This window comes from Molossus molossus, unplaced genomic scaffold (genome assembly GCF_014108415.1).
Source record: "Molossus molossus isolate mMolMol1 unplaced genomic scaffold, mMolMol1.p scaffold_m16_p_3, whole genome shotgun sequence".
NCBI classification, from domain to species: Eukaryota; Metazoa; Chordata; class Mammalia; order Chiroptera; family Molossidae; genus Molossus; species Molossus molossus.
Genome location: NW_023425366.1, coordinates 122,657,957 through 122,897,581, shown reverse-complemented (window position 1 = coordinate 122,897,581; position 239,625 = coordinate 122,657,957). Strand labels below are relative to the sequence as shown.

Sequence of the window (239,625 nt, the reverse complement as noted above, 5' to 3'; positions counted from 1 at the left end):
AATGTGAGAGAGATACATACATCGCTGCCTCCTGCAGGCCCCCTGCTGGGGATGGAGCCCACAGCCGGGGCATGTGCCCTGACCGGGAATCGAACCGGGACTTCTCAGTGCGTGGGACGGAGTTCACTGAGCCACACCGGCCAGGCATGGGTTCCATTCGTAACATGCAGTGGTGGACTTGAGTGTTTCTGAGGCTTACAGACATTGCCGGGGCCTGCTTTCTAATCCGAAGGTGGCTATAAGTTAGAGACTTCAGAGTGAAATGTCGGAGCTGCAAGCTCTGTTGAGACAATTGACAAAATCAGCCCCTGGTTTTGTGGATCTTGAGGACTTTGAGGCCCACAGCCCCTGGCTGGTTAGTGGCGGGACCCAGCCAGGCCCTGCCCCACTTCTGAGCGCCGTTCTCGCCCTAGAGCGCGACATCTCTGCGGGCGTCGGGACCAGGGAGAGGGGAGGAGCTGATGGTTCCGGTGGACTCCTTGGGCCTTGGCACAAACCATGGTTGGTGGTGGTTCGTTAATTTAACAAACAGTATCTACCAGATGCCTCTGTAAGCCAGGTGCTGGGCTCCAAGCGAAGGACTTGGGGATGAACGCAGCCTGCGCCTGCAAGGCATCCCTGGCCCAGGGAGGCAGGCGGGAGCAGACCCTGCGGCTGCGGAGTGGCGTAGATGGTGCCCAGGGTGGGATGGGGCTGGCGTCCAGGAAAGGGGTGGAGGGTTGTAGATGGAACCAGGGCAGGCGGAGGATCAGGGGAGGCCTCGCCGCGGGCAGTGATCACCGGAGACGGCACGGGTGGGGAAGGGCGAAGACAGGTGTGACAGCGTCTTCAGGCTGACGAGCAGGCTGGGGTTGCCTGGAGACCTTGGAAGGTTGCCATGGAGCTTTGATGGGGAGATGGGTAGCGTGGCTATAATTTTTTTCTTCCAAAACAGGATGTGTTGAGTAAAAAGCAACATTATCAACAATCATTCTGGGCCAACAGGGGTAAACTGGGACTTAGTCTCCCAGGTCCTGGAGGAGAAAGTGCCTGGCTCAGTGAGGCCGGCCGCGGCCCCAGAGGCGGGAGACGGGGCCCCGCCAGCCTCCCCCACTTCGGTGCAGCAGCCTGCCTCGTCAGGGCTCAGCTCGGAACCGGTCCGCAGACCAAGAGGGTGGCACTGCTTGATCCTGTGCGGCCAGCAGTGTGGTGAATGTGGGTTGACCACTTCGAGTCATTTCTGAGCTGGGTGGGGGAGGGGGACCTGAGGTCTTCCCTGCCCTCTCAGACCAAGCCGCCACCCTCCTCCAACTCCCCCCTCCTCGGGAGCCTCCTGAACCCCCCTTGGCAGTGCAGGGCTTCCTGTGCCCATGGCCCGGGTCCCCTCTGTATTGGTGCCTGTGCTGTCCCCGCCAAGAAGAAAACTTGACGGCAGGGAGTTGGTCTGTGTCCCAGCGATCAGTGTAGGGCCTGGTCCAGAGCAGGTGCCCAGAGATGCTGAGGACATGAGGATTTTCCAGATGGTCCAAATGGGGTCTTCCTCCTAGGAGGGAGCCTGGAGTTACCCTGAGGTCTCCTCCGGCTAATTTCTCTCATCACGAAGCCCCGTCCTTGGTGTCTGCTCAGGACGCCTGGCCTCACGTTTCAGGGCTCTCGGGGAAAGCGCTCGAGTGCAGGGCTCTGGCTCAGCACCCCTTTACCACTGCCCTGCCTGCACCATTGGGGACACCTTTCAAAGGCCTGTGTCCTCCCTGGCTCGGGCCCTTGGAGGTGGTGGGTGGCAGGGTGCGCAGCTGACGTGGGTTCTGCAGCCTCCCATCTAGGCCAAGAGCCTTGCCTGGTGCCGGCCAGAAGCTGGCTCTGGGCCCCCAGGAACTGCAGGGCAGAGGAGGCTCTTACAGGTCAGAGTTGGGCGCTACCCCGGGGCTGGGGCTGGCGGAAAATTAATTATTTAGATAAAACTTGGAAGTGCCACAGGCCTGATGACATGGGTGGGCATTTTGCCAACAGGGATATTATTATTTTTAAATATGTTTTATCAATTTTTATTTTTTATCCTCACCCGAGGATATTTTTCCATTTTTTGTACAGATAGAGTGGGAGGGAGAGAGAGGAAGGGAGAAAGAGAGAGAAACATCGACGTGAAGGGACACATCGAGTGGCTGCCACCCGCACGACCAACCAGGGCCAGGGACAAACTGCAACCGAGGTACGTGCCCTTAGTGGGAACCGAACCCAGGTCTCTCAGGACCGCAGGCCGACGCTCTAACCGCTGAGCCAAACCAGCCAGGGATGTTTTATCGATTTTTAGAGAGGAAGGGAGATGGAGCGAGAGATAGAAACATTGATGAGGGAGACACATTGACTGGCCGCCTCCTGCATGCCCCCCACTGGGGATGAGCCCACAACCTGGGCGTGTGCCCTGACCGGGAATCGAACTGGCGACCTCTTGGTGCATGGGTCGACGCTCAACCACTGAGCCACACTGGCTGGGCTGTCAACAGGTATTTTAAAAGGAAAAAAGGCTTACCTTTTCTCCCTTTTTTATTATACAAATACTAATGCATGTTCCTTGCAGGTAAGACAAAAAGAAGAAGAAAAATGCGGTCATTTTACGATGTCTCAGTGGGTGGCCTTGCAGCCCTTGCACCCACCCCTCAGCGGGAACACGGTCATGTCACGCATGTGGCACCGTTCTGGCCCTTGGGCCTCTGTGTGCACATGTCTTCTAGGGGGCCACAGCTCCTCGAGACCTCAGCCGTCTGCCTGTTCCAACCTAAGCTGGGAGGGGCCCGTGAGGCACCAGGGGCCTCCAGGACACCATGGGATTGCTGGGACCTCACCGCTCAGGCCCACATCGGTGTCTGGAGTTAGCCTGGGGGCTGAGGCTAGAGATGTGTGCAGAGGTGTGGCTTCTCCCTGAACAACCACATCAGACACTTGTCATTCTTGGAGCCCCAGGAAGGCATGCCCTTCATTTTGCAGAGGCAGAGCCTGAGGCCCAGAGGCTGCCCCTCCCCTGGGCCCGGCTGGAGTTCCCCCCTGCGTCCTGGCTCCCTTACTTCCTGCCTCTGACAGGCCCTCGAGTAGAAGTGGCTCAGACTCCACAGGACGTTGGAAGCATCTGTGTTCCCCTCGCCCAGCCTGCCAGGGAGGGGCCAGAGCTCTGAGGAAGCTGGGTTATTAGTTATTAGTTATTGATCTGTGGTATTGGTATTTCCAAGAATGGTTGCAGCTGAACTGCCGCCTCCCAGACCTCCCAGACGCAGCAGCCTGGGCCTGCCGCTCCACGTGCGCAGCCGCTCGGGGTTCCTCTGCCCTCAGAGCGAGGCTCGCAGCCGGGGAGGCTGCGGCTGGGAAAAGTGACTTAAGGCCACACAGCACGTTGCTGGCAAGGCCGGTCCAAGTTCAGGTCTGCAGGGCTCCGGGCCCCTTGCTCTCTGCTGCCGGTGCGCACAGAGCCAACCTCCTCCGGCCGCTGGGGAGACCTCGAGGGCCCCGGGGCCTGGGACACCCCTCCGCGCTCTGCCAGGCGTTCCTCGGCTCCCGTGCCAATGCAGCAAGGAGACAGGACAGCTGCCGCTGTTCCCTCCGAACTGAAGGACAGTGAGGCCCAGGGGGATAGGTGGCGTGTCCCAGGTCACAGCGGGAAGGTGGCAGAGCCGGAGTCCAGGGCGGTCGGCCACAGTTCTGTTCCCTGACAGGTGCTGTGGCCTCTGTGACGGGCCTGGAGTGGAGGCGCTTTGTGGGGGGGGGGGGGGTGCGGGAGGAGGCCCAGAGCCTGAGCAGGCTGTGGGGAGCAGGAAGCTGTGGAGGAAGCTGTGGGCCCCGGAGTCGCTGCCTCTGCCAGGTCCCATCCCTTTCTCTCTCCAGGCCCTGTCTGGCGTAGCAGGGCCCGGCCCGTCCGTGCCGGTGGGGAGCGGCCTCTTCCCCGCACACAAAGGAGCTCCACACCCACGTTTGCTTCCCCCCAGGGGCCTGACAGCTGTTTGCAGAATAGTTTGCAGGCGACGCAGGTGGGCTGCACGTGGGGCTGCACGTGGGGGAGGCCCTGACAGAGTGCGGGCTCCTCGGGGTCCCTGTGGACAGGGCTGCGGAGCTGAAGACCAGCTGTGTGGGTTCCCTCAGCACGACCATGTGTGTCTGACCCGCGCTCCGCTCAAGGACGTGCCGCGTGCATCACTGTCCTAGTCAGCTTTCAGTCCGTCACCCGACTTACCAGGCTCTGCTCCGTGACAGGTGTGGGGTCGGGCCAGGAATGAAGCCTCCATAGCACGCAGGTCCTGCCCTCCACGGGGAGGGAGGATCCTACTGTGCGCATGTGCCGTACATGCTAAAACGACACACAGGAGCATGCATATGTGTGGTGTACACGTGTGCAGGCTCTGTACTCTGACATGACACGGGTGTGCACAAAATGAACAGTTTCTATAACTGATCTCATTTTATTCTGGGAAACTGGTGGCAAGAAAATGTATTTTTAAAAAATTTGCCCACTAACCAGAAATCATACTCTCCAGATTTAAAACAGGCTCTTCTGAATAAAATATTCAGTTCAAGTTCAAACTTTAGACAGGTTTTGTGAGAATCCTTTTTTCCCAGAGTACAATTTCCATTTGCTTGGTGCCCCGGGCTTCACGAGACCGGTCCCTGTGCTGAGCGGCACAGCTCACACGGGTGGAGTTTCACACACAGCGTGGGAAGCATCTAGGCGGCGAAGACACTTGCTTCGGAAATGTCCCGAATGGTGCGGCCTCGCCTATGTTTCAAATGATGACCTTTTTTTTTATCCTCACCCGAAGACATTTTTCCATTTTTTGTTCAGGTAGAGTGGGAGGGGGAGAGAGGGAGAGAGGGAGAGAGGGAGAGGGAGAGGGAGAGAGAGAGAAAAACATCGATGTGAAAGGGACACATCGAATGGCTGCCACCCGCACGACCCAACCAGGGCCAGGGACAAACTGCAATCAAAGTACATGCCCTTAGCGGGAACCGAACCCGGGTCTCTCTGGACCGCAGGCCGACGCTCTAACCACTGAGCCAAACTGGCCAGGGTGACGACGTTCTTTTTTTTTTTTATCCTCACCCGAGGACATTTTTCCATTTTTTGTTCAGCTAGAGCGGGAGGGAGAGAGAGAGAGAGAGAGAGAAACATCGATGTGAAGGGACACATCGAGTGGCTGCCACCCACACAACCAACCAGGGCCGGGCACAAACTGCAACCAAGGTACGTGCCCTTAGCGGGAACCGAACCCGGGTCTCTCTGTACCGCAGGCCAATGCTCCAACCACTGAGCCAAACCGGCCAGGGCGACGACGTTCTTAATGGCTGTATCCTTGGGCACCTGTCGGGCACAGTTGGTGCAATGAGCAGGCTGCACCTGGCCGCGGCCTTTTGGCTCGACGGTTGTTCCTTTCCTTGGTCATCTTGGAAGCGAGGGCCCGAGAGGCTTGTGAGAATGTTCGAAGGCACGTGTCTCCAGCGGGCGCAGCTCCACCCCGGGAGAGGAGGGTGGACGGGCTGTCAGGCCCTCTTGCCCCTCGGCTGGGCCTTCTGGTCAGTGTGCAGCTGCAGGCCAGCTGGTCCAACTCCCCTCCGTTCCCAGAAGGCTTCCGGGGAGGCAGTGTATGTGTCTTTGTGGGGCTGGGGGAGGGACATCTGGCCCTTCATTTGGACTTTGGGTCCTGAGACTGAAAGGCCACCCACTATTAGATGGGCTTGGCCCCGAGAGCTGATTATCCAGAGTCGCTCAATCCCTGTCTGAGGCTCAGTTCCCCTGCTGGCCGCGCCCAGCCTGTAACCCCTGGCCCTTCCCTGCCCCCGCCAGACGGGTGCAATGTTCCCGTTGTCTGTGGTGCCCGAAGCCCGCCCTTCCCTGCCGGCACAGTAGGAACTCAGCCAGTGCTGTTTAGTGTCTGCAGAGTGGGGGCTGGTGGAGCAGCCTCTGCCGCCTCAGCCCTCCCAGCCCAGGTGGGTGCTGCCACCATTCCCGCTCCCCTCCCCCGGCAGGCCTGGGTGTCCCCTCGAGCCTCCGCTTTGCTCCCCTGCCGTGGGGACCCGGCTGGCCTCTCCTGCCCTGGTTTAGGTGACTCAGCAGCCTCCCTGCAGTCCATCCGGGGCTTTCTGGTTCACCCTCAACAGCCCCCAGAGGCCTAGCTCCTGCCCCACAGAGGGGCAGAGCGCCCTGGGGCACAGACGGGCATCAGTCGTACCAGCCTGTTGTAGGGCAGCATGCTGGCTGCCGCCCAGCGAGGCCTCGGCGCACACCAGTGAGAAGCTTGGCCAGTGTGGCTCCCGAGGGTTCGTGCTCACTGGTCAGTCTTAGTCCAGCAGCTTGGACGTGGTGACAGGTGATGGTCCCCTTGCTCCTCCTCACACTCTGCCTTCCTCTCCCGTCCAGCCTCTCCTGCTCCCAGTGCCCTCCGACCTCCCAGGGCAGAGTTCTGGGGTCAGTGCTGGGCTCTCATCCGTGAGGGAACGGGAGTCTGGGCATCCGCAAGAACGAGGGAGTTCAGGTCCCCAGGGAGGGCGTCTCACCCTGCGGAGCTGACTCGATGGATGTAAGGCTGCTCAGGGAAGCCTCGGCCAGGCCTGGAGCCCTCCACGGGGAGCCGGGCTCCGACCACGGACCCCTCCGACGCCGCCTCGGACATCTCCACGTCCTCCCTCCCCTGCTCTGCTTCCTACTCCAGGGCGCAACTTACTCTCCCCTGCGCATCTGATGGCCACGGGGCTGGGACTCAAGGATGGCCTTCTGTGCCGGGAGATGGACTCATAATGAGAGACTTCCCCAGACCAAAGGCTCTGTCAAGGGTGGTGCGCAGCTGCCTGTGGGACCTACGCCCACAAATACGTCTGGACCCCTAGAAACTCCATCAGATGCCGGTGGGCAAAAGCGCAGCAGGCTGGCCCGGGCCTTCCCGGGGACCTGCCTCTGTCTTCTCTCTCCCAGTCCAGCCCCTCCGGAGGTGCCCAGGCGCCAGAGGGCAGGTGCCTGGGAGCCTGGTGGAGGGCAGAGTCCTTCTGTCCTTGCTGAGGAGGCCTGAGTCGTGAGTCAGACGTGGGCAGAGGGGGTTCAGCCTCACATGGTACTTCTTACCAAACACTGGGAAAAGTGTCGTGCCAACCCTCACCTCTCCCCTAAGTCATTCAAAATAAAAACAGTACGAAGTCAAATAAACCTCAGTAACAGCGTGTGTGTGTGTGTGTGTGTGGGGGGGGGGAGCAATACTGTGTCATCGAATTAGATTTCAAAGTGATGCTGCCCTTGTCCGTCGACTGGTCTCTTGTGCCCGGCTGAGTGACCTCAGGCAAGTCTGTAGGCTCCCTGGTCCTCAGCCCTCATCTGTTTATTTTCTTCTTTTTAAGAAAGAGTTTTTACTGATTTTGAGAGAGAGAGAGAAAGGGGGATGGAGAGAGAAACATTGATGTGCGAGAGAAACATCGATCGCTGCCTCCTGCACACCGGGGATCAAGCTAGCAGCCCAGGTATGTGCCCTGACCAGGAATTGAGCCGGTGACATCTCAGTGCTTACCCAACTGAGTCACACCGGCTGGGCTCAGCCCTCTCTGTCAGGTGGAATGAGGAGTTCCTCCCAGGGTTGTTGAGGGACCACGTGAGATGAGATGCAGCCTCTTCAGCTTCCAGCAGGGCTGCGGGGCTTGCTCGGTGATGGTCCTCTGGCTGTGGCGTGGGTAACCCGTGCTGTGGAGGCCCATCTGCTGGTCATGGGTGGCGGGTTCAGCTGAAAGCTCAGAGGACCTGAGATTTGCCCAGTGTCACAGCAGTAGGAACTGAAGCCCGGTCTGCTCGTCCTGAGTACCACTGCCCCGAAGGGCTGGCCCTGGGGTCTTGGGATGGTTTGGGCAAGCCCAGGAGGCCGGTGGACAGCTTTCCCGGGCTCCCCTGTGGCCTCCTCCTGCCTCCAGCTCTGCTCTGTCCTACATGGCTGCCACCCTGGGACGTAGTCTGGCTGGGACACAACCACACACACGTGCCTGTGCACACTGCCCCTCTGCAGCCGTCTGGAGAAGCAGGGCTGTTTGAGGAGGCAGAGAATGTGCGACCTCCCCAGGGGTCATTGCCACAGCCTCTCCGACCACAGCCAAGTCCAGTGCCCTCGTTGTAGAGCTAGAGATTCTGAGGCCGCCTGGGGAAGGGGCCAGATGTGAGAGCCAGGGTGAGGGTCAGGGTCAGAACCAGGGTCAGGGTCAGGGCCAGGGTCAGAGCCAGGGTCAGGGCCAGGGTCAGAGCCTGGGTCAGAACCAGGGTCAGGGCCAGGGCCAGAGTAAGGGCCAGGGTCAGGGTCAGAGCCAGGGTTAGGGTCAGGGTCAGAGCCAGGGTCAGGGCCAGGGTCAGGGTCAGGGTCAGGGCCAGGGTCAGGGCCAGGGTCAGGGTTAGGGTCAGGATCAGAACTAGGGTCAGGGTCAGGGCCAGGGTTAGGGTTAGGGTCAGGGTCAGGACCAGGGTCAGGGTCAGAGCCAGGGTTAGGGTCAGAACCAGGGTCAGGGCCAGGGTAAGGGTCAGGACCAGGGTCAGGGCCATGGTCAGGGTCAGAGCCAGGGTCAGGGCCAGGGTCAGGGTCAGGGCCAGGGTCAGGGTTAGGGTCAGGGTCAGGACCAGGGTCAGGGCCAGGGTCAGGGTCAGGGTCAGGACCAGGGTCAGGGCCAGGGTCAGGGTCAGGGCCAGGGTCAGGGCCAGGGTCAGGGTTAGGGTCAGGGCCAGGGTCAGGGCCAGGGTCAGGGTTAGGGTCAGGGTCAGGACCAGGGTCAGGGCCAGGGTCAGGGTCAGGGCCAGGGTCAGGGCCAGGGTCAGGGTTAGGGTCAGGGTCAGGGCCAGGGTCAGGGCCAGGGTCAGAGTTAAGGTCAGGATCAGAACTAGGGTCAGGGTCAGGGCCAGGGTCAGTGCCAGGGTTAGGGTCAGGGTCAGGACCAGTGTTAGAACCAGGGTCAGGGCCAGGACCAGGGTCAGGGTTAGGGTCAGGGTCGGAACCAGGGTCAGGGCCAGGGTCAGGGCCAGGGTCAGGGTCAGGGCCAGGGTCAGGGCCAGGGTCAGGGTCAGGGTTAGGGTCAGGGTCAGAACCAGGGTCAGGGCCAGGGTCAGGGCCAGGGCCAGGGCCAGGGTTAGGGTCAGGGTCAGAACTAGGGTCAGGGCCAGGGTCAGGGCCAGGGTCAGAACTAGGGTCAGGGCCAGGGCCAGGGTCAGGGCCAGGGTCAGGACCAGGGTCAGGGCCAGGGCCAGGGTCAGGGTCAGGGTCAAAGGCAGAGTGAAAATCTAGCATCCCAGCTCAGCTTCTTTTCACTCTGTCTGGGCTCTTGGAAGGGTCACCACGGCCACAGGAGCAGGCTTGGTGGCCCAGGTCTGTGGGAGGAAAAGGCCAGGGAGCTAACATTTCTTGAGCACCTGCTAAGTGACTGGCTTATTGGGGGCATTTAACTCATTGGAGTATAAACATGAAATGGTTTCAGTTCTTTTTTTATTTTAAATTTTTTTTTCTTTATTGATATTTAGAGAGAGGGGGAGAGAGAGAGAGAAACATCGACGAGAGAGAACATCGATTGGCTGCCTCCTGCATGCCCCCCACTGGGTATTGGGCTCACAACCTGGGCATGTGCCCTGACCGGGACTCGAACCGGCGACCTCTTGGTGCATGGGTCAATGCTCAACCTCTAAGCCACACTGGCCGGGCTGGTTTCAGTTCTTAAAAAACAAGGAAACAGCATAGTTATGGACTTGGAATTCCGACTGCCGCGGTCACGTCCTGGCTCCTTGCTTCCTGCTCTGTGACCGCGGGCGAGATTCTGACCCTCTCTGCCTCCGTTTGCTCCTGGGTAACTGGAGATAACATTATGCTGTAGCAATGATGGTGTTAGAGCGGGGTTATGAAGGCGAAGAATGACTAAATCGGAAGCACTAGCCCTGTGGCGGGCACGGCAACACTACAGGTTAGCTGCTGCCGTGCTCCTCACTCCTATCGTCCACACGTGCCCACGCTGCACTCCATCCCTCGGCTGGACGGGCAATGCCGCAGCCTCCGGTCCTTCCCGCCGCAGCCCCCGGTCCTTCCCGCCGCAGCCCCCGGTCCTTCCCGCCGCAGCCCCCGGTCCTTCCCGCCGCAGCCCCCGGTCCTTCCCGCCGCAGCCTCCGGTCCTTCCCGCCGCAGCCCCCGGTCCTCCCCGCCGCAGCCCCCGGTCCTTCCCGCCGCAGCCCCCGGTCCTTCCCGCCGCAGCCCCCGGTCCTTCCCGCCGCAGCCTCCGGTCCTTCCCGCCGCAGCCCCCGGTCCTTCCCGCCGCAGCCTCCGGTCCTTCCCGCCGCAGCCCCCGGTCCTTCCCGCCGCAGCCCCCGGTCCTTCCCGCCGCAGTGGCCTCATTTCAGCAGCAGGCTCAGGCCGCTTAACTCAGTCTCCACGCAGCTCAGAGCTCCTCTCCTGCTGGCCCTGTAGTCGGGGCTGCTCACATGTGGGGGCGTCCGGGAGGGGGGTGCCGGGCATAGAGGTGCTGAGTGTGGGGTGCTGCCGACAGGCTCCTCCACACCTTTCTCACCCCATCCCTGATTGGCTTCTTCTCGGTTGGAGGCACAGAGGTCCCTGCAGACGGGGTCCCACAGAGTCAAGGAGCAGAGCCAGAGTCCACCCGATCTCTGTGGCACTGAGCTGGCCCCACCGTGGCTCTGTCCTCAGTACCTTCTCCAGGTCAGCAGCTGCACCATCTCTGGGTCCTGTGATCACTGCGGTGGTCCTGTGACCTCTCCTCTCACCTCTGCTGGGACAAGGGAGTCCTAACCTACCCTCTGAGGGCAGAGAGAAGCGTGTCTCCCCGAGGTCCCTGCGCATACACACCACCACAGGCCCTGCAAATTGGGAGCGACTGTGAGCCTGGGTCGCTGCAGCGGGCCGCCCACCTTCTGTCTCTGGGCCAGAAGTGCCACCAGTGTCCTGGTTCCAAGTGTGTCCCAACTCCAGGTCCAAACCCTAAGCCACAGAACAATATGGTCCCTGACTCCTCCCCCTCCCTGTGCTGCCTTGGCTGGTGGCTTGCGGCTCCTCCCACTAACAAGGAGGAATTTGTTCCTGCCCCTTGACTTTGGGTGTGGGCATGTGACCTGTAATGGCCAGTAGATAAGGTAAAAGTGACCATGGTGGCCATAGTTAACCGTCATGGCTGTAATGCATAGATATGTCTCTCCTCCACCTTCTACCTTGTAATGGGAGAGAGGAACAGGAAAGAAAAATGCATTTCTCGCCCTGGCCAGTTTGGCTCAGCGGTTAGAGTATTGGCCTGTGGTCCAGAGAGACCCAGGTTCAGTTCCCGCTAAGGGCATGTACCTCGGTTGCAGTTTGTCCCCGGCCCTGGTTGGGTGGTGCGGGAGGCAGCCACTCGATGTGTCCCTTTCACGTTGATGTTTCTCTCTCTCTCTCTCTCTCCCCCCTTCCCACTCTATCTGAACAAAAAATGGAAAAATGTCCTCGGGTGAGGATTAAAAAAATAACAAAAAAACAAAGAAAAATGCATTTCTCACTTCCCAGTCTCTGAGCAAGCTCTCGGCCATGCTTCTCTCCTGCGGGGCCCTGGCACGGGCCCGTCCTCCCGCAAGCAAGAGGCCAGTTCCCCGTCCGGGGAGGCTTCCCCAGACTGTCCCTATGATTCTTACAGAACCTCCTTCTCTTTGGAATGTGGGGTACTTGTCAGCTTCAGACTTATCTGCCAAGCAGGGACAAAACAGGAGAAAGATCCCACTGGATGGCCTGTCACCTGAATATTATCTGAATCAATCCACTGCCTCAGTGAGATGCCACTGGATGTGCCCATTTTACAGACGAGGAGACTGAGGGTCAGCAGTGGTAAGTGATCTGCCCAAGGTCATAAGCAATGGTTCCAGGATCCCGACATAGATGTGCCTGACGCCAGTCACCGTGACTGGTCACGTCCTAAAGAAAAGAATCTCAGCTGGGGCGGTGGACGAGCTGCCCTCTGGCCACGTCACAGTCAGGGTCCTCGCCTGCTTGCTTCCCAGAAGAGCAGCTGCTATACTTTCGTCAGGCTTGTGGGTGAAGATGGGGCTCCATTTGCCAGAGGCCGCGGAAGACAGAGGGAGGCAAGGGTGGCTGTCTGCCTGTCCCCCCTTCCTTCTGTCCCTGCCTTCTTCATCCTTCTTCAGCAAACGTTCAGTGAGAATCTGTTTCATCCCAGGCTTTGCTTTAGGCACACGGACTCCACAGTGAACACGCAGGCCTGGGTCTGCCCACCCGGAGCCGGGATTCTAGTAGAGGACGCGGAGCAGACAGGAAGGAATGACTGAACGACTGAACGCACGGCCATTTCCGACTGTGCCTAATGGGGATTGTGCTGGTGATGGGGCGCACACAGTCACAGGAGTGGGCCCCTTGGGGTAGTTGGGGACTGCTGAGGAGGTGACCTGGAGTGGAGACTAGATGAGACAATAGGAGAGCACTTTAGGCAGGAGGCACAGCAGTGCAAAGGCCCTGAGGCAGGAAGCAGCTGGGTGTGCTAGAGAACAGAAGGAAGGCCCGAGTGGCTAGAATTTAGAGGGAGAGTAGTATGTGATATTATTTGATTTTTTCAATATGTACGTATATTATTTTGATAGGAATTTTAAATAATGATTGAAAATGAACGATAATACAAACCAGTACTTCCCAACCCCCAGCACTGCCCAGGTCAGGGCCCATGTCAGGTCCCAGCCCGTCAGCAGCCCTTGCGGAGGCCTCTGGGCCAACCTCAGGCAGCTGGAAGCGCAGTGGCTCCGTGTCTGAGGGCACCGGCTGGCGGCAGGGACGCACAGGATTTGCTGATTGTCGCCTGCGGAGCTTGATTGTGAAGACTTTTCCATGATAAGCGACCCTGAAGTCTGAGCAGCACAGCAGCCAGAGCCTCCTGCTGTTGGGGGAACCCGTTTGCTCCGCAGTCTGGGCGAAGCCTGATTCTGTGACCCCGTGTCCTCCGCCCCTTTTCCTTCCGTTTTAAGAAAGCCCCTGAGAACGTGCTCGAGGTTTTGGGAGCCTGGAAGTAACTCCGATCCAGGGCTCTGCCTCCTGCTGAGTGACCGTGTAGGTGCCCTCCGTTTACTTACCAGAATAACGGGGGAAGGAGGGTGATCATGCCGGTCCCCAGTGAGGCTGTGTGAGACCGTCCCATGAGGCGGGGCACAGGAGACCGGAAGGGCCCACACGGGAGCCCGCGGCTGACACTCCCAGTTATAATCGGCTCTTCGCCTCCCCACGCGGCCGCCACACACGCCCCTTGCTGCTCCTCTGCGGGCCCTGCGTCTGCCTGGCCACTGCCCACCCCCTGGGTCCCTGCTCACGAGAACGCCAACAACCTCCTGGCCACGCTCCATCCTCCTGACCCCGCTTTAGTTTCCTTCCCAACACCGGACCTATTATGTTTCTTTCTTAGAGTTTTTTTTTTTTATCCTCACCAGAGGACATTTTTCCACTTTTTGTTCAGATAGAGTGGGAGGGAGAGAGAGAGAGAGAAACATCGACGTGAAAGGGACACATTGAGTGGCTGCCACCTGCACGACCAACCAGGGCCGGGGACAAACTGCAACTGAGGTACATGCCCTTAGCGGGAACCGAACCCCAGTCTCTCCGGACCACAGGCCGATGCTCTAACCACTGAGCAAACCGGCCGGGGCTCTTTCTTAGAGTTTTGAGTGGGGTGGGTGAGTGGGTTGTCATTAGTCTCCCTTCAAAAGACTGGAAGCTTCTAGAAGGCAAGAATCCACTTGCAGTGGGTTGCAGGGTGTCTCCCCCACAATCCCCAAGAGAAAATTCTATGTCCACGATCCATAACGCGGGACTACGACCTTGCCTGGACAGAGGATCTTGGCAGATAGAATCGCATTAAGGATCTTGAGATGTGGCCACCTGGACTGCCTGGTGGGCCCAGGCCCAGGGACAGCGCCCTCAGAGGACGCGCAGAGGAGGTGGGGCAGAGAGGAGTCTCCCCTAGAGCTCGGGGGGGGGGGCAGGCCCCGCCGCCCCCTCGATCTCGGGCTTCTGGTCTCCAGAACTGGGCGAGAACACGTTTCTGTTTTTTTGAGCCACCCGGTTAGTGGTGATGTGACACAGCAGCCCCAGGGGGTGACAACCCCTCTGTGTCACTGATGTCAGCAGGGCGGCAAGCCACAGCAGGAGAGGGACAGACACGCATTCGAGGCTCTGCGGTCCTGGAGTCTGCCGCTCAGCTCTGCCCTGGGAGAGCGGCCACAGCCCGTTCTCAGCATGGGCGTGGCTGTGTCCCAACAAAACTATCTATGGACACGGAACAGCTGACTTTATCATGTCCACGTGTTGTAAAATAGGATTCTTATTTTGATTTCCCCCCAAACATGAAACAAACGACCGGCCGCCGTTGAGCACGGGCAGGAAGTGGGCGGGTCGGCTGCGGTTTGCTGACTGTCTTTGTGGAGGGACCGAGAGAACAGCAGAGGCGGCAGCTGGATGCTCCAGTCAAGTACCCAAGAGACGGTGATGAAGCCATGTGCAGACTGAACTCCTCGAGAATTAAAACAGACTTGGACTCTGGGGCCTGAAGACTGCGTGAGACAGGTGTCCCACCCAGCGTCTTCAGCCAGAGAGCAGCGAGGACAGAGGGCTGAGAGGTCACTCAGTGCCTGGATGGGTGTGTGTTCCCAGGTCCTCAGTGCTGGTCAGTGCCATGCCATGGTGGCTGAAGGATGGAGGAGGCGGGGAGCCCACGGCTGCCCCCTGCAGGGAGTGGGGTGCTGAGCGGCAGGTTTAGTAAGGCTGGATCCTGGGATAGAGAGCCGGGTGGAGCTCTGAGGACCCGGCAGCCAAAATGCTAACTCAGGTTTGGAGCAAAGTAGGCTTAATGTGAGACAATAGAGAGTGGCGGGGCCTGTGGCCAAGTGGGGAGACCATCTCCTAGCTCGGGCAGCTACTCAGCTTCAGCCAGTTTCGCCCGGTGAGCACTCAGGCCCAGTGCTGGCTGGTCTTCAGGTTGTTTCTGAGAAGCTGGAGAATCCAAATGTCAATATAAAATCTTCTGATTTAAAGTCTTGGCTCAAATTTTTAAAGAAAACCATGCTAAAAGTTTTCCATACTTAATGGATATGCTACACACATCTTATGGTTCAGAGGGGCTAAGTTGCCTGATCAACAGCACACAGCTATGAGACGACGGTCTGCGTGTGGGAGACCTCACACTCTTCCACATGGGGGCCCTGTGTGCCTCCGTTCACGGGTGCCCTTGTCACCTCCAGTCAGTGGGGGCAGGAAGGTGATGATCAGGTTCTCAGAGGGACAGAGCCACACGTGACCCCCTTTCTTGGTTGATGGAGAAGTGGCTGGGCAGTCAGTTGGTGTCTGCTGCAGCAGCTGTCACTCATGTCTGTGACCCACAGCCCTTCTGCAGAGACACCGTCGGAAAGTGGATGTGGCTGCTGAGCCGCATTCTCAGAGGCTGGAGAAGCGCTTTGCATGTGCTCAGCAGACTAGACAGCCCCTCTGCAAGGCCTCCTGCCTTCACTTCTCATTGCGCAATTCCATCAGGGTGGGCAGCTGCACGGGGGAGAAGGATTTGCTCCTAATGAGTCTGTCCAGAATCGCCTTGTTTTCTTGGCGTTGATAAACTACATCCTTCATAAAAGTTTCATGACTCAATTTCGTGAGAGAGACATGTAATCCCAGCCCCTCCTGCCCTGACCTCAAAGATTATCTCTGGTCCCAGGAACACTGCTAGGGCTTCTGCGGGCAGAGGGAGCCATCCACTGTCCAGGAAGGTCTGTCTGTCACCGCCTTCTGTCCTCCTGTTGTGGTCATCGGTCTTTGGGGCTGTCCAGAATCTATCCTGCGTCTGCCCTCATCGCCTGTGGCCGATTGTTCGCAGACCCGCCAGCCCTTTGCAATATGCTCTTCCCACCAAGAGGTGGGGTCTGTCACCCTCTGCTCAGATCCGGAAACGACTCCTGCGGGAGCCAGGACAGGGCCCGGAGGCCCTGCGGCTGTGCCTGTGCCTTCTCAGCCCGAGCCTGCGCGCACGGAAGCCCACCCCGCTGACTGAAGGGGAGGGCCGTGTGGAGGACTGCGACACGGTACCCGCCGAGTGTGCCGCCAGGTCGTCGTGGACTATTTAGCCCATGAATGATGCCCGGAGAGAGGAGCAGAGCTGCCCAATCCCAACCCTCAGAATCCCGAGAAGCCGTCGTTGCTGCCTACAGCATGAAGTTTTGCAGTTGGTTACACAGCAAGAGATAACTGCTACAGCCGCCTCTCTGTGAGCCTCGGTCATGACCTGTGGGTGGAGACTGACTCGCATCAGCCCTTCAAAGCCTCCATTCTCCCTGTCCCCAGCGAGGCGTCAGGAACCATTTGCTGGGGCTTCCTAGGAAGAGAACTTTCGCCCTGGCCGGTTTGGCTCAGTGGTTAGAGCGTCGGCCTGCGGTCCAGAGAGACCCGGGTTCGGGTCCCGCTAAGGGCACGTACCTCGGGTGCAGTTTGTCCCCGGCCCTGATTGGGTCGTGCGGGTGGCAGCCACTCGATGTGTCCCTGTCACGTCGATGTTTCTCTCTCTCTCTCTCTTTCCCTCTCTCTCTTCCTCTCTCTCCCTCCCACTCTACCTTAAAAAAAAAAAAAAGAAAAAGAAAAATGTCCTCGGGTGAGGATTAAAAAAAAAAAGAAAGAGAACTTTCCCACGGTCTGAGAACGAGTTGGTGTGGTGACAGAATATGAGGTCGGGATTTAAGGCAGCCATTTGCTGCCCGGGGAGAGCCTGATGTTTTGGGGGAACTTCCATGTGCAGCCAGATGGTGGAGGATGGAGCTAACCCTGCAGAAGGTGGACCAGAAGGCTGAAGGGACCCAAGTCCTTGACATCTCTGAGCTGCTCGATAGAGCCACGCCGGAAGCCAGCCCTCCCTGCACTTTTCAATTATCCAGCCAACGAGCGCCCTTTGAATAGGCAAAGTCAGCCCTAAAGGACACACTTCTCTCCAAGGTGTACACAGTAGTACACAGGGGATGTATTCATAGATTAAAACAAACAAGCTGAGGGCTGTGTGGACAGAGAAGTGTGCTAAGGGATGTGCTGCGTCAGAGCGCTGTTTCTACTGTAAAACCAGAAGTAACCTCACTGCTGAACAGGTCACCGGTTAGGTGAGTTATGGGACGTCTGCAGCCGCGTGTGCCGCAGAGGCCGTGAGGTCTGAGCTGCCGTCTGGTGGCTCTGCCATGTCTGTCCTGTGGGGCCAGGCCCACCAGGGAACGTTTCTGAGCCCCATTCCTTCCTCTGTAAACCAGTACAGTGCTCACAGCCTACCTGGAGAATGTCTGTGAAAATAGAGAAATACGTGGGGAGTGCAATACAATGCCTGGAACACTTCTAATTTTTTTTTTTTAAATCCTTACCCAAGGACACCTTTTCCATTTTTTGTTCAGATAGAGAGGGAGGGCGAGAGAGAAAGAGAAACATTGACGTGAAAGGGACACATCGAGTGGTTGCCACCCACACGACCCAACCAGGGCCGGGGACAAACTGCACCCGAGGTACGTGCCCTTAGCGGAAACCAAACCCGGGTCTCTCTGGACCACAGGCCGACACTCTAACCGCTGAGCCAAACCGGCCAGGGCAACACTCCTAAATACATAATTAATAATTATATTATTATTACCACAATGATATTGAGCAGTGATCATGATACTATTTTAAGTGTAAATAGGTGGATATAAAACTGAGCATGAGTCGTAATTACACTTTTATAAAATGTACATAAAATTTTTCAAGAAAGCACTGGATTATCCATCAAAATGAATACAAATAATTGTGGAATTATAGGTAACTTAAAAATTATTTATCATTTTTTGTATTCTCTAAATTTTCTATAACACTTTATCTTCATAATCAGGAGAAAAAGCTACTAAAAAGGAAGGGAGGGAGGGAAGAAGGAAGGGAGGGAGGAAGTTCTTGATTAAAACAGTTCCAGAAAGTCAGAGAAGTAAGTTTTCTGTGGGTTGGCGTTGGACTGCAGCCCAGGTGACAGGCGGCCCCGCTGTGGCCCCGATGAGCCCTGCCTTCCTTTGTCACCATCGGGCAGTCCTCGCCACACCGGCCCCTGCGGACCGTGCAGCCATCAAATACTATGGAAATGGCAGTGCGTGGCATCCGAGGTTCGGCCAGAGAAGACCCTGTAGCTTCCACCTGATTTCCCCAAGATTGCTCGCTGGAGGAAGTCCTCCCCACGCTGTGAGGACACTCAGCAGTCCCCCAGAGAAGTCCACAGGCAGGGGTCTGATGCTTTCTGCCAGCTGCCAGCATGAACTTGGAAGTGGATCCCTCAGCCCGGGTCAGCTTTCAGAGCCTGTGTCCCCGGCCGACATTGTGACTGCAGCCTCGTGGGAGACCCAGCGGCAACCCTACATCCCTGACTCAGAGAAGCGGTGAGATAATACCTTTCCTGTGGTTTTAAGCTACTGCGTTTGGGGCAATTTGTTGCACAACAGTAGATGACTCGTACGCCTGGAGAGAGGAGCCCGCAGTTATCAAACACTTGTATCATTCCAGGAACCCCAAACATTTTTCATGCCGTCGTCTCAACATGAACCCCCTAACAGATACAGATACAGCCCTTGGAGGAAGCGTTTCATATATTGCTCACTTAATTCTAACAGTAACTCTATGAGGTAGAAGCTGTTATAATCCTCACTTCACAGGAGAAGGAACGGAGACGCAGGAAGGCTAATGGCCAGAGTTGCACAGCAGTTGGTGAGAGAACGTGATCGGACTCGCTGGTCTGGCTCCAGGGTCTGCACTCGGCCGTCCTGCTGTTCCCGCGATCCACGCCCAGCGGGAGAGCAGCTAGTGCCCCGGGAGTGTCCTTTCTTTCTTCCCTCTTCCCCACCACAAAGGAATGTTCTTATAAAGACACACGTGAGCCCGGCAGGCGTGGCTTCGTGGATGGAGCATCGTCCCATGAAGAGAGGTCCTGGTTCGATTCCGGGTTTGGGCACATGCCCGGTTGCTGGCTGGATCCCCAGTAGGGGGCGTGCAGGAGGCAGCCGATCAATGTTTCTATCTCTCTCTAAAAAATCAATGAAGCCCTAGCCAGTTTGGCTCAGCGGTTAGAGCGTCGGCCTGTGGTCCAGAGAGACCCGGGTTCGGTTCCCGCTAAGGGCACATGCCTCGGTTGCAGTTTGTCCCCAGCCCTGGTTGGTCGTGCGGGTGGCAGCCACTTGATGTGTCCCTTTCACGTCAATGTTTCTCTCTCTCTCTCTCTCTCTCTCTCTCTCTCTCTCTCCCCCTCCCACTCCATCTGAACAGAAAATGAAAAAATGTCCTCAGTTGAGGATGGAAAAAATAAAATAAAATTATATATAAAAAAATCAATGAAAATGTATTTAAAAAAGACACAATTAGACATCTCTGGGACACACATTGGCCATTCCTACTCTCTATATTCATTTTCAGCTCTGTTGATCCTACATCCTCTGTTTTCAAAGAAGCTTTATGGGTTTTAATGAGGAGATGCCTGGGAACCGGCCTTGCTTCACTGGGAGCCTGGGCCCCCCAGTAATTCCCATCTGGTTCTCTTCATTTCAAGGACAGGCCACACGCAGTTCAGCAGGGACAGAACCTGGGGCTGGGGAGCTGAGAGAGAGAACAAGAACACACACGTCTGCTGTATCAGTTAGCTTCTGTTCCCCAAATGCCACGTAACAAATGACTCCCCACGCCAGTGCCTTGAAGCATTGCTCGTGTGTTTGCATGAACCCGGGGACTGGCCAGTGGACTGATCTAGGCTGGGCCAGGGTGGGGACTGTGCTGGTCCCAGCTGGAGTCCGCGGGGCACTGTCGTCACGGCCCTCTTCCCCGGCACTGCCTGCCTCCGGTGTGCTCTTATCAGGCACTGACAGGCGTGCGGCAGGGACAGGCAAGGCCTCCTGGGGCCTGGGATGGGAGCTGACCCATCGACATTCCCACCTTCTGCTGTTGGCAAAGCAAGTCATAGGGCCAAAGCCAAGAGGCAGGGAAGTAGGCCCCGCCCACACTGGAAGGGCCCTGCAACCTTCTGGCAAAGGCACAGATGCAGGAGGAAGAAGGAATGGAGGCCAAGGATGGAAAACGCCTCGGTGAGTCGTCTCAGTGGTGGTCCCGCCCTCCCCGGCCTGGGGAGCACCAGAGCCCAGCAGGCGGCTCCAGCAGAGTCCGCAAAAGCTTCCCACCGCCTCTGCCCTCCTTCAAAACCAAGAGGTAGCTCTGCCTTTTCCAGGGCTGAGGTCCCCCACTCCACATCCAGGCTACCAGGTAGATAGGAGGGCTCCTGTCCCACTGATTATGGCCCCTTCACAGTGAGATACAATAGGTTAGTAGTACTGACATCCCTGAGCTGAAGACTTACTACAATCCTCTGATTTGCAGCTCAAACCCACCCCCTTCTGTACCCATCTTTGGTTCACTGTGTAAACCCCAGCCAAGTCTCTTCCCAGGCCAGCATCCCCTTGAGGATGATGGGCAGGCAGCAGATTTCTCTTAATAAAGTCCTTAACCCAAGGAAGGGGCTCCATCCCCCGCAGTGGGTTGAGCCTACTCTTGGGGAGGCAGAAAGGGAATACATCCTACTCCTCCTATTTCTGTTCCTCCATGGTTCACCGACTCCACATATTTAATTTAATTTATTTGTTTTAAATGTTTTTATTGATTTTAGAGGGAGGAGGAAAAGAGAGGGGGAGAGCGAGAGAAAGGGAGAGAGAGAGAGAGGGGGAGAGAGAGGGGGAGAGAGGGAGAGAGAGAGAGAGAGGGGGAGAGAGAGGGGAAGAGAGAGAGAGAGAGAGAGAGAGAGAGAGAGAGAGAGAGAGGGATGTGAGAGAGAAACAGCCATTGGCTGCCTCCCATACGTCCTACTGGGCATTGAGCCCGAAACCTGGGCATATGTCCTGACTAGGAATCGAACTGGCGACCTCTTGGTGTATGAGACGACACCCAACCAACTGAGCCACACCAGCCAGAGCTGATTTCACACCTGTTTTAATTCAATAGATTTCTTTTCTGGTCAAAAGCTCCCAACATACAGAATGGGGCTGATCACAGGCCCCTTCCAGAGATGGTGGCTGCCAGGCCACGGCACCTGGGCCACTGGAATTGGAGCCACACACCTGAGCATGAACCCTAGCTCTGCCATTGACTTTGGGCAAGGCACCTCTCTTTCAGCCTCAGTTTTCTCATCTATAAAATGGGGATATAATAACGCTTGTCTCATAGCACAGTTGCAAGGAGCAAATGAGGTCATGTGTGTAAAGCTCTGGGCACCCTTTATGGCGCTTAGTAGGTCTCTTTCTCTTTGCTTTACCAATAAAAGGGGCGTCGGGTAGGGATGTGTGAACATCTACACTGGTTGACAGATTGTGCGGTAAAGATAAGGGCTTCCAGAAGGTGTGTCTTGATCATAAACCCAAGAAGATGAGGCAGTGCTCAGCCCAGGTGAGACTCACGCTTTTCACTGAACTGGGTGCCCCTCCCTTCCATCAGCACAGGACTTGGGTGTCGGCTGCACCTGCCCCGAAACCACAGGCCTGGACCCCAGTCTAGAAGCTCACAGTGTCTCCTGGGTGGTGGCGAAAGCTCTGGCTCCCACGTTGGAGGGTCCCCATGTTTCCACACTGGGACCCCCGTTGCCTCACCAACAGTCTCCTCATTCATAGTATCACCTGTCACAGTCACAACTGTTCTGCCACGTTTGTGCCTCAGTTTCCTCATATGTCAAAGAGGACTAGAATCGTACGTGCCTCGTCGCGCTGTGGATGTAACGCGTGAACACGTGTCTGCCTGCTTGCACAGTGCCTGACGCAGAAGCAGCATTTTCTGTTATTATATTTATTCTTTATCTTATTACTATTAAAGACAAGACCTTTCCATGGAAGACTTTTCAATGACATTTTGCTGAGATGGAGGGACCCCGAGAGTGGCTTAAAACAGCTGCTATGCCTGAAGATGTCTCATGTTTTTCTTTTGTGAAAAAGGTAAGTGCCACATTCGATGACCTCTTCTGGGGTGACACGTGACTGTCAGCTATTTGTCCCCCCAAAACAAAGTCCCTACTCTGTTCTTTTAAGAGGAAAGTGATTTGTAAACAATGTGTGAGGCTGTAATTGCTTTTGAAAAGAGCATTTTGAAAGCAGATGTTTGGAAATGTTTCCATTGTTATGAGCTTTTACTGCCAAAAAGCAATGAAGTGTGTTTCCCTTAAACCTTTCAAGTCCGCACACTTTAAAAACTTGAAAACAGGAAATTCTAACCAATTTCTATATCTTCTAAAAGAATACTTTTAGGGGGTTTTGAATCCATTTACTAAAAATACACAAATATCAATCCTCCGATTTGTTTGCAAGCCTGACTGATGGATATCAAGAAAGATGGACACATACAGTCAACCTTCAAACAACACAGGGTTGGGGTGCCGAACCTCTGCATAGTCAAAAATCTACGTATAACTTAAAAAAAAAATCCTCACCTGAGGATCTGTTTTATAAAAGAATTGATTTTAGAGAGAGGGAGAGAGAGAAATAAACATCGCGTGAGAGAGAAAACTTGATTAGTTGCCTCCCATACGCACCCCAATCAGGTATCAAACCCAAAACCTGACGCGTGTCCTGCCCAGGAGTCAAACCGGTGACCTCTTGATTCATGGGTCATCGCTCAACCACTGAGCCACACCGGCAGGGCTGCTTTTTTTTAATCTCTGAAAAGCACGGGCTAACATGCTGTGTGGGGACCATTCAAGAGTCTTGCTTCTAGGTAGACTTATTTTGAGTGACTGTTAGAGCAGAAAACAACGCTGAAATTTGGATTTATATAAAGATTTATAAATCCAAGCAGAAGTGCCTCCTGGGCTGTGCTTTCTAGATATCGACACTCATAAGGCAGCTGATTGATGTTTCTGTCTCTCCCTCTCCCTTCCTCTCTCTCTCAAATCAATAAAAACACACAAAAAACGAAAAAGGCACGTGCAATTGCATTGCTAGCAGTAAAAAAATGTATTTTATTAAGAATGCTTAAATAAAAGCTAAAAGTTCTGTTATACTGTTAATAAAATAAAAAAATTTAAAAGTAGTGTTTATTTAATCTTTATGCCCTTTAAAATTTTCTAGTTTTTATATATGCTTTATGTTTATAATATATTTGTGCGTTATGTAATTTATAAATATTTATAACTAGCTGGAGATCTGTATTCTTAATCACCAAAAGAGCCCCAGGCCCCTCTCCCTTAGATGTCTTTCCTGGAACTTTTTGGGGTGGGTGGGTGGGTGGGAGGCTGCGAGGAAAAGGGAGGGAGGGAAGGGGGCTTCTCCCTGCTCCCGCAAGCAAGACCCGCTGCCACTCTTGGCCTCTAGGGGGCAGCAGAGGGAAGCAAACAACAGCTTAAAAAACAGCCTAAGAAAGGCCGATGGAGGAGACACCTTAAAATGTCTGTTTTCTCCCCAACCTGCCCATCCTCCCTCCTCAGGATGGGAGTAAAACAAAACAACTTCGGACCCTGGGGACTTATATAACTCCAACTAAAAGCTGGGAACAAGGCAGGGAGTCAGTGACCTCCAGGCTCATTCTGAGCTGTGGGGTTTTGCACTTGATTCGTCTGCACTTGACAGAGACCCTGGGCCTTGGACCCTGACCCTGCCCTTCTAACGACTCGATCCTCCATTTCTCCAGCTGAGCTAGCTACACTGGCCAAAGCACCTGTCACGCAGCTGGCCAGTGCTGAGTCACCAGTGACAGGCGAGTGTCTCATCGCATCCTGCTCTTTTAGTGCTCCGTCCCACTGAGATCTCTACCTGTCACCCAGAGATGTTCCAGCTGCGGTGGGGCCAGGGCGAGGCCAGCAGGCCCTCTTGTCTCCTGCAGTTGCCATGTCTTGGTGGTCCTGGGAACACTCACTCAGAGTGGGAACACAGCGGGTATTTGGGGTCCTTCTCATCGCTCAGAGCGGGCTTCCGTCCTTGGCATGACCTTGCGATAGGAGCTCTCCCCAGGCCCCAGCACTGCCAGACGCCTCTCTCTGCTCTCCATGCCCACATGTGTGGGCCGGCTGTGGATGGAGCCTCTCCAAGCAGCCTCGGTTTCCTCACTGGCAAAACCGAGGCAGCTAACCCCACAAGGGTTGAGAGTGACGGGATGAAAGACACGTGCAAATAAGTCCCCCTGTGGTGAGGATGCTCAGTCCCCTATTGCAGACGAGAAGACCGAGGCTCTGAGAGAGAGGCGAGCCCAGATGTGGCAGAGCCAGGACTGAATTTCAGACCCTCCGCCTTCGATCGGGGACATCTCCCTTCCCAGCCCGAGCACCGCCCTCAGCGAGGCCCCTGGTGGCTCCGTCTGCATCCCGTGTCCTTTCCTCCACTGCGTGTCCCCATCTGCAACTACCGACTTGATTAGCTGTCTCCTCGTTTATTATCAGCTCTTCTAGAACATAAGCCCCCTGAAGGCAGGGACTTTGTTGGTCTTGTTCACCCCATGCCTGACACAGAGCCAGGCCCGGTGAATTCTTCTTGAATAGCTGGAGGAGCTAAGAGCACGTGGAGGTAATGGATTTGGCTCCTGCTCCTCAGGAGAACCCACCCCCGAGGACTTTGATGGGTCCCTTCCTCCCCTGGGAAAACTGGCCCCCGGGCAGCAAGCAGCCTCGCAGCACCAGCACCTCGACGCTGGCTTTGTCACCCAGTCCCCGGAGTGGCATCTTAACCAAGGGGTCAAATGGGTGTTAGGAGTTAATGTTGAAGAGCCTTCTCCGATAACTGGAAATTGGTAATCTCTTGCTGTAATCAGGGAGGGCCGAAGCCCAAGCTCCGCTTTGAAGGTAAGGAAACAGCAGCGACTGAGGCGGCCCAGAAGCTAGCATGTGTCTTTGTAGCAGCCGATTCCAAGTCGAAGGTGAAATGCATTTGGGTCATGTCCCTTCAAAGCATATTCATATTTCCTGAAAAGTTTGAATTTCATTATTAACAGCAACACGTTTTCTGGTAAATTTTGTTGACTATAAAAGGTGCGCAATTCCCACTGTACAGCTCAGTGAGTTTCCCTAAACAGAAGTAACTGTGAACAGCCCAGAAGCCCCCACCGGGCCCCTCCCGCCACCACCCACCTCACCTAGACTTTTAGCACTACAGATTGGCTTTATTCAAATGCCCCCAGGGTCTTTAACAATGGGAGGGCCCAGCGGCCTGTGCCCCTTAGCCCCAGTACAGGGTCACCTGCCGGGTGAAGAAGACACAGCCCAGTGTTGGCCGCGTGACTTGATCTTGCAAGAGAAGCTAGAAGTCTAGATTTTTATGTGAAATCTCATGATTACTGAACATTGGCAACGCATATAAATTTAAAACATGGTGGAGATCAACTCCATCCAGGCCAAACAAAAACTGCGGTGTGCCAAAAGTGGCCCGCAGGCTACCAGTGGGGTGACCTGTAAAGGCCCCCAGGCCTGTGAGGGAGACAGGAGTGAACACAGCCATCACGCCTCCGAGGAGGGGTGGTTGGGGGAGAGGGGTGCTCTGCTGTGCAGTGTGTTTAAATAGCACTTTGAGGGACACGTGAGATGGGCAGAGCCAGGGCACTGGAGGCCGAGGCCGAGGGAGGAAGGCCCTGCGTGAGATGGGGTGGTCAGGACTGCAAAGGGATCCGGTGTGATGGTGGCCGTGGGGGTGTGGGCAGAGGGGCTCGAAGGCGTGGCAGAGCCAGACTGTAGGACCTGGAGCGACGTTCAGAGTTGGTCCGGGGGCAGGCAATGGGGAGCACTTAGAGGAGGGTAAGCAGAGGCATGTTGGGCTGATCTCTGCAGGGGAGGAGAGCGGGGCAGGGGCAGGCTGGGGAACAGCAGAGGCAGGAGGCCCTGGATTATGACATTGGCTAAAGGGAGGGAAACCAGCGCGTGGGCCCACATTTCTGGCCTCTGAAACAAATCCCACCCCACCCACCCCCAACAAAGACTCTTCTCTGCCAAATCTGAGTCAGGCCCTGACTCTTGGTCCACTTGGTCCAGTTTTAGCAAAAATCCCACTGGGTCAGTTTAGTGGGAATCTCTCGCCTGTGAAACCCAGTCAGATTCCTCATCTCCCACTTTATTCATTCATTATTTATTTTGTTAATCCTCACCCGAGGATATTTTTCCATTGATTTTTTTTTTTTTAATCCTCACCCGAGGACATCTTTCCATTTTTTGCACAGATAGAGTGGGAGGGAGAGAGCGGAAGAGAGAGAGAGAGGGAAACATCGACGTGAAAGGGACACATCGAGTGGCTGCCACCCGCACGACCAACCAGGGCCGGGGACAAACTGCAACCGAGGTATATGCCCTTAGCGGGAACCGAACCCGGGTCTCTCAGGACCGCAGGCGGACGCTCCAACCGCTGAGCCAAACCGGCCAGGGCTCCATTGATTTTTTGATAGAGTGAAAGGGAAGGAGGGAGGGAGGGTGGGAGGGAGGGAGAGAGAGAGAGAGAGAGATACATCAATTGGTTGCCTTCTGCACGACCTGGTCAGGGATCGAATCTGCAACCTAGGTATGTGCCCTTGACTGGGAATCAACCCCATGGCCATTCGGTCTGCAGGCCGATGCTCTAACCTACAAGCCAAACGGGCCAAGGCCTCATGTCCCACTTTAAATGTCTGATTCCCTGGGCTGCCATCAGCAAGAGTCCTGGCAGGTGGCTTTAGCCGGAAGCTCCTTACCTAGGGCAAAATTCCATGCAATTACTTTGAATAAAGCCTACTTCCTGTCTCTAACAAGTGTCATGAATAATTTTTCTCTGACATCTGTCTGCACCCAAGGTTCTTCCAACTATATGGATAATCTGAAGATAAAAATACCCTAGGCTAATGAGTCTGGATTTTTTAGTTTGGATACATGGAGTGGCTCCCTCCAGTGGCATAATCTCCAGCCCAGTCCTTGTCCTGGGCTGAGTATAAGGCCCAGCACAAAATCAGCCAGAACGTCCGATCCTCCCTGCACCCCCAGGGCTGCTCCTCCAAGGCCTTCTGTCTCAGCAAAGGACAGCTCTGTCCTTGAAGGAGCTCCTGCCAAACATTTCAAGGTGGTCTGTCACCCGCCAGGCTTGATCTGCCTCTGCTGCCATCACCCCTCTGGTCTGAGCTGCTGGCATTACTTGCCAATCACTCACTAGCCCTTAGCCTGTCTCTATGTCTCCACCCTTCTGACCGTAGCACCTGCAGTGGTACTGTCATGCCCTACGTCAGATCATGTCTCCCTCTGCTCAGAACCTCCCAGGCTTCCACCCCACTAAGTAAATGCCAGAATCCTTGGTAATGGCCATGATCTGTCCCCTCCCCATCACCTCTCCCAGCTCTGTTCTGCTACTCTCCCCCTGCCCACTGATCTCAGTTATCCCCCACCTCAGGGCCTTTGCACTGGTTGCTCCCTCTTCCTGGGAGCTCCTTTCCTGGGATAGCCCCATGGCTTGCTCCCACCCTCCTTCGAGTCTTTGCTCCAATGTCACCTTCTCCGGGAGGTCTCCTTGAAACCTGATTTAAAATCGCAACCTGCTACCTTCACTTCTATTCACCTCCCTACTTCATTTTTCTTCCTGACTTTCAACACCTGCATACTCTACAAAGTTGTTCTTAATGTTGTTTGTGTTCTCTTTTCTCCCCAGTGCCACGCATCCAGTGGGTGGTCAATGAGTAGAAAGGGTCATAGATGGAAATTTCAAATCCTCCTCTGTCTTCCTCTGGGTATTTTTTGAGAGACTGTGGCCCTGGGGCATATTTCACTTGGGCTCTGGACATACAGGGCAGGGCTCCCAGCTTGTGGGTCCTGCCCATGTGTACACCAGCCACTGTCTCAAGCCCACATCTGAGGGATTGGTTTTAAATGTGTACAGATACTCCTATGAAAAATATTGCATGCCTGTTTAAAAGTGTTACTGAATTCCTTATAACTGTTTGGTCATAATATTTCTTCTCTGTCAACTAATACCCTTACCACCATTATTGCATGGAGGTCCTCCTTCTCAAAATAGTTAGGAATGCCTTGCCTAGGGCCAGAAAAGGGACCTAATAAACAAGTCCAGAGACCCCTGGCCACCTTTCATATGGCACCTACCCCCAGGCAGGGTAGCAGCAGCTGACAGGGAGTACAAGCTCACCCACCACAGCAAGACAATTCACAATCCCTTAACCTTGAGTTCTGCAAGCCTGTCACTGCACAAGCTGTGGCTTCTCGGCTTGCGCAGAATTCAAATGGGCTCTTGCAATCAAATGCAATTAATTGCTGCACACCCTGGGCATCCCGGTACCGGGTGCTGCGCAGTGTGGAGGCAGTTCAGGGAACGCGGGCTGCAAGAGCAGAGGTGTGTGTGTGTGTGCGCGCGCGCGCGCGCGGGGGGCAGGGGGGGGGCACTTACAGCTGGGCAATCCCGCTTTACACAAGGGAAGTGAAAAGGCTTGTGCAAGTTTGGTCAACTGTTGTTGGTTCATATGTTAATAAGCAGCATTTATTGAGCGCCTACCATGTACCAAGTACTTTCACATGCATGATCCCATGTCAACCGCAAGAGCCTCCTTTTCACAGATATGACAATTGAGGCTCAAAGAAGTTCAGTGAATTGTTCAAAACCTACTGCTGGTCAAGCCCCAGATTTGCCCGATCCCAAAGTCAGTATTGTTGACCATTTTGTCCCCACCCCAACCCTGGGTTGGGCGCCTCTGTGGGGCATCTGCCTGGTAACTACAACTTTGTGCCTGGCATGGGACCTCCTTGAGTCATGCTACTCCGGGTCTCAGGTGGGGAGGGCCTTCCTGGGGAAGCCCCATTCGTGGACCGTTGGTCTCTTGTGTGGGTGGGTGCACTTCTTTGCCACCCGTCCTGCTCTTCCACGCATGGTGGAGACCCCAGGTGATTGCAGCTTTGTCCTGCCAGAGGAGCCCTTCCTCTTGGTTCACCCAGCTCAAGCCCTCCTGAGCAGTCCCGGGGGAAGCAGAAGCCCCCAGACTCTGCAACACGGAGTTCCTGGTGGGACACCCCTCCTGGGGACAACTCCAGGACCAGCACAAGGCATCCTTCCAGAGGGTCCTGCAGCTCTGGGGCTGGCGGAAACCCAGCAAAGTGCAGCTCAGACACTTTGGGGTCTCCTTCCTAGAGGGGGTCCTGCTGCTCCAATTCCAGGTGGGGAGCCCCAGCAGGCTCTGCCCTTGTTTTCCACCGGCAGCGCCTTTCTGGGCCTTGCAAAGGGTGACCCCTCCCGGCCGGTTTTGTTGCCCCGCGTCCCCCGGAAGAAGCCTCTTCTCCGCGAGCGCCTTGTCTGGCGTTCTCCTCGCTTCCCGGCCCCTCCACTTGGGTGCGGGTCGCTTTCGGGGGCGTCCTTTCTCGCCAGGCCCCCACCCGCGCCCGACGTGGGGCGCTCCCTCTCTCCGCGAGGGCGGGCGCTGGAACAGTGTCGCCAGCCGCCTGCAGGTGTCTCCCCACGGAGGGGCGCGCGTCCCTGCGCCGTGGCCGCTGCCAGGCACCAGCGACTCCTCGCCGAGGTGCACTCACGCTCCGGGCTCCGGGCGCGCCGGAGCCGCTCCGCCGCCGCCGCCCGCTCCCCGCGCCGCGCCCCCACCCCGGAGGGGGGCCATGGGCCCGCGCCGCGCCCGCCGCCGTGGATCGCGAGCGCCCGAGCCCCGGGGCGCGGCGGGCAGCGGCCGCTGACGCGGGGCGCCGGCTGCCAACTTCGCGCGCGGAGCTCCCCGGCGGCGCGGTCCTGGCGGCGCGGGCGGCATGAAGACGAGCCGCCGCGGCCGAGCGCTCGTGGCCGTGGCCCTGAACCTGCTGGCGCTGCTCTTCGCCACCACCGCCTTCCTCACCACGCACTGGTGCCAGGGCACGCAGCGGGTGCCCAAGCCCGGCTGCAGCCAGGGCGGGCGCGCCAACTGCCCCAACTCGGGCGCCAACGCCACGGCCAACGGCACCGCCGCCCCCGCCGCCGCCGGGCACGGCCCCCCTGGCGGCGCGCTCTACAGCTGGGAGACCGGCGACGACCGCTTCCTCTTCAGGAATTTCCACACCGGCATCTGGTACTCGTGCGAGGAGGACCTCGGCGGGCTCGGTGAGTGAGCGGGCGCCCCTGCCGCGGGCCCGGAGGCTCGAGTCCCCGCCGCGCGCCCCGCTCCGGGCGGCCGGGTCCCCGCAGGGCTCGGCCCACGCTCCGTGCGGGAACCCGCGTCGGGCCGACCCGCGGTGAGAGCGTCAGGTGTTCGGACGCTCCTCCGCGGCAAGGCGTGGGGCCGACCCCGAGGCTTCTGAGCGCCGGGAGGCTGGGGGACGGTGCCGCGCCCTAGGGAGGCGCGTCTCCCCGGCACCCACCCCGCTGCAGGTCGCAGGGGCGCGCGTGGCTTTCCGCGCCAGAACTCCGCTCCCTGCTCGCCCCGCCCCCTCTGTCTTTCCGGGGGCGCCGGGTGCCTCCCCCCACCCCGTCCCGCCGGGGGGAGGGGTGCAGGGACTGTGGCTGGAGCCGCCTCTCCCATCGCGGACCTACGGAGCTGGGGCCGAGGGGTCCCGTGCTCCCTCTCCAGCCTGCACCACAGAGCTCCCAGACGGGCTGGGGAAGCAGGGGGGCAGCCTGGCAGCTTCCCGGGGAGAACTGCGTGTCCTGGCACCCGCCCGGAGAGGATGCGGGAGGGAGAGAAGGCAGGTGAGAGAGCGGGACAGCGGGGTGAGGCTTCCGTCCGAATTGGGGTGTGTGTGACTTTCTAGAAGGCAGATCGAACTGCTCCCCTTGCCTCACTCCCCTCGGGGCCGCCAGTGAGGCTGGGCAGGGCTCGGGGGGACTGCCGGGCAGCGCGTGTGCAGGTGCCCGGGGTGGTCCGCGCCACCCGCTGCGCCCAGTCGCAAGTGTAGGGACGCTCTTGAGTGAACTGACCTCTTTCCCCAAGGTTAAAGCTCCTCCTTGCATGCACAGCCCTCCTGTGTGGACATGGCGTTATTGGTGTACTCGGATGTGGATGGGCTGGGGCCCTGACCACTAGTTTGTCCTGCGTAAGCCACTGGCATAGCTGGTTTAAAGGTCAGAGAAAGAAAGTGTAGCTAACGCAAGGAGACCACTCCCTCTGCCTGACTCCCCTTCCCCAGTCTTCCCAGTGTGGCTCCTCCTCAGCTCCACGGGTCTTCTGGCCTGCCTTCCCAGCCCAGGTCCTCCGGAGAGACCTCCCTGGACCTCCCTTTGGAGACAGACACGCCCCATCTTTGTATCTCGCCACAACCTTCGTCTCCCTCATCACACTTAGCACAACTTGAAATTTTCTGGGGCTGCCTTTGGTCACTATCTTCTTGTCCACTGTCCCTTCAGGAGGTCCCACTGGGTAGATGTCTAGTGCATAGTAGTTCTGAAAACCTGTTTGCAGGATAATGTTGGATGAGGCCATGGGATGATGAACGGGAGGTCTCCTGAGGTTCTGCTCTGTCTCGCCTTTGGGGGTGCCCCATTTCTCGATGCTAGCTGTTTGCCAGACACTTGGTGTTTAAATAGGGTCCAACCCCTGACCATTTTCACCCCATCAGACTCACTTCTGGTGTGCACTCAGATCTTGAGTTCTTACCCTGGAATATAATAAAAACTAAACTCAAAAGGCATCCTTACTTTCCACTCAGCTCAACCCTAACCTCTCCTCCGGAGGCCTCGCAGGGCCTCATCCTTGCCTGCCATCTTTGTGGTAGACGTCCCCACACATCCTTCTCCGAGCTCAGGAAGATGTTCCCAAGGTTGGGGAGGCCTGCCCCCTGGACACATCACCTCCACCTCCCACCAAGTTTCTCCTTCACGGAGAATTGCACACGCCTTGCTCCTTCCTTTACATACAACACCATGTCTCCGGCCGCGGGGTTGCCCTGCCCTTGCCTCCAAGGAGTGTCCTGGTCCTTGCTGGCCAGCGGAGCCTCCTAATTGTCTGAGGTCTCTTCCAGCTTCTCCTTGATAGTCACAGTTCAAACTTGTGCAGTCATTTCCCTGTCGCTCATCCGTGTAGCTTATCCTGGAGCTTCACACAGGATATTTAAGCTTGAGCATCTAAAAAAATGATTAATTGAAACACATTTAAAAACAATGTCAGCTTATATTTATTGAGCCTGTACTGTGCCTCAGGCACTGTGAGAACCACTCACTGCTAGATCTTGTTGAATTCTTGCCAGTCCCTCGAGGCGAGCACACCTGCGGTGCCCATTTTTCAGATGAGGCATCTGAGGCTCAGAGAGGTTTCTGGCCTCGCAGCTGTCCCGGGCCTGAATTCTCTTCTTGGGGCAGAACCGAATCCCGGGGAAGTGGTAAGGGAAGAGGATGGTGCAGTTGGGGGCTGGAGAAGAGGGTGATGTGGTGGGTTCAGCATGAGGCCTCCACCCCTAGTCCTCTGATAGTAAAAACGTGGATGGTTAGTTTGTTGGGCAAATAAAACAAATCCACAGTTTGTTCTTTTCTCTTGATCGCTGTTGGCTAGAGATCGCCCCTCCCAGAAAATCACAATTTTCCTTCCTAGGAGTTTGGAAAATAGTTATCAGCCTGTCAGTGCTGGTGAGAAATTTGGAAGGTCTGAGCCAGCTTGGATGGCTTCCCCGGCTGATCCACGGTGCCCAGCCCCTGCGCCTCCACCGCTGTGGTCCTGAAAGGGTGTCAGGAGGTACCTGACCCCAAACTTTTGTTGCTATGACAACCTTTCTTCTGGGTTCTGTGACCATTTTTTAAATGTATTTTTAACTTGAAGAGGGAAAAAATGCCCCCCCAGCAAACCTCCCCAAATCCTGCCCTCACCTCTGACAACACGGAGGGTCAACTTCCTTCCCTCCCGTCCATGAAGCTACAAGGAATTTTACCTTCTCCGGAATGAAAACACCAGCCAGGAAATCCCAGCCTCCCCGTGAGAAGCAGCTGCTAAATGTTCCTTCCTCTCAAACGCCAGTTCGATAATTTCTTTCTGTGCTCAGAAAATACTCTCCCCACTCTGGGCAGCCACAGGGAAATGTAATAAGCCCTTTCCCACACTAAAAACCCACAGCGTTCACACAGAAAACTGCAGCCTGTCCGACACAGACGCAATTTCACCAGACCTGGCACAAAGGAACCTCTTCTCTTCCTCCAAGAAAGAGCATCGACCTCCTCCAACAAGCAGAACGAAGGGAAGTGTGGCCTCCACGCAGGCTGCCCCCGCCCTCGCGACGTTGGGTTTCTGTCGGTGGGATGCTCAGAGGGCTGAGTGGGGGTGCACAGCAGAGTGAGGGCCTCGGCGATGGACAGTGGTGGGGACATGGTGGCCAGTGGGAGCGCAGGTGAGGCTGGACTTGATCCTGAGGAGATGGTGCCTGGGCAGTGGGCGGGGCCAGGGGCCAGGAGAGCTTCTGAGGCGGCTGGAGGGGGGTGGGGTGGGGCAGCCAGAGGGGAGACCCTCACAGGAAGCAGGAGCAGGCTGCTGGGTGTCCTGACTGACTGGACCACTCCCATCCCTGTGACGGGCGCAGCAATGCCCATTCGCTCTAGTGAAGGATGGCATTTTCTCGAGTGTAAGGCCAGGCTCTGCCTGTTTTCCAGCGGTGTGGTTTGTACCCCTGTCCCAGGCTGGGGATCAGTGAAAGAGTGCAGGAGCCTGCCGAGCCCTGCTGGGTGTGTGAGCGGGCCAGACCCCTCCCTGCTGCCCTCCGGAGCCTGTCCTGGGCACTGGGGCTGCCTCCCGGCTTTGGCCATTGCCCCTCAGTCTCCTGCCCACCTGGCACCAGATCCTGCTTTGGGCAGCCCCCTCCAGCAGCCCCTCTTACTCAAAGTCAAAGCCGTGCCCTCAGCCCCTCCCTCGCTGCAGCTTCTCGGGCCTCTGTCTCTGCCCCCACCCCACCCTGTGCTCACTGACTCCTGCCACTCTGTCCCCCAACACCTTTCCTCTGCCTAGAGTGCTCTTCCCCCTAGATGGCCACAAGACTGTTTCTAGAAACTTCTTTAAGTCAGCGCTGAGCTCTCTCCAAGCACTGGAATCAAAATTGATCTCCCTACATGGTTCTGCTTGATTTTTCTTCTAGCACTTGCCACCGTGGACTTTGCCTTCAAGTGCCTCATTTGTTTGGTTTTGGCCGTCAGCTCTGTGGAACCGGGGCTGCTCGGCTGCATTGCCCCTGCTGGCTCCCAGCGCTCCCAGGGGCACACAGTAGGTGCTCGGGCAGCATTCGCCCGAGTGTGGCTTACTGTCACGACAGTTTGTATCCAGTTCTTTCCCTGGCTCTGAGTCCTCTGAGGGCACAGTGAGTCAGGGGGCTGTCCGGGGACTCCTCCCTGTCCACAGGCATTCAGGTGAGTGTCAGGCGGGGCCACTCCCACAGGAGGAGACAACCCCAGGGGCCCCCACATCTTTCCCCCCTCTTCTCAGAAAATCCCAGCTTTTCTGCCCACTCCCTGAAATTTTACTGCTACATTTCCACAAGTGTGGGGACACAAGCGATGCCCACCGGGAGGCTTCTAGCGCTTTGGGGTGGTTGGTGCAATATCGGATGGGCTCTGATGGGCTCCGTGTTAAGAGCGTCTGATGGGTGAAGGTTCCAACTTGGAAAGCGTGGTCCTAAGCCCTCGGCAAGTGTTACCTTCTTCCATCCCCATAACAGCCCTATGAGGTCGGTGCCATTGTTCCGCTCATTTCCCAGCTGAGGAAACTGAGGCCCAGAGAAACCAAGGGACTTGCCTGAGTGGCAGAGCTGGGATGCTCACCCAGGCAGAAGGCTCCAGAGCTCCAGGGTCAGCTGTGCACCCCGCCTTTCCAACCCAAGCCATTCCGGCTCCCCGGCTCCTCCAACAGGCCTCGTTGGGCAGAGCACTCCAGAAGGAGGCCTGGGTCCCAGGTTCGAGTCCAGACTCCAAGGTCAACTTGCTGAGCGACTTCCTCTCTCTCTGGTCTTTTCTTTCCTTGTGTGTAAAATGAGGATTTGGTGGGTTTTTGTGTGGGTGACGGAGGCGGCAGAACACCCATGACCACAGGGATCACAGGGCTCAGACAGCCGAGCCCCAGCCCCCACTCACCTGCTGTGTGGCGTCTGGTGGGGACGTGCCCTCTCTGGGCCTCGGTTTCCCTGGCTGGGAGGAATCTGCCTGCTGGGGTGGAGCAGGCTGTGGTCAGCCCGCTGGCGCACTGCCAGTGCCAACGCAGGGCGCTGTGCCCCGGGTCCGAGCGGAACTGTCTCTTTTGTTTGGCCCTGCAGTGTTTTCAGTGCCTTTGAATAAGTTGCCAACATTTGAATATTGACACACTTCACAAAAACATTTCTATTGCGATTTTCCTCAGAACCCTGGCAGACCTGTCTGCACTGGGCCCAGGGCCCAGGGGGAGCAGCAGGTGCCCCTGCGGGTCTGCAGTCACTGTCCTCCCCGCCTCCTCACCGTTGACACGACCTGCCACTGTCCGGGCGCTCAGGCCCAGGCCTCGGAGTCGAGCCTCTCCTTCCTCTCGCAGGGGTCTCTCCGTCCCCAGCACCTCTCCCTCCCACTGTACCCCTCATCCTTCTTCTTCTTCTTCTTTTTTTTAATCCTCACCTGAGGACATTTTTCCATTTTTTGTTCAGATAGAGTGGGAGGGAGAGAGAGGAAGAGAGAGAGAGAGAAACATTGATGTGAAAGGGACACATCGAGTGGTTGCCACTCACACGACCCAACCAGGGCCAGGGACAAACTGCAACCAAGGTACATGCCCTTAGTGGGAACCGAACCCGGGTCTCTCTGGACCGCAGGCCGACGCTCTAACCGCTGAGCCAAACCGGCCAGGGCCCCTCATCCTTCTCATTGGGGTCTTGCCCACTGCAGACCACACTCATTTAGCCTCTTTATTGTCTCTCCCCGGCCCGGAAGCTGGCTCTGTGGGGCAGGACTTGGTCCATGTCACACACTGACCCATCCGGAACCTGGACGAGCCGCACTCAGCCAGGGCCAGTGACTATATGTTGGATGCATCTGGGATTCCAAGAACTTCTCAGGCCTCCTGCGCGGCGGGAGGCGGACTCTGCTCTGTGCCCGCCACCCCCGGGCCTGTCGGACGTCCTTTCTCCCCTCCCGGCTCTCCTGTGCATTCCCCGGAAGGGTGTTCAGAGGGACACCGTGAGGAGCTGAAGGGGGGCACTGCGGTCATCCCCCTGCCTAAATTCGGGGGTACCAGACTCAGAACCACCTTGCAGGGATGCCATGACCTCTGTGCTGCCTGCAGGACTGTGGTGGTGGTTAAACTCTTTTTTGGTCCCAAGTGACAGAAGCAGCCTGGAGCCCAAATGAGGAAAAAGGGGAGTTTATCGGAAGGCTGCTGCCCGGAGTCCTGGCAAAGGTGAAATCACCTGCCTTGGAGGCCAGAGCCAGGGCCGCCTGGGCTCCTGGAGGCCGGGTCGATGGGCCCTCCCTGAGGTCTGGAATCCTACAGGGGCCCGCGGGAAGCCCAAGAGCGAGCTGCAAAGGGAGAGTCGGAGTGTCTGTTATCTCAGCCCGGGGCCATTGTGGGACCAAGTTCATTTTATGAAAGCGCTAGGTTTTATGTTTTAAAAAATATTTTTATTGATTTTTTAGAAGAGAAGAAGGAAGAAGGAGAGAGAGAATCATTGATGTGAGAGAGAACCACGGATAGGCTGCCTCCCACATGCCCCCACGCGCCCCCTGCTGGGGATCAAGCCCACCACCTGGGCACGTGCTCTGACCTGGAACTGAACAGGTGACCTCTTGGTGTGTGGGTCGACACTCAACCGCTGAGCCACACTGGCCCGGCCAAACTCCAGGTTTTTACATGAAACCTCTTGATGGTTAAAATTTGGCAACTATTTCAATCAAAGTAAGAAGCCTGCTCTGTAGGCTGAAAGCGAACACTTATGAGGGGCGAGCAGACCCTTGTCCTGCCCATTTTCAGCTTCTGGGTCAGAGAGCCCTGCTAGGGACTCGATTCGATGCCCAGCCCGTCTCCTTGCCTGTTGGTTCGAGGTCTTGAGAGAGAATCTGACTGGATGGCGGGGTGCAGACGGCCATGGCGGGTGATGTGCTCTGCCTGGAGTGGGGTGTAGGGTTGTGTAACCCAGGGGAGCAGAACCTCGCTGAGCCACGGGAATGGAGTGGGGCACGGGCAGACATCCCAAAAGGTTCTGACCCTGTTAGCCAGGACACCAGGACTCAGGCAAATGAGAGAAACTCACTTGAAATAGGCGTGAGCAAAAAAGGAAATTTATGCCCTGGCTGGTTTGGCTCAGCGGTTAGAGTGTCGGCCCTCGGACCAGAGTCCCGGGTTCGGTTCCCGCTAAGGGCACGTACCTCGGTTGCAGTTTGTCCCCGGCCCCAGTTGGGGTCGTGTGGGTGGCAGCCACTCGATGTGTCTCTCTGACGTCAATGTTTCTCTCTCTCTCTTCCTCCCTCTCTCCCTCCCGCTCTATCTGAAGCTAAATGCAAAAAAAAAAAAAAAAAGTCCTCGGGTGAGGATAAAAAAAAAAGGGAATTTGTGGCCTCTCCTCATGGGAGGTGTGATGAGAGAAATGGGGTGGAGGTGTGGCTGGGTCAGCGGTGTTGCTGGGAGTTTCACTCTGTCCAGCACTCGGCGCTGCCCTCTGGACTGGCTCCGTGCTCATTCCTGGTTGTCCCTGAAGCTTTGAGCGGACCTCCTGTCTTCCAGGAACTTCACAGAAAAGGGGATCCTCCTCCCCAAGCTTCCAACAGAAGTCCCGGCACAGGTTCTCACTGGATTCACTGGATTCATGTGGATTATGTCCCCACCTTGAACCAATCAGTAGCCAATGGGGATGGACTGTGTTGAATGACCTTGGTCACGTGCTGCCCCGGGACAGGAGAGGAGGGCCGCTCCACCCAACCCTGTGTCTGGAGAGTGGACGAGGGTATGTCAGTGCTGCGGACCAACTCAAACCCTCACTGCATGATTTCCTCAGCCCGAGAGTCTGTGGTCACCGAGGTAGGTTGCTCTGGTCTGGTCACTCACAGGTGCGATGGTTGCTGGCTGTTGGCTACAGTGATGGAGGCCCCTGGGCCACGTGCCTCATGCTGACAGGCTGGCCGGCACGTTCTCTGTCCTCACGTAGCGTCAGAGATGTGAAAGCCAGAGCAAGCCCAACAGTACAGGCACTTTTCAAGCCTCTGCTTACATCCCATGGGCCTAAGCGAGCCTGTGACTGAGCCCGGCGTCAGTATGGGAGGGCCCTGCGAGATGAAGCTGCCTCAGGCATGACTAGGGGAAGGGAGAAGAGTTGGGGCCACTGAAGCAGTCACTGTATCACAGGTGACCCTCAAAAGTGGGGCTGGTCCCATTGAAAGGGACAAAAGATGCCGGCTGGGCAAGAACCAGGATGCCCCCTACACACACAACAAGGGCGTCCGGGAAATGAGGGAGTTTGTGGCCACGCGCTCCACGGTCCTTGTGGTTCCTTTCAGCCCAGACACTGCAGCTGATTCCAGTTCAGAGGTTCTTAACTGTTTGGGGTGCTGGGGCTCTGCGATGCTGGGGTGGAACCATGGGCCTCCCTCCTGGAGAAATGCACCCCTTAAACACACAATTTGGCCTACAGTTTCCTGTGGTCACTGAGACCACACCAAGTTGAGAATCTCTGACCCATCTGGTGTTTCCCAAACTTTTCTATGCCCCAGAATCACCTGGAGAAGGTGGTAAAATACAGATTCCTGGGGCCTTGCCTCTGGGCCTTCTGCTTGGTGGGTCTGGGATGAGGCCCAGGAATTTGAATTTCTAACCAGGTCCCCAGGGGTGTCCAGGCACAGCCCGGCAAGGGTACCAGGGTCTGATCCGACCTGTTGTGTTGCGTCAGGGACGCGCTGCCTTCTGCAGAGTGTAGGCAGACTGGCCCAGCCAGGCCCCGGGCCCCGGCGCAGTGCGGGCTGTGTCTCTCTGGCCTCTGTCTCCTGTTCTCCCCTCCTGGGACCTGTTTCCCTCACTCTGCTCTGCCTCGCTGCCTCCCTGCAGTTCTGGCCGCACCAGGCTCTTTCTCACCCCAGGGCGTGTGCCCCTGCTGGTCCCGGCCGGAAGCCCTTCCTCTGCACTTGAAGGACATCCGTGCACACCCCGCCCTTGCTGCTGTCGCCACCCAAGGTTTCTTTCCCACTGCTCCTTCCGCTCACCGAAATGACCTTGTCTGTTTATTTCCCTGCACGGTGATGATTTGTTCCGCATCCTGAAGTGGGCCTCGGAGCAGGCCAGGGGCGGTGTGGACTCCGCGCCGTGGTGTCCCAGGACCAGCACACAGGTGCTCAGCAGCCGCAGACTCCCTTTGCCTGGGAGAGCTGACACCCCGCTCGCACTGCCCCGGATGTTCCGATGCTCCACGGAATGTGCACGTTCCCTCGGAAACGCTCAAAACAAAGTTAGCCGTGAGGGCTGCCAGGGGGCCAGGGTGTGTGTGTGTGGGGGGTGGAGGGTGGGAGGAAGAAGGCGAGGGGCAGGATCAACAGCAGAGCAAAGAGGTCCCCCTGGCCTGCGGGGAGCACCCCAGGCTCCCCAGGCCTGTTCTACAGGGGGGCCCAGGGCTCCTGACTCCCAGGCCCTGGTCGGAGGCGAGGGGTGAGCCCTCTGCACCCTGCGGGTGGAGGCCTGGCGGGCTCTCAAGGATCCTGAGGGAGACGCGGTCTGGATGGGACACAGGTGGAGACAGAGGTTTAGAACAGAGCAAGTGGGAGCTTTTCCTTTTCTGTTCAGAGGAAATGTGGTTCTCAGTACCCAGCTCTGGGAATGGCTCCTTCCTGTGATTCCTGTTGCTCTCCTCTACTTAACTGGGAGGCCTGGGAGGCCAGACGCTGTCCACCGGCTCCGCGCGAGACGGCAGGCCCAGCTCCATGGCTGCATTCGAGCTGGGTGGCGCAGCTGGGAGGCGAGAAGGTGGCCCGGCCCCAAGTACCCGAGCTCAGGCTGCTCCCGTCACTTTGGATCGCTTGGCTGTAGGGTGCAGGGTCTCCCCCCAGGGGCTGCCTCCTTCCGTGCTGGTGCCCCAGCTTCTGGGGGCAGGGCAGTGGCTGTGGGGGCCTCGGCCTGTGTCCCAGCCTCCCAGGGAGCGGATCAGAGATGGTAACTGGGGCTGGGGAGAGAGGGGGGCACAGAGACATTGTAAGGGGTGAGAGACATGAGAGAGGGGTACACCCAGAATCTGAGAGGAACCCAGAAAAAGGCTGAGATCAGATGGCAGAACCAGCAAGGGAGGTAGTGAAAGGGGGGAGACACAGAGAAAGGAAGACACATACAGAGTGGGGTGCAGAGAGGCAGAGAGATGGAGACACACAAACACGTGTGCACACACGTACACGCATGTACACATGCACACATGTATCCTCACGCACCCACATGCACTCACTGGCAGAGAGCAGGCCTGGGGAGCTGGAGGAGAGGCCAGTGAGGGGCCTGCAGCAGCCCAGGGCGGCAGGGAGGGCCGGCGGCACTGCCCCTGCTCTGTTCCAGAAGGGGCTGCGTCCAGGGCAGGGGGAGCCGCTCGGGGCCTCGGCCCGGGGAGAGCAGGGAGGAAGGCAGGGTGGACTTCCCGGTCTCCCCTCTGTCCCCCTGTTGGTGGCAGAGGGGAGGGTTTGGGTTGAGGGTGCCTCGGCTCATCGCAGCTCACAAGCCTTCTCAAACGGTCCCACGTCATTTGATCAGTCACCCCCAAACCAAGTGAACTCGGCGTGTGGAGGCAGCTTCTCCACACGCCCGCTGGTTCTGTGCCTCCGTCGCCTCCGGGACACACGCGTGGAGTCCCCACTCCCCTCTGTCCTTTTCGGCTGTCCCCTAGCCTCTGGGCATCTCTCCACCCCGTTTTCTCTGGGAGGGGCCAGCTCTGCAAGAAGGGAGGGGGAGGCTTGAATCCCTGCTCCTGCCCGTCCCCACGCTGGTGCCTGCCAGCCTGGTCCCAGGCCACCTGTGACAGGTCGTCTGGGTGGCTTGGAGAGGTACAGAGGGAAGGAGACCCTTCCCAGAACACAGTTGGGTGGGGTGGACACAAGTGTTAGTGTCCCTCTGCGTTGATACTTCCACTTGGAGGTCTATTGACATCTCAGACGAACAGGTCCCGAACCAGCCAGCAGGGACGGGCTGGTCACGTGGCTATATCCGCAGATCTGGAGGGTTCGAGCGACCGCGCTGTCCTCACCAGGGCCCGGACGAAAGAGGCTCCGTCTCGGGGCTTCCCTGGCTGTCGGGCAGGAAAGGGGATGAGTTTCTGCCTGGAAGTGACACAGCCATTTGGCTTGTGTTTCCTATGTCACATCTAACCTCCTCAGGGCTGGGAGCTGCATTCCCACTGTGAGCCCGCACAGCGGAGCACTGGGAAGACAGGGCACAGCAGGAATGGTCCCACACCCTCACCGGCCCCTCTCAGCCCCATCTCAGCAAAGGACAGCGACAGTGCTCTCTCCAATTTCTCGGGCTAAAACCTTGGCATCATCTCTCTCTCTCTCTCTCTCTCTCTCTCTCTCTCTCTCTCTCTCTCTCACACACACACACACACACACACTATTCAATCCATAATCTACCAGCAAATCCCTTTGGCTCCTTTAAAAAACATCTCTAGAGTCCAGACACTTCTCACCCTCTCCTTGGCCACCCTCATCTGAGCCACCACCATCTACTGTCTGGATGACTCTAGCACCCACATGACTTCCTGCCCCAGCTGGTCCCCCTCCATCCCCGCAGTCTGCAGAGGGATCCCACTGTACATTGGATGGCTCCCATCTCGGAAGTGGCTACAAGACCCCACATGACTTGTCCCTGTTTGTCTGCCTCATCTCTTACTGCACTCTCCCTTGTTTCCTCTGCTCCAGCCCCACTGTCCTCTGGGCTCTTGCACAAACATCCTTAGGCATGCTTCTGCCTCAGGGCCTTTGCACTTGCAGTTCCCTTAGCCTGAACACCCTTTCCGTAGATTTTCACTCTTACACATTTTCATGGACACCTACTATGTGCCAGGTTTTGTCTAGGTGCAGGGATTCTGACAGGAAATAAGACAGATGAAGTTTTAATCTCATGGAGATTACATTCTAGAACATGAAGACAGACAGCAAGAGGTTGTTTATTCATTTGTGCATTTAACTTAGATTTATTGAGCCTTTACTGAGGCCACTGTGGATTCAATGGCGGACAAAACAATGAGTGGATATTCTAGAGGGTACCGACAATAAGAACGGGTTTATCACTCACCATGGCTCACATGGTATAGATTCAGACCAGAACGACCCAGGGGCTCAGGGGTCAGGGAAGCAGTTGGACACCCTGAGGGGTGAAGGTGAACAGGCCACTCCTGCTTCTTGGTGCATAAGCCAGTCACATCTCTGTGACTTTTCAAGCCTACTTGTCATTTTCCCTCTCATGGTGACAGTAGAATTTTTGAGATGGTCATTTTTTCTTAAATGAACCCTCACCTGCTGGCCAAATTCTTCTGTACTTTCCAGTGTTTTTCAGGATAGCTTCTTCCATCTTGAAAGATTTATCTTTCTTTGTCATAAGCAATTATTTGGAAGGATTTTCTGTAAGCTCTCTCGTCTTCTTTGGTCTTTGTTAATTTAATACATTTATTGAGCACTTACTCTGCTAGGCACTTACGAATACTTGGTCAACTTGATGAATAAGGTCCCTGCTTACCGGAGCTCACATTCCAGTGGAGAGAGAAAAAATAAGTTAAAATATAGTAGGTAAGTCAATAATCTCATGTAGACATAAGTACTATGAAACAGGGTCATGAGGTAGCACTGAGGGTAGAATTTTTTTTTTTTTTTTTTGTTCAGGTACAGTGGGAGGAAGAGAGAGAAAGAGAGAGAGAGAGAGAGAGAGAGAGAGAGAGAGAGAGAGAGAGAAACATCGATGTGAAAGGGACACATCGAGTGGCTGCCACCCGCACGACCGACCAGGGCCGGGGACAAACTGCAACCAAGGTACATGCCCTTAGCGGGAACCGAACCCGGGTCTCTTGGGACCTCAGGCTGATGCTCTAACCGCTGAGCCAAACCGGCCAGGGCGAGGGTAGAATTTTTGATGGAGTGTCAGGAGACTTTTCTGAGGGGTGACACTTGATCTGGGCCTGCGTGTCAGAGGTGGTTCATCCTTGGTGATTGGTCCCTTCCTTTCCTACTCCAATTTTTAGTGAGTAGGAAATAATTTATTCAAGAGTTTTGAACTTATTTGTCTACAATTTTGCAGAGTTCTTTCTTATGATTAAAAAAAAAAAGTTTCTCTTTGATTCATGTTCTATTTGTACTCCTAATCCTGTGTATTTGTACTGTTTCTGTCTTTCTTTTGATTTCTCTTGCTGAAGTTGGCTTTGAGTGATATGAACCCTGGTGAAAATTACTTTTCAGACCCTCTGGAAACTGTGGACTGGCTTGAAATCTTTACGTGGGCTCTGTTCTGAGATGCCAGATCTTCAGGTTGGAGGCCCTGGTGATTTGTTCCATTGTTCCCTGATTTTTTTTTCTCAATCTAGCTCTTGCAGTTTGGCTGCTTTATTGCCTACCCCTTTTAAAGAACCAGTACTCTTCTATTTATCAATCATTTATGTTTTCTAATATGTCCTTGTTCTTTTTCTTTCTTTCTTTCTTCCTTTTCTTTGTTAATCCTTACTCGAGGATGTTTTCTTTTGTTACTCTTTGGAAGTTTGTTTTACTGGCATGTTCAGATATTTGAGTTGAAAACTTTATTTTCAGAGTTAAAAAAGAAGAATGCGTTTAATACTATGAGTTTGCCTCTGAGCACTACATTGGCTATATCTTATGAATTTCAAAACACAGTGCTTTATTTTAAATTATTTTCTAAAAATTTAGAAATTATAGTTTTGTTTTTAACAGTTCTGAAATTTCACTCCTGTTTCTTCATTGATCCAAGTCTAATTAAGTAGAGCATTTAAAAATTTCCCAGTGCTTTGTTTTATTTGCTTGAACTTTTGTCATTTATTTCTAGTTTTCTGAATGATAGAGGAGGTGACCTATGAAATTTGTGCTTCATAATTTTCTTGGATAAATGTTTTATTTGAAAAAGCAGGTATATTCCCTTTGTGTAAGGTAAAGCAGCTATATAGATTGTATATTGTAATTTATTTCTCTTTGCGTTTTTGATCTGCTAAATCTGAATTAGGTAGGTCAAAATCTTTCTCTTCAATAAAATTCTTTCCATTTTTACTGTGATTTTGATAGTTTTGTGTTATAAAACTTCATTTTATGTTATTTATCAATAGAAAGATTTGTGACAGTTATATTTTCATTGTGGAATTGTGTATTTTACTTTTGTCAATATAAAATGACTATTTTCCCCTAGTGAATGCTTTTGGCTTTGAATTCTAATTTTTTCATATTTTAATATTTCTATCCCTGCTTTCTTTTGTTTGTGTCCCCTTGATGTATCTTTCTAGTTATTTTCTTTGAAATTTTCTATGTCTTTCTGTTAGGTGCATATCTGGTAAAAACAGTATAGTTAAATTCTATCTTTTGGTACAACCTGAGGGTCTTAACCAAATAAAATTTATTTCTATACAAATACGTTTGATCTCATGACTCTGTTTTTGTTGAATGCTTTCAATTCTTTATTTCTTTTTCTTTAAACATTTTCTTTGCTTTGATCTTTTTCTGTATTGTTTAGTTTTTTTGTTTGTTTTTGGTTAATCCTCACCCAAGGATGTTTTTCCATTGATTTTTAGAGAGAGTGGAAGGGAGGGGGAGAGAGAGAAACATTGATGTGAGACACATTGATTGGTTGCCTCCCATATGACCCTGACCGGGACCGAGGATTGAACCTGCAACCCAGCTACATGCCCTTGACTGGGAATCAAACCCTTAACCCTGGGGTCACAAGGCCGATGCTCTAACCACGGAGCAAAACTGGCCAGGGCTGGATTCGTTTTTTTTTTTTTTTTTTAATCCTCATCCGAGGACATTTTTCCATTTTTTGTACAGACAGTGTGGGAGGGAGAGAGAGGAAGAGAGAAAGAGGGAAACATCGATGTGAAAGGGACACATCGAGTGGCTGCCACCCGCGCGACCAACCAGGGCCAGGGACAAACTGCAACCGAGGTATATGCCCTTAGCGGGAACCGAACCCGGGTCTCTCCGGACCGCAGGCGGACGCTCTAACCGCTGAGCCAAACCGGCCAGGGCGCTGGATTCGTTTTTGTTTCTTTTTACTTTACTAATGATTTATTTTTATTTTTATTTATTTATTTATTTATTTATTTTTTTTTTATCCTCACCCGAGGACATTTTTCCATTTTTTGTACAGATAGAGTGGGAGGGAGAGAGAGGAAGGGAGAGAGAGAGAGAGAGAAACATCGACATGAAGGGACACATCGAGTGGCTGCCACCCGCACGACCAACCAGGGCCGGGGACAAACTGCAACCGAAGTACATGCCCTTAGCAGGAACCGAACCCGGGTCTCTCTGTACCGCAGGCCGACGCTCTAACCGCTGAGTCAAACTGGCCAGGGCTACTTTACTAATGATTTAAAAAGTGTACCCACTGCTGCTAATTCTGTCTTTAATTCTTGGGCTTCTGTTTCTTTAACGATTTTGAAGAGCGATTCTGCAAACAGCACATCTTTCCTAGTAGGATGAGGAGATCGGTTGCTCTTGAATTCTGTTTTTCACTCATACTTTTGACAATAATTGCCACTTGATCTCTTGCTTAACTGGTTTCAGTGCTAATTACAAGTCCCTTTACTTCACCGTTCCCCTGTTTTTATTTATATCTTGGTTGGCCTTGAATGCTCAGTATGCCGGCTGTGCCCGCGGGGCCCCCGCTGGATGCTGGGGTGCAGTCATAAAGAGGACGCCCGGGTGGGCTCCTGCCCTGGCAGAACCACTAGCTGTGTGTATGTGTGCATGCGCATGTGTGTTGGTGTGTGAGTGTCGGTGCGAATGATACACAAGGGAACATGCCCATTCCCTCTGAGGAGGGGCATCTAAGAGGGACTTGAAGAGTGAGAGGGAGCAGGGCCCGGGCAGTCAGAGAAAGCGGCGTGTGCAAAGGTGCTGCGCAGGGACACAGCCTGCTGAGTGGGAAGCGAGGAGAGAAGCCAGGTGTGGCGGGAGTGCAGTGAGCTCCGGAGCGGTGTGGGCTGGAGTGGGAGAGGGAGCAGAGGCAGGGGCAGGGCCGGCGGGGAGCGGTGGACTGAATCCTCGGTGCGCTCCTTCTACGTCTTAGCTCTCACTCATTCGAGATTAGCTCTCTGCTCTCGGTGTCAATTATTTTCTCTCTCGTAATCTTAATGCATTTTTTTTGTCACAGTCTTTTGGAATTTGCCTTACATGGTGTTCTCTGAGCTTCCTGGATATGTGGTTTGGTGCATGGCATTCGTTTGAGAAATTCTTAATCCTTTCTTTGCTTCAAATGTTTCTTCTGTTCCTTCTCTCTTTCTTCTCCTCTGGTCTTCCCATGGACCTCGGGTGTTCTGTTCTGGTTTTTTTTTCCTCTTTGCTTTTCTGTTTTGGACGTTTCTGCTGCGATATCCTCAAGCTCAGAAATTCTTTCCTCAGCCATATCCGGTCTGCTAATGGGCCCGACAAAGGCATTTTCGTGTCTGTTACAGTGTTTCATCTCCAGCATTTCTTTCTGGTTCTTTATTAGGCTCTCTATGCTCTGCTTACATTGTCCATCTGTCCTTGCATGATGTCCGCTTTATCCATTAGATAAATGCCAACATCCCTGCCATTTCAGAGCCTGGTTTTGATGCTCTGACCCTCCATTCTGTGCGTTTCCCTTTTAGTGTGCCTGCGTTTTTTCCTCTTGATCGCCAGACATGAGGTACTGGGTAAAGGGAGCTGCTGTCGGCGGGCCTCGAGTGATGTGGGTGAGGTGAGGTGGGAGGGCAGGTGTTCCGCTGCCCCAGGAGCAGGTCTGGGCCTCCCGAGCCTGTGCCCTGGGCTGTGCTTCTGCCCCGCCCCCCAGGGGGGCTGGATTTGGGCAGTTCCCTCTCCCAGGGGAAGAAACGCTCTCTGCCCCTTGAGATGTGCCTCATTGTGTCCCCAACTCACATCAGCCATCTCGTCTTTGGCAGTGATGGACATTGCTCCAGCTCGGTGTCCTGACGCTGTGTAGTGCGGGCCAGCTTTCTGTGGCTCTTCGCTGCTCCCGCTGTGCGTCCCTCGCCCGCCAGTCTTGGTTCCGGTCCTGGCAGCTCTCCGCAGCGAAGTCTGCGATCCTGTCCTCCAACCCGCCAAGCCTGGGTCACAGAGCTTCCACTTCCTTAGGGACACAAACAAGTGCTTTTGCGAATTCAAAGGTGCACTTCTCCACCTTGAGTCGACCGTTCCTCTGTGTGGGCTGCAGAATTGTCCCCTCTGCCCTGTTCGTGATGACCGCCCCCATCTTTGGGGCCGGAGGGGGTCCTCTGTGGCCCTCTCCCTTTCACCTGTTGCTGTTCGATTCTTCCTCACACATCTCAAGCGGCGCCGACGGCTGGCAGCTGCCTCACCAGGTCCGGCGCTGGGTTTTCAGGGTTTATCTGCATCTAGTGATCCCGCCAGCCGTGGAGGCCGGACCGTCCTCTCTCCCCTCTGGTCTGAGTGTGGAAAAGAGGAGTCACCTCCACGCTATTTGAAATACTCGGCAGTTTCTTTCTTAATAGACACGGTTAATGTAAGATCACAGTCCTCAAGGTGCACCATTGCTACATTGTTTTCCTCGTCTTTGCCCCGGTTCACTTCAACTCAAGACGCAGTGCACTGTTGTCTAGACACTTAGGGTCTTAGCCACGTGCCCTCACCCAGAGTCACAGATGCTGGGTGGGTGGCCACAGGCGGGGGCTGGGGGACATCCTGGTCCTCACAGGAAATGGCTCGTGCTGCAGAGGGTGCGGCTCCCTGTACCAGACTCAGCGCTGTCACTAAACTAGGGTGGTGAAACCCCGTCTGATTTCTTGGCTCAAAGATAAGCTAATTAGTGGAAATTCCTTCTTGGCCTGGCAGAGATCATTGACAATAGGCCTAGTTTCTAGTCCCTTTGTTAGATCTCACTGGAAAGATGGAGAAAGGGGGCCAAGCGCACATCCGGGTCCTGCCGGCAGTCTTCACCTGACCCCGCACCCGCTGTCGCAGATGTGTGTTTGCATAAAGAAGAGGGACAGGGTGGCTTCAGATGAAGGAGACGCCAGTTGGAACTGTGGCCCATTTATTCGCTCATTAAGTCACTCATGGCATGACTGATTTAGCTCTGGATATGCTACTATTACATCAGGGGCTTTATCCTGATAGGTACTGGAGATAAAAGATAGCCTTGGGTTTTGCGAAGAATTCTTCCAATGTCCTGTGTGATCTTGAGTGAATGAATGACTCAGCCTAACAGTGCCTCATTTTACCCATCAATAAAATGGGGATAAAAGTACAGACATTTGAAGGGTCGCTATGAGATTGAGAGGGGGCAGCGTACAGGCAAGTTTTCTCCATAGCACTCAGCTCAGGGGCGTGTGTGCGCATTTGGTATTTCAAGTCCAAATGAGGTGCTCCGAATGCAGAGGGAGGGGGGGCCTGGATGGGAAGAGTGATTCCATAGATCTTAACTGGTTCCAGGGAACATCTGGGCAGCCAGTCCGGAGCTGCCTGCAGGTCTCCCACCTGCTGCATGTCCAGGGACGGGGCTCAGCAGAGCAAAGGCTCTCGAGGTTCTGGTGAGACTGTCTTGACCTCCTGGGTTCCACCCAATTGAAAAGGTCTCTTCTTAGGTTGCTGGCAAGACATCTATCCTTGAAATTTTATTCACTCACTTATTAGAAAATTTCGTGAGTGCATACTGTATGCCAAGCCCTTTTTTATTTTTATTTTTTGTAATGAGGATACAATGTGAAAAAGGCAAGGTCTCTACACTTAGGAACTTTTAATTCCTTTTTGGGGGGGTGGCATGGCAAGATATAAACAAGATGGTTCAGAGAGAGAACTACCCCGAGGAAAGGAGGAAACAGTGGTGCGAGGCAGGCTGGCTGAGAAGCTCTGTTAGTTAGGGGGGAGAGGAGGGAGGCCTCTCTGGGGAGGTGATGTTTTTCTTGAGACCTGAACGACAGCAGGGAGCCTCCCCGTGAAGATCTGGGGAAAGTGCCCTGGGCAGAGGGAACAGCATGTGCAAAGGCTCTGAGGAGGGAGCAGGGGCTGGCAGTACAGGGCATGGCTGATATTGGAGAAAGATGGTAGAGTGAGCTGTGGTGGTGGCCGTGGGCGGGGGGATGGGGCGGGCTTAGGAATTGTTTTGTAGGAAGGACCAACAGGACTCGATGATGAGGCCAGCAAAGGAAGGAGACAGACTGGTGCATGGTGCATGGTGTCATTTACTGAGCTGGAGAAAAACAGGGAGGAACAGGTTTAGGAGGAAAATCAGGAATTTTGTTTGGGGGCATATAAGGGGATAGATTGACTTCTGATCTGCTGAAGACCAAGGACAGAGGTTCAGACTGGTGTGTGTGTGTGTGTGTGTGTGTGTGTGTGTCCTGCTGAGGGTTTCCAGCCTTGGCGTTGCTGACGTTTTGGACTGGATCAGTCTGTCGTGGGGGCTGTCCTGTGCTCTGTAGGGTGTTTGGAAGCCTCCATGGCCTCTACCCACCAGATGCCAGTGGCATCGTCCCATCCCCATGGGTGATCATCAAAGTGACAATCAACTTGTCTTTAGGCATCGCCAATGCCCCCTGGGGGCAAAATCGCTCCTGGTTGAGAACCAACATGAAATCTTCTCAGGGACATTGACTGTCATCGTGGGAAGGAGTGGAAACGACACAGCTCAGGTGCCAGCACCACCTCCTTCCTGGCCACGGCCGGCATCCTTAATGGATCATGTCGCTTCTTTCTGTGACTCTCAGATACTGCCTCAGAATCCTTCTTAACAGCTGACCAGTGGCCATTAGCAATGGCTGGGATTGGCAGTAAAATGAAAGCCATTTATTCTCCCTCTTCTAGGATTAAAAAAAGGAGCCAGAGTGCTTTTAGTGGCTCACGCACTGACTGACAGTAAAACCCTCGATAGCAGCCTTTCCCATCTGTGCCTCAGTGTCCCTGCATGGCAGCAGAAAGCAGCCCTACCTGCTTCCCACAGACCTGACCGAGCCTTCGGTGGGAGGATCGATGAGACAATCTTCATAACTCAGTTTGAGTTTTGGAGGCTTGCAGAATATCCCAGGAACGCACAACAGGTCATTCTCCCGGGGCGCTGAAGGTGAGCCTGTAAATAATTAGGAATCATTTAGTTGTTATAAAGCGACAGGTTTAATAATGGGAATAATGGAAAAGGAAGGCTCTCCGAGCAGGTGGGCAGGCTGGGAGGCCCGGCAGTGGGCTGTCTCAGGCTATTGGCGGGAGGACGAGCGGTGACGCTCAAGGCTACAGTAATCTGTGTGTGATGTTTTGTTCAGGTTCAGTGTAACCATGGAGACAGACTTCCCCCTTCTTTCTGTGGAGCTGATTCCACACTCCTCCTCATACGTGCACCACACACGTATGTCCCTCTTCCCACCAGCTTGACTCCGTTTGGCTCGGGCAAAGGACGCCCCAGGGGGGGACAGCATCCGGAATGGATGCCAGGGCTGTGGTTTAAGTCCTGTGTCTGCCAGTCCTGAGTGTGTGATCGTGGATAAGTTGTGCAGTCTCTGGAAGCCTCCATTCCCTGGTCTGCAAAATGAAGGTAAAGGACTTTCTCCGCCCTGCAGAGTTATGGGGGCTCCAACTCCATCTCCAGTGGGGAAGAGGCCTGTGAACTCTCATGAACTCCAGAACGCGGCCTCTCTGGCTGTCCTGTCCACGTGGACCTCAGGAGCCCAGGATTAGTCGTTGAAATCCTTGTTTAAAAAACTCCAACGAAACCAGACCTTTGGTTCATGATGTCCGCTCACTGTAGGTCTACGCGTGGCCTCACTGTGTTCTAGTTGAGGGAACTAGACCCCCGAGCACTAGACCACGGCGCCAGCAGCCCGCGCGGGGAGCGGCGCTGAGCGCCAGGCGGGCAGCCTGCCTGTGCACGCGTCTCAGCTCCAGTCTCGCTGGATGTGTAATCACACGTTATTTCACTTCTCCGGGCCCCGGCTCCTCGCCTGTACAGTGGGATAATAATAGTACCTCCTGCAGAGTTGTGAAGATTAAACGGATTATGATTGTAAGGCTCTTTAGGACCATGTAAAGAACTTTATCAAGCCTGTTACTTGATATCCCGTTTTGGGAGAGCTTGCTACAAGGCGGTGGGCAGGGTGGGGAGAGGTGGGCAGGTGGAAGAACAGGTGTCTGGGGTGGGGCCAGAGGGCCCGGGGTGGCTGGACGGCGAGGCGGGGAGCTGTCTTTGGGGCGGACGCGAACACATGCCCTGCAAGAGTGAATGGGGGCACCCCGGTCAGGCAGTTGGGGAAAACCTTGGGGTGCACAGAAGTGGGGAGAGGCTGAAGTGGCCGCGTCACATCAGGGAGCTATGAGATGTGAAAATGTAACTTGCGGCACTGAAGTCCGAAGTGCAGAGGAACAGGATCTAAAGGCAACATGTGAGAACTCAGCTTGAGTTCGATAGAATAAAGGATTGTGCAAATGTTTATATTATTATTGTTACTGTTGCCTCTGCTGCTATTGTTGCTACTGTTGTTTTATGTCAACAGTGGAAAATTGATTCCAAAAATCAGAATGTGACCATGGTTACACCAATTAAAACATTACAGGAAGCGTGAGTGAGGTGATGGTCTCTCCTTCACTGCTGTAGTAGGAGGCACACCTGAAGCATTTGGGTTCAGCTCTGGGTGGCCTCCACTAAGAGGAACATGAACTGGGGTGGGTCCTCTGGAGGGGAGTGTCGGCCTGTGGACTGAAGGGTTGTGGGTTTGATTCCAGGCAAGGGCACCTACCTGAGTTGCAGGTTTGATCCCCGGCCCTGGTCAGGGTCATGCGGGAGGCAACCAATCAATGTGTCTCTCTCACATCGATGTTTTTTTCTCTCTCTCCCTCCCTTCCTATGTCCCTTCCACTCTCTGTAAAAAAAATCATTGGAGCCCTGGCCAGTTTGGCTCAGCAGTTAGAGCATTGGCCTGCAGTGCAAAGAGACCTGGGTTCGGTTCCTGCTAAGGGCACGTACCTCGGTTGCAGTTAGTCCCCAGCCCTGGTTGGGTCGTGCCAGGGGTAGCCACTCGATGTGTCCCTTTCACATCAATGTTTCTCTCTCTCTCTCTCTCTCTTCCTCTCTCCTCCTCCCACTGTATCTGAACAAAAAGTGGAAAAATGTCCTCAGGTGAGGATAAAAAAAGTCAATGGAAAAATATTCTCAGGTGAGGTGCACACACACACACGCTACAAAGAGAAGTTCTGCCCTCTGGAGTCCACACTCTTCTAGGGAGTATACACCAGGCATGGCCTCTCACACACAGTGAGGAGCATACTTAACAGTGTGGGGGTTCCAGGTGTGTGGAGAGACATTTAAGCCAAAATAAGAGAAGAATGGGAGGGTAGGGGCCTGGGGGCTTCTGGGCGCTGTCCTGAACTGTTTTAAGGGTTTCTGTGAAGAGAAAGACCCGGGTCACCCTCAGAGGAGGGACCTAATAGAAAGAAGCCCAGTTCAAACCAGCCTGGGCTACTCGACTCCCGCCTTTGTGGGTCCCCCAGAAGCCGACTCTGACAAAGGACGTGAGGATTTGACTCCTGGCAGTTTACCTGGGGCGGGCGGGGGATTCCAGCAAGTCCTGGTAAAGAAGCGGGGCCAGAAGACAGGGAAGAGGAGTGGCCAGTGTGCTCCTGAGCAGGTCACCTGTGGGCACTTTGGATCCCACTGAGGACTCTGGGAGACGCCCCTGAGATGTGAGGGAGTTGGGCTTTTGCCCACCACGTGCCTTCAGCTGTTGACTGAGGGCATCCCTAGCTTCTGCCCTGTCCTGGGTGCCAGCCGAGCGTGCGCTGGGGCTGGAGAGGGCGCTTGGGAGTGGCGCGGGCCAGGGCCGTGGGCTGGCAGTGCGTCTCCTGCACAGGGGTCGCCAGGGGAGCAGGGCTGGGATGGCTGTTGGTGGGGAGCTGGGCCCTCTGCCCTGGACAACGTGGGATCGTTAGAGCATTTTGTACACGTGGCCTCTTTGAGAGATGCTGCGACCGTAGACCTTGTTATCCCACAGGTGACGGGGGAGTTGGCGGTGGGTGGACAGGAAGAATGACTTTTTCAAGCTTTGTGCTCCCTACCCTGCCCACCCCTGCTTCACTCTCAGGCTCATTCCAAGCACGGGAGCCCACTCAGAAGCTCAGCTGTTGGCCCGGAGTGCTTAATTTGCTGACCCAAATGAACCGCACACTGAGCGATGGTGTTTCCCAAGGGAGTGTGGCCTGGTGGCGAGAAGGTGGCTGGGAGCTGGAGACCTGTCTCACCCCAGCTGCCTCATCACGGCCTGGGAGCTGCAGACGGGCCACTTTGCCTGGTGGAGGGAGCTCCGCTTCCCACCTGCTGTGTGAGCGGCTGGATGAGGAAACCTCTAATTCTAGAGCTGACATTTCAGACCTGGAGAAGCCTGAATAACACGGTCAGGCAGTTTATTATTGGAGCTGCCATTAAGCAGCAAAGACCCCGTGTGGAAATCGGGGCGATCACCATGGCGCAGTCAAGTGCTTCCTAACATTTTATGAATTAAATGCGTCCCCATGAAAGCCCCCTTGTGAGGGGGCACACGTGTGCTATAAAACCAGACTGGATATGTGAGGGAGTGAATAATGATAAATAATTACTGTCACCGAGACGTACCTGTGAAAATCTAGCAATTGGGGTTCCCACGAGAGAAGCAGTCTCACCTATTTTATTGTCATTTAAAAGGCACCATAAAAAACATTTAATATACATATTCTTTAAAAAATATAGCTGTAATTAGTGTGTACATAGGAGGGTAGAGAATTTGTCTATCTGCTGGGCACCCTCCCATTTTTCTGGGGAAACTGGCAGTCAGAGAAGTTTGTACCTTGCCCAGCACAGGGGTTCTGCCCCCCAGGGGACACTTGGCAATGTCTGCAGGCATTTTTGTTTGTCATGGCTGGGGGTGGTTTGCTACGGGCATCCAGCAGGTGGGGGCCCTGGGTGCCTGACCCAGCCCCGCGGCGACGGCGTGCGGAGGCCGAGAAAGCCTGGCCCTCCCGTGAAGGCCTGCCTTCGCTGCCACCGGTCCCGGGAGGCCACCCTTCGGCTTCGGTCTCTGAACTGGAAGATGGGTCCATGCTGAGCCTGCGACAGCAGCAACGTTTTTTCTTTCTTTTTTTTAATCCTCACCTGAGGACATTTTTCCATTTTTTGTTCAGATAGAGCGGGAGGGAGAGAGAGAGAGAAACATCAATGTGAAGGGACACATCGAGTGGCTGCCACCCGCATAACCAACCAGGGCTGGGGACAAACTGCAACCGAGGTACGTGCCCTTAGCGGGACCCGAACCCGGGTCTCTCTGTACCGCAGGCCGACGCTCCAACCGCTGAGCCAAACCGGCCAGGGCAGCATCAACGTTTTTTATGTGTAGACTTCCTCGAGGAAGTGATAAAACATGGGCCTCTCTCTCCAGCAATTTTCCACTTTCCACTACACTGTTTTCCCTCTTAATATACATTTTTATAGTCTCTGCTTTTCCATTAATTATTGTCATAAACACCTCTGCACACTTTGTACAGTCTCCACAGTGATCGTTATTAAGGGCTCACGCTCCTCCGCCCTGTCACAAGCATGCTGTCCCGCGTCGTGCCTGTGTGGCCGCGCATTTCTTTCTTTGGTTCCTTATAGTTTAATACCACAATGATTATTTTTCAAATAGAATCCTTTGGTTTGTGGAATTATTTTCTCAGCACAATTTCCCAAGGGTATTTCTCTGCTCTCTTCCCTCCCTCCCTCTGCCTCTCTTTTCCTTTCCTTCCCTCTTTTTCATACTCTATCTCTCTCCTCTCTCTCTCCCTTCGTTATTTTATTTGAGTTAACTTAAACACTTTGGAATAATAATATATGCACGTGATTTAAAATTCAAAGGCATAAAACAATGCACAGTAAAAAGTCTCCCTGTCCCCAGCCACCCACTTCCTCTCCCAGGGGCAACCAGTGATAACAGCTTTCAAGTGTTATTACACCCATTTTTTATACATGGTGTTACACTCTGCCTGCTGTTCTGCCTGTGGGTGTGTGTTGGGGGGCAGAGCTCCTTTAGATGGGGGGACATGAATAAGGCCGTCTGAGGAGACAACAGTTGAGTGAAACCTAAAGGTGGTAAAAGTGAAAGGAAGAGCAAACGGGAAGAAGAGGCATGTGCAAGGGCCCTGGGGTAGGAATTGATTGGCAGGTTGAAAGAACTCCAAGGAGGCCAGTGGGATTGTTGCAGAAAAAAAGAGAGAGGTCAGATTGCTCGGGAGGGACCTAGTCATGCAGAACCTTTTTGGCTGTGGTATAGAACTTGGACTTTATTCTAAATACCCTGGGATGCCTTTGAGTGCTTTTAAGCAGGGAGGTGACAGGATTTGAGTTGCATTGAACAAAACAACATTCAGACCGATGAGTGGAGGAGAATACTGGATAGAGACAGAAATAGGAGGGTTAGCAGGTGATGGTCGCATGAGAGATGCTGGTGGTTGGGCCTTGGGAAAAGGGAGAGAATGGAATGAACTCCAGGTAGTTTGAAGGTAGAGCCAACAGGACCTGCTGGCAAATTGGATGTGGAGTCAGGGAAAGAGTTACTGAGGACAACTTCCAGATTTTTGCTCTGAACAATGATTACGTCCATTACAGAAAGGGGAAGATGGACGTGGGAACGGGTTTTTGTTTTAGTGGAAAGGGAGGGACCTTGAGTTCAGACCTGGCTGGGTTAAGTTTGTTGTGTCTGTGGGACAGCCCAGAAGCAGTGCCAAGTAGATGGGGTGGGGAAAGGTGGAGGAGAGAGGACGAGGATGGGGGCTGGGCTGGGAGGGGAGAGGGATACCAAATATGCCCGGGATCAGAGGTGTGATCCACCAGAGACATGGGGTTGGAGCCGCCAGCTCGCACCAGAGAGCCCCGCGTGTAGGACTCAGTGTGGAGTCCACCAGCTTCGCGCTAACGCTGCGCGCTCTGTGCGTTATCACGCATTTTTGTTATTTAATTTGCAATGTTCTAATTTTCCAAAGCAAACGTGGCCTGCAGTGAATTTGAAGACATTGTGTGGCTGCTCGTATTTGGATTCTAGAAACTTTTACTTGTTTTACTCTAGAAACTAATCTGGAGCGAGAGTGAAAGTCTGACAGGCCCACACTGAGAAGAGCAGCCTTTCTGGGTCCCGTCCACGCCTCTCTGGCCTGCTGCCCCGACAGCAGCGAGCGCACGGCGCGGGCACCTCTCCCCGCGTCTCCCGAACACCCAAGGGACACGGCGCCCACTGGTCCTGCTAGAATGGCTCTGAGCTGCTTTTTCATTACAAGTCCCAGTTTTCTCTATTTTTAGATTATTTTCCTTTCCAGGGGGGTTATCATTCCTGCCCATGCTCAAGAAGCCCCCAGACACATTTCCTCCCCTCTGGCGCCAAGGCGTGGGGTGGGGGCTGCGCTGTGGGAGACGGCGCAGCGCGACCGGAGGGCGCATCTGTGTTAACACGGACACGGGCAGCGTCGGCTAATTCATCGGGCGGCTATTCGTGAAGCACCTGTCCGTGCCGGGTCAGAACGGAGTTTCTCTCTCAGGCTCCATCAGCTCACCACAGAGAACCTGGGGTCTTCAAGTAGGCAGGGAATTAAGGCCGAGCCTTTCATAAATGGGCAAATGGACTTGGCCATTGATTACCTAGAGGGGCCTCAAGCTTTTGGACACCCTGCTTTAGGAAGGTTATGAATGAGCTCAAGTAATGTTCATAGTCTCAGCCTGGCATGGGTGTAGTTACCATAAAGGGTCAGACGGAGTCCCCCCCCCCCCTTCCCGATCCCATCCCATCCCATCCCATTTTATCCCATTTCTTTTCATGTCCTGAGTTCCTGGTGTGGGCATTGGGATACAAAAATGAATAAAGCAACTTGCTTGGTCGTTGGGGACAAAATCCAACTCAAACTGGCTTAGGCAAAGAGATGAATGTTTATTGGCTCACATGAGTGTAAAGGTAGCATGGCTTCAGGCTTAGCTGGATCCAGGTGCTCATGATGTCTACAGGGTTCAGTGTGTGTCTCTTTCTTTCCACTCCCCTTTGTCTGTTCTGTTTCTGGTTGTACTTTCCCCTCTGTCTCTCAGCGTTCTGCCTCCTTTGTTGGTTTCACTCAACGGCAGCCCTCTTCATGTGCAAGCCCACGCTCACATCCCCCCAGGTTAGCACCAACAAGCCTCCCGGGGAGGCTCACCAGCCAGGTGTGAATCACTTGCCACCCCTAAGCCTGCCACTGCGCCAGGCAGGCCGGGTCATTCGCTCTCCCCTGGAGCTGGGGGCGGGTCAGTCTCAGCAGAACCCCGTGGACCGAGAGCCGTGGTTCCCAAAGGAGAGGCAAGATGCTGCCCCAGGGGAGGGGACATGGGTGCTGCCCAGGCAGAGCCACAGCCAGACCCTCACTCACCTTTCCTCGGAGAGCTCCGTCGTGCCTCCATCCTTCTCGAGCAGTTTCGTCTCAGACGCCCCTCCCCTGGTCCTCCTGGGGAATCCCTTCCTCCTTTCTTTGAGGTTACCCGAGGCCACCTCCGTCGGTGACCCGGCATGCCTGCCACGCCCTGTTCGCTGTCGCAGCTCACAGAGAAGTGTGAAGCCGTCTCTGCACCCACACTTTGCCATAACTGCGGGTTTACCAGTGAACAGCATGCACGAGGGGGGAGCCCCAGTGTTGGATCGTGTGCTTGGCAAGCCTCTGAGACGCCCCGTGCTCTCCACGTGTCCTTCCAGCGCCACTGAAAGCCAGCACTGCCAAAGCCTCCTTGAGAAAGCTTTCTGACCCCTGTGGCCATGGCGACTCACCCCCTTAGCGAGGTTAGAGAGGCCGCAAGCGGCCTACATGAGGTCACTACCTACTGATGGAGAAATTGCTGCCTGGCCCCCACCTCGGAAGCCCCGAGAGACTGAGGGTGAGGCAGGTAAACTCTGAGACCAACCCATCATAAGTAGGCTGCCTGGAGAAGGGGCCACTCCAGGTACCTAAAGGTTCTGGTGACGGAGTCAGCTGGGACTCTCATTCCCGACCATCTGTGAAAATCCATCTGAGCGCAACAGTGCCTCTGGGCTGAAGGGTGCAAGGCTTCCTGGGATCTTCCCCTGGACCAGCCCCACCTGGACCAGACCCAGGCTAGCTGGTGCGGGGGTTGGGGAGAATGCAGACATGCAGAGGGAAGACTCTGGAAGTTGTTGTTTTTTGTTTTTTCAATCCTTACCCGAGGACATTTTTTGCATTTATCTTCAGATTGAGCAAGAGGGAGAGAGAGAGGAAGAGAGACAGAGAAACATCAATGTGAGAGAGACACGTTGACTGGCTGCCACCCACACGACCCCAACCGGGGCCGGGGACAAACTGCAACCGAGGTACATGCCCTTAGGGGGAACCGAACCTGGGACTCTCTGGACCACAGGCTGATGCTCTACCTGCTGAGCCAAACCGGTCAGGGCTGGAAGTTGCTTTAAAAGTACATGTTTATTTGCACTTTCCCCTCACAACTCACATTCTCTGCCAAATTCTTCCTCTGGACAACACAACCACACACACACACACACACCGTTATTCTTGTGGTCTGAGAGTTTGGGGTAGTTGGAATCTAGTACCAGAGCAAGATTCTGACCCAGCCAGGAATTGCATCTTAAATTGCATTTGGATTCATGACCCATCCATCCTCCATCCATTTATTCATTCATTACATATCCATCACCCATCGATTCATCACCCCCTCATCCATCATCCACCCATTTATCCATCTTTCATCCACACACTATACAACCATCACCCATCAATTCTTTACCCGTCATCCATCTGTCCACCACCACCCATCCATTCACCCGTCCGCAATCCATCTATTCATCATCCATCCATCCATCCATCCATCCATTTACCCATCCAGTATCCACTTATCCATCATCCGTGAGCCATCCATACAACAACTATTTGTTGACGCCTGTGCTGTGCCAGGCTCCCCAGGTGGATAGAAGACCCCTGCGCCGGAAGAGCAAGATACAGTGAGAGAGATACAAACACAAAGCTAATTCAGACAGGGACAGGCGACCCCATCTTCCCCTAGGGTCAGCTGTTTATGCTAGTGGCTCCCACTTGTGTGTGATACAGTTATACTAGGAATGACTGGCAGCCACGTTCGTTCAGTTCTTCACAGTGCTTTCTCGGGCATGGTCTCACTTAGGAAGTATTTTTATTGATTTTTAGAGAGAGAGGAAGGGAGAGGGAGAGACAGAAACATTGATGTGTGAGAGCAAAACACTGGGCTGCGTCCTGCATGCCGTGTACCAGGAATTGAGCTCACAAGGCAAGCCTGTGGCCTGACCGGGAATCGAACCGGCAATCTTTCCGTGCAGGACGACCCCCCAACCAACTGAGCCACACTGGCCAGGGCTCATTGTTTCTTAGGACCATTCTTTGGGCATAGGTATTGTTCTCTATTTCTCAGATGAGGAAACTGAGGCCCAGAAAGGGCAGGGGACTGCCCAAGGACCCTCACCTTGGGCACAGCGGAGGAGGAACTCACACAGGCCTTTGGCTCCTGATCACATACCGTGAGGCAAGGCACGTTCTGCAGCTCCACTCTCTGAGAGTTGAGAATCTGTCCATCAGCCGGTGCAGGCTGTATGACGCCTGGTGGTGTCACAGAAGGCTGCTGGTCCCCCAGTGCCCTGCCATCCTCCACCCTCTGAACTCACCTGGGCAGGGACGAGAGCTTGGCTGACTGCTGGCCACCGCTGCAGGCTCCGAGAGCTCCCTGAAGCCGAGGCCTTCCCTCTCTAGCCACTGCCTTTCTGCTGCAGGGAGCCATAGCACCTCTAGAGAGAGGGAATTCCTGCATCTGCCTGGAGCATGTAGCATAGAAGTTGAGCATGTGGCCTATTAAATCCCCTCTAGAAAGCGTGGTTTGCTCTGAGCCTGAGGCTGGCTCTCTCTGCACTCGTGCTAGAGACACATTAAAGACATCGGCACCGAGCCGAGACTTCCTCCTTGGTATTAATAGAAGGGCAGAGGAGGTATTAAAAAGAGAATCACTTTCTTTCTCTGTGAGTTGAAAGCTTGGGCTCTGAAGCAAAACTGTCCAGAATTTAAATTCTTGGGCATACAATGAGTGCAAACTCTTATTAATATTACTCTTAGCATGACCGTGGACAGAGTTTAAAAGCCACAGACAGAATAAGGTGCTGTAAAGGGTTTGCACTCTGGAATCACACCAGCCCATTCCAGTTCCAGGTTGTCGCCTCTTAGCTTTGCCACTTTGCAAGTGACTTATACTCTGTGAGACTGAGTGGACTCACTTTCAGGAAGAAAATAAAAACTACTCGGCACTAGGGAGCATTTGCTACATGCCTGGCCCTGTTGCAAGCAGTCCACATGTAATAATCCACTTGGCTTTCACAGCCTGTGAGGTAGGGACTGCCATCATCCCATTGCACAGAAAAGGAAACCGAGGCAGCCAGAGTGAGCGCCTGACCCACACCCCCGTAGCCAGCAACTGGTGAAGGTGGGTTGGAGCCCAGGCCGCCTGGCTCCCAAGTTCCTCATGGCTAATTTGGAAAAGATCAGTGAGGTGACAGGTGTACCTCAGCTGAGTGCCTGGCACACAGGAGGACAACATAGAGGTGATAGTTGTCGATGGCATTAGTTGAGACTCCTCCCACTTCTAATGATGGAAAGCCTACTAGCTTAAGAAAATTGTTTACTCTTATAAATGACAACATCTAGGTGGCGTCAGGTTCAATTGGACACAAGGGCCCAAAAATGTCACCGAAAGCTCTTCTATGTCTTCCATAGACTCCCTCTATATCTATTACATCCATATGTTAGTCACTAGCCACAAAAGGCTATAGATTGAAATGTAAATGAATGAAATAAAATTCAAATTAAATCCTAAGTACAATTTTGCAGTTCCTCCTTTGCTCCAGCCACATTTCACATGTTGTTGGGCAGTGCAGACATTTCCGGCAGTGCTCCTGCCCAGACTCGGCTGCTTCCTGTGGCGCTCAGTGTGCTGCTGGCAAGCGTGCATCCCACCCTGCCTGCCGTGCACCTGGCGAGAAGGGAGCGCCTTCCCTGCCGGCTCCAGCCGAAGGTCTCAGGGAAGGCTCTCATTGGCTTGTTTCTACCACCTGTCCACTCCTGAACCAATCACGTGTGTGTGTGTGTGTGTGTGTGTGTGTGAGAGTGAATGGGGTACTCTGATTGGCTGTTCTTAATCATGTGCCTGCCCAGTGGTGGGGATGGTCAGGCCTGCTCAAACGCATGGAATATGTTTCTAGAATAGAGGCGAGAACAGGCTGGAGAGCAAAAAATAGCAGGGTGATAGACGGTACTATTTGTTCACAATTATTCATTTCCTCCCGCCAGTGCCATGTGTCCCAGGAGGCCATGTGTACCTCACCCCCACTGGCTGGGGCCGGTCACGGGGCTTGCTGTGCCCACTGGAACTGAGCAGGCGTGGCGTGCCGCCTCCGAGCATGGTGAGCCTCCGGCTGCTCTGGCTCTGCCGCCCGTCAGGAGAGCACCGTGCCCCGGAGAGCGGCCGCTCCTCCCGCCTGGTCCCAGAGGGAGGGACGCACGCCGCCCTGCGCAGCCCAGACCCGCGGGGCCGGCGGAGCTGCAGCCGGGCTGCTGCCCCGCGTCACGAGCGCAGGGAGTCAGTGTTCGGTCCTGGGACTCAGGGCTCCGCCGGTGCAGCAAGAGCCGCCTCATAGCACCCGGATCCTCGCCCCAGTTCCGTCCTGCTTCCCGCTCTCGTCAATCTGCCTTCTGCTGAGGCCACACAATAGTGTCTGGCGGATCCGTGGCAGAATCAAACGCCAGTGACGAGCGTGGGCTCCTCTCCTGATTTCTCCTGTGGTAAGCGGGGGTCTTACAAGACCCATCGCTGCCTTCAGGTGCTCACAGCTGGAGGGGATGAGGCCAGAGCCCTGGCAGAGCCGGGCCCATGACTGGCAGCTCCGCTCGGCTGAACATCGGGCTGGCCTTGGACCCCCAGCACCGTGTTGGTCTGATGCATTTCTTAAAAATGAGCCTGGAACAGAAGTGTGGCCCACCCGGCAGGTCGTCTGGCCGGACTGAAGGACTCTGGAGATGCTTCTTTCTGTAGCAAGCCCATCTTTTCCCTGAGCTAATTATCCTTCATCCAGAGCCTGCCATGGCATTTCTCTGCCATGGCTGTGGGTCACATTTCACTCCTGTTGCAGTCCCTGGGGCCATCAGAATGACAGGCACGTCACGCCCAACTGTCAGCCCTCTCCTGCCCTAACCCATTGTTCTCTGACTTCAGGCCTTGCTGGTCCTAATTATAAAAGGACAGACGGGGATGGGCTTCCGCTCTTTCCTAGGGTCCCAGGCAGGCTCTCTCTCCCTCATCTATTCATTAATGTATCGGACACAGAAAGCCAGTCCTGTGCAGTTGCTGGGGGGTGATTACAGGGATGATTAAGATACAGTCCGCCCTTCTAGCCTGGGCGTGGGGCAGGAGGGGCCCGGGAAACCAGGGAAGGTTTTCTGGAAAAGGTGGCATTGATTGGAGCTGGGCTTGGGGGGATGGGTGAGAGGGCACAACAGAGAGCATTTAAGGCAGAACAAACAGCACAGGTTGTGCCCAGGGCTGGCCCTTTGGGGGCGGGCTCCTGTCCTCGTGCGGGGAGGGCCAGCTCTCTCCTCTCCGGGCGCTGCCTCGCCCTCCCTGCTTTCCTGTTGGTGTGGCTCCCGTGCCACAGGTACAGGCAGCTCCTCGGCGGGCACAGAACATGGTGACTCCCGTTCCCCCTCTCTCGCCGGAGCCCGCAGGCTTTCCCCCCGCAGGCTGGCGCGGGGCCCCGACTCCGTCCACCAGCCCTGCAAGGTTCGCCTTCGGGCTGGCTCTCGCCTCTGGAGAGGAGCTCCTGTCACAGTCACGGTCAGCATGGCCTGAGCACCCCTCGCTCCCCACCAAGTGGGAGGTCAGGCTGCCACCATCATAGCATTCCCATCGACCAAGCACCTTCCCTGTGCCTGGCACCCCAGGACCGCTGCAGCCTGCGGGGGCTTGGGCAACCCTGAGCAAGCCTCCAGCAGTGAACGGAGGAGGGGGTGACTGCGGCCCGCTCACAACTTCAGGTCCCTGTGTGTGCACAACCTGAGCCTCTGCTTCGCAGCCTGGGCCCCCTCTCGTCAATATCCCATTTAACTCTCCTGACAGCGCAATGCGTAGTAGGCCCTGTTTCCAGTCCCAGTTCAGTCACGGAAACAGAGTCTCTGAGCTTCCGGATCTCAAGGTCACCCCGCCGGCCACTGTGGGGGCACGTCACACCCAAGCTTCTCTGACCGCGTGTGCTGCCCTCTCTCGCCACACGTCACCATCTGCCACCAGCCACTGAGCCTCCCTTCTGACGGGCTCTCAGCTGATTTTCCAATAATTCTCCCCTGCAGTTGTGGGGCCTGTTATCATTTATTACTGCGTTTTGTAGCTTCATAGATTGTTTTATGTTTCACTCCCAGTGGCTCGTTGCTTGGGAGCAGCTGAGAACCCCGTGCCCTTGCTCTAAATGCATCGTGTTAGAGGCAAGTTTACCTCATTTACATGAGTCGGCGGCAGCACCACGGCGATTCCATTTGGAACTCATTTTCTCCCTGATGGTTTCCATGCAGCCGGAGGTCTACCTGTAGCCCGGGGCCAGGCTCCGCACACTCGCAGGTGCCTTCAGCCCCTCTGTGGGGTACGTCTGGTGCACTGCATCAACACCTGTTCTTCAAGGAGCAAACCCCCATGTCTTGGTAAGAGCCGAGGTTTTGGAGGCAAATCATCTGAATCCAAGTCTTCTTGCTGCTGCGTCCTTGCTGTGTGACCTCAGGCAGGCTGCTTACGATCTCTGGGCCTGTTCCTTTATCTGGGGCAGGAACGGGGCAGTAAACAGGCAACAATAGAAAAGGAACCCTGGGATGCTGTCAAAGGTGGTCAGGATGTGGGAACATGGGGATCTTCACGTACTGCTGGTGGTCTAACTACGTTTATTAAAATTCGAAATGTTCATACCCTTTGCCATAGCAATTCCAACTGCTGAGGACAGACCAGAGGGATGCAAAGGTGTTCCTTGTATTCTTGTGCAAATTACAAAAAAAAAAAAAAAAATCCTGTCCAGCTGGTGTGGCTCAGTGGTTGAGCATCGACCCATGCACCAAGAGGTCGCCGGTTCAATTCCCGGTCAGGGCACATGCCTGGGTTGTGGGCCCGATACCCAGTGGGGGGCATGCAGGAGGCTGCCAGTCGATATTCTCTCTCATCCATGTTTCTCTCTCTCTCTCTCTCTCCCTCTCACTTCCTCTCTATCTAAAATCAATAAAGGAAAATTATTTTTTTAAAAAAATCCCTTAGTGTGGGTAGCTAGATAAATTGTGCACTAGTCACTGTGTGGAGTACACTGCAGCCGTTAAAAAGAAGGACATATGTCTACAGGTGACAAGTGGAGGGACTGATTGTTGAGTGAACAAAAGGCGCCTTTTTGAAAGAACAATACGTTTGATATAAAAAAAACAGAGCACATGTTTTCTTAAACAAAGCCTTTTGCAGTGGTGAGTTATGCTCACAGACAGGGACACAGAATGGCCAGACCCTGCTCAACGCCTCATCGTAGCGCAGACCTCGGGACCACCTCTGCAGTGCAAACAGAACACTGTCCCAGCCCGAACCCCTCAGCCCCCGTGGAGACCTCCACCTCCCCTGTGCACTGCCCACTCCGCCACCCAAGCCTCCAGCCCTCAACGCTACACGGTGTATTTTGTGGTGACTGGTGCTTTGCTTAACATTATTTTGTGAGACTTAATCCTGCAGTTGCTCTGCCCAGTGCTTCTTTGGGAACATACACAGGAATGTAAATGACTAGGAACAAAGGTCTGGAAGGCTCCCACCACAATAGTTTCGGAGAGGGGCCTGGTGGAGCAGTGGGTGTTCTAAGGAGATTTAGGGGCCTTATCTGCTATTTGAATATTTCCAAAGGAGAAATGTAGTGATGCATTACTTGGTTAATTACATTTACTAGGAAGAATAAAATGGAGAGAATGACACCGTTGGCCAGAGCTGTTGGGAGAGGGGTGTGCGTCACGCAGGCCACGTCCGGAGCGAGGCGGCGCTCAGCGGGGGAGGGCTCAGTGCGCACTGGTCCCTGGAAGCGGCCTGAGGGCCGGACAGCGGCGCTCTGGATGCACGGACTGCGCAAGGGGCGGCCTGGGTTCCACTCCCGGCTCCACTGCGCGTTCGTTGTATGACATCGGGCACATTACTTAACTTCTGTGCCCTCCCTGAGTTTACCTGCAGTAGATACCTATTGCCGCCCAACACGTTACCTCAAAAGTTAGTAGCATAAAGCAATGACAATTGTTGTTGTTTTTTTTAATCCTCATCCGAGGATATTTTTCCACCTTTTGTTCAGGTAGAGTGGGAGGGAGAGAGAGGAAGAGAGAGAGAGAGAGAAACATCGATGTGAAAGGGACACATCGAGTGGCTGCCTCCCGCTTGACCCCAACCAGAGCTGGGGACAACCCGCAACCAACCGAGGTACGTGCCCTTAGCGGGAACCAAACCCGTTCTCTCTGGACCTCAGGTCGACACTCTTACTGCTGAGACAAACCGGCCAGGGCACAATTGTTGCTTTTTCTCATGGTTTCTGGGGGTCAGGAGTTTGGGAGCACTTGGTGGGCAGTTCTGGCTTGGGGTCTCTCCTGAGACTGCAGCAGATATGGGTTCAGGCTGCGGTCATCTTGCCTGGGGCTGGAGTGTCAGCCAAGCTCATGTGGCTGCCGAGTTGGGGCTGGCTGGTGGCTTCCCTCCACGGGGCGGCTTGTGTGTCCTCACAACGTGGCGGCTGGCTTCCCCCAGAGCGAGCGGTTGGAAGGCCAAGACAGAAGTTGCCATGCCTGTTGTGACCTGGCCCTGGAAGTCACACACTATCACTTCTGCAGTGTTCTCGTGGTCACACAAGTCACACCTGATTCAGTGGGAGGGGGCCCGCACAAGGCCAAGAGGCGCAGGAGGGAGGCTCCCGGGGCTGGCTACCGCACCCATGGAAATAGGGGTAACAGTACCCCCTCCCGGGATTTCTGTGGCTATTCGGCGAATTTATCTGTGTAGAAGTACTTAGAACAATGGCTTGCCTGCGGTAGCTTCAGAGGAGCACCACTTACTATTATTTCAGAAATGCTACCCAACTGCATCACCTTCCTGTGCTTCTTTCTGGGTTTCTTGTCACTTCCTGGTTCTGTAACTGTCAGTCAATTCTCAGGGTTCCTGGAGGGACACCCGTGTAACAACAGCCGTGGACAACTGCCCTTTGGAGTAATCACCAGAGCAGCGTTTGAGCCACCGCATGGAGATGGCACCCCCGTGGCCGTTCTGCCTGTCGGCGTCCCTGCGGACTGGGTCGCCCTGCCCGGCGAGACGGTGGGGCTGATTTTCATCTCTCTGGGAACAGGCACTGAGCCTGTGACTTCAATCACTCGCCACATCAGTGCCCTACAGCGAGTGGAGGCATTGATGTGCGAGTAGGCAGTTACTCTCACCACAGAACCGAGACTGGACCATCTTCAGTGCTGCAGTTTAAGGATCCAAAACTCAAGTGCCAACAAGGCCGGCCGGGGACCTCGAATTTCGAAAGTGGCGAAGGGAAAGAAGACCCATGTGAACACGATGATAAACAGCAGTTGACCCTTGGCTTCAGTGTTGGAGAAGCAATGTGCAGGGGTGAGGACTGTGGCAAACTGGACAACAGAGGCCCTGCCTCCAGGGTCATTGTCTTTTACGTGCCAGACAGTTGCTGTCTGGAAGACTGCAGGCCTGGACTTCTGCTCCGCCTCTCAGTGCCTTGCTGCATGGCCACTACCACAGGGAACCTCGGGCCCTCAGTGCTTACGTTTTCCAGTTGATTTGTAACCAGTGTGTAAAGCGGCCAGTGGCCTCCCGTGACCAGCTTCTCCCTTTTCTATAGGCCTCTAGCATTGAGGTCCCATCATGTGTCAGAGTTTAGAATGGCCAGGTCTTGACAGCAGGAGAATTTGCTGACTTCCTTCATCTGATAGTGCCCGTGGATTGACCAAGTGAAGCTCGTCACTCTGCAGGTCATGAGCTGCGGGCTGGGATCCAGGGTGATTCAGAGCACCCCTCAAGCATCTTCTGGAGGAAACAGACACATCCCAACGGTTTACTTTGGGGCTGTATGGTGAGGACTCCAGTTACCACGTGAGGTGGGACCTGGGTTACTTGACAGATCTGAGGGCATCTCTAGTGGGACAGAGGTACCTACCTTTCCTAGAGGTGGGTCGGTCGGGATAGGCATTGTGGTTTCCTACCCAGTGGGCATTTCCTCTGCTTCCTTGTCCATCTGACAATGAGACTGAAAAGGGCAGATATTTTCCTAAACTCCCTTGTGGCCAGCAGTGGTTAAATGACCCAGTTCTGGCCTCTTAGATGTAAGTGAGACTCTGCTGGGGACTTTTTAAGAAATAGTTTCCCCATGATGAAAAGATGTGAGCATATGAATGAAGTCTTATTATACTGGATGCTTCTCTACTTCCTACATTTGGAAGTGGTTGGATGAAGATGTGATGTCTGGAGCTGTAGCAGCTATTTTGTGCCCCTAGGAGAATTTCAGAGAATTGTATTCCTGAGCCACTTGACCAATGATTTTTTAAAGAGAGAGAGAGAGAGATCAATTGTTTACCTCCTGTATGCACCTGCAACCTAGGTATGTGCCTTGATTAGAAATTGAACCCACAACGTTTTGGTGTGTGGGACAATACTCCAACTGATTGAGATACCTGACCAAGACTTGATCAACCTTTTTTTTCTTTATTGATTTGTTGGAGAGAGAGGAAATGAGAGGGAGAGAGAGAGACAAAAACATCAATGAGAACATCAATTGGCAGCCTCCTGCACGCCCCCCACAGAGGATTTGGCCCACAACCTGGGCATGTGTCCTGACTGGGAATTGAACTGGCGACCTCTTGGTGCATGGGTCGATGCTCAACCACTGAGCCACACCAGCTGGGCTTGATCAACCTTTAAGCACCTACTTCCAGACTTCTTGTTATAAGAGATAATTTAATGCCTTTATTATTTAAGTCACTGCTATCCGAGTTGTTTGTTTCAACCAGTAGCTGCATTCCTAATGTTATAGGGAGTGTTTGAGCATGTTATCTGAGGGTATGGAGAACCGGATGCCTCTTATGTATTCATAAGGGCTTGAATTTGCTCTATCCTACCCTTAGGCCATTTCCTTTTAAAAAAATCTCTAAGTCTAAAAAATTAAATTGTGAAATGCACAATCTATGCAAAAGAATGTTTAAAACATACGTGGATAGTCTAAAGAATAATAAAATTCCCATATACCCACCACCTGAGTTACTGATTAGAATCAACTCTAAAGGTGGAGGCAAGTTCCTGGATTCTCAGGTGCACACACTGTGAGGAGATGAAGACATTGGGGCTGACATGGGCAGGCAAGAAGATTTGAAAGGAGGTGCGAGCGCCCTGGCCGGTTTGGCTCAGTGGTTAGAGCGTCGGCCTGTGGACCAGAGAGACCCAGGTTTGGTTCCCGCTAAGGGCACGTACCTCGGTTGCAGTTTGTCCCCAGCCCCGGTTGGGGTCATGTGGGTGGCAACCACTCGATGTGTCTCTCTCACGTCGCTGTTTCTCTCTCTCTCTTCCCACCCTCTCTCCCTCCCGCCCTCTCTGAAGATAAATGCAAAAATGTCCTCGGGTGAGGGGGGAAATAAAAGGAGGTGAGAGGGCCTCTCTGGGCTCTAATTACTGACTCGGACAGTCCCCTAACCTCTCTGAACTTTAATGTCCCCTTCTATGAAAATGGGGGTGATAATACAGGGTTATTATTGGAAGAGGGGGTATAAACTCACTCAGCACAATGCCAGCATGCAGTAAGAGCTCAGTAAGTGTTACAGCCATTACTGGTAGAAGTTCTCACCTGCAGAGTGGTGGGGTTCCAGGTGTCACTACTGTCATGCCATAGGGTCCCCTGTGAAACCTCATGATCTGTACAATTGTGCACTAACAAGAAGAGGGCCAATGAGAGAAATAGAGTTGCAGTCGGTGGCTCAGAGGCTAGGGATGCTTGCAACCAGAGCACCAACAAAATCAATAAAATCCTAACAACACCTGGGCGCACACAGACGTTCGGTGTGTTTCTGCCCACCACACAGTGAGCTGCGCGGTTGGTTCAGCCTTAAACGCGGAGCTTCCTGTTGTCCCGGGAGGTGAAGGTCCCAGAGGGCCCTGGCTTCTGATCGGGACCATTTTCATCAACACTAAAACTGTGATTGAAAGTGTAGCCTTCATTGTTCATCCATCACTTCAGGAGAGCAGGAAAGCTTCTTCATCTCAATTTGCCATGTCCTCAGATGCTTAATCCCATGACAGCGCGAAGGTCCTTGAAGCCAGGAATCCAGCTACTACTCGTAATAAGGGAAGGCACCTGTACAGACATGTAGGTTTTTTTCCTTACAATCTTCAAATCCTGCTAAGGTTATTTCATTAATAACCTTATCGTTCCTGATTACAGACGATCCCCAACTTCCTGTGGTTCGATTCCACACTTTTAGACTTGATGTTGTGAGAGCGAAATGCATAATGAATCACGTGAGCTATTCGGCACTTTATTATGAAACAACCTTGGTGTTCGTTGTCTGTGCCCAGCTGCAGACCAGTGTACGCGTCCTGAGCACTGTAAGGCAGGCCGGGCTAAGCTGCGATGTTCGGAGGTGAGCTGCACGAAATGCATTTTTGATTTGTGATGGTTTCAACGTGTGATGGTTCATTGAGACTTAACCCTTGTGAGTGGAAGAACGTCTGTGTTTTAAGATGTTAGCATGCTGGGACTCACACACGAGCACAGTTTCCCTGTCATTTCGACATCCTTCCCCTACCTACCAATCACGGATGAATAACCTGTGTCTGAAGAACCTGCCTTATTGCAGCCGAACACATCTGCCCTGTGGGCCCTTCCAGCTCTGGTATTCTAGCACAGGGATTGGCCAACTACTGCCTGGGGCCAGATCCAGCCCACTGCCCACTTTACAAAAAATTTAAAATTATAATTATAAATTAAAATTATATACATATATTAGAGAGAGTGGAAGGGAGGAAGGGGTGGGGGAAGAGAGAGAGAGAAATATCGATGTGAGACACGTCAATTGGCTGTCTCCCGCATGCACCCCAACCAGAGCCGGGATTGAACCTGCAACCCAGGTACGTGCCCTTGACTGGGAATTGAACCTGGGACTCTTCAGTCAAGGGCTGATGCTCTAACTATTCAGCCACACTGGCCAGGGCCAAAATTATAATATTTAATTGTGGTACAAACATATAGAATTTGGCCCTGGCTGGTTTGGCTTAGCGGTTGGAGCATCGGCCTGCGGGCCAGAGAGTCCCGGGTTCAGTTCCCGCTGGGCCCTAGCGGCTAGGGGCATGTACCAAATAAACAAAAACAAAACAAAACAAAGAAACAAACATATAAAATTTGCCATCTCAACCCTTTCTAAGTGTGCAGTTCAGTGGGCTAGGCATAGTCACGTGGTGCGTCCTCTGCCTGCCTTCAGGAAGTTCAACGGGCTCACTTGTCCACACGCTGTCTGTGGCTGCTCTTGTGCTACAGTGTCAGAGCCGAGTGACCGTGACAGGCACCATATGGCCAACAAAGCCAACGGCATGTACTGGACCTTGACAGAAGGTTTCTGACTCCTGTTCTAGAATCACGAAAATGATCAACTTCCTGTGTCCATCTCTTCCTGCCCTGAGTCCCAGGGCCAGTACCGCCCCTGGCCGTGCGCTGTCCTGCGTCCATCTCCTCTTCCTGCCCCGAGTCCCAGGGCCAGTACCGCCCCTGTCCGTGCGCTGTCCTGCGTCCATCTCCTCTTCCTGCCCCGAGTCCCAGGGCCAGTACCGCCCCTGGCCGTGCGCTGTCCTGCGTCCATCTCTTCCTGCCCCGAGTCCCAGGGCCAGTACCGCCCCTGGCCGTGCGCTGTCCTGTGTCCATCTCCTCTTCCTGCCCCGAGTCCCAGGGCCAGTATGACCCCTGGCAGTGCTGCTGCTGTAAGAGGCTCCGCAGTACGGGGGGCAATGTTAGCCATTGCCAGGTCAGCTGCCTCGGTTTCTCTTTTGTGACAGGGGCAGACCGAATCTGAGGAGTCACTAATTGAAGCACCTGGGTCATCATCCATCCCTGGTGCCCAGGAGACAGGGGAGCTACCCCTCGTTTGGCAGGATGTCGCCCAGGCCTCATTGTCAGCATGCCCTGGCCTGTGAGGTCCCATCTCCCTGCTTCGGGCCCCTCTGAGACTTATTTCTGGGAAACCACTGAGCTCACACCTGACTAACTGGAAGGTGATTCCTCAATCTCCCCAGTACCCCCTCCAAGCGGTCTCTGTTTCAGGAGCACCTGAATCCCGGACTCCGGGGACAGTCTCACCGAGGCCTCCACCCAGAGCTCACGTCCGGCAGGCGGGCCGTGTCCTGGTCAGTACCTAGAGGGTTCCTGTGCTGGGAACAAGCACGTGTCTGATTTGCTTTAGAGATACAGGGAAGAGTTACACTGATGTAATAGGTAATCATTGCAAAAAGGGAAAACAGCCCAGCAGGACAAAGTGAAAACGGAGAGGGCCCGCTCCTTCCCTGGGCTTCGCCCCGCAGCTCAGGCTGGTCTGTTTTCTGTCTGTACACACTGTGTTCTTATGTAAAGCAGCGGAAGTGTGGATGGACGGCTGACTTTGGAACTCAGGCCTTTCTCCATGTCTCACGCTAACGTGGTCTGCCTCGGTCTCTTTAATGGCTGTTTAGTAATCCCCCAATGGATACACCTTTGTTTATTCAGAGTATAGACTCCTTAAAGCCTCGTGCAAATACTGTCTTCCTCCAGGAAGTCTCCCTTGATTTTTGCAGCACAAAACGGCCACTTTCTGCTCCAAACTCTTAAACCTCTGTCCCTTTCTTAGGTGCTGTTAGTCAGGGTAAAGCTATGCTGCTGTAACAAAGAGACCCTGCAATACAGAGGCTTAGAGAACAGAGAAACTGTTTCTCTCATGGGCAATAGCTCTGGTTGGTGGGAGCTCTGTCCCTGCCAGTTATTTCAGGATCTCAGTCACTTCCAAGTCATTGCTCTGCCATCCCCTAGGCAACCGTGTTATCTACATGGTTGAACCTGGGCCACCATGAGGCTGGGACAGAGCGTGGAGGAGGCCTGCCGGATATCTTCAGCCCTGACCTGGGGTATCTGCTCACAAGCCATTGGCAAGAGCACTGCATGGCCGTGCCGACTGCCCAGGCGGCCTGGGTGGCTTCAGTCCATGGAAGAAGAAAAACAGGTTTTGGTGGACAAGCGCTAGTCTTTGCCATAAGCTTTGAGGCCTTAACCTCATGTTTGGGGCCCACATGATTGTGTTTCCTGGCTTTGGAGTGGAAAGGCTGAGACAGCAGGGTCAGGGCTGGTCCATCTTCGCATCTGCCTTCAGTCCCACGGAGCGCCTGGCACTGGTCGGTGCTTGGAGGTGACCAGCCAGCATGTGGTAATGTAATTAGTCACTGAATCAGAGTTGGTGGGCTCTGAACAGCATCACTCACTCAGTTGGCTCTGCCCTCAAACATTATTGTCATTCTTTTCGGGGTCTGGAGGAAAAGGACATCCTCTTCCTGCCTCAGGGCCTTTGTATAGGCTGCTCCTTCCTGAAAACACCCTCCCTGCAGCTTCCTCCTCACTGGTCCAGCTTGCCTCAAATGTCACCTGCTCAAGGACATTCTCTGACCTCTCTCCCAGAGTAGGTTGGATCTCCCCATCAGTCACACATTGTACTTTTTCTTTGTAAGTTTGATCACAACTGCATTGAAGTCGGTTTTTTCTTTTTATATAAGATTCTATTTCAAGATTCTTGACTTTGCACACTTCACGATGACAGGTACATTTATGTATGCTCCGCCCCTAGCAGAACGCCTGGCACAATAAACATTTCGTCCACACTTGTTAACTGTTGAATCAGTGTATTGTCAGTTCACAGATGAGGAGACTGAGGCTCAGAGAGGTTGAGTAACTGGCCTAAGGTCACACAGCCAGTGAGTTTGGGCACTGAGATTTCAGCCTGTCTACCTCTAGAGCCCTTGCTTTCACCGCTTGATGCAATTAGAATGTCACATGGTGTGTGCTGTAATAGGGTATTAATAGGGTATGTTTAAGGGGTGGTGGGAGGGCAGAGGAGGGCGTGACTGACTCAGCCTGGGGGAGGGATGGCTGTCTGGGGGAGGCGGTGACCTTGGAGACTTAGAAACTGTGGGTAGCTCGGGGTAGCTATAGTGACTGTGTGGGCGTGTGAAAGATGGAACCAAATAGGAGGCCCGGTTGTGAAGGCCCTGCCTTGGGGTGCCAGGGAGCTTGGACTTAGGTGAGCTGGTGGAAGCTCAGAGGTTCATGAGCAGGGGAGCAGCGTGGCCCGGAGGTTCCCCGTGAGCATCAGTCAGGCTGCAAACTGGCACTCGCCGGCTGGTGGCGTTGGCCGGGCTCGCTCAGGACCCACAGTGGGGCTTGTGGCCAGCTGGGTGGGTTAGGATTTGAAGTCCGACTGCTGAGCCAAACACCCCAAAAATAACAGTGGCTTAAATGTGATAGAAACTTTTTTTCTTCTCTCACATGAAAGTCTGAACCAGTCAGACATCTCGGCTCCACATTGGCAGGAGACCGCGCGAGTTTTGCAGACTCGCCCAGATTCTGTGTTGAGAAATGCTCGCTCCTTCTTCCTCAGGCCTGGTCAGTGTGGTTCCAACTAGTCCCTCTGCCTTCAAAATCCTCAGACTCTGCGGGAAGCCTTTTGGAAATCGAGGGTGGGGGTGTGTTTCTATTCTAAGTGGCCCTTGTGGTCTGTGTGCAGGGCTGCTAGTCATTGTCCCGAGAGCCGGTCGCCGGCCCGGCAGAGCGCCCTCCCCAGACCGGCCCGCAGAGGCTCGGGCCCTGCTCTGTCCTCCCAGACGGGGCGAGGCTGGCTGGCTGGAGCCAAGGGAACCGTGATGCCTTGGGCTTCCTGTGGGAGGTGACGGAGGGCACTCGGGCCACATGTGGACGCTGCAGTCCAGGCCCGGCGATGTTCTAGGTCACCTTCGCCCTGGCCCCGCTGGGGATGAGTGTCAAGGACGGATTTCCTGTGTAGGAATATTTGCTGCCCTTTTTCCGGACGCCAGGCCTCCCTCCGTGGCCGAGACTGTCAGGGGAGGCGTGTGGCTGGCCCTCCTCCCGGGGGCGAGCTCGTGAATACGCTGGGGCTGGAGAGGAGCTGGCTCCCAGTGGGTGTGGGCCCCTGGAGGCTGACAGTCCCTGTGGCAGGAACCAGCCCTCCATCCAGCTCCTCAGTGTGGAGAAGGCTCCGGACAGGCAGAGCCCTTCCTGAGCTCCCGCCCGCCCGCACCTCTGAGCCGCTCGGGAACCAGGCACCTTGGACAGTTCCGCAGAGGGTGGCCTCTGGGGGCCGAGCCCCCCACCCCAACTTCCCCAGAGACCCCTGTGCCTGCGGGCTGGGGTTCCCACAGCTGGCTCCCGTCCTGAGTTAGCTCCAAGATGAGCGGTTGTCCCTTCTTTGGTTTCCATGGTGACAGGCCCCTCCGAGTGGGGCTGGCTTTTCTAAAGACCTGTGGGGGCTGCGCTGCGCAGCGAGGGCCGGGGGCCGTCTGGCGTCCAGCTTCCACCTGCGCTTCCCAAGAACTGCCGGCCGCTCCCTGGCCACGCAGAAGCCTGCCCTCTGCCCTGAGGCCTTCCCTGCGGGAGCCGGCACCAGCCTGTGCCTGTGCCTGTGCGGTGACAGGGACTCAAGCACTTGTCAAAACATTTTTCTCAACAAAGTCATTTCTGTCCCCCGGGGGATGTCGGTGCCAGCGGCAAGGGTCAGGCATGTTCTCACCGGGCCGTGCTGCGCGCAGCTGGGAGCCGGCTGCGGAGACGGCACGGGCTCCGAGAGGTGCCTGGCGGGCGCGTGGTCGCCCCGCAGTGACGAGAGGTGCCTGGCGGGCCCGGGGTCGCCCCGCGGTGACGAGAGGTGCCTGGCGGGCCCGGGGTCGCCCCGCGGTGACGAGAGGTGCCTGGCGGGCCCGGGGTCGCCCCGCGGTGACGAGAGGTGCCTGGCGGGCGCGGGGTCGCCCCGCGGTGACGTGTGCCCTGTCCTCAGTCCTAGGCCTGCCGAGTCCAGACCCAGTGCCTTTTCAAAGCCTCTTTGCTGAGCACGGTGCAGAGTTTGCTCCATCGTGAGCCTGCTGGTCTGACAGAGATTGTAGCCAGAGCAAAGCATTTTTTCCCTCATTCAACAAATGCGCCCGTGCTCAGAGTGGGCCCGGCACAGGGCACCCGGCACAGGGCACCCGCACAGGGCACCCGGCACAGGGCACCTGCACAGGGCACCCGGCACAGGGCACCCGGCACAGGGCACCCGGCACAGGGGACCGGGCACAGGGCACCCGGCACAGGGGACCCGGCACAGGGGACCGGGCACAGGGCACCCGGCACAGGGCACCCGGCACAGGGGACCGGGCACAGGGCACCCGGCACAGGGGACCCGACACAGGGGACCGGGCACAGGGGACCCGACACAGGGGACCGGGCGGCACAGGGCACCCGGCATGACTAAGACAGGGAGACCCTGCCCTCGCGGAGCCGAGAGTCCCGTGGGGACACCTGAGGGGCTCACGCACACATGTCTCTCCCCACGGGCAGGTGTGAGTGCTGCTGGGTCCGTAGGGGAGGGTCAAGGGGCAGGTGTGCAGGGTGAGGAGCTATCTCGTAGTGGGGGTCAGGAAGGCCTTTTGGGGGGCGCAAGCCCCACAGATATCTGGGGGAGGAAGGCAAGCGGGTGTGGAGGTCTGAGGCTGGGTGGTGCTTGGGGCCATGGGGAGTAGCGTGGCGTCTGGAGTAACGAGTGACGCAGGGGTGGGACAGGGGGCAGTAGGAAGGGACACATCACAGAGCCACTGTGCTTGGGCCTGGCCACGCATTGGAGCCACTTGGGGAGTTAAAAGTGCTGATCCCTGGGCCCGCCTCTTGGCATCCAGGAGACCTAGCTGTGCAAAGGCCAAGAACCATGGGTCTAGGGCTCTGCCGGCCACCGTGAGGAGGGGGGCTTTATTCTAAGTGTGGCAAGAAGTCCGTGGAGAACAGACAGGCAACATGATCTGATTCACTGTCCCAGATCTCCCGCTGGCTGGGTTGGGACAGACGGGAGGGACTGAGAGAAGGCAAGGAGGCTACCAGGAGGCCGCGGCAGGGGCCCAGGGGAGGGACAGCGCTGGCTGGTCATGACATCAGTCTTGGTCAGGATCCTCAAATGGCCCCAAATTTTGAGGCTTAAAACAACATCCTTTTATTATCTGGGCGTCAGAAGCCTGAAGTCAAAGTATCTGCAGGGCTGTGTTCCTTTGGGGGGAGAATCTCTATCTTCGCCTTTTCCAGTCCCGAGGCTGCCGGCCCATCCATCCTCAGAGCACCTCACTCCACTCCTGGTTCTGTTGTCACGTCCCTTTTCTGACTCTGACCTTCCTGTCTCCTTCCCACTACGCTGGCCCCACCTGGACAGTCCAAGGTCATCTTCCCAGTCTGATTCTTCATGACGTCTGCAAAGTCTGTCTTGCCGTGTAGGGTAACACACTCTCAGAGTCTGGGGGTTAGGACATGGACATCTTTGGGGTCATTATTCAGCCGACCACAGTCAGGGTGCTCTCTGGAAGGGTGGAGGGTCTGTGGTATGGGGCTCGGGGACTCTTACTCCGTGGGGCCCTCCGGTGTGTCCCTGACTGGGCACAGATGCCCCTTGGCTTTTGTTCTCTGCCTTTAGATACTGTGCCAGCTCCAAAGGCTGCTGTGTTGGTCCCACCCCGTTCCTGGAGGGGTCCTCCAGGTGGACAGAGGGGTCCTCTGTGGTTGTCGGGGTTGCTCCCTGCCCTAGGGACTCTGATGTCGTCCTGGCCTCCAATGGGAGGGCTGGGTCGACCAGATCCCCCACTCCTGTTTGCTTGGTGTTTTCAGAATGTACTAGTTTCTTACTGTTGCTGTAACAAATCACCGCAAGTTTGGTGGTTTAACAACACTGATTTATTATCTTGTGGTCCGGAGGTCAGAAGTGCTGCGCAGGCTCAGCCATCTAAAATCTAGGTGTCGGCAGCCCTGGGGGGAACCTGCTGCTGCTTATTCAGACTGCTGGCAGAATTCAGTTCTGGGGGGGCAGGAGTGAGGGCCCCGTTTTCCTGCTGGCTGTTAACTGGTGGCTGTTCTTAGCTTCCTGAGGTCACCGTTTCCTTGGCACGGGACTCCCTCGCTCCATCTTCAAGGCACCCCGGCGCACCTCTCCGTGACCACAGCTGGGAAGGATGCACGGTGACTTGGGATCTGCTGGGATAATCCCACATAATCTCCACATCTCAAGATCGGCAACCTGACCACATCTGCAAAGTCCCTTTTGTTGTGGGAAGTAACATATTTGCAGGTTCTGAGGATTCAGGGGTGGACATCTTTGGGGGCCATTTTTCTGCCTACCACACCAGCCACGCTGACTAAGCATTTACTGCGCACTGGACTTGAGGTTTAGTGACTCACCGAACTCTCAGAACGGCCCTCGGAGGAGGTTCTGTCATCACGCCCGTTTTGCAGATGAGGGAACTGAGGCAGACAGGATGGGTAATGTTGTGGGTTGAATTGTGTTCCCCAGAATTCATACGTTGAAGTCCTAACCCCTGTACCTCAAAGGGGACTTTGATTGAAGATGGAGTCTTACAGAGGAAATCCAGTTAGAAGGAGGTCCTTAGGTGGATCCTAATCCAATGTAATCGATGTCCTTATAAAATGGGGAATTTGGATCCATGTGCTTACAACGAAACCAGCGCATGAGACGGCCGTCTGGTGCCCAGGAGAGGCGGGGGACGGACTCCTCCTTCCCAGCCTCAGGAGGAAGCAGCCGCCAACACCCTGATCTCGGGCTTCTAGCCCCCAGAACTGTGGCAACACGTTGCTGTCATTTAGCCACCCACTTACACTAGCAAACCCACAGAAGCGGCCGTCGGATTCAGACCCGGACCGTTGTCCTTCTTGGGCTCTGTGACCACGTTCCCATCGCTTCTGTCTCAACCTCTCTCTTTGGCTTCTTCGCTTCTGTCTTACTTCCTCCTGATCTTTTCCCGTCTTTTTCTCACTCACTGTCCCCCATCTCCCCGTCACTCTTCTCTGCCCCCTAATCCACCTCTCTCTGCCCCCCCCTTTCCCTCCCTGCCTCCTCCAGGCCCTGCAGACGGAGGGACGAGGACACCTCCCCTGCTCCCCCCGCCCAGCTCCCCCACCCCCTCCAGCCTCCGTTTCCCCCAGAGCACCTCTGTGATTGCACCGCTGATGGTGAGGCCCAGACACACCCAGGTCTCGGGGTGCTGGCACCGGGTCCTCTGGGGGCCTCCGTGCAGCGGAGCTGGGCTGGCAACTGAACACTGAGGAGGCTGAGCACAGGGGCTTCCTGTCTGGGAGAGGAGGCCCCCAAGTGACCAGAGGAGCCAAGCTGAGCCCGCACTCCCACTGTGTCCCCCCTTTCCAGCCGTGGGCTCTCCTCTTCCCCTCAGACCCTGCTGTGCACATAGGACCTCCAGGAAGTGGCTGTCCGCGGTGCCCCCGCGGGCCTGGCCGGCGCTGACGCCAGCCGAGGGTGCCAGCAGCCGCTCCGGCCATGCCCACGACCTTGCTCAGACTCACTTGTCTGCGCCTGGCTCCTGGCGTCAGGGCCTTCGGAGCAGCCTCCGTCTTTAGGAGTTGTCTTGGATTCTGGGGTCCCCTGCTGCTCTGAGTGGGAAGCTCCCCTCTTCCTCAGCTCTAGGGAATTCTGGTCTGGGAAACCCATGTCTCCTGTAGAGATGGGGGTGGGGACTGGGATGGAGACAGGGGTGGAGGAAGTCAAAGCAGGCTGCTGAGAGGGACCCTGGAGAACGGCGAGCAGCGGGCACTTGGGGGTGTCAGCCCAGCCCGTCCTCCTTCTCTGGGAGCCCCCACCTACCGCTGTGGTCACCACCATGTTTTCTGGGGTGGATTTGCCCTTCCTGGCCATGGTGATTGGCTGCTGGGGCTGGACACCTGCCCTGAGGTGAGCCAATCAGCTTCTATCTCCTAGGAATTTGGAAGACCCTGGGACAGACAGATGAGACTCTGCAGGGCTGGGCACAGGGCAGGGGCCAGAGTACTTGAGGTAGGCCTATGTTCAGAGGAGCAGAGGGGCTGAGAAGAGAGACGCTGGAGCTGAGGCAGCTGGAGAGAGGCGGCCCTGGCTCTGAAGGTGGCGCCCCCTCCCTGCCGTCCCTGTACCTAGGTTCAGCGAGACACTTGTATCTTCCCATGTTAACAAGCTTCCATGTGTAAGCTTGTGAAAGCTTGCGAGTGGGTTCTGTCTTTTGCAACCACACAGCCTCCAGTAACTTGCTAGAGGTCCAGCAGAGCTCCTCCTCTCTGCCCTGAGGCCCGCACAACCCAGCCCTGCCGCTCCACCAGCTCCCCTCCTGCTGCTTGCCCAGGACCCACTGAGCCCCAGCCCTCCAGCCTCCTCTGCTCCTCCAGCACTCCAAACACATTCCTGCCCCAGGGCCTTTGCACTTCAGTGCATGTCACCATCTGTGGTTTACTTATTTGTTTACCTGTTTACATTCTGTCTCTTCTGCTGGAACTTTATGTCTTGTTCACCACTGACTCCTCAGTGCTTTGAACAGTGCTTGATACATAGTAGGTGCTTAATGAACATGTACTGATTGAATGCAAAACATGGCAAAAGGGCCTAGAGTTAGATCACCAGGAGACCCCTCATCTCATTCTCCCCACACAAAACCCTCTTCTTGCCCATCAGCTGCTCTGACCCAGGAGACGACGGTTCTAAATGTCCCCAAGTTGTGGGTGCCGTCCAGGCTGCAGGGAGGTGTTGAGCGCAGCAGAGAAGGGTTCTTCCTCCCAGCCTGACCTAGGATCCCTCTGAGCTGACAAGCACGCTGTCTTCTGAGCCAGTGTCTGTTCTTTCTCCTGTGGGCCTGGGAATGATCTCCCCAGAAGGGCCTCCTATTTTCCTATAGTCCTTCAGGAAGGGACCATGGTTTAGATACTCCAAGATGGGGGCTTCTGACCTTGTGTGGGAAAACACATCCCTTTTTGGGTAAGCTGGCTCACGTGAGGGTGAGCTGTTTCCGTCTGTCTCTTTCTGCTGTGTTTTTAAAAATTCATTGTGTTTATTAGCTGTGCCACCACACAGCATCCCTCGACATGTTTCAGGCTGTAAAGAGACAGCCCCTGCCATCAAGCTGCGCGTGTGGCTGACAGCACCGGTGTCTCACGCGCACACGCGCTCGCCGCTCCCACAGACACGCTCGCTGTTGTCAAGTGTGCAGACGTCACAGGCTGGGGGAGCAGCCCTGGGATGGAAGATCCAGGCTTGTGCTGGCTGTAGCTACCCTCTCCTTCTGGAAAATGATTGTAAACACTGAATTATGCATGTGAAGGGGGAAGAGGCTACACAAGCAGATGAGTCCAGGGTTCTAATTACCTCTCCGCCAATCAGAAGAGGCTGACCAGCAACTGGTCCAATGGGTGGGCATTCAGCAAACTTTCTTTTCCTTCCTTGCCCGCTGACGGAGGTGCTAATGAGTGCCAACCCACAGAGAGGGGGCGAGTAAGAAGGCTGAATAATCCACTCCCTTCATAATCAGCCCTGAATACTTGGGAATTAATTGACTTGTAATTATAGTCATCTCAGCCTAGAAGGCTGATGCTGGAAGACAGAACAGGCAGACAGAACAACAGGTTCTGGAGAGAGGGCCCAGGATCTGGGACAGATGTTGGCTCAAGCAACTTGAGGGTTAGGGGAAAATTTTTTTTATCACAACTTTAAACTACAAGGGCAACACCATTTATTGCAGAGACTGTCTTTACTCCATTGTATGCTCTTGCCTCCTTTGTCAAATACTAATTGAGCATAATATCTTGGGTCCATTTCTGGGTTCTCTGTTTTGTTCCATTGATCTATATGCCTGTTCTTGTGCCAGTACCAGGCTGTTTTGATTATGATGGCTTTGTAGTATAACCTGATGTCTGGTATTGTGATCCCTCCAATTTTGTTCTTTTTCAAGATTGCTGTGGCTATTCAGGCCCTTTTTTTTGGTTTTATATAAACTTTTGGAGTTTTTGTTCTAGATCTGTGAAATATGCTGTTGGTATTTTAATAAGGATTGAACTGAATCTATAGATTGCTTTGGGTAGAATGGACATTTTAATGATGCTGATTCTTCTGATTCATGAACATGGTATATTGGTGTGTGCTTCCACTTTTTTATATCTTTCTCTGTTTCCTTTTTCAATGTACTGTAGTTTTCTGAGAACAGATCTTTTACCTCCTTGGTTAAGTTTATTCCTGGGTATCTTAATGTTTTTATTGCAATGGTAAGTGGTTTTTTTTTTTTTTTTTTTAGTTTCTCTTTCTGAGTACTCATTATTGGTGTATAAAAATACCATCGATTTCTGGATGTTAATTTTGTATCCTGCTACTTTGCTGAATTCATTTATTAAATCTAACATATTTTTGTGGAGTCTTTAGGGCTTTCTATGTACAATATCATGTCATCTGCAAATAATGGCAGTTTCACTTCCTCCTTTCCAATTTGCATGCCTTTTATTTTTTTCTTCTTGTCTGATCTCTGTGGCTAGGACTTCCTGTACTAAGTTGAATAAGAGTAGGTGGAAGCGGACATCCCTGTCTTGTTCCTGTTCTTAAGGGAAACGCTTTTAATTTTGCCCATTAAGTATAATGTTGGCTGTAGGTTTTTCATATGTGGCCTTTATTATGTTGAGGTATGATCCCTCTATTCGCATTTCTCTGAGAGTTTTTATCAAAAATGGGTGCTGGATTTTGTCAAATGCTTTTTTAGCATCTATTAATATAATCATATGATTTTAACCTTTCACTTTGTTTATGTGGTGTACCACATTTATTAATTTGAGAATATTGTACCAGCCTTGCATCCCTGGGATAAATCCCACTTGGTCATGGTGAATAATTTTTGTAATATATTGCTGGATCCGATTTGCTAATATTTTGTTGAGGATTTTGGCATCTATGTTCATCAGGCCTGTAGTTTGAGGGCTGACATCATGGGGAAAGGTTGTGGGGAGGAGGAGAGGATACACATGTCCAGGAAGGAGCGATATTTCTTTTTAGACAGTAAACAACTGGCAAATAGCCCCAGAAATGACACTCAGAGCATCAGAGAAGCTAGAGAGCCGCTCATCTTGAAGGATTTATTGGTTTTGTTCAGGCTTCATCTGATGCTTGCTTAAAGAAGTAGATTTTGTTTCCTCTCTTGCAACAGTCTGGAGTGAAAATCAAGCACATAACACCTGCCTTGCACCATCTTTTCGACACTTATGCATAAACGGACACAAGCAGGGGTCAGCAATGGATGGTGGAATGCAACGAGCCAACTCCAGTGATCTCCGTGTGGATGATGCGCTGTGGGATCGTCCCAAGGAAACACCCCATTCCAGGCTGGGGTCCTTCCTGCCACTCAGCAAGGTCCCAGGCCTTCATCCTCTGTGGTGGCCTAGCTTTTGAGCACATGGGGTGTGCAAATGTGAGCAAGCAATGGTGTGGTCTGTGCCGGCAGACTGACCCTTGGTTGAATTTGCCTCCTACACACACTAGCTGCCAGATCTTGGGCACTGTCTCCATTCTTCTGAACCTCTGGTTCTTTACCTGTAAGATGAGGAAGATAATAGTGACTGAGTAGTGGCTATTATGCTTATCGTTTTCCACCAGCTCTCTGCATGTCCCAGCCTCATGGCCAATTCAGCTGCAGAGGAGGATGGGAAATGTAGGGAGCTCATGGGGTATGAGTGGAAGTGATGTGTGTCACTTCTGGGCTGAGTATACAGCATGCCCTCTCCATACTTTCTCTCCCTCAGCTGTGTGCAGCTATCCCCTGGAAGGAGCCTGGGTCCCTGAGTCACCACATGGACGGGAGTCATGTAGGAGAAATAAGCCTTTAGGGTTTGAAGTACTTGTAACAGGAGCTAGTATTTACTACCCCAAAGAATAGAGTAGAGAGTTGTGAAAAATTAAATGAGGGAGGCAGCGCTTATAAAGAACTAGGCAAAGTGCCTGATATATAGAAAATGTGCAATAAATATTAGGTGTGCATATTAATTAATTCACTCAGCAAATATGTATTGAGCTGCTGTCATGTGCCAGGCATGTGAATTAAAACAACAATAACCAATACATGAAATCATATTTGGATTTTGAAAATCATATGGTGCACTCCACAGTAAAATAGAAAGTATTCAGTATTTCGTCCCTTCAATGTCTGCTAATCGTGCGATGTGTCAGGCATCATGCTGAAGGGTGGGGGGTGTGGTTGGATGAGTCAGTTTCACTCGTAAGTTGCTTGCAGGCTGCTAGAGATGCACATGTAGGCAAATTATTCAAAAGCTAAATGACAAGTCTCATTTGTCACTAATTCTGCTTGGGGAAGTCAGGGGTGCTTCTCGAAGGAGGAAGCTTCGGAGGTTTGAGTAGGAACTGGGCAGTTGAGAAAGAGCATTTTGGGCAGAGGGATGGGTGCATCGTCCTGAGGTCTTGTGTTTGATGAGATGTGATGAGTGCTTTGGTGGCTGGAGTCCAGAATGTCTGTGGTAGGCAGAACAGTGTATATCCTTTCTAGTATTCCACACTACAATCCCTGTGACCCACGTACCTGCTACCTTAAATGGCGAAAGGGACTTTATCAGATGTGATCACATTAAGGATTTTGAGTTGGGGAGATCATTTGATTTTCCCGACGGCTCAACCTAATCACATGAGTCCTTCAAAGTGGAGACCCTTTCCCAGGTCGGAAAGGGAGCTGTGTCCGTGACAGGAGAGGTTCAGCTGGCGGCAGGTGGAGGCAGGGACCGCAAGTCCGGGAGTCGGGCGGCCGCGAAGGCTGGAGAAGGCAGGGCGTCTTCCCGGAGCCTCCGCCCAGGAGCCCGGCCCTGCCAACACCTTGATTTTAGCCCAGTGGACACATGTTGGAATTCTGACCTGTAGAATTACAAGAAAAAATGTATTGCGTTAGCTCTTAAGCTCATGTAATTTGTTACAGCAGGAATTGAAAACTGATAGTGTCTGATGGAGAATGTCGGGGCCACTGGACCAAAGAAGGCGGAGTTGTTTAGATCTATTCTCTCTGAGGTGTGGGTCTCATGCTTCAGTGGGGTACCCACTTTTTCACGGAATACTGATATTCTGCACACTGTATTAATATTAATTAATGTCAATATTCTGAGAGAGCAGCCTTGTTTGTTTCAGTGGGTATGAGTTTTCCATAAATTGAATATATAGTTCTTATTTAATTATGGAAATATAGGTTTTTTCCTCGCCCTTTGCTATTAAAATAGCACTGCAGTGACTTACCTTGATCTCATTTCACTTTGTCTACGTGTGTCTTACAGATGTAAGATGAATTCCAAGAAATGAAATTGTTGAGTCACAGAGAATATAGATCTTTAGGAATCTCCTTCTTAAGTAAATGTCTGAAGGCATGATGTTTCTGTGAGGACTGAGACAAAGTTAGACATTCCTGAACTGAATTCAGATCTGGGCTCTACGAACATCCCCGTGTCTGCCGGTGCGTGGAGGCTGGGAGGCCAGGGAGGCCAGGGGAGAGGCTGAGGCAGCGGACTGAGGATGAGCGTGCGTGTGCGTGTGTGTGTGCGTGTGTGTGTGCATGAGTGTGTGCATGCGGTGGAGGAGGCGTAAAGAGATGCTTCAGATTGGCCGGGCATGGTGAGTGTAAGTTAATTTTTTTTTTTTAATCAGCTAGGTAAAATTCCTAAGACATGAGAGGCTTTTTCTCTGTGGCCCTGGGTCAGAGAGTCCTGTTTGGGCTGGGCTCCCCGAGGACGAGGGTCAGGCCTGCATTCTAATCTCCTTCCTCCTCTGCCTGGTCGGTTTGACCTTTGTGATCTGAGGGGGAGGGGAAGAGCAATGTGTTTGACCTTTGTGATTTGAGGGGGAGGGGAAGAGCATGGTGTTGCCCAGACTTATGCAAAGCACCTCCCGTGTTAGCCGCCTTCTGAGAAAGGTGAGCACCTGGTGTTCGCACTGATCTGACCTGACCTTTGATGCTCCTGTGATTTTTACAAAACCGCTGTGGCAACCACAGTATGTCCGACACATTGAGTATTCACATACTAAACAAGACTTGGTGCTTTTACTAGGACTTCTCCATTTTTTAGTTTACTTGGATTCTTCTCCGATGAGCTAGATTGCAGTGTTCGAGAGCGGCTCACGGACACGGCTCCCCGAGAGCGCCCATGTCTGAGACCGTTGGCCTGTGGCCTTCAGAGCCAAAGGCACAGGGCACTTGCCGCCTGAGCTCCCTGCAGCCGCTGCTCCTGTCCACCATCCTTCCTTCCGAGGGGGACACTGTTGGAGCATCAGAGAGCGCCACCATTTAGAGTGAGAAACTTCGGTTGCCAATTTCAGGACGGCTGAACACAAGCCTACCGCTCTGCCTCCTGTGTTTGGGATATTTGTTTCTCTAAAAACACCCAAGGCTGCTGTGCACAGCCACACAGGCTGGCGCTGGGGGCTCCCTCGAAGGCCAGTCACAGAAACACACCACGACCGCCGGGCCCAGCGTGCGGGGCGGCCTGGAGGGGGCCCCGGAGCAGAGGGTCCCAGCCTTCAGTCACTCGCCTGTCACCTCTATGCATTGTTCTTAGCCACATACCCCTGTTCTACTAAGACATTTTTCTTTTTTGCTCTATATTGGCCCATATTTCCTTACATAAATCAATGTTAAGGGAAGCTTTATGTTACAATTAGAAGTAGAAAACCAGCACCACTTGCCAGAAATAGAAGAAATATATAAGCACACGTATGCCTTTGTGTGTATGTGTGTGTGAAACAAAACAATGCCATCTGATAATAGCTGGATGCTTTCGCCTTTTCTCTGTTTTGTAAAAAAATAAAAGATTAGCGAGTGTGAACAGGCTATCACAAAACAGATGTTTTCTCCTGGAAGTAAGCTGAAGGGTTGGAAGGGAATTGGGGAGGGAGACGCATTCCCTGTGACGTGATTCGGTGTCCTTTAGTGCCACAGCCCCGTCACGAACCACCACGGGGGCATGTGCGGAACCCGGGCCAGGCTGGTGCCCCACCAGCTGCTTCAATCTTTTGGCAAGAGCTCCACGTGGGGGTGCAAGCCCTTCTACAGTCTTCCACCACCGTGGAGCCGCGTGCCACCTCTGAGGGCCCTTCTGTGGCTGCACTCGCCTTTGGTTGCTGGGACACACTGGGTTGGTTCTCTTCTGTGTTGGAGTCAAGCCGAATGAGTCAGATCCCTCCTGTAAGTAGTCCCAGCCCTCCAAGCATGACTAAGCGTGGGGCGCTGGAGTTAGAGCGCCCTAGGTGGAATCCTACTCCAACATTTCCATCTCTGTGCTTTTGGGTAAGGTACTTAGCCTCACTGGGCCTGTTTCTTCGTCTGATAAATGGGAACAGAACAGTGCCTCTTTCATGTGGTTGCTATGAGAGTTAGACCGGTCAGTGCACGTGGAGTTAGAACAGTGCCTGGCACGTAGTAGGGGCTCAGGAAGCGCTAGCTTTTGTTATTTTCTGTAGCCAGGGACTGTGGGGCCCTTGTCCTCCCAAACTTCTGGATTAGAAGGCAGAGGACTCGGGTTCCAGCTTCAGCTCAGTATCTTTTTTTTTTTTTTTAATTTTTATTTTATTGTTGACAGAATACAAATATCTCCCATTGTATCCCTTTTTGACCCCTCCACCGAACCGCCCCACCCCAGGCCTTCCCCACGCTATTGTCTGTGCCCGTGGGTTATGCATCTGTGCATGTGAGTTCTTTGGTCAATCATTCCTGTCTCCTGCCCTCTGAGATCTGTCGTCTGTTCCATGCTTCCAGGCCTCTGGACCTATTTTGTTCGACAGTTCATTTTGTTCTTTAGGATATCTCACTCTTGACAAGAACTTAAGCAACTCATGAGCCCAGGGCTTAGTTTCACATCTGGAGACTGAGGATGGGGGGCTCCGAGGTCCGAAGCCCCTCCTCGCAGGTCTAGTCAGTGATTCTGTGCCAAAGGGGAAGAGGGAAAACCAGGACCGGACTCCTGTGGGCCACAATCCCCCGTGCCCGCCACGGCGTGCCGCAGAGAAACAGCCCGTAGCTCCCTCTCCCTTCAGTTTCTCCTTCAGAACATGCTTTTGGGGAGTGAGCAAGGACAACGCATGAAGGATTCGTGACAGTATCCCAACAGGGCGGCATGAGGCTGCGGTATTGGGAAACCAGGTTTGCCTTGCTCTACAACCCAACAGATGGGGTGACATTACAGCAGTCACAGTATCCTTTATTTATCAAGCTTCCTTGAAAGATGATGACAATAATAATCGTGAACACTTACTGGGTCCTTGCGAGGCACCGGCTGTCTCACACGTATGATTTTATTTGATCCCTAACTGTGTATAAGGTAACACCAGCTGCTGTAACGGATAAAGCCTCAGCAGTCAGTGGATCAACACAGTAGACATGTATTTCTTGCTCATATAATGCTTCAGTTCAGGTAACCCTGGGGGTGACAGCTCTCCTCTCCGCAGTGACTGGGGGACCAGGCAACTATACTGTGCTTCCACTGTCTCCTAGTGTCCTGGAGTCCTCTGCATCTGGGTGGCATGCCCACTGCATAGGTAAAAGCCCAGGAGGTGGCCCACATCCCTCACACTCACATTTTATTTATTTATTTAAAAACATTTTTTTTAATCCTCACCTGAGGACATTTTTTGTTCAGATAGAGCGGGAGGGAGAGAGAGGAAGAGAGAGAGAGAGAAACATCGATGTGAAGGGACACATCGAGTGGCTGCCACCCGCACGACCAACCAGGGCCAGGGACAAACTGCAACCGAGGTACGTGCCCTTAGCGGGAACCGAACCCGGGTCTCTCTGTACCGCAGGCCGACGCTCCAACCGCTGAGCCAAACCGGCCAGGGCAAACATTTTTTTTCTTTATTGATTTTTTTTTTTTTTTTTTTTTAGAGAGAGGGAGAAAGGGAGAGGGAGAGAGAGATAGAAACATCAATGGGAGAGAACATTGATTGGTTGCCTCCTGCTTGCCCCCCACTGGGGATGAGGCTCACAACCTGGGTATGTGCCCTGACCGGGAATCGAACCGGCGACCTCTTGGTACATGGGTTGATGCTCAACCACTGAGCCACACTGGCTGGGCTCACACTCACATTTTAAGAACCAGTCACATGACTCTACCAGGATGCAGAGGATGCTGGGAAATACTGTGTTTGGCTGGGCAGCCACTTCCGAGCCATAACTCCACACCACAAAAGGAGAAGCCCATTTTTTGGAGGATAGTGAGTTGTTTCTGTCACATTTTATGCGGTGGAGACGACAGTTATACCCACTTTACAGATGCGGAGACTAAGACCTAGAGAGTCTGGTCTGTAAGGGGTCTGAGAGCTTGTAGGTGGCAAAGCTAGGACTTGAACTCAAGATTTGTGAGTTCAAAGTTCTTGCCTTTAACCATATGGTGTTAATTTTAAATAGGTATTTAGATTCTCCCAGATGTAAAACCCTGCAGAACAAGTTCTTCCCTTTGGTTTACCCACAGTGCCCCAAATGCCCACACAAGGTACGTCTGGGGGCCCCAGCGAGCGACACAACGCCAGGCGGGGTCAGTCTGCGCTATGTCATCCACCTGGACAAACGATGATCCCCAGAAAGTCAACCCGCATTTTGGACTATTGCCACAAACCAAGGCATGGTACCATCTGTAAGAGATAAATAAATCAAAATATCATCAGCAGATAAGTGTGTGCCATCTGCTGCCCTGTCAGCTGAACTGGCAAGGGCCTCCGGAGACTTCCAAGGAAGCCCTCGCCAAGCCCCACCAGCTGAATGGCGAGAGGAGAAGCTCCGCACAGGGTCTGCTGGCATTTTCCTCGGCTCCCTACTCCTGGGGCTGAGTTCCTTGAAGCCAGCCGGCGAAGGTGGGGGAACTTTTGCCAAACAGTTGAAAATCATTCTCATCGACCACACTTGTTGGGGGCCAGGACCAGTTCTCCTCTATCCTCCCAGCACGTGGAAAACTAGCCATGCATCTACCAAGAGGTTGGACTCTGGGCCTCAGAACCAGAGTCAAACTCAGAACCAGCCATGTGGGTCCTGGTGGCCGGGCATCTTGAAACACAGCCCCTTTCTGATGGCCAGTGTCTCCTGCCACAGGTGGAGTCCTCTTTGGAGGGCACAGAATACTTGCTTTAGTCAGCATGGATTTTTCTAGAACCTGCTTCCTCTGCTAAGAGGTGGTGCAGAGTAGTGGCCAAATATCAAGGCTCTGAGCTGGGCCGTCTCAGTTTGAACCCTGTCTCCACCCCGGCTATGCCTCTGTTTCATCTGTAGTTTGTAAAGCACACTGCGCCTGGAACACGGTGCGTGCGGACACAGCCTGTGAGCAAGTGCCACTCGGCCGGCTCTGTGAGACCAGTGTGCTACTACGTCTCTCTGTGGCCCCTCTGTTCCCAGTCCCTCACGGGGGTCTCCTGATGCCCTCTCCTCATCCTGAACTCCATAGAAACCTCAACACACCATCTGGTGGGGCAAGGAATTAAGTCACGATCCTCAGACCTGGGATCTGGGGACCCAGCCAAGGATGCTGGGCTTCCCAGGGCCCTCCCTCCTGCTGCTGCCGACCAGACCTGGGCTCCTGTGTGTTTCCGCCAAGGGCAAGCTGGCGGGCCCTCAGTGCTCCAAGCCCTTCTGCCAGCGTGGGTATCTTCTTCTGGCCGCCTTCCCGATTCTGCCGGTGGTCCTGCCAGGCCCCCTCCACCTGCTCAGGCTGAGATAGCGCCAGCACAGCCTCCTGCTCTGGCTTGGGAAGACGGCCAGTCTGTCCTCGGGAGGAGTGCACTGTGTCTCTACCCCAGGGTCCAGGGAAGGGGTCAAAAACAGCCCTGATTTCTGGAGCCAGGCACCAGGCAGGCGTTTTTGTGCACTTTGTGAGCCTGGAAGGCTAGGTACTCAGTGACTTCTGTTTGGCAGGGAGGTGACACCACTCTCTGAGGTCACCTGGTGAGGAGGAGGCAGAAGAGGGATTTGAACTCAGGTGTTGTGGCGTTGGAACTCAGACAAGTTCATTCCCTTCCTGGAGGGAGCCTGAGCCGTGATGAGTGACAGTGGGGTGTGGGTGTCAGCTCGCCACACTGATCCCTCACAGATGCTGCCTGCCTGAAACCCTGGCTGACGACATCTTCCTTCAGACCCATCACCTCGTCAGCCCTCAAGCTCCCCCAGGGGCTAGAATGATCGTCCTTTACTGGGACAAACCCCAGCCACACAGAAACTGTTGTTCACACACAGCCCGCAGCTAGGAACGGCGGAGGGGAGCCAGGCTGGCCGGGAGCACGGCCTGCCCGGCCTCCAGGCCCTGCCGCCCGCCTCCCCGGGCTGCCTCCACACACAGGCTTCTTTCTCCAGTGGCCGGACCTGCAGGAGGGAGCGGGGGCGAGTTCCTGGAATCAGGCGAGAGCGGGGAGCGGGGCCCAGGCAGCTGTGACCCGCGACTGTGTCCGGTGGATTCCTGGAAGCCTTGTCTGTGCGGGGGCCTGTGCCAGGTGCTCCTCTGGGGTTGGGGGGGTCGTGTGCCCGCTGACAAGCTCAGGCTGCCACGACCAGACCGGAGCAGTTCCTGAGCCACCCCCACCTGGGCTCAGCCGGGCCCACAGGCGGTGAGCCGGGCAGAGGGGTCAACGGCGAAGGCAGGTCAGGGCCTCTCAGGCTGCGTGTTTTATTCCCACACTGCAAAAAGCCAACAACAGCCCCAAAGGTGATGCCACAGGGCCTAGGAATAAATGACCTTGCACAGGTCATTTCTGAGCAGGGAACAAACCCTTCAGAAAGACATTTAGATACAACTTCTGGGAAACAAAAACAACTTTTGTTTCAAAACAACCCCATGGTGGTGGGGCTGGAGTGTAGATGAGGCCAGGCTGGTTGTGGGGTGACAGTTATGGAGGCTGGGAGTGGGGACATGGGGCTTGTCACACTAGTCTCTCTGCTCTTACAAAAAGTGGAAATTTCTCATAATTAAATGTGTTAAACGGTTTTTCAGAGACTCTGGTCGTGGAATGTCCTGGGTCTCTGCCCCATTTCTGGGCGGGTCAGTCCCTGGAGTGATGGAAAGAGCTTTGGGAAAACACAGACCCGGGTCCAGTCCTGATCTTGCCACTTCTGGGCTGTGGAACCTTGGGTGCGTTGCTTTCCTGTGTGTGCCTCAGTTTCCTCATCTGCACAATGGGGATGGGTACTGACCTCACACAGTGTGAGGTGTGCCGAGTCCTCTACGTGGCGCTTGCCCTGGACACTCCGTGGGTCATCGGATCCTGGATCCTAGGTGACGTGACAAGCTCTAGCTCCACCTGCTGGTGCGGAGGTCTGCCATTTATAGCCCCAAGGGGACCAAGCCAGAGGGCCAAGCTGTGCCCAAGGTAGACATGACAATATAATGAGATATATTGAAAAAAAAAATACACTGGAAATTCAGAGCAAGGAGATATTTCTTCGGCATAGGGCAGGTGGTGGGGAAAAGCAGGCTTCATGGTGGGGAGTGAGTTGAGCTGAATGGGGGATGGTTCAGATATGGAGACATGGAAAGACAGAAGAGGTTGCGATTGGGAGGTGGGAAAAGGTAGGGGTGTCCATCTGAACCAGCTGGCATGAAGCCACAGAAAAGGAGGGCTGGGGGCAAAGGGCAGCATTCAGATGTCTTATCTGGGCGATCGCCAGGTGTCCGAGGCTCTGCCTCGTGGCAGATGTGAGGCTGGGGATGGTTGCCCAACACTGCCCTTGGGGCCATCTCCTCTTCCCTGGAGAGTGGAGACACCCACTTTGTCTGCCCTTCCCTTAGCCGCCCGAGCCGCGGCACCGCTTATCTGCCACCCTCACCTTCGCCTGCAGGCGCGGGGGCTGCACCTTGAGGGCTCTGCGGAGTGCCCCCTTCTGTGCAACTCCTGATAAAGGCAATTTATGAAATGCTCTTCGTTTTATTTCATTCCACAGTTGGGTTCAGAGCACCTGCTACTGTCCCTGGCTTTGAGGACACAGCAGGGAAGGAGACATATGGTCATGGAGCTTCTGTTGGTGCAAACATGTGGCCTGCCAGTCGCAGGGACGCTGTCTGGGTGCATTTAGCGGAGCTGGGAACGCCCTCCTTGGGAGCTAGGGTTCCGAGCAGCTGAGACCTGCACTTGAATCTCAGGGCGGAAGCTCCACAGGGCGGGGACTTGTCTGTTGGTTCATTGCTGTACCCCAGAACTTAGAACAGTGCCTGGCGTGTCGTAGGTGCTCTGGGAATGCTGGTTGAATACAATTGCACGAGTACAGAAACTCTGAAAGACACAGGAAAGCAAGGCGGGGATGTGCCGGCCGTTCCTCACTCACCTCTGCCCCTCTGCGCGCGGGAGACTGCCCGGCACAGATGGAAGGGCCCGACTCCTGCTTTCTCCTTGGTTCTGGCTGGTGGGAGGCACCAGCAGGAAATCAGAGGGTGGAACGAGAGAAAGGTTGGGGTGTTTCTCCCCTCCCCTGCCTCGTTCTCTCCCTGTTGAGCTTTTGATAGTAAGCGCATTTCTCTATAAGTGAGGTCCCCAGAACAGTAGCATCAGCAGCTCTGGGAACTTGTTAGATATGCAGATTCTTGGGCCCCATCCCAGAGTTTCTGGTTCTGGCTCTCGCTTCAGTGGGGCGAAACTCCTCCTTTGCGGCCCCACCTCTCTCACAGGCTCCTTTCCCTCCATGCCCCTTCAGGGTGGGGGTGCACGCTCCCAGGGTGCCGGCCCCTCACCTGTCCACACTCAGCAGTCTTCAGTGAGCCCCTTCCAGGTGCCGTCTGTTTCCTGCCGAGACCTGACTGTGCAGATGGCCTGGACGTCAGCCCATACTCCTTTAGACAGGGCACACCCTGTCCAGGCCGCCTGCCCCGGAGGCTTGCCTCAGTCCTCGAAGACCATTGAGAGCTCTTGAGTTGGTCACCCGTGCATTGGGCTGGGTTCCAAGTCCCATCTGTTGGCCACCAGCCTCAGGGCAAGGTGCAAGGAGAGGACCCCCATGCAGATGCTTCCCTCTGAGGCTGTGGTGGGTATAAATATGCCCTTTCACCTTTCAGGCAAGGAGCGCCCCATTACCTGACTTCTCTGGTCTGATGGACTGGGCTTCCACGGTCCGGGGTAGGGAGACGTTCACCTCACAGCTGCGGTTCCCTCCCCGCCCCTGGGTCACAGACGTTTTCAGAACGTTGGGAGAGCACTCTGGGCTTCTCCTGCCCCTTTTCTCCCCACTGCTGATGGCTCCTAGTCTCACAGGGGCTGTGGGACCCTCACTGGGGTGCAGGATTTCGGCTGAGCCTGTGACCTCTGATCCCAACATCCAGCTTTCCCAGGCCATTGTTCTCGAAGACACTGACATTTTAGGGGCTCTGGAGGCCTTGCTGCTCGTGGACCCCCAAACACTTCCCCTCTGGGGTCTCCTGGGGTCTCCTGGCTCCACCTTCCTCCCATTTCTTTCTCCGTCCCCTTCCTGAAGTGGGGCAGCATTTCCCTCCCACGGGCCTGGGAACACAGTGGACCTTAGGGAACCCTCCTTCCTGGGAGCATATGCTGACTCTCATTTACCTTCTTGATCTTTCTTTTTTAAAAATTTTAATTTATGTGTTTTACAGATGTTTTTCCTTTTTTCCCCCATTGACACCATCTCCCCACCCCCCGTCCCACATTATTGTCTACGTGTGTTAGTTACGCTTATATGCATAAGTTCTTTGGTTTATCTCTTCCCTCCACCGCCTACCCCTCACCCTTACTCTGAAGTTTGTCAGTCTGAACCCTACCTCTATGTCTCTGGGCCTATTTTGTTCATCACCTTATTTTGTTCATCATATTCCACAAATAAGTGAGATTATGCTGATACTTGTCTTTCTCTGACTGGCTTATTTTGTTTAGCATAATACTTTCCAGGTCCCTCCATGTCATCTCAAAGGGTAAGAAATCCTTCCTTTGTACAGCTGCATAGTATTCCATTGTGTATATGTACCACTGCTTTTTTATCCATTCATCTATTGATGGACACTTGGGCTGTTTCCAGATCTTAGCAATTGTAAATAGTGCTCCTATGAACATGGGGGTACATATATTCTTTCTGATTGGTGTTTCTTAGGATGTATTCCTAGAAGGAGGATCACTGGATCAAATGGCAGTTCCATTTTTAATTTTTTTGAGGAAACACCATATTGTTTTCCATTGTGGCTGCACCAGTCTGCATTCCCACCAGCAGAGTACTAGAGTCCCCTTTTCTCCACACCCTCGCCAGCACTTGTTTGATGATTTGTTGATGGCGGCCATTCTGACAGATGTGAGGTGATACCTCATAGTTGTTTTAATTTGCATCTCTCTGATGATTAGTGACGTTGAGCACTTTTTCATATGTCTCTTGGCCATTTGTATGTCCTGTTTAGAGAGGTGCCTATTTAGATCCTCTGCCCATTTTTAAATTGGATTCTTTGTCCTCCTTTTGTTGAGTTATATGAGTACTCTATTTATTTTGGAAATTAACCCCTTGTCTGATGTATCGTTGGCAATTATGGTTTCCCATATAGTGGGTTCCCTTTCCCTTTTGATGGTTATTTCTTTTGCTGTGCAGAAGCTTTTTAGCTTGATGTAGCCTCATGTATTAATTTTTTCCTTTTTTTCCCTTGCCTTAGGCATTGTATCAGTGAAAATTCTGCTGCACGTGATGTCTAAAATTTTGTTGCCTACATTTTCTTCTAGGATTTTTATGGCTTCACATGTCACATTTAAGTCTTTTATCCATTTTGAGTTTATTTTTGTGTATGGTGTAAGTTGGTGGTATATTTTTATTTTTTACATGTAGCTGTCTAATTTTCCCAACACCATTTATTGAAGAGACTATCTTTACTCCACTGTATGCTCTTACCTCCTTTGTCAAATATTAATTGAGCATAATGTCTTGGGCCAATTTCTGGGTTCTCTGTTCTGTTCCATTGATCTATATGCCTGTTCTTGTACCAATACCAGGCTGTTTTGATTATAATGGCTTTGTAGTGTAACCTGATATCTGATATTGTGATTCCTCCTACTTTGTTCTTCTTTTTCAAGATTGCTGTGGCTATTCAGGGTCTTTTTTGGTTCCATACAAACTTTTAGAGTGTTTGTTCTAGTTCTGTGAAATATGTCATTGGTATTTTAATGGGGATTGAATTGAATCTATAGATTGCTTTGGGTAGTATGGACATTTTGATAACGTCAATTCTTCCAATCCATGAACATACCTTTTTGATCTTAGTAGCTCATCGTGATCAAAGGGCAGCAAATGTCCATGGGTTTGGAGTAGAAAGTGGAAGGTGCAGGCCCACCCCAGGCACAGGCCCACAGGGGAGCCCATACAACCCTGGAGCTGCCACTTGGAGGTCTGGATTCCTGTCTGCTGAGCTGCCCTAGCTACACCCTAGTGGTTGACACCAACCCCTACTGGTGGTTGACACCCTGTGAGAAGCACTATAGAAACACCGGCATTGGTGATTTTCACTTTTTATAGGTAAGCACCAAAGAGTTAATATTGATGTTGCACATCTAGTAAGTGATGGAGCCAGGCTGAACCTAGGTAGTCTGGTTCAGGCCCTGCTCTGAACCTCTCATGACACCCCCTCCCCCATGACATCAGTCTCATCTCTCTTCCATCAGACTGCCAAGGACCACATCCTGGGTCTCCTCTGACTCATGTGTGGGAGGTAAGAGTGAGGGCCATCATCTCCTGAGACCCACTCTGCTCCAGGTGTTGTGCCTAAGCTCTTCGCCCATGGTGAGTCTTCACAACACCTCTACAGGTGCTGTGCCCATTTCACAGTCAAGGAAATCGAGGCACGAAGACTGGAGCCTTACATGTCAGGAAGTGACAGAGCCAAGATTTGAACCTGATCCCAGAACTCAGGCTCTTGGTCACTCTGCTATCTTGCCCCACAAACCACATTGTTCCTTGAAGGAGTGTCCAGGGCAATAACATGAGCTACTATTAAAATTACTTACTACTGGTTTCCTAATGTTAAAAGTCAGACTGGAATGTGACTCTCCCCTTAGCTGCATGTTGGAATCACCTGGGGAGTTTTTTAAATTCCACTGAGGTTTGGCCTGACACTAATCAATTAAATCGAGGCCTGTGTGGGTGGGGCCTGAGCTCCCCAGTGCTAAGAAACACTTAACTTGGATGACCGTTAGGATTCTTCCCAGCTTTCAAGTTCCACAGTTCACAGAAGGTAACATGCTCAGCTCCATGATCTAATTGACAAGCCTCACTCTGAAGATAAGTGCAGTTGTTTTCAGCTTTATGTGCAAACAAAAACCCCTAGCTAAACATATACATTTAATAATAAATGACAAAGAAATTAATGTTTTAAGGGCCACTTCTGGAAGCAATAGGCCAATATGGTACAGTTTGATATCTTTTTCACAAATGGAGAGTAAGAGTTTGATGACATAACTCCCTTGTGTTTGGATTTCAGTTATTAGACTTGTTGACAATTGAAATATTTAGTCTTCCTTATGTCATCACTATGATTTTTCCTCAAACCTTAGCATTGTCCTGCAAGGGCAGTTTCGGCTAAGTTTGACCATCTCTGCTCAAACATCTTCCATTCAATTTTGTCTGGGTAGCAGAAATAGAAGTGTGAGAGCCATTTGAGTTGGTGTTGGTGGATTTTCCCTGTCTGCACTGAGGTATATTCTTAGGGGGTTTCTTTCAGGACCCAGCAGCTCTGCATAGTGGGAATGGCCAGCTGCAGCAGGAAATCCTATCATAGCAAATGGGGACAGCAAGCTGGAAAAACCTCAGAGCATGGAGTTTGCTTTTCTCTAAAATGGTGGTTCTTGGAGCTATATTGCAGGTTACGGATTACAGAGAAGGCAAACACACTTTTACAGTAAAACCACTCAGCGAACTAGGAAGAAAGGAACTTCCTCAACTTGATAAAGAGTTTCTGTGAAAAGCCTATGTTAACATCATATTCAATGGAACAAGAATGAATACTTTCCTCCTAAGATCAGAAACAAGACAAGGACATCTCTTCACACCTCTGTTCAACATTTTACTGCAGGTTGTAGCCAGAACAATTAGGCAAGAAAAAGAAATAAACTATATTGAGATTAGAAAAGAAGAAGTAAAACTATCTCTATTTGTAGATGACATGATCTTATATACAGTAAATCCTAAGAATCCACTAAAAAACTATGAGAGCTAATAAATGAATTCAGGAGGATTGCAGGGTACAAGGTTGACATGCAAAAGTTAATCATATTTATGTACACTATCAATGGACAATCATAAAATTAAATTAAGAAAACAGTTCCATTTATAATAGCACCCAAAAGAATAAAATGCTGCCCGGCTGGTGTGGCTTGATGGATTGAGTGTCATCCCGTGGACTTAGAGGTCTGGGTTCGATTCCCAGTCAGGGCACATGCCCAGGTTTCTGACTCGATCCCCAGTGGAGGGCATGCAGGAGGCAGCCGATTGATGTATCTTTCTCACATCAATGTTTCCATCTCTCTCTCTCCCTTCTTCTTCTCTAAAAAAAAATTAATAAAAACATATATATATATGTGTGTGTGTATATATATATATATATGTGTGTGTATAATATATATATATTTGGTACATGCCCCTAGCGGGAACCGAACCCAGGACTCTCTGGTCCGCAAACTGACGCTCCAACTGCTGAGCCAAACCAGCCAGGGCAGAAAACATATTTTTTTAAAAAGAATAAAATATTTAGGAAAAAGTCTAACAAAAGAAATGTAAAACTTTTATTCTACAAACTATAAAATATTATTGAAAGACATCAAAGAAGATCTAAATAAATGAAAAGATACCCCATGTTCATGAATTAGAAGACTTAATATTATTAAAATGACAATATTCCCAAAATTGGTCTACAGATTCAATGCAATCCCCATCAAAATGACAACTGCCCTTTTGCGGAAATCAACACAGTCAATTCTAAAATTCATATGGGAATGCGAAGGACCCAGAATAGCCAAAACCATTTAAAAACTGAAAAGCAAAATTGAAGGACTCACACTTTCCAATTTCAAAGCTCACTATTAAGCTGTAGTAATCAAATCAGTGTGGTAGCTATATAAGGACAGATTTAGTCCTCGCTGGTTTGGCTCAGCGGTTAGAGCGTTGGTCTGCGGTCCAGAGAGACCTGGGTTCAGTTCCCACTAAGGGCATGTACCTCGGTTGCAGTTTGTCCCCGGCCCTGGTTGGTCGTGGGGGTGGCAGCCACCCGATGTGTCCCTTTCACGTTGATGTTTCTCTCTCTCTCTCTTTCTCTCTCTCTCTCTCTCTTCCTCTCTCTCCCTCCCACTCTACCTGAACAAAAAATGGAAAAAGGTCCTCGGGTGAGGATAAAAAAAATAAATAAATAAGGATAGATTTATACATCAGTGGAATAGAATTGAAGTAAAAAAAAAAAACTTCACATTTATAGTCAATTAATCTTTGACAAAGGTGCCAAATTGATTCAATGGGAGAGAATAGCCATTCAACAAATGGGACAATAGGATGTCAATGTGCAAAAGAATGAAGTTAGACACCTTTTATGTACCATACACATAAACGAACTCTAGATAGATAATAGACTGAAAGGTAAGAGTTAAAATTATAAAACTCTAAGAAAGAATAAGACTAAGTCTTTATGATCTTAGGTTAGGCAAAGCCTTCTTAGATATGACAGAAATGCACAAGCAACAAGAAAAATCACATAAGATTTTTTTTAATTAAAAAAAATTTAAATTCATTAAAATTTAAAACTCAGACACTTCAAAGAATACAATGAAGAAAGTGGAAAAACTATTCACAGAATTGGAGAAAATATATTCAAATAAGATATATGATAAGGTACTTGTATGCAAAATATATAAAGAACACTCACAACTCAATAACTAAAAAACAAATAATCCACCCTGGCCGGTTTGGTTCAGCGGTTAGAGCGTCGGCCTGCGGTCCTGAGAGACCCGGGTTCGGTTCCCCGCTAAGGAGGGCGCGTACCTCGGTTGCAATTTGTCCCCGGCCCTGGTAGGTCGTGCGGGCGGCAGCCACTCGATGTGTCCCTTCACGTCGATGTTTCTCTCTCTCTCTCTCTGTTCCTCTCTCTCCCTCCCACTCTACCTGAACAAAAACAAACAAACAAAAAAAAAACCCAACAACAAATAATCCAATTAAGACTGGGCAAAGGAGCCAGTGTGGCTCAGTGACCCATGCACCAAGAGGTCACTGGTTCAATACCCAGTCAGGGCACATGCTCAGGCTGTGGGCCCGATGCCCAGGTTGTGGGCCTGATCCCCAGTGAGGGGCATGCAGGAGGCGGCCAATTGATGTTCTCTCTCATCAATGTTTCTCTCTCTCTCCCTCTCTCATCCTATCTCTAACATCAATAAAGAAAAAAAATTTTTTAAAAATGGACAAAGGACTTGAATTTCTCCAAAAATGGCCAATAAGTACATAAAAAGATGCTCAATATCATTAGCCACTAAGTAAATGCAAACCAAAGCCACAATGAGCTAGCACTCCCCACCACCAAGGATGCCTACAATACAAAAAGAGAGACAATAACAGGTGTTGTCAAAGATGTGGAGAAATTGGAACCCTCATACATTGCTGGTGGGAACATAAAACAGTCACCTCCTTGGGAGACAGTGTAGAAGTTACCAAAAAGTTATATGTAGAATTACCATGTGACCCAGCATTTGCACTCATAGATATCTACCCAAGAGAAATGAAAACGTGTCCACACAAAACGTGTCCATGAATGTTTATAAACAGTTAAAAAGTGAAAACAAACCCCGATGACCATCAACCGATGAATGGATAAATAAAATACGGTGCATTTCACATGCTGCAACGTGGATGGACCTTGTCACCATTGCTGAGTGAGAAGTCAGGACAGGCCACGTCTGCAGAGAAGGAACACGGGCAGGGGGCTGGGGGTGGTGCGGAAAATGTTCTAAAGTTGGTTGTGGTGATGGTCAGGCAACCTTGAGAATATATTAAGCATATGCTAAAAAAAACAGCTTTGAATTGTATACTTCGAAAGAGTAAATCATGGCATGTGAATTATATCTCAAGAAAACTGTTAGAAAAATAGAAAGCAGACACGTAGCACACAAATAAATCTTCAATAGTACCGAGGAACCCAGGGTGGAGGAAACACTGATGCGGGGCCAGGGGCCTTGGAACTGCCCGCTGACCCCTCGCTCGGGCCCGGGGCACAGAGCCCAGGGCCCACAGTGCTGTCCCGGGCCCATAAGAATGTTTTAATTTCTCTTAACATCAGAGAAAAAAAGTAAACCTTTAGGTGAAGAAAAAATGTAATATAACATTAATATACTCATATTTAGCTAATACGGTAATAAACTATATGTTTTAATTTATTTTTACGTAGGAAGGGATGCAAAAGGCAGAGTGCCTGGGGCCCCCCCCAGTCTTAATTTAGCCCGGGTGCTGGTCTGAATTTGACCGTTAAAATTGTCCCTCTCCAGCTTTGAGGAAACAATCTGAACATTAAAGATACTTCAAATAATTCATTCAGAATCCATGCGTCCTGGCTCATCATCTGTGTTCAGGGTTTAAATCCTCCCGTCCTGTTCTTGGCCGGACGTCAGCCAGCATCTCTGCCGGTGGGTCAGGACCTCGGCGCCGCAGACTGGCTGTGGCTCGGCTGGTCGGGCGGGTCACTCGGCGGCCTGAGCCTTACATCCTCGTCTGTAAGGGAGGCGAGGGCCTGCGCCCGGGGTGGAGCCCAGAGGAAGCTGGCGCTGGACCCACAGGGGCGGCCCGGCCCACGGAGGCCCGAGCTCCGGAAGGGCCATCGGGGCTGCTCCCTGGCTCAGCACTCGAGATCTTCGTGATCTGGGCTCGCCTGTTCCCCGCACCTCCACCACCCGTGCGCCTGTGTGTCCGCGGGGCGAGGGGGAGGTTCAGGAGCCCAGGTGGGCTCCAGGGGCCTTCTTACAGAACCTGGGAAGCTCTACGCAGACACGAGAGGTGACAATGCTGGAAGCTTCCAAATTTTTTTCATCTCCCAACTCACACTGGTTCCATTTTGATCCAAAATCTATCTCCTTGCTGGAGTCAGCAGTAAAATACTTAAACCAGGGGTCGCAAGCTCACTCTAAAGGTGGTGCAGTCCGGGTCCAGGGGCCAGCTGGGCGGTCTAGGTGAGGCTGGGAGTGGAGAGCAGGGAGTGGCGGCCACCATGGCAAACTGGAGGCATGTGCCCAGCTGAAGGAGGCAGCATCTGCCCAGCCCCCTCTGACTGTTGCTCTGGGGGGTTTGGGGCCAGCATGGCCCGTTCTTCTGGTTTTTCAAGAGAAAAGCAGAAGTCTGGATTTGTAGGGAACAGTTTTCCTATTTTTAGGATTCTGTGTGGGCCAAACATTGTGTGTTTGGGGAGGGGTCCAGTGAATGCTCCCTTCACAAGAAAGGGCCTGGGGCCTGGGCCGTGTCTTACTCATCACTGCCTCTAGGTGGCCCACGCAGTGCTTGGCATCAAGGAGTCTTAGGGGACAGACTTGCCTAAGGCACAGTGTCCAGGTAGGAGGCATTCATTCACTCATTTCCTGTTTGCTCATCTATTCATTTGTTCGTTCATTCATTCATATACTCCTTCAACAAATATTTATTGAGCACTAACTGTGTAGCAGGCACTACTCTAAGTGACAGCGGTCCTGTGGGAATAGAGGTAGGGGGTGTCAGGGTGGGGACGTTTGGAATATTAAATCGATTAGTCAGGAAAGGCCTCCCTGACAAGGCAACATTTGAGGAAAGTGATACAGGAGAGGAAGGATAAACCATTTAGCTATCTGGAAGAAGAATGCTCTAGGCAGAAGTAGCAGCATGTGCAAAGGCCCTGAGGCAGGGATGTACCTGGCACATTTAAAGATCATCAAGGAGGCTGGTGTGGCTGGAACAGAGAGTGGGGGGAAGATATTAGGAGATAAGGTCGGGGGCTATGAGGGTCAGATTGTACAGGGCTTTGCAGGCCACGGTGAGGATGTAGGTTCTGACTCTGAATCGGGAGTCATAGGAGGGTTCTGAACAGAGAAACAGTCTTAGGTTATAACAGGCTCCTTCTGGCCACCGTGTGGATAAGGCAGAAACAGGGGGACCCGTTGCAGAGGCTACTGCACCAAACTTGGTGGGAGATGATGGTGGCTGGGCCAGTGGAGGTGATGAGAAGTGGTCGCAGTCCAGATGTCCTGGGAAGCGGGAGCCACAGATCAGACGTGGAGGTGTGAGAGAGAGAGAGAAATCGAGGCTTTGGCCTGAGCACCTGGGAGGTGGCGTCGCCGTTACTGAGCTGGGGGCGCACTGAGGGCATGGTACCTGCCCTCGAGGGGCCTGCAGCATGCGGGCCATCCGTCCCAGAACCACGCACGGGAGGAATTGTAAGGTGACGGGATGCCCTGGGGGAGAAGGCGGAGGGGCCGTGGAGCTTGAAACAGGTTCTGCAGGGGGAACAGCGTGCGTGAAGCCCTGGTGGTGGGAGGGAACTCGAGGACACGGGAGCTGAGAGGAAGGAGGGAGGGGGTGTGGGTGCAGAGGCCACAGGAGGCCCGTCCTGGGTGCAGGTGAACAATTTGGGCTTCATCCTTTGGGCAAAGATCAGCGGGTTTTGAGCAGGAGTGTGCACACATGTGTGTATCTGTGTGTATGTGTGTGTGCGCGCGTGTTGGACGTGATCAGAGCTGTGTGTTTTGAAAGCATCTTCTGGCTTCAGTGTGGAGACTGGATTGAACAGAGGCCAGGGGAGCCCAGGGCGGGGCTGTGGCCCTCGTCCCGCCTGGACCATGTGGAGGCCAGGGAAGGGGACGGGCTTTGACATGGGAGGACAGGCCTGCACTGGGCGGGCAGGTGAGAGAGGAGGTGGCATCAGGGTGCTGTGCAGCCCACATTCCGCAGGGACACCATCTGTCCCGGAATAAGGGTCAGAGAAAGATGCCACCCGGGTTAGAGGTGCTCGGTCCCCCTCGGCCACAGGGCTCACGGGAGGGGGAGAGGCGAAAGCCTACGGCGCTCATGTTCTGAAAAACCTTCTTTTCTTTTCAAAGGTGAAACATGCCGCAGCTTCATCGACCTGGCCCCAGCATCGGAGAAAGGTAGGTGTGCCCTGCTCGGGCGTGCAAGCCTTCGCTCGCTCCCTCGGTGGGCCTGGCCATGGGCCAGGGAGCCCCATCCCTGCTGTGGCTCCGAGTTTCTCCAGCAGCCGGTGACGTGGGGAGGGCCACCTGCCCCCTGCCTGTGCGAGGTGTGGGAGGCATTACACTCGTCACTCCCACGGCACAGTGGGCTGTGCAGGAGGTAGGATGTGAGAGCTGGGGTCAGGCAACCTCGGTGCGAGAGAAGCCCGAAGTCCCTTCTCTGTTGTCTCACAGGTGTGGGAGGCCCAGCCTGACCGGACACCGCTATGCAGGGAGGTCTCACAGGTGTGGGAGGCCCAGCCTGACCGGACATTGCTATGCAGAGAGGTCTCACAGGTGTGGGAGGCCCAGCCTGACTGGACACCGCTATGCAGGGAGGTCTCACAGGTGTGGGAGGCCCAGCCTGACTGGACACCGCTATGCAGGGAGGTCTCACAGGTGTGGGAGGCCCAGCCTGACCGGACACCGTTATGCAGGGAGGTCTGACAGGTGTGGGAGGCCCAGCCTGACCGGACACCGCGATGCAGAGAGGTCTCACAGGTGTGGGAGGCCCAACCTGACTGGACACTGCTATGCAGAGAGGTCTCGCTGGTGCTTCTGAGCCCACGGTGATGCTCAGAGCCGCATGAGGCAGGAGGAGGAGGATCGAAAACCCCTTGCGTGTGGAGGGGGCACAGCAGCCGGGGTTAGGTTTGGCTGCAAGTAATATGATCCGAAAGAACTGGCTTCAGTGGAGAAACATACTTACTCTCTCATAAAAGTTTGGGACTTGGCAGCCCAGGGAGCCTCTGCTCCATGGAGTCCTCAGGGTGCAGGCCCTGCTGCCCTCTCCATCACCCCTCCGGCCTTTGTCTTCTCGTCCCAAGAGAGCGGACAGCGCTCCGGCCGTCACATCTGCCATTCTAGGCGGCAGGAGGGACGAAGGGCAAAGGGGAAGCTTCCATGTCCACTCTAAGGTTCCCACAGCACCTGCTCCTGTCTCCTTGGCCAGAACTCGATCATGTGACCACACTTAGCTGCAAGGGAGGCTGGGAAATGAGGTCTTTATCTTGGGCAACACTGAGCTCAGCTGAAAGCCAGGGTTTTATCTTATGGAAGAAGGAGAATGGATACTGGAGGGTTTGCGGCCACAGGACTGTGGCGTGTGGCCACCTCCCCGTCGGCCGGGAGAGAAGAGCACGCAGGTGTCTTCAAACAACCTGGACATGAGGAGAGGGCTCTGGTCCTGCGGGTTGGGGTGGGGAAACAGAGGCAAAAGTCCAGTCATACAAACTTTCTCAACATGGGGCACCTTGGCGTGCTTGGCTCAGGGGAAAATCTCAAGTCCAGGACGTGTGGCCACTGTGCTCCCTGAGGGTAGGACTGAGCTTGCAGTGTCCCTGTAGTGTCAGGAGGCTCAGAGACCTGGGGGGCTGCGTCTCTGACCCCATCCAGTGTGTCACGGAGGCTGGTGACATTCCTGTCGTGCAGACACTGTCTCCTTGGAACGCTCCAGCCAAGAGGCAGTTGGTGAGACTGAGGGTCACATGGCAGGGAACCTCCGCTAAGCAAGGTTTTGGAGTGGAGGTGGACGGACTCCATGTCCTTGGCGTCTCCGTGGCTGTATCTTCTTTAGTTGCTCCTCGCAGCCATCCCTGAAGTCTCAGGCTGAGCACCTCCAGCCCCAGCTTCCAAACAGGTCTCTGGGAAACACTATGAATATGACTACTAATGAACGGCTGATATTTATTGAACAGTTACTACGTGGCAGGCACTTGCATGTTTTAACTGAGAAACCTCCCCACATCCTGTGAGGAAAGCGCCGACATTCTCACTCTGCTTGACAGACGAGGAAGCTGAGGTTTAGAGACATTAAGGAACTCAAGTCTCTTGTCCCAGCAGGGGATGAACCCATGCTCTGTACCCCTCTGTGCACTGTGTACCTGCAGGCAGCCCTCTAGGATGCTCCTCCCACAATCCCCAAGGCCTGAGAGTTCCAGGGTCAGCTCGGCTCCAAGTCTGGTTTCCAGGAAGCAGGCCTGTGTGTACACACACATACATGTGCGTGTGTCCTATTGAGAGTGTGTGCATTTTGCGAGCAGGTGCTTCTGTGAGAATTTGCATGTCCTACGTGTGTGTGCATGCATTCATGCTGGAGGGTGAGCATGCGTGTGCATGGAGGTGTGCACATGTGTGCATGTGTGCCCATGTGAGCATTTGGGTAGATGTGTGTGTCCAAGTGTGAGCATGTATGAATGTATGTGCACATGTGAGTATGTGTGCACATGTGTGTGTCCATGGTCAGTGACAGATGGCTTGCTGTGCCTCCTGGAAACACCAGACCTTTATTCCTGCTGCTTTTATGAGGACCAAGGGTCCTGGAGAGGTTGTATCTTCGTGTTTTACTGGCCTCGTGATTTTACTTTCAGGGCTTGGTGGCCTCGCCGAGGACCTTCTGGCTGTTCCTATAAACATGTTTACAAGGAGGCTGGGTGGGCTAGCTTTGCTGCTAAGTGGCAGCAATTTTCACGTACTTGCTGCCTCTCAAGCATGTTCGCTCTCCCTGGGGGTCAGCGGGGTGTGCCGGTGGCCTCTCCCCGGACCTCCCAGCCTGGCCCTCCTGAGGCATCTGCGGGAGTGAGGCCCTCAGGTGTCCTCACCACACTGTCCGTTTCACAGGCGAGAAGCCCGGGCTGCAGAGATGAGGGACTGTTCAGGGCCACACGGGGAGTTTGAGCCCAGGTGTACTGTCCTGCAAAGAACGTTCTCCTAGATTCCCACCCTGCACCTGCTCGCCCTGTGACTTCCCTCCTGGTCTGCAAACTGTGATACTAACCACGACTCACACACTGACTGGCTCCAAGCAGTGCTACCGCGTGCCAGGTACCATTCTGCGACCTCGACATACATTGCTCATTTAATCCCCATTTTACAGAAGAGGAAACTGAGGCATCGAGCATTTGCTACCACCTCTGGGCCCGACCACAGGCCTCAAGAATAGCTGGCAGCTGGTTGTGGTGGAACTGGCCCAGCTAGGTTTTGGGGTGTACAGTTGTCCCTCATTTATTGCAATTAATCTGTTGCAGCAGTCGCACCTGCGTTGAAGGATTCCTGGGGTGCTCGAATACACAGGCCTACAGTCCACACGTACAGTAATTTTAATTTTAACTGTAATACAGGGGTGTATAACCGACTCAGACAACTGAGCGCGCGCTGTATCATTTTCACTGTCTCGATCAACTTTTTAATGAATACAGTGATACCTCGGTTCTCGAACGCCTTGACTTTCGACCAAATCGGTATTCGACCAGGTGATTCGAGAAACTTTTGTCTTGGAATCCGAACAAATATTTGGAACTCGAACTTCCGAGATGAGCCGAGTTGAGCCGAATGGCGTTCATTCGGCCCAGCGCGCCTTGCTTGCGCCATCAGTGTGAGTGCAGAGAGAGAGTCACGCTTTGTGGAGAGAGTCACGCTTTACACTGAATTTAACCCTTAGACATACTGTACACTTTCATTTCTTGTTGAGACTTATGTTTTTCTACATATTATATACAAATTAGGCCAGTAAATAGGCATTTTCTGGGGCTTGGAACGAATTAATCCAGTTTCCATTATTTCCTATTGGGTTTCATTGCTTCGGTTCTCGAACAATTTGGTTCTCGACCGTCCTCCTGGAACGAATTATGTTCGAGAACCGAGGTATCACTTGTATATTTGAAAAAACCGCGATAGAGGGAAGCCGCGAAAGTCGAAGTGCGAAGTGGTGAGGGCGACCGTACCTGTGTTTGAGACTCACTAAGCGCACATGCTGTGTCCTCTGCCTGCACTGCCGGTCAGGTCTCCCCTGGCCGTTGTCACCCAAAGGCGACCCATTTATTTCCCCAGAAGTGGCGGAAATATCTGGGTGAGGTAGCAGACCTTTATTCCCTCGCCAGGCCCCAGCTGAGCCTCGGTGTGCCAGCCGTTTTTACACTCCTGAGCAGCAACTATTGGCAGCTCTGGCTGGGCGCGGGGCCAGGACGAAGGAGGCAGGAGGCCTGCCCTGCAGGAGCAGGCGACGGCTGAGCACCCAGGGTCCGCCACGGTGGGACGGCCGTGCCTCGGGCCCCTGCTCAGAGTCCATGAAGACATTTGGGTTTCCTCCCTCTGATATGGGAACTGGATCCCCCAGTAAAGACTTGTCCCAAGTCATCTGTCAAGGTGTGAAGTTCCAGGTTCTGAGCCCCAGGTGGGGGCTCATCCTCACAGGTAGAGGGGCTCTCACGGGCAGTGAATGAATGCATGCACGAATGAACTGAGCTCACATGCTTCAGGTTTGCTGCCAGGCTGCACCGCGGTCCCCTCATTGCAGTTCGTCGGTGCCCATCCGCACACGGTGGGGACCGTACCCACCGAGCATGAGCCATGCTCAGCCGCTCCAGTGGCATGGATGTTGAACAAAAGAAGCCAGGTTCCAAAGAACACATACTATGTGATCCCATCTCTGTAAAGCTGGAAAACAGGCGAAAGGAATCTCTGCTGTTAGAAGCCAGGACCGTGGTTGCCCTTGGAGAGCGGGCGTGACTGCAGGCAGCCCGCGGAGGGCTCTGGCCGCTGGCGAGGACCGTTCCTCAGTCCTGGTGCTCGTCACCCGGCTGCGCTCCGTTCACGCCAGCTCGTGACGCTGCACACTTGCCGTACGTGCACTTTCCTGTGTGTATGGGCTACGTCAACAAAAAGTAAAGCAGAGCTTTCCCACACTGAATTTAGTAAAGGTTCGGTGAGTGAATGAATGGAGGAACAGGGTCCATGTTACAGACCCTGGGTAGCTCGTTTGGGTTAAAACACCTGGATCCTGACTCTGGAAGCCATGGTCTCCCCTGACCCACCTGGGCTGAACCGTGTTCTGAGTCATCCCTGCTCCCTGCCCGTTTCCCAGCAAGCTGGGATTTCTGGCAGCCACTAGCTGGCAATTTCTGTGGAGCAATCTCCAGAGCTAGTAGGTTTCATTTGTTTGATATTTCGGTGCTGTGTAACAATGTGGCGGCTCCGTGGCCACAATCCCGAGTCATTTCTCACTTCAGGTTCTATAATAGTCTCTTGTTGGCTCCCTCGACTTCTCTATTCTCTGTTTGAAATCTATTTACAGTTCCGCTGCTCACTTAATTTATTTAGTGCATTTTATTGATTTATGTCATGGAACTGAAACATGCATAGATCAGATCACGCTGGGCAGGAAGGGGGCTGGGCACCGGCGAATGGGCCAGCCTGCCGGCTGCAGCCCAGATACACAGGGAGCCACGGCAGCCTTGTGCCTGTGCGTTCGTCCTGGCTGTCTGGGGAACTCTCCATCAACTCTCCCAAGCCCGCCCACAGGTCCTACCTCCTCAAGTCCTCCCTCGCCTACACGCCGAGTCCTTCCTCCCGCTCCGTGCTCCCAAGTCACTGAGTGCACACCTGTGGGCCAGCGCCTGACAAAAGGGGAGCTCTGATTCTTTCATCCCAGCGAGACAGACACTCAGGACATAAAGAGGAAGGAAACTGGCCACAGTGGTTCACACACAGGTCATTATTCCCTCTCACCTGCCATTCCCAGACAATAAGGAAATGATTCTTGCAGCTCTCTGGCCGAGGGTGGGAATCGTCGATCGTCTGAATGGCCCTGGCCCCTCTGTGCAGGCAGCAGAGTCTGGGGTCCTCCTGCGGAAGGAGATCATTTCCTGGCCATTCTCAATAAACTCGTAAGACAGGCGGCTTCCGCTGCTGCATTTAATTCTTGGAGGCAGGGCCGACGGCAGCCTCGCCTTCAGGAACGGGCGGCAGTGAGCGCCGGCCACCTTGCCCCTGGCCAGTGGTCAGCATCTTGTGCCAGGCTGTGTGCCAGGAGCTAGGACAGTGAGGGCAGCTTCTGCTCTTGAGGAGCCTCCTTCTGGGGGACAGACAGGAGGAAGAGAGTCACCTCTGTGAATTGGGCCCAGCAGGTGGACAGAGGGCTGTGGAAGGAAGGAGGGCAGTCTGCCCAGGCTGTGAAGAGGGTGCCACGTGGGCAAGGTCCTGAAGGAGGAGCGGCATCCCTTCTTGTGCCTGAGAGGCTTCAGGAGAGGCCATTCCTGGAGAAGGAACAGCATGTGCAAAAGAGTGGGATCCAGTGTCCTCGGTGCCGGTCACCAGGCAGATGCGCAATGGACATTTGCTGAATGACTGAAGAGTGGAAGGAAAGTAGAGCCCAGAGAGGTTATGCACCTTGCTGAAGGTCACACAGCAAGCTTGGGTTCAAGTCAGGCTCCGGGCTCCTGAAGTCTTTTAAGCAGCACCCACCCACCCTGCCAACCCTTGCCCATTCCACCTCCTCTCCAGCCTCATTTCCCCAGCATCACACATGGCCCTCCCACTTCGCTCGCTGAAGTGCTGGTTCTGTCACTTCCTGTTCTGAAATTCTGGATCCCTCTAATTATGTGCTCTCGTGAAAGGTGATTGAACCCCTGTGCCCAGAGGAGGACTGCCCCCGGAGATCACAGCGGCTAATGATTGCTCTGGTTGCTCTAATTCCAATCATTCAGGATTATCTTTGCAAGTAATGAGGCGTCTGGGTCGTCTCACCTGTGCACTCTCAGAGGGCGTCCTGTCCACCCCAAATGGTGAGCAGTTTTCACGTCTCATGATTAGACAGTTTCTCCAGAGAAGACTGCTGGGTGTGAGCAGTGGTCATTTACATTTGTAGATGACTCTGTGGCCTTCCCATACCCGGGTGACGCTCAAACCCAGTCCTTCGTCTGCGGGGGCTGTCAGCAGTGCTGGGGAACTGAGTGGCACTGGGTCTCGGGGTGGCTCATTTCCGGGGGCAGTTCCTCCCGGGTTTCTCCCTAGAGTGGGATTTGCACCAAGATCCTTCCATTGGGCCCAGGCCCTGCCCTCACCCACAGCCTTCGCTCGGGACACATGGTGATCCTTTCAGATGAAGTTAGACACAGCTGCACACCAGGGCCACCATGTGGTGTGCGGGGGACTAGCTGAGCGACTCCGGGGCTCCCAGTTCACGCTGTGTCTGTGAATGGCAGAGGGCTGGGCCGTGTATGTGGGGGCCAGGGACACACAGACTGGTTCAAGAAGACAACACATCACACCAGGCCACACCTGCACCTCGCTGCCCAGCCCTGCCTGTGGTGAGCTGGGACTTGGTCACCCTATCATGCTATGTTTCCTTGTTTTAACCGATATAATTATATTGATATAATTGATAAACAGTGAAAAGCACAGGTTTTAAGTGTTCAGTTCAGTTAGTTTCAAGAAATGCACACCTCCATGGAACCCACACGTCTGTCAACATACAGAACCAGGGCCAGCTCGCGGGTGTGCGACCTGTGTAGTCACACTGGTCCGTGCACAGACAGGCCCTACATTTGGTTTAATGCTCTTTGTCACTGTCTTGAAATTCTTTTTGTTTTTTAATCTTCACCTGAGGATATGTTTTTATTCATATTTAGAGAGAGAGAAAGAGTAAAAGAGAGAGAGAGAAACATGGATGTGAAAGAGAAACATTAATCGGCTGCCTCCCATATGCACCCGGGTAAAGATCAAACCCACAACCTTTCGGTGTATAGGACTACGCTCCAACCCACTGAGCTTCCTGGCCAGGGCCTTGAAATTCAAAACACTTGTTTTTAAACAAGAGGCCCCGCAATTTCATTGTGCACTGCCTTCTCAACTTGGGCTGTGTGTTGCACGCGCTCACACACACATGCACACACACACAAGCACACACACACACACATACAACATGCACGCACACACACACGCACCACCGCCATGTTATTATTCACTTACTATTTCTCACTTAGAAAGTCCAATTATTTTAGCCTCATCCTGAGCAATGATACCTGTCAGCTCATGGTTTTAGCCACCAGGATATGTTTTTCAAGATGCTTTAAAAGGAAATAATAATAATACCTCAAACTTAGTTCTGTTTTGCCAACATGCCAGACCCAGCTGAGCCCCCAAGTTGACGAGGTTTGCGCTGCTGTTATACCATGTACAGATGGGGAGACTGAGACCCGGAGAGGTTAGGCCATCTTGCCCAAGCCCACACGGGTTGCGGTGGCAGAGCAGGTCGGCTCCGGGGCAGGTGGGCTGCAGTGTCCTTGTGCTTCACTGTCCACTACTGAGCCGTTAAGCAGGAGAGGATCCGGAGTGAGCGCGACTGGGGGAGACTGAGATCTGGTGCGGGAAGGGGAGGTGCATGCTGGCCCTGCGGGGCCGGGAGCAAGAGAGGGCCTCATCTGCGTGGGAGGCCGCTGAGTCTCCAGGGCCCTCGGCCCCACGCGCCTTTCTCTGCTCCCTTCGTGTTGCGCTTCCAGTTCCAAGACCGGAGTCACCCTCCCGCAGCCTGTCGGTTGCAAGGGCTTAGAAAGCTGGTCTCATCTGCTCCATTTGCAGATAACAAAACAGAGGCCCCAAGAAAAAACTCTGGCTGCCACGGGTTGAGCATAGTGAGTATGCTGACTGCATACCATCCCTGAGGAAGGGGCCCCCACTCCGGGGCAGCCTCCCCAGCCCAACCCTGGCCATGCAGCCAACACGCATCGAGCACCTGCTGCGTCCCAGTCCCTCTCAGGCATGTCATCCCACGTCTCGGCAGCTCAGAAGTCGGTGTTACTACCCCCCGTGTTCAGATCGGGACGCTGAGCCTCAGACAGGTTGGGAACATTCCTCCAGGTCCAGGTGGGGGCAGAGCCGGGACCTGAACGCAGCATCTTGCACAGCACAGCTCTGCCTGGCCACGCCGCTCACTCTCTTTAAGGCTCACGTTCATCATCTGCAGAAGGGGATACTAGCATCCACTTTGCGGGTTCTTCTGAATCAGATGAAATGATCCATGTCAGGGTGAGCCCAGGGTTTGGCTCAGTCAGCACCAGCTTGAATATTGAATTGTATTTCCTCTGTCTCCTCGTTTTGGCCCAGCCAGCTTGAGAGCTATCCTGGAAAGTAACGATTGTGTTTATTTCTACTCGACTGATATTCAACTAACCCTAATTGACTAATGAACAGAATTCCATTCACTGCTACATACCTCCATGCCCCTTGTTTCACTTAATTCTTTTGACAGTTCTTTGGAGTAGGTGCTATTATCTCTGGTTTATACCCAAGGAAAGTGATTCAGAGAAGTTTAGCTATTTGCCTGCAGTCACAGCAAATTCTTGTGCTATTTTTGCCATACCTCACATGTCTTTCCACCATGCCTGGTGCCTTCTGGCCCTCTTCTGCTTCTCAGGCCCAGGAAAGTCTTTGGTTGGCTTTGTTGTGTGTTCTGACTTAGCTGAGCAGTTTCATTGCTCACAGCTGTCAGCGGCTGCATGGAGCAGAGGGATGCGGCAGCTGAGGTTCCCAGGCTGCTCCTGCTCCCTGCGCCCCCTGCTCCTCCTGCAGCCCACCTGCCGGCTCCTGCGCCCCCTGCTCCTCCTGCAGCCCACCTGCCGGCTCCTGCGCCCCCTGCTCCTCCTGCAGCCCACCTGCCGGCTCCTGCGCCCCCTGCTCCTCCTGCAGCCCACCTGCCGGCTCCTGCGCCCCCTGCTCCTCCTGCAGCCCACCTGCCGGCTCCTGCGCCCCCTGCTCCTCCTGCAGCCCAGCTGCTGGCTCCCACGAGGCTCTGCAAAGTCTGCTATGTAACAGAATTCCACAGACACTTAGCCTTCAGCCTGCGTAAGAAGCTGAGCCTGAGACCCTACCCAGGTCTGGAAGCCACCAGGACCTACAAACTGGAGACGGGCCCTTTGAAAACCACATTCCTAGAGGGCTGAAGACCCCACCCAGTGCTGCCCCGGAGCCGCCCCTGCCGGCCTGGCACTGGTGCCCGGAGCCCGCCTGCCCCACAGCGCTTGGCTGCACTTAGGCTTTCGCCTGGGATTTCATTTTGGGTTAAAAAGTCCTGTGCCTCCTGGCGAGGATGCCCTGGTGCTGATTGTTGTCAGAATCTCTGGCCTCTTGGGCTTCTGAGTTTCCGATTTTCAGCACGTGTTTGGCCGAAAGGCCCGTTGAGGAGGGTGCTGCTGCTTCTGGCGAAGGAGGCGGGCCAGTGGGTTCTCCAAAGCTGGTGCCCGTCTGCTCAGCCTCATCACGCACTCCCTTCCCCGGGGCATCGCTGGTGGCCAGGGCAGAGGCGACCCGTCTTACTCATTATTTTTAATTTAAAAAATGTTTCTGGTAATAGCTTGATTAAGATATAATTCACTTGGTATACAATTTGCCCACTGAAAGTGTACAGTTCAGTGGTTTTTAGAACATTCAGAATTATGCACCCATAACCGCCATCAATTACAGAGCGTTTTCCTCACCCCGAAGAGAAACCTTTTCCTTGAGGGATCACCCCTTAGTTCTCCAGCCCTCACAGACCACACAGCCACCAACCCTCTTTCTCTCTCCGGACATGTGTAAATGGACACTAATTCTGGACACAGAAGGACTTATGTGACTGGCTTTTTTTGTTAATCCTTACCCGTGGATATTTTTCCATTCATTTTTTTTTCCAGATAGAATGGAAGGGGGGGCAGGTGGAGAAACATTGATGTGAGAGAGACACTTTGATTGGTTGCCTCCTGCATGACCCCAGTGGGGGCTGGGGATCCAACCTGCAACCCAGGTATGTGCCCTTGACTGGGAATCAAACCCCAAATCATGACCCTTTGCTCCGTGGGCTGACACTCTAACCGCTGAGCCAAACCAGCCAGGGCTGACTGGCTTTTAACTTAGCATAATGTTTTCATGGTTCATCCACATTGTAGCATTTATCAGTACTTCATTTCTTGGTATTGCCAAATAATATTTCATTGAGTGGATATACCACATTTTGTTTGTCTACTATTTATTTAAATTTTTTAAACTTGGGAAACCTAGTACAATTCAGAACAGTATATAAAATATAAATATATTGCATAATAAATTATTGTAAACCCAGACTTGACCACCATTGAGGTCAAGGAAGTGTCCTTTCCTGGGCACTACCCACTCCTGCCTCCAGAGATCATCAGCCTTGCTGACGTCACAGCAGGGACCAGCCAAGCAGGCTTCACTTTTGTAAATAAAGTTTTATTGGAACACAGCCCCACCCATTCGGCTGCTTTCATGCTGCAATGGCAGAGCTGAGCGGTTGTGACCGGGGCCACGTGGGAACGTAAAACATTTCCTCCTTGGCCCTTTACAGAAAAGGGTGGCTGACCTGCTCCGTAGTTTGCCACCACGTATGCAAACCTAAACACGATAAATAGGCTTAATTTTGAACTTTCTATATAATTGTGATCACACCACGCACTTTTTGCGTCCGGCTTCTTGGTTCAACAAGGTGTTGATCACTGTCTCAGTTCGGCTGCAACGAGACTGCAGACTGCAGCTTGTAAACAACAGAGATGTGTTTCTCACACTCGCGGGAGCCGGAGGCCGCGGCGCTGGCGGAGTGGTGTGGGCGCATGGGCTGGCTCTGGTCTTCGCCTGCGTGTCCTCACAGGCAGAGGCCTGAGGGAGCTCCCTGGGGTCCCTCATCAGGCCACTACTCCCACGCAGGAGGGCTCCACCTCCGTGACCTAGCCAGCTCCCCGGAGCCCACCCCCAAACGCCATCACTCGGGGAGCTAGCATTGGGGGGAGGACGCACCTTCGGTCTGTAACCAGCATGCAGCCGTAGTGTGTTCATTTCTGTAGCAGGCCCATTTGTCGGGGAACCTTGCAAACATTCATTTGCTCCGCACAGCTGGGGGTGGGATAACACTTGAGTCCTCTTACTCTCCTTGGGAACTGGGGTGATTTTTTCTGTTTTAAGATTTCCCAGCCTGTTGCTCGCACCCTTGCAGGGCGGCATGCGTTGGGGGTGTAGGGACCCGCTTCTGCCATCCACTCCAGCATCTGTGCTTCCTCTGCTCCCCCGTGTGTCACTGACACCACCTGCTGCACCCAAGAAGCCCCGCATCGCGGTGGCTTTCCACGAAAAGCCGACTTTCTGCCCTTGGGAGTCCTGCGCAGGCACCTTCCTGGTGTTCATCGGGGACCGCTCCTTCCCTGTTCCCGGATGAGGGAAGGGGGAGAGTAGAGGATGCTGTGGGAGGTCCCCACGGGCCAGGCTCATTTCATTTCCACCCACATCCCTTTGGCCAGAACTCAGTCATACGACTGCATGGGGAAATGTGGTTTAACTGTGTGCCCACGAGGAAAATGAAATGGGGTTTGGTGACACATGGAGTCTCTGTCGCACGCTCTGACTCCCCTTCCTTTGTCCCCCAGGCCAGGGGAGTTTATTCAGCATGGATGTTGGGAGAGGAGGCAGGAGACGGGAGGCAGCCTAGACTTTCCTCTCTTCTAAATATAGTATTTATAGTAAAAATGGTGGCTTTTGAATGACAAGTCCAGACATCTGCAATTCGAAAGCCTTGCTTGCGTGGTCCGAGGGCCGCCCCGCTTTCCCTGTACCCCTCCTCTGCAGCAACACATACCAGTGGGGAGGGACGAGGTGTCCAGAGGCTGAACTAACGTCTCTAAATACTCCCTGTCACTTTAGCTTGCGGATTCTAGGTTCCTGCTCTTTTGGAAATTGGGGCATGATTACTGCTCTCAGGTGCTTGGTCCCTCGCTGGTTCCCAGGACTCCCCACTGCACACCAGCCCCGGGCCGCCAGCCCCCCCTCGTGCGGAGGCTGGAACAGATTCAGAAAGAGCAGAACCCGGAACCTCACCTCTGTTAGGACTCGGGCCCCGCCACGGCTCACTCTGCCGGTTCACTTTGAATGACCCTCCTTCTGGCCAGAGAAGTCAGAAACAAAGCGGGATCGGGGGGCTCTGCTCACTTGCTGTCACGCCTTTGGCATCGCGCCTTTGGCTCTGAGCAGCCCATTCATCCCGGCCCCGTTGTTCTTGTTCTGAATAGAACCGAAGAGCCCGTCTCTGCTCTCGCCAGCAGTTCCCGCCAGCTCGGCCCCTGGGGATCCCCACGGCGTCCTGCCGGCCTTTGCCGCTCCCCAGCGCCCATCCTGACGCCCAGCCTGCACAGCTTCCCGCATCTCCTTCTCCTGCCAGACTCCAGCCAGTGTGTGAGGCCCACTTGCCTCGAAGGTAGCCTCAGGGAGCATGGAGGTTTGGTCTCTTGTGAAAGTTAATGGTCACCCTGGGTGACCCTCTGCCCTTTTGTGAGTCCATCTCCTTTGTTGGCTGGGTCTGCAAAGGGTGGTCATTCACCTCTAAGTCCTTCTCCTAGTGAGGCAGCCTGGGCAGTGTCTGGGAGCGCACACCCCAAACCCTTGGCACCACGCTGGACTGGGGACTGCTGGGGGCTTTTCGAGAAGAAGAAAAATTGGCTGCCAGGGCCAGAGCCGCTCAGACTAGCTTGACCTCACAGGGGCTGTGCGAGGTCGACCCACAGGGCCCAGAGAAGTAACAGAAGACCAGGACTTAGAACACCAGCAGGGGTCCTGGCCAGTGTGGCTCAGAGGTTAGAGCGTCAGCCTGTGGACTGAAGGGTCACGGGTTTGATTCTGGTCAAGAGCACGTACCTGGGTTGCAAGTTCGATCCCCGGCCCTGGTTGGGGTCATGCAAAAGGCAAACAATCAGTGTCTCTTTCTCACATCGATGTTATTCTCTCTCTCCCCCTTCCTCCCTTCCACTCTCTCTAAAATCACTGGGAAAATATCCTTGAATGAGGATTAAAAAATATAAATAAGTAAGTTTTAAAAAGAACACCAGCAGAGGACTGACACCAGGGGTCTGGCTCCTCTTCCTCAGCACTTCGGATTCTTTTCCTGCGGCGATTCCTCCACGATGCCCATAGCCCATGGCAGTCTACCTACCTTCTGTCAGTTAACTGGGTCTCTAGATCCCATTTTCAAAAGCCCAAGGAAAGAGAAGCTGATTGGCCCATCTTGGAGCTGGGACCAACTCAGCCCCAATGAGCTGAGGCAGGGGGCGGGATCACACAGAAGAGCCCCAGGACTGTGGTCAGTTTCATTAAGGGGGTGTGGTCAGGGCTGTAAGGATTGGCAGGACTACTGTGGCTGGGGGCTGGGGGTGAACCACTGTGGGGTTTAGTAGAAAGAAGATGACTTTGAGTCAGAAGAAGCCGGGATCTGGGTTCAAATCCTGACTCTGATTTGAGAGCTGGGTGACCTTGCCCACTCTGAGCTTCAGTTCCCTTATTTGCAAAGTGAGCGAGGTCATTCCCCAGAAAGCATTCTGTGAATATCTGCACCTCTTCCTTGCCTGGGTTGCGGTTGGGATGGGCATGTGAAACCCTAGTGTCCTGGGCAGGCTGGGGAAGGTCAGGCGGGGCCCTGGGGGGTGGGTTGATTCCCTGGGTGGTGGGATCGAGGGGTCTGAGATTGATGCACAGTTGCTGGACCTCAGCAGGACCTGACCATGCTTGGGGTAGGGATCAGGTTATCGGGCCGGGGTTGCTGAGTTGTACCATATCGATGCATCTTGCAGACTGAGTGGTCCAGGTAGGGAAAGGCATTATTAAGTGGGAGGATCAGCATGTGCAAATTGGAGGAGAATGGATGCTTGTGGCCTGTTCTGTCCACAGCAGCTAATGGCTCTAGCTGGGCACTGAGGGACAGGGAGCGGCAGTGGGGGCCCAGGCTGCAGTGACTTCTCCAGCGGGACTAGGTTGCAACAAGCCTCAAATATCACGCACGTCAAGAACCTTGGTCCGCACCCTGGAGACCCGGGAGGATAAGCACGAGATCAGTGGTGATACGCTCCTACCCCAGCTCTGAGAACTGATCCACAGCTGTCCCTGGCAGAGGTGTGGCGCTGGTTCAAAGCAGCGGCCACCCGAACTCCAAGTGAGCTTGTGGAGGGTCTGAGAGGTGCACTTTCTTCATATCTGTGTCTGGGGTTTTGCCGAGAGCCTGGCACTAAGTGCTCAGCTGAGATTCTGACCTCATGTCCTACAAACTCAGGGTAGAAAGATGCTAAAGTCAGTACCTGTGTCAGAGGCTCCAGTTGGCATTGGAAATAAAACCCCAAGCAGAGCCCCGGTGTTGACTCTGAAGCCGTCCTTGTCCTCATCAGGGTGTGACAACTGGGAGATGGGACTGAGGTGGCTTCAAAGGCCTGGGGACCTGTGGGTGGGACCTTTCCCATTCCGGCTCTGGTTGCCCTTCCCGGGTGTGGGAGTGGGGGCCACCCTTTGCTGATGGGAGTGGGGTCTCTTCCTGCACCCTATTTACATCAATACTTCCGTAATTCATCTCAGTGTCTTCTTCTCGGAAGCCTTCCCCTACTGTCCTGTCTAGAAGACCCTCCGCCAACTGCCCTGCTTTACCACTCACGCGAGTCCCCGCGCTGACCTCGTTGCAGTCCCCGCGCTGACCTCGTTGCAGTCCCCGCGCTGACCTCGTTGCATTTATCTGTTTGCTCGCTGTCCTGAGCTCCGCAGAGCGCTGCCCGGCCGGCTGCATTGACCCGTCATACGCTTGGGAAGACTGAGGCTCGGAGAGGCTGAGCTCCCACAGCCTGGCAGCGAGGGCTTCGGGCTTCCACCCGGGCAGGGAGGACCCAGAGCCGGGGCTCTGCGTGGTGCCGGCGCCGTTTGCTCCGGGTTTCCTCCACCTCTGGGTCTCTTCCGCGGCCTGGTTTCCTTGGAAATGAAATTCATAGCTCACTTTTCAACCTTCCTGCACGCCCATGGCTTCCCTGCCCTGGAGGACTGTTCAGAGTTAAGGAGGGGAGGGGAGCTGAGAGGACCTTGGACCAACACCCTCCTCCAGGCACTTGGATTCTGACAGGGTGAAACTCCACCGGAAGGAAGGTTCTGGGCTTCAAAGGGTCAGAGGAAAAGTCTTCCGATGTTTTTATCTTAGTCGCTGGTTCAGCAAGTGTTCGCGGAGCACCAGCCCCGGGACAGTCTGGGCCCTGCCTTCCTGGACTCGTGCGGTGCGGAGCAGGGAGGAGCTGATGCTGCGCTCGCTCAGCCGGGCAGTGGTCCCGGGCTCCTGAGTCTGCAGTGACAGCGGACCCCTTTCTCCCCCCACTCCCTCCCCCCATGGCAGCTCCGGTTCTGATGAAGTGTTTCTGTTTGCACGTGTTCTTACCCACGTGCCACTTAGCTTTAAGTTTGGAGAAATAGTGAGTGTGTCCGCTTTTCTGCAGTGAGGCTGTTCAGCTGCCCCCCCCTCACCCCGGTTTCGCTCTCTGGGGCTCCAGTGACCTGTGCTCAATTGTTATCTGAAAATATTAAGCGGGAAATTCCAGAGGTAAACAATTCGTAGGTTTTAAACTGTGTGCCCTTCTGAGGAGGGTGCTGACATCCCGCGCTGTCCGCTCCACTTCGCCTGGGAGGCGACTCAGCCCTTTGTCCAGCTTGTCCTCCGTGTCGAGGTAGGCACAGCAAGGTGCTCAAGTCACCCTCACTTACTCACCGTGGCCCCGAAGCGCAGCAGTGATGCTGGCCGGTCAGCCACGCCACAGAGAAGCAGTTAGCTGCTTCCCAAATGAAAGGTGTGTACAGGGACAAGCATAGAGTATATGGGGTTTGGTACTCTCTGCGGTTTTAGGCATACACCAGGGGCGTATCCCCTGCAGATAAGGGGGGGCTACTATGTAACAAATCACCCCAAAACTCAATGGCTGACAAAAACAAGCATTCTTTTTCTTGTTCGTGGGTCTGTGGATTGGGTGGGATGACTGCTGTCGGCTGTGAGCTGGGTTCAGTCTGCCCTGTGCATGTCCTGTCACTCTGGGGCCAGCACCTACCCGGAGAACATTCTCATGGTGATGGCAGAAACGCAAGAGGGTGAGAGGAGCCCGTGATGCCGCCTAGTCCTTGGCTGGGGGATGGCGCACGGTCACTTTTGTCCGTATTTCAGTGGACAAAGTCAGTCACGCAGCCAGGCCCAAAGTCCGTGGGGCGGGAAGCGTTTTCTGCGCTGAGAAGGGGGTGAATGTGGACAGCGGTCCGGTCAGTCGCAGTGTGACAGCTGTCACTGTTTCCTGCGTGTCCATTATGCATTCCGTGTGCGACACTCATCCACGTGGCCGTGTGCTCACCTGCCCAGCTCCTGCCGGCGCTGAGCGTCGAGTCCACGGACACCACAGCTGTGTTCTACTTCCTGTCACCACAAACTGTGCTGCAAGGGAGTCCTCAGGCCTGTCCTCCTAAGGACCTGCGTGGGGATGCCCTTGGGTGCACCCCAGGAGCAGGATCGCAGCGTCCGAGACTAGGATGTACTTAATTTGCAAAATGAGCATCAGCACCCTCACGTCCGAATTGGGCACCGTCCTGCTTCTAACGCTCCCCGGTCTGATCAGGAGGAAGCATCAAGTGATCTCGTTGCTGTAATGTGCATTCCTCTGCCCAGTAGTGCCTCTGAGGGTCTCTTCACCTGCTCCTCAGGTTTGGGTTTCTGCCTCTTCACATCCTTCCCACAGTGTTTTCCCGGGGGGTGGGGGGCTGGGGCAGCAGAGGGAGGCTGTCTGCAGGGTCTGCGTGAGAGGGCGGAGCAGGGCGTCCACATGGCTGAGTCCCCAGGGGTCCAGGCAGGGGATTTCAGCCAGAAAACTGTCCAGACTCATCTGCTTTGTCTTGGCATTTATTACTTAAGCTTCGCTAGCAGCTCTAGATGGGAAACTTGTCCCTTGATTGGTTCCACAAAGAACCTGAATGAAGAGGCTGTTGTCGAATTATTCGCTGTATTAGGAATGACCTGGGAGACGGGTCTTCTTTCTCAGGGGTCTCTGGAATGGAAGAGCGTTTCCAGACCATATTAGTCTAGGACCTACTGTGTACTGGGGCCTCCTACACATCAGATTTTCAAGGTAATGGTATCACGTCAGGGCTGATAATGGGGCGTACCTCACTGGGTGCTTGTGAGGACTGAAGCCATTCATTCAGTCAACAGACACTGATCGAACACCTACTATGTGCTAGGCCCTAGGCTATAGTGGTAAATAAAAGGAAGGCATTCCTACCTCGGCCCATGTGGCTCAGTTGGTTGGGCATCAGTTCTGTACGCCGAGAAGTCACAGGTTCGATTCCTGGTCAGGGCATATAGCCAGGTTGTGGGTTCTGTCCCCAGTTGGGGTGCATTCTCCCTGGCTGGGGCATATGCAGGAGGCAAGTGGTCTATGTCTCACTCTTACATTGATGTTTCTCTCTCTCTCTCAAATCAATGAAAGCATGTCCTCAGGTGAGGATTAAAAAACAGAAAAAGGAAAGCAATCCTAGTTTTTGGAGCTCCAGGTCCAACGGAGGTCGGGGAGGGTCTCAGACAAGAAAGGAACACAGGCCCGGCCTGTGTCACGTGACCATCCTGGGGCTGGGAGTGCGACTCCCACACGGCAGGGGGAGGGCGGTTCCCTGGGGAGAATGGGCAGATGTTACCAGAAGAGGGAGGAGGGACCGGGTGACTCCACCCCACATGCTGTGATTTCACTGTTCGCCACCTCCAAGGGCCGTTTATCCTCCAGTGCGCTGGTGCCCGTTACAGCCACCTGGGGGTGTTTGAAGAAACACAAGTACTTGGTCATCTCAGGGGATTCAGATGCAGTAGGTCTGAGAGGACCCCCAGGACCGTTAGCTTTTCGAAGCTCCTGTGACCGCCAGTGCTGAGAGGCGCGGCTCCCCCAGGTCCCACTGCTGAATTCCCCCCGGGGGTTGTCATGTCGTCGCCAGGAAGGATGTGTCAGGCTCCTGCTCATAGGAGGAAGGCGAAGAGGGACGGAAACCCGCCGTGGGCTCTAACCCTCTGGGCCAGTCTCTGGCTTGTGGACCGAGCTCCGGGCTGAGGTCCGCGTCGCCTGGGAGGAGGTGAGGACGGCCCTCGGCACAGTGTGGTTTCCGATGGACTCAGAGCTGCTGCCCGGCCGGGGCCACAGGGGGAGCCTCTGACCCAGCCCTTCCCAGCGCTCTGGGGGTTCCGGCCAGAGGCCCCGCCGGGTGCCAGGTGGGCCCGGAGACACGGCCCTGGCCTTTGCTGGTTTCTCTCCATCACAAGCGTTTTCTTTTCTCTAGAACTGGGCTCGGGGGCCAAGAGACAGGGAAGGACCAATTCAAACTCTCCGCAGATGGTATTTTTACTGCATCTTGAGGGGATGGGCAGAGCTGGAGAGGGAGAAGGTTCTGGCGTCAGATGGGCCGGGCTGGAATCCACACTCTGGGGCTACTAGGACTCCCACCTGGCAGGTTTCCGTGAGAACGGAAGAAGGCGGCGCCCGTGAGGTGCCGGGCTGCCCCCCACCCGGGGCGAGTGCGTCCTCAGGAGCTGCGGGCACGGGGCCATGGAGCTCACGGTCTGGAGGAGGGGACAGACATGTGTGATAACACACTGATCCTCCACTGAGCCTGCGCCTGGGGAGACGGTAGGAAATGTGGGTGCCCCCCCACACTTGGGACCTGGGCTGGGAGCTGGGCACCAGCTCTCCAAACTCTCCCTCCGAGCTCCCAGTGTGTGGCCAGAGTCAAGAAGCACGAGTGTGAAAGGATGGTTTCTGTGTACAGCAAAGGGCATTTGCCTACACTGAGAAGCTCCGGAGGGTGTCCTGGAGGAGGTGACTGAGGGATGGGTGTGAGCCAGTTGAGGTAGGACAGGGGCGAAGGTGTGGAAGAGTATTCAGGCAGGGACCAGCATGTGGAAAGGGCCTGTGGTTGAAGGAGGACGGCTCTAGGGAGGGGTTTGAGGGCATGTGGAGACCTGGGAGGGGCCAGACCACACAGGACCTAGAAGTCCACAGAGAGGAGTCTTTCCTACATCTAACAGGGAAGTCATTGAAGGAGGGGGGTAGGAGGTGACAGGTCAGATCCTCATTTTCAAAGGAGCCCTCTGGCTGCTGTGTGGAGGGTTGAAGGGGGATCCGAGTGGCCTGGGAGACACCACAGTCATCTGGGTGAACGAAGACGAAGGGGGCTGGTTCGGTGTACAGGTCAAGGGCTTGGGATTGGCATCAGTCTCTGAACATGTTCCTTAGTCCTTTGAGCCTCGACTTTCTCATCTGAAAAGCGAGGATAGTAGTCATGCCGCCACACAGTGTTGTGGTAGTGAGCTGGGAGCTAGTTAACTGCCTGCATCCCAGTAGACTCTTCCCTGATGTCAACCTTTGCTACTTCTACCTGGGTGGCTCCCTCCTACTCCTCAGTCCTCGGCCCAGAGGTCCCACCTTCCAGCTCCGTGCCCGTCCACTGGGATCCTTGCCAAAGCATCTGATCAACCGTGCTGCACTGTGCAACCCTGCTCGGCTGACCCTGAGCTCGGCGGGGACCGTGGCTACTCAGACTAGGGCTCTGCTCTTAGCCCAGTGCCTGGAACAAAGCAGGTATCTAATCAGTGTTGTGGATGAATGAATGAATACACGAAGGGACAAATAAACGGGTAACTCCTCCCACGGGTCACAGAGCCAGGGCTGAGCCCAGGCCTGCTGTGGACGGGGGCTGTGGGACATGCACCCGGCAGCGGTTTTCCACACTGCGGTCTAACATCCAGCCTCTCCTTGGAGAAGATGGGACAAGAACGGTAGATGAGGCTTTGTCACTGCCTTTCTTTGTCTCTTCATGAAGGCTGTTTCATTGAAATCCAGTTAGAGGTCCCAGTTCAATTAATGTGCAAAATCTCTCACGGAGCACGCCTCCTAAACTCGGACAGCGCACACCATGTCATTCTGCTGATGTCCCCGTCTCCTCTGCTGTGGGCATAAATGCATTTTTACTTGGGCCTCCTGGGCTGCTCTCGGCTGTCACCATTCAATGTGCTCCACCTTGCCCGGAAGTCCAGGACTTTGTGCACACTTCAGGCAGGCCCTGTTCTTGGTGGAGTCCTCATCTTTCTTCTTTGGGGGCTTGGTTAATGATGCCCACTCATCTCGTCACTCACTGCCCCTGGGCCCCTGGGCCCCTGTCCTGTGAAGCCCACCTCCCTGGAGGAGTAGACCCTCTCACCTCCGCACCTCGAGCGCTGCCATGGGGCGAGCCTGTGGGACCACCGCTGGATGAGCATGGCCTGTTCCTGGCCGGTGTCTGTTCACCCACCTCTCCCCTGCTGCGTATCCTGTAGCCAACCATTTCCCCCCAAAGCTCAAGTCTTGTATGTCTTCCCATGGCCCCTAAATTCTGACCGCAGCTTCCTTCCATCAGCATTTAAACATTTTCCCCAATTAGACCTCAATCTGGCCTTCCATTCCACCCCTCCTTGCTTTCACCACCAACACCCCTTTCCCAGGACACTCGTTCTTGGAAAATGCCCCACAGTTGGCTGCCCCTCTGACTCTACTCACCCTGGAACGTCAGGCTGAAATGCTGGCCCTTCCCACTGTTGATTGACAGGTACACACCTTTCAAAACCCAGCTCAGAGCCACCTCCTTTAGGACTTGTAACCCTTTACTCACTTAATTGCTTCTCCCAGTTAGATGTAAGTGAAATGTCCAAATGAGGAACAAAACAGATACTGTTAGCTGTCTCCCCAATATCTGTCCACCTTACCCTCCTGAAAGGAATTTGGTTTTGTTCAGTTATCCACATGCGTCCACTCTGGAGAAAGTGACCCTCTACCCCCAGCCCAGGAGTGAACCCTGATTGGTCTAAATCAGTAAGGTTATCCTGTCGCCTTGGCAGTGATTGGCTCAGAAGTAGGTGTGTGACCCAGTTCTGCCGGAGACTATGGAAGCTTCTCTTACTAAGAGTAAGAAGAGTCAGCCTGTCTTCCATTTCAGCCTGGATTGCTGCGGTCATACGACCACAGGGTCACAGTTAGGACCACCCACCAGCCATCACCGGCGGGATGGCAGAGCACAAATATGGAAAGGGCTTTGTAGTGACAAATGGTTGAGCTGCTAAATTAATCAACTCAGGGATGCTTTGTTTCCAAGGTATCTTTTATGTGAGATACGAACTTCCTTCTTGTTTAAGGTGTTGAACCAGGGCTTCCTGTTACTTGCAGCCTAAAGCACCCTAACAAACACAATAGCTAAGTCCATTCAGGTCTCTTTACTCAACAGGCATATTATACAGCCATTAAAAAGGAACTCTAAGGCTGTGTAGTTACACCAAGCAACATTTAGAACACTTATGCAAAAAACTCAAGATGCAAAATTGTAGATCTAGCATGATGTAAAAATGTATGCAAATGGAAAAAAAGATCAGAAGAAAATAATTTTTTAAATGATAGATATGTTAGGGTAGTAAACTTAAAAAAATGTTTGGTTGATTTTTAAAGAGAGAGGAAGGGGGAGGGAGAGAGATTGATTTGTTGTTCTACTTATTTATGCATTCATTGGTTGATTCTTGTATGTGCCCTGACCAGGGATAGAACCATCAACTTTGGTGTATGGGGATGACACTCTAACCAAATGAGCTACCTGGCCAAGGTTAGGGTAGTAAACTTGTTAATTTCTCACCAAACTTCTTGCAACCATTAGTAATATGTGTACATATACAAGTATACATATACATTATATTAAATATATTTTATATAGCATAATATACAGTGTATTGTAATGTATACTATGTAGTTCAATAAGTATATGTACTATATACTAAATATAACATATAGTGATATATTTGTATATATACATTATGTATATTTGTATACATGTAATCTTACGCCTACTGATTTAAGTACTTTATAAATATAATTATTACATTTATAAATTTTAAATAAAATATACATATTAAGCTGAGTTCATCCTCACAAACCCTCTGAGGAAGGTGCTATTATTAATCCCATTTGCGGAGACTGAGGCTCAGAGAAGTTAGGTAACTTGCACAAGGTCACAGAGCTAGTACATGGGGGAGCCAATATTTGCAGATGGATCCAGAGCTTGTGTCCTAATCACCATGGCACACTCCCTCTGAGTGTCCCTAAACCATGGCTCCCACAATACTACTCGTAGTTGGTTTTTCGGCACTTTCTGTGGGCACTGTGCACCATGGGTTTCTGGTGCGGTCTCTCCCTTTGCCACAGGGCGTGGCGTTGACAGAGTGTGTCAGGGATGTGGGGTGAGAGGGTCCTCATCCTGTGTGTGTGTGTGTGTGTGTGTGTGTGTGTGTGTGTGTGTTGGGGGCTGGTCTGGAGCCTCATGGGGCACGGGGACAGGGGCATCAGGTCAGCAACAGCTGCTCAGACAGCTGTGGTGTGCTGAGTGCCACACAGAGGCTAGGCCCTGGTCAGGGACAACAGAGTAAAGCTTGATGATCTTGTTTCCATCTCAGCACCAGGCTCTATCCAGTCAGTAAACACGGGTTCAACTAGTTGAATCTGTGTATATTCCAGTGGTATGATTACGTGCTGATATGTTGAAACAGTTGTTAGGATGGGGAAATGATGGGGTTTATGAGCATCAACAGGGGATGCCTCTAAGTGTGTCTGGGGAGAAGGCTGGTGTGTAGCATTGAGTGCCATCCACCAGTGGATCCTGACTCGGTGACAAATGGTGCTGGGGAGCTGTCCAGCGGGCAGTGCTGAAAGCTGGAGTCAGAGAAAGCAGAATGTCTCGTGAACAAAGGGAAGGGAGGTGGGGAGAGAGTCGCAGGGACTGGGAATCCAGGTCAGCATTTGCATAAGGGAATGCCATCTTCCTCTAGAGGTGATTTGTAATATTGATCGAGGCCAATCTATTGTAATTGAGTATGGAAAGTTGTTAGGTTAGGTAATAAATATATACGATGTATTTGGTTATAGGTGTGTGAAGGAAAAAGTATAATTATAAGGCCATATATGTTGGGAAACATTTTGTAGTTATGTTTTGTTGGGAGAAATATATCAGATCAATGGAATTAGACAAATATCTTGGAGACACAGGCATGATAAAGAGGTGGAAATTGCAATTTTGACATTCTCGTGGCTACAAGAGAGATGAAGGAATAGGGTAGTGCAGAGGAGAGGGAAATAAGTCGTTTTCAGGATGAAGGAGATGCGTATAGGCATGGGTAAATAAATGAAATGTCGATGAATTTGTTTACTATGTCTGTTTATTAGTACAGTTGATTAGAAGACTGGGGGAAGGCAGGAGACACTCTTTTCTGGTGGTCTTTGGGGGTTGGCTTGAGTTGTTAGGCAATGTGACAAGCTGATGCCTTGGCCTCCCTCCATGTCTCTTGCTGCTTCCAAGGTGTTAAGTATGGTTGAGGCAGCGTGCTCATCTTAGGAGGGGCCACCGTCTAAGGCACATCATCAAAACAGGAACTTGGAAAAGAAACCAAGACAGAAATCTTGTTATACTCAAGCTATCAAGCCACTTCCCTGAGTGGGCAGGAAGCCCAGTTATATAAACTGGGGCACAACAGAAAGGGCTTTAAAAAAAAAATCCTCACCCGAGGATATTTTTTTCATTGACTTTTACTGATTTTTAGAGAGAGTGGAAGGGGGGTAAGTGGGGGGGGGGGAGAAACATTGCTGTGAGTGAGACACATCAATTGGTTGCCTCCCATATGTGTCCTGTCATTGGAGCTGGGAATCAAATCTGCAGCCCAGGTACGTGTCCTTTACCAGGAATCAAACCCGCAACCCTCAGTCCACAGGTTGGTGTTCTAACCACTTAGCCACACTGGCCAGGGCCTGAACAGACTTTTGAAGAATGGATAGGAGATCTGGAGGCAAGATGAGGGAGAGGGAAATACAGGTAGGGTGAAGGTGCTTTGTATTCAAGTAGCCGGAGTTTATGGCGGTTGTGTCGTGGGAGATGAGATCTGGAAAATGTAGTCGGGGTGAGGTTAGAAAGGATATGTCAGATGAAAGGCTGTAGACTTTAACGAGTGGGAAGAATGGTATTCAAATTCTTTTAACAACACTCAGTCACCTCCAGAAGAACAGATGCTGGCCATGGTGCTGCACAAGTCTTGGAGGAAACCGAAGGTCTTGGAGAAAGGTGGGAGCAGTGTGTGGGTGGGACACCGCGGGGGGTCAGGGGGGGGGCATGCTCCAGAGAGCAACTATGTATCCGTATGAACGGATATGAAAGCATTTCAATACAAGGTGGGCAAAAGTAGGTTTGCAGTTGTCTGTATGTGAAACAGTTTATTCTTGTATTATTATTTATTCACTATTGCATTATTTTCCATATGAACGACTGTCAACCGACTTGTGCCCTCCCCTGCCTCAGCACCGTCAGAACGGCCGTGCCGGTGCACACCAGCTAACCAGCGGGTCTGAGTGGGGAGCAGGGGAATGATACAATTGGATTTATGCTTCGAAAAAAGGCTCTGGTCACAGCAAATATTTTCTCTCCAGGCAGATGGATGGGTAATCGAATTTTAGAATGAGCAGGACCTGAGCTGGTTTCTTTCCATTTGACAGAATGTAAAAGTTTCCAGTCCTTCTCAGCCTGGGCATGGCCAGAAATCGCCTGCTTCCCTCTGGCCCCCATTCCCGGCGACTAAACACGTCCCCAGCCCCCGTGTCGTGCTCTCTGGGCCACTGCAGCCCAAGCCGCCTCTGTCCCTGGCTGCTTGTGGCTCAGCCCTGTCTGGACACCCCTGCTGTGCCTTGCTCTTTCCTCCCTTCACGAGCAGGGGAAGCGGCAGTCTTCTGGGATTTAATTACAGGTTCCCCGAGGGCCTTTCAGCCCATCACAGGGCTCCTGCCGGCTGCCGCTGGGAGGGTGACAGCGTGTGGTGAGGAACAGCGGCTTCCCGGCACGGCGGCTGTGCCCAGTGGTCAGCCCACGCTCCTTGGGCTGCATTTTCCTGAGCAAAACATGCCTCGTTCTCATTTTGCAAGATCAGATAATAAACGGGGAAACACTTGCAGCAGGAGAGATGAGAAAGGAGAGAGGGCCGCGCAGCAGGCTGGAGGACAGGGAGCGGCGGCCCGGAGGTGGTACTGCTCCCGGACTCCTGGAAGCACTTCTCGGCCATCAGATGATGGCTGAGTTCTGCTCACTGCAATTAAATCAGCCTCGTGTGCTGACAGCTTAGATCCGGGGGGACCTTTTGGCTTCAGGTGGTCATACTAGAGTCCAGGAAAGCCCACAGATGAGGGTCAGCAGGTACACAGCAAACATGCCACCGGCACCCACTCCTCGGCCCACGGCAGACATTGCTAATGGATCGAGACACCACCAAGCCTGGATGTCAGGGGAGCCTGGGTGTGAGTGCCGGCCGTTGAGCACTGGAGGGTAGCTTAAAATACGACAGATCTATTTCTTTTTTGTCCTCTTGAAGACAACGGCAATGTAAGGCCTCAGAGGAGGACATTTGACCACATCATAAGCGGTACCTTTCCCCTAGATTCCCCCATTTCAGCCCTCTCTGAATATGCCATTTGTCAGGGGGTAGGATGGACCCTCGTCGGGAGAGATGGGATAAGTCCACTCACCTCCGTGCCCTTTGTTCTTGGTCCTGGGAAATAGATAAGCATGTATTTATTTACTTATTTTTAAATATGTTTTTATTGATTTGAGAGAGAGAGAGAGATTGATGTGAGAGAGAAACATGGATCAGTTGCCTCCCATACCCATCCTGACTGGGGACTGAACCCACAAACCTGGGCACGTGCTCTGGCTGGGAATCGAACCTTTGACCTTTTGGTGCACTGGACAACACTCCAACCACCTGAGCCACACCGGCCACGGCATAAGCATTTAAACATCCTGAGTCTCGTGGTCCTCCTTCCAGGTGAAAACCAGATGCAGAGGGCTCTGTGTTATCAACTGGAGTATAACGTGGAGGTCATTCCCCTTCCTTTGTCACTTACTGTAATTTCTCCATGGCAACCACCCCTCCAGCACTCCCAGCCTGTGTGGGCAAGATGAGGCTGACTCTACTCTCCAGGGGTGGGCACGGGATCCAGGCCTGGCTAGTCAGAGTTTTCCATCCTCCTGGCTGCCATGGTGGGTACTGGGTTCGAGGAGGCTAGTGGGACTCTGGAGGGGGCAAGTGGGACTCTGGAGGAGGCTCTGCTCACTTCCCGGGAAACGGAGCCCTTCTGCTGGGCTTGCCGGCCAAGCCGGTGAGCGTTGGCCTGGAGCTGCCAGTGATGCCTTTGGCTCCCCCTCGGGAGTCCTGGTGAGACCATGATGGGGGTTGAGGAACAGAGAGACAGAATGGGTGGGGGATGGAGGAGGAGGGGACAGTGGTGGGAGGTGAAGCCAGCAAGGACAGCAGAGGCCCGATCATGGGACTCCGTGAAGGCCATAGCAGGGAATTCGGAGCTTATTGGAACAGCAGTGGGAAGCCGTCACCGCGCTGAGCATCCCCCACCCTTGAACCTCCTTTGCTCCTGACTCATCCCTCCAGATGAGTCATCTTGGATGTTACCAGGTTTAATTAAGAGTTGGAAGCTCTGCTAATAACTTGTTCAATGAAGTGGGCCAGTTGTATTCCTCTCTGGGCCTGTTTCTAGTCTGGCTCATGATGGAATTGGACTAGTTCAAGGATAACAAGAAGATTTCATCGTTTATCCCTCCTCTGTTTGCTTGGCCGTGCCTGCCCGGACAGCTTTGTGGAGAAGGATGGTGAGCACGCCGGGCTCTGCGGGAGAGCGCCGTGATCCATCAGCACTGTCTGCCGTGGGCAAGGGAGAGGGGACTGTGCAGCAGTCCTGCCAGGCCCACGTGTTCCCGGAGGTGTCTCCGATGGCATTTTATGGGACTTTAAGTCCGATGTATCAGCAGCTTGGAGCACCAGACCAAAAATAAAAATGTCCAGCAAGTTAGAGAGCTTCTACAGGGCTTCCCACTGTAGGAAGAGTGTTCATGGCCATTTTCTCACAGTCTGTTGCATTTGCCTTCCACCTAGCATCCCTTCTTCTGGTAACCGTATCCAGGGGTTACTTTGGTGGGGGGAGGGGGTCACGAATTTGTTTCTAGGCCCAGGCCATGTGCTTTGGAGCTGAGGGGAGAACATGAGACCCAGGCCTGCACCGTCCTAATCCCCTGGCCACGGTGATGGGCCGAGAGATGGATCTGTGACCACACAGAGGCTGAGATGTAATGAAATGTTTGCTGCCGCCCCCACGAAGGGGATGGCACCCCTGGACTGGACGGTGGCAGGCCTGGGAGTTCTCTGGGGCCTCTAGAGCTGATTTTGCATGTCTTCTCAACTTGACATTCAGCGACGGCACGTTAATAGCTCCAGCTCAGCCACAGTAGGAATATTTGCCACAAGTCTGGGATTTTCCTCTCCTGACAGCCAGCTTGCCAGCACTCCCCGGGCTGGGCGGCTGCCGGCAGTTTTCTCACCATCGCTGGGGCCTGAGCCCCAAGCCACAGAGTGGAAGGTGGAGCCAGAAGCAAGGACCAGGTCCTAACCCAGGCCGTTCCTGAAGCTAGACCCACCTTTACCCTTTGCAGCTGATAACAATTACTTTTCTGTTTCAGCCCGTTTGGATCGTATTTTCTATCCCTTACAACTAAAAGATGACTGGTATACATTTTATATTCAATGTGCAACAGATGGTTTAAAACACATCTCTCCAAAACTATGTGAATAGTTCTCCGCTGCCTGGGAGAAGTGTGCAGATTCTCACCTGGCACCCAAGATTTCTCACAATCTGTCTTCCTTTCTCTCTCTCGTCTCCGAGGAAGGCAACCTGTACTCTAGGAAATTGCTCTCAACAGTCTCGTCCTTCCCACCTCTGTGCCTTTGCTCATTCTGTTCCTTCCACCTGGAATACCCCTCCTCCTCCGTATCTACATTCCTGCCGTTCTTTAACGTCCAGCAGCTCCCTCTCCAGCTCCCCCAGCTTTGGCCTGCCCACCTGGGCCAGCGCACACTACGTTCCAGGAGAGCGCTGATGCCAGGCTCACTACCTCTTCTGATTTGAGCCCCTTGGGGTCAGGTTCATCTTCGAATCCTTCAAAATACTCTACTTGCTACACTGCCTTCCACAAAACAGACCACTGGAAAATACTTGTTAAGCCAATAAATCTGTTCTCACCCCACCAGCCAGAGTGGTCTGCAAATGGAAACCAAATGAGTCTACACACTTACTTAAAACCCGCTGAGCTTCCAGCCACACTGGCCTTTCAGTCACAAGAACAAAATACAAAGCAAGATCGTTTCCACCTCAGGGCCTTTGCACTTGCTGTGCATGGATTTCTCTCCATCTAGCTCTTCCCTGGCTGACTCCTTCTCATCACTCAGAATTTAGCTCAGATGTGACCTCCTCATAGACATCTTCCCTGGACACTCTTAACTAATGCAGCCTTTTAGATGCTTTTTTGCATTAAACAATTTTTACTAATAATTATGAATTCTTAAATAGCATTTACAATGTCTCCTGTTGTAAGCATATGTAGAAATAGGTCCATTTTTTTGTGATAATCATATCACAATATATATGTATATCAAATCATCATGTGTGCATCTTAAACTTCTACAATGTTGTATATCAATTATATCTCAATAAAGTGTGTGTGTGGGGGACATATACTAACTTACTTAATCTTCAGCAACAACCCCATGAGTGAAGTGCAACCTTATGAGTGAGTTGTCCCCATTTCAGTTAAAAATGAGTGTTTTAGCTGGGTTCCCTTGAAACAGAGCCCAAGATGGGGAATCTGGTGCCCATGATTTTCTGGGTGATACTGTTAGGAGGAGGGTGAAGGTAGCCAGATGTGGCCGCGAAGGTCTAAGCAAGGATGTGGTCTCAGAGACGCTGGCCTCAGCCCGACCCTGGGGGAGTGCTGGGCAGTGACTCTCACCACGGAGCTGGGCCCTCCGCAGCCAGAGGGCCGGGGCCTCGCCTCCTTGGCTGCCTGGGGTTAGAGGCCCTGGACAGAACCTTTCAGGTGAGGTGGCGCCAGTGTGGCCAAGGGCAGTTTCCAGTTCTCTGCAGTCTCGGCAGTGTGAACCTTCAGGGGCCCACAGTCACAGCAGCCAGGGGTGCTGCCCCCACAACAGGGGGACTCGGGCAGGCCACCAGTAGCATTTACTACAAAGAGGTTAAATGACTTGTCCAAGATCCCACATAACAAGAGTCAGAGTCAGAATTTGAACCCACACCATCTGGCTCCACTCTGCTATGGCTTCACTCTCTGAAAGGATCTCATTTACTCCTTAGCTTGTCTATTTTTGATTTTTGCAAGTGAGTAGACTCCTTGTTTCATTCACAGCGATGTCTCCAAACCTCAAACAGTGCCCGGCCCCGGTGCTCAGTGAGCCGCTTGGGCCCACGCTCTGGGAAGCAGGGTGACTCTCGCTGTGGCCTGTCTGCTCACTCCCGCCTGTTCGCCCAGGCTTTATTTATGGCCCCACCAGGCCTTCTGCATTTCATGGATCTCCTTGCTTTCAGATATTTCTTTCATATCTGAAGTACAAGTCTGGCAAACTCCCTGAATCACCAGATTTCCTAGAAGCACGCCATCAGTTCAGGTCCCGCTCTGCCCCTCTCTTTCTACTTCCTGTTTCTGAGCCCTACTCTGCACACGTGCACACACGCACCTGGTCTGGGCAGAGATGCTCCTGGGCCCACCAGCGGCCCGGCACTCAGCTGGGTCGGCCTCGGCTCCCATCAATGCCTGCGTGGTAGCGGCTTAATTGTGTCTGCAATCAGGAGCCATTTGCTCCTTTCCCGGTTGCAGGTAGGTTTTCATCAGAGCCCATTTGAGATCATGGCCCTTCGATTTTCACACAAATGACACGGGAACGGTAATCACAGGGCTGCAGAGTTGAGCCGACGCGTGCCGCCTGCCACTTTGCTGGGGCCCCTTCCAGACACTTGTGATTTTTCCTTAGGTGTGGGTGTAGCCAGGGGCCATCTTCAAAATATTCAACAGCTGGTAGGATGCAGGACCGACCTATCACCCTGCTCGTATCCTTCCCCCACCCACCACGTAGGTATTATCACTTTCAGTAGTAATAGCTCTGACACAGAGGAGAGAGCCTACAGCCCAGCACCGTGCTAGAGTCTTTAATCCTCCCAAAACACCGCTGCAAGGCATCTCCCCAGTTTGCAGATAAGAAAACTGAGGCTCGGAAGATAGCCATTTTTCCATTCTTTATGGTCATCATCACGCTTTAGTACCACAGAACATTGCACCCGATGACGTACCAACTTCCTCTGACAGTTCTCCCACCGCCGGCCATTCTTGTGGCTCCAGTCTCTTTGCTGGTGTAAATAATGCAGCCTGACAGTCTCTCTATCGTTAACGTTCCTCTAAGAGTTAATTTTGGACGACTGTATACTACTTCATATTGTCAACAAAAATGTGTGTACAAGGATACTAATCGCATCATTACTTATAATAGCAAAAGTGAATGTAATTAAGCAACACAGAAAAATGCCCCTGAGATGATGTTAAGTGGAAGCAGCAGGGTACAACATTGCATGAGCAGCGTGCTCCTGGCTATGGGTGGGGGTGGGGGTGGGGGGACCTAAGAAGAAAGGAAATATCCGCCCTGGCCGGTTTGGCTCAGCGGTTGGAGCGTCGGCCTGCGGACCAGAGAGACCCAGGTTTGGTTCCCGCTAGGGGCATGTACCAGAAAAAAAAAAAAAAAGAAAGAAAAAAGGAAATATCCCCCAATTTTACCAATAGTTATTGCTGGCAGGTGACCTTATACAGAATTATATCTTTATGTTTCTATATTTTCCAAAGTCTTCACAATGAGCATGTGTTAATTTTAAAATTTCTTTCTTTTTTTTTTTCTTATCCTCACCCGAGGACATTTTTCCATTTTTTGTTCAGATAGAGTGGGAGGGAGAGAGAGGAAGAGAGAGAGAAAGAAACATCAATGTGAAAGGGACACATCGAGTGGCTGCCACCAGCATGACCAACCAGGGCCGGGGACAAACTGCAACCAAGGTATGTGCCCTTAGCGGGAACCGAACCCGGGTCTCTCTGTACCGCAGGCCGACGCTCCAACCGCTGAGCCAAACCGGCCAGGGCTTAATTTTAAAATTTCAAAAATAGTTTAAAAAATTAAAAATTTTAAGTTCAGTCTGAGTTTGGTTCATTGCTATAGCCTAGAGTTCGGCCAACTTTTTACAGAAAGTGCCAGATAGCAAGTATCTGGAGAGTAGACATTGGCCTTGGGGGCCGTATGGTCTTTGTTACAACTATTCAGCTCTGCCATCGACAAACGACGAGTGGATGTGGCTGTGCCCCAATAAAACTTTATGTACAAAACCAACAGGTGGTCCAGCCTTGGCCCATGGGCTATAGTTAGCCAACCCCTACTGTACCTTACCCAAGTGATTGTTTTGCTTTAAAAATTGACCAGAGGAGGTGCTGGGGCAGCTAGGCTGTGGCAGGAGCAGGGGAGGAGTTGCAGGCTGAGTGGTCCCGGATGCACCCCAAGCCCTGGACCCTCCACGGGAGCCCTCAGCCTCAGGGCCATAGCTGGAAAGCACCATAGCACCAGGAAGCCTATTCAAATCCTGGCTCTGACATTTACTAGCTATGTGACCTTAAGTGGGACAATGAACCTTTGTGCCTCATTTCCTTGATTATAAAAGGAGGATAATTAGAGTGCATACTTCATAGAGGCTTTAAGAAGATTAATCAGTTGAAATAGGTTAATTGATTAGAAGAGCACTAATAATATAGTAAAATTTTATAATAATAGCTATTATTATTATTATTATTTCTACTGAAGTGAACTATTTGCTTCTTTTGGATATCACTACACTTATCTTTGTCCTAAATGAGGACCAGACCAGCATGGAAGGAGTGTACATGGGCAAGTTCCATTGCTTCTCTGAACCTTGGTTTTCTTAGCAATAAAATGGGACTATTAACGCCCCTGCAGAGGATGGGCACGGCCAGCTGCCCGGCACTGGGCCGAGTGCAGGGTCATGGCCGGGGCTGGGTCAGTTCCTCCACCTTCTCCGTCATTCCTGGCCGTCTCCGGGCCAGGCTGTGGCAGACAGTGGTGAAGAAGGGTGCCCAGAGTCCCTGGGGGCAGAAGCGGCACTGTGCTGTGGTACGTACCCGAGTAACGAGGAGAACAGCGGGAGGTGTGCGCACTCACCGCGAGCCGCATAGCCCAGCCCTGCCGGGGGACCTGCGAGCAGGTGCTGTGTGTGATCATCGTCCTCACTGTCAGGTGAGCACACGGGCGGAGAGAGGTGAAATGGCGGGCCCAAAGCCCCCGAGCTAGTGAGAGAAAGCGCCGGGCCTTGACCCACACTGTCTGACTCCAGCTGTGTTAACAGAGTGGTCTGAGGGCACAGAACGAGCTGCGCTGCCTGGGGGAGCTGGTGGAGGGAGTTACTGAAGGCCTGCACTGGACGGACACCCGGCCGAGCACTGAAGGATGTGTAGGAGCTGGCCAGGCAGAGGGGAGCACGGGCAAAGGTCCCGGGAGTGGGGATTGAAGACATCCGTTAGCTGTTGCCACAGCCCTGGGCTTGTGAAGGAGTGTGGCTAGCACAAGCTGCCGGGGAGGTGGCAGGTGTCCCGCGATCTCGGCTGCCTGCTCACGGATCTGGGTGAGGTCCGAGTGTCGCTGGCGTAGGCTGGCCTCAGCTGGGATGATGAGGACTTGGCCCTGCTCTGTGGGACCCCCATCCTTCAGCAGGCTCGCCTGCGCATGACCTTGTGGCAATAACAGAGGTGCAAATGAGAAGGCACCTCTTTGAGCAACGTGCTGTGTCCCATCCATGAACACCTCACTGGCCACAGAAAGTCACGTGGCTGAGCCCAGAGTCTGAGCAGGGGCTACCGCAGAGGGCGGTGTCTGCACTGTCCGCGCAGGGGCGGGGCTACCAGAGGGCAGTGTCTGCACTGTCCGCGCAGGGGCGGGCTACCAGAGGGCGGTGTCTGCACTGTCCGCCCAGGGGCGGGGTACCAGAGGGCGGTGTCTGCACTGTCCGCGCAGGGGCGGGGCTACCAGAGGGCAGTGTCTGCACTGTCCGCGCAGGGGCGGGGCTACCAGAGGGCGGTGTCTGCACTGTCCGCGCAGGGGCGGGGCTACCAGGGGGCGGTGTCTGCACTGTCCGCGCAGGGGCGGGGCTACCGCAGAGGGCGGTGTCTGCACTGTCCGCCCAGGGGCGGGGTACCAGAGGGCGGTGTCTGCACTGTCCGCGCAGGGGCGGGGCTACCAGGGGGCGGTGTCTGCACTGTCCGCGCAGGGGCGGGGCTACCAGGGGGCGGTGTCTGCACTGTCCGCGCAGGGGCGGGGCTACCAGAGGGCGGTGTCTGCACTGTCCGCGCAGGGGCGGGGCTACCAGAGGGCAGTGTCTGCACTGTCCGCGCAGGGGCGGGGCTACCAGAGGGCGGTGTCTGCACTGTCCGCGCAGGGGCGGGGCTACCAGAGGGCAGTGTCTGCACTGTCCGCGCAGGGGCGGGGCTACCAGAGGGCGGTGTCTGCACTGTCCGCCCAGGGGCGGGGTACCAGAGGGCGGTGTCTGCACTGTCCGCGCAGGGGCGGGGCTACCAGAGGGCAGTGTCTGCACTGTCCGCAGCAGGGGCGGGGCTACCAGAGGGCGGTGTCTGCACTGTCCGCGCAGGGGCGGGGCTACCAGGGGGCGGTGTCTGCACTGTCCGCGCAGGGGCGGGCTACCGCAGAGGGGCGTGTCTGCACTGTCCGCCCGGGGCGGGGACCAGAGGGCGGTGTCTGCACTGTCCGCGGCAGGGGCGGGGCTACCAGGGGGCGGTGTTCTGCACTGGCCGCGCAGGGGCTGGGCGCTACCAGGGGCGGTGGTCTGCCACTGTCCGCGCAGGGGCTGGGCTACCAAAGGGCAGTGTCTGCACTGTAACGCGCAAAAGGGGCTGGGCTAAGCCAGGGGGGCGGTGTCTGCACTGTCCGCGCAGGGGCGGGGCTACCAGAGGGCGGTGTCTGCACTGTCCGCACAGGGGCGGGGCTACCAGAGGGCGGTGTCTGCACTGTCCGCGCAGGGGCGGGGCTACCAGAGGGCAGTGTCTGCACTGTACGCGCAGGGGCGGGGCTACCAGGGGGCGGTGTCTGCACTGTCCGCGCAGGGGCGGGGTACCAGAGGGCGGTGTCTGCACTGTCCGCGCAGGGGCGGGGCTACCAGAGGGCGGTGTCTGCACTGTCCGCACAGGGGCGGGGCTACCAGAGGGCAGTGTCTGCACTATCCGCACAGGGGCGGGGCTACCAGAGGGCGGTGTCTGCACTGTCCGCGCAGGGGCGGGGCTACCAGAGGGCGGTGTCTGCACTGTCCGTGCAGGGGCGGGGCTACCAGAGGGCGGTGTCTGCACTGTCCGCGCAGGGGCGGGGTACCAGAGGGCGGTGTCTGCACTGTCCGCGCAGGGGCGGGGTACCAGAGGGCGGTGTCTGCACTGTCCGCCCAGGGGCGGGGTACCAGAGGGCAGTGTCTGCACTGTCCGCACAGGGGCGGGTCTGCAGGGCGGGGTGGGCCCGCTGCAGATGAGGTAGCAGAGGTCACAGGGCAGGTCTGAGGAGAATGAACTGGAGAGGCTAGCAGGAAGATAGGAGGCAGGAGCTGCTGCAAGCACAGGAAAGGACACAGCCTGACCAAGGCAGCAGCAGTGCCACATTTGTCCTGTAAACACCAAGGCGGCCGTCGGAGGCACTCGGTCTGTTACACAGATGTCACAGATGGCCCCCAGGATGTAATTGGCCTTGGCCTCTGCAGAAAGGTTAATTGCTCAGACCACACAGTCTGAAGCTTCTAGGACTGACAGAACAGCTCTCCAATTAAGGACCCAGGCTGCTGCCTCCTTGGTCACAGCCAGGACTGCAGAGGGCAGTGGAGGGGAGAGGCCGGAGGCCCTGCCAGAGCCTCGGGGAGCTCAGAGCCCGGGAGAGACAGGAACCAATAAGCAAACATTCCGGGGGCTGTGACAGACAGCCTTACAGGGACAGCGGAGGCTAAAGACTATTTTGGCTGCAAAAGACAGAAAACTCATTTCGACAGGCTTGAGCCGCAGGAGGCACCTGCTGGCTCAGGTAACTTGGGTAGATCTCAGTCCTGCAGGCTGGGCCCACCATGCCAGCAGGGGGCGGCTCCTCCCTCGGCGGGGTGTCCCTGTGCTGGTTTCATTCTCAGGTGGGCTGTGGAGTGGCAGACATGCCCCTTGAAAGCTGTAGGCTTACGTCCTCCCCAGTTTAGCAACCCCCAATGTCAAGGGAACACCTCTTTCCCAAAGTCCCAGGGCTGGCTCTGATTGGCCCTGCTAGAGTCATGTGCCCATCTTGAACCAGTCGCTGTGGCCTGGGTCACAGTCAGCAAGAACTGGGAGGGATGGTCTACACCACACCACAGCACGAGGGCGGACAGTGGGGGAGCTGTGGTCCCTGGGAGGAAAAGCAGGTTCCCCGAAGGGATGCTGGGCAGGCCCAGGCACAGGAGTGGGAGTGGTGGTGGAGACGAGGTGTTGGTACCTACTAGGGTCCCGGGGGTCACTTAGGAGTTTTTAAGCCTGACTGCCCACTTCACAGATGACAAGACTGAGCCAAGAATATGATCATTTCAAAGCAGGAGAGCTGCTGGGAAGACAATTAAGCAAGATATCAGAGTGGGGAGGGTCTGGGGAGAAGAAGATGGGGTTGGCGGATAGACTGGGACCTTTCTGGATCCTCTCCGAGGAGATGGCATTTCAGCTGAGACCTGAATGGAGAAAGAGCCAGAGAAAAGAACATTCCAGAAGGAACAAAGGGCCTGAGGCAGAAGCTAATTTGGTCTCTTAGGGACCCAGGCTGACGGTCAAACCAACATCTCAACTTGTAGCTCCCAGACTCCGCAGAGCAGGGGTGAGAGTGGAGAGGGCACACCACTTCTTCTCTGCGTTTTCTCGGAAGTGATGCATGTCTCTGCTCAGAGTCTGGTGGCCAGGATGTCACACGGCGCTTCCCATGTGCGAGGGGCCCGGGGCATGTGGGGGTCGCATGGCTGTTCGGTGAGAAGTATGTGTTCCTGAAGGGGAGAACCACGTTCCTTCACCAGAAACGTATTCATAAAACACCTTTGCACAATATACCGGCTAGAAGTGCTATCTCATGGATGTTTTAATTTAATTTTATGGCTGGTGAATTGGAATCCATTCTTCCATATGGTTTTAACTACGTCCATTTCTTGTTGGTGAGTTATCTGGAAACCTATCCTTTCGGGCTTCCTTAAAAACATTTTTTTAAAAACTCAAACATGAGATATTTGGAAACTATGATCTCAAAGGCCCCATCCAGCTTGCATATTCTCTTGGATCCTCTGATCTTTAAAAATACCAAAGGAAATGCCATTTATATTGGCAAAGGCTTTGTGGGTGCCTCCCAGATGAGAGATAAACCCCCTGAAGTTGGTGAGTCTAGATATTTTTAGAATCTTCTGCTAGAACGATAAAACCAGGATCCTGTGGCCAAGGTGGTGGCAAGGGAGGGGGTAGGAAGAGGAAAGATGCTGTCTAGTTCCAGGGTAACAAAGGAGAGATTCCCGTGCAAGAGAGATTCAGGCAGAAGCAGGTGTTAGTTACCCCTCCACACCCCTGGGATGGATGTTCTACTCGAAGAAGTCCATCCTCTGGGCTAGAACAGCCCTTCACATACCTTTGCAGATAAGCCCTAAACGATTTCTGCCCACAACCGTTGTCCTGTGCACGCCTTGAAGATGCTGACACGAATTTGAATCCTCCGCCCCATGTGGTCTGGCCAGGTCTGGCAGCAGTTAGGGAAATGTCTGTTGTTAAGAATCTGGAGCCCAGCGTGCTGCTAGAAGCTGCGACCTTGATCAAGTCTTGTTCCTTCCCTGGAGTGAACTTTTACAATCTGGAAAATGAGGTGGCTTGGACATAGTTATGAATGGATTTTGAGGTCTGGGAAGGGTTGGTCACTGACGTCCTAGGGCCCCACCACTGCTCAGCTGTGTGTAATGGACTCACGTGGTGTTTGAAAATATTATAACTCGTTGTGATGTTTCAAAATGGGGAGGCTTCACATAAAAATCAGGATTTCTGGGTTCTTTTGAAAAGTTGGAAGGTTTGGCCACCCTGTTCATACAATCCCGCCAGCTGTTTGGCCCTTCCCCCGGGATTGGGCCGTCCAACCCTGTGGTCTTCCTGTCGTGGAAGCAGTGTCAGTTCCCCTGTATTACTGCGCTTGTGCCTTTCCTTGAGGAGGAAAGCAAGAGATTTCTTTTTTTTTTTTTTTTATCCTCACCCGAGGATATTTCCCCATTTTTTGTACAGATAGAGTGGGAGGGAGAGAGAGAGAGAAACATCGACGTGAAGGGACACATCGAGTGGCTGCCACCCGCACGACCAACCAGGGCCGGGGACAAACTGCAACCGAGGTACGTGCCCTTAGCGGGAACCGAAGCCGGGTCTCTCTGTACCGCAGGCCGACGCTCTAACCGCTGAACCAAACCGGCCAGGGCAGCAAGAGATTTCTTGTATCCATGTTTCTGTCAAAGGCGGGGGGGAAAGCATCTGCAAAGGCCCTGAGGTGGGAATGAGTTTTATGCATTTGTGGGTGGATAAAAGGCTCAGGGAGGAAGGGAGATAAGGCTGGACAGGTGGGTGGGGGCCAGATCACTTGGGGTCCTGGGAGGAACTTGGATTTTATTTTGAGTATGATAGGAAACCTTTTGGAGCATTGGAGGGCTTAAAGGAGGGAAATTTTATTTACATTTTAGAAAGATCCCATTGGCTGTTGAATGGTGATACATTCCAGGAAGAAAAATAATAAAGGGAGGGGCTAGGGAGTAATAGGGAAGAGTGTGGGCAATTTTAAATAGTGGGATCAAGGAAGACCACTGAGAAATGACATTGGGCAAAACTTAGAGGGTAGAGGGAGATGCAGGGAAAGAGCCTTTCAGGCAGAAGGAATGACACGTGCAAAGGTCCTGAGGAAGGCATGCTGTTGGGGCATTTAAGGAGCAACAAGGAGTCCAGTAGGACTAGAAGGAAGTGAGCAAGGAGGAAAAGGGTGGGACATAAGGTCAGGTGGTGTGGGGAGTTAAAGGTCATTCTAGGGAAGCTGCTGACCCCAATAAGTGCATGAATGTTGAGCCAGCTGGATGCACACCCCGGGGCTTCCTGGACGACCTCAGCACCTCTCTGCCTTAGCTGGGCCCTCCTGGGACTGGAACTTCCAAATATGGGAGAGTGGGGTGGGGGCAGGGTGGATGTCTCAGTCTGCCCTCTGCACTGGGCCTGCTCTGCAGCAGCGGTGCGTTGGTGGTAGGTTCCAGCTTTAAAGGCTCTTTCCCTCTGAAGCCCTCAGGGCGGAGTCTCAGCTGCCCTCCCCCTGCACTAGGAATAGGCTCCACCTTAGGTACTTATCCTGGAAGGACATGTGTCGGACTCTGCCACTGCCTTGGTCACAGTTTCCACTGTTGCCTGCAGGGCTTCCCACAGGGGTCTCCCCACAGGTCAGCATTGACTCCCGGCTCGCTCTGTGGTCCCCAGGTTTGGTTTGCCTTTCAGGGACCCTTCTTGTTCTTCAAGACCCGCTGGAGAGAGCAGCTCCTCCAGAACCTCTTGCTCCTGTGGCCGTCAGTGCTCACAGTATGCTCCTGTCTCCCGTGGATGTGCACACAGGGAGCAGCTTGTGTCCCTGCTCGTGCACAGTGTGGCACCATGTGGAGGTGACCAGTCACACCTGCAGTGCTTGCTGTCCCAAATCCTCACTGCAGCCCTGAGGTGGATGTTATTGGATTTCCATTTTACAGATGCCGACACTGAGGCCCAGCAGGATCTAAACAACTTGCCCAAGCTGGTAGGTGGAGGAGGTGGGATTTGAACCCACTCTGTTTCGCTCCAGAACCCTGCTCTTGTAACCCCTTTCTCACTCCTCACTCAGCTTTCGTTAGTGAGTGAGTCACCTAACAAATTCAGATCACCAAACCCCAAATTGCTACCTCCCCTTCTCCCTCCATCAGCGCTGAAGCTTGAGCCACTCTCCAAGGTCTGGGGCCTGCGATTCTCACCAGCCAGCCTCTCCACCCACCCCTCCTTGGCCCCTCAGCATAGACCTCTGAAGAATCTGCTTCCTCCCCCCAGAATGTTGCCTGAGGGCCGAAATCTCCAAAGCTGTGGCATTTTCTCATCTGATCCTCATTACCCTTGACCTGTGGGTGGCATCCAGCGATTCTCTCGTCCTCACAGAAGCTTCTTCCCTTGGCTTCTTTGCTGCTGAAGGAGTCTGGCCATCATCTCCTTTTTCTCTTGACTTGTGCCATTTCTTCAATCAGTTATTTAATAAAGGTTTACTGAGCACCTTCTTGCCAGTGCCCAACACAGTTCCAGGAGACCGTGCTGAACAAGGTCTCTGACTAATGAAACTCTCATGACAGAGGAGGAGCAGACCACACAGAAGTAAACCTGCCATCTCTCTCGGCCTGCCGGAGGGTCATCGCAAAGCAATGAACTACAAGCACACGCTGCTTGGAGTGAGGGGGAGCATCACAAGGGAGCAAATGCTCCAGATCTGTGGATGCAGTCCAATTTATTTGCCAAGTGGTTCCCCAGGTTACATGTTGTTTTAGGTAATTATTTCCTTGAGATGGTGTCTCTGCTGACCATACAACCAAACCCTGTCTCTTGCTTTTCTCAGCAAAGAAACATCAAAGGAGATATAAAATAACAAATCCATTCTTGCTGGGGCATTCTCGCCCATTATCCTCTCGTGGCGGTTTTCCTGCCCTTTGACATGAAAACCTAATCTATTCACATATAAACAATCCAATCAGTTCAAACAGGACAGTTTTCCTGCCCTCCTGGCAAACCTTATCTGTCCACACACATACTTTGATCCTTGGCTGGCCAGGTCAGGAGAATGCATATCACAAGGTTATATTTTATTCATCCACCAAACCCTTATCCCTACATAAACCAAGAGATAATATCATTTCAAATAATGAAAAAGGAAACAGGATGAGGGATAGAAAGTGACAGTGTGTATTGGGGTGGTGGTGGCTACTTTAGATAGAGTGGCCAGTGACATCTGAGCTGGGGCAGAGGCCACAGCAAGTGCAAAGGCCCTGGGGTGTCTGGATTGTGGTGGGTGAGGGGATGCCAACTGGTAGGAAGTGACTTGACAACCGGATGGGCCGGGAGAGCCAAAGCAGGGAGCTGGAGTTTATTGCAGGTATAATTGGAAATCTCCAGAAGGTTGCAGCTTGATGGTATTTACGTTTTTTTTTAATCCTCACCCAAGGACATTTTTTGCATTTATCTTCAGACAGAGTAGGAGGGAGAGAAGGGGGAAGAGAGAGCGAAACGTCGATGTGAGAGAGACACATCGAGTGGTTGCCACCCACACGACCACAATCAGGGTGGGGACAAACCGCAACCGAGGTACATGCCCTTAGGGGGAACCAAACCTGGGACTCTCTGGTCCGCAGGCCGACACTCCAACCGCTGAGCCAAACTGGCCAGGGTGGTATTTACATTTTAGAGAGACTTCTGTCTCCAAATCCAGCCCAGCAGCAGAGCGACCTGGGGCTCTTGTTCAACACGTAGCTCTCAGCCTCTTCCTCACCTGCAGTGTCAGATCCCTGGGAATACGCTTTAATTGAGGACTGCTGTTTCTGGCAGAGATGCTTAACCTGGAAATTCCCAACAGTTTAGTGGGCAGAATTCAGGGGATTCAAGAACTTGAGTGGCTAAACATTACATCTTTACTCTCACTGGCCACTAACCCGCCGTTACTATTTCCCTCCATGACGCAGAGTCCTGCCCGGCGGGGGCTTTGCGGAAGCGAAGCGTTTCTGTCAGTTTGCAGGGTTTGTGAAGATCTTTTTTTTTTTTTTTTTGTTCTTTTTATCCTCACCCGAGGATATTTTTCCATTTTTTGTACAGATAGAGTGGGAGGGAGAGAGAGGAAGGGAGAGAGAGAGAGAAACACCGACGTGAAGGGACACATCGAATGGTTGCCACCCGCACAACCAACCAGGGCCGGGGACAAACTGCAACCGAAGTACGTGCCCTTAGCGGGAACCGAACCCGGGTCTCTCCAGACCGCAGGCTGACGCTCTAACCGCTGAGCCAAACTGGCCAGGGCGGGTTTGTGAAGATCTTGAAGCAGCACTTCCTTCCTCCCTGCTTCCGAGTTGTGGAAGGTATTGAACTTGCACTGGATCTTGTTATTTCATGCATTACTAAAGAAGCACGTAGGTTAATCATCTGATTTTTAAAAATGTCCTGATAACTGCATTTCAATCAAATTGGTTCCCTTCGCAGTCCTCTGTATGTTTATTTTATCCATTTACAACATGTCTCAGAGAAAGTCGTAGGCTTCCCCACCCTCTAGGGCGGATGAGGAAACTGAGGCTCAGAGAGGTGAAGTAACTTGCCCAAGGCCACACAGCTAGTTAGAAGCAGAGCTGGGGTTTGCCTACAGGTGGTCTGGTTCCTAGGCCACGCCCTTAACCCCTGGGCCTAGAGAGGCGCAGAACCCCTGCAGAGAGCGCAGACAGCTGGGCGCCACTCCTGGCCCCCTGCCAGCACCGTGGGACTCACCCTGCTCCGCTGTCCCTCGGCCCCCTCACCTGCAAGGTGGAGCCTGTGACCCCTATCACGAATGCTTGTGGGAAGGAACCGCTAGGCCAGCGGGGCGTCAGGGCCTTGGGCCCTCCAGGCTGGTCTGCTCAGCTGTGCCACATAGTGGCTGGGATCTAGGGCTGGGTACTTAACCTCTCTGTGCCTCAGATTTCTCTCATCTATAACGAGGTAATAATAGCACCCAAGTCATAGGGCTGTTGCGGAGATGAGGAGTTTCTATTTGTAAAGGCCCAGCTCGCTGCTCGGCAGTGCCTGGGTGACACGGTCGTCATCGCTGGGTGTGTGTCTCACCCCTCGGGGTAAACCTGGGGGCTGGATCCAAGTCCTGTTCCCCTGCGCACCCCATGGCAGCTGGGTTTGGGGTATTGGTTTGGGGCATTGCCTGCTGTTTGGGGGCTTTAAGGGAGGAGGGACAGTTTCTGTAGAGGTCAGGATCAGGGAGGGCCTCAGGGGACCCCGGATTCAACGAGGGGGTCCGGGGAGGCAAAGGGCAGTGGGCAAGAACATGCCTGGTCTTGGGGTCCGGGGCAAATATTGAATCCAGGTCACCCAGTGGGACGGTGTCTCCCCACCACCCCTCAGCCTGGCTCTGTCAGGCTTGAGACAGACGCGTTCTTGTCTGTCTTCCTTCCCAGCCTCAGTACTGTCCTCTGTTAAATGAAGACAGCGACAGCATTGAGACCTATCATGAGCTAAGCCTGGGTTATCCCCTTTACATACCTCATTAAATTCGATTCTCGCAACCACCCTCTAGGAGGCTCAGAGAGGTGAAGTAACTTGCCCAAGGCCACACAGCTAGTTAGAAGCAGAACTGGGGTTTGCCTACAGGTGGTCTGGTTCCTAGGCCATCCCCTGGGCACTGCCCTAGCAGCAGGTGAGTGTGCCCTCTTCCCTCCCCTGCGCAGTGACCACACCGTATGTGTTCACGGGGACCACGCTTACTGCCTGGCAGCTGGAGCAGGAAACGTGGGTGTCTCGGGGGCCCTTCCTGGCATCCTGTGCCGGGCCCTCCCTGAGCCCTGTTCGCCTCTGTGTCCCGACTGCATGCCGCACAATTTCTGTCCCCTCTCACTGCTTTCTTCCAGCTGTCACAGTGAGGGGCCCGGCTGCACTCTGGCAGGCCACGGGACTGTGGCCCTCAGGGCAGGGACGATAGGGAGGGGTGGGGACTGTGGCTGCAGGGAGCAGCCACCACTCAGCTCCAGGCTTATCTTTATATGGGAAGGTGGCCCATCTGCCAGATTTGCAAAAGAATCTAGATTTTCATGTGATTTTCCCATTTTTAAGTATTCAAAATTTTAAAAATGCCACCTATACCAAGGGAGAGACAGAGAAAGAAAGCAAACAAACAGAAAGCAAAAAATAGAACAAAAAAAGTCTCAAAAACGTGTCTTCAGCCTGGTTTGCAACTTCTGACCTACCCTGTGCTACCCCTTTGCGGCACAGCGGCCCTGCTTTAGAGATGGGGGCGGGGAGGCCTGGGGAGGCGAGAGGTGAGATGATGGGGGTTGGGCCGCTCGAGCTCAACCTTGGACAGCTGGGTTCTTCCCACCACACTCCCCCCCAACCCCAGCCTCATCCCAGGCCCCAGCCTGCGTGGCCAGAGCTTATTTTCAAGGGCAGCTTCTAGATCCTAAAGAGAAAGAAAGATCACCGTAGTGTGCTGCTGAAGGTCAAGGTCACCACGACACATCTCAAATGCTCAGTGACTGTCCCCGGGATCCACAAAGCCATTTCTAAAGGGCATGTCTGCCAGGGTCGTTTCTGAATTGACAGGGACCGGAGCCTTGCGGAAACCTGGGAGCAAAAAGGCCTTGTCAGGTCTGTCCAGGGACGAGCTGGCTTGTCCCGTGGTGAGAGCGAAGGAGCAGGACTTGTTTCTGGCCCGGCTTTGCCGTTTGCGGCCCCAACGTTGACGGAGGGCCTGCAGCGCCCAGGATCGGGCCGGGTGGTTTGCGCCTGACATCACTGAACTTGCCCGGGAAACGGGTGAGATTGGCAGCGTTGACGTCGTTTTATAGCCAGAGTCTGAGGCTCAGAGGAATGAGGGAAGGGTCCAGAGTCAAATCCAGACTTGCTTGACCCCAAGTCCAGGCTGTCGGCCTCAGTGCAGCACCTCCCTGCAAGTGATGGAGAAGCTTCCTTCCTCGGCGAGCTCTGCCTGGGCCCAAGCTGGGGCTGGGGTGGTCAGGAGAGGCTGCATGGAGGAGCTGATCTTGAATGAACTGAGAAGGTGTATTAGTTCCTTATTGCTGCTGTGACCAATGAGCACAAACTTGACTGAAAACAACATGGATGTATCACCTTACAGTTCTGGGGGTCAGAATTCTGAAATGAGCCCTACGGGGTTAAAAATCAATGTCAGCAGCACTGTCTTCTTTTCTGGAGACTCCGGGGGAGCCTATGTCCTTGCCTTGTCCAGCTTCCTGAGGCCACCTGCAGCCCTCGGCTCCTGGACCGTCACTCGAGCCTCTGCTTCTGTCGTCACATCTGCTCCCGACTCTGCCCTCTTGCCTCCCTCTTGCAAGGGCCCATGTGATTACATTGAGTCCATCAAATAATCCAGGAGAGTGTCCCTATCTCAAGATCACAGCCGTGCTGCAAGGTCCCTTCTGCCACATAAGAGGCTTTCGGATGTGGACGTTCTGGCGGTTGTGACAAGGGTATCTGTGCAGGCCATTATGCGGCCGCCCCAGAGGGGGCGACACTCCCAGCCTGGGCCCAGCTGGAGGCCTGGAGGGTGTGGGATGTTCAACAGGCAGCAGGTGCTGAGGGTGCAGATGGACAGGGCTACTGGGAACCCCCTTGTCAAGGGCACACGAGGGCATTTGACTTCACCGCCCCAGGCAGTGCTCCCCACACTTGACTGTGCGTCTGTCCGGATTAACCAGGCAGCTGGTTAAAATGCAGATCTGAGCCGGCGGGTCTGGGTGGGGCCGATTCCGCATTTCCCACAAGGAAAACTCCAGTAAGAAGGTGACCCAGAGGACAGTCTCACCCGGGCCCCGTGTTGCAGAGCAGCACCCTGACCAGCATCGCCTTGTTCCCTCCCCAGTGTCCTGACACAGCCCACAGATGTGGCCAGGCCACGAGGGTCCCCACATGACCGCCGGTCCGAGCCTAACGGTTCTGTCTGACTCCCTAAAGGGGATCCCGGCGACCGAGGGCACCTCGCGGGCCCTCTCGGGCTTCGTGGGAAGGACGTGGGCTGGCATGGCCAAGAAGACTCGGGAATAGCTCTCACATCCCTGCTCTTGGCTCGGTTCGATCAGCCTGGGTGTGGTTTTAGACCTGAATGCCTTCCCTTTTCATCCAACTGAAAACCGGCCCTCGCGTGGGCAGGCATGGCGTTCGCTAGACCCCTGTTTCCGAGCAGGCTGGATAACAGTTCGCTCCAGATTTCACTTCTGCATGTAGATGTCAGGGAGGACCCTACAGGGGCTTGAAATGCCGCATGGCCACGAAGCCGGGGTAGCAGTGAGTTAGACGTCACCCTGCGGGGACTGTGAGCGCAGTGCTCACGCGGGTGGGCAGGACCGTGAAGGGGGGAGGGGGCCAGCGGTCTGTGCTGGCCCCGCGCACGTGCCCTGTTTGAGGGGCAGCCCCAGCTCAGCCCCAGCTCAGCCCCACAGTCGTCACTGTGGATGCCGGTCCAGCATTGCCGCAACCAACCGTGTTGCAAAATGAATCCAGAAATCTGTATTTTTGTGTGAAATCTCCTATTTTTAAATGTTGGTAATGAATTCAGATATTTTTAAAATACTGTGTGGGCCAAACAAGACATTTTTGAGGACTGGATTCGGCCTGTTGACAGCTTGTTTGAGAAGCCACTTGTTCTACTGGGAGGGAAACTGAGGCACAGGAGCCTACCAGAGGTTCCACGGCCGCAGGGCTGGAGCTCAGGGCAGCCCCTCCTCCCACGCCTCAACCCGGCGCCTCTGGTGGAGTCACCCCACTCCCCAGCGATGCCACACCAGGCAGCCCGCTCCCTAATTGTTCCCCGCCTGCTCTGTGATACGGCACATCCGGACTCCTCTCTGGGCTAACTTCTCATCCGAAGAAGGAGGGCTGGGGGCTCAGTGATTCCCAAAGTCCCTCCCTATGGTCCTCCAAGGCCGCTGACCTTCCCCTCCCGGCCCCCTGCCTCCCCGCCTCCGAGCTCCCAGTCCTGACATTTCACAAACAGCAGCTGTCACGGGGCCCTTCCAGCCTCAAAGGTCCCGGCTGCGTCATTTACATGATTTAACATGCTGGGTTTCAGGGAGCGTGTCACCGAGCCCACAGCCATTCGCTATGACTTATTGATTTGACATATTAAACTGATGGGTTTTGGGGGGAAAATGTTTTCTCATGAAATGCCGCTGTGTCTTGAGATTTCACCAGATTTTGCAATAATTGCCTCTGCTCCCCGTAAGGGTTTTATGTGTCCAGCGGCCAAGACACACTTGTTTCGGGTGCCGCCGCCTCCTCCGCTGCATTCCCTGGGAATAACGACAACAGTAACGGTGCCAGCGCACGCTTATGTAACGTTTGCTCCGTGCCAGGCACCGTGTCCTCACCACAGTCCACGGAGTGGGCACTGTGTCCCCGATTTACAAGCAAGAAAACAGGCTCAGCGGGCACATCCCCTGCCCAGGCTCTCGCCGGTGCCTGCAGAGCGAGGCATCAGCCTGGGCAGCCAGACCCAGGGCTGCGCTCTTGCCCCTGTGCCTCCCGGCCTCTTATAATCATTGTAATTGCTAATAATTATACGTATTAGAAAGTGATAGTACTACTTCGCTTTCTTGAATATTTTCCAAGTGTCAGGCCTGTATGATTTATAGCTATTGTCTCATTTAATGCTCATGACAAGTCTATTATGCCCATTTTTCAAGTGAGGAAACCGAGAGACAGGGTAAGGCTCCCAGCCAAGGCCGCACGTCCCAGACATGCTCCTCGGCCACGACCCTGCAGGCAGCCAGGGGGCTGGCTCTGGGTCTGGGCGAAGGGAACTCGTTGTCACAGACCCATCAATTCCATCAGTGGAGGGTGAGAGTTGGCATTACAAAGCTGTTCTGTAAAAAGGCAGAAAGTGCAGCTGACAGGATTAACTGTCACCCCACAGGCCCCACACCTGATGAGAAATCATTTCATTTCTTCTGCTCCTGGAGGTCGCTGTCCTCAGCTGCAAACCCAGCCGTTAGTGGCAAGTTTCAGAGACTTGAAACCGTCATCTCCGTGATGAGTGAGCCCTTCCCGGGTCACCAAGGCAAGGCCTTGCGGGTCCCACGCGGGGACCGCCAGCTCTATCCCTTTGCTCCCGCAGCACCGATGAGAACAGTGGGCATTCATCGAGCCAGGCCCTCCACGCTCATTCCCGGTCCACCAGCATGGACCCCGTCCAGCATGGGCTCACTGTTTATACGTACCTTCCAAAGGGAACTTTGTTTTTGATCAGTGGTGCTCATATCTGAGTGTGCATGAACAGCGCCTGGAGGGCCCCTTAAAACACAGAGGGCCCCTCAGAGTTCCTGACTCGGTGAGTCTGGGGCAAGGCCCCAAAATTTACATCCCAAGTTCCCAGGTGCTGCCGCCACCGGCTTAGGTCCTTACCCGCATGGGTCCTTTGCCGTAAAATGACGTGTCAGGGACGGTCCCCGAAGGGAACACAATCCCCCAAATCTACAATGAAAGAACTCCTCATAGAGGTGTGGGAAGGGCTCAGAGACAGAGGCCCTGAAGACTGGCCACAGAGGGGAGCCGCCACAGCCTTGGGCAGGAAGGAAGGAAGAGCAGGGGCCTGTCCAGAGCCTGCAGAGCTGCACTGTGACCATGGGCCTCGGAGCTGCTCATGGGCAGGAGGGTGAAGCCGCTGCCAACAGTGGTCAAGGCGGGGGTGGGGGGGTGGACGGGCATCACCAGCACAGACAGTAACTGTCAGAACGGTCTTCGAGTCTGCCCGGGAGCTGCGAAGATTCTGAGCCCTCTTGTCTTTTGAAACAATTAACAAATGTTGGAAAGGCGTTAAGGACACATCAGCATCAAATAGAGACTCTTGATTGAGGTGTCAACAATTTAAAATGGATGGGAAAGTGAAGAGCTTTTAACGTTGTGGTTTTCGCACACTTTGCACCGAGCAGGTAGCGCTTTCTCCAGCACTGCCACTGGGGCGCTCACGTCAGCCCCGCCTCGTGGAGGGCCGCCCAGGGCGACGGGCAGGGAGGGCCCAACCCCGGCCATGGAGGGCCGCCCAGGGTGACGGGTAGGGAGGGCCCATCCCTGGCCATGGAGGGCCGCCCAGGGCCGATGGAGGTCGGGGGTGGGCTCTGCAGCCCAGGACAAGGCGTCAGTCAGAGGGGTGCAGGGGTCAGCAGGTGGCAATGTCCTCAGCAGCAGAAGTGCTCTGGGCAGGGATGGGGGGACACCCCGGGGGTCTCTACCCTCTCACAGCCCCGCCTCTGGATTATTGAGGTTCCATGGATCCCACCTCCCACTCTTTTTGCTTTTGTTCTACACGCTGCTGACAGGCATCTCATTCCGCCCCACACCTCCAACGACCGTCTATGGGGCGATCACAGCAAGTAGGTAGCGAGAGCCTGTGTCCAGCCAGAGCCCCACCCGTCTGAGCGGCCGCTTCTCCTGGGCGGCCTGCGGCTGACGCGGACTCGGGTGTCCAGTGGCCTCGTCTCCGTGCCTTAGCGTCATCTCCTTCTCAGTGAAGGACATGGCCATCTGCTCCGCTGCTCAGGCTGGGAACATGCACCACCCTGGGCTCCTCCCTCTCCTTTGCCACCACATTCGTGGTCAGCAGTCCACCGAGCCCCCGCCTCGGGGGTTATCCTGTTCCCCACTGCCCTCGACCCAGGCCACCAGCTCTCGTGTGGAGTGCAAGCCTGTGGCTGGTCTCCCCACCACACACCCTGGTCCAGGGGGCCCCCGCATGTCTCCCTTGCCGAGACCTTCAGCACGGCACCTGGCTCTGCAGTGTGGGTCCAGCCTGGCTCCCAGTGTCCTCAAGACTCACCTGTTCTTCCCTGTGGCCTCCTTCCCCACCACACCTGGTGGCCAGCTGGGCTTGGGGTTGCTGAGAACTGAAGTCCCTTCCTGCCTTTCCCGCTTGGTGTCCAGCCGCGTGCAGGAACCGTGGGTCAGGAGTTGTTAGGGATGCTGGGAGCATATAGATGGGAGCTGTGGCTGGGAACCCTATGCCCCACTGCAGACGGGCCTCAGGGATCGGCCCAAGCCTGGAGAATGATGATTGCCACGTGGCCACTCCACCCTGCTCGCTTACCGCTCTACCCGTGATGGTTCCTGGACTCGGAGAGGCCTGGGTTTGAATCCAGTCTGTACCACCGTCTAGGTGTGTAGACTAGCTGCTTCATCCCACTGGGCCTAAATTTGCCCATCTGTACAATGGATACTACCTCGCTACCTTGCAAGGTTGTTGGATTAGGAACATAATGCCTGTGAATGTTAGTGTCTGAGGTCTGATTTCCTGGAAGCAGACCCCGAGATGAGGGTCTGGGCAGGCCCTTTATAAAGACAGTGCCCCAGGAGAGTAGAAAGGCAACGGGGAAGCGCAGGGAAGGGAGGAAGGCAGGTAAGAGGACAATGTCAGGCCAGGCCCAGGGAGGCAGCTTTGGTCTTGACCCTGGGGTGGGGGTGGGGTTCTGCAATGTGGGTCGCATCCCAGGGTTGTCACAGCCAGAGCCATAGGGCAGGGCCACTAATGGGTCAGCTGCTGGTGGACGACAGCATGGAAGGAAATGTAAGTTTGCAGGAACTTTCCGAGTGAAGATGGCAAAACAGACTCCAGCTGCCCAAGGACAGCCCTCCAAGGACAGACACATGGAAGAGAAGCGCACGTGGTTGGGTGGAGGACCATCCTCCAGTAGGACTTGGCAAACGATGAATGCCTGTAAGGTTGGCTGTGTTTTTGTAACCATTGTTGCTACTATTACCAGAACAATAACAACAATTCTTATTGTTGTTAATTTTTTTGGCCTGAGTGGGCTGAAGCTTTCATCTGGTGGGAATAGGAAGCTCAACCCCAGCCAGGTATCTAAGGTGCTTCCCGAGCACCCCAGCCCACAGCCGTCTCATCTCCCACCCCCTCTGAGTGAGCACCCCAGCCCACAGCCGTCCCATCTCCCACCCCCTCTGAGTGAGCACCCCAGCCCACAGCCGTCCCATCTCCCATCCCTCTGAGTGAGCACCCCAGCCCACAGCCGTCTCATCTCCCACCCCCTCTGAGTGAGCACCCCAGCCCACAGCCGTCCCATCTCCCACCCCCTCTGAGTGAGCACCCCAGCCCACAGCCGTCCCATCCCCCACCCCCTCTGAGTGAGCACCCCAGCCCACAGCCGTCCCATCTCCCACGCCCTCTGAGTGAGCACCCCAGCCCACAGCCGTCCCATCTCCCACCCCCTCTGAGTGAGCACCCCAGCCCACAGCCGTCCCATCTCCCACGCCCTCTGAGTGAGCACCCCAGCCCACAGCCGTCCCATCCCCCACCCCCTCTGAGTGAGCACCCCAGCCCACAGCCGTCCCATCTCCCACCCCCTCTGAGTGAGCACCCTAGCCCACAGCCGTCCCATCTCCCACCCCCTCTGAGTGAGCACCCCAGGCCACAGCCGTCCCATCCCCCACCCCCTCTGAGTGAGCACCCCAGGCCAGCCCACAGCCGTCCCATCTCCCACCCCCTCTGAGTGAGCACCCCAGGCCACAGCCGTCCCATCCCCCACCCCCTCTGAGTGAGCACCCCAGGCCACAGCCGTCCCATCTCCCACCCCCTCTGAGTGAGCACCCCAGGCCACAGCCGTCCCATCTCCCACCCCCTCTGAGTGAGCACCCCAGCCCACGGCCGTCCCATCTCCCACCCCCTCTGAGTGAGCACCCCAGCCCACGGCCGTCCCATCTCCCACCCCCTCTGAGTGAGCACCCCAGCCCACAGCCGTCCCATCTCCCACCCCCTCTGAGTGAGCACCCCAGCCCACAGCCGTCCCATCTCCCACCCCCTCTGAGTGAGCACCCCAGCCCACGGCCGTCCCATCTCCCACCCCCTCTGAGTGAGCACCCCAGCCCACGGCCGTCCCGTCTCCCACCCCCTCTGAGTGAGCACCCCAGCCCACGGCCGACCCCTGTCCCACCCCCTCTGAGTGAGCACCCCAGCCCACGGCCGTCCCATCCCCCACCCCCTCTGAGTGAGCACCCCAGCCCACGGCCGTCCCGTCTCCCACCCCCTCTGAGTGAGCACCCCAGGCCACGGCCGTCCCGTCTCCCACCCCCTCTGAGTGAGCACCCCAGGCCACGGCCGTCCCGTCTCCCACCCCCTCTGAGTGAGCACCCCAGGCCACGGCCGTCCCGTCTCCCACCCCCTCTGAGTGAGCACCCCAGGCCACGGCCGTCCCGTCTCCCACCCCCTCTGAGTGAGCACCCCAGCCCACGGCCGTCCCGTCCCCCACCCCCTCTGAGTGAGCACCCCAGCCCACGGCCGTCCCATCCCCCACCCCCTCTGAGTGAGCACCCCAGCCCACAGCCGTCCCATCCCCCACCCCCTCTGAAAGAGCAGAGCTGGGTCCTGCTGTGAGGGGAGGGGGCGGAGGAGGCCTGGCCCAGGGCCCACTTGGACACATGAAAGAACCCCCTGGAGGCGTAGGGGGGGTGCCGGGGAGGCAGCTGAGTCAGGGAGCCACCATGGTGAGGGGCAGGTTCCAGCTCCCAGTGGGGCAACAGCGGCGGAGGCGAAGCCTGCAGGAGGGTGCGTGGCCCAGCTTGGCACCTTCTGCCTCCCTCCCTGCTGCCTGGGGGCCTCAGGCCAGCGAAGGGCCTCGGGAGGCTGCAAGTGTGCGTGCCAGGGGGTGTTTTAACAACATCCTGGCTGCCAAGTGCACACTATTCTCTTATAGAAATCCAAGGGATTGCCCAGGAGTTGCGACGTTGTTGTAGCAAAAAAAAAAGGAAATAAAAAACATTCTCCAAAACTGTAAAAGCCCCGTCGTGCTGGGGATGGTAGTTGGTGTCTGAGAAACTGAGCTCTTCCTCCGGGAGCAGTAGGGACTCAAGGATGCTGTTTGTTTGCTTCATGTATGTCCCCGGGATGTTCCAGGTGGAAGGAGCTTGGGCAAAGGCAGAGAGGCAGCAAAGAACACACCTGACATCATCGAGAACAGAACAGGTGAAGGTCAGGACTCTTAGTTGTAAGTGATAGAAATTCTACCTCGAGTGGCCTAGGCAAAGACAAGATGACTGGGATCTAGGGGCTTGAACAATGTCATAGGACACAGTCTTCCTCCACCTCTGGCCCTGCCTTCCTTGACATCTGCCACTTGGTGACCCGGTCAGGTCTATCCTCATGTCTTCCCAGCCTCAAAACCAGTGGAAAGAAAGGACGTTTCTTTCCAATAGTCCCAGCAGAAGTCCTGTGGCTGACCTTTGGAACCTGACGTGGGCACGTGTCCGTCTGGCTGGCGAGCTCGGTCCACAGTGCTTTCTCTGAAGCATGGGCCTTGCTCAAACCACATGGTCAGCGCGGCTTAGAAGGCGAGTCAGCCGGCTGTGTTGCTTTCTGCTTTCCACCTTTTCCTCAGAAGTCTTATCTGCTTCCACAATGTTATTTCTCCATCTTGACTGTCTGTAGTCTTGACCTTGTTCGGAACCCCAGTCCTCACATGTGCTCCCACAGCTCTAACAGGACACAGGACCTGAGCCCCCCCCCCCCCCCCCATGTGCTGGGCATGCGCTCTCGACATCGCTGTGGTTGAATCCTAACAGCGCAGCATACTGTGAAGAGGTGTCATCATCGTCATTTGATAGGTGAAGAAACGGAGGCATAGGGAGGTTCATTCCTGAACGAATGACCAGGGTCAGGGGCACATGGAGCTCTGACTGGCCAGGCAGGAGTCATGCGCCCAAGTATGGAGCCAAGATGTGGGTCAGCGGCACCTTACTTGTGTAGACTGAGAAAGGGAGGGACTCTCCAAATAAAACGCATGTAGGAAAAACAGCAGGATAATGTGGGATGGGAGAGAGAGAAGATGCCCTCTAAACTAAGTAGCAAATGATGGTAACCCAGTTAGCAATTTAAGGGAAGAGAGCCGTGCTGTCTCAGGGACTACAAGTAGACCTGAACAGCCAAACCACTGGCCGGACAGGGGAGCATGTGGCCTTCAGGAATAGCTGGAACCAGGTGCTCACACTGTCAGAGTGCTTGGATTCTCGTCGGAGCCTTCGTCCTGTCTACTTCTGTGTTTCCAGGCTCAGCTGTTTAGAGAAGGGCTTCAGTTGGCCAATTTTAGGTCGCATGGTCTTATTGAACCAATCAATTGTGTCCAGAAGGGCGGGACCACAGCAGAACATGGCAAGTCCTAGGCTGACTGGTGAGGTTGAAGCTGTGGGAGGAGCAGTGGTAGTTGAGAGAAAAAAGTGAAGTAGGGTACAAGGCAGGTAAAAATATAGGTGTCCCTGAGGGCAGGTATGATGTGTGTATACGTTGGGATGCTCATGGCTGCAGGTTGCAGAATGTCGCACTGACCACCTTAACCACAGGGAAGCTCTCAGGGGTGGTGGTTGCTGGTCCAATGAGGTCACCTTTCTGTCACTTTGCTCAGTAACTACAGTGTTCGTTTCATTCTGAGGCAGGTGCCCTCCTGGCCATAGGTGCTCCCAGCGGCCGTCATCTAACAGATGAGAAGAGAGAGGCTCTGGCATAGCCACAGGGTAGTTCTTCCCTCCCATCTCAATGGATCCACTTATGGGTCACATGCCACCCTGGACAAGCAACAGTCACCCAGAGTGCCACAGGCAGACTGACGTTGGCTTGGATTCCTGAGCCAGTCTGGTGAGGGGGACGTGTGACCATGATGGTCTTCCCCTGAGCAGGACCCGCCTACAGCTGAGGGCTGTTCTAAAACGACTCGGTCCCCCGACCACAGGGCGTGGGGCGGAATGCACCCGGGAGCGTCCACCTGGGTCCCTCATCTCACGGCCTCTGCCTCTGTCACAGGGGTCCTGTGGCTGTCGGTGGTCTCCGAGGTGCTCTATATCCTCCTGCTGGTGGTCGGCTTCAGCCTCATGTGTCTCGAGCTCTTCCACTCCAGCAATGTCATCGACGGGCTCAAGCTCAATGCCTTCGCAGCCGTCTTCACGGTGCTCTCAGGTAAGCAGAGGCCGCTGGCGAGCACGCCTGTGCTCAGGCGGGGCGCGTGGCCGCTGGAGCTGCCCTTGCGCTAAGTCCTGCTCGTTCCATCCCGGTGGCCTTGGGCCAGTCACTCCTCTTCTCTGGGCCTCAGCGTCACAGTTTGCACGTGGGGATTGTTTGCTCACTTATTCACTCATTCACTCGTGCTATGAAGTGTCTGTCATGTGCTAGGCACTGTGCCACTCGGTACTGGGTTCTACTAGTGACCAGAAACACACGGCTCCAGTGCTCATGGAGCGTAACGTGCGTGTCCGAGAGAGGTGGATCGGAGTGACATGTATTCCGGAGATGACCGTCCTGCCGCTTGGTGCTGGAGGGGATCTGTGGCACGGGGGCGGGGGAGGTGACTGTGAGAATGGGGGGCAGCGGTGACTTTCCCAGGGATAGAGAAGGGGAGCCTGTGTGGGGGAGACGGCACTCATCTGCTGTGGTGTTTCTGCCTTTGAGGCATCCACACAGAGATGCCCAGCAGGGCGCCGACATCCATATGGAGACACCCAGCAGGGAGCTGGATCGGCGAACTCATCCAGAAGCTCAGGGGTCAGTGTGAGGTGGGCAGAGATTTCGGGCACAGAACTGAGGATTTGGAGGGTTTCGGGAAGAATGGGATGGTCAGTGGCATCATATAGCTCAGGGAGGTGGAGATGGAGGACCCCAGGAAAAAGCCATTGGATTAGGTGGCCAGGTGCCCAGAGTAGCTGCAACAGGCCCAGTCCCAAGGGGTTAAGTGGGAGCGTGCAGGAAGGGAGTAAAAGAAGCCTATAAGCTATGACTTCGGGCAGCCTGACAGATAGGTGGCCTGGCTGTGTGAGACATCTGTTCTTAAAAAGCCCAGTGTAAATTGAATTTCTATAAATCTAATTCTGTTCTTCATGCACTGGGAGAATTCTCTATCTCATGAAGCCAAAACGCTGAGCCTTTGGTAGGGAAATAATTGCCCCCTAATTGGGTGCATATATAACAGAGGGAGCCCTCAGAAAAAGGAGAGCTGAATTCAAGAAATTATAGCACGTTCCACACATCAAAACACGCGTGACCTGTCATTCCCAGGGCGTGGGAAATGTAACCATAATAGTAAAGAGGAAAAAGAGAAAAGAAAAGAAAAAGATAGTGACCCTCATAGCAGTGTCGATATGGCTCCTGCCCTCCTCGCTCCCAGCCGTTCAGGCAGATCAGCTGTTCATTCTTTTGTCATCTTTTCCTCATTTACTCCACTGGCATTCATTCACTGAAGGCCTGCTGGGCACCAGGCACTGTACTGACTTTAAGGGAGTCAAAGGAAAAGCAAACAACTCGGTCCTTGCCCTCCTAAAGTTTACAGTCTGGTAGAGAGATAGACTTGTCAAATGACCATAACACGGTGGGTTGACCTCTGTGCACCCAGCGTGGCGAGTCCTGCAGAAGCAGCACCCATGTTTGCCCTGGGGTTGGGCATGGGTAGGGCAGGGCATGGGAAAGGCACCATTTGAACTGAGACTTGGAAAAAATGTGTTTGCTTGTGAACAACTTGGAGAGGGTGTTCCAGGTGGAGGGAACAGCATGGGCGAAGCTGAGTGAGGCAACATCCTGGAAACTTCAAGTAGTTCCGAGAGGCTGCAGGGCAGAGGGGAGAGTAGGCAGGTTAGGGGATGAGACTGGAGAACTGGGCGAGGTCTTGATGCTGCAATGGTCTTGTCAGTGGCTTCACCTCTCCTTCTCTTTCCCTCCACGAAACATTCAAGAACCCCCTTTGTTATCCCAAGCATCCAGCCCCCCACCCGCACCCCCCTCAGCCCCAACAGCTTACTCCAGTCACAACACAAAAGCTGGTGGCGGCCCAAGGCAGCCATCTCCAGTCCCTCAAGCAGGCCTCTTGTAGGGTGGGGGTGGGGGTGGGGGCTCTTTCCCCTACCTCAAAGGGCTTATCAAGGTTTCCACCTAATTACAACCAATGAAATTGAAGCAGTAATAAAAAAAAAACCAAAAACTCCCAACCAACAAAAGTCCTGGACCAGATTGGCTGCACAGGTGAATTTTACCAAACATCCAAAGAAGAACTAACACCTAGCCTTCTCAAACTATTCCAAAAATTTGAGAGGAGAGAAGACTCCCAAGTTCATTTTACGAGCCAGAATTACCCTAATCTTAAAACCAGGTAAAGACACTGTAAAAAAAAAGAAAATTTTAGGCCAATATCCATGATGAACATAGATGCTAAAATCCTCAGCAAAATATTAGCAAACCAGATCCAGCAATATGCTAAAAAGGGCTTACACCATGATCAAGTGAGATTTATTCCAGGGATGCAAGGGTGGTACAATATCCACAAATCAATGAATGTATACATCACATAAACAAAATGAAGGCTAGCCCTGGCCAGTTTGGCTCAGCAGTTAGAGCGTTGGCCTGCCAACCAGAGAGTCCCGGGTTTGGTTCCTGCTAAGGGCACGTATCTCGATTACAGTTTGTCCCTGGCCCAGGTTGGGGTCGTGTGGGTGGCAACCAGTCAATGTGTCTCTCTCACATTGATGTTTCTCCCTTTCTCTTCCTCCCTTTCCCCCTCTCGCTCTATCTGAAGATAAGTGCAAAAATGTCCTCTGGTGAGGATAAAAACAAAAAAGAAAAACAAAAATAAAATGAAGTATAAAAATGACATGATTGTATCTATAGGTGCAGAAAAAAACATTTGATGAAGTCCAGTACCCAATTATGATAAAAACTCTCAGCACAGTGGGAATAGAGGGAATATACCTCAATGTGATAAAGGCCATGTGTGACAAACTCACAGCCAACATCATCCTCAATGGGAAAAACAAAGTCTTTCCCTTAAGATCAGGAACAAGACAGGGATGTCTGCTTTCACCACTATTCAACATAGTGCTGGAAGCTAGCCACAGCGATCAGACATGAAGAAGAAATAAAAGGCATCCAAGTAGGAAAGGAAGAAGTAAAACTGTCACTATTTGCAGATGACATGATACTGTATATAGAGAACCCTAAAGATTCCACCAAAAGATTACTAGAACTAATAAATGGATTAAGTATAGTCACAGATACAAAATAACTATCCAGGAATCAGTTTCATTTTTAGACACCAATAATGAACTATCAGAAAAGAGACACTAAGAAAACAATTCTGTTTACAATTGCATAAAAAAAATTACCTAGGAATAAATTTAACCAAGGATGTTAAAGACCTGTGCTCAGAAAATTATAAGACGCTGAAGAAAGAAATTGAAGAAAATACAAATAAGTGAAAGCATATACCATGTTCATGGATGGGAAGAATTAACATCATTAAAATGTCCATACTACCCAAAGCAATCTATGGATTCAATGCAATTCTTATCAAGATAACAATGGCATATTTCACAGAACCAGAACAAATATTCCAAAAATTTATATGGAACCACAGAAGACCTCGAATAGCCACAGCAATCTTGAGAAAGAAGAATAAAGTTGGAGGAATCATACTACCTGATATCAAGGCCATGGTAATGGTACTGGCACAAAAATAGACATATAGATCAATGGAACAGAACAGAGAGCCCAGAAATAAACCCACATCTATATGGTCAATTAATATATGACAAAGTAAGTAAAAACATAAAGTAAAGATAGTCTCTTCAATAAATGGTGTTGGGAAAATCGGACAGATACATGCAAAAAAGTGAAACTAGACCACTTTCTTACACAATACGTAAGAATAAACTCAAAATGGATTAAAGACTTAAATGTTAGACTAGAAACCATAAAAATCCTAGAAGAAAACATAGGCAGTAAAATCTTGGACATTTCTTGTCGCAATATTTTTTCTGATATGTCTCCTCAGGCAAGGGAAACAAAAGAAAAAATAAACAAATGGGACTACATCAAACTGAAAAGTTTTTGCACAGCAAAGGAAACCATCAACAAAGTGAAAAAAATAACGCACTGGGTGGGAGAACATATTCTTCAATGATGCATCTGATAAGGGGTTAATATCCAAAATTTATAAAGAACTCATACAACTCAACTCCAAAAAAACAAACAATCCAATTAAAAAGTGGGCAAAGGAGCAAAGGGCCTGAATAGATAATTCTCCAAAGAGGACATACGGATGGCCAATAGACATATGAAAAAGTGCTCAACATTACTAATCAGAGAAATGCAAATTGAAACCACAATGAGATATCACCTCGCACCTGTCAGAATGGCTATCATCAATGAATCAACAAACAAGTGTTGGCAAGGATGTGGGGGAAAGGGAACCGTTATGCCCTGCTGGTGGGAGTGCAGACTGGTGCAGCCACTGTGGAAGGCAATATGGAGTTGCCTCAGAAAATTAAAAATGGAACTGCCTCCAGGCCCAGCAATTCCACTCCTGGGAATATATCTGAAGGAACCCAACACACTAATTTGGAAGAATATATGCACCCCTATGGTCACTGCAGCATTATTTACAATAGCCAAGATCTGGAAGCAGCCCAAATGCCCATCACTTGATGAGTGAATAAAAAAGCTGTTGTGGTACATTTACACAAGGGAATACTATTCAGCCATAAAGAAGAAGAAGAAGGAGAAGGAGAAGAAGGAAATCTTACATTTTGCAACACATACATGAACTGGGAGAGTATTATGCTAAGTGGAATAAACCAGTTAGAGAAAGACAAGTACCATATGATTTCACTTGTATGTGGAATCTAATAAAACAGAAACAGACTCATAGATAGAGAGAATAGACGGACACCTGTCAGAGGCAAGGGGGGTTGAGGGACTGGGTGAAGAAGGTGAAAGGATTAAGTAAAGAAAAAGAAAAAAAGGTTTTCACTTCTCAAAAAAAACCCCCTAGTTTCCTTCTAGCGGGGCGTCCCACTGCTAAAAAAATAAAAGATGGTCTCTGCAATCTCAGGCAGATATGAAACGCAGGGCTGGGGGAGGTTAATTGACTTGCCCAGGGTCGCGCAGCTGGTCATCGTGGAGCTGGGATTAAGCCTGACTCCTGCGGGCTTCAGAGCCCTGTGGCCTTTTCGCAGGAGTGAGCTGAGCTGCAGCAGTGACTGGGCAGGAGGGAGAAGACTTTTAAGTCCTCAGAAAACAGTCACTGAGAAGCACGTAGCAGCCAGGCGATGTAATAAGACTAAAGTAGCAGGTGGTGGAGAGAAAGAATCGTGTCTTCACGCCTGGGAGAAGACAAACCAGGGAGAAACAGGACGTCAAGAGATGACCAAGCCTCTGACCCCTGACACAGGACCTGGCAAGCTGGCCTTTGGGACCCCCTTGAGAACAGGGCGCGGGGGCGAGGGGCTTGGAGGAGGTGGGTGGGCTCTGGTTTGCTCCCATGGGAGGGGAAGGAGTGGGCGAGCAGGGTTGGGGAGAGCCCTTCGATGGGACCAGCTCACACTGAGGGGTCTTCAGCCCAAGGCAATGCCTTTTAGGGTGCAGGAAAAAGCAGAGGTGGGGCAGCTCCTACTCAAACCCATTATTATCGCTAATTATTATAATGAACCCATTGATTATGACTAAACATAGTACCAACATGGATGGCTGAGGTGCCACCGTGTGCTAAGCCTGCCACGCGTGTTAGTATCCTTGTGAGGGAGGGTCTAACACGTCCATGCTGCAGCTGGGAAAACTGACTCCTCCCATCACATAGCTGGTGACTGGTTGACCCCCCGAGCCTGCCACATAAGGGCTTTGAACAGGGCTTAGCACAGGAGCTTCAGGCTATCATAAGTATTAGTATTCTTTCCAGCTGCCCTCGAATTAACTGGGGGCAGGCCATGGCCCAGGGACCGGTCCCGTTCCAACAGGCCCGGCGCCCAGGGCTTTGGACCACCAGCCTCGGAGGAGCGGAGGCCAGACCAGGCCAGCAGGCTGCTGTCCCAACCACGTGCTGGGTGATCGTACAGAGCAGGTTGGCCCAGGGCCACGGACGGGGCTGAGGTCGTTGGCCCACTGGTCCAGAGCCCACGGGTCACAGTACTTCTAGGGCCTACGAAATACTTAAATTCTGACTACTTTTAAAATCAGAAGAAAAATATGAATATAATAATAATGAAGACATCAGAACAAATCTAGACTGGATAGTATTTGTCTTTATACCGCTGGAGTCATACAGTGTAATTGCTGATATTCCTTTACGGAGGCTCGGGCCCATGAACGTCGTCACCCGGCCCTACACAGAGGTCCCACCCGGTCCTGTGACTTCCGAGGAGACCGTGTCTTATATCCCAGAAGGGTTGTAGGGCAGGCTGGGAGATGTCTGTTCTTCCCCAGTTCCTCCCCCCAAAACGAGGCTGATCTCTTTAGGAAAACAAGGAAGTCATTTGGAGAATTCCATGTGCATTTCCAGGAAATGGTCAGACCTCTGAAGGAGTCAGCAAGTCTGTTTTGTTAAGTAACAAGAAAAGGAAATTTTGTAATAAGGCAAAAACTGTCCCAGGATGAGGTAGCTCTTTGGGATCCAGGAGGCTAGAACCTTATCTTTTATGTAATCTTGGCATATTTGGTTTCATAATGGAACATATACTTAACTACACAGCACATCACTATCCATCTGGAAATTAATTTCTTAACCTTCAACCAAAATAATTCAACATTATTTTGTTATACTAGATGTGTCATGTGTAATATGAAAAATTTTGTTACAATTTCCCTTTTAAAAACGCAGAATAATCTGGTCCTGGCCGGCGTGGCTCAGTTGGTGGGGCGTCATCCTGTGCACCAAAAGGTTGCTGGTTCGATTCCCGGTCCGGGCATGTGGCCAGATTTCGGGCTTCACACCCTCCCCCCGAGTAGGAGGTATGGGGGGGAGGTGCAACTGATCCATGTTTTGCTCTCACATCGATGTTTCTCTCTCTCTCCCCCCTCTCTTCCCCTCTTCCTAAAAATCAACAAAAATATATATTTAAATGCAGAATAGTGTAAACTGGAAAGGTAATTGAATGCAGTGTGATGGAAATGAGAATATTTTTGTGACCAGAAGTACAGGGTTAACTACGTTTCAAATAGAAATCAAAGTCAGAACCGTGTGTCTGTCTTTGAAGGAGTTCTAACCTTATGATTTTAGAGTGACTTCAGAGAATTTTCATCGAGAAGCATTAGAAACACTTTTTAAAAATTGTGGGAGTCACCTGCAGTGAGGTGTGAGTGGAAGGGCGAGCGTGTTTTGGACAGAGCTCTGGGGACCGGGTGTCTGAGTGTGCACATCCTACTTCGCTGCACACGTCAGTGAGGCCGCTGACACCCTCAGGAACCAAACCGTGAGGCAGGCGGGTGCTGCTCCCCTGGGCCGGCCCCCAGCCCCAGGAGCCGCGAAGCATGTTTGCCAAGAAGGCACCTTTGCAGAGCCGCCTGCCTGGTGCCCTGCTCTGCGAGTGACTGTGGCTGGGACCCCCCGGGCACCTTTCCACTGGCTGCCCGAAGTTCGCGTCTGGGCGTTGTGTTCCTTCTAACAGCTTCCCCCAGTTTCCTGTGGTCTTACATTCCTCCCCAGTCCACCCTTCGCTTAACCCCTGGGCTTTCTCTTGGTGCTTACACTTGGGGTGGTGATTTGTGACTTCTTACTGTCAATGGCCACACGGTGTTCTAGGATGGGTTTCCTGAGACCCCAGTTCCACTAGTCACCCTGCCGCCTTGGGCCCATGCTGACAGAACCCCTGCCCAGGGCCCCTCTGTTCAGTTCCCTGGCCCTGGCCAGACTGGTTCTCTTGCCCATATCTTAGAGAGCAAGTACTTTTGTGTATAAAAATGTGGAGTGTCTAAGTCCGAGGAATGAGTATTTCCATGTTATTAAAGATTCTTTTTTTTTTTTTAATCCTCACCCGAGGACATTTTTGCATTTATCTTCAGATAGAGCAGGAGGGAAAGAGAGAGGAAGACAGAGAAACATCGACGTGAGAGAGACACATCGACTGGTTGCCACCCACACGACCCAAACCGGGCCGGGGACAAACTGCAACCAAGGTACATGCCCTTAGCGGGAACCAAACCCAGGACTCTCTGGTCCATGGGCTGATGCTCTAACCGCTGAGCCAAACCGGACAGGGCTAAAGATTCTTTTGATTGGAGGTGACAAGAACCCAATCAGCAGAAGGAAAAATGAGTGCTGGTGGTAGCACTCTATTGGTTCATGTAATTGAAAAGTACAGGATTATTAGGCTTCAGGCATGGCTGCATCCAGGTGGTCACGTCCTCAGTAATCTGTCTGTATCTCCACACTTGGCCTTCTTCTGTGTTAGCATCATTCTCAGGCCCATCCATGCGAAGAGAGGATGGTCACAAGCAGCTCCAGGCTTGCATAAGATTCCAGAGGTAGGAAGAACTCTTGCAAAACTCCAAGGAGGACTATGATTGGACCAACTAGGTTCATAGGCTCATTTCTGAACCAATCACCACGCCTCAGGACAAACTATTCTGATTGGCCAAGCCTGGGCCTCTAGGCACACCAGTAGTACTGGCTGGAGGACCAAGCGGGATTATTACACAACGGTGGGCAGTGGTTGCCCAAAGGAACTGGCTGACTACAGTCCCAATGACTTGTCACCTTAGGAGATTTTCAGGTGGTTAGTCCCAGGAATGACGGAGGTCTTCATTTGGGTTCCTCCAGAGCAGACCCTAAGATGAAGATGTGGGTGCAGATAGTTTACTTGGGACGTGAGACAAGATAGGGGAGGGCCACCAAAGGGTTGTTGATGAGCAGGTGACCACTGAGGCAACTGATTCCGTCCTGCCTGAGAGATGGTGTAGAACACCCGAGAACTCTCCACCCAGGGGGTATTTATTCACCTGCTCCTGACCATCACTAGTTAGGCTCACTCCTGACACAGTAACCCCCAGAATTCTTAGCCTTCTCCACCTAAGAAAGCAAGTGTTTGTGAAAGGAAGACACCACATACATGGGAACTGCCTAAAACCAAAGCCGCAGGTGACCTCTGGCGTGGCCAAGGGGAGACAGGCAGGGATTGACAGCGTCTGCCACAGAAAGTCAAACCAAAGCAAGGCACCGGCTGGTGCCCTGCAGTACAGTGCCGATGCCGCCGTCCCAGCCAGGCAGCCCGCTGAAGAAGCTGTAAGTTCAGGAGACCCCGGGCCGTCCTCACCCACCAGCCGGCTACACGGTCAAGGTTCCCACAAGCCCCTAACGTTGGATCATTCACTAGAACCATTCACAGATCTCAGGAAAAGATCACAGTATTATTATAAAGAACACAAATCAGGGCCAGCCAAAGGAAGAGACCCGATGTCTGGGAGGGTCTTTGATGCAGTTCCTGTGCCCGCCCCACCCATCCGTGGAATCAGGGTGCAGCACCCTCCCAGCATATCAATGTGCTCATTAATTAGGTAGCTCCTTTGAGCCTGCTGTCCAGAGCTTTTACTGGGGGTTCATTATGTAGGCAAGATTGATTGGATCATTGGCCATATTTGAATTCAACCCCCCCACGCTGGACCCAGCTGGCTCAAAGCCTTAACCCTCTAATTACATGGTAGATCTTTCTGGTGCCCCGCCCCCATCCTGAGTCATCGCATTCATGAGCAGAGACTCAGGTGTGATCTGAGGGGCTCATGAACAACAAAGACACTCCTATTGCTCAGGAAACCCCAAGGATTTAGTCTCCTTCCCAGGAATCAGGGAAAAGGTCAGTGAAATTCTCTACTATACAACCAGGGGTCTGGATGGACAGACAGGGGCACACCTGCCTGTAGCTTGTGTTTTGTTGGGCAGACTGGAGCCGGACATTGGAGGGAGGGAGGAGGCTGCACCGTCTTCTCTGATTTGGAACAAATGCCTTAAACATTTGCAAGAGGGCTGGGCTCTGGGTGGGAGCCTGGCAGGTTCTGACCGCCCCAGGTGTGCCCTCCCCAGCTCCCTGTCCCAAGCCCTCCTGTCCTCAAAAGCTAACTGGCTGGCACAGTTCTCATCCCCAACCCAGGTGTCCGTGGAGCGCTGCCCCTTCCGGTTCTGGAGAGGAATTTCATTTTAATGTCATGCTTTCATCCTTCTGGCCTGGTAGCAGACCTACCTTCAGAATGTTGGGGGTTTCTTCTGCTGCTTTACCTGGGGCTGTGCAGCCGGGGTCTTAAGCAGCGTCAGAGAAAGCAGGGGTGTGTCTTTATCACACAGGCCACAGTCCCTGATCTGAAACCCTTGGGGCTACAAGTGCTCCAGAATCCAGAAATCAGACTCCAGGGAGTCTGACATCCTTGCATAACACCCCGTAGGCACCCGAGCGGCACCCTGCACACAAGCCCATCCATGTTCCTGCAGTCAGTCCCACGAACATTCACGTGCCGAGGGGTCAGTGAAGACAGACAGTAGCCTCACGCCCATTCAGGTCCGGCTTTGTTGCTAAATGAGTTCAGACCAAGGCAGGTTTTGTGGCCCAAATGAGTTATAAAGAAACTCTCAGATTTCAGAACTTCTAAGAATTTGAATTGCAGCCAGGACATTTGGGGCTTAGTAGCTCCCATTTGCTGAGCACCTACTAATAGTGTGCTAGGCACCATTCTAAACACATCACCTCTGTCAGCCCCTGTGAAGACAGGTGCTACATTATCCCCATTTTACAGCTGAGAAACGGGCACAGAGCTGGTAAGCTGCAGTCTTGGCTTCAAGTTCCACGTGCTTTGCTATGAAGGGACCATGTGCGTTGCTGCTGAGCCCTGTCCACGGGGTCCCTCCTGGTCCCCAAGGCTCTTTGCTGCTAGGCCAGATGGGAGAAGGAAGCTGGTGACTTCAGTACCTGGGGTCTTGTCACTCCAGGTCAGAGGTCTCAAGTCCAGTGCCCACAGGGACCATGTAGGCGACATACTGGGACCAGCCAGATGTCTTACAACAGTGAACATGAGGATGGTGGCAAACTCGGGGAAACATGCATGGCATTCAAGGAAAGCCAAAATCTGGGTTTTCGGGAAAATCTCCTGAATTTTAATTAAAAATGGTGTTTAAACAGCTTTATTAAGACATAATTCATAATTGTAAAATTCACCCATTTCAAGGGCATAATCTGTGGTTTTTATCCATCACAAAAATATAACTTTAAAACATTTTAACTCCCCCCCCCAAAAAAAGGGAAATGCTGTACCTGCTAGCAGTCGCTCTGCCATCGACACCTCTGGTCTCCGTAGGTCTGCCTGTTCTGCACTTTGTGTCGATGGAGTGATACAGTGTAGCCTCGTGTGCCTCGCTTCTTTCACTTAGCGTGATGCTTTCGAGTTCATTCACACTGTAGCACGTATCTGGACTCCATTCCTCTTTGTTGCTGAGCAGTGTTCCATGGCACCGATGGATCACTTTGCTTCCCCGTTTATCAGTGACAGACGTGTGTGTTGTTCTCACTTTGGGACCAGTATAAATAATACTGCCACGAACATCCCAGCATCCATGTGCAAGTAGTTGTCTGGACACGTGTTTTCCTAGGCGAGGAATTGTTAGCTTACATGGTTACCCTAGGCTTAACTTTTTAAAAAATATTTTTTCTTTATTGATTTTAGAAAGAGAGGAAGAGAGAGGGAGAGAGAGAGAAACATCGATAAGAGAGAACATCGATTGGCTGCCTCTTGCATGCCCCCCTTTGGGGATCAGGCCCACAACCTGGGCCAGGAATCGAACCCGCAACCTCTTGGTGCATGGGTCAACATTCAACCACTGAGCCTCACCAGCCAGGCTTTTTATTCAAAATGTTTGAAACCACTGTACCAGCCAATAAAACATCACTGCAGACCCGTAGCTCCCTCTCTGCCCCAGCCATAAAAAACAAAACAAAACAAACCAAAAAACCGACCAATACTGTTTTAGTCCTGATCTAGGAGACAGCTCATTCTTTCTCTGTCCCCACTCCCAGAGGCCTCTGACCTAATCTCTCATAAATTAGGCTTCCAAAAATGAAAACAGAAGGGAAGGGTTTCACGTCCTCCTTTCCTGCAAAACCTCTGGGACAAGGACACCCAGAGCCTCTTCCCCACCACAGGAAGGGAGCAAAAGGGGGGGAAATACGGGGAGAAAAACATGAATTAACATCTAAAATGTTCTGCCACACCATTTGCCTATTGATCAATTTGCACACTCACAGTTGGTCTTGTGGGGGAAGAAAAAAAAAAAATTTTCCTTCTATCCTTCTCAGTTCTTCTGGCTAGGCTAATAATCACATTACCATGAGACAGAGGAACAGGAGAAACGGCCCCACGTGTGTGTGCGCAGGGATCTGTAAGACCCCAGGACGAACTGGGCAGGGGAGGCTTATGTCATCCTGAGCTAAGGAGAAAGGGGACAGGGTGGTTTGGGACTTCAAAGAGCAGGAAGGCAATTCACATGGAGATGAAAAGCAAATATTTGGTAAATAAATGTTTGCTGGGCCATCTTTAGCAAGGGGACAAAGAGCCATCTTTGATCAAAGGGGCCGGCCAGGTCCCACCCCGTCCATCACACCAGTTCGTATTAAATTGGAGCTGTCTATGGTGGTGGTGTCCCCTTCTTTTAGACAGGGGGAAGGTCAGAGGTTCTTCCCAAGTCTTTCATTTCTTAAAAATAATCAAATTATAATAATCAATATCTTAAAAATCATATTTTGGGGTGGCAAACTGCCTCCCCTCAACTTGAAGTCGCTGCCCATCAAGTGTGCCGCTCCGTGCGTGATGACATCCTAGCCTCTTTCGACATTTAAAAATATAGACGTTTTCTTCTCATTTAGCCTAATTTGATCATTTAATGGATTTTTTATGGTCTATTTCTGTCATTTCTGGTTGGTATTTACCAAATGTTACATTTGTAGAATAAAATCCAAACTCTTTTCCGTGACTACAAAATGTGGCCTTCAGCCCTGGCCGGTTTGGCTCAGCGGTTAGAACGTCGGCCTGCGGTCCCGAGAGACCAGGGTTCGGTTCCCGCTAAGGGCACGTACCTCGGTTGCAGTTTGTCCCCGGCCCTGGTCGGTTGTTTGGGTGGCAGCCACTCGATGTGTCCCTTCACAGTCGATGTTTCTCACTCTCCCTTCCTCTCTCTCCCTCCCACTCTATCTGAACAACAACAACAAAAAAAAAATGGAAAAATATCCTCGGGTGAGGATTAAAAAAAAAAAAAATGTGGCCTTCACCTTGCTCTTCATCTTCACCCCCGCAACGGCCCCTCCTGGCTGGTCCTCCGCCCTCCGCCGGCCCTGCCCACCCCTGGGCTTCGCCAGACGCCTTCCCCAACCCTCCTGCTCACTCCTTCCCATTCGGGTCTCCACCCAAAGTCACCCCCTCCAGGGCCCCCCTCCCCCAGCCGCTTCTGTCCCCTCCCACTCTGCTTCCCCAGTGGCACCTCCTGCTTTCTGAACAGTGCTAAATGCGGTGGGCACGCCATAAACATGGTTTGTCAGGTGGATGAAGGAACGTGTACACTGCTCTGTGGGGTTGTCTGCCGCCCCCACCCCGCCGCACCAGGTTTTCCCAGCCTTGGCGCAACACTTGGGGCCAGATCGTGGTTTGTTGGAGGAAGAGGGCCTGTCCCGGGCGCTGGGTACTACTTCTACCCAGTGTACCCGTCTTCAGTCCTGACAACCGAACATGCCTGCAGGCATTGTCGGATGTGCCCGGTGCCCTGGCCTGGGCTCCGTGAGAGCAGGGACCCTCCCCTTCACCTCGGAAGCCCGCTGGCCCAGGGCCTGGCCCAGGAACACGGAGCGAGCACACCGCAGAGGGACGCGCAGGGCTGGACGCCGAGCGGGTGCTGGGTTTGAGCTCTTTCGTTTGCAAGTGGATGTTGGAGCCAGACTGACAGGATCGGACCCCAGCTGGGCCACATTCAAACCTTGGCCTGGCAAGTCACTTACGTTCTCTGTGCCCCCCTCTGAAGAGCAGCACCCAGATGGGTTTGAGCGATGAAGTGAACTGAAGAGCCAGTGGGGCGACTGGACACGCGGTACTTGCTTGTTAGCCGGGGTGGGCTCCGGGGAGAACAGTGACACCGTGTGGGGGTGGTGTGAGGGCCGGGTGACCGTGCGCCCGGTCTTCCAGGACAGTCCCGGCACCTTGTCAACAGTGCTCTCTCCACTCTCCGAAGTGCCTTGGGCCAGATCACAAGCCATCTGCTCACCCTGTTTGTGGCACTGTGCTCGTGTCACTCCACAAACCCACCCCAGGGTTTCCCTGGGAGTCCACATCTCCCCTCATCTTGTTTAAGGTGGAATTCGCCGGCCCAGCGCCAGCCCTGTCGTCCTTCAAATCGCGCCTTTCCTCCTGCGCCCTGTGCGTGCGTCGTGTCCCTCAGCCTCTTGCCACCTGCCGGAACCACGGGCCTGTTTTTATTTTAACCGATTTTTGATTTTGCGTTGATGATGTTCACCCTGGGCTCTGTTTTATTTGTGATCGTCCTGGGAGGGCAGCAGGGAGTGGAAGCCAGGCTGGGTTCGGACAGTTTGGGGGGTGAAGGGTATGAGCATTTCACCCCAGGACTGACAGAAACTTTGAGAAAGACTCAGTGTCGAATTCAGCCTGAAAGGGTGGGTGGAGAGGGGGGAAGCCCTTGCCCTGGAGGGAGCAGGACAACAGGAGCAGAGGGCCTGGAGGACATGCAGCAGCATCCTCACTCATTTCTCCCTCCCCTCCCTCCATATTCCCTCCCCTCCCTCCTTCTCTCCCTCTCTCTCCTGCTCTCCTTCCTCTCTCCTTATGTACACATCTCCCTCCATCCTACTGGGTCTGTTCATCACCTTCATCTCCAGGAGCAAAGTGGAAGCAAAGATGCCAACAGCTACTGAGCCCACACTGTACAGACCCACAGTCAAAGTCAGTCCTATGAGTATCCAACTCCCAGACCCTTGGGGACCCTCCACTGTAGATCAAGTCTGGGATTGTGTGTGTGTGTGTGTGTGTGTGTTCTTACGGAATTACAATGGTAGAATTCTGAGAACAGCAATACCCACCATGGGTTCATTCATTCATCGACCAGTTTACTGAGCTCTTATGTATCAGATGTCCTAGAGCAGGGTCAGCAGACTCTTTCTGTGAAAGGGCCAGACAGTAAACACTGGAGGCTTTGCAGGCCATGGGCTCGCTGTCCCAATTACTCGACTCTCCTGTTGAAAACAACCATAGACAATATGAAAATGATGAGCACGGTCATGTTCCAATAAAACTTTAAGTACGGTGGTTCCTCAAAACACTAAAAATAGAACTACCATATGATCCAGAAATTCTACGTCTGCATATTTATCTGGAGGAAATGAAATTATTATCTTGAAGAGATAGCTACACCCCCACGTTCCTTGCAACATTATTTAAAATAGCAAAACATGGGAACAGCTGATAAGGAAAACATGGCGTCTGTGTACCGTGGGATACTATGCAGCCGTGAAACAGAAGGAAATTCTGCCATTTGTGACCACAGAGATGGACCTTGAGGGCATTATATGAAATAAAAGACAAGTACTTTATGATCTCACTTATATGTAGAATCTAAACAAAAAACAAGAAACGACCGAACTCATAGATACAGAGAACAGGTAGGTGGTAGCCAGAGGTGGGGGATGGGTGAGGTGGTGAAGGTGGTCGAAAGGTCCCCACTTCCAGTTGTAAGATCAAGGTCCTGGGGAGCCGTGCACGCGACTGCAGTTAATCACACTGTGCTGCGTATTTGAAAGGGTCGATCTTACAAGGTCTCATCTCCAGGACAAAATGCACCTGTGAGGGGATGGCTGCGACCTGAACTCATAGTGGGGATCATTCTGCAGCTCACACAAATATCAAATTATCTGAGGTCTGGAGTGCAGGTAGGCCCCAGTCCCCTGCAGCTGTGACACGAGCTGTGGGCACAGGGTTCGGGGAGAGACCTGGAAGGTCCTGCCCCCCCCCCCCGCTGGGCAGCCCCTTCCCTCTGATCACAGGCAGAAGACAACATGTGCTGCCTGGGTAGCGTTTCAACCCTTTCTTCATTACGGCTACACTTTGTAAACATTTTTAATTTTTTCCTATTTGCCCCTCCCCTCGTGAGATTTTAACTCCACAGACATATTTTATATCTGTGTACGTATATTATATACATCTGTACTTTCTACATAAAGAGTCGGATTATTTATTTTTTTGCATGTGCTTGGGTAGTAGTGGCCCCTCGGGTTGAGCATTTCACATAGAGCCTGCCTCCAGCAGAGGTAAGCCTTGGCCCTGGGGCTGGGGCTGCAGTCTGCTGCCCGCACCGTGCCTGGGCTGGACCTGCACCGTGCCTGGGCTGGACCTGCACCGTGCCTGGGCTGGACCTGCACCGTGCCTGGGCTGGGCCGGGGTGCGGATCTGGGTGCACACCATTGTGGGTGCATGCGTAGCCGAATGCATAATCTGAACCAACTCTGGATTTTGCCAAGGTCAGTTTTTTGGCTTTGATGTTGGGTGAGTGTCAACATTGGGGAAGGTGCACAAGACTTTCTTGTATATTCTTTGCAACTTCCTGTGAATCTATAATTATTTCAGAATAAGAAGTTTTTACAATTCCCGTTAGAGACACAGGGTTCCTTAGCGATGGTCTAGTGGGAAACCTCTCCTTCCATGTCCCTACACCCCGTGGTGTGTACTCACCTGTGGCCCTGCTCTCGCCTGGCCACGGCCCGCCCCAGACGGGAAGCAGGACCAGGACAGTCCTGGGTCAGGAGCCCCCGCAGAGCGGGCCCAACCTGCAGGACCGGGAGGCCCAGAACCGCTGTTTCACTTCTACCTGCCTTGGCCTGGGCGGTTCTGTTCCGGAGCCTGGGCTGCCTCCCTCCTTCACCCCTGCCCCCTCCCCCTTGGTGAGCACCTGCTGCTCTCTCCAGGCCCAGCCTCCTGTCCCCCAAGGTGCACCTCAAGCCCCAGAGACACTGACCTCTTCTCTCCCTCAGGTGGCTTTCGGGGTCAGACAGGTCAATGGGGCCTGGACGGAGATGTGAAGGTGTGAGCGAACCGGCAGAGTGGCGAGGCCAGCGAGACGCGGGCGGGGCCTGGGAGGGCGGGGCCTGGGAGGGCCGCACCCATCAGCTCCTGCTGAGGGTCGCTGAGGGGAAATGCGCCCCGTGTTGCCAGTTTCTGATTTTCACAAGAGAAGCCCAAACTCCCATCTTTTGGTGGAGATCCTTCAGATTTTTAAATGTTAGCCAAAAAAAATCCATCCTTTTATACCACCCTAGGCAACATCTGCAGGTTGGACTCGGCCCATGGGCTGCCAGTTTTGGGGTCACGTCTGTCTGATTATGTTTCTATTTAAGATTTGCAACCAGGGACTTTGCTTCACTGTTTATGCTGTTTTCCTCATTAGCCTCCGGGGAACGGCCGCCCTGCAGCCGCAGCTGTGTCCCCGGTGGCCAGCCAACGCGTTGCAAAGAGAGGGTGCTCACCAGTGTTAATTGAATGAATGGGTCTGAGCGTTAGAAGTCGGGCCGGGAGGGTCTGAGGATTCTAGCAGGAAGCAGGGCCCGTGGCCGGTGGCAGCCAGTGCGCCTAGGAGGTGGCCCGGGTGGTAGGCTGTGTCCTCTCCTGGGCACCCCGAGGCTGGCGACTGGAATTCTGCCACATCCTTTGTGTGCGCTTGGAAGCTGGGAGTGGGGAATGTGCCGGCTGATTTCATACAAATGAGCCTGGCCCCAGGCTCAGGGCCAGGCAGAAATTGGGCTTTGGGGAATAGGAGGAGGCAACGGTTTTAATAAGTTTTATAAAAATAGGAAGCAAAGCCCACGATTCTGGAACTGCTCGGTTCTAATGGTTTTAACCGACTTTGTGGAGTGGATGTCGGGATGCCGGGGCTCAGCGGCCTGGTCTCTGGGGAAACACGAGCAGGCCTTAGGCGGACACCAGGTGGTTTGGCCGGGTACTTGGAGACAGAGCCTCAGGATGCTGAGTGCCCCCCTTCCTGGGAGCAGGACCCCAGCCAGCTGGGGGATGTGCAGGCGCAGCTTCCAGCCTGGGCAGCGGCTCTGGCAGGGAACTGGGCAGAGAAACTGAGGCCAAAGGCCTGTTGCACTCGGAGTCTCTTGCACGTGGTGGGAGAGCTCCAGTCTCTCACTCACCGGAAGGACTCCCGGGGCCCGCTGGGCGGCACTGCCTGAGACTGACCGAGGTGGGCGCCAGGCCCCCCCTCTGCTCCCGGGGCCCCGCCTTGTCACCGGGGTGCAGGTGCTTCTGTTTAGGGCAGGGTTGGGGCTGGCTTGTTGTTCCTGTGTCCCTAGTGCCTGGCTCAGAGTTGGCCCCTGTAAATGCTTGTTGACAAGAGGAATGGACCAGAAACCTGCCTCACAGTAACTCAAGGAGGGGCTGTGTGTGATGGGCGGTGCTTGGGGGAGACCTCAAATTTCTCCTGCCCGCTCAAGCAGTCAGCTGTCTCCTTGCCCCTGGCCAGGGTGGGCACTGATGAGAAATGGAGGGGGTCTGGGCATGAGCTGCCATCTTCAGCCTGAGCTCATTCTCGGGATGGAGGCTGGAGACTCCCTAACAAGTGACCCGTTGTAGGTCTAGAAAAGGAAGGTGAGAAGCCACATTGAGGGGAAGGGATGCAGGCAGACTGCCTAGGCGTGGATCCTGGCCTTGCCCCCGCTGTGTGCCTTTGGTCATGTTCTCTATCTTCTCTGCGCCTAGTTGTCCCTTCCCCCGAATAGGTTCATTGTCATTCCTACCATCCAGGGCCTTGCAGGCATTCAAGGAGTGAGGATGCATCGAGTGCTGAGCCAGTGCCTGGTCTGCAGTTGCTGTCAGGATGCTGACTGTAACAGAATTGGCAATATCATGGCAGCTTGGGGACTGTCATGGTAGTAGTGATTTGGTATTACAGTGACAACACATATAGTTCAGGGGGCAGGCAGACCAGACCAGACACAGAGAGGGAAGGATGTGCATGTGTGTGAGACAGAGAATCCCAGAGATGCATGGAGACAGAGATACCAAGAGACAGAGATAGAGAGGAAGAGAGAGAGGCAAAGGGAGGTATACAGAGAAAAATAAGGGAGAGGAATGGAGAGACAGAGAGAGAGAGACTATGAAAGTGCATTTTGCATTCACTGCCTGTGGTTAAAGCATGAGCAGAGACAGATAGCTGGAGCTGCAGCTGGAGCTGGAGCTGGAGCTGGAGCTAGAACTGCTGCTGGAGCTGGAACTGCAGCTGGAGCTGGAGCTAGAACTGCAGCTGGAACTGGAGCTGGAACAGCAGCTGGAGCTGGAGCTGGAGCTGGAGCTGGAGCTGCAGCTGGAGCTGGATGGAGCTGCAGCTGGAGCTGAAGCTAGAACTGGAGCTGGAACTGCAGCTGGAGCTGGAGCTAGAACTATAGCTGGAGTTGCAGCTGGAGCTGGAGCTAGAACTGTAGCTGGAACTGCAGCTGGAGCTGGAGCTGGAGCTAGAAATGTAGCTGGAACTGCAGCTGGAGCTGGAGCTGGAGCTAGAATTGTAGCTGGAGCTGGAGCTAGAACTGTAGCTGGAGCTGGAGCTGCAGCTGGAGCTGGAGCTAGAACTGTAGCTGGAGTTGCAGCTGGAGCTGGAGCTAGAACTGTAGCTGGAACTGCAGCTGGAGCTGGAGCTGGAGCTAGAAATGTAGCTGGAACTGCAGCTGGAGCTGGAGCTGGAGCTAGAATTGTAGCTGGAGCTGGAGCTAGAACTGTAGCTGGAGCTGGAGCTAGAACTGTAGCTGGAACTGCAGCTGGAGCTGGAGCTGGAGCTAGAACTGTAGCTGGAGCTGGAGCTAGAACTGTAGCTGGAGCTGGAGCTAGAACTGTAGCTGGAACTGCAGCTGGAGCTGGAGCTGGAGCTAGAACTGTAGCTGGAACTGCAGCTGGAGCTGGAGCTAGAACTGTAGCTGGAACTGCAGCTAGAGCTGGAGCTAGAACTGTAGCTGGAGCTGGAACTGCAGTTGGAGCTGGAGCTAGAACTGTAGCTGGAACTGCAGCTACAGCTGGAGCTGGAGCTAGAACTGTAGCTGGAACTGCAGCTGGAGCTGGAGCTGGAGCTGCAGCTGGAGCTGGGCACATCCAAGCCCTGCTGCTCATGTTGATCCAGTGCGGCCACATCCACATCCACTCCCACCATGTGCCAGTCCAAATCCCCCAGGGACTGAGAAGGCCTGTAGACCTCCCATCCAGCAAATAGCACAACCAGGTGGTGCTGGGTGGTAGGTACTTCCCAGGGTGACTAAGAGGGTGTAAAGCCAAAGGGACCTGTGGATGATTCTGTCTTGATGAATCCAGTTCAAGAAAACAGACTCCAAGGTCAAGGCCAGGAACAGGAAGACAGAGTCTGGTGCCTGGCAGACCTGGAGCAGAGCAGGACTGAGGAAGGGAGGAAGCAGAGGGTCTGAGGAGGTTGCTGGGCTGGAGCTGAGTGTTTGGAGCTGGGCTGGGCGGGCTCACGAAAGAGTGCCTAGGCTGGTGCCATTTGGTCTCCAAAGGGGACCCACGCTGTTCCCTTTCCCCCTGCCTTCTCCTCAAGGTCAGGTAACGTCTCCTTCGTGAAACCTTCCTCAACCACTGTTACTAGCGTCTTGTCTATCCTTCCAGAATTGTTCAAAATGTTTGTAAAATATGTGGTAGTGTGGCACACGCTTTCCTGTGCCTTGCTCTTTTCACTTAATGTTTCTTGGAGGTCATTCTTGGTCAGCACATTTTAATCTACCTGATGCTTTTCACTCACTGATCAATAGCTTAGTCAGTGTTTGCTGAGCACCTATTATGTGCCAGACACTGTTCAAGGCCCTGGAGACACAACAAGAAATGAAACAGACACCTTTCTGCTCTCAGACGGCTGGCGTGTTAGAAGGGAAGATGTTTAATAGATAAATATTCAAATGACATGTCAGGGGGTGACAAGTGCTGTAAACATGGGGGATCTCCGATGTGGGGACAAGGGAAGGCCATTATGGTAAGCGACATGTAAGCAGAAACCCGAAAGCGGTTGAATCTGTCGTTCTTGCTGTGTGACCCCTGACCCCAAACCTCAGCCACTGAAACCCACAGGTCTCCCATCTCATGGTTTCTGTGCTCAGGGACCTGGGTGCAGCGGAGTTTGAAACCCTGGCTCCAGGCCCCAGAAGGTCGCACACTGTGGCCTGGGCCCCATGACCTCCGCTGGGCCGAGGGCCCGTGTCCAAGTTCACTTTCAACGTGGCAGCTTCATGGGCCTTTGCACTGAGCCTCAGTTCCTTGTCCAGCCCTGTGGGCTTCTCCCCAAGACTGCTGGCCGCACAGGAGCTTGTTTCTTCTAGCACAGGTGAGCCGAGAAAGAAAGAGCTCCAACAGAAGTCGCAGTCCCTTTAAACCCTGATGGCAGAAGTGACATTCCATCCATCTGCTACGTTCTATTAGTGGGAGCGCAGCCCACACTCAGGCAGAGGGGACACCGCGAGGAGGCGGGTCATTTAGGCGTCTGGAAGCCGCCGACCACGGAAGTGGAGGGACACGACACGTGGAGGTCTGAAGGCTGGGTGGAGGGGCAACGTGCTGGGTGCACGCGAGGGCCGTCAGGAGGCCAGAGTGGCTGCAGAGCGTGAGTGAGGGGCAGGGGGCAGAGATGGAGACGGAGGGTTCCGTGGCCATCACTTAATCCACTAGCCCCCGTTGGGGAACGTTTAAGGTGCTCTAGTCCTCTGCTGCTGTGGACACCCTTGCCCATGTATCTTTGCCCACAAGTGCAAATATGTCTGAGGGTGAATTCCTGGGGGTGGAATTTTCAGAAAGGTGCATTTTCAGTTTTGACAGCCCTTGCCAAATTCCCCTCCAAGGAGCTGAGCTGCTGGCTGGAGGTCCTCCGAGGGTCCTCCATGCCCTTGACTTCCCTGGTCCCTGGTCCCTGGTCCCTGCCTGGGCCTGCAGTCCTATCCTGGCTGTTTCACACGAAAGGGCTCCCATGTGTCCTCGGTCCGGCCCCTCCTTCCAGGCAGCTGTTCCACGCTGCAGACGCTGGGAAGTCTAAGAGCCCCTTGGAGGACTCCCTTTGATGGCAGTCCTCATGCTTGGAAAACTCTCCTCCTAAAAGGTGGCTTCTGTGCACATTTCCCAGGACTCGGAAGCTCCCTGATGGCTATTCTGAGACACTCGCTGGCCATTGTCTCTGGGAAGGTGCCGCTGGTAGCATCTGCCAAAGGCCAGCGCAGGGAACACCTGGCCTGGAGGCAGAGGCTGCTGGCCCCCGGGGCTGCCCTGCATAAGGCCGAGCTACGCGCTGACATCACAAGGCCTGGAGAGGCCTGGGGCTCTGAGACCCACCGGGGTGACCACATGAGTCACCCAGCATTTATCAAGCACCCCGGTGTGCTCAGTGTACAACATGACTGTACGTGGGCGAAGCGTCAGCCCCTCTGCTTAGAACCTTCCAGAGGTTTCCTGCTGTGTTGTTTGGAATAAAAGCCCAAGCCCTCCCCAAGCGGGTCCTTCCCACCTCCATGCGCCCCCTCATCCCCTCCCTCCCCAGGTTCCAGCCACACTGACCCCTCTCCCACCTCAGGGCCCTGACAATCGCTGCTCCCTGCCCAGGGCTCTCCTGAGCCTTTTCGTGGCCACTGGCTCCTGCTCTTTTGGAGCCCAGCTGGAGGTTCAGGGAGGCCTTCCCCAAGGGTCCCATCCGCAGCAGCTTCCCCAGCCTCTCTCTGTCTTTTTCTCTCTTTCTGCCTTGAAATGATGTTTCTTGTCTGCCCCCCCTCACCCCCTGGATCCCAGCTCCATGAGGATAGGGACTCTCTGTCTTGCTCTCCACTGTGCCCCCAGGACTTAGAAAAAAGTCTGGCACACCATAGGTTCTCAAGGAATATTGGTTGTGTGAGTGGATGTGACTAGTGTTTATTCTCCCTACTTTTCAGATGAGGAAACGGGGGCTCAGAGATGGTGAGTGACCTGTTCCCGTACACACAGCTGGGAAGTTGCGGAGTTGGTGCTCAGACCCATGCCTGACTCCCGCTCGGTGGTCTCTTCCCGGCTAGATGGCCATGCGGACATTGAGGGCGGGCAGAGAAGATGGACAGGTGTCAGGTAGTGTCTGAAACCTGAAGGCTAGCAATGTCTGGGCAGGTGCGCCAGGGCATCTGGGGGGCTGGAGTGGGGGGCTGCCGGCTCCTCATTCTCCTCCCTCTGGATAGAGCCAAGCCACACGCTGTCCTCATGACGCTGCAAGTTCTGGCAAGGCCTGGGAGCCTCCACTGGCATGGAGACCACAAAAGAGTCAGCCAGTGACAAGACAAGCAAGATCTGGGGCATCACCCCATCTTTCCAGGACCCCCACATTTGACCCAATCTCAGCTCTCCTGGGGTTCCATTCCTGGCAACCTGAGGCTGCCTCCGGTGACTCTCATCCCTTTTTCCCCAAGCCAGGTTTTCATTTTTCTTGTTATCATGCTTAGTCACACCTGTTTTCCAGGGTTCAGGTTGCATGGGAGGGCAGTGATGGTATCAATATCAGGAGAACCTGGTCTTTCAAGGGGCAACAGAGAAATAATCAACTGTGCCCACTCTGGAGCTAGCCCACCCGGCCCTCCACAATGTTCTTAACCTTTCTGAGCCTCGGTGTCCTTCTCAGTTAGAGATACTAGTGGTTCCTAACCGCAGTTCCCCACTCCCAGGGCTCCTGTGCAGTCGCTGAGACGGTGCACATGACAGTCCGAGCTGGTTTGCACCGTCAGGTACTGCAGGACGGTAGCTTCATATTAGTCACCACGCAGCCCATCTGTCATCCTGCAAGGCCGGCCTTCCTCCTGCCCCCAACGGTGCCTGGGGCACCCTGCTCTGCAACCCCTCAAAGCTCCCTCCCTGCCTGCTCACTTGCTCTCCCCCACCTTCTCCACGAGGACACAGTCAGTCTTGAATCCCCTTTGCAGGGACAAGACATGGCCAAGCAGAAACAGCAGTAGGCCGACCTGGGACACAGGCTTCTGGTCTAGTGGGGGAAGGCTCAGCTGAGGGTGTAGGTGGGTGCGGTGCGGGGCCGCGGGGGCGGGGAGGGCTCAGACCCTGCCCCGGACGTGTCTGTCCGAGCACGCCGGCCCTGGTAGGCGGCGCTCTGCCACGGGAGTCTTACAGGCAGAGGGTGGGGGCAGGGGGAGCCCCAGCCCTGGTGGAGCAGTGACGGCTCTCGGCGCTGTCCTGCACAACTAGGGAAACCGAGGCACACAGCACATGGAACAGAATTGCCCAGGTCACAGGGCCGGTGAGGGTTAGAAGCCGGATCTGGACCAGGCGGTCTGACCCCTGAGCCCACACTGTCCGGCCTCTCCTGGTGGCATCCGGGAGTCTGCCTGCTGGGGGAGGAGGCCCAGCCAGCAATGGGGGCGGGAGAGATGGTCCCGTCTGGGGTGGAGAGGCGGTGTGATGGGGCCCGAGGGGACTAAAAGCTGGGAGGGGCGCTTGGCAGTTTGGTTGGGGAAGGCCTCTGTCAGCTTGGGGTATAGGGGGGATGTACGGGGCCACTCCTGGAGCAGGCTGAAGGAAGAGTCACACAGACCCCACCCCGGGGCCTGGGACAGGACAGACGCCCCGCTGGGCAGGCAGGGCCGACTCGGAGCATGTCCAGCTGCAGCCTGTCCCCGGCCTGCCTCGGCCACCCCTCACTTGCCTGTGCTCCTCGGCATCTCGCAAACAGGATTTCAGGTCTCAGCTTAGATATCTCCTTCCCAGGGAGGTTTGCCCCAACTTCCTTGGCCCAACTAACTACCCAATCCCTCTTCTCTCTCATGGCATTTATTAAACTCTGACTGTTAAATGTGTGTGTTTATTTTCTACCTGCCTTCAAAAGAATATGAGCTCTGTGAGGTCAGGGAGACTGTCTCATAGGCTGCTGTTTCCTGAACCATGAAGGGAGCCTGGCATACAGTCAGTGCTTCGTACATACTTGGTGGATGAGTGAGTGAGTGAGTGAGTGAGTGAATGAGTGAGTGAGTGAGTGAGTGAATGAGTGAGTGAATGAGTGAGTGAGAGAGTGAATGAGTGAGTGAGTGAGTCAGTGAGTGAGTGAGTGAGTCAGTGAGTGAGTGAGTGAGTGAGTGACTGAATGAGTGAGTGAGTGAGTCAGTGAGTGAGTGAGTGAGTCAGTGAGTGAGTGAATGAGTGAGTGAGAGAGTGAATGAGTGAGTGAGTGAGTCAGTGAGTGAGTGAGTGAGTCAGTGAGTGAGTGAATGAGTGAGTGAGAGAGTGAATGAGTGAGTGAGTGAGTCAGTGAGTGAGTGAGTGAGTCAGTGAGTGAGTGAGTGAGTGAGTGAGTGAGTGAGTGAGTGAATGAGTGAGTGAGAGAGTGAATGAGTGAGTGAGTGAGTGAGTGAATGAATGAGTGAGTGAGGAGAGTGAGTGAATGAGTGAGTAGTGAGTGAGTGAATGAGTGAGGGAGATGAGTGAGTGAGTGAGATGATGAGTGAGTGAGTGAAGGAGTTGAGTGATGATTGAAGGAGTGAGTGAATGAGTGAGTGAGTGAGATGAGTGAATGAGTGAGTGAGGTGAGATGAGTGAGTGAGTGAATGAGTGAATGAATGAGTGAGTGAGTGAGTGAGTGAATGAGTGAATGAGTGAGTCAGTGAGTGAGTGAATGAGTGAGTGAGTGAGTCAGTGATGAGTGAGTGAATGAGTGAATGAATGAGTGAGTGAGTGAGTGAGTGTGAATGAGTGAATGAGTGAGTCAGTGAGTGAGTGAATGAGTGAGTGAGTGAATGAGTGAATGAGTGAGTGAATGAGTGAGTGAGTGAGTGAGTGAGTGAGTGAATGAGTGAGTGGGAGAGGCTGTGATGAAACGGTAAAGCATGTGGACTTGGAGTTGGGCAGACCTGGACTTAAACACTCCTTCTTCCATGCTGTGTTACCCTGGGTGGGTTGCTTCACCTCTCTGAACTCCACCTGCTCGTTTATCGCATAGTCTGTAACTAGCCCCCGGGAGAAGGCGAGGGCTCTGTGAGACGTGGGGTAGTCCAGTGCTTTCCAGACGGTGGAGGGCTGGGGGGCTCACCGCAGGCGGCCGCCCGCCTGGTCTTCGGGTGTGCAGACAGCTGTTGGCGGCGAGGCTGATTGGACGGCATCACAGCAGTGCTTCAGGGGCGAGGCTGATTGGACGGCATCACAGCAGTGCTTCAGGGGCGAGGCTGATTGGACGGCATCACAGCAGTGCTTCAGGGGCGAGGCTGATTGGACGGCATCACAGCAGTGCTTCAGGGGCGAGGCTGATTGGACGGCATCACAGCAGTGCTTCAGGGGCGAGGCTGATTGGACGGCATCACAGCAGTGCTTCAGGGGCGAGGCTGATTGGACGGCATCACAGCAGTGCTTCAGGGGCGAGGCTGATTGGACGGCATCACAGCAGTGCTTCAGGGGCGAGGCTGATTGGACGGCATCACAGCAGTGCTTCAGGGGCGAGGCTGATTGGACGGCATCACAGCAGTGCTTCAGGGAGGCATGGAAGCTCAGGGCACTCTGAGCCTAAATGGCCAGAAGAGCAGGCTTTGCAGTTCAGCTGATGTGAGGGGAGGGATGGGAGGGTCGCTCTGGGGGGAATGTTCTCGGGCTGCTTGCGAAGGGCCCGGGCTCTGTGCTGAGGCGGGAGCAGCTGGCGAGGGGGCCTGAAGCCCAGCCGAGCAGCACAGGTTTCTCTGTGTAGGAGAGTCCCTCCTGGGCCGTGGGGAGGCGATGGGGAGGCCCACTGCCTGAGACCTGAACACTGTGAATACTCCTGCCTGTCTCGTGGGCACATTTCACCAGATATTCCTGGAAGATTGGGGGCCGGGGAGAGAACCAGGCAGGGAGCATAAGAGTCAAAGGCAGGGATAGAAAGACACAGAAACAGGCACAGAAAGAGAGAAAGAAGCCACAGAGAGGGGTGTGCGGTGGCCCCGGGGAGCGCGTGCCCAGGGGACAGTGGGATGGGCTGTGGGGCGAGCTGCCCCACCCCACTGGTCTCACGAGGTGAGCAGCGTGCTTCCGGGAGGCTGCTTCCATGGGCTCCCGCGGAGACGTTGCGGGGGGCGCCAGACCACCACCGTGCAGCGCACGGAGCAATACAGCGAGGTGCGCGGCCTTTGGGCTCCCCGTGCAAACAGAAGCTATGTGTGCACTACACTGTAGGCTGTTAAGTGTGCACTAGCATTGTGTCTAAAGGCAATGTACATGCCTTGATTAAAAAACGCTTTATTTTTAAAAAATCTTTATTGCTGAAAAAGACTAAACGTCATCTGAACCTTTTGGAAAAATAGCACCAAAATGCTTGAAATCCTCCACTTGTCAAAAAGGCAATACCTGCGAAGCCCGATAAGGTGACCCTGCAGCGTCTACAGATCCTCATGCCACGTGGGCCCGGAGTTCGGCCGGCTCCGCCCTCTGGTGCCCGAGAAGGCAGGGTGCCCGAGGCTCCACCGGCTGCCTCTCGGAGGGAAGGGTGTGCTCCCTGGGCCGCGCCGAGGCCTTCGGGGCTTGGGCGCCTCCCCCCCGCTCTCCCCTGACTCTCCCCCACCACGCGGCCACCTCTGTGTGCTGCCATCTACTTGGCATTTCCCTCTAAACCATTCACTTTCTTTTTGAAACTTAAATTTATTCAGAAAGGAAACTCCAGATCACTACCAGAAATGAAAACCAGGACCACTTGCAATGCATTGACGGGAACTATAAAAATAAAAGTATTACCATTGTAGAAATAGCTACAGGGCGTCTGACAGTGGTCTCCACAGGGACGGTCTGGCCTCTCAGCCCCGCCCCACCCTGGGGACACCGGTGATGTCTGGAGACACTTCTGGCTGCCGTGGCTCAGAGGGAGGGGAGGCCGTGGATTCAGTGGGTCAAGGCCAGGGCAGCTCTAAACACCCCGTGCGGCACAGGGCGGCCCGCGGTGGCGGCTGCCTGGCCAGACGGCCCAGTGCTGAGACAGATCTGGTCTAAAGCAGCTTGAGCTCCCAGAGGGGAGCAACCCCGCCTGGGCAGCTCTGACCTGGTCAGCTGCTTCTCCTCCTTCAGGCCCAGCTGAAACGCCCCTCCCCAGGGGCACCTGCCCTGAGCCCCAGAACGGAGGCTCCAGATGTGGGCGCCTGTGGCCCTGCACCAACTCTCCGACGCTCGCGGTGGTTTCTGCTCGTCCGTCTCCCCCACTGGAGTGTCGCTTCCAGCAGGCAGGGCCCGCCTGGGCCCCCCGGTCCCTTCTCCAGTCCTTGGCACGGCTGTCTGGGTTCCCGCCTGCACGCGCTCGACCTCGCTCAGCACGCTTCTCCCCGTGGCATGGGCGCACTGCAGGGCCGCGGTGCCCTTCCCGCGGCAGCAGGTGGCCGTCCCTGGCGGAACCGGAAGGGCCCTGGAGAGCCTGGGCTCAGGCCTCATTCGTTTCTCTGCCGTCATTACTGAGTGCCTGTCCTCCTGGGGTCCCAAGGTGATGTTTAATTGTGCCTCTTTCACTCTCAAAAGTATGCTGGTTTGGGCCCTAAATGACAGGGCCCCTCACTCTCGGGCCACTGTGTCTAGTGGAGAGCCGAGCAGGTAACCAAGGCTTTCGAGGGCCCTTCAAAGGCGTCTCCTCTGCCCTGCAGTCCGCTCCCGTCACCCGACCCTGCTCCCGCTGAGCTCAGGGATCTCCACGGAGCAGCAGGACCCAGAGGCTGGGGCTGGGCTGGCTGGGAGCCACTAGAAGGCACCACGAGGTGCCAGGCCCCGGGAGCGGAGTGCTCCCCGCGGAGGCTGACCAAGTCTGGGGCCAGGCAGAATGTCGAGGCGGCGCACCCGTGCTGTGTGGATGTCCAGGGTGGAGATGTGGGAGGAGGTGGGGAGAGGGGCCGGACAGCCTGGGGGTGTACACATGTCGGGGGGGCTCCCCCTCTGTGGACCTTGTGTGGGATCACCAGCTTGCTGTACTGGCTCGCGTCCCAGCATGGGGGGGGGCTCCTCCTCCTTTCTTACTGTCATCCTCAGGCGACGGGGCCCATCCTCCACCGTGGGGCTGGGGACCCAGGTGCACACCCTCCTGAGCAGAGGGCCTGCTGGCTGTGTCTTGGGCACCTGGCCCCACTTCCGGGCTGTCCACTGCCCACTCAGATTGGGCAGCCGATTCGTTCGGGGTGATTCGCTCCCCTGTGCCCCCAGGGATGTACTCGAAGGGGCCTGAGGTGGAGGCTGCCCTGCTCGCGTCTGTGTAGCTGGGCTCATTCTTTCCTGGGACCTCCATCCCCTCCCCTTCCTCCCTTCCTCCCGCTACCCCTAGGCAGACAACTTCACCTGGTCTCCAGGCTGAGGGAGAGACAGCTGTGCTTGTTCCTGTCCTTCCAAACCTTTCCCTCCAACCGCCCGGAGAGGCTTTGGGAACCCCGGAGGACCGACTCCTGTTGTCGCGTCTCCTGTCACAGCTGTGCCCCGCGGCCGCGGGGGTCTCTGTCTTACCCCAACGAAGGGGTCACCGCGTGGCAGGAATGCTGGGTGTGGGGGGCATCTATTAACATCCAAAACCATTCCACCACCAGTTGCCCAGGGATACCCCCGCGGGCTCCTGGACCTGGGGCCTGGCCTCCTGCCCCGTCTGGACCCACCTCGGGAGGCTGAGCCCGTCCACTGCCTCAGACTGGGGGAGGAGCCGGAGGAGGAAGGCGGGGTGCGGACACTTAGTTAACCTACCACTTGAAATGAGAAGGTCCCCCAATGAATGCCACCTCCGATTTGGGCCACTTCACTTCACAGGCGAGTAGAGAAGTGGGCAGAGGGCAGACCAGGCCGCTGCTGACGCCCCCGAGGTCTGCGAGGCTCCGGAGGAGGCGTCCGGGCGGTCTGCGGCGAGGACAGGCGGAGGGCCGCCCGGTAATTGCCGTGCTCCCGAGAGCGTCCTCTCGAAAAGATGCCAACCACTCACCCCTGTCCTCAGAGGGCACAGCAAGAAATTAGCTTAAATTGGAGCTGGAAAGATTTAGGTTATGTGTAAGGAGGGACTTTTTAAACCCTGAAATATGCTACCCAGAGAGGCTGCGGGATCTCGGGAGAGTGTCTAAAAATAGCCTGTTCTTTAAAAATAGATCTGGGCAAGCTTTAAAGCGACATCGCCGGCTCCTTGAGGATGGTGCTAAGTGCAGGAGACCTCGCGGGCCACCTGGGGCCCTCCCTAGGCTGCGGGCACGAGGGACAGCCAGCTGTGTTTGTGGTCTCTGCGGGGACACACATCTGGGGACTGTAGATATGCGCAAAGGGATTTACTTTTCCTCTGCCCTAGCTCATGGGTGTCATGAGCCTCTAGGATCTCAACGGTTTCTTTCTGTGGGAGGAGATTTCAGGGCCAGTGTTAACTGGGTCAGTCCCCTCAGATCCCCGTGTCCCTCCCTGTTCCTGAGTCAGGGCTGTCCAGTGTCCCCCACCTCCTAATCTCAGCACCCTTGGCCTGGCCAAGTCTGCTGTGGCTCCAAGGGCTGACTGCGCGTCCGGCCTCCCTGCGCCGGCTCTGGCTCCCACGCAGTACCCAGGGAGGTCTTCCGCCCCCTTGCTCACAATTATGCAATTCCGCCCGGTGCCCTCAGGATAAAGTCCACACTCCCTCAGGGGCTTCAGAACGTCTGTGCGGTGCCTTGTTCACCCTCCAGCGGCAGCTCCCGCCACCCACGCCCTACCCGAGGCCATCGCAGCCCCGCCAGACTGCTCCGCCTGTGCCTCGCTGGAGCGGGCTCCAGGCCAGGCTCACCCCCAGGGACCCTTCAGCTCTCCGCGCGGCGGTTCCCTCCCAGAGGAGCCTTCCCTGACCGTCCCGCAGAGCCTGTCCAGAGCCCAGCCAGGCTCCCGGGGCCCGGGTTTCCCTCGCCGGCTGCCCTGCCACACGGTAGTCCCCCATTGGGCTGTCCCCCTGTCACCACCCCCCAGCGTTAGACCAGGTCACTTGTTCCCAGGTGTGCTCCCCACCACCAGCACAAAGCCTGGCACCCTCAGGTGCTCAGTGTACGTCAGGGACCAGCTGACTGTCAGGCCGCCTAGCAGGCTCCTTCCCTCTGCCACCGCCGGCCCCCCTCCTCTGCTTTCCGCTCCTCCTGGTCCGCACCAGCCCTTCATGCCCCGTCCCTGCCGTGTCCCTGCCGTGACGTGCGTGGGATGCCGGCGAATCTGGATCACGCCCACGTACACGAGAATATTTGTTTAGACACGAGTGTTCTCCAAGTGTTCTGAGTAACAGCTTAGACAGCATGTTTAAAAATAAACTCTATTATAAATTAATTAATCAGACACCTCCCTGATACCACAATTAAATGGAGCATGGCTTTAGCATAATACATTCAAACCCTGCAAAAGAGAGGCGGGCCAGGCGCGAGAGGAGCCCTGAGCTCAGGGGGGCGTCTTGGCCCCATGTCCCCCCCAGGCGGCATCCCCCTTAGAAGGGGTCACCTGGGCCGGGAACCGGTCAGCCCCTAGGGAGGCGTCCGCCAGACTCAGGAGGCCCCTCACTTTTACTCCGGCACAGAGCTCATGGCCCCAGGCCCCGGCACTTCTGCAGGCGTCTGTGCTGCTCCCCTCTGCAAAGGCTGTCACACCTTCTCCCTGCTCCTCAAAGCCCTGCTCTCTGGCTCCCGGGCGGGAGGGGCGGCCAAGCGGCCCCAGGGCTGAGCTCTGCTCGCTACTCTCTGTTCAGTTCAGATGGGGGGGGGGGGGGCAGGCGGTCCCAGCTCCCACCCAGAGCCCCTTGGTCTTCGAGGACCTCCCACCCGCTGGCCTTCCTTCTCCTGGCTCCATGGTTGCCCTCCGGCCTCTCGCACCTCGCCTCTCCCTGCCTGCGCCACGGCTCCAGGTGACCCAGGAACCGTCCCGGTCTCCCCTCCGCAGGGTCCCCCCGAAGGCCAGGCCTGCTCCAGCTCTCACCCTGTCCGCTTCTCCACCAGCAGCAGCCGCTGTCCCCGCTCCTCCTGTTCTAGCCTGTTCGCCAGGCCCCTGTCCGAGTGGCCTCCATGTCGGCACGTCCTGCAATCACTTCTCTGCCTCATGGGCCACTCCTGGCCCTTGACACATGTCCTTCGAGGCTCTGGCATTCCTCCTGCGCCCGGGCTCCGTCCTCGGCCTCCCTGCCGGCCCCTCGCTCTCCACTGGCCCGGGCTCCACCAGGGCCCCTCCCCAGGGGGCCCCTCCAGGCCTGCCTGCCTTTCCTGCCAGCGGCTCAGGCAGCTCAGCCCAGCTCCGACTGCTCCGACCGCAGACGTACATGCCCAGCTGCTTGCTTGTATCAGTTCGGATGTAAAGGAAGCATTTCATACAAATGCAGCCCAAATGGGGTTCCACCCACCAAACGTCTTCGTCTTAGTAAATGGCACCATCATCTGCCCAGCTGCTCGATCCACAACCTTCAAAGTCACCCTGGACTCCAGGCAGGTGGCCCTTGCCCTCATGCCCAGCCCTTCAGCGGGTCCTGTGGACCCCACCTTCAGACCTGCCCCGGGAGCTGCCAACAGCTCCAGTCTAAGCCGAAGCCGCTCAGCCGAACTTCCTCTCAACTGAGCAACCCTGCCCACCCCCCACCTCCCAGTTTTCACAAAGTGACTGGAATGATCTTAAGTTAGACTCCTGCTTAAACCCTCCTGGCTTCCCACCACGCTTAGCGTTGAAGCCAAAATTCTCGGCCGCCTCCACCCTCCCCTTTCTCACCCTGGGGTGCCTCCTCTCCCTTCCGCCGACTTCTCCAGACCGCGGCTGCCCCCCTGCCCACTCGGGCCTTTGCGTCACTGTCTCCTCGCAGAAAGGCCTCCCTGACCACCAGCCTGAAGTGGCCCCTGGACTCTGCTCCTCGCCCTATTTGATCTTCACCACTGCGCTTTTCGCCACGAAGAATTCTCTCGTTAGATGACGTGCTCACTGTCTGTGTCTCCACTGGCAGGAGGGCATCCGTCTGTCTGTTCCAGTCTGTCCCCACCGGCCCCCCGATAGTATCTGAATGTGAATGCTAAGTGAATGAATGGTGACTCTGACATTTGCTCACCTCCACAACTTGCTCTCTAAATTCGTTTTCAAGTCTGGCCCTGTCCCAGCTCAGTCCCATATCCCAAACCCCAGGCCTTTAACCCCAGCCAGCCTGACACCCCCAAGCACCTTGCAGCCAGCAAGCCATCTGTTCATTCAACAAACACATGCTGAACACTCATGGGTTGCCAGGCCCTGGGCTGGTGCTGGGCATCCCGTGGAGAGCAAGACAGGCCTAGTCTAGCAGGCCTGTGCCGCGAGCCTCATCATTCACTCATTCACTCACTCATTCATCATTCACTCATTCACTCATTCACTCACTCATTCACTCACTTATTCACTCATTCACTCACTCATTCACTCACTCATTCACTCATTCATTCACTCACTCATTCACTCATTCACTCATTCACTCACTCACTCATTCACTCACTCACTCACTCATTCACTCACTCACTCACTCATTCATCATTCACTCACTCACTCACTCATCACTCACTCACTCACTCATTCACTCATTCACTCACTCACTCATTCATCATTCTCTCATTCACTCACTCATTCACTCATTCACTCACTCACTCATTCACTCACTCACTCATTCACTCACTCACTCACTCATTCATCATTCACTCATTCACTCATTCACTCACTCACTCACTCACTCATTCACTCACTCATTCACTCACTCACTCATTCACTCACTCATTCACTCACTCATCATTCACTCACTCATCATTCACTCATTCACTCACTCACTCACTCACTCATTCACTTACTCACTCACTCATTCACTCACTCACTCATCATTCACTCATTCATCATTCACTCACTCATTCACTCATTCACTCACTCACTCATTCACTCACTCACTCATTCACTCACTCACTCACTCATTCACTCACTCACTCACTCACTCACTCATTCACTCACTCATTCATCATTCACTCATTCACTCATTCACTCACTCATTCACTCACTTATTCACTCATTCACTCATTCACTCACTCATTCATCATTCACTCATTCACTCACTCATTCACTCATTCATTCACTCACTCATTCACTCATTCACTCATTCACTCACTCATTCACTCACTCACTCACTCATTCACTCACTCACTCACTCACTCACTCACTCATTCATCATTCACTCATTCACTCACTCATCACTCACTCACTCACTCATTCACTCATTCACTCACTCACTCATTCATCATTCTCTCATTCACTCACTCATTCACTCATTCACTCACTCACTCATTCACTCACTCACTCATTCACTCACTCACTCACTCATTCATCATTCACTCATTCACCCATTCACTCACTCACTCACTCACTCATTCACTCACTCATTCACTCACTCATCATTCACTCACTCACTCACTCACTCACTCACTCATTCACTTACTCACTCACTCATTCACTCACTCACTCATCATTCACTCATTCATCATTCACTCACTCATTCACTCATTCATTCACTCACTCATTCACTCATTCACTCACTCACTCATTCACTCATTCACTCATTCACTCACTCACTCACTCATTCACTCATTCACTCACTCACTCACTCACTCACTCATTCACTCACTCACTCATTCACTCACTCACTCACTCATTCATCATTCACTCATTCACTCACTCATCACTCATTCACTCATTCACTCACTCACTCATTCACTCATTCACTCACTCACTCATTCATCATTCACTCATTCACTCACTCACTCACTCATTCATCATTCACTCATTCACTCACTCATCACTCATTCACTCATTCACTCACTCATTCATCATTCACTCACTCACTCATTCATCATTCACTCATTCACTCACTCACTCACTCATTCATCATTCACTCATTCACTCACTCATCACTCATTCACTCATTCACTCACTCACTCACTCACTCATTCACTCACTCATCATTCACTCATTGGAGAAGCTGTGTGTGGGGTTCATTATGTGTCAGGCACTGTTCTAATGCTTTACCAGTATAAGCCACTTCATCCTCATACCAATCTATGAGGTGGGTGCTACTATTAACCCCACATTACAGTTGAGGAAACTGAGGCACAGAAAGGTGAGATCACATGGCTGGTAAGTGACAGAGCTGCAAACGAGACCCTCTCTCCTTTGCTACCCCTGCTCTGCTCTGGGCTCACCTTCTGACCCTCTGACACTGTCTCAGTTCTAGCCCCACACCAGCCTCTCTGGCCTGGACAAGAGAATTCAGCTTCCCCAGGAGCCCGGGGGGGCAGGCCTGGGGTTGCCACAGCTCGTCCCGCTCCGGGTGGCCCGCGTCCTGCCCAGCTCTGAGCCCTGGCCAGCATCCCCCAGCCCTGGTGCTCCCCAGGGTCCCCAGGGCCGGGGAGCCATCCTGCCTCACCCCACAGGCTGGGGATTCCACCTGTGGTGTCAGGAGTGGGGAGGGTCCAGGAACCGCGGGAGGAGAGGTGTCCAGCTGTGCCGTTCCGGTGTGTGTGCACGCGGGGCCACCTCGGCCGCAGGAAAGCCTCATCATTCAGTTGCCCCTAATCTAGGAAGCTCAGTAACTCATCAAAAAGCCACGTTTTAATTTAGCCGAGCCGCACAGGGTTCCTTCTGCTGAGGATTTGTGTGGCAGGTGCTGCTGCTCGGTGGTCTCAGTGGACGAACACTTGGGCCAGGGGCAGCGTTTTGAAGCAGGATCTTTAACATGCAATTCGAGAACCTCACCAATTGCAATTGCATTTATTGAATGTCCTTAAAGCACGGCCTTTCAGATTTGGGGATAAATGGAATTCAATTGAGAAATCAATGCTTTTCCATCCCAACAATTTAGAAAATTAATTCTTCAGCCAACAGGCTGGGTCCGGCTTCTGGGTCTGGCCGAGAGTTCTCTTGGTCACACGCGCCCCTGCCCTGAGATACGGCGTGGTGGTGCTCACGCACGTTTCCTTTGCTGGTGATGCTCCTTGAAATGGCCCATTTTATAGATGAGAAAATAAAGGCACCGAGGCTCCTCAGGAAGGGATTGGTGATGGGGGCCAAGAAGGGGTCTGGGTCCCGCCGAGGGGCAAAGCTCCCTGGTAGGGCTGTGGTTGCAGGGACAGCGAGCAGTGTGCAGCGAGAGGGGAGACGTCCTTCCAGGCAACAGGCTCTACTACTAATTAAAAAGGTGCGGCATTGGCCCTGGCCGGTTTGGCTCAGCGGTTAGAGCGTTGGCCTGCGGTCTGGAGAGACCTGGGTTCGGTTCCTGCTAAGGGCACGTACCTCGGTTGCAGTTTGTCCCCGGCCCTGGTTGGTCGTGCGGGTAGCAGCCACTCGATGTGTCCCTTCACATCGATGTTTCTCTCTCTCTCTGTTCCTCTCTCTCCCTCCCACTCTATCTGAACAAAAAATGGAAAAATGTCCTAGGGTGAGGATAAAAAAATAAATAAATAAATAAATAGATAAAAAGGTGCGGCATTGATACAGGAACAGAGAGGGACCCGAGGACGAGAATGATGAGGTGGGAAATTGACTCATGTATATGTGGGGCTTGGAATATGGGGTAAAGGTGTCATTTAAAATCAGCAGAGGAAGCTTGGCTCATCTATAGGGTTCAAAGCAATTAGTTATTCATTCAAGAAAATTCAGTTAGATCTTTATCTCACACCAGTCACTAAGATAAACTCCAGAGGAATTAAATATCCTTTATAAGTATGTTAGAAAAATACAGGGGACTCTGTGTTTGGTGTGGGCTTTTTCTTAAATCAGACACAGCAAGTGCAAACCGCAAAGGGAAAGGCGGGTAGATTTGACTCTACCACATGTCAAAATGTGTGACAAATCAGCTCTCTCCGTACTTACCCAAACTGGAAGCGACGAAGACGTCCTTCAGCAGGTGAGAGCACAGCCTGGATGCCAGACAATGGAATAGTATTCAGCAGTAAAAAGCAATGAGCTGTGGAGCCATGAAAAGACGTGGAAGAAACCAAAATGCACAATATTAAGTGAAAGGAGCCAGTCCGAAAAGGCCACATACTGTATGACTCCAACTATAGAACATTCTGGAAGAGGCAAAACTATGGAGACAGTCAAAAGATCAGTGGCTGCCAGGGGTTCAGTGGGCAGGGAGGGAGGGAGGGTGAATAGGTGGAGCACGGGGGATTTTCAGGGCCAGGATGGTAGACACAGGTTGCCATACGTGTGTCAAAATCCACAGAACACGCCACACAAATAGTAAACCTCAGTGTACACTAGAGACTTCGTTGATAGTAATGTATTGATAGTGGTTCACCAGTTGTAACAAATGTACCACACTAACTGGAGAGGGGACATATGAGAACTCTCTGTACTATCTACTCAATGTTGCTGGAAACTTAAAACTGCTCTAAAAATAGTCTATTAAGAAAAGTGATGTTTTGCACACGGGGAAAGACACGCTGTAGCTGTTCATAGTCCATGCAGCAGACGGGATTAGTCTCCAAGATACATAAATAATTTCTACAAACTGATAATTAAAAAGATAAAAATGAAAGAAAATTGACAAAGGATACAGGCAGGCATATTCATAGAAGAAGAAATAGAAAGGGTTAATAAACATGTGCAAAATGCCCACGCTCACTAATAATGAGGGAAATGTGAAACTTGAAACAATGCTGAGGTCTCATGTTTCACCAGGCAACGGGCAAAATGGTTGTATCATCTCAGGCGTTGGTGAGGATTTGTATGAGACTGGTGGGAAGGTGTTCATTACCCCATTGCTTATAGAGCAAACACCTGAAGTCATTCAATACCATCAATTGATGGAATAAATAAAACTTGGTACATCATTCTCAAGGAATCTTATGCATCACTTCCAAAGAATAAGGCATATTTGCTGGCAAGTTCACCAAAAATTGTGTCAAGTAGATAAACGTAAGCTATCTCTGTGGCTCAACCACGTCTCCTTCCTACGGAGCCCAGGCCCAGGGACCAGGGAGGCTCCAGCGCCCCTGCAGAGATCTTGGTGTCCTCAGGCCTGGCAGAGGGAGCCTGGGGAACAGCCAGCTTTAGGGGCTCCCGCGGGGACTCCCCTGTTGTGGTGGCCCTCCCCCTGGGTTTCCCCACTCAAGGGCCCCCAGCAGCCCTAGAGAGTAGCCCTCACCTGAGGTCAGAGAGCAGTGGGGAGTGGCCATGAGAGGCGAACCCCAGCTCAGAGACACGGACACCCACCTCTGTGCCACTTTTGAGTCCTCTGTGTCCATCAGGCCTGGGGCTAAGTGACTGGACGGAGACATACATGTGCTGGAGTCCCTGACGTTAAGTTCAAAGATCAGGGCCGTGTACCTCAAAGCGTGGTTACAAAGATGAAGAGAGGCAATAATGGAGGTTAACACCTGACAGAGCGCCCAGCACACAGTGGGTACGCAGCAGACACCTGACAGAGCGCCCGGCGCACAGTGGGTACGCAGCAGACACCTGACAGAGCACCCAGCGCACGGTGGGTATGCAGCAGACACCTGACAGAGTGCCTGGCACACAGTAGGTGCACAGCAGACACCTGACAGCGCTCAGCGCACAGTGGGTGTGCAGCAGACACCTGACAGAGCGCCCGGCACACAGTGGGTACACACTGCTGTGTGTACACACCTGACAGAGCGCCTGGCATACAGTAGGTGCACAGCAGACACCTGACAGAGCGCCCGGCACACAGTGGGTACACAGCAGACACCTGACTGAGCGCCCGGCACACAGTAGGTGCATACGTATTACTGGTTTCCGTTCTTCCTCTTGTCATTTACCCCTTCCCTCCTCAGTACTGTATTCCTGCACCTTCAAGCTAGGTCCACGCCAGTGACCCACGCACCATGGGCCCACGAGGGCCCCACAGAGAAGCGTCCCTGGGCTTACCGTGACCCGGGCAGTGGTTGCAGTGCATGTCCAGGGGGCACCAGTTGCCGAGGCTCCGCGTCTCACCCCCTCTTCACCTTCGCTGACGCAGCCCTGGCCTCAGGGTTGAGTTGCAGGCTCGGAGGGGTGCTGTGCCCAGGGCTACGCTGTGAAATGTGCTGCGACACGGTCTCACTCAGACCCCGCGGCATCAACGTTCTCCCAGCCAGTGGGCTCGAAGATTTTGACCATGAACAGCAGAAAAACAGTCCCTATTACAACCACTACACACACACATGGCACACCTACAAAACAGTCCTCGCTCCTGCTACATTGGGTGATAGCAGATATTTCTACTCCAGTCCATTCTTTTTTTTAGTTAATCCTCAGCCGAGGATATTTTTCCATTGATTTTTAGAGAGAGTGGAAGGGAGGGAGGGGGAGAGGGAGAGAAACATCTATGTGAGACAGACACGTCGGTTGGTTGCCTCCCACACCACGCCGACAAGAACCAGGATCAAACCTGCAACCCAACTACGTGCCCTTGACCGGAACCGAACCCGAGACCCTTCGGTCCACCAGCCAGTGCTGTAACCACTGAGCAAACCGGTCAGGGCTCCATTCTTTTGTGGTAGTGCTGGCTGCCATCCATGAACTTGATGTTTTAACCCACTAGTCGAATGAGTTAAGACCTGAGGTTTTAAAAACACTCTCTAGGCTCCTGCTCCCAAATGACCTGGTATCAGCCAACGGCAGCCCGGGGGTCAGCCCTGCCAGCCGCCCATTCCCGCTGCCCACAGCTCCTGGGCTACAGCAGTCGAGTTGAATAGTTGCGACAGGACCAGGTGGCCCACAGAGCTTGAAACTTGTACTATCTGGTTCTTAACAGAACAGGCTTAGCCACCCACACACAGGCCTGACCCTGTCTCCCTTAAATTTCTCTCCAGCCTGCCCTTTGCCCTTTGCCCTCCGGCACAAACTCAGGCTCTCTGGGCAGCTCAGGAAACGGTCACCCTCCGGCCTCCTGTGCTCTGGTCCTGCCGACCGACTTCCCCGGGGGTCCATGCTCCCCTGGCACTAACAGGCCCCTGGGGGTGCACTGAACCCCACCTCTCTCCCTGACTCCTTGCTCTGCTCCCCACAGGCCTCCTGGGAATGGTAGCCCACATGATGTACACACAGGTGTTCCAGGTCACCGTGAGCCTCGGCCCTGAAGACTGGAGACCCCATTCCTGGGACTACGGGTGGTCATTCTGGTAAGTGGCTTCTGACCTTCAGACACAAGAGCCCTGAGGCCTGCTGGGACTTCAGCAGCTCAGTCTGGTTGGGGGCAGAGGAAGGTGGGCAGCCCAGAGTCCATAGGCATCAGGAGACCCACGAGCTGGGCAAATACACCGTGTGGAAGCAATCCAGGCCAACACTGGTCCTCATCAGCCCTCAAGCTAAGCAAGGTCTTTATATGTTTAAATTCTTGGAGACAAATCAAAAGAAGAAGAATATTTTGTGAAATGTGGAAATTATGTGAAATTCAAATTTAGTGTCCATAAATAAAGTTTTATTGGGACATGGTCATGCTCATCTTTTTTTTTTAATTCTCACCCAAGGATATTTTCCCATTTATCTTCAGATTGAGTGTGAGGGACGGAGGGGGGGGGGGGGAGAGCGAGAGAGAGACATCGATGTAAGAGAAACACATCAATTGGTTGCCTCTCGCACACCCCCGACCAAGGCCAAACTGCAACCGAGGTACGTGCCCTTGAACGGAATTGAACACGAGACTCCTTGGTCCGCGGGCTGATGCTCCAACCTCTGAGCCAGACCGGCCGGGGCCACGCTCATCATTTATGTAGAGTTGACGGCTGCTTTCTCGCTACAGTGGCAGAGGTGAGCACTTGTGACAGGCAGAATGGCCCACACAGCCTGAAATGTTTACCATCTGGCCCTTTACAGGGAGAGTTCGCCAAGCCCTGTCTTAGAGGCCACTGTGGAGGTGGAGATGGGAGCTGGCGACGAGACCGCGGGGCTGGCGAGCCTCGAGGGTCCGAGGACCGCAGTGAGGGGCGCCGCACACAGGGGACGGGAGTCAGCACCCCAGAGCATGGTGTGCGAAAGGCAGGACCAGTCAGGATCCTTTTGTGTGTGAGTGATAGAATCCCAAGTAAACAAGGGTTTTTATTATTTCACGTGACTGGAAGCCCAGGGGGATCAGTTGCGGGGGGGAGAGGGGGGGTATGGGTTGTAACAGAAAAAACCTGCCCACACTAGTCTAAGCAGTGTGGAGATACAGGGGTTCCTGAAAATGGAAAATGCAGCTGTGGTATGGACCTCAGGACATGTTTGATCCAGAGTCGCTGATGTCATCAGGGCTGAGTTCTCTTCCTCTGTGGTCACCAGGCATCGCCCCTTCCATGTTAACTCTGTCCCTGGTCAGGCTTCCCTCCCGCGGGAAGGACAGGGCTGTCCTTCCTCACACTGACTGAAATCCCAAGCCTCCCTCTGATGAGCCCGGCTGAGGTCATTTTCTCTCTTGAACAAGCACTGTGACTGTGGGAGTCATGAGCTTATTGGCTCAGCGTGACCAGACCCATCTCTGGAGTAGGACTGAGTCAAAGACTCTTAAATGGCGAGTGGGTGGACTGGATGCTGCGTGAGCTACCAGAATAACTGCTTCAGGCATGGCTGAATCCAGGTGATCAGGTGATTCTTTAGGAACTCAGTCATTCTCTCCCCTTTCTGTCTCTGTTCCTCTTGTGTTGATTTCATTCCCAAGCAGCGTTTTCCCAAGTGATGGCACAGATGGCCACCAGGCTCCGTTGTGGGCTTACATCTTACAAATGTAGCAATGCCAGCAGGTAGACGGGGCTTCTTTCCAACATTCCCAGCCAACACCCCGGTTATGGCGTCCACTGGCTTAGCTCAAGTCCCGTGACCACCCTTCAACCAATGATTCGGACCCTGAGGAGACTGCTCTCATTGGTCTGGCCCGAGTCACATGGCATTGGCCCCACCCAAGCCCTTGGACAGAGAGAGGAGAGGGGAGGACCCCAGTGGAAAACTGGGGGTGAGTGCAGGGTGGGCTGTTAGGAGTGTGTGCTGGGAAGACCGTGACCACGTTGTCCATTATGCGGGTCTACGTGTCTGGTCCTGGGCTGAGGACCCTTTACCCGTCAGTCGGTCAACAGACTCACTGAGCACTTGCTGGTGGGCAGCCACCCTGCTGGTGGGGCGGGCACGGTGTCAGGCAGCGCTGTACCGGGACTGAGGGGCTGAGACAGGTGAGCTGTGCTCTGTGCTATGTGTGTGTCTATGGGGGTCACCACACACAACTGTGGGAACACAGAGAAGGTCACTGACACAGCTTCTGGCAGTGAGGGTCCCCAGGGAGGACTTCGGTCAGGAAACTGTCATAGGAGGGAACAGGACCGGGCACTGGGACAGGGAACAGCAAAGGCTTGGCAGAGAGAGAGCATCTGGGGGAAAGGCTGTCAGAATGGGTCAGGAAGAGCTATGACTAGGAGACACCCCAGTGCAGACCAGTGGGGGCTCCTACTCCATTCTGTCCCTGCCCCCTCTCTGCATGGCTCTGCCCCCTTAAAAGCACCTGCCTTAAAGGGACCCTGACCTGTCCATACCATCCCTGAGTCCCCTTAGGTGGAACCATTATAGCAAAATCACCTAAGGCTCTAACTTTCTTTTATCCCCCTCCCACCCCCCTCCCCAAGAAGTTCCTTCCTGAGATCTTGGCCTTGGAAGGTGGTCCCCCTGAGCCCTGAGACCTTGGCCTTGGAAGGTAGTCCCCCTGAGCCCTGAGACCTTGGCCTTGGAAGGTAGTCCCCCTGAGCCCTGAGACCTTGGCCTTGGAAGGTAGTCACCCTGAGCCCTGAGATCTTGGCCTTGGAAGGTGGTCACCCTGAACCCTGAGATCTTGGCCTTGGAAGGTAGTCTCCCTGAGCCCTGAGATCTTGGCCTTGGAAGGTGGTCACCCTGAACCCTGAGATCTTGACCTTGGAAGGTTGTCCCCCGAAGGCCTGAGATCTTGGCCTTGGAAGGTGGTCCCCCTGAGCCCTGAGATCTTGGCCTTGGAAGGTAGTCCCCCTGAGCCCTGAGATCTTGGCCTTGGAAGGTAGTCCCCCTGAGCCCTGAGATCTTGGCCTTGGAAGGTAGTCCCCCTGAGCCCTGAGCTGGAGGAGACAAAGGAAGGGAGCGAAGGGTTTTGAGTGTTGACCGTGTGCGTAATTTCGCGCATGTGCTGAGCATGGGTGTGTCACCCTCACAACTGAGCTGAGGCGGGCACTCTGTGGAGGGTAACTGAGCACAGAGAACCGAGCTAATGCATCCAAGGTCATCAGCCTGCGAATGGCAGAGCTGGGGGCTGGACCCAGGCACCTGGCTCCGGAGCCCCCGTCCCAGCCTCTGTGTTCTGCCCTGTGTGATGGCGGGTCACAGTGAGACAGTTCATGTGTGCTTAGCTCAGGACACGGTGGCCACATGCAAGGGCTCGGTGAATGCCAGCTGCCCGATAGTACTGTTACCGATGTGAAATGATCATGGACCATAGCCCTGTGTTGCATATGTGGAAACTGAGGCTCAGATGCTGAACCCCCTCCTCCCACAGGCCTCTCTTTCCCGGAGCCTCTGGCGTCCACCCGGCGCTCAGCGCCTAGAACCGGGCCTGCTGGCGTGGCCTGGGACCGTGTCCTCCGGAGGCCGAGTCTCCGCCTGCTCCCAGGAGGCAGCAGATTCCCATTCGACTTATTTCAGACCGGGGCCCATGTGCAGCCCCTATTAGGGCTGATCCATTTCTCCTTGTCACCGAGGCCACCAGATGGATCAGCCCCATTTCTCATCCCTCGCAGCTGGGGCCTTGCCAGGGCTGTGCAGTGTCCCCCTCCTGTTCAATATGTGTGAGGCCATTTGTCAAAACTCTGGCCCCAGAGCCAGGCACCAGCGGGGAGACCAGCTCCACCCAGGACAGCACCAGCCCCTGTCTTGGGCCCCAGCAGGGCACACGGACTGCCGCGCTGGGCAGGTGGGGGCCCCAGCTTCTGGGAGGGACACCTGCTCAGGAAGGTGAGGGGTCCCTGGCTAGGAGCCTGACCCAGCTGGGTAGGTTAGACCTCTGGCAGGCCGCCGCGCACTGCTGGGCTGTGTGGACGGCTGGTTTGGGGGACCTCTGTAGCAGATCCTGCCTCTGACCCTTGCCAGCGGTGGACCTTGACCAAGCCACCTACCCTCCCTGTGCCCGGTTCCTCAGCTGGGACACGGCATCGCCTGAGTTTCCCCCGCACGGAGCCCGAGTGCTGCAGTTCTCTGCTGGTGTGTGACCCGTCACCCCGAGATGCAGTGGCATAAAATGAAAGCTTATGATGACCTCCTTTGGGTCAGGGGTGGACTGCACTCAGCTGGGTGGCCAGGCGTGGGGCCCTTCGTGACACCTCAGTCAGCTGTCAGCCAGGCTGGGCGTCCAGATGGCTCCTGGCGCTGGAGACTCAGCCGGGGCTGTCAGTGGACCAACTTCTCCAGCACGGTGGCGGGCCCTGCAGGGAGCACGTGTTCCCAGAGAGCCAAGCGGACGCGACAAGTGTATTTTAGGACCTTGCCTCAGAAGTCACGTGTACTGGATTCTCTTGCTCAAGAGCAAGCGATGGGGGCAGACCCAAGGAGAAGGACATTGGTGTCCTGCAAGGGACTTGTGCTGTCTGGCTGGCAGGCACCGTCCCTGATCAGTTCGTCCTCCCACTGAGCAGGGCCTGGGCTAGATTTCATGGTGGCATCCATGTGTCTCTGGATCTGCTCACCCAGTGTCCCCCTGCCCTGCCCTGCAGCTCCCAAGGAGAAGGGGCGCGAAGCATCGCCCAGGAGTGGTGGCTCGTGGGGCCTCTTTTGGAGACAAGCTACCACGAGGACTTGGAGAAGTCACCCCTGTGGGCCACAGCCCCGGAATGTGCTCCGTGAGTTCAAAGCAAGGAGCCCAGCGCTCGGAGCCTCAGCTGCCTCCTCTAGAGCAGGGGTAATAGCAGTGCAGGTGTCATGGCTGCTGGGCACTGTTGGGACCAGGTCCTATAGGCTGTGCAGTCAGTGCCCGAGAAGTGGCAACGATTATGAGTGGTGGTAATGACCCCGGGCCTTTGGTGATGCTGCTCTTGCTTGTTGAGGGGCACGTGACAAATGTCCAAGAGGATGACACCTGGGGGTAGGCAATCTACCCTCCTCTCCATTGTCCCCAGTCTCCTCGCTGCACCCCACCCCCACCCTCGGACCCCCAGGACTTGAGTGTTTTGTGAGGGTCCAGCCCCGCTGCAGTCTCTCCTCACTCCCCAGTGCTTCCTTTGGCTCACCTGAGCTTTGGGAGCATCCTCCGCCTGAGGCCCGGGCCGTCTAACCCTCCCTTCTCGGCTCTGGGTCTCCACTCTCTCTGCATCTGCCGTGGCAATGCCAAGGCAGGCCTCCCTCCCCCCACCCCTCCACCGGGCAGTGGGATACAGCGAAGGTTGGTGCCACCTGCCTTGTGCCCAGTGGGAGACACCGTACAAGCCCTGAGCTTGTGGTCCTGCCACTGACCCGATGGCGGAGTTACCATGCCCACTGGCTGGACAAGGGCGGCCTCAGAAAGGGCAAAGGCCCAAGTCACACAATTAGCCTCAGAGGCTGCAAATTGCTGACAGCCCAGGGCTGAACCCAGCCTGCCCACGTTCTGCTTGGCCTACCATTGTGTTATTAAAAGTTCACATTTGTTTTTAACATCAGAAAAGGTAAACATTTTACATAAAAAGCTGGGCCTCTGGCTTCTCTTGACCGCTAGAAGATATGCCGTGCCCGACTGGCTTTGCCGGCTGGCCCTGCAGCTGCAGAATAGCAGCTGCCCTGTTCAGACGGGCATGTGCTCTCCAGTTCACCCCAGTCCCCACCACTCCCTATTGCCATACACTTACTCACACTTGGTCATTCACCTGACCCTGCAGAAATTTGAGTCTGGGACCCCAACTTAGAATGTCAGTGTGTCAGTTTCCCTGGTGGCGGGAGAGTAGAAAACTAGTCATGTCGTACTTCTGTTTTGCATTTGATCACAATGGAGATGTACGGAAAAGGGGCCCCTCTCACCACAGCACACACACTGAAACCCTGAGCATTCACTCTGCAGACGGAGAGTAGTGGAACATTATAAAGTTGTGGCATATAAGAGCTAGAAGCACAGAGAGGTAGAGCAATGTGGCCCAGGTCACACAGCATTAGAGTAGCAAGCTGGGCCAGGTCCGTCTGTGTGGAGCGCTGTGGCTTCACTGCGCCTCTTCCCTTCCCCTCCCCCGCGCTCCAGTGTCCACCTTGTGAAAACAGCAGGCTGTCCCTTTCCCTCTCGGGGCCCCCAGGCAACCCTGCTCTCTCTGCAGGGCTTAGCTGGCCCTTCAGCATATTGATCCCTTGGAGGGGGTTGGTGATGGGAGGGTGTTTGCTGCAGTGACCTTAGAAGATCATTGGCTCCAAAAGCCACTGGAGAGGGTGTGTTTCCCCGTGTCACCACTAAGTGGCTGTGTGGTCAGCAGGAAGCTCTGGCTTTTTCTTATCTCCCCTGAGGCAGGTGACCCTGGCCTCCTCTTCTCTAAGACCAGGGTGGGGAAGGAGAGCTGTCTCTGCCCGTGGGTGTGCCGCTAGCCCTGGATGGACTAGTTGGGCCCCAGAACTGGTCCCACCAGCCTTTGGGCACTAAGTGTGGCCTGGACATTGGTGTCCTGCACAGGGGCCTGTGCTGTCTGGCCAGCAGGTGCACTGGGGCTGGCACTGTCACTGATCAGTTCGTCTTCCCACTGAGCAGGGCCTGGGCTAGATTTCAAGGTGGCATCCATGTGTCTCTGGATCTGCTCACCCAGTGTCCCCCTGCCCTGCCCTGCAGCTCTCAGAGGATAGAGAGTGGTTGACAGCCACCCACTCCCCTGTCAACTTCCCCTTCCCTCCCCACAGTGTCCACTCTGCGCTTGGCTCCAAAAACCAGGCTACCCACCAACATACATCACTGCATCAGCTCAGAAGTGCAGTTTGCAAACACCAGCAGGTGTCTTGGCCCCAAAGGTTTTCAGACTGTGCACTGCATGGTTGCCACTCCCCTTCCCTGCTTGGGTTGTATCAAAGGAACAGTAGAGAGTCCCGATTTTCACCACCGCCCAGTGGTAGTGTGGCTACGAGCACGCGATGAGGCCCTCCTGCCCTTCCAGCCCAGGTGGTATCTGCAGAAGCCTAAGGGCCAGAACTCCAGCCATGCCCAGCAGTAATCAGAAATCTTCCCACCTAGATCAATGAAAAGCACCTCAAGGACCTCTGGAACTATAACGAAGCCTCTAACATCGGAGTTTCTAAAGGGAGAGGAGAAAGAAGAGAGGAGAAAAAAGCACTCAAAGGAACAATGACTGGAACCTTCTCCCATTTTTTAAAAGACATAAAGCTACGGAGTTAAGAAGTGGAGTGAATCAATAAACCCAGAGAAATCCATAGCATCATACATCATAGTCAAACTTTTAAAGACTAAAGTCAAAGAAAAAAATATTGAAAGCAGCAAGAGAGAAACAATGTCTCAACTATAGGGAAACCCAATTAAGATAACTGTGGATTTTGCATCAGAAACAATGGAGGCTGGAAGGAAGTGGCCCAGCATGTTTCAGGCGCTGAAAGAAAAGAACTGTCAATTCAGAATTTTGTTTCTGGCAAAACTATCCTTCAGGAAAGGGAAGGGGAAATCAAGACATTCTCAGATGAAGGAAAACTAAAAAACTGTGTTGCCAGCCGACTTACCCTAAAAGAAGGGCTAAAGGGAAGTACTCTAAATAAAAACAAACAAAAAGTTTTTTAAAAGAAGAAATCGTGAAACAGCAGGAAAAAGGAAAGAAAATTATACTTTCCTCTTGAGTTTTCTAAATCACGCTTGATGATTGAAGTAAAAATGATAACACAGTTTGATGCAATTCTAAATGAACACAGAGGAAATATTTGAGGCAATCGTATTATTAATGGGGGAAGATAAAGAGACATAAAGGGAAAATCACATGATCATATTAATCAATGCTGAAAAAATATTTGACAAAATTCAACATACATTCATGATTAAATAAAAACTCTCAGAAAACTAAAAATAGAGGGGAACTTTTTATTTTTTTATATTTATTTTTTAATGCTCACCTGAGGATATTTTTCCATTGATTTTCAGATAGAGTGGAAAGAAGGAAGGGAGGGAGGGAGAGAGAGACACACATTAATTGGTTGCCTCCTGCATGACTCCAACCAGGGCCAGAGAATGAACCACAACTGAGGTATGTACCCTTGACCAGAATTAAACCCATGACTCTTTGGTTTGTGGGCTGACACTCTAACCACTGAGCCAAACTGGCAAGGATGAGGGGAACTTTTTAAATTTGATAAGGAGCATCTACCTAAATGCCTACAGCTAACATCATACTCAATGGTGAGGATTAAATGCTTTCTCTCTAAAACTGGGAACATCACTCATACTCCACATGGTGCTGGAGGTTCTTGCTAGTGCAATAAGGCATGAAAAGTAAATAAAAGATATACAGGGAAAGGAAGAAGTAAACTATACCTGTTTTCAGATAACATGGTTGTCTATGCAGAAAAAATCAAAGAAATCTACACATTAAAAAAAAAAAAAAAAGCGCCTAGACCTAATAAATGCATTCAGTACTGTCTCAGGATACAAGATAAAGATACAAAAATCAATTATATTTCTATAAACTAGCAATGAACAATTAAACAAAACTAAAAATACAATACCATTTACACTGAAAAAAGTGAAATGCTTAGTCATAAATCTAACAAAACATCTTCAGGATTTGGTGGCTGGACCCACAAAATGCCAATGAAAGAAATCAATGAAGATCTAGTAAATGGAGAAATATACCATGTTTGTGGTAAAGAGGTCAATTCTCCTCAAGTTGGTATACAGATTTAATGCAATTCCTATTAAAATGTAATTTCTTTTTTTAATCCTCACCCGAGGATATTTTTCCATTTTTTCGTTCAGATAGAGTGGGAGGGAGAGAGAGGAAGAGAGAGAGAGAAAAACATCGACGTGAAAGGGACACATCGAGTGGCTGCCACCCTTACAACCCAACCAGGGCCAGGGACAAACTGCAACCGAGGTACGTGCCCTTAGCGGGAACCGAACCTGGGTCTCTCGGGACCACAGCCTGATGCTCTAACTTAACTGCTAAGCCAAACTGACCAGGGCAAAAATGTAATTTCTTATAGATATAGACAAGATTATTCTAAACTATATTAGGAGTGGCAAAGGAACTAAAATAGCTAAAACAATTTTGAAAAAGAAGAAAAAAAGAGGAGGAATCAGTGTACCCAATTTCAAGACTTATTGTATAGCTACAGTAATCAGACTGTGTGGTGTTGGTGGGGCATAGACACCCAAGTCAATGGGACAGAATAAAGAATCCAGAAATAGACCAACACAAATATGCCCAACTTTCTTTTCTATCCAGTGTTTTTATTGATTTTATAGAGAGAGGAAAGGAGAGGGAAAGAGAAAGAGAGAAACACTGATGTGAGAGAGAAACATTGATTGGCTGCCTCCTGCATGCACCCTGACCAGGGACCAAACCTGCAACCTGGGCCTGTGCCCTGACCTGGAATCGAACCAGTGACCTTTCAGTGTACAGGATGACGCTCAACCAACAGAGCCACACCTGCCAGGCCCAGCTGGTTATTGACAAAGGTACAAGCTGGAATAGCCTTTTCAACAAATGGTGCCAGGGCTATTAGACAACATTAAGCCAAAAAAAGAAAAATGAGTCTTGATCTAAACTTCATACCCGTTGTAAAATTTAACTCAAGAGGCATCACATGTACACCTATAAAATTTTTAGGAAAAAATAGGAGAAAAACCTTTGGGATCTAGACCTAGACAAAGAGTTGCTAGACTTGACATCAAAAGCATTGAAAACATTGACAAATTGGATTTCATCACAATTAAACACTTTAGCTCTGTAAAAGACCTTGTTAAGAGGTTGAAAAGACAAGCTTCCAACTGAAAGAAAACATTTGTGAACCGCGTATCTGAAAAGGACTGGTATCTAGGGTTATAAAAACGCTCAAAACTCAACAGTAAACAACGATGGCAAAGTGGTCAGAGACATGAGCACTTCTCTCTCTCTAAAAAAGAAAAAGATCAATAAAACATATTGACAAATCAATCAGTCAATTGCTTTACAATGTAACGACAACGGCGAGGAGGTAGAGAAACCCGTGCATGGCAGGCAGGAGCCTACCTGGGCACAAAGGGACCCGCTGCTCCACCCACATCCAGGGTGACTGTAGGGCGTGCTGAGTGGAAAAGCCAGGCCCGGACACACATACTGCGTGATTCCATGTCTGTCATAGTCTTGAAATGACAAAATTATAGCAATGAGGAACTGACTGGTGGTTGCCAGAGGCTGGAGGAAAGTGGACGAGGCTATCAGCTGCCTCTGGGGGCCCTGTGGCAATGGACGGCGGGTCCCCTAGCCGAGGGCCGGTGTGGGACCCCGGTGCACACGACTGTGTTTGCAAGGTGCTACCGCCGGGGAGACGGTACAGGGTACACGGACCGCTCCGTATTGTTTCTTACAACACACCGATCCATAATTACCTTGAAATAAAAAGTTTAGTTTAAAAACCAGAAGTAGTGAGTAGAGGGAAGGCCACGGAGAACTGCAGGGAGGGAGGGCTGGGAGGAATGCGGGGCGGAGATGCGCCTCCGCCGGCGTCCTCACCGCGGGGAGCCGGAGCTCCTCACAGGTGAGGTCCCTGGTCGTGAAGACCAGAAATTCACTGTGAAATGGACTTATGCAAAAAAAGGAATTTATAGGAAGTAATTGTATAAGAACTTTGATGGTCAGGGACAGAAACTCAATTCAAACTGGCTTAAGGAAAAATAAAAATCCGGAAAAGGAATTGGGCTCCCACAGCTGACCGGCCCCAGGAGGATGGCTTCAGCTCGGGGATCGAGGGCCTTTCTCCTTCCTTCGGGGTCAGCTTCCTTCTCAGGCCGCACAGTGGTGTGACGGTCCCCGGAAGCCCCTGGCTTCAACCCCACTCCGGAGGAGAGCTGGGCCTCTTCCCTGAGAGCTTCCGCAGAAGTCCTGGGGTTGGGTCTCATCAGCCTGACTTGGGGGTCTCATGCCCATCCTGAACCAATTACTGTGGCCAAAGGGAAGCGACACTCTCGCTGGCCGGGCCTGGTCATGTGCTCGCTCCTAAGGGCTGGGGCAGGCCAGCCCCACACAAACCACATGGCCCAGAGGAGGGCGGAGTGGTCCCTGAAGAGAGTGGGTGAGGGGCAGGCAAACCCAGCAGATGTGTCCTCATGGGATCCCAGAAAAGAGTCTGCTTCTTCCTTCTCCATCCTCAGGTTCTGAATTTCCGTCTCTCTGGTTCAAACAGAGCTCCCAGATCGAACTAGAACCTTGAACTTTGTTGCTCAGAGGAGGGATGATCTGATTAAACGAGGCTTGGTCCGAGGTGCGGCCCTTATGGGTCACCCGCCTTTGGTGGGCAGGGCAGTTCTTCGAGGGGCCAGGCTGACTGCCCACAGCTGTCTGTCAGTCGGAGCTCCTGGAAGAGCTAAATTAGCTCCTTAGCGTGAAAGAGCAGGAACCCTTTAATGGGGTCGGCAGGGAAAGGCTGCACCCTCGCCCCCCGTGCTTCCGGCGCTGAGACTGACGCGGAGTCAGCGGGTCAGGAGGTGGTGGCACCCACTGAGGACCGCAGGGGTGCGGTCCACGGACCCTGTGGGCTGGCGGAAGGGGAGGCTGGAGTTTTGGGGACAGTGCAGGGCTGATAACAACAAAGCTGAGCCCTTGATCGAAGGAAACCAGTCATCAAGGCAGAGCCTGGGGGACAGCGACCGGGAACCAGCCCAGGTGCGACTGCAGCGAGGTGGGTCCACACGCCTGGTTGTAAGCGTTACCGCAGGCCTGGCCAGAGGAGTCAGAGAAGGCCCACAGCCTGCCCGCTGCGTCTCCCGGACGAGGGCAGGACGGATGCTCCAGCTCTGGCTGGCTCCGCACACGCATCAGGCGGGCGAGCACCCAGGGCCCAGCTGTGCCTCGAGGACGTGCGCGGGTGCGAGGGGCATTCCCATGTAATCCCTGGGGGGAGAGCTGGGAGAGCCGGACGGACGTGGGCAGCGCAGGTGTTGATGACTGTGATGACAGCGATGACAGCCGCCTCTCAGGGACGCCGGCTGCATACCAGCCTCTGTTCTAAGGGGTTTTCAACGGATCCTCTAATCTTCGCAACCACCCTGTGAGGTGGAGCTCTTGTCATGTCCATGAAACTGGGTGCAAGGAATACGAGGCAGAGAGGTCAAGAATCTTGTCCAAGGTCACACATGGACACAGGTAATTAACGCTCACAGACAACCTGCTCTTAGGGTTTCTGGCCCCCATCTCCTCACCTCACCCTCTGCTCTCCTCAGGTGACTTTCCCCCGGGATCCCACACCTCCCACTGTGGAGTGCGCCCTACACCTCATGCCCCCGGGCCTTTGCACATGCCCTTCCCTCATCCGGGGATGTCCTTCCCTCTGTCGAGGCCTTCCTCGTCCTCCCAGGCGCAGCACTGCTGTGTTGTGGCCACCCCCCTTGTCAGCCCCCAGATGGGGTGACTCGCTCCCTCCTGGCCTCCCAGTAACACAGGTGCTGCTGCCCCACACCAGGCCGCGGGCGGGGCAGGGCCGGTCTTGTCCTTCTCTGCGGTGCCTGCTTAGGTCTGGCCCAGGAGAGGCAGCGTGCAGGTGGATGGATGTCGGGTGGTGGGGGGACTGGCAGCTCTCTCCTCTCTCTGCAGCCTGGCGTGGGGCTCCTTCACCTGCTGCATGGCCGCCTCCGTCACCACGCTCAACTCCTACACCAAGACGGTCATTGAGTTCCGGCATAAGCGCAAGGTCATTGAGCTGGGCTACCGGGAGGAGCCGACCTTCATAGACCCTGAGGCCATCAAGTACTTCCGGGAGAGGTCAGTGCACACGGGGTCACCTCTGGCCACCGCTGGCCTCCGTGGCCACAGGGCTTCGGGCAGACCGCAGCCTGAGCGGTCTGACAGATGCTCTGCTGGAAGGGGCAGGTTGGGCGAGGCCGAGTTTGGACTCCCCGGCGTTGGGACATTTCAGTGTTTACGGGGCATGTGACTGCTGGTACCTAGAGCCCGAGGAGGCAGGAAGGGAATCAAGAGAGTGTTTGCCGTGAGAACCAAGATGGGCATCCACAGGCGGGGCCGGGCTTCCATCGGCTCTGCCACGCGCTGAGAGGGAAGAGGACCGGCAGTGGGGTTGGCGACAGCTGCTGGGGGGCCTCCTCGAGGCCAGGGACCACAGCTGAGCACAGTCCTCTGTTTCTGGCTGGGAATAGAGGAGGTGACAATAGATGGTGGGTGGGTGGCGGATGGGTGGAAGGACAGATGGGCAGATGATTGGCATGTTTCCCGGGACCGCCTCCTGAATCAGCTACCTTGCCCAGATCCCATCCCGGAGCCGGCTGTGGGGGAGTGATTGGGGTGCAGCACTGCCCGTCAGGGCGGGGAATGAAAGGTCCTGGGGACCGAGTCTAAGGAGGAAGAGGGTTAGAGGCCGGGGGCTGGGCAGTGTTGAGGAGTTGGACTCTCTGTGGGGCACATGCTACAGTTTCAATCCAAGGAGTCGCATGGTGGGGGCCACACAGACCATTGTCTCTCCTCTGCCTTGTGGCCTCCTTTCTGTGCCTTGAACACTGCAAGCTCAGCCACCTCAGGACCTTTGCACCTGCTGTGTCCCTGCCTGGAATACTCACCTGGCTGGCTCACTCAGGCCTCTGCTCAGTGAGGTCTTCCTTAACCAGTTGGCTATATTTGTACCACCCCCCAAATCCCGTCCTAGTCACTATCTAACCCATTATTATGTTTTCATAGCACCTATACAATCTAACATTATTTTATTTATTATCTGTTTGAGAGTTTGGCGACTGTGAGCTCCATGATAGAAGGGCTTTGCTGTATTATCACTGTATTCTGAGCACCTAGAACTGGGCGAGGCACTTAGTAGGTGCTCATTACATTGTGTGTGTGTGTGTGTGTGTGGGGGGGTGATCGACTGAATTCTCTTTGGAGACCTCAGCCCTAACCGCCTCATCGTCGGGCAGGTTCAGAATCCCAGCACCCGCACGCTAAAGCGCCGGGTCAGGCGTTCAGACCCTGGCCAGCCCCTGAGCAGGCGTACAGGCCTGCCCCGCCCACGGCGGTGCCAGAGCACGTTCACGAGGCTGGGGTCAGTGACTGGCATGGACGGGACAGACCCACAGCAGGTGCTCGGGAAATGTTTATAGAAGCCACACAGACAGCCTGATGTCTAAAACCATCCCATTAACGCGGCATCAGTTGCCTCCTCGGCTGTGGGAGACCTGGGCGTCCGTGGGCAGCCCTGTTCTGCTGAGGCACAGGGCTGTTGGCTGGTGCCCCAGTTCCGTTGGTCCCAGCGATGCAGGCGAGGCCTGGTCCAGCGTACGTCCGGTCTATCACTCACACTCTCACAACTCGGACGCTATGCGGAGGTTCATCAAACCTTATTTCCCTTCTCTGAGGACAGCATTTCAGCTTAGCTGGGCTGTTCTGATTTTTTTCTTTTTCTTTTTATTGGTGTCTTCCCTGCAAAGAACTCAGAGCACACGGACAGACCTCTGCACGGTTTGCAGGTGGTCCGGACGCAGGGCTGGAGTCCTGCCGTGGCCGGCATCCCCCAACTGCGGCCGGGGACCCAGGGAAGCGAGCTCAGGTCCCACCGCCCACGTTTCCTACTCCGTGGGGCACGCGGTGCTGTAGCCAGAGCAGGGGTGTGGAGGCCCCGACCTCGGTGGGCTTCCAGTTCTGTCGCTTTGCTGCTGTGTGAGCTGGGCAGGCACCAAGCCCCGCTGCCGTTCCCTCGGACCCCCGAGGGAGGCCAGCGCCCTCGGCACCCTCAGGGCTCGAGTTTGATGAGCCAGGCGCAGTGCTGGGCCCCGGGCTGGGCAGGTGGAGAGAGTGTGTGTGAGTTCCTGTGCGTTCCGCTGCTGACGCGAAGTGTAAAGCTCGGAAATGGTCAGCTGGGGACGAGCTGGAGGTGGTGTTTCAGATACGAGGACTTTCATCCTCCCATTAATGAGTAGCCAACCCGTCTGTGGCTCTTGCCCTGTGCCAGGCCCTCCTCTAAATGCTTTAGACGTCCATTCCGCAACACCTCTGTGAGATTATTGCATCCCCGTTTTATAGTTGCAAAATCAAGGCACAGAGAGGTGAAGTGACTTGCCCAAGCTCACACAGCTGGTAAGCTCCAGAGCGTGGATTTGAACCAGGTCACAGCAAGTCACGGTGATATGTGGCTGCTCAGGAGTCTCTGCCCGACACCGAGGGGAGCCCGCTGAGGGTGGTAAGGGGCAAGGAGCCGTGACTGCAGAGGGGCCATGGGAGGGTACAGACCCCGGGAGAGGCTGCAGCACCTCCCGGCCGCCCCACCTGTCAGCCGGAGCAGCATGTGTGGAACCCACTTCATCCAGACCTTTCCTGGGTCTTGCCATCTGGGTCCTGTTGGGTTTTCTGTGCAGAAGCAAGTCTTTTTGTTTTTTTTTTAATTTATTTATTTATTTTTGTTACAGATGTTTCTCCTTTCCCCCCACTGATTCCCCCTTCCTCTCCCTCCCCATCCTGTCCCCACCTTTGTTGTCCATGTCCACTGTCCATGCATACATGCATATAAGTTCTGTGGTTTATCTCTCCCCCACCACCCCCTCTTCTGGGGCTAGTCAGTCTGTACCCCACTTCCACGTCTCTGGGACTACCCCATTCCTCAGACTGTTCTGTTCATTATATTCCACAAATAAGTGAGATCATGTGATATTTGTCTTTCTGTGCTTGGCTTGTTTTGCTTAGGATAATAGTTTCTAGGTCCCTCCATGTCGTCTCAAAGGATAAGAGATCTTTCTTTCTTAGAGCTGCATAGTACTCCATTGTGTATATGACTGGTGCAGCCACTATGGAAAACACGATGGTGTTACCTCAAAAAATTAAAAATTGAACTTCCATTTGACCCAGTGATCCCACTTCTAGGAATATACCCTAAGAAGCCCGAAACACCAATAGGAAAGAATATATGTGCCCCCATGTTCATAGCAGCACTATTTACAATAGCTAAGATCTGGAAACAGCCCAAATGTCCATCAGTTGACGAATGGATAAAAAAGCTGTGGTTCATGTACACAATGGAGAAGCGAGTCTTTTGAAGTCTGAGGAGCAGCTGGGCAGATTCTGAAAGGTTTCAGGCTCTGCAGTGTGGTGGTGCGTGCAGGACAGGTGCAGGTGTGCACGTGTGTGTGCTCAGGGGCTGGTATACACACACGTAGGGCTGGGGGGGAGGGTCCCACACCCCCTGACTGAGCAGCCTCGCCTGCTAGAGAAACTTCTGGAATTAAACCCTCCCAGTGGCGCCCTGTGCGTTGTCCCCAGGGAGGGCTTCCTCGTGGGGCCTCCGAGGGGAGGGTTGGAAGATGCTGAATGAAAAGGTAAATATTTGCAGACCGGGGTTTACTGGAAGGCTTAAAGCTCAGACCTGGCATGACAGTGTGGAAGAACGTGAGACGGGCTGGATCGGACTGCAGGGGGAACCCGGGCATACTGAGCACATCGCCTCCGTGGGGAGGCCGCGGGGTGGGGCGGGAGCGGGCGCCTCTGCTGTCTGCTGGAGCCCCTTCGGCCAGTCACCTGCTCTGCAGCAGCACCTCTCCGAGCTGATCTATTCATTCATTTCCTTTCTTCTTCGCGTCTGCCTCCTGCCCTGTGCAAACCTGAGCTCGTCCTTCCTGGTTTCCCACAGCCCCCAGTATCGGGGCTCAGTAATTGATGAACTATCCATAGTGAAAATGTGTTAACTACACTAACAAGTTGTCCGGTGCCTCTGTTGCCGGCACGGTTTGGGCGCCTTACCTGCACACGCTCTGTCCCTGCGAGAGACAGGAAGAAACAGACCTGGATGGGAATTAACTGTGGTTTACTGGTGGTGAGTGCCCAGGTGAGTCACTTCACCTCTCTGGGCCTCAGTTTTCCCGGCTGGAAAATGGGAGGCGATTCTTTCTCAAAGCTTTGTTGTGTGGATTGCATGAGATGATGCAATTAAGTTTCTGGCACAATGAGCTGGAGAGGGGAGCACTTGTTCCCCATCAGAGTACTGCGGGGTTGTGGGGGTTGGCTCCAGGGCTGGTGAGTGGTGCAGAGTGCCCTGTGTGCACAGCGCCATGTGTGCAGAGTATCCTGTGTGCAGTGTCCTGTGTGCAGAGTGCCCTGTGTGCTGATGCCCTATGTGCAGAGCATTGTATGGGCAGAGTGCCCTGTGTGCACAGCACCATGTGTGCAGAGTATCCTGTGTGCAGTGTCCTGTGTGCAGAGTGCCCTGTGTGCTGATGTTCTATGTGCAGAGCATTGTGTGGGCAGAGTGCCCTCTGTGCAGAGCGCCACATGTGCAGAGTGCCCTGTGTGCAGAGTGCCCAGTGAGCAGAGTGCCTTGTGCACAGAGTGCCATGTGTGCTGATGCCCTGTGTGTAGGGAGCCGTGTGTGCAGAGTGTCTTGTGTGAAGTGCCCTGTGTGCTGAATGCCCTATGTGCATGCAGAGCACCGTGTGTGCAGAGGGCCTCGTGTGCAGAGTGCCTTGTGTGCAGAGGGCCTTGTGTGCAGAGTGCCGTGTATGTAGAGCGCCTCATGTGCTGATGCCTTGTGTACAGGGAACCCTGTGTGCAGAGCACCGTGTGTGCAGTGTCCTGTGTACAGGGAACCATGTGTGCAGAGTGCCATGTGTGCTGATGCCCTGTGTGCAGGGAGCCATGTGTGCAGAGCACTGTGTGTGCAGTGTCCTGTGTACAGAGTGCCCTGTGTGCAGTACACCATGTGTGCAGTGTCCTGTGTGCAGAGTGCCTCATGTGCAGAGTGCCGTGTGTGCAGGGTGCCCTGTGTGCAGAGTGCCCTGTGTGCAGAGCACCATGTGTGCAGCGTCCTGTGTGCAGAGTGCCGTGTGTGCAGAGTGCCACATGTGCAGGGTGCCCGGTGTGCAGAGCACTGTGTGTTCAGTCCCCTGTGTGCAGAGTGCCTCATGTACAGAGTGCCGTGTGTGCAGAGTGCCACATTTGCAGGTGCCTCGTGTGCAGAGTGCTGTGTGTGCAGAGTGCCACGTGTGCAGGGTGCCCTGTGTGCAGAGCACCATGTGTGCAGTGTCCTGTGTGCAGAGTGCCTCATGTGCAAAGCGCCTTGTGTGCAGGGTGCCCGGTGTGCTATGATGAATCTGCAGCAGGTGACTCTAGGGCGAGGGCTGAGTGTCCCCAGGGAGATGGAAGGTAGACAATCCTCCAGAGGAGACCCTTGAGCCCAGTGTTTAAATCATGCAGCGCTCACGGCCAATGGGCAGTGGGTGAGAGAAGGCCGAGCAGGAGCGGAGAGGGAGGGTCTCAGCAGTCTGGTGTGGTGAGGGGGGTGGAGCCGGGTCTGGGTCTCTTCCCTCTCATCCTGCAGCAGTGTGGGGGTGCTGGCAGCAGCTGGGATGGGAGGAGGAGCAGGAACCCTCCCCAACTCCTCTTCCTGGGTGCCAACCCTCATGGGGCTGAGGCTGGTGCGGAAAGGGGTGCAGGGACCCCACTCCCCACCCGCTCTTCTGCCTGTTGTAAGGAAACCTTCGGAAGGCTCGTCCCCTCCTCCCCACCTGCCACTCCCTGCACCACCCTGGGCGTCTGCTCCCCACCGCCCGCTGCGCCCTGCTCTGCTCTGTGTGGGGCAGTGCTCCCAGGGTTGGGGGGCCCTTCTCCCCGCACCCGACATCAGCCTCAGCGGCCCCACTGGGGCCAGGACTCCCGCATCCTCTGTCCAGTCCAGACCCCAACTCCACATCCAGCTGCCTCCTCCGCGTTTCCGCTCTGGATTCTCAAAGGCACCGAAAGTCAGCAGGGCCAGGACCACTCCCGGGGTGTCCCCAGGCCCGGTCCTCCTTCGCGCCTCCCCGTGGGGGCCCTGCTCGTGGCAGCCGACGCTGCAGGTCCGCGCGCCCGTCCAGCCCAGCACAGAGCCCGTGCGCCCCTCGGTCAGCCCCTTCCCTCGCCTCCACTCACTGCCTCTGCGTGGGGGCCACGGCATGAAGCCCCATCTGCCCCCCCAGCCAGAACAATCAGGTGCCTGGACCCCCATCTTTATGCTTAAAACAGGGCGGTGAGTCCCCACAGCTCCAGGACAAAGGTCCAGCTCCTCACCCTGACTCTCAAGGCACTGCCCAGCCTGACCTCACAGGAGCCGGGTCCCTGCTGCACACAGCACCCCCAGACCCCGCGTCCCCCAGGTCGGTCATCCTCCTGCCTCCACGTCGCCTCTGGACTGCCCGCTCCCTGCCTGGTGCTGGGGATCCCAAACCCCATCAGACCCCTGCCTGTCCTCGGGGAGCCCCGGAGGCCCTCGGCCACCTCTCGCCCAGCCCAGCGGTCACTCCTGCAGGCTCCTCAGGGCAGGACACAGGCCAACTCCTTTTTTGTTTTATCCTCACCCGAGGACATGTTTGCATTTATCTTCAGATACAGCGAGAAGGAGAGAGGGAGGAAGAAAGAGAGAAACATCGACGTGAGAGAGACACATGGAGTGGCTGCCACCCGCATGACCCTAACTGGGGCCGGGGACAAACCGCAACCGAGGTACGTGCCCTCAGCGGGAACCGAACCCAGGACTCTCTGGTCCACGGGTCGACGCTTTAACCCTGAACCAAACTGGCCAGGGCTGACTCTCCTTTATTAAGGATACGGGGTCGGATGAGGACAGTGACAGAGCCGAGAGGAGGCCAGTCTAGGGAGTCCACCAGGTCAGGGTGACCTTGGCCCCTGGGATTGCGTTCGGGACGTTTCCCAAGCCCATGCGAACGTCACCACGCTCAGTGTGCCCGCCTCTGCGGCTCTGTCACCGGGATTTCTCCTGGGGGCCAAGGCTGGAGGTGTTCACCTGGGGGGGCCCTTGGCGTACCCTTGGAGGCTGCTGAGCGTGGGGGTGGGGGACTCCAGCAATGCCGGTGATTGTTTTTCTGAGTAATAATCTCTAACCCACGCAGCTCTGAAGATAATCTCCAGGCGATAACATCTAGATATTTCTTTTTAAAACCCAATATTGGAGAAACGGAGACAAAACTGTCGACTCCACACAGAGACAGGGGCACGGAGGACAGCTGTGTCTCCCCTGCTTCCCGACTGGTTTGTCAGGACGACGTTCCTCGTATAACGGGACGCGAGAAAGAGTCTTTCAAAAACCCATTCGTTCTCCCGTCTTGGACCGGCACTTGCTATGTATGGAGTCTTAATTTCCTACCTGTGGTCATTTATCTGCCGACATTCCTTTTAATTCCATCCTTTGTTCTGTTGTAAATGGATCTTTGACACCCCGCCGTGTCCCCAGTCCTCCCCTCTGTGCCCGGATCTAAGCTGGGACGCCCCCCTGCTGCCCCCTCGGACCCCTTTGTTCCCACACGCACTGCTTGAACATTGCTTCTCAGGGACGCCTTGCACCTCATCACCCTTTATTGGGGTCCATTGAAATTGCTGTTTCCCCGCAGAGGAGTGAGGAGCCCAGAAACGAGAGCTGGCGCACAGGGCCCTCGCCAGCTCCCATTAGACAATTAGATGGCTGATCAAGGCCCATGACAGGCCCTGGCCGGTTTGGCTCAGCGGTTGGAGCATCGGCCTGCGGACCGGGGAGTCCGGGTTCGGTTCCGGCTAAGGGCAAGTACCTTGGTTGCAGTTTGTCCCCGGCCCTGGTTGGGGTCAAGTGGGTGGCAGCCACACGATGTGTGTGTCTCTCTCTCCTGCTCTGTCTGAAGATAACTGCAAAAATGTCCTTGGGTGAGGATTAAAAAGAGAAAAAGACCCATGAAAGGAAAAGCAAACCAGTAGACTGTCTTTGAGGTGGGGCCCGATCAAAGGGAAGTGGGGAGACAGCGTGGAGGGACGGCTGCTCCCCTAAACACCAGCCTGCGAGGGGATATGGAGGTGGGGGCTGGCTGGCGGGGCTCCAGGGGGCCTGTGCCCCGTCACCAGGTCACTGCTCTGGTTCCTCGGTGACGTCCGTCTGCAGCCAGGACGGCGGGAGCACACGGGCCTGCGGCTGCCGGGCCGCAGCTGAGAGCCGGGGGAGGGCCACGGGGCCAAGTTGGTGGGGGCCCCACGCGCCCAAAGCTGGGTCCAGTGCCTGGCTCCTCAAATGTGATCTGAGCCCAACAGCATGGGCCTCACCCGGGACCCCGTTAGGGACCCTGTTAGAAGTGTGGAATCTCAGGCGCGACCCCAGACCTGCTGTCAGAGCCTGCATTTGAGGGGCTCCTCAGAGGGTCTGCGGCACCTTGGAGTGGGGGGTCACTGGCCCGGGACACACAGAGGGCCCCAGTGTGGACAGCGTGCTGGCTGAGGCCCAGAGATAAGACCTGGGGGGACCCTGCCAGTGCCCTGGCCGCAGTGGCCACGAGGGGCACAGACACTGGGGAGGCTCCCGGCATCGGTTCTGGTCCACCCTCAAACCCTCATACCCTGGGAGACCCCTTCCTCTGTCACTTGCCTGCACCCGTTTCTTCTCTCAAAAAGATCAAACACCGGCCTCCATCAGATTCCAGATGTTTCGGTCACTGGGGTAGCGGCAGGTGACAGGGCAGGCACACCCCAACTGTCAGCAACGCCAGGTGACAGAGCAGGCACACCCCAACTGTCAGCAACGCCCGGTGACAGGGCAGGCACACCCCAGCTGTCAGCAGCGCCAGGTGACAGAGCAGGCACACCCCAACTGTCAGCAACGCCGGGTGACAGGGCAGGCACACCTCAACTGTCAGCAACGCCCGGTGACAGGGCAGGCACACCCCAGCTGTCAGCAACACCAGGTGGCAGGGCAGGCACACCCCAGCTGTCAGCAACGCCGGGTGACAGAGCAGGCACACCCCAACTGTCAGCAACGCCGGGTGACAGGGCAGGCACACCCCAGCTGTCAGCAGCGCCAGGTGACAGAGCAGGCAACACCAACTGTCAGCAAACGCCCGGGTGACAGAGCAGGCACACCCCAGCTGCCAGCAACCCAGGTGGACAGAGCAGGCACACCCCAGCTGTCAGCAGCGCCAGTGTGACAGGGCAGGCACACCCCACTGTCAGCAACACCAGGTGGACAGGGCAGGCACACCCCAGCTTGTCAGCAACGCCGGGTGACAGGGCAGGCACACCCCAACTGCCAGCAACGCCGGGTGACAGGGCAGGCACACCCCAACTGCCAGCAGCGCCGGGTGACAGGGCAGGCACACCCCAACTGTCAGCAGCGCCGGGTGACAGGGCAGGCACACCCCAGCTGTCAGCAGCGCCGGGTGACAGGGCAGGCACACCCCAGCTGCCAGCAGCGCCGGGTGACAGGGCAGGCACACCCCAACTGCCAGCAGCGCCGGGTGACAGGGCAGGCAACACCCATCTGTCAGCAGCGCCGGGTGACAGGCAGGCACACCCCAACGTCAGCAGCGCCGGGTGACAGGGCAGCACACCCCAACTGCCAGCAGCGCCTTTACAGGGCAGGCACAACCCCAACTGCCAGCAGCGCGGGTGACAGGGCAAGTCACCACCCCACTGCCAGCAGCGCCGGGTGACACGGGCAGGCACACCCCAACATTCAGCAGCGCCGGGTGACAGGGCAGGCACACCCCAACTGTCAGCAGCGCCGGGTGACAGTGCATGGCACACCCAACTGCCAGCAGCGCCGGGTGCCAGGCAGGCACACCCTAAACAACTGTCAGCAATTGACCCGGGGAAGGGAAGGCACACCCCAAACTGTCAGCAGCGTTCCGGGTGACAGGGAAGGCACACCACCAGCTGTCAGCAGACGCAGGGTGACAGGGCAGGCACACCTCCAGCTGTCAGCAGCGCCGGGTGACATTGCAGGCACACCCCAGCTGCCAGCAGCGCCGGGGAAGGGCATGCACACCCCACCCCAACTGTCAGCAGCGCCGGGTGACAGGGCAGGCACACCCCAACTGTCAGCAGCGCCGGGTGACAGGGCAGGCACACCCCAGCTGTCAGCAACACCAGGTGACAGGGCAGCACACCCCAACTTGCCAGCAACGCCGGGTGACAAGAGCAGGCACACATCCCAACGTGTCAGCAACGCCGGTGACAGGGCAGGAACACCCCAGCTGTCAGCAGCGCCAGGTGACAGAGCAGGCACCCCCAACTGTCAGCAACGCCGGGTGGACAGGGCAGGCACACCCAACTGTCAGCAGCGCCGGGTGACAGGGCAGGCAACACCCCAACTGCTCAGCAGCGCCAGGTGACAGGGCAGGCACACCCCAGCTGTCAGCAACACCAGGTGGACAGGGCAGGCACACCCCAGCTGTCAGCAACGCCGGGTGACAGAGCAGGCACACCCCAGCTGTCAGCAGCGCCAGGTGACAGGGCAGGCACACCCCAGCTGTCAGCAGCGCCGGGTGACAGGGCAGGCACACCCCAACTGTCAGCAATGCCCGGTGACAGGGCAGGCACACCCCAACTGTCAGCAGCGCCGGGTGACAGGGCAGGCACACCCTAGCTGTCAGCAGCGCCGGGTGACAGGGCAGGCACACCCCAACTGTCAGCAGCGCCGGGTGACAGGGCAGGCACACCCCAGCTGTCAGCAGCGCCGGGTGACAGGGCAGGCACACCCCAGCTGTCAGCAGCGCCGGGTGACAGGGCAGGCACACCCCAGCGCATCAGCTGAGGGCCAGACAGTCCCAGCCCCACTTTCCACTGGACCTCACAGTGCAGGGCACCGCGGTGGGTCTGACTGAGAGCCCCCAGCCGGGAATCTGCAGGCACAGCGGGAACACACAAACCCCAGGGACCGATGACCCCGAGTCCAGGTCCCAGCCTGCCGCCTACCAACTGCACGTCAAAGAGCTCTAGTCAGCCACGCTGGGGCGGCCAGCCCACGGACGTCCACAGACACTGCAGCCCTGGCCGGTGTGCTCAGCGGTTAGAGCGTTGGCCTGCAGGCCGAAGGGCCATGGGTTCAGTTCTGGTCAAGGGCACATACTTCGGTGGCAGGTTCGACCCCCAGCCCAGGTTGGTGTCTGTGGGAGGTAACCCATCGATGTGTTGTTGTGGCTCGACAGAGTCCAAGAATGACCACTAGAGAATTAAAGTACAAATAAGAGCCATTTATTAGCTGGCCAGCGTCTGATTCCAAACACCCCTGTGACAGAGTCTTTGGAATCAGCCCCGATAGGCTTTATTACATGCCTTTTATACCCTACAGCAAAAATTTAATGATATAAGAAAATAGGATCGCCCTGGCCAGTTTGGCTCAGTGGTTGGAACATCAGACTGCGGACCAGAGAGTCCTGGGTTTGGTTCCCACTAGACGCACGTACCAAAAAAGAAAGAAAGAAAAATAGGATCTTCTTGACATAATGCCCAGGGCTACAACAATGCTGTATAGAACTAGTTTGCCTTGCAGATAACAGGAACACCCAGGATCACCTATGCACAACCAGGAGCACCCAGTCTGTTATCTCAGGTATTTCAAGGTACATTGGGTCACACTTAGCCCCGAGCTGCACAAACACAATGCAAGCCTAATTCCTTGAGATTGTGGGAGAGGTGGAGTCTCTGACTCAAGACCTCCAGGCTCTGTGGACTCTGTCAGACACGTAGCCGGCTCCCAACAATTTCTTGGTTCAGGGAGTATTGCAAAATTCTTTACAAAACAGGTTCAGCTAGAGGGCACACAGTGACTTTCCCAGCCATCAATTATGGAGCTATAAACAAGTCAGCACAATAATTTACCAATCATCAATTATGGGGTTATGAACATGTCAGCACAGTGCCTCTCTCATATCGATGTTTCTCTCTCTCTTTCTCTCTCTCTCCCTCCCTCCCTCCCTCCCTTCCACTCTATTTAAACAGCAGTGGGAAAGTATCCTCAGGTGAGGATTAAACAAAAGAACAAACAAGCAGAAACAGACCGCCAGGGGGCTCCTCTCCACTGGAGGGCGCCGACTGTACCAGCACAGCGCTCACTCGGTTACAGTCGGCCTTGGCTCAGTCTCACAGCCGTGACCTGGGGCACAGTGGTGGTGGTGGTGACTCTGTGGTTGGGGTGCAGGCTGAGGGGGTGCAAACAGACCCACACTAAGGAGGATGTAAACAGCTCGCCGGTGTGTCTGTCGCTCGGAAGCGTGAGCAGGGCCCAGCCCACTCACCGCCCTGGGCCCAGCATCGTCTCTCTGGGCTTCTGCTCCGAGCCTCCCGGTTCCCAGGCGGGGTGTCTCCTCTGGGGCAGAAGGCTGTGCCTCATCCCTGTGGGTCCCTGGGCCCTGAGTCCAGGGTGTCTGATACTTCGCAGCCTTTTCATTTTCCCCCAGAGCATCCTTCTCCAGGGGCCGCGGGTCAGCCTGCCTGTGGGGCGGAGGAAGCGTGTGCAGGGTCTGGGGGGAGCTTTGGTTACATGTTAAAATAACATCCTCCCCCGTCGGGATCAATGGGTGGAGTCGCAGTGACAGACACTCAGGCCCAGGGGTGAGGAGGATGACGTTCGGAATAACAGTGACAAGTGCCCAGCGGGCGTTTCTTCCCTCAGTCCTACAGCCAGCCTCAGGGACGGGTGCTTCATTGTGCCCACTTATCAGATGAGAAAATCAAGACTCCAGATGAGAGGGACATGTCCAGACTCAACAGCTCACAGAGGAGAGGAAGTGACGGGGTGTGCACGCAGAGCCGGGGCGCCGCCCCGCTGCCCGCAGCTCCGTTCACCCCAGGCACCCAGCACCCCTTCAAGGCATTTATGTAAATGCTTGGCCGACTTCCCACATCACCACGTAAAAAGAAAAAAGGTCCATCCTCAGAAAGCACATAACATTTTCTGCAGGAAATTACAGCTCAAATGAAGAGAAATTGTCCCCTGGTGACATTTGCAGTTGTTCCTTTTCTTTTCACACAAAGCTCAGCACTGTGGGGACCCCCAGCTGCCGCCCCAGCAGAGTGGTGGTGGTGTCCTCGCTGTCATTCCTACCACCTCTCTGGCCACTGCCACACGGAACGTCTGAATCAGAGGTTCAGGGCAGGTGGGCTGCGCTCGGCGGGCACTCGGCGCTGACCCCTCTCCCTGCTCGGCCCCAGGTCTCGGCTGTGCCCAAAGCACACCCTTGTCCTCCGTTTCCTGCCAGGAAGAACGGGGGGCCCGGGGAGTGATGGGGGGTCACTGGCCCTTGCTGTGACCGTGGTCAAGCATTAGTGCTCACTGGATGGCTACCAAGACCCTGCAGGTGTGTTATTTTCACGGGCGAATCTGGTGGTGAGGGCCGTGTCCGTGGAGGACACCAGCTCCTCCAGCCGGCAACGCGGAGCCGTGGGAGGCAGCCCGTGAGTGGGTGGGCTTCGGCAACCCGAGGCCACCTCCGCCCTGAAGCCGCACCTGGTCCCACCCCGGCCGCGCGCCCATCGCCTGGTCCCACCCTGGCCGCATGCACGAGCCCATCACCTGGTCATTTAAAACTCCCTAGGAACTTCAGAGGGTCTCCAGGTTGAGAAGCACTGGCTGGACTGGAGGTTGACACTGTCCCCCGCAAGCCGGTCCAGCCACCGCCCGCTGTAAATGAACCTAACGTTGGTTTGCTGATGGTCCGCGGCTGCCGGGGGCTGAAGGCAGGTGGGTGGTTGTGACAGACGGCCGGCCGTATGGCCCACAGAGCTCACAGATTTACCATCCAGACCTTTGCAGAAAAGTGTGCCAACTCCTGACCGGACAGTTACTGTGCCCTCGTCAGCCTTCTTAACCTCCCCCAGCTTTGCCTCGGCGCGTCCGGCCGAGACTGTCGTGTGTGCAGCAGGCTCCAGCTTCTCGAGGGCGCGGACCTCTCTGAGCCCTGCGCTGTGGCCCGAGGAGCACGAGGCTGGTGTTCTTTGTTAACTACTGAACTTTGGGGTGTCTCGGCAGCCAAGTCTGGGTGAGCAGGGGGAGGAGGGCCGTGCTAGGGCCGGTTTGCTCCCGGGCCCCTGTGCCCAGGCGGGGACGCGTGACTGGAGGTGCCAGCAGGGAGCCTGGAGGAACGGGTCTCTGCATGAGAAGCCGGGACTGGGAGCCGGGAGGGGCAAGGAGCGGGTTCCAGGTTAAGGCTGTGAGACCCGGCGGTGTGGCCGGGCTGGTACCACCAAATCACAGGCCCGGGTGACTCAGAGATGGGCTCGGTCACCTGGTCCAGCAGCTGGAACCCGCTGCAGCTTCGTGACCGGTGACACTCCGCCTCGCGCTCCTCTGTGGATGGGGCCCCAGCACCTCGCTGGACACTCCGTGGAGGAGCGACAAACCGGAGAAACACCCAAGCGCGTATCGACAGGGTATTGAATACTATTTCCTCACAAACAGCTATCAGGAAAAAGATGGACGAGATGTATGTGTTCTGATAGGGAAGGTGTTGGAGACGTATGGCTAAATTAAAAAGAGCAGGTTACAAAAAAGTGTGTTTCACCGAGGCTGTTCGTGTCAGTAACCATTCTGAACACAAAGCCAACGGTGGAGGTCCTACCGCGGGGACGGCCGTCGGGGGGAAGGGCTCTTTATGAAGTTGGCATTTTTAAAACAAACCTGTGCTATCAGGGAAAGAAAAAGATGTTTCCAGCAAAAGACAGAAAAGGCAACACCTTCCCTGACGTTGGTCCTTTCCACAGCATCTGCGCTGGGCCCCAGAGACAGGTCAGGGAGGGCCAGGCCTGGGCCCCTGGAGAGCGTGGTCCCCTGGAGAGCGTGGTCCCCTGGAGAGCGTGGGCAGTCCTCGGTGGTCTCCGGCTTGTCATTTTCTAACTCGAGTACACGCTCCCCGGGGACAGTTCTGTCCTCCACACGGCAGCTGGACGCAGTCGTCAGAGCAGGGCCTCCGGGAATTCCTGCGGAGGGAGGGAGGGAGTGACCTCGGGGACCGATCACCCGTGCCCCAGGCGGCTCCCCTCTCCGAGCATCCCTGGCATCGCTCGCTGGCCACGCACCCCCTGCCCAGTGTCCTCCAGCCTGGGGGGCTGTGCGGCCCGAGTGAGGAGTGATGGGAAGGGTCGGCAAACAGGTAGGACATCTGCCTGGAGAGGCCGAGGCGTCCCGGCCGGCAGCCGAGAGGGCGGCCGTGGGAAGCAGGGCAGGGGCGTGGAGGGCGGAGGGCGCTGGAGAGTTTGGGGAGCACTGAACTGAGCTGAGGGGGAGAGGCTTTGAGACAGTGTAAGGCAGGTGAATGGCAAAAGGGAAGGGGAGGATATGTCAGCCAGAGGCGGAGTTGGGGGTGCTTTCGGAGGTGGGGGTGCTGTCGTGCTCTTAGGAGATACAGTGATTTTCATGGGCTCCTCGGGGGACCAGATTGTTTCTCTAGGGGTGGTGCGCATTTGGGGTGGGCCTGGGGACTCTGATTCATGTGGGTTCTAATAGGTGAGTGCAGTGTGGGCTTAGGGCCCTGCCCACTCTCCCCGTCATTGGTGGGGTGGGGGCGGGGATGAGGGTTTCCGTCTGGAGCCAAATCCCAGAGTCTGCTGCCACCCCCACCGGGACCTCCAGCCCCTGCTCGGCTAGCCCACCTCACACCTGGGGCCTTGGTCTGAGATGCGGGGGGGGGGGGGGGGGGGGGCGGGCCAGAGCCGCGCCCACGGCTGGTGGGAACAAGCGCTGTGGCAGGGGCAGCCGCCGGCTCGGTTTGTGTGTAGGGACGGCTCTAGGAAGTGTTTGGGTTTAATTAAGCAAAGTGACACAGCTAAAACAAGTCCATCGCCCCAAATCAGAAAACGGGGGTAAGTTGGAAAAGGAGGCCCCAGCTTTACCCCCTCTGGTCTCATTATCCAGGGTTAATCCATGAGGCTTCTGGTACATATTCGGCCAAATAACTTTCCTGCGTCCTTTTATTTTAGCATTACAAGCTTTTTATTATTGGTTTTTTAAAAAAAATTTTCAGTGTTAAAATGTCGTATTTTTATTGTTGAAAGTATTGCAGATATCCTCCCTTTTCCCCATTGACCCCTCGTCCCCGCGCCCGCGGGCTCCTGTCTTCCCGGCCGGATGTCCGTGCCCACCGGTTGTCCACACGTGCACACAGTTCTTGCATACCTTTTCAAACAAGTCGAACTGGACACCTTCTTTTGTAACTTGCTGTTTGCACATAACTAAGCATCTTTTTGTAAGAGCACGTGGCTTTGCATCCAGGTTCTGCCTCTGATTTATTAGCTGTGTACCCCATATCGATCACCTCGCCCTCAGTGCCTCAGTTTCTTCATCAGGAAATGGGGGGCAGCGACGCCCCTCCTGGGGGGAGGTCTCTGGGCCGTGGTGCAAAGCTGCTTTGCAAACAGAAGGAGGGGCTGCACCCCTTCAGGGCCTGGGTGTCTGCCAGCTCAGCTGCTCTTTCTGACACAGGCTTTGGCTTCTCTTCTCTCCAGGATCGAGAAGGGGGACGGGAACGAGGAGGAAGACTTCCACTTGGATTGCCGCCACGAGAGATACCCAGCCCGTAAGTGGCCTTAGCTGCGGGAGCCTGTGCGCCGTCTGGGCCGTCGGCGGAGAAAACCCTGGAGATGGGCCAGGCGGCCCCTTCCCCGAACCCCTGCATTCTCCCCCAAACACGCGACAGACGGGGAAACCGAGGCGGGTGTCAGCGGGGCGAGTCCCCTGCCTGCAGCAGCCGCAGCCTCCCGGTGGGGCTGCTGTGCTGACGGACAGGCGGGGGACCGCAGCTGGAGCCCAGGCCTGGGCGGCCGCGGCCTGCAGGGGGCACAGCAGCCGTGGGGGGCGAGCCGAGTCAGGGGGCTACGGATTCGTCTGAGCTGCGGGTGCTCCGGGGAGCTTCACGTGCCTCACTGCGGGGGACACCGTGGGCAGAATCTAGGGGGCCCGTTAGGAACGGAAAGGTCTGGGCCAGAAAGCAAAGGGGCGGGAAAGAGAGAGAAGGCTCCGGACAGGAAAGGGAAGAGCCTGAGAGATTGAAGTTAAACCGGCAGGACCCTGGCTGAGCCTGCCCAGCGCCCACCGGGAGCCCCTGCCCGCCCCACCCCACCCACAGGGCTTTTCGTGCTTGGTCCCGTATTCGTGCCCACCCCGACCCCTACGGAAATCACAACCCACATTTTGCAGATGAGGAAGTTAAGGCTCAGAGAGGTGGAGTAACTTGCCTAAGGTCACACAGCTCCAAGTCAGTGGCAGAGCAGTAAGAGCAGACTGTCAGTGCCCTGCCCCCCACATCTCAGCTCCTTTAGGGAGCTCTAGGGACTTCCAGCTGCCAGCACCCGCTCCTCTGCGCCCGCCCGGGGCTCCTCGGCCCAGGGAGGAGCACACTGGGTTGTTTGCACAGTCCCTGCAGGGTCAGACTCCCGTGCCCCAGGCTTCCCGGCATTTCCATTGTCTCCACCAGCTCCTGGGCCTCCTAAGATCTGCCCTACTCTCGAACGCCTCCCTCAGGGTCTCTTCTGGGAGGCCCGACTCAGTGGAGACAGCAAGTCAGGTCTGCCTGACTCCAAACCCCGGGATCCTCGTAGCCGAGACTGGGCTCCGCCTGGGGGGCGAGGGTGGGGTGGGTGAGGATCATGGGGGGCAGCTTGGGGAGGAGGAGGGCTGTCTTCTCTGAGGAAAGAGGCTGCTGTAGGAGGCACTGGCCCAGAGAGAGGACCTGCACGAGGACTCTTCTGTGGACACTGGGCTCACACCTGGGTTTCATGACAGGTGTCTGTGCTAGGGCGGAGGGCTTCCTGGGGGAAGGGGTCATGGAGGCAGCTGGGGAGCACCAGCCTCAGAGGTAACAGAGGGGAACAAACATCTACCAGAGGGCCCAGGAAGCATGTAGTAGGGACGAAGGCCGAGAGGCCGGCCCCTTGCAGAGTGCCTCTGGCCCTGCAGTGGGCAGGACACCCTGGCTGGAAGAGCTGAGGGGCTTGCTTTGGGGCAGCTGTGGAGCTGGGAGGAGGAAGGGCCAAAGGGGAGCCGGTCTGGCCCTAACAGTAAGCCCTGGAGTAAGGAGGGAGAGCCAGGGCGGGCCTCAGAGCCCTCCCCCAGCCTCGTCCTGCAGCCCGGACTGGTCCCGCGCCATCCCCTGAGCCCAAACGGCAGCGGTGTGTTTGCTGGGTCGACAGCCTGCACGGAATTCCATCTTGCATTCTTTCCACAAACACGCGCCGAGTCTGCTCTGCGCCGGCCCCATGCTGGGTGCTGGACGGTCCCGAGCAGGGGCGGAGCGAGGCCTGGCGGGGTGGCAGACTGAGGCAGAGACCCGAGTAGGCCGCGAGCTCAGAACCGAGCTGGGCCATCTCCGTGCGAGGCGGGAACCTGTGATGACAGAGAGGCGTGGGGAGCTGGGGCCTGGGGTGAGCAGGAGTCGGCCAATACAGAGCCTTCGGGGCAGGGGCCTGTGGTGCGGGGCACAGTCCCCACAGGAACAGCCAGGACTGGAAGCCCGGGGGGGGGGGGGGGGGGGGGGGATGGGCTGGAGGGAGCTGGGAGCCCTGATAAGAGGGGCCTGTGCAGTGGGGAGCCCGGGCGCCCTGAGCAGGGAAGAGACTGTCCAATTTGTTATCTGTATCTGCATCTGTGTCTGTATCCACACACCTAGGTCCACACAGGGTGGGCACACGTAGACCCACTCCTGCGTATGCGTTGATGTATTTATCTGTACCCCTGTCCGTATCCGTCCCTCCCTCCATCTGCAACAGGGATGGGCTGGAGGGGAGCTGGACAAGGTGCCCTCGTTCCCAGGAGAGACGATGGGGTGACATGAGATAAAAGCAGGTGGTCTCTTGGCCGGAAGAACTGTCAGTGTCTTAGGTTCCCCCAGAATCAGGTCCTGAGATAAGGACCCAACAGCAGGTAGCTGCGTGGATGCCCTCTGAAAACCCGGGTCAGAGCAGGCGATGGGGACTGAGCAGGGAAAGGCAGGTGGTGGCGAAAGGCTCACTGTCCCGCCGGTTAGCACGCTCCCTCGGGGACCTGCGCAGCCGGAGCAGAGCACTCGCGTCTGAGTCGCCCCAGATGCGGCCCTGTCCTCAGCCATCGCCGGGGGGCTGCGGGGGCGGGTGGGGAGCCCGGTGCAGTTGGAGGACAGTCTGCCTGGGTGCTGTGGGGACAACGGTGCTTTGTCCCCATCGCGCCGCGGGGCGGGCAGGCTGGGCACTGAGATAGTTGAAACCGGGGGCCCCCTGGGATCCTCGGGGAGAATGGGTGGCGTGTGGAGAGCGTGAGGCAAGGAGGGCCTAGCTCCGGGGCTGAGCGAGGCCGGGAAGGCGGGGAGGGTGCAGAAAGCTGTCAGCTGCCCCCGAGCTTCTCGGGAAGAAGGAACCTCGGGCCCACAGCACCTTCACCTCTGCCAGGGCCCGGAGGCGCTGGGGACTCCCGCTTCCAGAGGGCGAAGGAAAAGGCCCGCCTGCTGTCAGAGCGAGGGAGGGGTCCGGAAGGGGCCCTAAGGGGGCTGCTTCTGTGGCCGCATGAAAGTCCTTTGGCCATCACTTAGTCAACACATCTTTCCTGAAGATCTTCCCTGGGTGGGGCCCCCTGCTCCCAAGCCACCACCGTCCTCGTGGCCAGAGCTACGCGGGGGTCAGTGCAGGCGCCTCCTTGGGCAGGAAGAGGGTGGGGTGCTGGAGAGGGAGGGCTGGGCAGGGCACTCGCGGGGGAAGGGGGGCTCCAACCTGCTGGAAGTCTACAGCTGTGGTGCTGCTACTGGGCCTCGGCAGTGACAACAACCAACAAGAGTTCAGTCCCACCAGGTCTGAGGGTGGCGTTGGGCCGTGCGTGTGTTCTGAGAACTCCACATGTGTCCACTCACGTAATCCTAACTACCGCCCCGTTTCACAGGCGGGGCGTGGGCCAGGGCGGTCATGGCTGTGCCAGAGTGGCTGGGCTGGGATTAGCGGCCCGTCTGGCTCCAGAGGCCGAACCCTGAGCCGCTGCGTCCGTCCGTCAGAGGGTCCGCGTGCCGGGCACACCCCACCTGCCAGGCCCGCGCAGCGCGGAGGGCACAGGGCCCGGCGCACGGGACTTGGTCCGCAGAGCTCAGGCCGGAAGGCGGCCCGACCAGCCGGTCCCGGGAAACGATGCGGCTCCTGAATGCAGCCTCTGAGCTGCTGGTTTGGGCCAAGAAAATATTTTGGAAATGCCTGGACAAGTTTTGCAACATTTCTGCACCGAGCAGCTGCTCAGATTTGGTGGTGGGCTGACTTGGGCACAAGGGACTGGGGAGAGGAACGGCAGGGAGCCCATGTCATTAAATACTCAGTGTGAGCAGGTCTCTGCTGAGCACCTCACCCGGCTCCCGTGGTGGCCGCGGCCCCGAGCAGGGCGGCTGTTCCGTGCCTGCGGGAAAACCGGGGAGCTGAAAGGCAAAGGAGCTTTCCTCGATCTTTGGTCCACTGGGGTGCAGCTCAGCCTGGCGGGCAGTTCTTTCCTCTTACCCTGGGAGTGAGGGTGTTCCTGCTCTGCCCCCCGAGCCCCGACATCACTCTTCTCTCTCCCCCCTGGTTCTGCTGCGGCTACCCTGGTCTTTCTCCTCGAACCCACAAAACATGGCCTTCGGGGCGCTGCTGCCCTGCCGGTCTCTCCCTCGAGCCCTCGGCATGGCTGGCTTTGTCTCCTCTGTAAGTCTCAGCCGGGAGACTCTTCCTCGGGGAGCTTCCCCAGCCGCCCTCTGACACCTCGTTTGCGTTCGTCACAGTGTCTGGCTCTTTTTATTTATTTTTTAATCCTCACTCCAGGATATTTTTCTATTTATCTTCAGATAGAATTGGGGGGAGGTTAGAGGGAAGAAGAGAGAGAGAAACATCGATGTGAGAGAGACACATCGATTGGTTGCCTCCCACCCAACCCCGACCAGGGCCCGGGACTGAACTACAACCGAGGTACGCGCCCTTGACCAGAACCGAACCTGCGACTCTCTGGTCCGTGGGCCGACGCTCCAACCGCTGAGCCAAACCGGCCAGGGCTGGGACTGTCTTTTATATGTGCACAGGCACCTGTCTCTCGTGTTCACTTTTGTGTCCTGACAGCCGAGGACAGTGCACGGCACACGGGAGGGGCTGTCTCTCCTCTGAACCCCCACTCTCCCCCACCTGAGCAGCCACTTCCACATACACGGGGACATGTATTTTGGGTTTTTTTGGGGAGGGGGGACTACTGTGATATGAATTCTGCCACATTTTCTTTTTTTTCCCTGAGGAAAGCGTTTGCTTTTGAAACCTGCCTTGGGGCTTTGCAGAGCCACCAGTTAGCTCTGAAGCACGTCAGAAGTGACATTTGATGGAGAGACTGCTGCCGTATGGTGCAGGTGTCTGCCCCTTCCTTTCGGGGGCCACTGTGGTTTGCTACGGATTGCAGTTGTCAAGTTCAATGCCCAACACCGGCTTCTGATTCTGCCAGGTGTGTCTGAGAGGCAGAGCTGGGCACAGAGGTGGCTTCTGGGAGCTCCGTCTAGACAGGTCTCTGCCGCTGCCGCCGCCGCCCTCAAAATAGCAGAGGGAGTTGCAACGAAGACTTTCCTGGACCCGGAACAACTTGGCCCTCCCTTCCTCCCTTCCTCCCTTCCTCCCTTTCTTCCTCCCTTCCTCCCTTCCTCCCTTCCTTCCTTCCCCGCAGGCTGACGCTCAACCACTGAGCCAAACTGGCCAGGGAAAACTTGGCATTTTTATTAGATCAAAATCAAACCCAATGTAGTCCTGTGCAAGTCCGCTCCTCTGCGAAAACGGACACACACTGCTTCCGAAACCAGCATCGATGCCCACTCGCTGGGCACACGGACGGGCTTGCAGCCTGGAGAGGCCTGGCGCGGGGGCTGAGAGATCCAATGTCAGCATCGAACCCCTGGGGTGGGGCTCCTTCAAATGCAGGAAGCCAGGCCCATTCCTGAATTTTGGACTCAGGAGAGCTGGGCGGAGCCCGGGACCCCACATTTCTAACGAGTTCCCCGTGATGCTGCTTCTGCTGCCCCGGAGCCCGCACCCTGGACAGCACCTGGCCCAGGGCCAGCCCTGTCCCTCCGAGGCTGCCGCCAGGAGCGAGTGTTCTTTGTCCCCCGCTTGGCTCTTCAGTGGCTTCTGGATGGAAACTACGGCCAATTCCCCGCCAACCCATCTCCTTAAGGCACAGACTTGAGCCCTGGCCGGTTTGGCTCAGCGGGTAGAGCGTCGGCCCACGGACCAGAGAGTCCTGGGTTCGGTTCCGCTAAGGGCACGCACCTCGGTTGCAGTTTGTCCCCGGCCCTGGTTGGTTGTGTGGGTGGCAGCCAGTTGATGTGTCCCTTTCACGTCGATGTTTCTCTCTCTTCCTCCCTCTCTCCCTCCCGCTCTATCTGAAGATAAAAGAAAAAGAAAAAAAAAGACACAGACTTGATCACGTGTTCCTCACCCGTCCCGGCCCCACAGCCTCCCAGGCGGCCCCGGTGGGTGTCAGGAGGGACCTTTCTCACCACCCATCCCGCTGCGTGTTCTTCCCGTCACTCACCACCCTGGGTCCTTGCGAACTCTCCCCCGGGACGGAAGCGTCGGGGGCAGGGACTTGGCTGCCTCGCTGACGGGCAGTCCCAGGGCCAGCACTGCGCCGCCTGTTCCCCCGGAGCTGCGTGAGCCCAGTCCTCACGCAGCGTTGGCTCCGAGCGGCATCCCCACGTTCCAGGCGGTGATCCTGGGTTCCCAGAGACAAGGCCATCTGTCCTGGGTCACGGTCCGGGCGAGTCCACCCTGCCGCTCTGCCTTGTCCTCCTTCTGCCCATTTTGGCTTGAGCCAAGGCTCCTCCAGTCACTCCTGATCCCAAGGAACACTTGGGGGCAGCTCTTAAAATACACTTCTGCCCTGGCCGGTCTGGCTCAGCGGTTAGAGCGTCGGCCTGCGGTCCCGAGAGACCCGGGTTCGGTTCCCGCTAAGGGCACGTACCTCGGTTGCAGTTTGTCCCCGGCCCTGGTGCGGGTGGCAGCCACTCGATGTGTCTCTTTCACGTCGATGTTTCTCTCTCTCTCTCCCTCCCACTCTATCTGTGCGAAAAATAGAAAAATGTCCTCAGGTGAAGATAAAAAAATATATATATATACAGACTTCCCCGGAGATTTCCATGGTCAGTTTGGGGCAAGCCAGGAACTGTATCCAGCGAGTCCGATGATGAGGCAGAGTTTCCAGAGACAGAATGAACCCCAGCCCGGGAAGCCTGCCTGCACCCTCCACCCTGCCCACCCTCAGCCTGCTTCCCAGACTGCCTTGCGCCCCCCAACCACCCACGGCGCTGGGCTCCACACCTGCTGCGAACCCCTTCACCTGCCAAGAACCTATCCACACCCCGTTCCTTCCGCCTGAGGTGACCTGCTCCTTTCCCTCCACGTGGAGAAAGAACAAACCTCATCGGCGGAAGCGTGAGCTTCACACACAGGTGCTTTCAAAGAATCTGATGGCCCAGCCTTTGAGGTGAGGCTGCCTGAGTTCAAGTCCCAGCAGGGAGACCTTTGACATATGACGTCACCTGTTTGGGCCTCCGTGTTCTCATTTATAAAATGGGCATAGGAATGGCACCTAACATATTTCTGAGGATTCCAGGAGCTGGCGACGCCCAGTGAGCGGCTCCGGCACGTGACACAGTGAGAGCCGCACGGCGTGCTTGTTCGTATCATCTCCTCGTGTGTGTGTCTGTCTGTCCCACTAGACCGTGGACGCCCAGGGCAGATCTGTGTCCCCTTGTGTCTGTAGACCCAGCAGCCAGTATGGAGCAGGTGCTCAGCACGTGTCCCATAGGGAATGAAAGAAACAGTCGCCCTGGGGACAGGTGGCAGGTTAAGTGGACTCAGCCTGATTAAGTGTGAAAACAGACAAGGAGAATGTTTTAGTCCAGAAACTTGGGGGCCCAGAAGATGGACTCCAGTGAAGAGAATGATGGGGCCCCCACTGGATCTCCTGAGACAATCTGCCCCTGAGGTAGACCCGAAAACCCAGCCTATCCCTCCAGATGGATCCCACACAGACCCGCTCTTCCTCCCCAATCCTCCATAATTCTTCTATTCAGCGTGTCCGCCTGTCAGCCCTGGGGTTGTGCCAGGTGCTGGAACGCAGTGAGGACTGAGAGCTGAGCTCGTCTGCGTCCTCGTGCTGCCCAGAGGGGAAACCGAGGACACAGTAAACGGATCTTACCAGATAGGACGGAGTCCCTGCGCCCCTCAGGGTGCAGACTTACAGAGCAGGGTGAACTCGGAGAGGCAGTCCAGGCTGCCCCCTGCCAAGGCTGTGACGTTTTAGGCAACGGAAGAGGGATGATGGTGTCGCTAGCTGAAGGGTCTTCGAAGCCAGACATGGTGATGCTCACCTCGATTCATCCCCCACCCCCAACACTGCATCTCTTCTTAGATGCCAGGGTTCACGGCTGGGCAACCAAACTGTAGGCTCTGGATGGGCCGCGGGTCCCAGAGAGCCTTCAGCACCGCGGACAGCGCAGGGGGGGGTCTCCAGAGCTCTCTTAAAGGATGGCTCTCCGTGCCAGGCCGCTGTGGGGCCAGGACCAGCCGCTTGCCCACCCGAAGCCTGCCCACCCCCACTAATCCCTCTGCCACCCTCAGAGCACCTTGGACTAGTGACCTCCCTACAAGCCCCATTCTCCACCTGCACTTTGTGGTGGCTTCTGGGTGAAGGGCCCTCCCAATGGGATGGATCCGTTTTAGGTGTGATTTTATTCCATTCAACAGAGCTAAGAGCTGACCCCATGGATCTTGATGCCTTGGACAGAGTTCAAGACAGTTGGTTTCCCACGGAAGGATTGGGAAGTGAAGACTGGAAGAGAGTATGTTAAATATGTTCACATTTTGATATTTGGATGAACAAGGGAAGAAAAATCACACCTGAGAACTTCCTGCGTGCTGAGTACTCTGCTGAGCCTGGGAGGGTTCGAGGAAATTTAAAACATAGTACTTGCTTTCAACCCTCTAGTGGGACCGTGGACCAGTCTCTTCCCGCCTGTGGGCCTTGGCTTCCTCATCTGTGAAGAGAGGTGGTTGAACCCAACACCTCACAGTGCTGACATTCTATTTTCACGTTTACCTGAAAGTGGATAATGAGAGGTTTCTATGCGGGGGGCCTACTGAGTCCTTTCTAATCACATTCATTTGCAGGCTCAGAGAGGTGAAGTTACTTGCCAAAAGTCACACAGCTTGTAAGTGGTAGAGCCTGGATGTGAACCTTTGACTGTCAGACTCCAAGTACAGTTGTTTTCTTCCCGTAAAGGAAGAGAGGCTGAGCAAAAGCCTCTCTCAGGGACCAGACTCAGCCAGGAGGGGCAGGTGAGGCCCATCCTCTGGCTCAGGAGCATGTCCTCCTCCTGCACGGTCTCCTCACTTGTTGGAAAGCCAGCCCAGGGCTGCTCCGGGCCGGGCTGGGCGCTGGGGGCCGAGCGCCCCAGGAGGAAGCTGACCGGCTCTCTGCCAGCAGGGTGTCCCCAGGGTGGCCGGGCAGTCACCCGCAACAGGGTGACAAGCACAGGGAGGGAGGGATGTGAGGGTGTTGTGGGACACAGCAGAGGGGTGGGGACGCGACAGCCAGAGGCCAGCATGGGGGCCACCCTGCCGAGAGGCCAGGACGTGCAAAGCCACAGGACAGAGCCCGGAACAAAGAGGCGGGCGGGCGGGACCAGTCCGAGGTCAGGAATGACCTCCTGGGGCGGAGTCCAGCCTGAGGGATTCTACTTCGCCCACAGATGATTTAAATTGTTTAAAAACCTTAGTTGTTATCATTTAAAAGCCAGGAGATTTCATTTTAAAATTCCAGTTCAGTTTCCCTGAACATTTCAGAAGAGCGGAGCTCACACTGCCCGGAGCTGGGGCCTGGCGCCTCGGGGCCTGCACCCGGCAGGCATGTTGAGGTAGGGTTCCTCGGTGTACAGGGTAAGTTTGGGGCTTTTGGCGGGTGACTGGCCCCTGAGTAAAGAGACTGGAAGGAGGGGAGTGAGTGGGGAGTCCTAGTGCGCCGGTGGGTGCTTCTCAGGCCTGGTGAGGACAGACCCCCACCCTCCCTGGAACTGGCTGAGCCCAAGCCCTCCTGGCAGGCTGGACAGGGGAGAAGGGCCCCCATCCTGTGACTTGGCCTCTGGATCCAGGGGACAAGGAACCTGATTTTAATTCAAGGGAGGACAGGGATCACCTTTTTCTCTGCGCCAATGAACTGTCCAAGGTTCTGCCTGTTGGCAACGATAAAAACAATCAAACCTTCTTTTGCACCAAATATTTGCTTCCAGTTTGTTTAAAAAATCTCAAACTCCTACACCTTGGAGCAAGCACTTCCGAAGAATGCAGCTGTTTCAGCGGCTGGAACAAAGAAACGTTTTCCTGAGGCCACACGACTCCAGGATGCTCGCCAAATGTTTCCCAGCCCTTTAAAAATTAGCAGAGCACCAATCAACATTAAAGAATATAAAACCCGGGTGTGTGTGGGGGGGGAGCCAGAGGGGAAAACCTTGCACCCATCGTTGGCATGACCATCTTTTTCTTTGCCTGTTGCCGTCCAGCCTTGGTTATTGGGAAGAATCTTCCAACACTGAGCTGCTCTGGGGGTGGAGGAAGAGTAATGAGCAGCCTGTCCTTGGCGGTGTGCAAGCAGGGGCTTGGCTTCAGCAGGAATTTCCACCTCCAGGGGCTCGCTGTAAAGAAATACAAGAATGCACATCTTTTAGAGCTCAGGGTGAGGTGAAAAACCAACCATGAAACATTTCTTTTCACGTGAAAGTTTGGAACCGGGAAGAAATTGATGCAACCCAGTGGACGCTTGTCTTGGCCGAGTCTCAGCTCCCTCGCTTGTGATGGTGGTGGCGGTCTCCCAGGGAGACTGGGGTCTGGGTGGGTGTGGATCTGCCCTCAGCGGATCAGCTGCTCCCCGGCCCGGCGCGCCCCTCCCTGCTCCCCGCTCTGGCCCCACCTCCATCGAGCCACTGAGCATCCTCCCTGGGTTGAGCCATCACTCTCCTGGGCTCCCCTCTAACGGGGTAAAGTTGGGGAACACACTCAGGGGGTGTGTTCCAAGATGCAGGAGACCCCCGAGGGCAGGGGAGAGGATGGCGTGGGCTTCCTGTGGGAGGGGAGACTGAGCTGGGCCTTGAGGGTTTGATTCACAGTCGGTACAAGGACATGTGGGGCCTCTAGGTCACAGTGTGGAGATGGAGACGGTTCAGCGTGTCAGGAAGATGCCAGGAGGCACTGCCTAAAGGCCAGGAGCACGCTTCTGAGAATCGAGGGAAGGGGTGAGCGCCCTGGATCAGGACGAGCCTCCCAGCCCTCCTGCTTGCCCACCAGCAAGAGCAGCGGGCAGTGGTGGGCAGTGAGGTCTCTGCTGGATACCTTGGCCCAGAGAGCAGCTCAGAGCCAACGCCCTGTCCCTGGGGCATGTGCCCTGTCCCTGGGGCCCAGGTTTGTCCCTCCCCCAGGGCCCCCAGTGAAGGCACACAGCGGGGCTCACAGCAGCCGGAGGGTGGGCAGATAGGTGCGGGGAGGCGGCTGCAGGACGCTGGCGTAGGTGGGTGGGCAGGCGGGTGGGCGGGGGAGGGATCGGTGGATAACTGAGGGTGTGGACAGGTGAGAGAACTGTGGAAATGGAAAGTGGGTGGGTGGGTGGCCTGCGTGGGTGGGTGGGTTGGTTTGGTGGGTGAAGGTGAGGGTAGGTGGGAGCAGGATTGGGGTGAGTGGAGGGCTGTCAGAGAGGTGTGTCGGGGAGTTGGGGCAGGACGGAGGGTGGGGGGGACTTGCTGAGTCAGCGGGTGGTCAGCAGGTTGGGAAGCAGAGGAGAAGGCGGTGAGAGGAGGTGTGTGTGGGAAGCGGGGCTGGGGTGCTACCGTGCTGGTGAGTTGTGGTGGGAAGAGTGAGTGGGGTGGTGGATATATTGGTGGGCTGGTAAGTGAATGGCTGTGGCCATTGGCAGGTGGATGTCCAGGTGTTGGTGGACTCCTGGTTAGATGAGTGGGCAGTGGGGCATGGGATGGCGTGGAGAGCTGGGAATGCAGGCGGGTGGAGGGCGAGCTGGGCAGTGGGACAGCGAGTAGAGCACTGCGTGGGCGGTGGCTGCGTGGGTGGTGGCTGGCTGGGCGGTGGCTGGCTGGGCGGTGGCTGGCTGGGCAGTGGCTGCGTGGGTGGTGGCTGGCTGGGCGGTGGCTGCGTGGGTGGTGGCTGGGTGGGCGGTAGCTGGGTGGGCGGAGGCTGGCTGGGCGGAGGCTGCATGGGCGGTGGCTGCATGGGTGGTGGCTGGCTGGGTGGTGGCTGGAGGGTGGTGGAAGGCCCGTCACGTGGGCACAGGTAACCGACGCGTGGTGGGTGGTGAGCCTGTGGGGCGGCGGGCAGACGGGTGTGGCGGAGGGAGAGACGGCCTGCACTGACCACCCTGTCTCTTGGCAGGACACCAGCCCCACAGGGGAGACTCCTGGCCCCGCAGCCCCGCACAGGAGGCACCGGAGCTGGGCCGCCAGTGCTGGGTCCTGGGGCACTGGGTGTGACCGAGACCCAGCCCGGCCCGCAGGCCTCAGGCCAGCGTCAGCACCAGCCCCGCCACACGACCACTGGCCTGTGTGCTCTGAACTCAGCCAGCCTGCATGGGAGCCGCCGGGCCTGCCCTGCCCACCTGGGCCTGGGTCTCAGGGCCCCCACGACGGGCCAGCGCGGCCGCAGGAATTCACGGGCTGCACGGAGCGATCTGGGACAGCAGCTTCGAACTCCGGCCACACACAGATCCCTGCTGGGCACAGCCAGGTGCCAGGAAACACATGGACAGCGACCGGAAGCCTGGGGTCCCCCGAGCCAGCTAGGACGTCCAGGAGGGGCCCAGTGGCACATAACCCTCGGGGGACAGGGCGTGGGGGCTTCCTAAAGGGGGGCAGTGGCACTGGCATTGCGGGGGTCACACAGCAGGCACACAGCAGGGGCTCAATAAACGCTTGGTGAACCTGCTTTCTCGCGGTGTGAGGCCAGCTGCTCTCTGGACTGCGGCTGCCCCTTCATGGCTCCATCCTTTTAGGTCCTCGAGGAGCCTGACGGCGAGACGGCCCCGTGTGTGCCGCAGTCGGGGTCAGGCGCAGGCGTGGGAGGGAGGGAGCCCAGGGCCAGCCTGGTCTGGGGGGGCTCAGGCTGGCACGCTGCCTTGGATTCCAGAGGGTGGGTCAGGTGGAGGTGCCAGGCAGATGGGGGGTGTGGAGTGGGCAACAGAAAGGCCCTCGCACAGGACCTAAGCCATCCTG

At 54.6% G+C, this 239,625-nt stretch overlaps 1 protein-coding gene across 3 annotated transcripts; it reads left to right on the top strand.

Moving 5' to 3' along the window:
* The first annotated feature begins 29,649 nt into the window (after nucleotides 1-29,649).
* On the top strand, nucleotides 29,650-238,887 carry GSG1L (GSG1 like). 3 transcript variants are annotated; one of them, XM_036280602.1, is made up of 8 exons: nucleotides 29,716-30,043; nucleotides 103,223-103,270; nucleotides 157,575-157,727; nucleotides 197,545-197,656; nucleotides 210,239-210,406; nucleotides 212,666-212,719; nucleotides 226,856-226,926; nucleotides 238,790-238,887. In XM_036280602.1, the coding sequence occupies exons 1-8, from the start codon at nucleotides 29,716-29,718 to the stop codon at nucleotides 238,885-238,887; spliced, it is 1,032 nt and encodes a 343-aa protein (XP_036136495.1). The 3 variants fall into 3 exon arrangements, with proteins under 3 accessions (XP_036136497.1, XP_036136495.1, XP_036136496.1); XM_036280603.1 differs by lacking the exon at nucleotides 212,666-212,719; XM_036280604.1 differs by lacking the exons at nucleotides 157,575-157,727; nucleotides 212,666-212,719 and having other exon boundaries at nucleotides 29,650-30,043.
* The last annotated feature ends 738 nt before the right edge of the window (nucleotides 238,888-239,625 follow it).

Coding starts and splice junctions, on each gene's coding strand:
- GSG1L (XM_036280602.1), top strand. CDS start 29,716: ATGAAGACGAGCCGCCGCGGCCGAGCGCTCGTGGCCGTGGCCCTGAAC. Junction 103,271..157,574: donor GGCCCCAGCATCGGAGAAAG/GTAGGTGTGCCC, acceptor CCTCTGTCACAG/GGGTCCTGTGGCTGTCGGTG. Junction 226,927..238,789: donor CCACGAGAGATACCCAGCCC/GTAAGTGGCCTT, acceptor GTCTCTTGGCAG/GACACCAGCCCCACAGGGGA.